The 255639-nt window shown below is 45.2% G+C and overlaps 3 protein-coding genes and 2 pseudogenes across 9 annotated transcripts; all 5 read right to left on the bottom strand.

The window, feature by feature from the left end:
• Positions 1-27658: 27658 nt before the first annotated feature.
• RBP2 (retinol binding protein 2) lies at positions 27659-51035 on the bottom strand. Its single transcript, XM_055321538.1, has 4 exons — positions 50892-51035; positions 37948-38126; positions 29493-29594; positions 27659-27904 (listed from the first exon to the last, which is right to left on the bottom strand). The coding sequence occupies exons 1-4, from the start codon at positions 50962-50964 to the stop codon at positions 27854-27856; spliced, it is 405 nt and encodes a 134-aa protein (XP_055177513.1). The 5' UTR covers positions 50965-51035; the 3' UTR covers positions 27659-27853.
• A 6630-nt stretch (positions 51036-57665) lies between these two features.
• Positions 57666-58374, bottom strand: LOC129506961 (protein farnesyltransferase/geranylgeranyltransferase type-1 subunit alpha-like; annotated as a pseudogene).
• A 26369-nt stretch (positions 58375-84743) lies between these two features.
• Positions 84744-108254, bottom strand: RBP1 (retinol binding protein 1). Its single transcript, XM_055321253.1, has 4 exons — positions 108111-108254; positions 106685-106863; positions 86983-87084; positions 84744-84991 (listed from the first exon to the last, which is right to left on the bottom strand). Exons 1-4 carry the CDS (start codon positions 108181-108183, stop codon positions 84938-84940), a joined length of 408 nt encoding a protein of 135 aa, XP_055177228.1. The 5' UTR covers positions 108184-108254; the 3' UTR covers positions 84744-84937.
• A 9945-nt stretch (positions 108255-118199) lies between these two features.
• NMNAT3 (nicotinamide nucleotide adenylyltransferase 3) lies at positions 118200-236308 on the bottom strand. Of its 7 annotated transcripts, none has more exons than XM_055321251.1 (5): positions 236156-236308; positions 186199-186348; positions 135189-135372; positions 121369-121418; positions 118200-118446 (listed from the first exon to the last, which is right to left on the bottom strand). In XM_055321251.1, exons 2-4 carry the CDS (start codon positions 186305-186307, stop codon positions 121373-121375), a joined length of 339 nt encoding a protein of 112 aa, XP_055177226.1. In that variant the 5' UTR covers positions 186308-186348; positions 236156-236308; the 3' UTR covers positions 118200-118446; positions 121369-121372. The 7 variants fall into 7 exon arrangements, with proteins under 7 accessions (XP_055177226.1, XP_055177221.1, XP_055177224.1 ...); XM_055321246.1 differs by lacking the exons at positions 118200-118446; positions 121369-121418 and adding exons at positions 123215-124406; positions 130260-130342; XM_055321247.1 differs by lacking the exons at positions 118200-118446; positions 121369-121418 and adding exons at positions 126503-128514; positions 130260-130342.
• LOC129507273 (isopentenyl-diphosphate Delta-isomerase 1-like) lies at positions 178890-179620 on the bottom strand (annotated as a pseudogene).
• Positions 236309-255639: the final 19331 nt, after the last annotated feature.

A 255639-nucleotide genomic window follows, 5' to 3' on the forward strand; every position in this document is an offset into this window, starting at 1 on the left:
GTCTTCTAAGGTTGCTCTGTCAGCTTAAATATTTTTTTTTGTTTGTTTGTTTTTGCTGTTGCTTGACTTTTTAAGCCTTTGTACATTACCTTATCCAATAAAACTATTTCATTCCTGAGCATAGGCTTCATATTTCGTTTACGTGTATGTTCCTGCAACAGTACAGCATGGTAGCTTGCATCAAGTGGATACATCATAAGCATTGGTGGATTTGATGCTGCTAGCATAAGCTCCCTGCAGTGTACTATGTGACACAAAAGAGTGTTGTATGAAGGCTAATAATATGGATTCAAGAGTCAGTAGCCGCTTTGGCAAGTTGCCAAACTTGGGCAAGTTTGCTTTAGGGTTTTGTTTTGTTTGGCTTTTTAAGTTTTCATTTAAATTTCAGTTAGTTAACATACCCAATTAGTGTCATATTAGTTTCAAGTGTACAATATAGTGATTCAGCACTTCCATACAACACCCGGTGCTCATCTCAAGTGCTCTCCTTAATCCCCATCACCTATTTCACCCATCCCCCCCGACTCCCCCTCTGGTTTGTTCCCTAAGGTGCTTCAGTTTTGAGCCTCAGTCTCCTTATCTGCAATATGGGATGATGATAATTCTCCTAAAACCGACAAGAGGATTAAATCGATCGATGTCCCTCTGGCACATAACATACTTATATATACCCCTGGTCACAGCCATAAACCTTCAGTTAATGGCAGCTATTACTACTATGAACGCCATGTCATGGGTTAGAAATCATTGAAGGTCTATTAACTCCATGGAGCTCTATGGCCTTAAGCGAATCCTTCCACAGTCATTTCAACACCTCATAGAAGGGTTAGAGGGTCCAGGCAGGGGCATTTGGGTATATCCCCATGTCATCCACTTATTCTTACTCTACTATGATCCTCATAAAAATAGTTGTGTGCATTTTATACATAAAATCGTATATATGTGTGTATATGTATATATGTTCTGCACACACAACACACATCTGCAGGGCACCCCTTCCTCCAAATCCAAAAGAAACATGTATCTTGCCCTTCATGGGGTGGCCGTAGTCTCTCCTTGCATAAATACTTTCGGCCACTAGGTGGTGTCTCAATTCTTCTCAGCGCAGCATTTTTGCTGGTTCCCACCAGGGAGTCAGCTCTAAAAGTCTAAGCGAATCTTTCTTTCTCAACCTACTGCAGAGTGTGCAAATCATTTCCTCAGCTGATTCGGATGTATTATGATGTGCTGGGAAACCTGAGCATTCTCTCACCCTGTGGAGATTAATTACCTTGAAATATTCATTGGATTAAATGTATTTAAACATGCACTGTTTAAAGCTCAGTAATGCAAAATGCCATACTCAAGATATATATTATGGGCATTAAATAATTAAATTTAGTGTGAGAGAAAGCGAGACAGGGAGGGAGAGAGAGACGAAGGTGAGAAAGTGGGAGAGGGGGGAGCCTTATTTAGTGCTTGGCCAGGGGTGAGACTGACAGGAGCCAAGTCCAAAGCTTTCCACAAATTGGCTCAACCCTGGCTTTGCTATTGCCAGAGTTATGTGACCTTGGGCAAAATACTTAACCTCTCCAAGTCTCAGCTTCCTCATCTTTAAAAGGGAATGATAGTACCTTAGAAGCATAAATTTCATGTGACTGAGATGTGGAAATCACTGAGCGTCGTGCCTGACACATAGTAGGCACTCATAGAAAACGAGAGTCAAGGTTTGTTTAGACCCAGAGATGGCCTTGGTCCTGGCTCTGTGGTGCTCTCCCTTGGCTCCAGGAGAAGCACAAGAGTGTGGGTGTTAAGTACACAGACTCAGGAGCCAAGGTACCCTGGTGCATGGCTCAAGCTCTAGTGCATACCAGCTGTGCAAACTTGGGAAAGCATCTTACACGCTCAGTGTCTCCTTGGGGTGCCTTGCTGGCTCAATCAGTTAAGTTCCCAGCTCTTGATTTCAGCTCAGATCACGATCTCAGGGTCTTCTCAAGCCCAGTGTCCGGCTCTGTGCTCAGTGCCTGGAATCTGCTTGAGATTCTCTCTCCCTCTCCCTCTGCCCCTCCTGCTCATTCTCTCTCTCTGTTTCTCTAAATAAATCTTAAAAAAAAAAAACCCTCAGTGCCTCAGTTTCTTTATCTGTAAAAGAAGATAGTAATAGCACCTTACCTGATAGGGCTGCTGTGAGGGACAAATGAGTCACCACCTTGAGAGTGATGAATACCACAGAGTGATGTGAACTTCTCAGCATATATATCGGGGGGTACATGATGTCAATATGTCTTATTATTGGTGATATGCACCACATGGTCAGAGTTCTCCAAGTGTTAGTTACTATGATCATTGCAGGTTCAATTCAGATCCCACCTGTGTTTAGTTCTTAGCCAGTATTCACAGCCAATGCGGGGGCTATATCGCCTCCGGGGACCCTATCCTGCTTATCTCGGTGCTATGCTCAGACCCTGGACCTTCTGGAAGCCCTTGTGCAGGCCTGATCTTCTCCATGTGGCACCTGCTCCATGCTCTAAGCACAGCCTCCTCTTTGTTATGTACTCAGATTCACCCCCTCCTTAGTCCTCTGGCCGCTATAGGAAATGGAGCAACCCAACTAATTCATAGTGTGATGCTAATGGCTGAATATAAGCTCCAAGGGGACAGCAGTGTTATCTGTTTTATCCCTAGTACTTAGGAGGTGCCTGAACATAGGAAGTGCTCTCTAAACATCTGTTGCATGACTATCTGGACCTGTGGGAACATAAAACCTTCATTGAAAGTAACGCATGCTGAATGGTGGGATTTCCAACATCTTGACAACTGAAGAGGAAAATGTTGAAGGCAGGATCCCTAAGACCACAGTGGCTAGGGGACCCTTTACTTCATTTACATATACAGCTATTTTTGTTTTTGATTTTTACTATTTAATTAATTAACAAATAAATAAATTAATTTATTTATTTATTTATTCATGAAAGACATACAGAGAGAGGCAGAAACATAAGCACAGGCTCCTCAGGGAGCCTGCCTGATGCAGGACTCCATCCCAGGACCCCGGGATCATGACTTGAGCTGAAGACAGATGCTCAACCACTGAGCCACCCAGGTGCCCCTACTTTTTATTTTGAAATGAATTCTGACTTACAGAAAAGTTGCAAAAAAAAAAAAAAAGGGTACCTATTTCTCAGCTTATCCTGAATGTTAATGTTAACATCTTACATAGTGCAGTGATAAAAACCATGAAATTAATGTTGGCACTGTTAGTGTAACTATCTGTGCTGTGAATTATCATGAACGCAACTATAGGCCTAATTTGAGTTTCACCTGTTCTTCCACTTATGTGGCTCTCATATTGCATTTACTTGCTATGCCTCCCCAGTCTCCTCCAATCTGTGACAGTTCCTCAGTCTTTCCTTGTCTTTGGTGACCTTGCCATTTTGAAAAAATACCGGTCAGTTATATTGTAGAATATCTGTCAGTTGGGGTTTGTTGGATGTTTTTCACTATTAGATTGAGGTTATGGATTTTTGGCAGGAATACCACAGAGTGATGTGACCTTCTCAGCATATATATCGGGGGGTACATGATGTCAATATGTCTTATTATTGGTGATAATTAACCTTGATCGCTTGGTTAAGGTGGTATCTGCTGAGTTTCTCCACTGTAAAATTGTTATTTCTCCCTTTAAAATTAGTAAATGTCTTGAGGGAGACTATGCAAATACTCTTTCTCCTCAAACTTTCCCACACTAATTTGAGCATCATTGGTAGATTGGCCCATAATGATTACTATAGTGTTTGCCGAATGGTGATTTTTTTTTTAAATCTTCCTCTTTCTTTTGCATTTATTTATTGGAATTCTTCTGCAAGGAAGGGCTGTCCCTTCTTCCCCATTTATTTATTTATGCAATTAAAATGTTTATTGGTATGGAATCATGGATATTTACTTTATTTTATGGATAATGATCCAATGTTTGTTTGTTTATTTATCAATTTGTTCCAGTGTTGGCCATGGGGGTTGCCTTCATTTTGGCTGTGTGTCTTGTCACATGCCCCATCCTTGTTCGAACCCTCCCATGAGGCCATATCTGGTAACTGTAGAGACCACCTGGGCATAGACTATCCACATCGTACCCTGGGGATGAGGTCCAAGGAGGCAAACCACTGTTAGGGCTGGCTGGACTTAGAAGCCAGGTCTCTTGAATGCCTATCCTGCTCTCTGCCAAGGCACCAAGCTGTCTCTCCACACTTCTCGGTTTTTGTTTACCATGAAATTCCCATAACCCCACCCTTCCTTCCCCCTCTGATTCCTGGGGCTCATCCAGTCACTGGAAGTGGGGCGGGAGGCCAGGCTTCTGACTCGTGTCTTGGAGGGGTGGCCTTCTGTGTCACCTCTCTGCCACCAACACCCTTGCAGGCAGTCAGGATTAGTTTGGGAAGGTAAATCTTTAGGTTATTATTACTGCTGTAGTTTTACTACTGTTAAAAGTAAAGCATCTCACTTTTCAGCTAGTGTGGTCATCCAGAGCTTTTTACCAAAGTGTAGGCATAACTTATTTCTCCTTCCCACAGTAATGAATGCAAACAAGGCTTGTTAAAAGGCGCCAGGACAGTTAAGTAGAGAATGGTTTCCTCTACAGAGAGAGGAATAAGTAAAAGGATATCATTAGGAAACTTCAAGACATATCCAGAATGTGGATGCTCTATCAGAAAATTGGCTTGGATTCTTTTTTTTTTTTTAAGATTTTTATTTATTTATTCATGAGAGACACACACAGAGAGGCAGAGACACAGGCAGAGGGAAAAGCAGGCTCCATGCGGGGAGCCTGATGCAGGACTCTATCCGAGGACCCCAGGATTACGACCTGAGCCAAAGGCAAACAGTCAACCACTGAGCCACCCAGGTGTCCCTGGCCTGGATTTCTTACAAAGGCAGTGTCATAACACAGAAGTGGTGGGAGTTTTGTAGTTTAAAAGAAGCTAAAGATACATAAGAGACAATACAATGTGTCAATCTCCGATGGGGGTCTTGATCGTTAAAAGTTTGTGAAAGTCATTTGGAGTCACTTGAAATTTGAATTTGGACTGGATATTAGACACCAGGAAATTATTAGTTTTCTTAGGTGTAATAATGGTAGTATCATTCTGTAGGCACTGAAGTATTAGGGGTGAAATGTCTTGATACCTGTACCTTTTTTTCAAATAATCCTGAAGAAACATTCACAGAGTAAAGCAAATGTGGCAAAATGTTAACAGTTGTCAAATGTCGGTGTATAATACAGCAGTATACTCTTTCAGTATTCTGTATGCTTGAATTTTTTCAAAATAGAGCCTGAAGATAAACTACTCCTATAATCTTGTTTTATATCCTCCATTTATTAAGAAAACATCTCTTCCCTTCTATTCCCATTAAAATGACAAAAGTAAGTTCCAGCCTGCTGAAATGATCGCATAACCAGGGATTCAGGAACTCACATTAACAGGATCCAGTATCAAGCCCGGATCTGTGGAGAGATGGTTGCAATGGGGAGTAGAGTTCTGGTCTCTGCATATCTAGTCTTAAACCCCAGCTACTCTGCTGTTTGGTCAGTGACCTAGGCTAAGGAACATAACACTTCTGAGCCTCAGTTTCCACAACTGTAAAATGAGGATAGTAATGTATTATTTGTTTCGAGAACCAAGGGTTCCATTTGCACATGTCATATCAGATGGGTATGGGTATCACCCCCAACAGTGGAGAGTGTAAGACCCACCACAAACAGCAGCTGTTGTGTTAGGACCATCTTGTGAGGCTCTGCAGGCTGTCCAGTCCTCCAGGGGTATGCAGGGAATGTGAAGATGATAGCTCAGGCCCTGAGAATCAGATGTTCAGTGATAAAAGCAGGACTGGGGATGAGATAGCAAAGGGGTCTGTCTTTAGGGACCTCAAGATCATTTGAGCAAATGGGATTACGTATGCAATCACTGTGCCTTCAAAACAGTGTACCTTTGGGTTAGGGGGATTAGCTTATTAAATGCTGACAATATTTTAAAATTCTGGTTTGACATAGCTGCTGCTGCTGCTTTTTCTTTTTTTTTTTAAATACAGAAGCCTCGATAATAGGAGGGCTGACAATTGGGTATCTTTATGCAAAAACATGATCCTTGACTGTTACGTGATGCTACATGAAAGAAATTGGAATTGAATAGATCATAGACTTAAATGTAAGAGCCAACTAAAAATCTTCTGGAAGAAAATATAGAATAAAACCTTAGTAATCTTTGGTTAGGCAAAGATTTCTTAAATAGGACACAAAAAGCATGAGTCATAAAAGAAAAAGTATTAAATTGGACTTCATCAAAAGACAGTGTCTTCAAAAGCCACCATTAAAAAAGTAAAACAGCAAGCCCCTGATTGGTAGAAAATGCTTGTAAAACATATGTCTAACAAAGGACTTATATTTAGAATACATGGCAGATTTCTTACAACTCAATAATGAGAAGATAAACAACCCAATTTAAAAAATGGACAAAAGAGGGGCACCTAGGTGGTCTAGTCACTTGAGCATCCAACTCCTGGTTTTGGCTCAGGTCATGATCTCAGAGTCATGGGATCGAGCCCTGTGTCGGACTCTGTGCTAAGGGGCGGATTCTGCATGAGATTCTCTCCCTCTTCCCCTCCCCCTGCTCGTTCTCTCTCTCTCTCTCTCTCTCTCAAATAAAGGAATCTTTTAAAAAATGGGCAAAAGACTTGAACACTTTACTAAAGAAGCTAAGCAGATGGCAAATAAGCACATGAAAAGATGCTCAACATCATCAGTCAAAAACACAATGAGCTGCTACCACATGCCCACTAGATGACCAAAATTAAAGAGACAGTACCAAGAGCTGGTGGGTAAGGATATGGAGCAACTAAAACCTTCATACACTGCTGATGCAAAACAGTAAGGTTACTTTGGAAAACAGCAATTTTTTATAAACTGAAACATACACTTAACAGAACTCTTGGAAATTTTTTTTAAAGATTTTATTTATTTATTCATGATAGTCATACACACACACAGAGAGAGAGAGAGGCAGAGACTCAGGCAGAGGGAGAAGCAGGCCCCACACAGGGAGCCCCATGTGGGACTCGATCCTGGGTCTCCAGGATCGGGCCCTGGGCCAAAGGCAGGCGCCAAACTGCTGTGCCACCCAGGGATCCTTAAAAGATTTTATTTATTTACTCATGAGAGACGCAGAGAGAGAGAGACAGGCAGAGGGAGAAGCAGGCTCCACACAGGGAGCCCAACATGGGACTCGAACCCGGGTCTCCAGGATGACACCCTGGGCTGAAGATGGCACTAAACCGCTGAGCCACCTGGCCTGCCCGATCTCCTGGAAATTCTACCCCTAAGTATTTACCCAAGAGAAATGAAAGCATATGTTTCCATAGAGGCTTGTATGTGAATGTTCATTGAGCTTCACTCATAATAGCCCCAAGCTAGCAGCAAACCAAATGCCTATTAGCTGGTGAGTGGATGGAACACCATGGCATGTCCACATAATGCACTGCTATGCTGCAATTAAAAAAGGAATAAATGTGGAAAACATGGGTGAATCCCAAAAACACGTGAAGTGAAAGAAGGTAGACACATAATTACGTAACTGCACTTATATGTCATTTTGGCACATAAGAGGTGTTCTGGGAAAGATAATCTAGTGGTGATGTGGAGGTGACTTGACTTGCAGAGATCCCCAGGGTGATATACATGTTAGAAGGTGGGTGCTGGGCAGCCCCAGTGGTGCAGCGGTTTAGCGTTGCCTGCAGCCTAGGGCGTGATCCTGGAGACCTTGGATCCAGTCCCACATCAGGCTCTCTGAATGGTGATTGCTTCTCCCTCTGCCTGTGTCTCTGCCTCTCTGTGTGTGTGTGTGTGTGTGTGTGTCTCTATGAATAATAATAAAAAAAAAATCTTAAAAAAAAAAGAAGGTGGGTGCTGTAACCTTGACCTGACCTTGTGGGACCCTGGGCCAGGGGGATTAGAGACAAAGAATGAATATCAAGTATGAACAGAGGCTTGGCTTCTCATCTTAGGTCTGCTAGGGATGAGCTGTGTGCCATTGGACAAGTCATTTAACCTCTCTGGGCCTTGTTTTTTTTTTTTTTTTTTGTATAATCTGTAAAACAGGGATTAAAAATCTACTCCCAAGGAAAGTTGGAAGTGAGAGTTATAGGTAAAGTGTCTCATACTCAGAATAGAAGCATAGCTCTTTGAAGATTAATTTCCTTCCCTCTTGGTTTCTTTCCCTTTGCCTCTCATTGATATATGTCTTGCCCCTTCTCTCTGCTGCTTTTATATAAGAAATGTAAGCACAAATGTGTCTAAGGTGGGTCAAAGTGTGTCTTTTGGCCAGCTTCACCCCAGCACCAGCCCTCAGTTCAGCACACCTTGGCCACTGATATCCTACGTGACCTGGGCAAGTTACCTTCCTTCTCTGGACGTCTTCTTCAGAATGAAGGGCTTAGGCCAGGTGATTGCTCTGGGCTCCAGTTTCAGCATCTTCACTCTAAGGGTTCTAGACCAGGAATGAAGAAACGGCAGAGCTCAAGAAGCAGTTGCTTACGAAAGTCTCAGGGAACAGCGAGATTCTTTTGGTGCTGGGCCTGGGCCTGTGATTCAGCTGTGAGTGGAAAGGGGGCCTTTGGGAAGAGTCAGTCTAGAGTCTAGAGAAGGATGGTAAGTTCAGAGTGGTTCCTATTTCCCCTCCTGCTCAGCTCTCTATCCAGCAAAGTGTTGTGAGGTGGGTGGAGGCACTGTTCTTTCTTGGAGGAAGATCATTTCTCAGGACAGGGTCACTGAGTGTTCTAAACCAGAGGTGCTGGCCTGTTTTCTTCCTTGGCACAGCAGACTCGGTAGATTCCAGCACTGAGTCTGATCACTGCAGTGAAAAATGAGGCACCAGCCCTTACTCCTGTGGAAGTGAGGGGTGAGGCAAGCTCAGGGGGTGTCACTGGTTGCACAGGTTCAATACAGCTTCTGCCCCCCATAGCTCAGCAGCACCCACTGCATGAAGAGTAAATGGTAGACACCACCATTGAGCATGTGACCTTGGCCTCTGAGAAGCCATCCTTCAAGTAAGGTGCTGAGTGGCCTCAGAGAAAAGAGCCAAATGAGAGCCATTGAGTTCCCTGGGCTGAAGGTGATTGATCCCACCAGACAAGTCCCTTGTCTTCAAGCCCTGCTACATAGTAGCTTCCAGATTGGCCTGCTGCATCAGCCCTGAGCTGTAGGTAAGCCAGTATTTTGTCTCTGATGGTCACATACTTTGTTAAAAAACCATGTAGTGGGGATGCCTGGCTGGCTCAGCAGTTAAACGTCTGCCTTTGGCTCAGGTCATGATCCTGGGGTCCTGGGATCCAGTCTTGCATTGGGCTCCCTGTGGGGAGCCTGCTTCTTCCTCTGCCTCCCTCTCTGTGTCTCTCATGAATAAATAAATAAAATCTAAAAAAACTCCAAGAAACGAAAAGCAAAGAGCCCCCAAGCCATGTAGTCACCTAGGCCTGGGTTCAAACCCCAGTTCTTCTCCTTCAGACAAGTGACTTAGCTTCTGTGTTTCTTACTTTCTCATCTGAATAATGAGATTAATAAACCTACCTGGTGGAGTCATGGGGGAAGGGGATAAGCAGGAATGCAAAACATCCAGTGCAGTGCTCTGTACATGGTGGATGCTCCATAAATAATGATTATTCTTACAGTTGTTTTTGGGACCTCATGCACAGGAAAAGATCACATATCCCAGAGTGTTTTGGATACAACATGGTTTATTTTACTAGGCCAGTAGCTCTCAGAGTGTGGCACCCTGACCAGCAGTATCTGAGAACTAGTTAGAAATGCAAATTTCCAGACTTCACCTCAGATCTTCTGAATCAGAAACTCTAGAGAAAGGCCCAGTGAGCTGTTTTAATAAGCCCTCTAGGTGATTCTGATGCCTGCTCAAGTTTGAGAACAGTTGTACTTTTTTTGTTTTTTTGTTTTTTTGCAAATTTGAGCATAGATAATTTAAAATAGTGTCATACAATATATTAAGTGGTCTTACTTTATGCATCAAGTTTGAAGTAATACAAATCCCCCCGAATAAATATATCATCACAATTTGCATCATTTCAAAGCTGGCAAGTGAATGAATTTTGAACAGCATTTATACTATATATACTTGGTAGTGCCATCTTAGTTGGTATCATTTAGGATGCTGTCAGCAGTAGAAAAACCTGACTAAAATGGATTTTAGAAATAGGAAAATGTATTCGTTCACATGACAAGAATTCCGCAGGTGGGTGCATCTGGGAACAGTTCATCAGGGTCACGTGGCTGCTCTTCGATTCTGTTTGCATGCCCCTATGTGTTGGTTTGCCTCCAGGATAGGGGTATTATGAATGCAGCAGTCCTAGATGTCACACTCAAGACTTGTCAACACTGCAAGGAAGGGGCCTATTCTTGGGATCTTTATTTAGGAACCCAGAAGCCTTTCCTACAAGATTCTGGAAGGTTTCCCCTCATCTCGTGGGCTATTCCTAAACTATACAGCCACTTCTAAACCCATACCCACAAGGTGGGAAGAACATAATTGGTTTATAGCAACGTTTGAGTGTTGTTATTGGTTGAATTGTGTCCCCACTCCCCGCCCATCAAATTTCCTTGTTCAAGCCCTAACTTCCATTACTTCAGAATGTGACTTTACTTGGAAATAGGGTCACCAGAGACATAATTAGTTAAGATGAGGTCTTTCTGGAGTAGGGAGGGCCCCTAGTCCTATACGAATGGTGTCCTTATAAAAAGGGATACATGGCGAATGCCATGTGAGGCTGAAGGCAGAGACTGGGGTGATGCAGCAGAAGCCAAGGGATGCCAAAAAATCACCAGCAAACTACCAGAATCTAAGAGACAGGCAGGGAACAGATTCTTCCTACAGCCCTTAGAAGGACTGACCGTGCAAACACCTTGATGTGAGACTCCTACACTCTAGAACTGTGAGACAATACATTTCTTTTGTTTAGGCCTCCTACTTTGTGGTGCTTTGTCATGGCAGCCCTAGCAAACCAAAAAAGTGGTGGACCAGGTGTTGGGGAGTCAATTGCCATGACCACTACTACGCCTGCGGGTAAGGAATGTTGTACTAATATCTCTACCTCAGATACACCTAAAATGTGAGACAAGGAGTTCCATGAGCTAGAAAGTGCCCAGGCTTTGGGATCCAAAGATTGGGCTTTTACTGTTTCCCCAGCTAGCTATGTGACCTTGGGCAAGGTCAGACTCTCTGACTCTCTGAATCACTAAACTGTAAAGTCCACCACTGAATTATATCATGGGATATCCATTGTTGGCATGGAAATATTCAGACATTCCCATTTCCCAGCCCACCAAAGAGAATACCCTCCCCTCCTCTTAATTCTCGACTTGGTTCCAGTCTGTCCCTACCTCAATCCTTCTTCACCCCACCTCTACTCCAGGAGAGTTTGAAACTGTTTCTGTAGAACTAATTGGGTAGAGAAGGACAAAAGAAGACAATAGGGGGGGAGAGAAGAAAGAGAGGGAGAACTTAGCTTCGGGGGGAGGAGGTCAGTGCAGAATAAAGCGTTCAGAGAAAGAAGAGAAGAGAGAGAGAAAAAAAGGTTGAGAAGGCTGAAGGTAGAGAGACATAATTTTGAGGACCTTTTGGCTGGTGAGGGGCTTCAGAGCAAGTAGAGTGTAAGAGAATTAGGCAAGAGAGAAAAGAAACTTCCAAGGAGATTTACTAGTGGTATAGATTAGATCTATCTTTATGTTTTTCAAAAGCTTCATGTAAGAATGCAATTCCTGAGCTCTAGAAAGAGAATAAAGTGGGATCACTAACTCACCATCCTGGAATATTTAATGAAAGAATCACAAAACTAAAGCAAGCTTCCTCCTGCCAAAACAAAAACAAAAACAAAAGCAGACAAGGGAACAAACACTCCTAGTGGCAGCCAGTCAAGGAAAGGGATGCAACTTTGTGCCACACAGTTCAAAACACAGTGGTCAGGAAATGAGACTGAGAAGTCTGGCTAGATGTGTCATGACTTGTAAACTTTCCCCATAAGCCACTCAGATGGAAGTGAGTGAAAAAAATTCCGAGAACTCACATAACTATGCCCCAGACTAGAGCAAGAGGAACTAAGGGAGGACTGCCAGCTTAAATACAAGATACTTAGTCACATTTGAATTTCAGATAAATGATAAATAGTTCTTTAGTGTACACCCCATGCAATATGGAGGACATACCTATACTAAAACTGATTTGCTGTTTATCTGAAATTCAAATTTGACTGGGAGTCCTGGTATTGTATTGTTATTATTATTTTGATTAAATCTGGCGATGCTAGACTGAGGTAATGAACAGATATTCTGTAGAAGACTAAAAACAAACAAACACGAAGACAAAACTAGAAAAACAAACAAAAAAAACCCCTCAAGCAGGAGTCCCTAACAACTCTAGAGTCTCATTGACAGTTGGACTCACCATTTCATGGGCTCCTTTCTGAATAGGGATACCGCTGTAACAACTCAGGGAGCTGCCTCTGGCTTTAATAAAATCCCCGCAGAGAGAGAGCCAAAGTCCACATGGGCTCTGGGTTCCACATGACTTCTACATGAATTCTCCTCCCTACTGCACCATCAGGATATAAAAAAGTGGTGAGACTTGCATCACCCTGCCTCTGGAACTTAGAGAAGAAAAATGGCTTTGGGTATGGAAGGAGAGAGTTCATGAAGAAAGCCTTTTCAGAGTTACCTCCATTATAATGAGCAAAATAAAAAAAGAATGCATCACAAGTATGAAAGCAAGCAATATGTAGAAGGCAAAGGATAGATGAAGAATCTTAGCTAGAAGAAAACCCAAGAAATGAAAGAAAATTCCCTCTGGCCATTTTGAGGCAGCTGTTTCTGTCCAGCTGGCTGTTCACCAGATTTTTATAGGAATGGAAGAAAAAGAAAAGAAAGAAAAGGCTTAGATTTCTGATTAACTCCCTACTTTGGGGAATTCATGCTCAAGGCAAAAATCAAAGAACTGCCCCAAACAAACAAAACAACATATATAATAGGGATATTTGTTCTACTACTGTTTATAAGAGTAAACAAAAATGATTCATATAGTCATAAATTGGTTAAGTAAATGGTAGAAATTGATACCATAGAATTTGCATGGAGTGTTGAGAATTGAGACTGAGATCCATGTTTCCTATTTCTGAATAAAAATAATTAGGTTATGGAGCAACACATAAAGGAAAATCTCTTTGATGCTCTGCAAACCTGTGATCATGGGCTTCTGTTCATAAAAGTGCCCATAAGGGTGTTTTCCCAAGATGTTATCAATGGCTTTCATGTCTCACGGTGGGATTTCTAATTTTTCCCTGTTCTCTGCACTTTTCTTTATTGAGTTTACCTTTTCCTTTCACATAATACATGTATTGATTTTATTTTATTATTATTTTTTTAAACTTATACCCTCTTTTGCTTTTCTTGAGCTCAGGGGCCTTTCAAGTTACCTGAAGTACTCTGGGAGGAGATAGACCAGATAGAATGTGGCCAGGTCACATTTGCTTTGTAACAAGTAGCTGGCCTGGCCTCTGGATGGTTCTGCAGCCTGAAGGCCCTTGGGGTGTCTTAGCAATAGCTGCGTGACCTGGAGTTCCCCATGACCAGCTGAGTAGATACCTGCTGGAGCACCAGACTTGTGGCAGAAAAATTGCTTTGGAAAGCAGAATGGAGCCCTGAAAGAGTGAGAACCCCCAACTTATTGGCCAGGCAATCTTATTTCTCCCCTCCATCCTCAGTTTCCTTGTATAAAATGGGGTTAATGGAACCTATCTTATACGGTCATCATAGGCATCAGATAAAAGAATATATGTGAAAGATACTCCATACATTTCCATTTCCCTTTTGAAAGTTTTTTCATGGTGCTGTTAAAATTAGATGTTCCATTTTATTGATGATTGGATCTTGGATGGAGGGCCAATTTATTTGGAAATGTTTATGTAAGGATAAACACCCTCCCTGCCCTCTAGTCTATACCTGCAATCGAGCCTTCAATATACTTTTCAGATTTCACTACTGGTGGGAGTCTTACAACTCAATTATTTGTTTCCAGAACTTGACTTCCCTGTGCGTTCTCTTCTTTGATATGTGGGAAACAAGAGAATTTTACTGTAATTTCTATGAATAGAACATGATTAAACAGTTGTCAGGAAATCAGAACAAAAGGGAAGGCTTTGCGCTCAAAAGGCTTGCAATCAGTACCGAAAGGTCAGAATGGCGTCTGAGATGGACATAAGGTTTCCATCACCCCCTGCAGGGTGAGGGGCCCTGGGTCTCCAGCTTTTCATCTCTGGCTTTCAGCTCAATTAAACAGCAGAGTCAGCCTGTTGCCCTGGGCTGACACACCAGTGGAGTACATTTGGTTACTTCTAGTTTATTCAGAACAGTAATTTGGATTTTAAAAATAATTAAGATGAGTTAACCAGGCTTACATGTTGTCTTTAGAGGGACAGACTGTCCTATGGTGCAGCGAAAACATTCTCTCTGAAGTCAGCTTAACACAGGAAGCCAGCAAAATGGGATTGCTCACTAGATCCTGGTTTTGGAAAAAATGTTTAAAACAGAAAATATTTTATTACAACTAGCATGTCAAAGCAGTGAAATCAAAGAGCTGAGTTCCAGTTCCTACATCAAGCATGTGGCCATGGAATTCAGGATTAATCAGAGCAAATAACACATCTGCATGCATTCCAGGCAATTTCTGCCTCAGACGACAATGTCTGTATTTTATACTGAGGTTAAAGTTTAGGAAAGATGGATATACAAGTGAACCTAGGTGTGTGCTTAAGCCAGGGGCTTCAGAATTGAAAAATGCATGAGGATCCATGTCGTAACTTTCCCAAGTCAGAAACCCCTCATCATGTAAATCTTACCTGCAGAGCGGGCATGCACTTGCTTGGGACTACTTGACCCTCACAAATACCTTCCGTGTGGGAGGGAGAGGACTGAGGGAGCGTCCAGGGGCTATGTCTTGGGTTGAACACAGTTAGGAAGTGATGACGCTAATTAATCCACAACCACTAAACATTCAAGCATTGAGACCAAGTTATTCAAAATTTTCGTCATTGGTAGCCATGGGATTAGTAAATTGCCCCATATTGTGCGTGAGAGAGAGAGGCGAGTGTGTGTGTGTGTGTGTGTGTGTGTGTGTGTGTGCACGCGTGTGCATGCATGCTCACACATTAAGTAGAATAAGAGAACAGAAATAAAAGATTCCAAACAATTAACTGCCCAATTAGCTGTCCTCACAATTATGGGAATGTGACATTTAGTGAAAAACGCAATGATCATTTTAAATTAAATTGCCCATTTTGAAAGGGTCCTCCTGGCTCAGTCGCCATGCCAACTGGTTCTCACAGTGGTGCCATTGCTTTGGAGAGGCAGGCATAATAGTCTCCCTCACACCCAGCCCAGTCTGCTTTCTTAATTAACAACATTGAAACCAGGGAGGGGAAAGGCTGTGGTTGGGAACTGGCGGCTTGGCGAGACTCCCTTTCCAATGATTTCTCAGGCTTGAGGGTGGCCTGCCTGAACTTTGCATCTGAGGAAATATTGTTGTGGGGGGTGGTGATGCAGGGCAGGACTGGGAAGACTGGCTGATTAGAGACATTGTGCAATCAGTTAAAGGTCTCTTTCCAAAGCAGTGTGGGCCAAAATGAAAGACAAGTGAATGTGAGCAAAATCTCAGAATCTAGAGATTCAACATGACTGATCAAGGTCCAGCTGGATTCTTTTCCAACATTTCCTACTGGCTTCCAGAAATGCAAGAAGGGGACAGAACCAGAATGCTCTTCTTCCTCCCATTTGTTTTCATGGCATCTGGTCTCATGGACTGATCTCCATGCCCTCCCAGGGACTGTCTCTAGGTCACATAAGGACCTCAGTTTTCTTTGACATCATGACCTCTACGGTCCTCCCCTCCTCCCCCCCCACCCCGCCCACTGCCCACCCAGAAAAAGAGCACAGACTTGAATACTAGGGGACCTACGGTTCCCACATGTATCCTTTTCATCGCCGTGAGTTCAGAAAGAAGGGCCCAAGGGGAATCAGAATTTGAAGGCCACTGAGACCTCCTCGTGGATAGGCCTCTTTTGCCTTGGGTGGCAGCTCAGATCCCAGAGTACAGGGATAGCTTTGCACTCAGTGAGCACTGAACAAATGCAAGCTTGTTTGACATGGGGTTCCTGAGAAAGCCCCATTAGTCAGCACTTCTGCTCTCCCGCACAGTGTAGTGTTCATAATGGTCATACTATAGGACATGGACCAGCACTTACTTCCAAGAAAGGTGGACTTTTGGACCTGGGTTTACTGTGGGTTCTGCTGCTTCTCAGCTAGGGGATCTTAGGTTACTTAGTGTCAGGGAGCCTTGTCTGTAAAATGGGGAGAAAAACAGTACCTATCCTATTGAGTTACTATGAAGACTAAATAAGCCAATGCATGAGAGGGGCCTAGCATTGCTAAATACTCCAAAATGGTAACCTTTGTTACTATATACTTATTATTTCTTTCAAAATGGTGGCTCACTGTCAAAGCTGGGACCTCAGAGAGGATGCATCAACCCCTCAGTCTTGTGCAGACTCTAAAATCTGGAGCCAAGTCTCCGACTGACTGGGCCCACTCTCCACCAGCCTCCAGTAGAGTCTTTCTAAAAATGGAGCTCTATGGCATATCTCTTGTACTACTTGAAGCCCTTCAGTGTTTGCTGCTGACCACAGAAGGTAGGCAGGGCTTCCTGCATGACAGAGGGTCCCTTTGAATCACTGGGGCCTGGGCAGAGGTCTGAGCGGAGGCAAAGTGAGCAGGCCAACTGAGGACTCTGTCCCTCAGGGAAGGCTCTGAGGGCTTGCATGGGCTAGGGCCCAGGGTTCAGTCTATGTGTAGGGAAGACTCAGGAACAGAATGGAAACAGATTTGAGGCAGCATTTCAGGACCAAAACCAAGGTTCTTCTATGCCCTAGAGATGGCCCCTGGGTGGGCATGCGAGTCAGCCCGTGAAACCAGATATCATGAAAATGAAGAGGAGGAATAAGAGTACTCTGGCTCTGTCCTCTTTTTGAATTTCTGGATGCCAGTAGGAAATGTTGGAAAGAATCCAACATAATGACAGCCGGGCTGGAGAGTGTCCGTTGATCCTGGGGTGGTGAGGGGACATTGTTTGTATGTATGTCTTGCTTCCTAGTGTATCAGGACAAATGTGGCAGCTTCCATGATGGATTCAGTGGCTGGTAAGAGAGCCAAGTGAGCTGGTAACTCACCATGGGCAGTTAAGACACTTTAAGCTGCAAGCAACAGGTGTGTTTCTTATCCTTCTAGAAGTCCAAAGGTAAGGCAGGCTCCGGTGAGAGACTACTGGTGGTGCAATGATGTTATCAAGAATGCAGGCTGTCTTTATGTCTCAGCTTTGCCATCCTTGCATGGACGTCCTCCTAAGATGGTTTCCTTCAGAGTCTCAAGATGGTTGCCAGGGGAACCGACAAGTACCTGCCTCCTCATGAGGGTGGGGACCAGTGCTCAGTCTCCCCTGACTATGAAATGTAAACCTTTCCATTTAGCCTGACTGGGCAATGTAGGGTGCCCCAAACCAATAATAGTTTCTCTCCAGAGATGGGTAGATCCCAGAACAAATCTGAGACTCATTTGGAAAGGGGGCAGGGGGGACCTATGGGTTGGGTATAGGCGAGCAACTTCTTAACATCTTCTGACAAATAAATACCTCACACTGGCATTTGGGAAGCATTCTCGGGTTTTCAGGACTTGTGATGTCCTCTAGGTTTATAAACATCCGTGGAAAACTTGAGAGGTGAGCAAGGATTTGTCTACCTACTTGCCAGAAAAGGGCTCCGAGGGGTTAATAAACTAATACAAGGTCACACAGGTGGTGGAACAGCAGCAGGACTTTCTTTACCTTCCCTGCCCACTCAGCACTTGTTTATGGTCTGGAATCCTATGGCCCGAGAGCAAGTTTGTTGTGCGTACTATTGGTATGTAACAACTCTCTCAGAGAGAGTTCCACAACCTGTGCATCCTAGGACTTTGGTGCTTGACTCCTCCCCACCCCCAGCCCTTAGCTGCCAACCGACTGCTCTCCGGCTCCCAGCTTTTCCCTGCCACCATCCCTGCTTCCTACCCACAAGTCGTGCTTTTTCATGTTTTGCCTTCCCACCTCTAGTGCCCTTTGTACCAAGACTACTTACTATCAGCTAATGACAATATCCTTCCAGTGTGGGTGTGACAGGCAGGGGACAAGGAGAAGGGAGAGAGAAAGGACATTCCTGGGCAGAGAGGCTGGGGCAGCTCCCCTCCTTGGCAAAGGCCATCTGAGCAGATCTGGGCAGACGGGCCCAGCGGCTGCCTGCTAGAATGTTGACTCCTAAGGCAAGTGTTCGTCCATTGGAAGATGTGGTTCCTTCTAAGTTTCCCTGCTGATGTTTGGTACAAAATAAGAGATTGGAAACAGGACTTCAGACAATCTGGCTTTCAAAGGAGCCAAGGAAGCAGAGTCCACTTGTTGGCAGGTGGGGCTTAATCTTCTCCTGAAGGGGTTGTAGGAAGAAGTGGACTTTTTCTCATTCTTACTCTATTTTAATGAGAGAACTAGAGCCAAGGAATATCCATCCTACCCTCCTGCCTTTGACAAGGAGGCTTCCCTTCCTAGGTGCCAGCAAGAGGCCATGGGCTCCTCTAGCCATTGAAATACCCACCCTCCAGGCCAACATGTCACAAGTGGCATCAGCATCTGCCGCTCTTTGCCAGGGCTCCCTCTAATCTTTTTCATAGGGAGTCTCCCAAACTTGGAGAAGCCCCATCAGGGATATCTGGGGACCCTGGGGTTTTTCCTGCCTTTTAGAATTTCTGTGTCTGCAATAAATGTGGGAGCCAGAGGAGTGGAGAAAGCTCTGGAACATAATAGGGGTACTGTGGCTGAGTAACAGCTCGGATAACTACTAAGGCCCCTCATGTGTCCAGTTATATATGAGTTTTATTGAGTTATAATCAGGTTCCCGCTATGGAGTCTTGACTTAAAAAAAGAAAAAAGAAAAAGGGTTTATGGAGGTGTAACTGGCACAAACAATAAACTTGGGACATCCACTTCTGGTCAAGATGGAGTAATAAGGAATAGACTTGATTCTTGTAGGTCCTCTATATCCTCACATTGTAGAGAAAAGATAGCTGCTTCCCATCTGATGCCTCTGCAGTCCCCTGATCCTCACCCCGAGTAGAAAAAGAAACACTATTTTTTCCCTAATTATCCTGATATTTCCAACAAGGCCATTGTTCCTTAGGTCTAAAAGAACTTAAAGTAGCTCTAATCTGGCTGGGCTCATGTCACATGGCACTGGCTTCCAGGGTTCCCATTACTAAAGAGCATTAACATTCCCCAAAGGTCATAAGAAGAAGACTCCAGGCTTGTAGTGGAGAGAGAAGGAACTTTGAGAGGATGATCACTTAAAAATATTCACTAAATCTTTGGAATTTTGACTTTTTCTGTAAAGCTGTAGGCTTTGTCCAACTCTTCCATGCTTCCTGAGAGAACTAGTGTGATGGGGAGGGATGTGGAATGAGTCAATATGGCAACACCTCATAGCTGATCTATGAAGGAAACCTCACAGGCAAATGAAAATCTTCTGAAGTCTGGAAGGCAGGGGGGCAGGGTAAAGCAAATCAATCCTATACTTGGGTCACAAGAAGAAAAGAGTCTTCTAATTTATTCTAGATCATCAACTATGTCATCAATTGCTCTGTATCCACTGAAAATGTTAATGACACAAGAAAAGTTCCCACTAGATGAGTTTCCTACCTTCTGCACCACTGACATTTGGGGCTGGGTAACCCTTTGTTGTGGGGCTGTCCTGTGTGTTGTAGGTCATTTAGCAGCAGCTCTGGTTTCCAACCATCACTAGTACCCCACCCCTAGTTACCAAACCAAAAATGTCTCTAGACATTGCCAAATGTCCCTAGGGGGCAAAATGATCCCATTTTGGTTTGAAAAAAAAAAGTAATCATAGACTGTCGTTTTGGCCACTCTTTACTGTGGACTGCTACATGCCAGGCACTGTGTTAAGGGCTTTGGTGAGACAGGATCCTGTTTATCTGTGGCTCCTGGGTTACAGGGCCTTTTATTTTCTTCTTTTATCATGAGAAACACATGAAGCAGCAAGGTCTGGGTTTTCTAGTTAATTCATGGGTTCTCACTCTGCCTCCGACCCTATAGAGAGAAGTTGCAGTGTCGGGCTGGGGAAAAAGAGTAGAGTCCTGGACGTATCACTTCTGCTTTTAGATATCCCTGTCACTCTTTTGGAACCTCATTTACAAAATGAGGGTAATAATACAGGCCTTACAAGGCTGTGAGGCTCAGAAACAAATTTGTGAGGAGGTGGAGCATGCCTGCTTTGCTTGCCACTCTCTCTTCAATGCCAGGCCACTGGACCTGGTGCATAGATAGTAGATGATCAATGAATGCTCCTTGAATGCATAGGTCAATGAAGAAATATGCCTGGCATCTATCACAGGCACTGGTACTGATGTGTGTCCCATAAATACTTCCTGTCTGACTGTGTGTCAGAGGCACCAGCAGGCATCAGATGCTATGAGCAGGACAAACCCCAGAACCGCCTCTGCCCTGTGGAGTTGGTGACCTAGGAGGATGGGAACAACAAAGAACAAGAATTACAATTATTAAATAATTGAAGGCACAAAACTATTGTGAAGTGGAGGTTCCAGACACACTCGCACCCAAGCACACCCAACTATGGGCAGGTGAGAGCAAGTGCCCGGTGCTCCAGCCTGTGGGCTTGTGGTTAGCCCAGGATCGAGAAGTTTTAGAGAGGTTTTCACTGCTTTTGAAGCTTAAAACAATAAACCTTAATAAAAGAAAACATTTCCATTGACCTTTTAAACACTTAATAGGAGTTAAAAGTAATTAAAACTAATCAAATAGTCTGTTTCGTTCCAATTCAATTAGCACTTTCTTTTATTAACTTCATTGTCCGTTAAGATTGGGATTCAGGTTTGTCTGCATCTGGAAGAGGCCGCATTTGCCCAAGGGCTGGAGGAGCGGAGGAAGGCACCCACTTGAAGTGGGAACGCCTGGAAGAGACAGGGCTCTGCGAGGCGCCCCGAGCGCTGGCCCTGCCATGGCCTAGCTGTCCCCCCAGACCCGTTTGGCCTCCCTATTCTACCAAGACTCGGTTTCCTCATGTGTGAAGATGAGGTGGTACTACCGTGTAAGGTTGGGTTAGAGATGAAGGCAACTAAGGCACTTGTGGAAAGGTACACCTGGTACATTGTGGGGTACAAGGGGGGCTGGCTCACGGTGACCCCCTCCCTTCCCTTCCCTTCAGAGCCAGCCTTTCCAAATTTAGATTCCGCCTTTAACACTGAGGTCAGGAGACCTTGCCTTTGGGCCCTCCTCTGGGCTTCCTCAGTCTCTGCACTCTCACTCTCATGCATCCTTGCAATCATGTGAGTGTGACCAGGAGCTCCGGGAGCACAGGGGCTGAGTGCCCCTCAGGGCCTGGTTGCTAAGGGACACCCTCCCCACCCTTCTCTGTTCTGCTGCACTGCACAGAACATTTCCCAGCCTCCCTGGCAGCAGGACTCGGGCTAGTTTCTACCCGTGGGAACACTGACGGAGGTCAGAAAGTGGGAAGAAAGGAGGAGCCAGGGTGCTTCTCTGTCTCATCCTCCCTCTTCTATTTTGGGGCTGTTTGGGGCCTGCATCTCCTCTGATAGCATCTCCTGCCATGGTCCCGCCCTACCTGGCCATCCGGGCTCCTGGCTTCTGATAACACCACTGTCCTTCCCGAATCCCTGGTGGTACAGGCGGCTTCCTGCTGTTGCTGAGCTCCAAGTTGCTCCCCCATCTCCAACTAGGCTTCTGGGCTCTCCCAGCTTCTGCATAAGCAGTTCCCTGGACTGAATTCCCTCCATATGAAATGTCTAGCATGGTTGTTTCCAGACAGGAGCAGACTGATGCATTCCCTGTCCCCAGCCTTGACAGGAGCTCTGATTGGCCGAGTGCATTTTCTGTTGTCACATCCCAAAGAAGGTGGGGTTTTTGTTCACCTTCCCAGGTCTTGCTAGTGCTTCCCCCTCACCCTCCAAACCCTTAGTGATCCAGAAGCACGAGGAGCCAGCTAAAGTGAGGGCCAACCCCAGAAAATCTATACCTAGATCTTTAAAGTTCTTGCAAATTGTGTCCAGTTCATTTCTATTTCATCTTCTCAAGCCCCAGCTTCCAGTTGGGTCCATTTACATAACAAGTGTCATCCCAGTGAGCCAAAATAAAATACCCCGACTTCTGCATTTCTAATCAATCACAAATCGTGAGTGAAAAGAACTGGTTCAAGAGGGAGATTTGGCGCTGGGAGGTCTGCTCTGTCCATCAGTTCTGTCCTGCTCTGTACAAAGATGGGACTAACCACCCCGCCCCACACCCAGCCAGGGAGGATGGGAACAAGTCACCTCCAGTGACATCCACTCTGCAGTGGGAGAAACTTAGGGTGAATGCTGAATTGAGAAAAAAAAATGAAGCCTGATTTCAGATGACTGGGAAGAAATGGCATTAGAGGTTTCCCGAATATACTGGGTGTCTGGGGGCTGCTGGGTAGGTTTGGACATCCAGGAATGGGGAGGGCCACTGGTTCCTACCAGGAACCACCTCCTGGCTGGAAGGTCTCAGACTCTGGAGACAGACCTACCCGGGTTCAAAGTCTTCCTGGGCTCGTACCAGCCCTAGGGGGTTGGCTGAGTGCTTGATCATGTCTAAACCTCAGTTTCCTCATGTGTAAAAAGGGTTTCTCCATCATAGACTGGAAAGAGCTCCAGGACGGAGGAGGTACTTGACAAAAGGCCTATTATCCTCTCTTTGATTCAAGACCCAGGCCTGGCCTCATGTGTGGCTGGAAATACGCTTGCTCTGTGTTGACTTGCCTAGCTGTACTTATATAGACCTTCCTGTGCTTTGGGGAGTGTGTGGGGTGGAGGATAAACTAGAGAGAACCCCTTCCCCTCCCCTCCCCTCCCTCCTGGGGGCACCAGCACTCCCTGCCTCAAAAGCTTCTGTGGCAGCCTGGTGCTCCTTAAGTCCCAGCCCCAGCCCAGGCCTTCATCCCTCCCCAGTACCTGGGGGCTAGTAGGTTCACGAAGCGGATAACATCGAGCCATTGCAGGGTGGCAGTGGGCAACTGGAGAGAGGGCCTGCTGGCCTTGGCTGTCATTGCATTGCCACCTCACATGCAATAGGCCTAAGCCAAATCCACAATCTTCCATCCAGCCCTGCTGAGGATCATCCTTCCCCCATTTCCCCAAACTTCCATCTTTGTTGCCTCACCTCCTCTGTGAGTGTCATGTGACCATTGCCTAGTGCAAGGCCTCCTAAATTTAAGTGCCTCTCACATTCTTCCCTTCCATCCCATGGCCACTCGCTGGCCCTGACACGTATCCCTCACTGCTTCTCCCCAGAATTCCTTATTACAATAGCCTCTGAACAGGTGAACCTGCGTCCTCCTCCCCACCTCCATCTGTCCTGCCAACAATAGCTGTATTGTTGAATTTTTCCTGGCCCATGTCTCAGGCCACATCACTCTGTGCTCAGAAGCCTGCACTGGCTCCCATGATCCTCTTGCTGGGGCCCTTCCCGGCATTCACAACAGACTCTAGTCTGAGCTAGCAACCTTCCCTCCCTGGCCTCCTCCCTTCCACTGTCAGCAGGCACTTTCTCCAACCTTCTGTACCATTTTCTGCCTAGCGCCTTTGCTCATGGCAGTCACTTCTCTGTTATGCTCCCCTCCCCGCTTCACTCCGTACCATCTTTTAGCCCAAATGCCTCTGCTGCCACGAAGCTGCTCCAGAGAACATGACACCTCTCTTACAGGGCTCAGCACGCATGGGCCAACACAGCCTCACAGAGAGATGTGTAGGCGGTTCGCCTGCACTTTGACCACCTGTGGAGATGGATTGGGCTTTGCATGAGAGTGTGCAGGTGTGGCTACGTGGGTGAACACGCATTTAAAATGGATCCTGCTTCAAATGAAAGAAGCAGGGCTTGTTATTGTGCCTGCCAAACACCTGCAGGTGACTCACCCGGGGACCTTGTAACGATACAGATTCCTTGGCCCTGCCCATGGCCTCAGAGCCAGAATCTTGAAGGAGGAGGGGCCGGGAATCTGTATTTTTTAATCAGTCCTCCTGTGATCTTCAAATCTGAGGGCTGTGTGAGGGATGTCAGGGTTCAAGCTCTTATTTTTTTTTTTAATTTTTTTTTTTTAATTTTTATTTGTTTATGATAGGCACACAGTGAGAGAGAGAGAGGCAGAGGCACAGGCAGAGGGAGAAGCAGGCTCCATGCACCGGGAGCCCGACGTGGGATTCGATCCCGGGTCTCCAGGATCGCGCCCTGGGCCAAAGGCAGGCGCCAAACCACTGCGCCACCCAGGGATCCCAGGGTTCAAGCTCTTAGAAAGCAAGAGTTTTAATGAAGGGATCATTACCTCGTCATACACGCAGGTATAAATACGTGGAATTAGGGAGGAGAACGAGTACTGCCTATGGTGTTAGGCCCTGTGCTAAGATCCTGCTCCATCTAGCTACTCTTGTGACGTGGGTTCACAGCCCTCATTCCTCACTCTGCAGAAGAAGAAATAGAGGCTGTGCAGTCGCACAGCTGGGGTGTGGTGGAGCAGGATTTGAACCAAGGACTGAGGCCAAAGCCCCCGCTGGAGTGACTGCACGATGCTTCCCTTTATGAACTGGGATTTCTCGTGGGGCAAGCTTTCCTTAAGTTTCAAGATCAGCCCCCACCCCGCTTCACAGCTTAGCCAGCCCTCTCCCATGACACCTCTAGAAGCTGCCTTCTGAGGTTCTGAGAGTCTTTCCCAGCAATTCCACCCCTCCTCTGTGTAAGATCAGTTTTCTTCCATTCTGCTCCCAAACAGCCTTGTCCATGCTGGGGGGTAGCATTCCTGTCATGGCTCAGCCCTGAAATAGGCTGAGGGAACAGAAATATGAAGCAGGAGACTTGCCCCATCGCACCCACACTGAGTGCAGGCCCGGGAGACAGGCCCTGGCCCAGAATATCTGCTGGGTTTGGAAATGAGCACTTCAAATTCGACAGCCTCTGAGTACAGGTGCATCTTTGTTGAAAAAGAAGGATCAGTAGAATGAATATAGTCACTATCAGTCTTGTGCGCCACATGTAAACTAATCCATTCAGTTACTCTTCATTTGTGGAAAAAATATACTGAGAAATCCCGCTTGGAAATGGGAGTTTTAAATTATATTGTTTGTTATCTGTAATTGAAAAAGTGCTCTGCACACGTATGGCAACAAGTCAGCGTTCCCAAAACACTGTGCCGGAGTGAAATGTGGGTAAAAGGGTCCCAGGGTTTAAGGTCCAGCTTCTTTGCTGCAGGACTTTTCAGAGCTTTAAAAAAACAACTTTATATTTTTTATTTATTTATGATAGGCACACAGTGAGAGAGAGGCAGAGACATAGGCAGAGGGAGAAGCAGGCTCCATGCACCAGGAGCCTGACATGGGATTCGATCCCAGGTCTCCAGGATCGCGCCCTGGGCCAAAGGCAGGCGCTAAACCGCTGCGCCACCCAGGGATCCCTTTTCAGAGCTTTAAAAACAGGAATTCTTGTTATGCGTTTCTTTTTTTTATTATTTTTATTTATTTATGATAGTCACACAGAGAGAGAGAGAGGCAGAGACACAGGCAGAGGGAGAAGCAGGCTCCATGCACCGGGAGCCCGACGTGGGATTCGATCCCGGGTCTCCAGGATCGCGCCCTGGGCCAAAGGCAGGCGCCAAACCGCTGCGCCACCCAGGGATCCCTGCATTTCTTTTTTTATTTTATTTTTTATTGTTGTTGTTGTTATGCATTTCTAAGAAGGCGATATAGTTCTCAGCATTTCCAAAGTTCATTTGACCAGGAACCTTTTCACAGAATCATGGGTGGAGGTGGTGGTGGTTGGCTAACATCCCCTAGAATACACTTTGCAAAACCAAGGCTCAGAAGTTACCTATTATTAGAACCCCTGCCATGGACAGCACGCTTTATAGCTAGTCCCCAATGGGCTTTCAGATGGATCTCATTCACAAAGGTTTTCTTGAAGGACAAAGGAGAGGGTGATTTGAGGCTGTGGTGGGCTAGGGCAAGACCAGGACGGGGCATCACAAGAGGAACTGAGGCTCCTGAAGAAGCTCCAGGGGAGCTGAGGACAAAGAGCTCACTTCACTTGCCCCTGCACTTGTCCCTGGTCTGCCCCAGGAGATGGGCCTGCAGCTCCTCAGGAGGCTCTCCTCCTCTCCAGAGTCCACGGGCAGACCCCCTCCCCCTGCCAGTGTGGGACTCCATCCCAGCACTTCCCTGGCTTTCTTGCTGCAGGAAGGTGGTATGGCTGTTGGGGAGAGCAGCTTGCCAGGAGGCCCATGGCATGGCTGTCTGGTCACAAGGGCTTAGGCCAAGGCTGGCCCTGGTCCACTTGGACAGATTACAACTTTATTCTCCATCCTTGATTCCATTTAGGATGCTCAGGATCAATGAATGATCTGTTCATTCAAGTCCCCCCGAGTGTGCTGACACTACGTGCTACCTCCCTGGGGATAAATCTGCTTTTCAGAGGTAATGCTTGCCTAATGGTGGGCTTCTGGGCCCTGCTACAGGGAGGAAAGGAAATGGCTTTGACCTGCAGGGCACCCCATGGGTGATCCACCATAAATCTGTCCCTGTTGACCACTCTGCTCTTCCAGATGCACTATTACATTTGTGTATCCAGCAGGAAAATATAATTCTGCTCAGAATAATAAACGTAATGTCCTGGAATCACCAGGAAGCCTCAGGGGGTACTGACCCATCACTACCTGGCTTCCGCTCATCTGAACCCCTGGGATGTGGAGGGCGTAACTCTACCTAATGACCAGAGCTAGCAGGGACCTTGCTCCTGCCATGGGGCCAGGCCCAACTCCAAGCACTCTGTATGTGCTGACTTGCTTATTCCTCATGACCATCCAGTGGAGGAGATGGTATTTTTGTTTTTTCCATTTTATAAATGAGAAAAACAAGGAGAGAGAGGCCAAGTGATGTGTCCATGGCTACCCACTAAGAAGTGGAGCAACAAGACTGGAACTCAGGCTTCCTTGGCAGAGCTTGGAAGTCCTCTGCAGGGGTGCCACTCTGCCCAGGGCTGAAGGGCAAAGGGCTATCCTGGACTGAGAGCAGCTGGTACTGCAGACCCGCAGAGACCTTTACAAGTAGCTCTTCCCATGCTGCTGAAGGCACAAACTGGAAGCCATGGGCATCTTAAAATAGAATCTTGGAAAAATGAATGTGTTATCCAAAGGGATGAATATCAAAGGGCAATGTTTAAGAATGAGGAGGGGATGCTGTCTTAGCCAGAGAATGTTTCTAGGTAAAGTAATCCCTCAAACAAACTAATTAACAAAAAACAAGCAAAACTAAACCAAAAACTAAACAACAACCACCGCAACAAAACTTCACAGAGAACCACTGCACAGGCAATCCCCACATTTGCCTGTGGATAAAACTGACAGTTCTAGAAATAAAGGGAGATAGATATAAAGAGTTTCAAAGTATGGGAGTGATTTTTGTTTATTCATTTAATGTCAGGTTTCAAAGAAGGAAGAGTATGTCTGGCAACTGTTACACATTTGTTCTGTTTAAAACCCATCCAGATGCCTTAACGGGCTCTGGAGGAGGGTCCCCACAGCCGCTTCCCAAAGCCCGCAGACAACCCTTGGTGGGGAGTGTGAAGCACATGCTCGGCAGGCCGCCTTGTGGCCATTACTTCTTTTTGAACACTTGATGGCACACCTGGTCACCGCAGGTCAGCTCCTGCAAGGTCAGAAAGTAGGTGAGCGACTAGCAAGCCAAGTCTTCCTCTGTCCCCCACCCCCGCTCCCCGCCCCTCTTGGTGTCTGTGAGTTGAGTTGAAGGAGGGAAGCTGGAATCCAGAGGACACTTAGTCATTCTGGGCAAAGTGCATCTCATAGACCCAATCAGCTGGCATGCCCTGCAGGTAGCAGTAATTTGATTTTGACACTTGAATTGAGCTTGAACAACTATAAAAATGAAAAATGCAAAGAAATTACCCTCTTGGGTGGGATTTTTCCTACTCCCGCGATTAAAGCAACATCTCCTAATTTATAAAAGGCAGTGAAGCCATGGAGAAGGCAAGGATCTAGTGGGGAGTAGCATTTGGAAAGCAAGGGCCTGGGAATATGCTGGCTGGTGGGCTCTCACTTCATGCTGTGGACTTGCTGGTCTCTGGTGATTAGAATGTTGGTTGCTGGCATCCTGGGTAATGACAGGGTGACAGGGCATGGGTTGCAGAAGGGCACCCCCCAGGCCTGCCTATGCAGACAAGATGCTGCTTTTCATCCAGACAGAGGGAGGCCCCAGGCCTTATCCACACCTCATGACTCCTTGAGGGAGGAGGGAGAAATATGAGTGTGTGGATGGCCACAAAATCTTTGCGGTTGACAATGAATCCATTGTCTTAGCCACAGGGACCACTGAGGATTGTACTACAATTAAAAAAATCCATCATCCAAACCAGTGCAGGTAGGGAAAATCGTCAATGGAAAACATGGTGAGTGCTTCCCATTTATCACCAGTTGACACTGCCTCCAAAATAAAGATCTCAGGTGAGGCAAGCCTGGCTCTGAAGGGCACCGTGGTGACCTGAATACTGACACTGCAGCCAAGTAAGCCAAGTAGCTGCCCGACTCCATAGGTGAACGAATGATTGAATGAATGAAGAGCTATTTAATAAATGAGCGCCTGAATGCATGTAGGAGAGAGATTTCTATTTGAATGCTGGACACATAAATTGCCTTGAAGATTGAAGACTGAAAAATTCAGCTATCTAGACACATATAATTTATTTCAGGAGACCAGCCATCATTCCTACTGTTCTGTTCTAATACTGAGTTAACCGAAAATATTTCAGGATTAAGTGGACATACCTGGTGACGACAGGCCAACACCTGTGGTCTGTAAGGTGGTTCCTAAACCCACCTGTCCCTATCCACCCCACTCCCAGCCCTCTTCCTCCAGGCTCACATAATGGTGAGGAGGCCGAGACCCACCCTCCTCTGGGGCATCTTCATTCTGTGCCTCGCATTTCTCTTCGGCTGGTCTTTCACAGGTTCCCTGTATTTCTCCTTGGATCTCGGCTTCCTAACTCAGCATTTTGAACTTTCATTTTAATTGCAGCCGTTCACAGAAACAGCCATATAGATTCTTTCCTGGAGTCCCCTGAGCCAGATGGGAATGGCTTTCTGACTATATGACCACACGCATTTGGCTGGAGCTCAGGGGAGGAGTGCAAGGCCATTTTTCTTGTCAAAGCACCTGGCTGGGTGAACCTGCAGCTTGTGTAAGCACCGTGGAAGGCAGCTGGGCAGACCCTGGGACTTACCAGGTGTAGCTTGTCCCCCTCAACCCACTGCCTCCATCCGCGGTTCTCCTTCTCCCCCTTCTGCACGCACACAAGGACATCACCTTCCCAGGTGATCAGCGTCTGCAATGACAGGTTCCCAAGCAAATCAGATGTATGGTCTTGATTGGGACTGAATAAACCTAAGGCTGCAGCTGTGGTTCCCGTGGCCATCGCCAGGCCCCCACAGGGCAGAGACCTCAGCCTCTGCCCAGCCAAGGTCTGCTAGACTCACTTTCTGCATCTATCCTCCACTCCTGCCAAGTCAGCTTATAGTGGCTGGTTCTGTTCTCTTTTAAAGCATTCTAGGGGTGCCCAGGTAGCTCAGTTGGTTACGTGTCTGACTCTTGATTTTGGCTCAGGTTACGATCACGGGGTCCTGAGCTCAAGTCCCGCTTCCAGCTCCATGCTCAGCAGGGAGTCTGCTTGAGAGTCTCTCTCTTCCTCTCCCTCTGCCCCTGCTCTCTCTCAAATAAGTAAATAAATCTTAAAAAAAAAATTCTACTCTATCATTTTACCATATGGTGAAGATAGCATTCCAAATCAGTGGGGGAAAAAGACGACACATTTGACTATAAATGATAGAAAATTTCTGGACGGGCAAAATAGCATAACATCAACAGATGAAGAACAAACTGGAGAAGATAATTGTAACACATATCAAAGACCTGACTTCCTTATATATAAAGGGTTCCCATAAATCAATAAGAGAGAGACCATTAACCTAATAGGAAATTTTAAAAAAAGGATCCAGCTAACAGCTTACAAGGGGAAAAAAAAAAAGCCCAAAAAACTAAAACCCAGCAGATGGCTTTTAAACATAAGAAAAGATATTCAACCTTAGTCCTAAAAGGAGAAATGCAAATTAAGGCTGTTTTTCCGATACAATTCATCATATGGTCAAAGATCAAAGAGTCTGATAACACACTGAGTTGGAGGAAGTGTGGAGAAGCTGGCACCTCCATAAATGGCTGGTAGGTATATAAATCGGATGAATCCTTTTGTAGGGCAATTTTATATTACCTCTTGACACATAATGCTGTGTATACTCTTTGACCTAGAAATTCCGCTCTTGGGGACTTTCCCTCCAGGAACCCCATTGTAGGACTGCCTATTGTGGGGCAATAACACAGGCAGAGAAGCTACCTAACTAGCAGGGGACCTCAACAGATGGCTCTAGTGCCGTCCTCATCATCCAGAACCACGAGGGTGGCCCTCCTCCGGGTCCTGGGGTTCCTCCAGGCAGCAATGCAGACTGGTTAGTAGCATGGGGGTGGCAGCGGAGATGCAGAGCTCATGCTGGCCAGCCAGGCTGAGCTGACCAGCAGGTTTAAAGGAGCCATAAACCTGCTGAACCCCAAGATGCTCAAAATTCTGTGCGCATACTTACAAATTATATAACCCCCAACTCCTTTGCCTTCTGTTTCTCCTTTTATTTCTTCTAGTACCTGCCTCAGGACCATTTGTACTATCTCGAGGTGGTTCTCCAGGGCCACCTGCCTCTGAGCCCAGATTATGACTGCGTATTCACCTCCTGAAGGATGATGTCACCCCCATCCAGGCTGTGGTTTTGTGTCAGTACTGTTCTTTCCCAGGGATGACCCTGATGCCAGCTGGCTTTCTTCCAAGTATGTGCAAAGCATATTGCTCCTCTATGAACAATATTATGCTAAGGAACAGACGTTCGCTTTTCTCTCTTTTAAACCTAGCTGGTGACAAACTGACCTGTGTTTCTTTATTCACTGTCCTTGCATATTCAGGTCTATTTTGGGGGACAAATTTGTTTTCTACGGATTGTTAAGTCTACCTAGTTCTAAAATAGGACTCGGCCTTGACCATATTATGTATTTTTTAAAAAAGATTTTATTTATTTATTCATGAGAGGCACAGAGACAGAGAAAGAGAGAGAGGGGCAGAAGACACAGGCAGAGGGAGAAGCAGGCTCCATGCAGGGAGCACGACATGGGACTCGATCCCAGGTCTCCAGGATCACCCTGGGCTGAAGACAGCGCTAAACCGCTGAGCCACCAGACTGCCCCATATTATGTATTTTATGTACAATTCTATTCCTCCGCATTTTACTCCTCAACACATCGCAGTGTTGTTTGTTATGGCAAAGGACTGGAAGCCTCACAGATTCCGTCAGTGGGTGGCTGGTCAAATATGTATGTGTAGTTCATCCATGCTGTGCAGCCCTTGAAAGAAGGAGGCAATTCTATATTTATGGAGGAGGGCAGTCTCCATAGTGTATACTTAATTTAAAAAAGCAAGGAGCAGGTCCATGCGCATAAAACCAGGGAAGACCCTGTATGCATGCATATGTTTGCACATGTTCTCTGCAAGGAAGCAAAAGATCCCTTAATAGTGACTGTCCCTAGGGAAGGATTGGAGAGGTTGGGGGCCAGGATAGGAAGGAAATTTCACTTTTACTATTTAAATTTTTGTTGTTGTTGTTGTTGTTTTTTATGATAGTCACAGAGAGAGAGAGAGAGAGGCAGAGACACAGGCAGAGGGAGAAGCAGGCTCCATGCACCGGGAGCCCGATATGGGATTCGATCCCGGGTCTCCAGGATCGTGCCCTGGGCCAAAGGCAGGGGCCAAACCGCTGCGCCACCCAGGGATCCCACTATTTAAATTTTTTAAAACCATCTGCATGTATTAATATTCCCTAAATTAATTTAACAATAAAACTCTGCATGTTTTTTAAAGAAAATATGTCTTCTTCTTCGGGGCCACCCTAAGCCTCACCTCTTTGAATGTCTTAGAGAAGCTTACATCACTTGCTCTTCTGGGAGGGAGATGTTGTCTGGAATATTCCAGAATTCCCTCTCAAAAAGATGAGAAAGGAATATTCATGTGTTGTTGCCCATCATTAGATTTGGGACTCAGTTCTCTCCCAAAAGGATGGGAAAGGACTCTTGTCTTCTATTTGGGCAAAGACTATGTCTTCTAAAAAACCTCCCCCAACCCACATTGCCTTCCCCATCAAGGACACCTAAAACATGTTGATTGAACTAGTGTCTTTCTCCCCCAATAGATAGTAAGCTCCATGAAAGAAGAGGCCACATCAGCTGTTCATTTCTGCAAACTCAGATTCAGCATAGTCACTAGTGCAGAAAAGGTGCTTGGTGAGCAGTGTTGAATGAAGATCTGTGATTGAGTTATTTTGTTGAAATGGAATCTTGAGGTAAGTCCATGTGGGAGAATAAATGAGCGTATGTATTCTTCACTGATGATGATTCTTGACAACGACTCGGCCAGTCTGCTTCCTTGCCTTGGTTTCTATGGTCCCCCTGGTGTGTGCATACGACCATCACTATGGACACTGGATGGTAACTGTCCATCTACTTGTCTGCTTCCTCATGAGGCTGTGAGATCTTTCAGGGCAGAAAGGGCTCTGATTCATTACATAGCCCCTGACTCAGGTCTCATGCATAGTAGGGGCTTGGCAAATTTGTAGAAGGAAGAAAAAAGAAAAATGTTGGTGCACGAGGGCCTGTCTTCATGTTTTCTTTTAATAAATCTTAGTAGGCAGCAAGATTAAAAGTTATTCTGACCCTAAGTAAATTGGTTACCAATGAATTATGGTAATACTTACAATATCATAGCCTTACTCCTACATAAAACAGACAGTAAGAAGAGAGAGCAGTTAAAGAACTAAAATCCCACAATTCAGAGGAGGTTTTTGAAAGAGGCTCAATTGCCTTAAAAGATTTTGAGGTTGAGGAGATGGATATAAATGAGGAAAACCATTGCTACTGAGCCAGAGGATGAAGAAGACGTGCTTGCGTTGAATTAAAGAAGAAAACTGAGCCCACGCTGCAATCTCCCTCTGTGTCCAAATTAACGTTGTTAAAAACAGCCCTGTATGGGAAATTAGATAAGGTACTGTCTTGTCTTACTGTTAAATTCATAGAGGCGGATAACTGTACTGTGTATTTATAAGATAATATCCTGATTCATAGGAAACACTGAGTTACTTAGAGGTAACACATCAGATTGTTCAGAAAAGAATATGTATATAATGGCAAGAAAGCAAGTACAAAAGATAAAGCCAATGGGGCAAAATATTGACAATAGGTAGCTCTCGGCAAAGAATACACAGATGTTCTTTGCTACTTTCATGCAACTTTCCTGTAGATTTGAATCAGTTTTCAAAGATTTTTGTTGTTTTTGTTTTTTTAAGGAAAATAACAGCTTTTTAAATTAAGCCTGACGAAAGGCACTATGAACGTCTTTAAGCCCTCCCAGCGCATCTGCCTTTGTGTAAGAGCTATTTTGGCAGCACCCAAGCTCCCCTCCTGCAATTCCCCCAAGTAGGGACCTCCGAGAGAAGCCTGCTTTCCCTGGGCCTCACAGACATCATTTGTTCCAACTGCCATCATCTGTGCTTTCCCCTGTCCTGATTATCCACACCAAATCCTTATTGTCCTTTTTTAAGATTTTATTTATTTATTTGAGAGAGAGTGAGAGTGAGCGTGTGAGAAAGAACATCAGCAGGGGCAGAAGGAGAGAGAGAAGCAGACTCCCCACTGAGCAGGAGCCCGATGTGGGGCTTGATTCCAGGACCCTGGGATCATGACCTGAGCCGAAGGCAGATGCTTAACCGACTGAGCCACCCAGGCACCCCTACTTATTGTTTTTGAGACATAATTCACATACAATAAAATTTGCCTTTTTTTAAAAAAAAAGATTTTATTTATTCCTGAGAGAGAGAGAGAGAGAGAGAGAGAGGCAGAGACACAGGCAGAGGGAGAAGCAGGCTCCATGCAGGGAGCCTGACGTGGGAGTCGATCCTGGGCCTCCAAGATCATGCCCTGGGCCAAAGGCAGCTGCTAAACTGCTGAGCCACCCAGGGATCCCAAAACTTACCTTTTTAAAGTACAATTCATTTTTTAGTATATTTGCAAGGTTATAAAACTATCACCACTGTCCAAATCCAGAACATTTTTATTGCCCCCCAAAGAAACCCCTCCCCAATCAGCCATCACTCCTCATTCCCTCTGCCCCTGGCAACCACTTTCTGTGTCTAGGGATTTGCCTAACATGGACACTTCATATAAGTCACACAATACGTAGGCTTTGTGTCTGACTTCCCTCACCTAGCAGGATGTTTCCCGAGTTCATGCGGGTGGCAGTATAAATGGGTGATCCATTCCTTATTACGCCTGCATGCTATTCCATTACAGGAGGATCAGTTACTTCTTTTAAATTTTATTCTGAGTAGCCTGTGTATTTTTGAAAGGGGCTTTAAATCCTCTTAGAAACAAATTAAGGCAGTAAGTGAAGAATATATATGATCTACAGGAAGGAAAAAAGGTGGGGGTTCCTGGGTCCCACAAAGAGTTGACCTCACAGTTAAAGTGATGCCACCATTCCTGCTCTGGGATGGCATAGATCTGGGCATTTTAGGGCTCTATTCCACCTCTGCTAGAACCCCACCCCACACACATCTCTCCCCCAAACTTCCAAATGGGGAGGTTCTCGTGAGGGTGATGTAGGAATTCAGAAGTAGATCCCTGAAGAATAAGAGCATGAGTACTACTGCAACACCTGCACATAGGCACGTGCAGATGCATGCACACATGTGCAGGCTCACACACACATGCACACACACACAGATGCATGCACATGTGCACAGGACATATTTGCACACAAGCAGACACACACATGCACATGTGTGCACATGCACACAGACACACAGTGTTGTGTGCACTCAGGCATGCCACCACATGCGGCAACGGAAAATAATCAGAGATTGATTCACTTGCTCCCTGTGATCCCTTTCCAGCTGAAGGGTTTTGGTCAAATTATAGGAAGTATGTAGTCCTGAGGGTATCTGCTCTGGATTGTGATTCTCATGGGAACAGCCTTTTGCTGGAGACTGGGCAAATTCTGTTCTGGTGACTTCTCAGCCCCAACCCATCCCGTGTGTGCATGTGCGTGTGCGTGTGCCCTAACTTTTTGTTGTGGACAAAGCAGAGATAAGAAATGGGAAGGGGGATTCTCTCTCTCTCTTTGAAGGACAAGAGCTGATCCTGGGGACATGATGGGGCTCCCGGGGTGGGGGGGTGGGGAAGGCAGGGAGAATGGAAGGCGAAGAGGCACAACAGTGGGTATTGAGAGCCAAAATCCTCTAACGGTCAGGAAGGGTTGAAAGGACGTGACTTATCTTAGGAAAAGTGAGTTCTCTACTATCAAAGGTGATGAAAGAACAAGTCAGAGACAACAGGCCTGCTTTCCAGAATGGAAAGGCAAGGGGAAATGAATCATTGTGAACAGATTAGGCTGGAACAGCAGAGTGATGCAAAAATTCAGAGACAAATTTCCCATCAGTTCTGGTGTCTGAGGAATTGGCCTTCTAGCCACACAGTTCAGAGAAGTCTTGTCGATCCATCAACCCCTCAGGGAGGGATTCTACAGAAGCTGTTCCAAGCCCGGAAGCTTAGGCTCTTATGCCAAGACTGCTCTGATGGAAGCAGTTCCAAAGTGCTTTTCATTTCCCACTTTTCTTTAGCAAGGAGCACTAAATATAATTCAACCTTGACTTGATGGCTGAGATTATCAATGCTGCAGGACAACTTGATGGAGAAATAAAATGTGTCCTGCTCTCTTGGCTTTAGAGTCATCGCCAAAGAATGATGACAGCTTTTTCTCCCCACCCCAGGAGAGCAGCCAAAGCTCACAACCCTTGCTTTGGGGGGAGAGTTGAGATCCCTGACTTTTAAAGAGCTCCTGGGAGCAGAGAAGAGTGGGACTGGAGAGAGAAAGGGGAAGGGCAGGATGAAAGGTCCTGCTTCCATGTGGTACTCTGAAGGGCTGGCCCACTCTTGCGGTGGGGGCACAGATAGCTGGGGATAGGATCCTCAGCACTGCCCTCCCTTACTTTGGGAACCAGAGCAGAGGTCCTGGTGGCTCCACTGGCATGGAGGGAGTGGGTGCTATAAATATGCAAGCTGCCCACCCTTGTATAAACTGCAGGAGCCTGGACAGTGAGTGGCCAGTGGCAACCATGCTAAATGACAAACCAGAAATCCTTCCCGGTTTCCTGGACTGTGTAAACCATGATGCTAAGATTGGAATGAGGTGGGGGGGTGGGGAGGAGTGCTACATGGGTGGCTCAGTTGCTTAAAGCATCTGCCTTAGGTTCAGGTCATGATCTCAGGGTCCTGGGATCAAGCCCTGCATCAGGCTTCCTGCTCAGTGGGGAATCCACTTCTCCCACTCCCTCTGCTCCTCCCCCAACTCACGCTCCCTCTTGCTCGCACTTTCTTTCGTCATGCACCCTCTCAAATAAATAAATAAAATAAAATAAAATAAAATAAATAAATAAAATCTTCTTAAAAAGATTGGAATGGGGGAATCCTTAAGTATGACTGAGATTGCATTTCTCCCCATTCCTGTTTGTGGGGACTGCACAGGTGTAATTGGATTTGGAGAACCAAAGACAGGTGCCCTGAGTATGAGTGTGAGCACTGCAATGGTTGGAACACTGCAGGAACCATGTGGCTATGATACCACAGGGTGATGCAAAAGGAGAGGGGGACCTGCTGTGACCCTGCCTCCCCCTGCTCCCTGCCCCCAGCCCCACTTCTCTCTGCTGCTGTCATTCTCTGCTTTATTTACAGACAGCTCCTCTGGGCGAGGGCCCGCTTTCTCTGCAGAGTCCAGTTCTCAGGCTTTGAGATAACTCCCCCCTTGTACACTCAAAGTTGTCTGCTCACTTTCAGGGCCCTACCTGTATCTGAGCAGTTCAAGTGGCTGGAGGTCTGGCCTTCCGATGCGCAAGGATTTCCTCGATTATGTTCTGTGAGTTAAGGTGATGCTGGGACAGAAGTCATCCGGACAGTGCCAGAGGTTTCTCTAAGTGACTAGCACTGGGAAAACCTTGACTTCTTTAGTCTACTGACTTTTTTTTTTTTATTAACACTGCATTTTCCTTAAGAAAATCAAATTAGCTGAGATCATCCAAGATTGAGGTATTTCATATAAAAATGTGTGAATTCTCAACATCTCTTGAAAAGAAAAAGGAAGTCTGGCAACAGGAGGCCCCAGTGCTCCATGGCAATGCTTGGCTGCTGCTGAGTAGGGCTGCCCCGATGAAGCTGTGCTACCCAGCTCTCGAAATCACTGTCACTCCCTATGGTATCCCCCTTGCCCGCCAGGCCCATGTTGGCATAGGAGTTGGCCTCCTGCCCAGGTCCTGGAGAGGTCGGCAGCGTCCCCTCTCTCCTTTGCTTATAATCTTACTGTAGAAGCCAGTTTGCCTTTCCTGCTGAGCTTCCAATAATTGCTTATTGCCAGTATCATTAAGTCCACTCTGGTTCCCTCTCCTGATCCTTCCCTAGTTGTTTCTGTCGTATTTTCATCGTGAAGCCAGATAGCTGGCTCCTGCACTCAGACTATTTGAGCAGAAACTGCCAGGCCGGGTCCTCACCTTCACAGTCCGATTGTCCAGGCCCTTTGTGAACTCCTCAAACTCCACTCCTACAGTGAAATCCAGCTCATAGTTGCGGAACGTGCTGTTGGTTTTCGTCTTGAAGTTATCGCCGTCTTGATCAATGATTTTCGTCTGAGTCAGACGCACTGCGATCTTGCGGGTGGCAAAATCAATATCTGTTGGCAAAGGCAGTTGTGGAGGTTATGATGTGCTCAGCCAGACTCATTCATTTCTTTAACAAGGCCAAACATTCAGGACCAGAGACACAGACCGTGGGCAGCTCACATTTCTTTGCTCAAATGGGAAACAAGAGTTGTCTCACACTTGGCCAGTTTGTGCATCTCAGTCAATCGTCTGGAAACCTAGGGTGTTGGAGCTTTCTCAGGAGCTCTGATGGTTGTGGGGGGGGGGGGTAGCAGGCAGGGCTCACCCCTAAGCTGCAATTCCCAGTGCGTCAGTGTGTTCATACACACACACACACACACACACACACACACACACACACATGCAAGTACATGCATACACACACATCCCTCCTGCATAGAGGCTCCATTCTATCTGACATACTGGATTTCCTTCTAAGAGTTGCTGAATAAAAGACTTCATGTTTTAAAAGACCACTTTTAAAGAAAAGAAAAAAAGAAAAGAAAAAAAGACCACTTAAAAATAACCAGGCTAGATCATGGGTAAAAGCAGACCTTTTGTTAAATGTCCATGGCAAGTAAGGATACATATAAACTCCTGTTTTTAAAGCAGATTGGGGTGTACTTAGATAGGCTCAGTCATGGCCCCCAGGACAATTTTAAGCATATGCCAGACAGTAAATACTTGTGCAAAGATTTCTTTTGTAGCTTTTGAGGAAGAGATGAATAATTGTTTATATTTTTATTACTGTGAAAAGTTAAAACAAACCAGAGAGTAAAGTACAAGGAACACCACACATCCATTACCCAGATTCAGCCATTATCAAGATTTTGCCACATTTACTCCATTTACATCTTTTCTTTGCCTTGATTTTTTTCCATCAAATTCTGTAGCAGTTCTCTTTTTAGAAAAGTTTTTATTTATTTATTTGAGAGAGAGAAAAAGAAAGGAGTGTGCTCTTCAGTGGGGTGTTTCATTTACTAAGCTTTGATTTTGACAGTATGAAGCTAAGTGTAGAGCCAAACTTCTTGTTAACCTCTGGTTGAGTGTAAAATGTCACTGTCCTGTAGAATAGATTTAGAAACAGAGGGTAATTCTGGAACTCGTTATAAACATTATAAAGCTCTTAGTATCTTAGTATCTATATTGGGTCTCCTTTATGTCTGTGAATTCTCCAGATATTTTTGGATGCTAATCTAAATCTTTAACATTTTTTTTTCCAGAAATTCCACCTGGAAGTTTTCAAAAACACTGACATTGGTCTTTTTGAGAACTTACAGGTAATAATGGCCTCAAGAGTAAGAATAATTCAGAGTCATTGAGTGCTCTGTCTCTGAGAATCCCAGCCCCATCTCTGTGGTAGGTCAGAAATTAAACTTCACATTGTGGGCTGTCTGGTGGGGGATAAATACTATTGTGCCCATGAGGAAGACCAGCAGTTACCAACAGTTTAGGAAGCTCCTGGCAATATGGAGAATTAACACCTCCACTGGCCCTACCCCCACCCTTTCTGCTACCCTTTCATGGCATCCAAGTATCACTTCCTTTGTCCTCGCTTCCCATTACTTTCTGACTCATTTCCTTCTGGATCTTTAGTGACTATCACTCTTCTCCTAAAGGGCCAAGAAGAAACTAAAGCTGACTGGTTAGACTTCACTGTGGGTCAGCAGTTTGGCCACAGGTGGGAACCCACAACAGTATAACACCTGCATGGGGAAGGGCCCCAGCTGGGCCTTTGGACCTGAAATTGTATAGTCAGCCTTTATCATAAAGGAAATAATTTCAAGTAACATTAGGCAGCCTAGAAGGTAAAAGGATTATATGCCTGTATCCTAAGTTGAAAGGAAAAACAGGTTGCAGTTGGCATGAGCTAGCACATGAATGCCAGTGCCTTGCTCTAATATCATTCATGACTATTGGTTGAGAACCTGTCATTTCTAAGAATTCACCAGTGAGTCCCAAAGCTCACTGCCCATCAGGATCACGTGGGGAGATGTGAAAACTAGAGATTTCTGGGTCTTATCCTAGACCCAGAATCTCTGGGTGGTTTTAGGTCTAGATTTCCTCATCAGGGGGTGTTTAAAGAGACTTCTATGGTTTAAGAAATTTGAAAGCCATGATTTAAGACCTACTCCTCAAGCCATAGATGATGACATGGAGGCCCAAAGAGGTTAAGTAACTTGTCTAAGCATGAAGATGCAATCACGAGGTTTGATAACTGGATGGATATGTGTGAAGGGACCAGGTTGGGAGGAGAAGACAGTGGTTTTGAGCTTGGGAGTTAAGATGAGATACAGGAAAGTTGGAGAGAGAATTAATCTTATGAAGAAGAGAGGAACTGAATTTTAGGTTAGATGATCTGGGGGCTACTCTATGTGGACCCTTGGTAATATTTGAGGTGAAAATTAAGACAAGCCTTGGAACCAACCAGGAATGGTGCCCCTGGAAACTCCTTTGGGAAACCTCACCCAACAAACCCATGAGATAAATATTATATTATCTCCATTTTATCAATGAGGAAACTGGCTCAGAGAAGCTGTGTTGCATTCCTTAGGCTATACAGTGAGGGAGTGATAAAGGTGGCATATGAACTCTGAATGGCCTGTCTCCGGGGCTAGCACAGCACTCCACAAGCTCTGGGCTGACCCGGAGACAGGCCATTCTGAGTTCATATTCCACCTTTATCACTCCCTCACTGTATAACCTAAGGAAAGCAACACAGCTTCTTCTTGTCAAAAGGTCAGACCACTCGAGTTTGTGCACTTTCTGTGGCCGCCCAAATACTTCTGAGTGAGTCATCTTTACAATTTCCCTGGGCCCACAGGGACTGCTAGATCCAGCTGGATGACACCTCCCCGTTTGGGGCAGTTTATGTTTCCTGGAGCTCTACTGTACCGTCTTCACCACACAGCAATTGTTTTCTGGTACTATAGGGTCCAGGCTGAGCTGGACCAATCACTCTCTAACCCCTGGCCTTTTTATGGTACCTCATTTAACTTCTGCTGCATGGCTTATGGAATCGGACCCAGGGACAACCAAGCCACATAGCCTGGAATGAGGCCACAGGATGTGGAATTAAAGGCTCTCCCTGCTGCCCTTTGTGCTGTGAACACTTCTAGGGCAGCATTCTCAGAGCCTGGCGTACCTTGCTGTGTTTGCCACGGTGCTGAGCTTCATGGGGCATTGGGTGGTCTCAAAATGTAGCTCATGATAAACTACGTTTGGAAAATGAGGAAGTAACACCAAGAGAAGCTGGTTTCTACACTGAAAAACTTCACACAGCCTTCAATCTAGGAAAGATGCTTTGCAACTACAGCAGCGGGGATAGAGGATCTGGACTTTCCCAGTCTTGTGTGGCCGTAGACTCACCCTACGGTGGGACATCCCACCCAGCTGCTCTGTTCCACAGAACAAGATACAGAAAGGGTGGACGAAACCCTTCAGCTTTATCTCAGTCACCCGGGCCCTGCAATCACAGAACTATCACCTGTTTCATTTTCTCCCTTTAAGGCAACTGCTGGCCTATTTGAATGGGAAAAGACTAAACCAGACCAGGTAGTCAAGCATTTCTGTTTTAGATATTAATCCTTCCTTAAAATTGCTATAAGCCACTGAAGAGTCTTCCATAGCTAGTTGGTATAAACACATGCCTGTGGCAGGCAGAGGGCTAACATGTCACATTCCAGCTCCTGTTTCTCTTCTCCTACCCCAGAAATACAGTCTGGTGAGTCTGGGGACACCTGTGTGTCCAGTTTCAGTCCCATTGTTGGGCCCTCGAGTCCACATCTACAAGTAGCAGAGGGCAGTGGCCATAAGTGGAGCTATTACTAACTGCATCAGGTTGCTTTGAGGATTAAATTTGATGGTGTTTGTGAAGAGTCCTGTCCAGTGGCTGACAGCCTGAGGTAATGACCCCACAAATGGTAGCTGCTGCCATCATCGTAATCATCATTATGAAGCTCCTTGATCTCACGGGCTGGTGTGCTCTGAGTCCTTCGCATTTTCCCAGATAAGCCCTGTGTGTTTCCCCCCTAAATCCTGGCTACCCTCCTCTCAGCTCTCCAAGTCTCACAAAACCCAGCCCCAGCCTTGCCTTTTCCAGCAGATTCTGCTCTTTCCTGCCTCCTTCCTCACCTGTGCCTTCAGACCACCCAGTTTTACCACCTAGGAGACAGTACCCGATACTTTCCTCGGACTTTTTCATGGGGGGGGGGTGATTGTTCTTTCCTCCAAAATCTTACCTCTATGAGGATAAGGACAATGCTGTCATCTTGTTCTGTGTCCCCAGGGTTGGGCACAGAGCAAGTGCTCAAGGAACACTTCCAAATTGGTTAATGGGCATCATAGGTCAGGGCAGTGGTTCTCACAGTGAGGTCCCTGGGCCAGAGGCATCACAGCACCTGGGAACCTCTTAGAAATGTCAGTTCTAGAACTTACTTGCCATCTGGGGGGTGGGCCCTGCTTGTTTTTACAAGCCTTGCAAGTGATTCCGTGCATGCTAAAGTTTTAGAACCACCAGTATAGAAGAGTGAGGGTCAGATCCAGGTTTAAATCCTGTCCCAGGGATCCCTGGGTGGCGCAGCGGTTTAGCGCCTGCCTTTGGCCCAGGGCACGATCCTGGAGACCCGGGATCGAATCCCACGTCGGGCTCCCGGTGCATGGAGCCTGCTTCTCCCTCTGCCTGTGTCTCTGCCTCTCTCTCTCATTCTGTGTGACTATCATAAATAAATAAATAAATAAATAAATTAAAAAAAAAAAAACCTGTCCCAGAGTTCCCAGGTAGGTGACTTCAGTGAAGTCACTTTCTCTTTCTGAGCCTAAACTTTCTCACAGTAATATGGGGAAAGAATACTCATCTCCTAGTGTTATTTATGTAAGGATTTAGTTAAAACGATGGTAAAATGCTTTACAAAATACCAATGAGCTTGCGGGTATTCTGTGCACATTGGCCTCCACCCCTTGACCTTTTCAGTTTAGGTGAAACAGTGGTCAGATTGGCATTAAGTCCAGAATGAAGTATGTTGTCCATATTTATGCATCTCCAAGGGCTCTGGACTCTGAAGGAACAGTCAGAATGGTGGTTGATCTATTCCCTCACTAGCGTAGCCCTGGCCTGTCACATGAGCATTTTACCCAGCCTGACCAAACATTTCTCTGCGAGGACCAGCTTCCTCGCTGCAAAGTTTGGCCATCGGGTAGACACAACTTTAGCTCCTGCTCCGGAGGTCCATGCTGCTTTCAACCATGGTGCTGGAGCCATAGGTAGGAGGCGAGAAAGAAAACCAAATATTAACCAGGTGAGACAAGGGAGAGGGCTCCAGGCAAAACAAATAAGAGAGAACTGGGAATTACAGAAAAAATTAGAATGGCAGCGTTCCTCAAAGAGGGTGTGCAAACCAAGGCCCAGAGCATTAAAGTGGTGGGTTCAGAGTTACCCAACTGGGACAGAGCTGCTGACAGCCTACCCAGAAATAAATTCTGTTTATCATTCACAACTAAGGCTCCCCTAACGAAAATAATTGCTCGTCCCTGGTTGCCTAGAAAGGTAGATCACAGCTAAAAATGCCAATTGCTGATAGAACTGGTTTGTCCTGGCAACACCACCCCCAGTCAATCTTTCTGACCAGTGCCGGGGGACTCTTATTAGGGGCTCTATGCAAATGGAATCAAGGCTTGCTGCTTCTCTGGATTGAAAAATGGCTCGGCCTCTTGGCTACCCTTTAGCATTTGCACAGGCTAGTTAATCATGTCACCTCTGCTCCACCCCAGGGAAGGGAGCCAAGTGTTCTGTATGGTGGATTCGTGATATTTCTAATCAAAAGGAAAGGTTTAACTGCAACCGTCGAATATACACATGCACAGATTACAAAAACACTTCCTCTTTGTACTTTGCAGAGAAAATTATTTTCCCGATACGGTATTTTAACACCAGGGTTATCGAGTGTGTTTTATCTGCTTTTCTGGATTAAAGGTATCTTCGAGCCTGATTTATAGCCAGGTGAAATGAATTTCTATCTCAGAGGAAAAAGGTCCAAAGGCAAGCTATTCTGAATAATATATGTGGCTTGTAGCTACTGCAGAAGAAAACAACAACACTGAAGTGACTTTATTAAAGCATACTTTCCATAACTGCATTTTGAACAATGTAAGTCATAAAGTTGAAATATGAGTATACGACTCACCATTAAAATGCTTTGTAATAGGCTTGTGAAAAAAGCTAAAGTTGCAGGCTAAAAGGGCAGGGGCACTCTTTGCACATTAGAGAGAGAGGTGCCCACATATTCATCATGGAAAATCTGAAAGCCATTTCAAGTGCAGCTTCGACGGGCTTCAAACCTGGACTCCTTAATTCGCAAATCATCAGCACTCGGAGGCAACTGTGAGGCGCAGAGTGCAAGAGCAATCTTCTGCGCATCTTTTCCTCCAGATAACACATTCAGAGAGAAATTGGACTGGCCCCCTGCTTGCCTCCTCCTGTCTCTCGTTGGCATCTTCAAATATGTTTAAAGCCTGTCCTAGCCAGTGGAGGCAGGCTAGAGACCCTGGGGGGCCTCCCTACTCCGTCTGCAGGATCTTCTCTCCCCACTCACCCTCTAGTGCTCACCACCGGGATGGGGGCAGGGTAGAGGCGTGACCAGTACAAGCTAGGAGAGAAGGGGCTCTCTCTCTCCTAGGGGAATAGGCTAGGAAGCGTCTGAACTTATTTTCATTGGAGGTTTTCTACTCCCCACCCCCAGTACCTTCCCTGTTTAAAAGTCCAACCAGATACCATGTGGTTCAAGTAAAGACTTTGGCAACACCTATAACTTCTTTGACTTGTAAGCACCAGCAGAAATCCAAATTTTGTGAAACTAAATTTTTGGGTCATCAGACAATTTTTCTTGTTCTCTCTCCCTCTCTCTCACTTGGTAATTTATTTCTACCCAGGGACTCTGAGTGACTCTTGGCAATGTTTCTGAGGGTCCTGACTGTCCACCACCCCAATTTGCTCAGAATGAAGCTTTTCCTCCTCTACCCCCATGCTTCATACCTGCACGTAGGGCTATGGAGAGAGCTTGGGTGACAGAAGCAGGCAGAATGGGCTCCTGCCTACACAACATCATTTCCCAACCATGGGTGACCCCGGGGAGGTCCTTTTATTTCTCGGGGCTTCAATTCCTCATCCTGTGAAATGGAAAGCATTCCTTCCATCTCAATCCCTGATCACACCCTGGGCTCTAGACCTTGTGTCAACATGCCAATTTCAAACTCCATCTGGATGTATAAGCATCTGAAGTGAAAATATGCAAAACAGAAGTCTTAGTGCATTTTGCCCTGCCTAGCACCCCTCTCCAAACTCACTCCTCCTTGTGTCTTCTCTATTTCAGCCTATGGGATCACCATCGTCCCAGTTGTTCAGCCCTAAGCCTGGGGCCATCTTTGTTTCCTCCATATCCTCTGGTTTATATTCCTTTGCAAGGCCTGTTGGTTTTATCTCCAAAATATATGTTGAACCAGGCCCCTGGTTCTCTTCTCCAGGCTCCTGGGTACTACTAGCCTAAGCCACCATCACTTCTTGCTGAACAACACAGTGGCCTCCTAGATTGGGCCTCCCTGCTTCTAGTCTTGCCTTCCAATGGTTCATTCTCTACACTGTAGCCATACTGATCTTTAAAGAATATAAATAAGATAGTCTTCCATTGTAAGGGCTGATCTTCCCCTTCTTGGCCACTTCCCAACACACCAGTCTTTGTGTTTCTTGAACACACTCAGAACTTTTGCACTTGCTGTCTCTTGTACCTGCAACACCACATCTTGACATTGGCTTACCTGTCACCTCCTCAGACAGCTTTCCCTGACCACCCATCATTGTTCACTCAAGAAGTCCTTGTAATTTTCTCTAAAGTTCTTACCTTAAAACTATTTACTTTCCCTTGCTGACGCTAGCATGTACACTCCAGGAGAGCAAGAAACTTGTCAAGTCATTTACCACCATGTTGCCAGTACCTAGAACATTTCTTGGCATGTAATCCATGCTCAGCACACTTGTTGAAACTAAATAAATTAAATGAAATAATGTATATCAAGTTCTGGCAAGATGCTTATCATGGCTTGATACTGCTTATCATAGCATGTGCTCGCCCCTGGAGCTGGACTGTGGCTCCTAAATAGGACAGGATTTGGAACATTGTGGGTGTTCAGGAAACCTTTCCTGGTAGAGACCACTCAGGTGGGAGCTACCTGACTTCAGCCTCTAAGCCTACCTCCTTTCTGGTAGTGGAATTTTCCACTAGGACATTTTGCAGTGGCCTCTGCTCTTTTAAATCTGTGCATGTTAATTCAAATGAAAAGATGGTCTTTGTAGAAGATGGCCCCCACCTTCCTTTCCAAATAAAGAGAAGAATTGGATTTTCCTTAATATTTACAATTTGTGTACTAAAGATTTTCTAGAAGTCTAGAACATTGAACATCAACAGAGCAGTTTTAGAACACACACCTTCCATTATATGTCCACATCTTCACTGATTAAAGTTACATGGTGGGGTTTTACTTTCTAGGCTCCCTCCCAGCCCTGTCCCCACCCAGTCAGCAAATCTAGTGTATTTCCCACTCTAGACATCCCCCTGTACACCTTCTTGGCACTCTTATTACCATCTTTCCAGGGCTATCACCAACCTTTTCACTTCTTTGACAGTCCTTGCAGAACCATTCACCTTTGGCTGTCAAAGTGAGCATGGTGGCTTCTCTTTCCTGTGCAGACAATTCCTGTCCTTGTGTGGGAAGAGGTCCACACGTGGTGGCACACCACCTTCAAGATCTGACCTGACACCATTCTGACCCTCTCTCATCCCCTCTTTGCACTTCACCCTCTGGCAATACACCTTGTTCTGTTCCCCCGTTCCACACTACATTCTTACTGACTTAGGCTATGTACACGTCTACCAAGCATGTGTGGAAAAATTCCCTCCATCCTCCAAAACCCGTGCCCAGCACTTAGGAAGCCTTCAATGACCTGTGTACAGTAGCTCCCTCCACTACCCAACATATACATCTTGTTCCTGTTGTTCTATTGCTATGGGCCCAAGGGATGGAATCACCCACTGTTCCCTGGGTGACAGATCGCATTCTCTTAAATGGCTACAACAATATTTCTTGTTGTACATGCTGTTCATGGCATGTGACTTTGATATTCCTCTCACTGAGAAATGGGGCCTATGTGTCCTTCCCTTGAATGTGGGTGGGCTCTTGACTATTTAAACCCAATGGAATACAATGTAAGTGATGCTGTATGATTTTTGAGCCTGGGTTATAAAAGGCCACTCAGCCTCTGCCTCCTCTCTATTTGGACATAGCAAGCATCCTATGAGGAAACTCAGGTCACATGGGGACACTACATGTACTGGTTATATTGATATTGACAGCCCAGCTAGGATCTCAGCTACCAGCGACTACCAACTGCTAGACAGAGAAGCAGGGAAGCCTTTGGGATGGCTCCAGCCATAGTTATTATCCACCTGCAATTGAATGAGAGCCCCCTAGCAAGAACCTCATAGGTAAACCTGGCCAGCCCACAGAACTATGAGAAACAATAATAAAATTACCCCAGGTTTTAAGCCACTGTGTTTTAGAGGTCATTTGTAGCAGAAAACAGGAATACCATTTGTGCATGGTTGTAATTTAACTGTTTGCCCAGGTTTGAGCTCCCTGAAAGCAGAGACTGGGTTTGGTTTTTGCCTCAGATGGCACAGTCCCTGGCTTCTACAGAAAATGCCTCAACTGTGGTAGAAAAGTTGAGTGATTCCCTGTGTCTGTACACTACTGGCCTCACTCCTCGGTAGGTAACGAACCTTCCACCAGCATTCTGTTACAATGCTGTAACTTCGTTTTTAGATCTGCCCTCCTCAGGCTCTCCTTTAAATTGAAGACCACTGCCCCCACTCCCTGATCCAGCCTGCAGGAAGACCTCAGAATACCCAAACTCCTTGGGGTGAAAGAGTTTACCGGCTGCTTTCCTTGCTGTCAAGAAAGTCTAGAGCCTCAAGAAATATCATGTGTCTAAGAAGGCAGGAAAGGAGGTACCATTGACCTTTGGCACTCTTTAAACATTTAATAACTTTGATAATTTGTGGCAAACCCAAAGGTTGCTGTGACATGTCATGCTACTGAGGCTGGCAGCTGAGTCATGTGGGGGCACTGGTGTGCAGAGTGAATCACTGGCTAGTGACAAAGCCAGTTTGCTCCCCAGACCCACATTTCAACAGGAGTCTCTCCTTCCCTACTGAATCAGCCACTAGGCCCCCAGAGAAAGCCACTTTTCTGGTGCAAGGGATTAAAGTATAAGAAAGTGACCGTTCTTTAGCAGGAAATGGAGTTATACTTAGTAATATTTCCGTATCTGGGGATTTCCAGAGATCTCCACATATGTTCTTCCCAAATGCCAAGGGCCAAACGCTCAAAAGGGCAAAGAAGGCAAACTTTACTACTTGTCAATGTTGGGAAAGCAACCCCTGTCTTGTACGGTGGGTCTTGGGGAAATTGTACAGATTTGCTGGATTGCTTTTAGCAGATTAAATTGTGGGGGAAGCCACCTCAGCGGCTTCTAGGAGATGGTCATAGGAGGGCTTGCTTCTCACCTGAAGACTGGAGAGAGGGGCACTAGGGGCCAGTCTGCACAACTGAAAACTGAACTGAGACTCAGTTTTGTACATAAAGCCACACAGGATTTTGTATTATTTAGGAATATGCAACAAAGAACACAAAATAGCTTTCTGAGCATTTTCCCTAAGTCGGGCTTGTCAGTACAGCTGAGAGCTTGAAACTGCCAAACAGCCCTTGGCTTGCTTCTCTTTACTGTGCAGACAATTCCTGTCCTTGTAGGATCCTTGTAGGATAAGTCCACACATGGTGGCACACCACCTTCAAGATCTGACCTGACACCATTCTGACCCTCTCTCATCCCCTCCTTGCACTTCACCCTCTGGCAATACACCTTCTTCTGTTCCCCTGTTCCACACTACATTCTTACTGGCTTGGGCTTTGCACACGCCTACCAAGCATGTGTGGAAAAATTCCCTCCATCCTCCAAAACCTCACCCAACACTTAGGAAGCCTTCAATGACCTGTGTACAGTAGCTCCCTCCATCACCCCACACATGTATCTTATTCCTATTGTTCTATTGCTAGGGGTCCAAGGGATGGAATCACCCACTGTTCCCTGGGTGACAGATCACATTCTCTTAAATGGCTACAATAATATTTCTTGTTGTACATGCTGTTCATTGCATGTGACTTTGATATTCCTCTCACTGAGAAATGGGGCCTATGTGTCCTTCCCTTGAATGTGGGTGGGCTCATGACTATTTCAACCCAATGGAATACAATGTAAGTGATGCTGTATGATTTTTGAGCCTGGGTTATAAAAGGCCACTCAGCCTCTGCCTCCTCTCTCTTTGGACATAGCAAGTATCCTATGAGGAAACCCAAGCCAGAAAATTCCTATTTGGCAGATGAAGAAACTGATTCCAGAAGGTTAAACAATTGGTCAAGTTTAGAAAGCAAGGCTTAACTGGGCCAACCCCTCTGTTTTGGTTTCCTCACTTGCATGATCTTGGTCAGAATTACACTTCTGAGCTAAGCTCCAGACCATCCGCCCATGTGTAGAATCAATCTTCCATTCTACTTCCTACTCAGTGCACTAAACACAGAGCAGCAGGGCGGGGGCTCTGGTAGGAAGATTTGTGCCTCCCCTGTCCTTCTCCAAGGATTTGAGGTAAAATTCTGACATCCAGGAGGAAAAACAAAGCAATTTTATGTTGGAAACATGTTTAGAGTACATGAAGAAAGTTTCAACCTCTATAAATTGTGCAATATATCCCAGCTCTTGTTTATTGAACACGGTAGAAATGTTCATCAAGTTAGAAATTATTGCACAGAAAATCCCACAATTCCCATTCTTGAGACTTCCCGTTGTCATATCCAAATTATTGGGCCTCTGATCCCACAGGGAGCCCCAGCAGTGGGGAGATTCCAACCAGGAGCTCCTTACATGAAGAGCTCTAAAGCTGGAAAGGTGATGAGGAGGCTGTTACCAGATGAAATGAGCACAGGCAGCCAAAGCTCCCTGCCCAGTGCCTGGCCCACAGCAGCTGCCCCACACAGTCAGCAACTCCTTCAGATTTTATGTGATTTCTGTCAGCCCATGGGAGATCCCACAGGAGAGTCAACTCAAGACACACTGATCAAGCTCTTGGCTTAGAGTCCAGTTCAAAAGTCAGGTAAAGCAGTGAGTTGTTTGATCCATGTGACAAAAACCACTCCTAGCCTTCTGTGGGTCTGATATTCTCTAGCTGAGAAATTTATAAGCCACTCCTTGTCTGCTTCCCCATCACAAGTCTGACACAAGAGCGATGCAGAGGCCATTCATGGATAATATTATGTCCCAATTGGTGATCTGGGAGATGGTGATCAAAGGGGGGAAGAGAGCTACTGCATTATTCTGTCAAGTTTGTTTTTACTCCGTGTGTGTGTGTGTGTGTGTGTGCATGTGTGTGTACCCTCCATTCATGTATCTTTTCTGTGTTCCAGGTATTATGCTAAGGATATTTCAGACATAATCCCATTTACTATTATTCCCAATTTACAGATGAGGAATCCAAGCTTCAGAGAATTTGTATGACTTACCTATTATTACCTAGCTAGCAAATAAAGAGTGAGGCTTACACACAGGTCTGTTGGACTCCATGGTGGTACTGGTCTGGAGGGCTGGACAATAGTTCCCAAAATGCCCCTCCTCCCCCCAGCCCTGGTCTCCCCTTTACCTAGAGCCTTCATGTAACCTTCAAAGTTGTCATTACTCTCCATCTCCCACGTTCCATTCTGGTCCTTTGTCATGGTGAAAGCTTCTGGTTCAGTGTAGATGAGTATTGAATGTCAAAGAGCAGGCTACAGGGAGAACATGTTGAAATGAGCTACTTTTATAGGGTAGTGGACCAGGTTTATGGCTCTGAGATAACAGGTTCAAAGGTTATAAGCACAATCCAAACAAACTTTCCTTTCTTTTGCAAAGTTCAGCAGGGCTATGAGCAACTCACACTCAAAGTCCAACGTGGCCAGCCTGGGTGTCCCAGTGACTTCATCCACATGCAGGGCCCCAGAATAGCTCATATTTGGCAGCCTGGGCTCCCACAGACCTCTAAGCCCCACACTGAACATTCTGTTCTGCACTTGAGGAAAACAAATACCCAGTGCCCATTCCATACTGGGTGGTCCCAAATCTACTAAATGCAAGCCAGACCTGGATGCAGGCCAGATAGGAGAAATAAGGGCAGTGGGACTCTGCTTAAAGGACCCAGGAGCAAGCTAAGGATCACCTTGACCAAAGAGGGGGCATAGTTGGCATTTGGTTAAGGACTCTTGGTTCAGGCTGTTCCCCAAATTGGCTATCCCAGTTGTCAGAAACTGGGTTGGTTTACTGCTCTGATACATAGTTCTGAGAGATGAGGCCTGAGCAGGGGCCACTACACTCTGAAGGATAGAAGTGTGGGCTGAGATAGATAAACCATGAATCCCCAAAAGTGAGGCCAATTTAGATTATGGCACTTTGGAGTTCTAATATCTGTATTCATATGCTGTGAAATCTAAGCAAATGGTTTTGTCTGTGTGTGGTTTGGGGGATGTAAAGCAGCACATCTATTTTTTAGTAAATATGCTGGAGTCAGGAAGACACACAGTGAAAAATGGTCCAGCTGCTAGCAAAAAAACAATATGGGATAAAGGGGAGAGTAAAGGGCAGCCCAGGTGGCTCAGTGGTTTAGCGCCGCCTTCAGCCCAGGGCCTGATCCTGGAGACCCGGGATCGAGTCTCATGTGGGGCTCCCTGCGTGGAGCCTGCTTCTCCCTCTTCCTGGGTCTCTGCCTCTCTCTCTGTGTGTCTCTCATGAATAAATAAACAAAATCTTTAAAAAAAATGGGGAGAGTAAAGGACAACTTCCCACAAACAGAAAATGAGTGAAGGCAGAAGAAATAGACAGATGAGAAAGCATCAGTCTTCATTATTTGATGTCCAGCCAAAAAGTGGCTGTAAGCTGAACACTAGCCTCCTGGTTTGGAAAGGCAGGTATTCCTCTCCAGGTTCAGATTCAAGAACTTCCACACAGCCCCTCCTACTCCAAACTGAATCTCCTATAGGCCTCCCTTGCAAAAAATAATAAAAAGCTGACCTGGAGGGGGAGACGGTTGGGGGCAAAAATGGGGTTACTAATTGCAATAAGCTAGAGATTTGAATTTTAATGGGTGGATAGGGACATTCACCTTGTGGCAGGCAGGAAGTTGAAACTAAGATGTTTGTATAAAACCAAAACACTGGACAAACTACTTTGTCAGTCAAAATGTGAAATATCCAAATCCGCCCAGAGACAATAAGAAAGTTTGTCTATTTGGCCTGGGATCTATGTGAGTTATAAAGAAATTCTACCTTGCTCTGCCTCTGATTTGCTGTTTGAGCTTATGCTTCCTGCTAGCCAATATATCAGATAAATGGAGTCCTAAACTTGAAAAAGTTATAGGCTTCCAGAAAGAAGTAAATGTGAAAACTGAAGGAACATATTTTCAAACCAGGCTAACCAGAATTTCCTGTGATAAAGTCAGCCAAATGTGAGCTCATCCAAAATTGTAAAATACACATGAAAATCCACCAAAAAGCAAGCATCAGCAGAAACATACAGTCAGAATGGACGTCTAAGAGCCTCAGATGATAAAAATGGTCAGTAACAAACTATAAAATAAGTATGTTTAGAATGAGCAAAACAGTCTAAAAGCACTTAAAAATACATAAAATGGTAAAATGACATTTAAAAAATAGATTGAAAAATAACCAGAGAGTATTCATAGAAATTTAAAAATATAGTCATTGAAATTTAAAAGGTAATGGGTAGGTTAAATAGCTGATTAAACACAGCTGGAGAGAGACTTAGTAACTAGATGATAGAGCTGAGGGAATTATCCTGAATGTATTCAACACAGAATACACTGGTGGAAATTTAGATTGTCAAAATAAACATAAAATTGTAAAATATTCCAGAGAAAACAAAAACAACCATAGGTTACCTATAAATAAACAACATAATAATCAGATTGATATCAGACTTTTCAACAATTCTGATGGAAGACAATAATAGAACAATATCTTGCAATGATGAGGGGAAATGATTTTGACTAAGCATTCTAGAGGCAGTGAACTTCATTAAAATATGAAGCTTTTAAAAACTAAAATACTTTTAGATATAATAGCCCCAAACTGGAAACAACCCAAACATTCATTAAAAACAATAATGGATAAACAAATTGTGGTACATTCACACAATAGAATACTATTCAACAGTAAAAAAGAACAAACTCTTGATAATGATATGAATAAATCTCATAGATATTGTGCTGAGGGAAAGAAACTTGACACAAAAGATCATATACTGCATGGTTCCATTCATAGGAAACTTCAGAAAAAAATCTAATCTACAGTGATATAAAGTTGATCAATAATTTGGTGAGTACAGGAAGAAAAGTTGGGCTAGGAAAGGGCATAAGGAAAATTTCTTGGGGAGGTAGAGTGGAAATGTTCTATAGTTCAGATGGTGGCTGTATGACAATTGTTAAAACCAAAACTCTACAATTGATATCTGTTCCTTTTTATTGTTTGTAAATTAAATTACAATAAAAATTAATAAAATCATTTTTATTCATGCATTCATTCATGATGGCTTTTGCCAAAAAAAAAAAAAAACTTAGTAGCAGCCCAAACCAAAATCTCATATTATACCTGCATGGGAAATTAGCTAATTGACATGAAGTAAATGTGTGTAATTATTGCTTGACTAGGTATTTGTAAGAAATATAAGTTTAAATATTATCTGAAAAACAAAACACTCTAGAGCAGTGGTTCTTAAACTCCAGCAAGTACCAGAGTTAATTGTAAGGCTAATTAAAGCACAGATTGTTGAGGTGAGGCAGGAAGATGGCAGTGGAGCATACTGAGTTCAGTTAGCCCCATGGGCACACAGAGATAACAGCTACATCTATATATTTAACTCTGAAAATGATTTGAATTCTGGCAGAACAGACCTTCCACAGTTAATCTTAGAAAACCATGTTGTAAAGGGTAGGAAAGGTAGAGAAACAGTTGGGAACCAAACTCTCCTAGTGAGACTAACCTCAAGTGGGAAGAACATCGCAAGCACAGAGAAATGAGAGTGTCAGACCCAGTACCAGGCACCCTGGCATAGGGACCTGCATTGGGAAAATGAGTCCCATAACATCTGGCTTTGAAAACCAGCAGGGGTTAATTTCAGGAATTTTATTTTATTTTATTTTAAATATTTTACTTATTCATGAGATACACAGAGAGAGGGAGAGAGAGGCAGAGACACAGGCAGAGGGAGAAGCAGGCTCCATGCACCGGGAGCCCGACGTGGGATTCGATCCCGGGTCTCCAGGATTGCGCCCTGGGCCAAAGGCAGGCGCCAAACCGCTGCGCCACCCAGGGATCCCCAATTTCAGGAATTTTAAAAATTAGTGAGCTTAACTCTGGGAGAATTGGAGGGTGATAGGAAACTGAGCTCCATTAAAAAGCCAGCATAATAAATAACTCAGCCCAGGACACAGCATAGAAAAAGCAGTTAGAAAAGTGCCTGGGGTATACATGCAGATTTATTGACTAATCTTAGCACATGTGCTGGAGAGGCAGGACCTTCAGGATATATCTCCAAGAAGAGTTTCTGTTCCATTCTTTCAGCCTAGATAGCCTGATGTTTGTGGAAGCTAGCACTAATACTTTCTATCTACCTTGCTAGCAATATGAGCCCTGGCCCTGTGCTCCCCTGCAGAACCTACCCTATTCAAACTGCCAACCTCAGCAGGCATCCCTCCAAAGCAGTTCCTGCCCTGTGATACTCTATAGGCAGCTCTGGCCAGGAAGAGTGCCACTCCAAAGTGACTCCTGCCCAGAGGAGGGAGGAAGATAATCCTACACATCACCATTGCAGTTGTAGCAGATGGGGCTATTACTTGACTGCCCAGAGAGCAAGCCCTGCCCTTTGGTATCCCTGCATCTGTGGCAGAGAGGCTAAGGGCAAACAGTTAATCTGACTGCCAGCCCAACTCATCAAGAAGACCTCAGTGACCTCAGACAGATCTCTCAACAGCATAGGGACCAAACCCTGCCCAGTGTGTCCATAGCAGACAGAGCAGGTCATTGCAGCCAGTTGGGCTGAAAGCAATTACAGCTCAGTCATAGCAAGAGGGTGCATGCAGCCCACATAGGGGATACCCCTGGAGTATCTGGTTCTGGTAATCAGAGGGGATTGAATTACAGGGCACCACAAGACCCCTTCTTTACCAGGCAAATACTTTCAAGACCAGGAGATGTAGCTGACCTACCTAAGACATAGAAATAAACACAGAGAGACAAAATGAATTGACAGAGGAATAGGTCCCAAATGAAAGAACAAGACAAAAATCATAGTCAAAGATCTAAATGAAACAACATAAGCAATATGCCTGATTTTAAGAATTTATAGTAATAGTTATAAAGATACTCACTGAACTTGACAGAAAAGTAGATGAATTCAGTGAGAACTTCAACAAAGAGGAAAATATAAAAATAACAAAACAGAGCTGAAGAACTCAATAACCAAACCAAACAAAACAAAACAAAAAAACCCACAGAAGGAATCAACAGCAGATTAGAGGATACAGAAGAATGGATCAGTGATCTGGAAGACAGGGTAATAAAAAGCAACTAAGGTGAAAAGGAAAAATAATAATAATAAAAAATGAGAGTAGATAAATGTAATAACATTCACATTATAGAAATCCCAGAAGGAAGAGAGAAAGAGAAGGGGGCTTAAACTTATTTAAGGAAATAATCACTGAAAACTTCCCTAATCTGGGAAGGAAACAGGTGTCCAGGTCTAGGAAGCACAGGGCACCCCTAGCAAGATGAACCCAAGGAGGTCCACACCAGACACATAATAATTAAAATGGCAAAAAGTAATGATAAATAAAGAATTTTAAAAGCAAAAAGAGAAAAGAAAAGAGTTACATACAAAGAAAACCATGAGGCTGTCAGCTAATTTTTCAGCAGAAACTATGCAGGCCAGAAGAGAGTGGCATAATATATTCAAAATGCTGACAAGAAAAAACTTATAATCAAGAATACTCTATCCAGTAAGGTTATCATTCGGAATAGGAGAAGAGATAGAGTGTCCCAGACAAACAAAAATTATAGAAGTTCATGACCACTATACCATCTTCACAAAAAAATGTTTAGGGGAATTCTTTAAATGGAAAAAAAAAAACCCATAACTGGAAGTTAGAAAATTATGAAAGGAAAAAATTACACTGGTAAAAGCAAATGTATTGTTAAAAGTAGTAGATTAATCACTTGTAAAGCCATATGAAGGTTAAAATGTAAAAGTAGTAAAAAGCAACTATATAAAAATTAATCAAGGGATACAAAAAATAAAAAAGACATAAAATATGACATTATATACATAAACCATGAAGGAGGAAGTAAAAATTTAGTGCTTTTAGAATGTGTTCAAACTTCTACAGCTGACTTAATGTAGACTGTTATACACAAAATATGTATATATGAACTCCATGATAATCACAAATCAGAAACCTTTATAGATAGAAAAAAATAAAAAGAATTCAAGCATAACACTAAAGAAAGCAATCAGACAACAAAAGGAAGAGAGTGAGAAAAGAAAAAAATGGAAGAACTACAAAAATAACCAGAAAACAATGAACAAAATGGCAATAAGTACTTACCTATCAGGAATTACCTTGAATGTAAATGAACCAAATGCTCCAATCAAAAAACATAGGATGACTGAATGGATAAAGAAGCAAGACCCACCTATATGCTGCCTACAAGAGACTTACTTCAGACCTAAAGTCATATACAGATTCAAAGTGAAGGGATGAAGAAACATATACCATGCACATGGAAGTGAAAAAGAAAATAATAGCTATATCAGATCAAGTAGACTTTTTTTCCAGAAAAGGGGTGACTATTAATGTTTATGGATACTAACATAGAAATTCATGCCATTTCGGAAAATTCTAGCACTTATAACAGCTTTTTGTATGCTAAAGCAGTAGTTTTCAACCAGGGATGGTTTTGCCCCTGGGGACATTTAGGAATGTCCGGGGACATTTTTGCTTATTATAACTGGGGGGGGGGGCAGGTGGTTAGTACTGATATAGGGCATAAAGGCCAGGAATGTTGCTAAACATCCTACCACAAAGACTTATCCTGCTCCAAACCCTGTGATGATAATATGGCTTCTGGGGATTATGATCTAAAGGGCACCAGAATTTAAAAAGATAGTTTTAAAATAAAGCTTCCTGGACCCTATGAAATCTGATTCCTTCTCAATCTGTAGTAGCAACAATATTTCAAGAAACTTAAGATACTAAAAAGTAGAGGTATACTATACTGTCTGTAACTTTGTCATTATAGACTTCATCTAAGTATTCTATCCTATTAGTTCCACGAGGGCAGAATCAAGGGCAGTTTTGATTTTTGTTATGTCCTCAATGCTTCAGACATAACAGAAACACAAATGTTCTTTTAATGAGCAAACAAGTGAAGGAGATTACTAACTGGACTTCTCTCTCCAGTATAGTATGATTACTGTAGCCAGTGGTGTTAGAAATTATGAAGTAGCTTCGGTTCCAGACAGAATTTTTTCCCACATCCTCTTTGAGAAGTTGGTCTACATACTACAGCTCATTATCCCAAAGTTTAAATTCCTGGATAACCCATTGATAATTCTTTGTGTCCTGATTGAGAATATCAGCAATAAACTCAAGTTCCTGAGATGGATCTTTCAGTCATTCTACTAATACTCACCCATGATGCTAAACTCGATAGTTTTTGGGCTGTTCCTCAATTATTGCAGTGCTGTAGTTCATTTCCTCATGTAGATCCTTTTGAAGTGATTTTAAGAGAACTCTCCAAAAATGCCACCATGTAAAATTGGCTGTATTTAACTCAATAGCATCTCTGGTTAGTTTAAAAGCTCATTTACTTCTTTTATCACACCCACAAGTAATCATAAACATCTCTAAATTTTTCACAATAAATTATCTAAACCACTGAATTGGGCCCATCATTCTGTGACACTGGATCTACATCAGCTCATTCTGCTCTGTCCCTGTACAGGACATAGATGGGTGAGTCTGGGCTCAGGAACCCATCGTCCACATGGGATGCCATTGTTTTTGTGGGTTCAGCCGCCATACTTCCTACTAGGCAAATGGTATCAGCTGGATGCTCACTCAGGTTCTCTCCAGGGCCCACTCCTTCCCCTTCTTTTGGTTAATGCGCCTGCAACTTAAATGTCTTTACTAACTTTGTTTATTATGGGAACTAGATACTATCAAATTTGTTTTCACCAGAGTCCCCAAGAGGAAGGAGACCTGGAGTTCCTTCAGCCACCACACATAGCTGGGTCTTGCTCTAGATTTTTTTTTTTTTTTTTTGTAAATTGTTCCCCTTTCCCACTTTTGTGACCAGGCCTCCTGAGAGCAGGAAGTCTCAAATCCTGATTCTTTCCAGGGCCACAGGGATCAGATTGCTTTGGCTCAGGTAGAGGCCCATTTTCAATCCCCTTCTCCTTCCCACCCTGCCCTATACTTTTACCAGCAGTTGGGAGTATATAGGGAGCTGGCAAGGGTGAGTCATTCTAGACTACCTCTTCCCAAGGGAGATGTCCTTGACCCTCTTCCAAGGTTTCTTGGGATGCCCTTGGAAATCCCACCAGATGGAAACTGCTTCTCACTGAACATTTCTTTCACCAGACCAGACCTAAGGAATTTCTGAGATTTCTCAGATTAGGGAAAATCTATTTATTTATTGTCCTTCTTCCTGTGATTAGGGGCTTATTTACTGTCTTTCTCTTTGTTTTGTTTACTGCTATATCTTCAGTATCTAACACACTATAGATGAAGAATAAGCAAATATTTGTGAAGACTGCTGTTCTTGAATGTAAATGGGGAGGGTATTTCTGCAGCAGAAGCCCCAATTTTCTGCATACTCTGTGAAGGGAAGACAAGCATTTTGACTACTAGTGATGCTGTGAGCTACCAGCAATCTTTCTTTTTAAGACCTCAAATGAAATGAAAACATTGGTAATCTAATCAATAAGATATTGGTCCATATTCTTTCCCACCATTTATCAAATGCCATTTGATGTGTTAAAATTAATGAAGATGTACCCATTCAAAATCTCTTATTATACAATGTTTTGTTTCCAATAAGTGGTTTAACCCATGATTAGAATAGCAATCCTGGTCTTTTGTTGATGCTAAGCACTATTCCTGGCTTGTTTCACTTAACTCCCTCAGCAACTCTTCAAGAGAGGAAGTGTCACTATGAGGATGATGAGATGAGAGCCCAGGGTGGCCAAAGATGTTGGACCACAGAAAGCATCAGCCTTTTTTGGTGCCCTTAGTGCCCTGCATTCTATGAGTGCTGCCCTCTGAATTTGGGAGAACCAGGCCTCAGGAACAAGTATTAGCAAATCAAATCATCATTTGAACCAGTTGCAACATCTTACTGGTTCCCTCATCAATTAACAAGTTAATTTAAAATCTTTGCTAAGTGTTCATTTTACATTTGTATGAGTTATAGTGTCATGTTTTTAAAAAATATCTTTTAACAATTTTGAAGTTTCTGCTGAGATGCACTGTAGATTCACCTGACAGAAGCAGGTAGACTGTGTGTCCAGAGAAGTATATTTCACGAGCAGCTTAAAGTAAGACATGTTTTTTTGTTTTGTTTTGTTTTGTTTTTGGCTCCTAGGTGAATCCCAAGTGTCAATAGAACTTTAACTTTGCCAAGTCTTCATTCTCTGGGTTTTTTCCCTGTTAATTTTGCATTTTGGTTTCGTTCACCTACAGTCCATCAGTTATAACTTCATTAGTGACAGCAATAACTGGGATTTTGGCTTGGTGGTCTGGCCATTTGGTGGTTTCTGTAGAAGACAGATATATATTCTTAACTGGGTGAGAGATAACAGAGAATCCAGTTTATTAGTCCTTTTTATTTGTTTTTGTTGTTGTTATTTGCTTATTTGTCCATTTTGAACATAAATTAATTTGAAAAATCATGCTCACTAGGAAGGAGAACACTATTCTTTGATACACAGAATGGTGGTTTTCAAAAAAATGTCCATGTCTGTGTCATGTGACTTGTGACTAAAATTGTAGAATTGAAGCTATAAGCTCTCTGTAATTTGGAAAGGACTTTACCTCTAAATGTGTGTGTGTGTGTGTGTGTGTGTGTGTGTGTGTATTTTCCTATTTCTGGAGGGTATCAATAAATTAGATCCCAAAGTCTTTTAAGTTAAAGGAGTTTTGTTCTGATTGGTTTATAGAATAAAGAAGTGCCTATATAAAATCCCCCCAAATAAGATAATTAAACTTTGAATACTTTAAATGTGCTATAAAAATATGCTAAAATCATTCTTTATGAAGCCAAGTCAGAAACCTTTTAAGAATCCAAATTCACATAATTAAAGTAAATGTTTGGCAAACAAGACCAGTTTACTAATGTGAGTTTAATAAAAACAGCTTTGTCTTCTCTGATTTACCACTGTTCAGGAGAATATAAACAGTGTTCTCTATATAGGTATGTTTTTCTTAGATATTTACAGGTTTGCTGATGAAATAAGTTAACATTACTCCTACATAATGTTTAAGATTATGAAAAATATAAATTTATGTTTGACTAAATTGAATCATTATTCTGACAAATTTTTAATTTCAACAGCTTTTTAAAAAACCATGAGCCGATATTAAATTAAATTAGTTATTATATAACCAATGGATATCTAGGTACTTTCTAAGAGGGATAGAGGACTCACACATTGATTACTAAGCATAATTTTGCTTTTTTAATATGCTAAAACATAAGCTATAGCAATGAGTCATGTTAATGAATGTGCTCATTTTTGCCACACAGGAAAGCATGTGACTGTAAAAAATTGTATTATGAACTCTGCTAATCTGCTAAAATGCTTCAGTATGACAGAAAGTTCTCAATTATCTGCTGTCTAGTTTTCCCTGAGAAATAGAAGTTAATTACTTCAGTGAAAAGTTATAATTAATATAAGTGGTTGCAACTATGCTAGGAGCAATGACAGAAAAATACAACCTGGAATATGCTGTTGCTCTTCCACAGGCAGTGGTTCTTGGGATTTATATGGTTACAACGATTTATATCTACCTCTATTAAAAATCAAAACTGAGAAATATTTAAAATACTCATTTATGCATTAATTTGGAGATAGCCAATGCAGGGCATGCTATCAAAAATAGCATCTTAATATTATTATAGAATTCGTTTTGAATTTATGAACCCCTTGACATCTGTATTGGAATAAAAGTGTAACCAGAATATGAAAAAGTATAGTGAAGGACAAATCTTGGAAATTATATTTTTCTTATCTTGGCTCATAATCCTTAGTCTTATAAACTATGAAATGTGTTAGAATTTTTGCCAAGTTCGCACTCTTGATGGGCTTGCATCCTTGATTTTCTGATTAATGTCTTCACCTACAATGCAAATAGCTATTCTTTTTAAAGTGACCCACATTTCTTTTTGGTCTAGAACTGAGGGTTTCCTTGGATATGGAACTTTCAGTATTATAATCAGAACATCCAGGGGAAGCCTAGAGGGTTAGCTACCTTATTTACTTTCTGTGTAATCTACCTAGAAAGCAAAGATTCTGTGACTTGCCTGAATATTTTTATATTCTCCATGTTGACTTTATGCTCTATATTCCAAAAAGGAAGGAGAAGAAGGAAAAGAGGAAGAGGAGAAGAAAAAAAGTTTCCTTGCTTATGAAAGTGCTAAGTTTCTTTACAATCTTATTTCCTCCATGTTTTTATTTTTAAATGTTTTATTGTCACCTTGATTCAATAAGCAACCAAGTATTTTTTTCTCAGGCACCAATGATCCTGTCTTAATCAAGTGTCTAAATCTCCTCTGACAACTCTTGATTTTTGTCTTCCAGAAATCAGGTCTGAAATTTAGAAGAAAATAAATAAAACTTGCAGGGAATCTTTTACACCTAAAGTAGTCTTTGAGATTTCCCAGAGGGTTCCTGGAAAATCACAAAGCTTTGTTCTTTTACCTTATAAAAAGGGATGCTAGAAATAATCAGGTTTGGTGAGCTGCATGGGAAGAGTTGTTAAATCATAAGAAATGCTCAGCTTTCCCTAGGTTAAATTTATATAGGTAAAATGTTATTAATATAAATATTTCAGAAATTTTATGTTTTACGGGAAGTCCCCGGAGATTTTTCAATGCCTTGCTTTCTGTACGTGTTTACATTCAGGGAAAACACTGACTGAAAGTCTTATAAAAATAGTTCTGTTGAACTTTCCCTTATTTACTTGAGTCTTAGTAGTGTTTTGTCTGATGACATTGAGCAACAATACATTTCAATTACTGTTTAAAATGTTCATTGCCACAGTCTTTTAAAAAAATTGAATCAAGTTAATTTTTAGGTCAGTGGGTCTCAATGAGAGACATTTGTTTAAAGTTTCTTTTGGGAACACCAATAAAAATTAATTTATAAAAAAAAAGGTGTTATTCTGTATGTTGGTAAATTGAACACCAATAAAAATTAATTTATAAAAAAAAATAAAGTTTCTTTTGGGAGAATAGGTTTATTGTATTTCTTTTGTATACCACTAACCAAATAACAAAATATCCTTGTCAGTTTGAATTACTCCTGAATTATTATTATTGTGAACTCTCATCAGTCCATCTGAAAATTTTCAGTAATAAAATAACCATAGCTCTGTCATTTAAAAATAGATTTCATATGCATCAAAAGTGGTTCTAAGAGGGAAGTTTATAGCAATATAGGCCTATCTCAAGAAGCGAGAAAACCTAACCTTATTCCTAAAAGGAGCTAGAAAAAGAAACAAAGAAACAAAACCAAAACCTAGCAAAAAGCATAAAATAATAACGATTAGAGCAAAAATAAATGATGTAGAAACTAAAAAAACAAAATAACAGTTCCATTAAACCAGGAGCTAGTTCTTTAAAGATCAACAAAATGAATAAGCCTCTAGCAAAACTCATTAAAAAGAGAAAGAGAGAGAGAGAGAGAGAGAGAGATTCCAAATAATCAAAATTACTAATGAAGGAGGAGAAATAACAACCAACACCCCAGAAATACAAACAACTATATCAGAATATTATGAAAAACTATATACCAACAAATTGGAGATCTTAGAAGAAATGGATAAATTCCTAGAAACATATAACCTATGAAAACTAAAGCAAAAAGAAATGGAAAATTTGAACAGACCAATTACCATCAATAAAATTGAATCAGTAATATAAAAAAAGCTTCCAAAAACAAAATTCTGGGACCAAGTGGTGTCACAGGTGAATTTTACCAAACATTTAAAGAAGAGTTAATACTCATTTTTCTCAAACTACTCCAAAAGATACAAAAGGAAGGAAAACTTGCAAATTTATTCTATGAAGCTAGTATCACCCTGACAACAAAACCAGATAAAGATACTACCAAAAAAAAAAAACAAAAGACAATTACTAGCCAATATCTCTCATGAATTTGGATGTGAAATTCTCAACAAACCAAATCAAACAAAAATATTTAAAAAATCAAACAACAGTCAAGTGGGATTTATTCCTATGATGCAAGGGTAGTTCAATATTTGCCGAACAATCAACATGATACTTCACATTAATAAGAGAAAGGATAAGAACCATATGATCATCTCAATAGGTGCAGAACAAGCATTTGACAAAGTACAACATCCATTCACGGGAATGGATGGATGCAGAGGGAACCCTCTGCAAAGCGGCTCTAGAGGGAACAAATCTTAATATAATAAAGACCATATATGAAAAACCCACAGACAACATCATACTCAATGGTGAAAAACCAAGAGCTTTTCCCCTAAGGTCAGGAACAAGACAAGGACATCTACTCTTACCACTTTTATTCGACAGAATATTGGAAGTCCTAGCCATAGCAATCCAACAACATAAAGAAAAAAAAGGCATAGAAATTGGCAAGGAAAAAGTAAAACTCTCATTACATACAGATGATATGACATTATACATAGAAAGCCCTAAAGATTCTACCAAAAATTACTATAACTGATAAATGAATTCAGTTAGTTTGCAGGATATAAAATCAATGTACAGAAATCTGTTGCATTTCTATGTACTAATAATGAAGCAGCAGAAAGAGGAATGAGGAAAACAACCTCATTTACAAATGCACCAAAACAACAAAATATCTAGGAATAAATGTAACCAAAGAAGTGAAAGACATATACTCTGAGAAATATAAAACACTGATGAAAGAAATTCAAGATGACACACACACAAAAAAAAACGGAGAGATACTCCTTGCTCATGGGTTGGAAGAACAAGTATTGTTAAAATATCCATGCCACCCAAAGCAATATACAGATCTAATTCAACCCCTACCAAAATACCAACAGCTTTTATTATTATTATTTTTTGCAGAACCAAAACAAATAATCCTAAAATTTGTATGGAACCACAAGAGACCCTGAAAAGCCAAAGTAATCTTTAAAAAGAAAAGCAATGTTGGAGGTATCACAATTCCAGGCTTCGAGTAGTGTTACAAAGTAGTAGTAGTTAAAACTATATGGTACTGGGATTAAAATAGACACATAGATCAATAGAATAGAACAGAAAACCTAGAAATAAAACCACAATTACATGGTCTATTAATCTTCAAGAAAGCAGGAAAGAATATCTCATGGGAAAAAGACAGTCTCTTCAACAAATGGTGCTGGGAAAACTGGACAGATACAAAAGAACTGAAACTGGACCACTTTCTTACATCATACATAAAAATAAACTCAAAATTGATGAAAGACCTAAATGTGAGACAGGAAACCATAAAAATCCTAGAAGAGAGCATAGGCAATAGTTTCTCTGACATTGGCCACAGCAACACTCTAGATATGTCTCCTGAGGCAAGGGAAACAAAAGCAAAAATAAATTACTAGGATTTCATCAAAATAGAAAGCTTCTGCACAGTAGAAACAACGTAATCAAAAGGCAACCTATGGGCTGGAAGAAGATACTGCAAATGATATATCCAATAAAGAGTTAATATCCAAAATGTATGAAGAACTTACACAACTCAACCCACCAAAAAAATCAAATAATCTAATTTAAAAATGGGCAGAAGACATGAACTGACATTTCTCCAAAGAAGACATCCAGATGGCCGACAGACACATGAAAAGATATTCATCATCACTTACTATCAGGGAAATGCAAGTCAAAACTACAATGAGATACACCTCACACTTGTCAGAATGGCTAAAATCAACAATACAAGGAACAGCAGGTGTTGGCGAGGGTGTGGAGAAGGGGGAACCCTCTTGCACTGTTGATGTGAGTGCAAGCTGGTGCAGCCACTCTGGAAAACAGAAGGGAGGTACCTCAAAAAGTTAAAAATAGAACTGAACCTTATGATCCAGTAACTGCTCTACTGAGTATTTAATCCCCCCCAAAGCCCACAAAACCCACTAATTCAAAGGGATACATATACCTCTCTACATTGATAACAGCATTATCTACAATAGCCAAACTATGGGAGCAGCTCAGTGTTCTTCCATAGATGAATGGGTAAAGACGAGGTGGTGTATATACAACGGAATATTATTCAGTCATAAAAAAAGAATGAAATCTTGTTACTATGGAGAGAGCTAAGGTGTATAACGGTTAGCGAAATCAGTCTGTCAGAGAAAGACAAATATCATATGATCTCACTCATATGTGGGATTTAGGAGATAAAACAAATGAGCAAAGGAAAACAAAACAAAAAAGACAGGGAGAGACAGAACAAGAAACAGACTCTTAACTATAGAGAACAATCTGATGGTTACCAGAGGGAAGCTGGATGATGGATGGGAGAAATAACTGATGGGGATTTTTTGTTAAAGATTGTTTTATTTATTTATTTATTTATTTATTTATTTATTTATTTATTTATTTATTTATTTATTCATGAGAGACAAACAGAGAGAGAGAGAGAGAAAGAGAGAGACAGAGGCAGAGACACAGGCAGAGGGAGAAGCAGGCTCCATGCAGGGAGCCTGATGTGGGATTTGATCCCGGGCCTCCAGGATCACGCCCTGAGCTGAAGGTGGCACTAAACCGCTGAGCCACCCGGGCTGCCCTATAGCTGATGGGGATTAAACAGTGCATTTGTTATGATGAAAAAAATAAAATAAATGAAGAACAACAACAACAACGAATAAGAACAAAAAAAAGTTTTTGTTTTATTCTGATGTTTGTCAAAGTTTCTCCTATAAGCTACAGGTTAGAATTTGTGTTGTTAATGAAGAAAGTCTCAGAGCCTTATAGAAAAAGTACTCCCAAATATTGACCTTTCAAAGAATTAACTCTTGAGTAGAGGCATCTGAGTTGGAATCACATAGGCAGCTTTCAGACTATATCAGTAGACTAAGTCAGGATTTCCAGACCCCTTTTTAGTTGAGAAACAGGTGGATTCATGAGACTATGAATTTAAGATATGGAATGGAGGAAGACTTAATTATATAGAACTGAATGAACTGGTGAGAAAATTTTTATTGTGGTTGTTTGGAAGATGGTTGATGTTGTTTTAATGCACTATTTTCCATATATATAAGGAAGCCCTTTCTGTTCCTTCTTAGGCTCTAAGTCACCCAAGGCAATTTGGGTAGACTTTGCTTTTATAAACTGAAATGAAACATTTAAAAGTGATATCCAATTCCACAAATTCCATGAATTCGGAAATTCTGAGTCTCTTTTTATGGCAATGTAGTTATTTGCATAGGTTTAATAATAATCTTGAATAATATTTAATCATCATCATCATCAATAGATTGTTTCTGACTAGGCTATTTTCTAACTCTATGAGATAGAAGTTAACTTGTAAAACTGATAATAACACAAATGTCTCCAGTCTAGAGCTATGCAAATGACGTCTGATCATGGCAATGCAAGTAGATTTTGCTAGGTGGGGGATATAAATCTCTAAGTCAAATCTTTCTAATCTAAATCTAAGAGTTGTAACATCTCAATGGTTCTTTCATTAATTAATAAATTAAATAAAATCTTTGCCAAGCATTTATTTTATGTTTGTATGAAGGTCATGATTTTATTGTCTTTTAAAAAATTGTCCTTTAACATTTTTATTGTCACTGTAGTGAAATTTTGGGAAAGAGTAGTGATGAATTTATGTATTTAATCACATTTTTAAATGAAAGTTCTGTGCAGCAATTCAACTTTATAGGTACTTAAAGTTATCAAACTTTCCCTTCACGTCTAAGGTTTATGTCATAGAAAGGTCTTTGCTATCCTAAGGTTAATTTAAAAAATAAAAAGAAAACCTCATGTATTTACTTCTAGAACCTTTACACTTTCACTTTTAAGCCTGTAAACTTTTTGATTTAGCTTATTTTCCGAAATTTGTCATTGATTGTTTCAGCACTATTTCACTTAAAAAAAAAAAGATTGATTTATTTATTCATGAGAGATACAGAGAGAGAGGCAGAGACAAAGAGGGGGAAGCAGGCTCCTCGCAGGGAGCCCAATACGGAACTTGATCCTGGATCCTGGGATCATGCCCTGAGCTGAAGGCAGACGCTCAACCACTGAGCCACCCAGGCATCCCATCCAGCACCATTTCAATTCACTTCCCCACTAAGTTAAAAATTTAAAATTCCATTTTGTTATGAGAATGGGAAAATGTTCACATCCAATTTACATATTAACTTAGGAAGAATGGACATTTTTATAATGTTGAGTTTTCCTATATAAGAACAGAGTAGGGGTTTCCATTAACCCAAATCTTATTTTATATTAAGATTGCATTTAAAGTTTTTGTCTATATATCTTTCATATTTTTTGTTACTTCTAAATATTTTGTCGGTCATTATTATAAATGGAATATCTTCTCCTTTTATATTTTCTAGTTGCTTTTTGTTTGCATATATAAAAGCAACTGACCTGGGCATTAATTTTGTGCTCAATTACTCTTTTTCATTCTTTTATTATCTGTAATAGTTTTTTACTTGATTTGCTTGTAATCTTGTATTTTCACGTATATAATCACATCATCTACAAAAAATGATAATTTTCCTTCCTTGTTTCTAATTTTTACCCTTTTATTCCTTTTGGAATGTTGGCAATGGCTAATCCTTACAGAAGAATAGTAGTGGGTATCCATGTCCTATTCTCGACTTTAGTAGAAATGCCTTTTAAAAAAACATTTATTTATTTAAGAGAGACAGAGCCAGAGAAACGAAAGAAAGAGTGCCTGAGTGCGCACGCTCATGTGAATGGAATAGGGGCAGAAGGAGAGAATTTTCAAGCAAAGTCTCCACTGAGAATGAGCCCCATAACCCAGGAGACCATGACCTGAGCCAAACTCAGGTACCAGGAATTGGATGCTTAACTGACTGAGCCACCCAGGCACCCCAATACTGCTTTAAAAATATTATTTATTTATTTATTTATTTATTTATTTATTTATTTATTTATTTATTTATTTATTTATGAGAGAGAGAAAATGAGCAGGGTGGGGGAGCAGAGGGAGAAGGACAAAGACAGGGAAAGAATCTCATGCAGACTCCATGATGAGCATGGAGCCCCACTTGGGGCCAATCCCATAACCCTGAGATCAAGACCTGAGCTAAAACCAAGAGTCCGATGCTTAACTGACTAAGCCACCCAGGCGCCCCTAGTAGAAATGCTCTTAATGTTTTATCAGTACCGGATTGGTTTTTTTTTTTTTTTTTTTAATTTTTTATTTATTTATGATAGTCACACAGAATGAGAGAGAGAAGGGCAGAGACACAGGCAGAGGGAGAAGCAGGCTCCATGCACCGGGAGCCCGACGTGGGATTCGATCCCGGGTCTCCAGGATCGCGCCCTGAGCCAAAGGCAGGCGCTAAACCGCTGCGCCACCCAGGGATCCCACCGGATTGGTTTTTAGTCCAATATACCTTATTAAGAAATCAACCACCCAAGTCTATTTTGCTATGCTTTTATTTTTAAGTTAGTATCAGAAATGGTAGGAAACAATGAGATATATAGCATAATATCATTTGCAAAAGTTAAGAATATAGTGCCGAGAAGAATGTGTATCTTGCAAAAATACGTTAACATTAAACTCCTTAAGATGGTTGTTTATGAGGCTCCTGGCTGGTTCAGTGGTGGAACATACAATTCTTGATCTTGGGGTTGTGAGTTTGAGTCCACACTTGGTGTAGAGATTACTTAAAAATATTTTTTTTAATGGTGGCTTATGGGGAAAAGAGAATGAGAATACAAAGATAGAAAAAAAATATACCCATACCAAAAACCTAACTCCAAGAAACCTTAAAAGAAAAAAAGTACAAGGGCATTATTTGTATCAGTATTTCTATTTAGTATTTAATAAAATTTGTCTGTGAAATCATCTGGGCCTCATGTCTTTGTGAGGAAGGGTGATTCTTTGACAATTTCCTTAATTTCAACCAAGGTCATTGGTCTCTCTAGATCTCTATTCTGTGATCAGTTTTCACCTTTTATATTTTACCTGAAAATCTTCCATTTCTTGGAGAAATCATCATACTTTTATTTCCTCTATATCAGTAGCCATTTCCTCATTGTAATTTTAGTTTTGTATACTTAAAAATTCTTACTTTTTCTTATATATATTAGTTAGCTAGTGGTCCTGTATTTTATTTTTAAAGATCCAACCCTTCATTTTTAAAGATTTGTTCTATTTCTCTATTTTCTTTTTTCTTCTCTTTTTAGAGAGAGAGAGCGTGCGTGCATGCATGCATGTTGGGGGAGGCTGGGGTGAGGAGGGAGAGAAGGAAAGGAAGAGAGAGAATCTTAAGCAGACTCCATTCTCAGCACAGAGTCCAACTTGGGGCTCAATGTCACAACCTAAGATCGTGATGTGAATTTGATACCAAGAGTTGGACACTTAACTGACTGAGCCACCCAGGTGCCCCTATTTGTCTATTTTCAATGGCACTAATTTCTTGTTTTGCTTTATCAGGTCCTGTTTCCTATTATCTTTATGCTTATTTTGCTATTCCTTTTCTAATAAATTATTAATTTGATTATTTTTACTTTGTTGAATAATATTAATATACATATTAATTGTATTTTATATATTAATCTATTAATTATTTAAGGATATGACTATTTTCTCTGAGCCCTGTTTTAATCATAACCCTGAAGATTTTATATGTAGTATTATTTAAAAATATTTCTAATTGTAATATCATGATAGACTGACAACAAGTTGCAAAAATAGTACAGAGAGCACCTGAGTACCTATCTCCCGGCTTCCGCCACTGGTGACATCTCCTATAACTATAGAGCATTACCAAAACCGGGAAATTGGTTGTCACAATACATACAATTGACTACAAATCTTACTTGGATTTCACCATGTTTTGCATGCTCTCACTTTTTGTCTTTGTGTGCAGTTCTATGGTATTTAATCACAAGTATGGATTCATATAGCCACCGCCACAATCAAGATATGGAACTGTTCTGTCTCCACAAAAACACTCTCAGACTGTCCCTTTGTAGTCATATCTTTCTGTCCCTTCCTAACTCCTGGTAACCACTGATGTGTCCTCCATCTCCATAATTTTGTCATTTAGATAATGCCATATAAATGGAACCCTATAATATATGCAACTTTTGAGGTTGGCTTTATTCCCCTTTGTGTAATGCCCTAAGATCCATTCAATTATTTTAAGTATCAATAGATTGTTCCTTTTGTTGCTGACTAGCATTCCACTGTATGAATGTTTGTTTAACCCTTCAACTGTTGAAGGTCATTGGAATTTTTTTAATAGTTTTTTGGCTATTGGAAATGAAGCAGCTATGAGCATTCATGCACAGGTTTTTACATGAATATAAGGTTCTATTTCTCTGGAAAAAATACCCAGGAGTATGATTACTGGCTGTATGATAAATGTATGTTCAATTTTTTAAGAAACTGTCAGACTCTTTTCCAGAGTAGCTCTACCATTTTGGCTCATACATTTCCACCAAAAATGTATGAGTGGTCTAGTATCTCTCTGGATGGTTACCAACACTTGGTGTTATTGGATTTTTAATTTTAGTCTTTCTAACAAGTTTATTAGCATGTTTTCTGAGCATTGTGATTTAATTTCCATTTTCCCAGTGGCTAATGATCCTGAATATATTTTAATGTGTTTATTTGCCACTCTTATGTCTTCACTGGTGACATACTTGACATATTCAATCTTTCCTTCATTTTCTAACTGGACTGTTGCTTTCTTACTGTTGAGTGTAGAGAATTCTTTACATATTTTGTATACAGATCCTTTGCTGGACATATAAATCATGTATGTTTTCTCCCATGTAGCCTTTTTATTATCATTATCTAACCATTTTGCTACTCCAGTTTCAATTTACTGTTTGATCTAAAAATATTTTTAAGAGAGTTAACATACCATAAAAAGAGTGGAATTTAATAATGACACAATGTCTGTCAGGAGAGGGGCCATCCAAGGCTGATAAGTAAGGTGACTTGCTTCGGTAGGGCCTTTAGCTGAGTCTTCAAAAATAGGTAGGGCTTGGGGGAAAATAATCTGTATTGATTGCAGCAACCTTGAGGATTAACAATTATGAGCTATAAAATAGAGTCCCAAAGTGCATTAGCAGAAGTTTTCTGAAGACATATCCAGGCATTATCCTGATATCCTAGATTAGGTGTTGCAATGGCCACCTCATCTGAGGAGCAACATTCTCTCAGAGGTGGCCTCTTTGATGGGCCAAAGGTCTCTACATATTGCTGCGTGGCAGGAAGATTTCTTAACACTGTCCGGAGGGCTCCTTAGAAGGGCCATAAATGAAATCGTGGTCAAAGTTGGGCTGATAACCACAATGTGTGAAGTTCAGAGCAGTAATTAACTTACTTGCACAGCCCAGTAACTCAGAGAACACAGGACAAAGTAAGGAGGAAAAGGAGAATGACATGTGACCAGGTCCTATCTGGCTGGAGAAAGTCTGATGGAGGCCATGAGGTCATCAATAAGAATGAGTCCTGGAATGTGCAACCTGATTTGACCCCTCACTTCCAACATCACAGCAGCACCAAACCAATCAAAATTGAGCAGAACTAGTTAGGAAAGAGTCAGTCAAAGAAGGCTTTTTGGAGGAGGGACTTAGAGACGTTCATAAGAATTTGCTAGAAAGGGAAGCACTAGGCATTTTTTCTGTGAGAATGGGAAAACAATAGTGTAGTGCCAGAACTGTCACTGTTCACTTCAGGAGACCAACCAGGCCCAAACAGAAAGGTTGTGTCTGGGACTCAGGGAACAGACTTCGGGAGGGGGCCTTGGACACCAAAATGAGAAGGGCAGATGCCATAGGATAGGAATTAATTGCCCCCCACCCTGTGGGCTCAGGCAGTGCCCCACACTCTCCTGTACCACTTGTCACGGTGTCTGAGATGTCCAGGAGAGTCCAGGGCATACTTCTTCAGGGTAAGGCATTGTTCCCTTCAGATTCTTCTTCTCCTTTTTTTTTTTTTAAGATTTTATTTATTTATTCATGAGAAACACACACACACACACAGAGAGAGAGAGAGAGAGAGAGAGAGAGAGAGAGAGAGAGGGGGCAGAGAGGCAGAGACACAGGCAGAGGGAGAAGCAGGCTCCATGCAGGGAGCCCAATGTGGGACTTGATTCCAGGTCTCCAGGATCAGGCCCTGGGCTGAAGGCAGCACTAAACCTTGAGCCACCTGGGCTGCCCAGATTCTTCTTTTAGAAGTAAACAGTCTAAAGATATTTCTTCCCTCTGGTATTCCTCGCACACCAAAGACCAACCTCAAGTGCTTCAGCTAGCACTGCATCTCTTTGCCTGCTAGAAAACGTCCCCCTCTAACCTCTCCAAACATGCAGCTGGCTCGCTCAGCCCCCCCTCTACAGGGAGTCTCTCTAGAGTGCTGCACCACGCACTGTTCTCAATATGCCAGCGCGCTCCCGTAGCACGGCGTCTGAGGCACTCATGTGGCCCCGGGCCTGGTGTAACATTTCCTGCGTGAATGGCCCAGGCATGGCCCTGGCCCTGCTCAGAAGATCAGTACACATTTATGCAGCAACAAAAGACAATAAGGGGCCATCTTAACCCAGTCAGGCCATTTTGAAATGATTATCTGACACTGTCTCACCCATTAATATTTAATATCATTGGTAGCTTACCTTTGTTTTATTTTGACTTAAAAACGCAAATTTATTCTCCCACTTTAGGCAGCCAAAGGTCCAAATTCCAGGTGTTTGTTCCTTCTGGGGGTTTGCACAGGAATTCACTCAGTGCCTGTCTCTTAGCTTCTAGTGGTTACTGGTGATCCCTGGCATTTTTTGGCTTGGAGGCATTTCAGTCCAATGTTTTGCTTCCATATTCTAACCACCTTCTTTTGTGTGTGCCCTTTTCTGTCTCCTCTGAGGCCAGTCTTGCTGGATTTTCCTCTTATCTTGATTCTACCTTAGTCACATCTCCATGGGACTTAAGTAATTATATTAGTAACAGAAGCACCATCTTCTTATATCTTCTAATTCCTGAACTATCTAGGATAAAACAAAACAAAATGAAACAAAACAAAAACAACCTGAGGTTCATTAGCTATTCCCTCCCCATCTTCTAGCTCCTTGGCATCCAGACTCTGAAATGTTACTGTATGGAAGGAAGGGTCGCAGTCTTGGGGCATCTCAAAAATCCAGGTGCCAATCTCAGCGCTTTCTCTTGGTCTTGAAAGGCCTTTAGAGAAGAAAGGAAGGCCTTGCCATGGGCTGATATGTCATACTCATGGAGCACAGTAATCCTTCATGGGTCTCATTGAGACACTGTCACACAAAGGCCACCCTGATTATGTGTCTGAAAGTTCCTGTATTGGTTCTTTATTGCTGTGTAACATATTATTCCATAATTTAGTGGCTTTAAATAACATAAACATCTATTATCTCAGTTTCTATGGGTCAGGAGTTGGAGAGTGGCTTAGCTTGACTGGAGGACCTGCTTTTAAAGGTGCCTTGCAGGCTGGTGGTGAGATGCCTCAGCTGATTTCCATGTGGGCCTCTCCACGGGACTATTCAAATGTCTTTGTGACATGGTGGCTGGATTTTCTCAGATCAAGTAATCCAAGACAGAGACCAAGGAGGCAGTTGTTTGTAGCCTCAGAACTCACATACCATCACTTCTACCACCAGTCTACATTCAAGAGAAGGGAAATGAAGCTTTGGGAAGGAAGCATGTCAAAGAATTTGCCAAAGTATTTAAAAACCACCACAGCTCTCTTTTCCACTAGGTCTCCATCCTTTTTCTCCTCTGTCGTCATCTACTTGGTCTTACTACTCTGTTCCCTCATCCCCTCATCCTTACACTTGGAGTCCAAGATCTCTGCCACAGCGGTGTGTGTGTGTGTGTGTGTGTGTGTGTGTGTGATACTACTTAGGGAAAACAAAGGACTAAATTGAAACAGCACATCAAAAAAATTACAATTCAATTTCTGAAAACCAGAAAAATCTACCTTATGCACACCCTCCCCTAATTATACTCTAACCAAAGCACCCCAAGTTTTGTGTATTCCTTCTGCACAAGTTACTTGGCTTCCAATTTTTTGATGTTAGGTTTTATCTTAATGACTTTAGGCTTCTCGAACACCTAGGCAACACTCAAAACCAGTATTGCTTCCTTAGGTCAAGTTGAAAAGTGGACATAAACTGACATTCAAATGCAAACTACAGGAACTAAATTGGTTGATAACTAAAAAGCCCAATGTTAGGACTGACATCAGGTAGGGCTGGATCTTAACATTCAAGTGATGGAGCATCTCTTTATCTCTTGCCTCTGCTCTTTTCCATTTAAGTTTCATTTCAGGAAGACTCCCTCCACATGATGGCTCTCAGTGGCTCCAGGCTCACATTCTATCCCTTTAGTATCCCCAAAGGACAGAGAACATCTCTTTCTCAGTAGCTTAAATGAAAAACCCAAGATTATGTACTTGTGCCAGGTCTAGTGACCCTGGGTTTGATTGGCCAGGCCTGTGTTGTATGCCAATCCTGGAACTGGCTGGGGCTAAGGGAGGTAAGAACTGTCTGAAGCACATGGACTCAGTGTTATTATCAGAAGAAAAGGGACCAGACTTGGAACAAGCAACTCAGCAGTGGTCTGAAGGAGATAAAATATATAAACTACCTGGCATGTGATGGGATTTTTTTTTTCCGATTCTTCTATTTTTCCCTCTCTCTGTATTTAATCATTTGGTAAGTCCCATAGATTCTCCTTTAGCATTGCTGGTTGCAACTCCTCCTTCTCCTCCAAACCACTGCCTTGCTATGGCCTCTCACTGCCACTCTCCTGGGCTAGGCTGGAGCACCATCCTGCTGGCCCCTCTTCAACTCTTCCCGAGTACCAGAACCTGAATCTGGCTCTGGAAGATCCATCATCTCCACACACTTTCCAATATCCCCTTGGCTACAGAAGAGCATACGGACAGTTTGTGGCATGGAAAGCTGGCTGCAGGTGGGTGGCAGAGCTAGCTAGCTGGGGTGGAGCGGAGATGCGTGGTAGTCATGGCACTGGGTACCATTGTTCCCAAGGCAGCCCTGGAGACCACAGCATCCATGAAGCTGAGGGACACCAGATGGCCAGAGTGCACTAAAGATTCTTAGCTTCCACATTCAAGCAGCTCTATCCTCCATCTCCCCCAGAGGAGAAATGATGGCTCTTCATTCTTTGATCTAAAATAGAAAGTGTCTGGCTAACCTTGCCAGGGGGATCTGCTAGATACCATCTTTTTTTTTTAAGATTTTATTTATTTATTCATGAGAGACACAGAGAGGGAGGCAGAGACATAGGTAGAGGGAGAAGCAGGTTCTTCACAGGGAGCCCGACGCGGGACTCAATCCCCCAACCCAGGATCACACCCTGAGCCGAAGGCAGATGCTCAACCCCTGAGCCACCCTAGAGTCCCAGTATCAGCTTTTCAAGGGTATTCATAGTTAAGCCCTATGGAGTTTGATTTTGTGCAACATTATTTGTTTAAACTTTTATATTTTTAAATTAGTTTTAAAACATCATGGAATATTCCAAACATCTACAGAAGCAGATAGGATAGTTGAATAAGGGGATCCCTGGGTGGCTCAGTGGTTTAGCGCCTGCCTTTGGCCCAGGGTGTGATCCTGGAGTCCTGGGATCGAGGCCCACATCAGGCTCCCTGCATGGAGTCTGCTTCTCCCTCTGTTTGTGTCTCTGCCTCTCTGTGTGTGTGTGATTCATAATAAATCAATAATAATAAATAATAATAATAAATAATAAATACTTAAAAGGATAGTTGAATAAACTCCATATGCCCTCACCCAGCTTCAACACTTATCAGATCATAGCTAGTCTTATTTCGTCTCCATTCCTACTACACTTCCCCTCTTCAATTATCTTCAAATGAAACCTAGATATCATGCCTTTTTATCCATAAATATTTCAGTATGCTTCTTAAAAGATAAGAACTCTAAGAATATTTGACCATAATGCCATTATCACACCTAAAAGTTTAATAGTATTTCTGGCAATATCATCAAATGTTGTCAGGGTACAAATTTCCCTAATTATCTCATATACTTTTTTGTTTGTTTTAGTTTTTTGTTTTTACAATTTATTTATTTGAATTAGGATTCAAATGAAGGCTATGGAGTATAATTAGTTGATGTGTCTCCTGAGTCTCTTTTATTATTTATATACTGATTTGTTTTTAATTTTTAAAAAAGATTTATTTGAGAAAGAGAGGGAGAGACCACAAACAGGGGGAGGGGCAGAGGGAGAGGGACAAGCAGACTCCCTGCTGAGCAGGGAGCCCAGTGCAGGGCTCGATCTCAAGATCTGGAGACTATGAGCTAAGCTGAAGTCAGACACTTAACCGACTGAACCACCCAGATACCCTTTATTTTTTATTTTATTTATCTGAGAGAGAGAGAGAGAGAGAGAGAGAAATGAGTGAAAGGAGGGGCAGAGGGAGAGAATCCTCAAACAGACTTTCTGCTGAGTGCAGAGTTCCACACAGGGCTCTATCTCATGACCCAAGAGATTACGACCAAGAGCCAGACACTTAACCCACTGAGGCATCCAGGCACCCCCTCCTGAGTCTCTTTTAGACTATAAATTCTCTTTCTGTATCTTTTTCTTCCTTGCAATTTCTTTGTTGAAGAAACCAGGTTGTTTGTCCCATTGTGTGTGTGTGTGTGTGTGCTTAATATTTCATTCATTTATTTGATAGTGAGTGAGCACGCATAGAGGGAGAGGAAGAAGCAGACTCCCACTGAGTAGGAAGCCCAACATATGGCTGAATCCCAGAACCCTGAGATCACAACCTGAGCCGAAGTCAGATGCTTAACTGACTGAGCCACTCAGACACCCTGTCCTGTTATTTCTTACAGTCTAGGTTTTGCTGATTGAATCCCTCAAATGTCCTTTAAATACGTCCCTCTGTCCCCTGCATTTCCTGTAAATATGTAGTTAGATCCAGAGACTTGACCAGATTCTATGTTGATCTTTTTATTTGTTGTTGTTAAAGATTTTATTTGTTCATGAGAGACACACACAGAGAGAGAGGCAGAGACACAGGCAGAGAGAGAAGCAGGCTCCATGCACGGAGCCCAATATGGGACTCAATCCCAGGTCTCCAGGATCACGTCCTGGGCTGAAGGTGGCGCTAAACCACTGAGCCACCTGGACTGCCCTATGTTAATCTTTTTTATGAGACCACTTGATAGGTGCTTTGTGGAAGAATCACAGAGATCTTATTGCCTCTTATTTTGTGTCCACTGCCAGTTTACATAGTGACTGGACACTGGGAACCAGAGTCTGTCACTGGTGTCATCCCAAGCCAATTCCTCTATTGCCACTGTTTCAAAAATTGAATTCATATTATCCATCTTCCCCACCTACTTCCTTTTCCGGATCTCCTTACTTGGTGTGTGTAATTGAGGGGATCTTGGTCTCGCACCTAGAGCCCGCATGCAAGGTAGGCTGGCAAAGCTATTTCTTCTTTCTGTGAATACCTTAGAGAGATGGAATTTTTAATGAAGGAATTCCCTAAATATGAGAGACTTGTTCACAAGATGACAGACAGCCACAAATGTGACAAATGTGCATAGGGTATGTGTCCAAGACTGCTCAGACTGAGAGTTAAGTGTTAGGAGCTCAAACAGAACCTTGACTGGGGCATGTGGAAGGGACCCATTGGGCCCAGACGTCACATCCATGAAGGGATTTTCAACTTTTGACGTTATTACCATATGAAGTTATATGTGAAGGTCACAGAGAGACAGTAATGGGACAGAATGGAATTCATTCTCTACTTTTAAGCCTGTGCACCATGATTGGACCAGACTCTCTCAGGTATGCATTCAGAATGAGCACCGCAAGATTATACTGTATTTTTATGTACTAACCTACTTATGACCTGCAGTCATTTAAAATAAACCACAACTTTCATTGATTTCAATCTGGTATTCTTTTTTGGAGGCATCTTAAGAAGAAATGGCCAGGATCACCTTTAGGTGGCTCAGCATTCAAAATGGGAGGGGGGGGTTGTGGGCTGTGAAGGGAGGAGAGAAGGGCCCCAAACTTTGTGTCTGAAGGATTGGTAGGGTTTTGATTATTGCTGAGTGCATGGGGGATGTCATCATGGGGAAGTGTCCTTCCCAGAGTGAACCAACCCCTTTTCTCAAAGGGATATTCATTCCTTTCCCTGTCCCCACTCCCCTTGAGACAAAAGCCCTTCCTGTGACATGGGTGATTTAGCAGGTCCCCACCACCTATACTGACTCAATCCCGTGGGTCCCCAGCTCAGGGTGGGTTGCAGGGCTGGGGCTGCATCGGTGAAGGCCCTGGGAACTGAGATTAGGAAAGACTCAGCTCCGCAGGTGGGGGTGGGCTGGGGGACTGGTCCTGTCAATGTTGGCATGGATGAGGGACATTTAGGGGAATGTAGCGGAGTTTAAATGCCCAGGCAGTGTTGAGCTGTTTAATTTGCACCTGGAAAGAACAATGGTGCTGTCCTAATCAATTGAGAGAGAGGTTATAAATGAGGGCTTCCAGAGAGGTCCTTGGGGCTCACCTTGTCAGGATTTTCTCCTGGGAGGGTTTTGGAGGCTGCCCAGAGAGTGACATTTCAGGGACCTTGGGGGATTTAGGGTCTGAGGTCCATCCTCCTGCCAGTCCTGGGATGGTAGGTCACATGTCTGTACATCACAAGCTCTGGGATCCCTGTTGGTACGGTGTGTGTGTGTGTGTGTGTGTGTGTGTGTGTGTGTGTGAGAGAGAGAGAGAGAGAGAGAGAGAGAGAGAGAGAAGAACATCAGAGGGGCCCTGCTATAGCTCCTTGCTCTGCCCTAGCTGAGCCACCTTTCTTGAGTTGTGTTCACTGCTTCCCTGCACCCCCTGAACTTCAGTTCCTTCTGTTCCTGTCACCCACACTGGTCAGCAACCAAGTCACGTGGACTCCACCCTTGAGGTGCTTCTCAGAACTCTTGTTTTGTTTTTTAACCCCACATATAAATTGGCTTGTTGTATGCCAGAGACTGTTCAAATCTCTGTAAATAAAATATATACGGTAGTCCCCTTTATCCGTGGGGGATACGTTCCAAGATCCCCAGGGGATGCCTGAAATTGTGGATAGTACCAAACCCTTTATATGCTGTATATTTTCTCCTATACAGACATGCCTACAATAAAGTTTAATTTATAAATTGGGCAGGGGAAGACATTAATAACCAATAATAACTAATAATAAAATAATGACTAATAACTAATAATAACTAATAATAAAATAGAAGAATTATGACAATACTATAATAAAAGTAATGTGAATGTGGTCTCTCAAAACATTATATAATACGTACTCACCCTCGTGATGACGTGAAACGATAAAAAGCCTACGTGAGGGTGAGGAGATGTCCTGAGGTGATTGGCACAGGCACTGGAATGGAGCCTTAAGCTACTATTGACCTGCTGATTCCTCAGGAGGAAGAACCTTGTGCTTCTAGAAGATTCCAGAAGAAGGCTGGTAACTGAAAGCCGGGGGTAAGGGGGCTACTGTGTCTGTTCTAAATTGCTTGCAGGGATTAGATTCATTTAATCCTCCCAAAGAATTTATGACGACCTGTTAGCCCCGATTTACAGATGAGTAAACTGAGGCACAGAGAGGTTGTGCAACTTGCCTTAACCGCACAGAGCTGGGGAGTAGCACAGATGGAACTTGAACCCAGGCCACGTGGCTCCAGAGTTGGGAGCTCAGCCACCTCACCCCACTGCCCCCCTCCTCCGGGAGGGCCTGCCTGTCGCCCCGGGCTCAGCCTCAGCACTTCTGCCCGAGGGGCCACGCGGGGCCAGGCTAGCTTTTTGAAAACCTGAAGCTGGGCAGCCCGGGTGGCTCAGCGGTTTAGCGTCTGCCTTCGGCCCAGGGTGTGATCCTGGGGTCCTGGGATTGAGTCCCACGTCGGGCTCCCTGCATGGGGCCTGCTTCTCCCTCTGCCTGTGTCTGTCTCTCTGTGTCTTTCACGAATAAATAAAATAAAATCTTTAAAAATATATTAAAAAAAGAAAACCTGAAGTTATGGCATGCCAACATGTTAAGAAGGTGGGATTAGTGCAGCGTGTATTTTGCAAAAGTGTAACCCTCCAGTTCGAAAAAATGTAAAAAAAAAAAAACAAAGAAAGAAAACAGCTTTTCAAGTTGGCCCAGGGAAGAATAGCAAGACGTATTGGAGCGATTTGCAAGCTCAGTGGCACCGGGCGGGTTGGTAAAGAGCGACACTCCGTGCTTTGTCAGTCCCGTGGGCCTGTCGGGGCTGCTGTCACGCCGGGGAAATTGGGTGGGTCCAGTGCCAGCGCCCCTGGCAGGGGCATCATTCCCCTCCCTGTAGTAAGGGCGAGCGAGGGGCAGGTGAGTGGCCGGGCTCCAGGTAGCCTTCCACAAAGGGAGCGAACGTCCGTAGCTTTGGACAGGAGGGGAGAGGTGCTAAAAGCCCACGCAGGAGGCTGAATAATCCTGCAAAATCCCACATACCGAACATGAAATGGGCAAAAGACATGAAGAGAAATTTCACAGAGGAAGACATAGACGTGGCCAACACGCACATGAGAAAATGCTCTGCATCACTTGCCATCAGGGAAATACAAATCAAAACCACAGTGAGATACCACCTCACACCAGTGAGAATGGGGAGAATTAACAAGGCAGGAAACCACACATGTTGGAGAGGATGCGGAGAAAAGGGAACCCTCCTGCACTGCTGGTGGGAATGTGAACTGGTGCAGCCACTCTGGAAAACTGTGTGGAGGTTCCTCAAAGAGTTAAAAATAGACCTGCCCTACGACCCAGCAATTGCACTGCTGGGGATTTACCCCAAAGATACAGATGCAATGAAACGCCGGGACACCTGCACCCCGATGTTTCTAGCAGCAATGTCCACAATAGCCAAACTGTGGAAGGAGCCTCGGTGTCCATCGAAAGATGAATGGATAAAGAAGATGTGGTCTATGTATACAATGGAATATTCCTCAGCCATTAGAAACGACAAATACCCACCATTTGCTTCAACGTGGATGGAACTGGAGGGTATTATGCTGAGTGAAGTAAGTCAGTCGGAGAAGGACGAACATTATATGGTCTCATTCATTTGGGGAATATAAAAAATAGTGAAAGGGAATAAAGGGGAAAGGAGAAAAAATGAGTGGGAAATATCAGAGAGGGAGGCAGAACAGGAGAGACTCCTAACTCTGGGAAACCAACTGGGGGTGGGGGAGGGGGGTGGGTGGGGGTGACTGGGTGACGGGTACTGAGGGGGGCACTTGATGGGATGAGCACTGGGTGTTATTCTGTATGTTGGCAAATTGAACATCAATAAAAAATAAATGTATTAAAAAAAAAGTCCCACATACCCGCCGCCGCCGATTTAGGAGCAAGGCCTGTGCAAACTACTGGAGACGGTGCGGGGGCCGCCGAAATCTGCACAGACGCCAAAGGCCTGCTTCTGAGGTTCCGGGCCTACACACGGTGAGAACAACCCTCCCACTTCACATGAACTTCTCTGGGAAGATTAATCTCCCACCAAGTGAATTTTAAGTTAAAGGTCGCTGCCCTGTGCTCAGCTCCGACGGGCAGTTTTCCTTCTTTTCTCCTCTTACCAAGGGCTCCCAGGTTAGTTCTGCTGAAAGGCTGGTGCCACCACGCCCTGCTCAAGGACCTCAAGTGGCTCCCACCTCCCACTCGCTGGTGGCTAAAATAGGGCCTCCTGGTGGTCAAGTTCCTCAGTCAGAATGGGGCTGTGTCTCCCTCTGGGACCAGAGATTCCCAAGGGTGGGCCGTGGCGCCTAGGTCACATGCACACTCATGCTACCAGGGCCACGCTGTGTGTCCCCACCAGAACCTAACTGTTGGGTGAGGCCTTTGCGTATTGGGGGGGAGATCTGACGGAGGTCTTGATCCCTGAGGTGGGATGGGAGGGGAACTCTGGGATACCCAGCAGCTATGACGCTAACTCGGTGTTTGGCACAGAATAAACCTTCATTAGACATTTGTGTAATGACTGAATGGCCTTTATAAGGTTCTTTGCTCTATTTCCAGGGCCAGAGACCAGCGTATAGGTGAAGACGTCCCTAAAATCTTAGGCAATCCCGAGTTTTTCATTTCCCTGGCCTAGGGCAGGAAAGTGACCTGGATAATAAAGAAACATTAAATTTTTCTTACATGTGTCTAAGGCAGGGTTCCTCAACTTTGTTACCATATCGTGCTCGACAATTCTCTGTGCGGGAGCTGTCCTGTGCATTGTAGGATGTTTAGCAGTAGCCCTGGCCTGTAGATGCCAGTAGCCCCCACCCCCAACCAAGTTGTTAAGTCAAATGTCTCCAGACATTGCCAAATGCCCCGGGGCAGGGGCTGGATTACCCTCAGGTGAGAAACAATGGTCTGGGGTGGTGACTCTCAACTCGAGTTGGCATATTAGAATCACATGGGGAGCTTTAAAAACTACCGGTGCCAGGGTCCCACCTGTTGACACTCTGATGTAACCGGTTCTGAGGCGTGTACCAGGCGTAGGGAATTCCGTTAAGCTCCGCAGGTGGTTCTAGTGCTCAGCCAGGTCTGAGAGCCACTGGTCTAGAGCCTGGCAGTCTACAAGTTTGTTTGTTTGTTTTTTAAAAGATTTTATTTATTTATTCATGAGAGACCCAGGGGGAGAGAGAGAGAGAGAGTCAGAGATGCAGGCAGAGGGAGAAACAGGCTCCATGCAGGGAGCCCGATGTAGGACTCGATCCCAGGTCTCCAAGATCAGGCCCTGGGCCAAAGGCAGGTGCTAAACCGCTGAGCCGCCCAGGCATCCCAGTCTATAAGTTTTATGTGTCACCAAGCTTCACAACCCACCTAGGTGGGAGGTGAGGTAGATGGTTAGTATGATTTTCTGATTTGTGAAGTGAGATCCAGAGATGTGAGCTGCTGGCCTGTGAGTAGTGGGGTTGGAGTTTGAACTCAGCAACTCTGACTCCCACCTGGGTACGCTTTCCAAGGGGCAGAGCACAGACTAAGCAGAAATTACTTTGAAGGGGTCCTGGATGTAAGTCTTCTGTTTCCCAGTGGTCTTCCCTATCCTCGTCTTTCATCTCCTCACTCACCCTTCAGTTTTCCTGAATTTTTCTTTTTTTTTTTTCTTTTTTTTTTTTAGGATTTTATTTACTCATGAGAGACACAGAGAGAGGCAGAGACATAGGCAGAGGGAGAAGCAGATTCCTTGCAGGGAGCCTGATGCAGGACTCGATCCCAGGACCCTGGGATCATAACCTGAGCCAAAGGCAGACACTCGACCACTGAGCCACCCAGCTGCCCCTCCCTGTGTTCCTTTATGCAAAAGCACACTAGCAGTCATTTACACTTTAGTCTGAACAGGAGGCTGCTTTCCTTCCTCTAGAAGGATTTGCAAGTCATGCCTCTTCTATAATAGTGAAAAGGAATGCTTTACATCAGCCCATAGATGAGGTGGGAACGGTTTTGGGGTGGTGAAGTATGTGCTCATGACACCTCTGAAATCAAATCCAACTGGTAATTGCCCTTGATTAAGGTTCACTTCATTCTAGCTTTGGCTTATAATTCTATCCAGTTCCATCTCATTTACAAATAATTTTTAGAGCATCTCCTATGTGTACAATGCGGAGTTGGGGATCTCTGTTGGCCAGATCTCCTTGACTAGGCTTTAAGTTCTCAGGGTGGAGGGCATCTTCTGCTGCTTCTGTGGCACTCACCACATTTTGATCCCAAATGGACATGTAACACGGTAGGTGCTTATTACATGTATGGTGAATGTGAAGTCACACATCCTGAGCCCAAGCCTGTGCCCCTGAGGAAAGACTTTATGGGCTCAATGTCAGGACTAAATCTGCAGGTGTGTGGATGAATTTCTCCCCTGCCCAAGGGGTGGCATCAGGAGAAGCTGGCTTCGGAAGCCCCAGACAAAAAGTGAGCACAGGCGGGTACTGAAGCTTCTTCAAAACAGACGTCTTGAGGAGAAATCACTTTTATTGGGATGGCTTTGTTTTAAGGAAAAGAAAAGAGACAAAGCCAAGGGAGAGCCTCTGCTAACAGATGCTGGGGGGGATGGCTGGACATTTTGGCCCCATGCTGCACAAAGAAGGGGATCCTGGCCTATGCGTCCATGCTGCTCATTCCTCGAGATCCAGGGGTGCTCAGGCTTCACTGTACCTTCTTGAATACTTGCTTGCAGACCACACCTTGCACTCTCATCTCCTGAAACAAAAGCAGATGCTTGTCACTGGCCAGAGCAAGGTCACACTTGGTGTGCGCACAGGGCCAGGAGCTTTGAAAATACTCAGTGGCTGTTATTTTTCCTCAAGAGTTGGGTTGAACTAGCCCGATTCCTTGGAAAGTCAGTTGAACTGGATCAGTGGAGATGGGGCTCTGCTATGCCCTGTAGGCAGAGTTGGCTGGGAAATAAATGCTGCTCCCCGCCTCCTACTATGCTCAAGGGGCCCAAAAGGCTTTATGAACCCCAGGCCTGAGGCCAGGACAGAGTCTGTGCCCAGGCTTGGAAGAAATCAGGCCCAGACACACGGCTTGACTCCCAGACGACTCAGTAGGCTGTCACAGGCCAAAGCGGCAAGTTAGCACAGAGATTCCAAGCTTCAGCTGCATATTGGAGTACCTGGGGAGTTTGGAAAATGCCTGGGTCCCAGGCTAGACCAGTTATATCAGTGTCTCAGTGGGTGGAGCCCTGGAATTGCTATTATTGAAAGCTCCCAGGTAGTAGTAAAATGCAGCCCAGAAAGCCCAGGCCCTGCCTACAGGACAGCCCCTACCGAGTTGCTGGGAGGAATCACGGCACAGGGTCACCACATCTTGGAAGTGTTGTCTGTTTGTTTTTAAAATATTTTACTTACTTATTCATGAGAGACAGAGAGAGGGAGGTAGAGACAATAGGCAGAGGGAGAAGCAGGCTCCCTCTAAGGAGCCCGATATAGGACTCGATCCCAGGACCCCGGGATCATGCCCTGAGCTGAAGGCAGGCGCTCACCTGCTGAGCCACTCAGGAGTCCCTTGTTTTATTTTCTGAAGGAGGCGGGAAATCTGAATATTTATATGACATCCTAATTTTTAAATCGTTGCCTGAAGAAGTTTGGAGCTCACTGATGGCCAAATAAAAGAGGCCCCAGGTCCCCAGCTTGCAACCTCTGGCACAGAGCCACAGAGCCTCGGAGCTGAAAGAGCGGTGGAGATCACAGCATCTACCCTCATTGCTAGGCAGGTGAGGAAGAGAGGCCCCGGGAGAAGACTGGTTCCAGGTCAGGCACAGCCCAGGCCCTCCGCATCAGCCGAAGCTATCTCTGAAAATCATGCCCTCATGCCTCTTCTCAGCACGCACACATCCCAGAGCTCCCATGGACTCTGATCTTTGCAGAAGCGCCATGTGGTAGGGTGGCATTTTGTAGATGAGGCTGAGGAAAGGAAGGCGCTTACTCAAAGGTACCCAGTGAGTCAGGAGTTGAACCCAGGTCACCTGGACCAGGTTTTTTTTTTTTTTTTCTCAGAAGGAAGGTAATCGGGAGTTCCAAGGGGGCAGGAGTGATGGGAGGTCTCCTTTCAGAGGACATGTGTTATTTTAGCCTCCAGGGGCTAAGCCCCTTACTCTAGATTTCTGTGTGCTTTTCCCAGGCAATGGATGGAGCAGAAGTGGCTTTGACCTGAGTTCCCAGGCTGGAGGCCCACACCTGACCTGAGAAGGGCTTCTCCTCACCTGACCTAGGGAGGTCTTAGAAAAGCTTAAAGGACTCTCCTTGATTCTAGCCTGCCACAGCTTGGCATGGTGACACAGACATCATTTGGGAGCAAGTTTCAGTTCTTCCAGTTTCTAGCTGTGTATCTGGGATGTGACCCTCCAGGTCCCCATCTCCAAAATAGGAACCCCAATAGTACCTGGCCCACTGGGTTGCTGAGGGGACAGAAAGAGGCATGGAATGCAAAAGAACTTAGCTCCACATCTGCTGCTTAGCAGATGTTCCTCCTCACTTCCTGACTGGACAACTGAGTTGGCCTAGATCTCGCAAACACATTGTTCAGTTTTTAAAGTCATTCAAGCATCTTCTCCAGGCCCCTGGAAGAGAAGCTTCCGAGCAGGCCCGGCCATAGGGCATTCTTCTACGGTCCATCAGACCTCAATAGCCACCAGAGCCTCCAGGCTCAGCTCTGCCCCCCACCCTCCACCCCCGACCCCAGCAACCTACCAGGTGCAGCTCGTCACCCTCAATCCACTGGGTCCAGCCACGTCCCTCCTTTTCACCCTTCTGCACACACTCGAGCTTGTCCCCGTCCCAGCTCACGGTGGTCTGCCAAGCAAAAGAACATGGTGGTCAACCTTGAGCAAGCAGCCCCTGGGGGCTGGGCGAGGGGCAGCCCCAAGCTTGATCACCCAGGGGGCGCTCAAGTCAATTTTGTTACAGAAAATCTGCAGCCTAACTCTGTCCACCATGTGCTGTTATTACGGTATGTGGATCAGCTGGTCTTATCGTCCCTGAGCACTCCGGGCCCTGCCCAGGTGCTGGGGATGTTGAAGGGAAGACAGCAGGAGGAGGGAAGCCACAGGGCTCAGCCTATGCCCATGGGAGACTCCACAGTCTTGTTGGAGTGGCAAGGGCTCACTCGGAAAGACAGGGCTTGAGTATTGGAACTTAGAGGCAAGACAGTCCAGGAGCTCATGGTCTGGCTGGGACCTATGTGCGGTGCAGAGAGCATGTCCCATCTTTGCAGCTATCCACTTCTCCAAGAACAGCCCTTCCACGTGTGGCAGTTGCACATTATGAGCCCTGCCTCCCCACTGCAGCAGTTAGAACTTCCTTTGCCCCTGTTCACCGTGTGGCTCTAGGCAAGTCCAGCCCTTCTCTGGGCCCCAGTGTTCCCATCTGTCCTAGGAGGGGGCCAGAGGCCATGAACTCAGAGGCCTTGCCTTTATGGAGGGAAGGTTGTAGGATCCTTGTGTTCCAGGGCATGTTCCAGACAGTCAGCAACAGCCTAATCAGGATTTAAGAGAGGAGGAGAAATCTGGGAAATGGGTATGGAGTGAGTGGGCCAGTCCCTATAGGAGGATTGCCTGCCTCCTTCTCCCAAGCCCTCCTCTTCCTCCTGGGCTTGCGGATGACTGCTGCCCTCTGCTGTTGGATGAAGCCTGCACTGGAGCGCGGCGCAGAGGCACCAGGTGGGGGCCAGCCGGGTGCAGGCATCAACGTGACCTCTGGTCCTGGAGCCTGTTGCCTGAGGGAGGTGGAGCACAGGGGGACTGGAGGCAGGGACGTTCCTTTCTGGGGTCTAGAGATCACTCAGGGCTCACGTCCAGCAGGAAGCCAGAGAGAAGGTCCCACCTCCAAATCAGAACATAATGAAGTTGATGATGAACATAATGAAGATGATGAAGGTGTGTCGCAGGTAAAGACCACTAATGACTCAAGCCACAAGGTGCCCATCCTGTGGGTGCCTTGTCCATGCCAGGCCTGTGAAGGGAAGTGGGGACTGAGAAATCAGATACTCCTCGGCTTCAAGGAGCTTGTCAGAACACCGGGCTTCCTCATCAACGGAACTCCTCTTTGTGTGTATCCAGAAGTCCACCCCGCACACCAAGGGCCCCAGACTCAGCCAGAGGCCCAGAGAGGATTGCTGGCTCCCAGTTACAACGTACCCGCTTCTGTCTCTGCCAGACAGAGTCGAGTCAATGAGCACAGTCGTGCCCTCAGTGCTGGAGAGAATACAAGAAACGCTCCAAGAGGAGCACGGTAATAAAAAGAAAACCTGTAATTTTGCTTCCTCAGAGATAATTACTCTAACATTTTGATGTATTTATGTCCTGTCTTTTGTTCCTTTACTATGTATATATATATGTTTCTAAAAAATTGGGATTACATCATTTATTTTTTTTGTATCCTAGTTCATTTAATAGAAGCAATTTTCCACTTCAATAAATATTCTACATAAGCCTTATTTTAATGGTTACATAATATCAGGAAAGGGCTACATAATTTGTGGGGCCCAGCACAAAATGAAAACGAGGGGCTCCTCTAAAAAACTGATTAGGAATTTTAAGATGGTGACAGCAGAGCATTAAACTATGTGAGGGGCCCTTCGTGCGTTGTGGCCTGTGTGACGGCACGGATTACAGGACCATGAAGCTAAGCCAGTCGGTATTTCATTGCATATACATACTATTATTTAGCTTATTCTGTATTCTTGGGCATCTAGGTTATTTATTGTTCTGTGCTATTATAAATAAGACTGCCTGTTGTATACAGCTTTGAACACATCATGTTCTTTTGGGGGGGCAGTGGAGGAGCAGAGGGTGAAGGGGGGGAGAGAGAGAGAGAGAGGGAGAGTCCTAAGCAGGCTCCATGTGCAATGTGGAGCCCCACACGGTGCTCGATCTCATGACCCTGAGATCATGACCTGAGCTGAAATCAAGAGTTGGATGCTTTTTTTTTTAATTTTTTATTTATTTACGATAGTCAGAGAGAGAGAGAGAGAGAGAGAGAGAGAGGCAGAGACACAGGCAGAGGGAGAAGCAGGCTCCATGCACCGGGAGCCCGACGTGGGACTTGATCCTGGGTCTCCAGGATCGTGCCCTGAGCCAAAGGCAGGCGCCAAACCGCTGTGCCACCCAGGGATCCCAAGAGTTGGATGCTTAACCAACTAAGCCACCAGGCACCCTGAACACATCATGTTCTTAGAATGAACTTACAGAAGAAGAGTTGTTGCATTAAAGAATACACCTGTTTTTAAGGCTTTTGATAAGTAGTGCCAACTTGATCCCCAGAAAGCTCACACCTGTTTACCCTTCAACACCACTGCCAGGGAATGAAGCATGAAAGAGACGTTCATTAATGGCAAAGCAGGCTTTGCTCCTCAACTAATACATTACCCTTTCCAGATCATTTGACATCTTTTAACGGGGACCATTTGGATATAAACAATAAATACCTCACCAAAAGACTGATGGACAGCAGAATTTCAGGCATCCTGAGAGATGGAGGGATACAGGCAACAGCTGGAGGAATTTTTGGGTGTAGAGAACCCTTTTCTTAGAGTCCTACAATCAGGCCCCTTTAAGAGAAGGATCCCTACTGTGGCAGCTTCCAAAAGAGGCACTTTCTTGACCTCAGGTTTCTGCTGACTCTGACCCTGGGTGAGTTGGACAGAACAGAGACTATTCCCATCTGCACTGGATTCACAGGGGAGGCTGAGCTCAGAGATGAGAAGTGACTTTCTCAGGGTCACCCAGCAAACAAGGAAAGAATTTGGGTTGGAACATGAGCCTTGCATGACTCCGTGCCCCCGTGTTTCCCAGCCTCGGGTAGGGCACCCAGAGATATCTGCTGGCATCTGCTGGCCTGCAGATACATGTGGGCATTATGCCAAGATCCCGGGCAGCCCCCAGGAGAACACCTTTCAGCTCTGTCCAACCATTGTTGGCTGTGGGTGCTGGGAGCCAGAGATGGGTCCTAAAGAGATGGTCACTGAGAAGGGCAGACAGAGAAGTCCCAAGTGGTCACAGCCCAGTGTGGCTGGCACCGGGATTAGGGGAAGCCTAAACATAAACTAGTTTTTTTTTTTCTTTTCTTTTCTTTTTTTTAAGTAGGAAGGCATTCCAAACACAGTGAGGAGGGACAAGCAGGCCAGTGCTATGAAAGCTGCCCTGGACTTGACGAGACGAAGGAACAAAGCCAGGGGGATAGCTGGGGCTACAATGTGAGGCTAAACACTGGGACTGTGGCCTGGAGCTCGTCTTCAATGCCAGCCAGTGCCGCCTGCAGCCTCACACAGCCTCACGGCACTGATCTGCTGGGTGGAACCATCAGAGAGAGCACTCACCCTACGGACTCACCCTATGGAAACTGCCAGGCTGTCCTCCGGGTTAAAGAGGGCTGAAAGCTCAGCCATCGTTTACACTGGGCTCCTGGTACCTGCCCCCTCTCACTGGACACCCTCCACCTGTATCAGGTTGACCCAGTACTGCCAGCAAAGAGCATGTTCCTTGGAGCCCACAGACCTGGGACCTCTGTCCCTAGCCATGAGGGATGACTCCGGGCAATGGGAGTAGTATCTCTAAGCTTCAGGGCCCTCATCTACAGAAGAGGGATTAATGTTAGGCATCTTGGCCAACTGTTCCACGGGTGGCTGCCAGTGGATCACATAGTCCCACCCTTGTCAGGCTCCTACCCCGGTGACCCTGGCCTTGGCTGGGTGCCTTGCTTGGGCCAACAGGAGATGTTGCAAGCAGCACCTTTATGAGTGCTCATAGCCTGGGGGCTTGGTTTCTCAGAACCCTCCCTCTGGGAGCCCAGTTGCTGGCCTATTCTACTGGAGAGAAAGGCCACGGGGAGAAGCCCTGGAGGGCCAGAGCAAGGTTACCGCAGGAAAACTGAGGCACCCCAGCTAAGCCTCCTGCTAAATGCAGTCACATGGAGCTGAAGAACTGCCCAATCAGCCCACAGAATCATGGGAATACATGGTTGCCTTTTGAAGTCATCAGGTTTGGGGTGGTCGGCTACGTGGCCTTAGACAACCCAAAGACCTACTTTACTAAGTTGTGCTGAGGATGGGAGAAAAAATACATACAATGCAGAGGGCTGGCATATGAGGCTCTCAGTCATAGTAATCAAGACATCCAGAGTTTAGACAGGGAGGGGATTTGCTTATCCAAGCTGCACATGGTGGACATGGGTACAAACCACGGGGACGGGCAGGGCTGCCTCCGCCTCCCACCAGGAGCTCTGGGACTCCACCCCAGAAACGAAGCCCAGACAATTTCAAGGACCAGGGGGTGTCTGGCCACCTTCTGTTCCTTTCCTGAGTAAGCCTCCCCAAAGAGACCACATGCAGGTCTGCAGAAAGGGCTGGAACCCAGGGCAGCAGGCGGTAGAGTGAAGCCCGTCTAACTTTTCTGTTACAAATAACCACTAACACTTTGGCCTTGTCAGCAGCTTTCCCAGAAAGACCAACAGATGAATGGAGACCGCTTTGCATCACTCTGACAAGGGACTGTCACTTCAAAGCCATTATCCAGCTCCCCTGACCACTTAGAAACCCACAGGCACTGCTGCATGGGGGCCAGTGACCCAGAAACCCGGTTCCTGCAGGCAGTCTATGGAAGCATGTCCCGGGGGGCCCGAGGCCCCCTTGCCCTATGCAGATGACCCGTCCTGGGGGTGACAGGCCACTCCTGCTGAATGGACTCACCTCTTGGCAGTGACCGGGCATGATCTACAAATAGTGGGATTCAATCTGCCTCCCAGGGATCTGTGATCCCAGGATTTGTTAAAACTCCCACATGCTCCAAATGCCCATTCCAATGAGCAGGGGGAGGATGGGTCACCGACCCCACTACACTTGCGCACAAGGTCCAGGAAGCCCGGAGATGGCTGGGACTGAATCTTACTGTCTCTGTGCTTCCAGAGCCAGGCCAGAAGGGAGGTCTTGTGCATGGAGGTTGTGTCGGCAGAAGCCAGAGCCAGGACTGACCCAGGTCTGACTCCAAAGCCTGTGCTCTTTATTTTTTTAAACAATTTTGTTTATTCATGAGAGACACAGAGACAGAGAGAGAGGCAGAGTCACAGGTAGAGGGAGAAGCAGGCTCCATGCAGGGAGCCTGACGTGGGACCAGATCCCAGGACTCCAGGATCACGCCCTGGGCTGAAGGCGGCGCTAAACTGCTGAGCCACCTGGGGATCCCTGCCTGTGCTCTTTAAATTCTGGTGGGGGTGAGGGGCTGGAAAACCAGACAGTGACCAGACACTTCCTGTACATGATGTGAATTGCTAGAAGATGCATATTGGCCATTCCTCCTGGAGTTTAATTTTACAGTGTACACCCTTCAAGGGTTCCTGGGACAGTAAGAAGGTTCTCGGCCTCTGGTGCCTGGGTTAAATAAGTGAGCAGATGAGAAGGTCAGAGAAGGTAACAGAGAACCTGCCAAGTGCCAGGTACTTCTGTTTCACTTGACCTTCAAGCTTTAGAGCCAATAAAAATTAGATTTAGTATTAGACTTAGTTAGGTAACCAGCCTACGTCTCCTAGGGGTTTTGGGCTGAGCATTGCTTGGATCCAGTTCCTTCTGGCGGAGAAGTCCACTCACTGCCCATGAGACGAGGCTGGGTGAGTGACGTGCTCACTCCTCTCCTTCTGACCCACTCCTAGGAGGCTGGCAATTATCTAAAATGAGCACATTTGGGGGTGGGGGGGAGCCAATTCTCTCTAAAAGCAGATTACAACTAAAAAAATAAGGCCTTAAAATGTGAGCGAGTAATTAGAGACATAAAAGCTGTTAAAAGCAACTACTACAAACCAGTAAAGCCACACAACAAGGCCTTTGTGGGCATGAAAGAATGCGACGCTAATGCCACGACGGAGCTAACAGCAAATGGTAACAATTCTTAGGACAAACAAAACGCTAAAATGTTAAGACTAATCTTGACACGTCATTTTTAAAATTCCTTTAACATTCCAGGAAGTGCCCAGGATCAATTTTAAAACAAGAAGCCCTCAGAGAGCTCAAGGCCCTGTGAGGCCAAGGTTTTGGATAGGGAAGAGGTCACAGGGCTCACGTGGAACTGTGCTAGGTCAATCCAGGGACCCAGTACTGAGTGTCCTAATCTTGGGCCCTAAGGCTGGGCTGGATCCCAGATGTGCCATGGAGCAGCTCAGCCCAGAGGGAAGGTAGATAGGTAAACTGGCATCGACTCCCCTGCGTTCTTTGTTGGGGTGTGAGGCGGGTGCCCACCCTAGCCTGGAGGGGCAGGGAAAGCTTCCTGGTTGTCACCATCACCATCATCACCCTACCAACATGTGCTAAATACTCACCACATGCTGGGCAGGGTATTAAACACAACATGGGTCGTATCCTCCTGGAGCAGTTACACGTTTCCCATTTTACAGGTATGGAGACTGGGGCTTTCAGGTCACCCAGCCATATAGTAAGAGGATGAGATGTGAGTCCAGAGTCCATGTTCTTGGCTACTGTGCTCTGCAGCTATCTGATCTAAGCTGACCCTTGAGTGAGCAGGATTCTCCATCATGGTTCTGCACAAGGCAACATGTGGTGATCGTGGGTTCGACACCTGCACATTAGCCTCGGGTGCTGGGAACAGAGGCAGGTGAGGTGAGGACGCTACTCTCAAAAGCACACAGGCTATTAGAGAAGAAAACAAGCCAGAATTCCAGCAGAATGGCAAGTGCTGGGTGGAGGCAGGTGACGTAGTTGTGGAAGGGGAAGGCCTCTCATCAGTCTCTACAATAGGGACAGAGGTCCGTCAGGGAAGGCTTCCTGGAGGAGGTAGGTAATGCTGGAAATAATGCTGGAATTGACACCAGAAAACACCTTGAGAATGAGGTTAAGAAGCAGAAATTGGAGAAGAAGAATGAGGGAATCTCAGGCAGAGGGAACAGCCTGGACAAATGCAGGCAGGCCAGGGGCTGTGTGAGTGAGTGAGGCTTCTAAATGAGCTTTGCCCAGCAGGATCTCTCAGCATGACCCTCCCCGTGGAGCCTGACCCTGCACCTCTAACCCCAGAATTTACCAGGGAGATGACTCAGCCTCTCTTTTCCTGTACTTTACATCTTTGTGGCTCCAACCAGCCAGACCTGGTGCAAAGGACAATCCAGATGCTTGCTTATCTGGCAGGCAGGCTGGCCTGCTACTTGAGCCAGGCCAAGGAACCAGCTTATTATCAAGTCCCCCCTGGGAAAGGTGGAGTAGGGGGCTGGGGGGAAGAGGGTGATGAGGAGTAAGGGGGGAGCCATCCTGCTGGAGAGTGCTCAGAGGGGCTATGCAGGGCAGAGTCCACCAAGGCCTCATCTCATCCACCAGTGCCTCTGGTTCCTACATTTTATCTTTCTTTTTTCTTCCTCTTCTACTTTTTATCTTTCAAGGCAAACAGAAACAAACAGCTCCCACAGGATAAGAGGCGCTAGCTCAGTAACTGAGGAGGAGTCGCCAGCAGGTCAGGATCTCCTGACTGAGAGCTCTTTGGGGTCTGGGAACCTTTTGTTCACTACAGGATACCAGCCGTCACCTTGGAATCGAGGACATGCATTTACCAGTTGTAGAACAAATGAACAAATGGCAGAAAACATTCTAGGGGTACTTTTAGAATTTTTTGGGCGATGAACACATTTTTTTTTTTTAGACAAAATATCCCAGGCAACGTAGCTATTTATTCTTCCACAAATTAGCCTTATAGAAATGGGTTAGCCACTGTGTGACACTGGCGAGGGCTTCTGGGTCCCGGAGCACTTAGTCATCACGCCCAGGGCCACACAAGCCAGGAAGAGTATGAGTCATGGTTTCAACCCACTTCTACCCAACTCTGAACCCACAGGCTGCCCACTGTTCCCACATGAGCATCTTGCTGCCACGGATGTCTTTGCTGCCAAACAGCGCCTGGCAGGCTGTGGGCCTAGGTCTGGCCCAGCTAGCGGACAGCATGCCTGCCTGAGCTGGGCTTTGGGGGGTGGGGGGGACGGTGGCGATGACAGCCTTGGAGAGATGCAGGCCTGAGCCCCAATCCGTCCCTATTTCTTTCCAGCAGGGAGATCCTGCAATGCACCCCACCCCCTGAGCCTACATTTCTTCACCTGCAAAATGGGGCTGATAAGTCTTGCTATAGAGCAAGAGCCATCAGGATGAAATGAAATGAGGGGTGGCAAGGACCCATTTGAGCGCCGGACACATGAAACACTCCGTGAGCATAGTTCTCTCTGCTGCTGGCCTTGCCCAGCCTGTTCTCTTTGGCTGCAGAGAGGCACATGCCCTTGCAGGTGCACCTCCACCGACGTGACTCCACTAGGTCTTGTCTGGATACCCAGGTGTCCTTCACACATGCCACCGCCTCCAGAACTCATCTTCTGGAGTGCATAGTTCACAAGATGAGAGAATTAATAGTAACAGCCCCTACCGGTGGAGTAGACGACTGCAGGCTTTCCTGCCTCTAATCCTCCCCACGAAGTAGTGAGTGTTCCTGATTTCATCATTATCCCCATTTCACAGACAAGTAGAGGTGCAGAGACTTGAAATAACTTGTGTAAGGCCATCCTGTCTGGAAGTGGCATAGATGGGACTCCAGAGATGATGGTCCGGCTCCAGAGCCGAACCGGTTATGACTCAGCCCCGCTGCCAGCCCTGCCTCAGAGGGAGCTGGGCCTCGGACAGACTCTACTGTGGAGGACAACGAGATGCAGAGCCGACCTGGCCCCTCTGCACCTGACAGTTCCGTCCCATGACAGGCACTGCTTCACCAGGGACGCTGCATTTGAGATTTCAAAAGCCTCACAGAGAAATTAGCCCAGGGCTGTGACCCTTAACATAACAAGGATGCCACCTCTCCCGGGTAACAATCTGAAGTCTGACTGCCAGGAACTAAATTCTGGTTCCACCAGCTAACCTGGTCTCAGACAAGCGAGGGCTTGTTCCACTTTTCATTTTCTTTATGTATCATATAGGAAGCATTCTGACATCTTCATTCTAGAATCGTGAAGATTAAAAGAATTCATGCATGGAAAGTGCCTAGAGCTTGTAGCACATGGGAAGTACCCCACAAACACTAGCTATGATTAAAGGGTGAATGGATCTGCAGGGAGATCATTCACCATTTATATTGCTTGAGGTTCTATTTCTACTGAACACTCATTCGACAAATGCACTGGAGCCCTCTGTGCCTGGCACCAGATGGACATGCAAAGTGTGGGCCCCATGGTCCCACATCTCAAATGCATGAACAAGCGTCGCAGGCGCCCTGGGAGCAATGGCTGCAGAGAAGGGCAGTGGGATGAGGTGGGTTGGGGAATCAGGACAAGATTGGTGAGACAGTCAATCCTGGACTGGTCTTCACTAATTCTCCTGGGGCAGAAAGCAGGGGACTTGTCCCAGGGACGTGAGCAGAGAGATGCAAAGGGGGACAGCAAGCGAAGGCACCTATAAGCGGTGGGATGGGGCGAAGGTAAGGAGTGAGGCAGGGAAGGGAACTGGAGAGGCAGCAGCAGCCAAGTCCTGAAAACCTGAGCCCCTCTGGCCCTTGCCTGTCGGCGCTGGGGAGCCCCCGGGGGAGGGGGTTAGGCTAAGGAGGCTAAGGAGTGACCTGATCAGATTCCCTTTTTTTTTTTTTAAAGATTTTATTTATTTATTTGACACAGAAAGAGAGAGCACAAGCAGGGAGAGCAGCAGAGGGAGAGGGAGAAGCAGGCTCCCCGCTGAGCAGGGAGCCCAATGTGGGGCTCGATCCCAGGACCCTGAGATCCTGACCTGAGCCCAAGGCAGATGCTCGACCGAGTGAGCCACCCAGGTGCGCCCCCAGAGTCCCTTTTTAGGATGTGAAGGATGGGCAGGAATGTTGAGGATGGTGGAAGGGAGATCAATGTGAAGAAATAATTCATGGAGAGTGCTCAGCCTGGTGCATAGGAGGAAACATAAGAGGCGTTAATTATTATTGTTGTTATTATTGTTACAGTCATGAGATGTTCAGAGCTGTGGGGAGGGAGGAAGGGGAAAGAGAGGCTAAGAAGCAGAATTTGTGGAACTTGCTGACTGGCTGCCCATAAACACTTTTCACTTATCTTCACAGTGATTATTTATGTGGGCTATGCAGTGGTCTGTGGAATTAAAAAGCCACAATCACTCTAACCACCTGTGGTCAAGCAGCGCTTAGCAACACCTGCAGGAGGCAGCCAGCTCTGTGAACCACACAGAGTCAGGGGTCAGAGAGATGTGAAGCTGAATCCCAGGGCCATGGTTAACCAGCAGTGTGACCCTGGGCAGGACCCGAGGGTCCCTGTCTATCAAATAAGAGTGGCACCTCCTCCCCAGGATCATCGGCGGATTAAATAATATCTGTACAGTGCCAGGGCACAGCCTGCCGCACAGAAGCCCCCAGACGGTGGCTGGGCTTATAATAATGTGGGCTGGTGACGATTATTACCACGCAGCTACAAACAAATACTTTCGTACAGATAGATGCAGCTTTTTTTATCTTTTGAATGATTTTCCTGGAATATAATCACTTAAGTGGGAACTCTGAGTCAAAGAGGAAGACGATTTTTCTGACTCACTGCGTACCATCAGACAGGATTTCTCCTCCCTCATTTTCTGAGTGCAGAGCCAGTTATGCTGTTAAGGCTGGTAAAGGTGGGTTTTGCAGCCTGGAGTCTCCTCCAGCCCCTGCCCTCACACCTTTCATGTCCATCCTGTGTATATAGCTCTGCCCCAGAGTCTCCTCTGCTGTCCTTGGACCCTCAGGTCAGGAAAGAAAGAAGGCGGGAAGGGGACAAGGAAGGACAGACTCATGAGTATCCCTGTGTTAAAGACAATTGGCACTCTCAGGTATCTGCTTATTAAACACCTAGAAAAGTCTTGGCATATTTAACCAGAATAAATGTGCTCTAATATTGGAATTTCAGGCAGGATGACAGAGACCCGCAGTTCCTGTCTGGATGACAAGGGGTGGTGTGTATGTGTAGGTGTGTGCACGTGCACACGTGCTTTAGCAATTCGTACAACAGAGATAGCCATAAAAATGCTTCCTTGGCGGGGGCACTTGGGTGGCTCAGTGGTTGAGCATCTGCATTGGGCTCCAGTTGTGATCCTGGGGTCCTGGGACCAAGTCCCACATCGGGCTCCCCGCAGGGAGCCTGCTTCTCCCTCTGCCTTGTCTCTGTCTCTCATGAATAAATCAATAAAATCTTTTAAAGAAAATCCTTCCCAGGGAGTAAGCTATTGTGAGTCAGGCATAGTGCCTATTGTCAGAGTTTTCAATCAATTCCAAGTCAAATATGAATAAATCCTCAAGCCCACGTGAAAGGTTAGCGATGGGACCTGAGTTGCTGGGGCTGGTTACCAGAGAAGCCTTCCATGGGGCAAAGGGACCCCAAAGTCAGTCATCGCTTTCAGCCTCCAGATGCCTGGAGGGGAAGGCAAAGGGGGTTTCCTGCCCCCTCACCTCTTCTGTTCCGGGCCCTGTGACTGCTTCAACCAACAGAATACAGCAAAATATTGCTCTATGACTTCAGAAGCTAGGCAAATCACAACGTCCCCTCCCTTTGCCTTGTCCTCCTGGCTGTCGTTTGTGGGACCTGGCTACCATGATCTGAGGAAGCTCAAGCAGCCAGGAGACAGTGTGTGTGGGGGGGAAGGGCCATGGGGAAAGCGAATCCTCCAGCTGCCGGCTGGCAGGACACGCAGCAAGGCCCAGCCACCCCCTTTGGGCTCTGCCCAAATTGCAGATTCATGAACAAAAGGAACCACCGCTGTGGCTCGGAGTTTGGAAGCATTGCATTTTGGAGTGGTTTGTTAGACAGCAATAGAAAAATGAAATAAACTCACCACCACACTGAATTTTCACAATCCCATCAGTACCACTACCCCTGGCTCCTTTTACAGACGAGGGTGCCAGAAAGTGCCTTCACTCAGGGAACACAGCTGGAAGGTAGACTCAAGATTCAAATCCAGGTTCATCTCCAAGCCAAAGCTCTCAAGTGCTCCGTTGTAGCCCGCACTTGCCCACACACTATTGGTACCTGCTGCACACACTAGCGGAGGGCCATCCTGGGCCGCTGGAAGTTTGGCATCCCCAAGGAGACGCCATCCGCTGAGACTGGGCCGCATCTCTGCACTCTCATTCAGCCCCCAGAACCAGGCACCCAGAACCCCGGTACAGGCTTAGTGCACAGAATCATGACCAGCACATCACAGCATCCTCAGCACGGGCCGGCCCACTTCCTCATTTTTCTTTCTTAGTAGTTATCAGAAGCACCGTCTTGGAGCCAGCAGCAGCAGCAGCAGCAGCAGCAGCAGCTGGGAACTCAGTAGAAAGACCCATTCTTGGGTCCACTCCAGACCTTCTGAATCGGAAACTTCAGTGGGGATGGGCAGCTCAAGTTTGAGAACTACTGCTCTATCTACTGATGTGGTTCTCAACCCAGGATCTGGGAACTCTGAAGGTCTGAGGATGTTTTTAGATGCAAGTGACAGAAAACCAGTTCAAATAGCTTAAGGCGAAAGGAAGGGAAGGCCCTGGCTGGCTCAAGTACATGGAGATTCTTGGAGATGTGCTAGTGTCAGGGGCTCCAGCAAACCCCCCAGCCCTGCGGTTTCTCTTTCTCTCTCACTTCTGCTCCTCTGCTGGCCTCATCTTATCTTTCCCTTCCTTCTGTTGATTTCTCCAGGCAGCCATGGGAGGTGATGTGGAAGTTTACATCCTGCCAGCTTATGAACTTTAGAGGGACTAGAACACAGCTCTCTGCCAGGGAAGGGTGACATTAGGTCACATGTACAATCATGTGACAGGTCATGGGACACTGTTATCACCCTGGCTTAAGGTGCTCATCCCACAAGAGACAGTGTACCATGATTTGCAGCTCCCCCAGACCCCACAAGGAGAGTAGGGCCATAACTCGCAGCAGAACAGGTGGTGCTTCTTTGGGTGACTAGGGAGCAATGTCGGTCAGAAAAATACAAACGGTGGTTAACTCCCCGAACTGCCACCCGGCCATCATAAGTGATTACTTTGGCCCCAGCCTAAGGCTTCTGGCCCCTTGTTGCGCACAGTGTTGTGGTTTCCCAAGGCAACGTCCCCTGGACTATCTCTATGGTCCTCAGAATTTGCCTTGTGAGACAGGGAGCACAGCAATCATAATGCCCATTTCGCAGATGTGAAGACAGAGGCAGTGGATCCAAACATTTAAGGTCACTGTCAGTTGGATAATGGAGGATTCAAACCCAGACTCTCATACCAGCACTCCTCTCCATACCCCCAGGCCCTGCCAGTACTCTGGGCTCACCTCCAGGCTGCGCCAGGCTCAAAATAAGGAACCCGGGTGCTGGCCCTCTCCGCGGGAGACCTTGAAATAGAGAGCTTTAACAACAGACCAGTTAGAATCCTTCCTCTGCCACCACAGGCTGGGTGACCTGGAGCTACAAAGATTCTTCACCTCTCTGAGCCTCAGAGTCCCACCTGCCAAATGGGCACACTGACGCCTACAGAACAGCATTTGTTGGTGGAGACCCAAAGAGGAAAAGTGCTAAAATCATTTGGCGCAGGCATGGCCCTTGGTAAGGATTTAGTGCATGTTATTTTCCTTTGTTCCTGCCTAAACACAAAACCTAACATGACAATGTGATTCTTGAAAGCTACTTTGTGCACTTTATTTGGGTTGCTTTAATTCTCCTTTTTGTAATCCTCAAAAGCACGCTGCTGACGCCGATTCCGAAGGTCGGCGAACTTGAGCTAACGCATGAAAGAGACTCCGTGTTTCCACTGTGGAAAGGACCCAGCCAAGGGCTGGGGGCCTGGTTCCGAGGCCCTCAGGAGGCTCCCGAATCTGAGGGCATTCATAGCTCTGTGGCCCAGGGAGTTAATTTTCTGCCATCGGCATTGCGTTGTTTAAAATACGAACCAGAAAAATTAGTGAGTCAAGGACAGAATCAGAAAGCTGGCAAGAGTTTAAACCAAAGTGTTAACAGCAGTTTGGTGGATTTCATGCATTACCATATATAATTAGATGGATGGATGGATGGATGGACGGACGGATGGGTGGGTGGGCGGAAGGAAGGAAGTCAGAGTGGAAGGGAAGGAAACACATGGTTAAAAGAGAAAGAATTCAGAAAATCTATAAACACTGACATGGAAAGATGCCTAAGAAGTAGCATTGAGTGAGAAAACAACGCACCAAGGAGTGGATTTCTTTCTCTCCTTTTTTTTTTTTTTTTAAACTGATCAGTAGATAGACAGCTTCTATATTCAAAGAAGATTTCCGACAGATCCACAGAACCAGTAGCAGTGATAACCTCTGGGGAGTGGGAATGAGGCCAAGTGGGGGAAGGGGCCCTTTCCTTTGCAGTCCACTCTCTCCTGTGCTATTTGAATTCTTTTTTTCCTTTTACAATAAAAACAAAGAAAGCCACGGAGGGGCGGAGGGGAGGGCTGTGAGCGGAAGGGAGGCTCTGTGGAAGGGGTCACCCTGAGTTCACAGCTGGAGGAGAAGGAGAAGCCAGCAGCCCAGGGGTGGGAAGGAGGCACCAGGCTCCCCAATGAACAAAGGCGCCCCCTCCAGGGAAAACCTGACCCAGTGTCCACGGGGTGGGATGACAAATGGCCCTTCTGCCACCATCACGTGGAGCCAGGCTCATGGCTGTGCTTCCTGACCCAGGGGGCTGTCTTCTGCAAAAGCTGCTCCTGCTGGGGAGAGCAGGGAACAAAGAGCTCGATCTTTCCTCCTTCCAAGGGGTTCCCTGGCCCAGGCGTGGGGGCTCTGGGAAGTCGAGGGGCATCTTCCTCATTCACGCTCCCCCACCCTGCCAAAGCTCCCCGTGCAGGACCTAATGCACCACACAGGTCTCAAAGCGGCCCGAGATTTCCTTTCCAAGGATAAAGGCGCGCAGGAGGCAGCAGGGCAAAGCTGCGCCCTGTGCGCACTTCCACCGAGATGACAGCCCAGGCTGCTTGTGGGGCACGTCGGACCTTCCTAGGACCTTCCTAGCACGGGAAGCCTGAGCTGAGCAGTCCTGACGCAGGCTTGGAGGCTCCAGGCTTGGAGGGCTCCGAGGGCTCTGGCCCTGGGCCTGGGGAGGGAGCGGAGAGCCACTCCCGGCCAGCGCCACGGGGCCCTCTGCAGCGCTGCTCCCACATCTCACTGTCTGCAGAGCCACGGGGATACTGGGGACACCGAGGCGGCTCTGGCCTCCAGGGCAGTGGAACTCCAGCTTCAGCTGCACCAGAGCCAGGTGACCACTGGCCCCCACTCCTGGAGTTGCAGGTTCAGGAGGCCAGGGCTGCGGCTGCAGAATTTGTCTCTACCTCGTTCTGCTGCCGCCACCACCGCACGTCTGCACCTGGGGGAGCCACGGCCCCAGGGAACCCCTAGTGCAAACAAAGACATCTGGCTGCTTGATCCCCGACTGCTGCTCCGGGGGAACCTGGTGGGGTGAGGCCTGTGGTGAGCTGGAGAGCGTCCCATTTAAAGGGAGCACTGCGACAGCGTCCCGGCCTCCACACAGCCCAGAGAGAAAGGGGCACCCAGTGTTTGACTTTGTGGGTTAAGAACAGCCAGAGATACGGATCTTTCTACGAAATCTCACAGTGTATGGCAATCATTGGCAACTGGCTCTGCAGTTTTTCAAACATTCTGCGGGTCAAACAAAATACATCTGCAGGCCAGATTTCACCCCCTGGCTGCTGTTCTAGAGTGCAGATAATGTTCCCATAGAAAGAGGCAGGATCAGAGGACTCCACGCGAGCAAGCCCCTGGGTCCTTTGGGGAAGGATGGTCAGTGTGATCGTGCATCTCCTAGCGAGAGGTCCCTGCAGCCTCTCAGAGCCACATTGAGGCTCCCTACTGGGTCCTCATCACTCCCATCTGCCCCAGCCACATCCTGCACTCCAGTCTTTGTGGACTGCACCTCTCTCACCTCCAAAACTCTCTCCCAATCAAGCCTTTTCTGATCCCCTGGCCCTTTGTGCATGTGGTTCCCTCCACCTAGAATATTCTTATCCTTTCTCCATATATGCCCTGATTCTTACCTGTCTTTTAAGACCCCCCTCATCCAGGTAACTTCACTGACCACTGCGTCCCCACACCTCCACACTGTGCTCCTAACCCACTATGCTTCCATCACTGAAGAAAACGGCCTGAGGACGCATCAGTCTCCTCCACTGACCCGGGTGCTAGGGAGGCCTTGCTCCCTCTGTGTCCCCAGGCTGAACCCAGAGCCTGGGGGGAGGGTGCGTTGGGGGCAAGGAAGGTCTGAAATAGCATTTATCAACTGCTTTTCTCTTGGCCTTGGCCTTCCTCTTGTCCCCTTTCTGTTTGCCATGCTATTTCCTGTCTATCCTCCAAGCCACGACTCAGGCTACTTCCTGTAGGAACCTTCCCTGACCTCCCAGACCCAGGAGGAGGTCGTCCTCTGTCCATCCTGCCCCCACCCACACGCCATCACACCAGGACTGGCCTCCCCACCGCACTGAGCTCCATGAGGTCAGGAATCTTGTGCGATTCATCTCAGTAACACTAACACGGGGGCTGCAAAGACAGAGTAAGCTTGTGGGACCATGAGACGCTTGTGAGACCAAGAAAGGAATTAACAAAACAGATGAATGACTGATCCCAGGTAAGAAATGAGACTGTGGTAATGTGCTGGGGAGGAAGCGTCAGAATGAAGCCGACCTGGTGCTGAGAACAGATTGTCCTCCTGGCCACTGCTCCCGGCTGGTGGGTGCAGAGTGTGTAGAGCGGAAGAGGCAGTGGTGGAAGTTATCTGTGGCAACCCCCCCCCCCCCCCCCCGCCCGGCCCAGGCCCCCTGGGGGCCCTGGAGACCTCAGCCAACACAGCCCCTTGCAGGCCCCTCCTCTGCACTTGCAAGCCTCGGCTGGACAGGTGCTGTAGTTCTATTATGCTCCACCCTCCCTTGGCCATGCTCTTCATTGTAGGCCTCCATCCAGTTGGCACCCCTGAGAAGGGCTTCTCTGCAATGTGAAGGGCCACAGAGAGGCCAGGGCAGAGGGCCTGTCCACCCCCCTCCCCCCCTACAGCAACAGCAAGGTAAGCCAGTGCCATATACTTGAGAGACGGCCACCCCAAGTCCTGTAGCAGCAAAGGTGACCATGAGTCCTAGCCCAATCCCTTCTAGTTTGCTCAGCTGCTGGGCTCCCCGATCTGGTCACCTGGGTTGTCCTGATGTCCTAATGCCAGGCTGAGAAAAGAAGGTGGCCATGTGCTCCTTCCTTTGGGTCTGAAACCCTGCCTTCTACCCCTTCCCTTTTGTGTAGAAGTCACCTCCTCCAGAAGTCCTTCTCTGGGTACCTTCTTTTGTCACCACTGATCACACTCTGTTCTGTGTGTCTGTCTCCACCACAAAGGTTATGAGTTCCTGGCCATCAGGGATTGTGACATCCTGCCCCACGTCCCTGTGCCTGGCACCGCGATTAGCGTGTGAGGAAAGCAGTAGGTACGGTGCAGTGGTTCGCGCAGGGACTCTGGAGCTGCCAAAGGGCAAATCCTCCCTCTGCTGCTCACTTAACTTCCCCAGCGCCTCACAACAAGAAATCCTGCCTTGGTTTTCTAATCTGTAAAATGGGGTTGAAAAAACAGTATTGTGAAGAGTGAGGGAATTAAAATTAATTGGTAATGGTACTTGGTGCGTAGTGAGCACCTGATGAGCACTAGTGAGTATAACGAGGTGGTCGGTAAATGTTTCACACGTTACTGGATGAGGGAAGGGAAAGCAAGACGGGAGATAATTAGCCAAGTAAGTATAAGCTAGCACATTCCAGAGGTTGCAGTGACCCAAAACAAACAGGGATGCCTGCCCTGCTCTGTGGGTACCCTAAGAGTGAGCCGGGGAGAGGAGTGTTCTTAGAGTGCAGTGCGGTGCAGCAGGCCCGGGGGCAGATCTTGGGCAGTGATCTGAAAGGCAGCCCCCCTCCCCCAAAGCAGCCCTGTCTGCTGGTCTCCTTTCCCACTGTGAGCCCGGCTGAGGATCAAGAGGCCTTGGGCCTTTTAAAGGCACAGCCTGACATGTTCCTACAACAATATTGGCCTCTCCAAAGACACTGCCTTCTGCCGTCATTGCAAACAACAGACTCAGACACTAACTCCTACCTGCCGTCAGATGAATCGACAAGGGGGGTGGGGAGGGATGAGTAGTAGTCCAGGCCTGGGGCTTCTTATCCTCACACACTGACACCCCTATAGCCACTGTCCCAGCAAACCTCCACCATCTGGTTTCTGCCAAGGCAACCAGCAAGAGAGGGGCCTAGCAGAGAGCAGGAGGGTGGGCCTCAAAGTCCAAAGGCCTAGGGTTCAAATCCCATCTCTTGCAAGTCTCCTTCCCTCTTGGGGCCTTTGTCATTGTATACGATGGGGTCACGAATCTCTCCCTCACTGGGCTATGGCACAGTGTAGGGCACAAAGCAGACCTTTGGTAAATTGTCCCAGGGGGAGGGGAGAAAGAGGGGGAGCACCTCCTCAATACGCAAGGCAGCTCCCTGGGGGTGAGCATACACTAGCTGTGGACCCAACACTGTGAAAGGGATTCCAGGAGCAACCTGACCTTCCAACGACCCGAGAATGTTGATGGAGACTTGGGCTGACCTTCCAGTTTGCTGTGTTAACGCTAATTGGGGTCTCGGGGTCTAATTGGGGTCTCAGGGTCGTCAGCTTCCCACCCTTGGGGCTAGGCTGTACTTGCTTCCCCGCCTGCACGAAGGCTTCCTCTAGCCTGGGCTCAGTGGCACTGACCCACCGAGTAGGGGTAGGCTGCAAAGTTCAAAGGCAGCTCAGCGGGCAGTGGAGGCCAGGACGGGGAAGGGGGCGGCCAGGAGCCAGATCTCAGTTTGGCGATGAGGTGGGACAGGTCAGTGGCTTCCGGGAGATCATGATGTCCCCTGCTTCCTAGGGTGGCTTCATGCTAGGTCACCGAGAACGATTTACACTTGAAAAGGGTTCCCTGTGTTTCTTTCCTTCCTCCACCAGGCCAAGGTACAGCCAGAGGAGGCAACAGACTGAGAGTCAACAGATCTGCGGGGGAGTTCCAGGCCAGCCCCTCCCCGCTGTGCTGTTCTGGGCTGGTTACTCATTGAAACCGTTTCCTCATCTGTAAAATGGGCATTCTCCTACCTCCCTCGGGGGTGGTTGTGAGATTAGGTGAAGTCAAATGTATAAAGCACCTGACTCAGTCCCTGGACACCGCAGGGCCTCTGCAAACTGCAGCTTTCATAACCATTATATCCTGTTTGGACAGAGGAGTATGCTTGATGAGTCCCTGCTGTCACCTTTGTGGGTTGGCAGTGCAAAGATCCCTGGTCCCTAAGAATTTAAGGGCCCTCGCTCCCCTCCCAGATGAAGTAGCCCAGCCTTTTTGGTCAGGCGCCCTGGGCAGGAGGTGCCCTGGTGTATGCAAATCCTCACCATGCACTTGCGGTCATCTATGCCCGTCAGGTCCTCCTCAAACTCCTTCCCAACCTGGAAGTCCATGATATAGTTCCTGAAAGTGCTCAGCGTGCGGATGATCATATGGTCGCCGTCCTGTACGATCTCTTTGTCCGGCTTCAGCAAGTTGGCAATTTTGCGCAAGGCCACATTGACATCTGCAGGGGGTGCCGGGGAAGAGAGGGGCAGAGAGTTGGCAGGAAAATCCAGAGAAGGGTCCCTAAGGCAGTGGGGACCCAGGAGCCAGCTCCTGGGGGGGGTGGGGAGGACTTTTGGGGTTCCCTGCTCTGCTCGCTTAGCGCTGTCTTAGCCAGCAGCCAGGTCTGTGCCTTTCTCTTCTCTTTTCAAAGAGAAAAAGTCTTTTTTTCTTTTTCTTCTTTCTTTCTTCTTTCTTTCTTTCTTTCTTTCTTTCTTCTTTCTTCTTTCTTTCTTTCTTTCTTTTTTTCCTTCCTTCCTTTCTTCTTTCTTTTTCTTTCTTTCTTTTTCTTCCTTCCTTCCTTCTTCTTTCCTTTCTTTCTTTCTTTCTTCTTCTTTCTCCTTCCTTCCTTTCCTCCTCCTTTCTCTCTCTTCTTTCTTTTCCTTCCTTTTCTTTCTTTCTTTCTTTCTTTCTTTCTTTTTCCTTCCTTTCTTTTCTTTCTTTCTTTCTTTCTTTCTTTCTTTCTTTCTCTTCTCTCTTTCCTCCTTCCTTCCTTTCCTCCTCTTTCTTTTTCTTTCTCTTTCCTCTTCTTTCTTCCTTTCTTTTCTTTCTTTCTTTCTCTTCTTTCTTCTCCTTCCTTCCTTCCTTTCCTCCTTTCTTTCTTCTTTCTTCTTTCTTTTCTTTCTTTCTTTTTCTTCCTTCCTTCCTTCCTTTCTTCTTTCTTTTTCTTTCTCCTTCCTTCCTTTCCTCCTCCTTTCTCTCTCTTCTTTCTTTTTCCTTCCTTTTCTTTCTTTTCTTTCTTTCTTTCTTTTTCCTTCCTTTCTTTCTTTCTTTCTCTTTCTCTCTCTCTTTCTTTCTCCTTCCTTCCTTTCCTCCTCTTTCTTTCTCTTTCTTTCTCTTTCTTTCTTTCTTTCTTTCTTCTTCTTTCTTTCTTTCTTTCTTTCTTTCTTTCTCTTTCCTCTTTCTTTTCTTTCTTTCTTTTCCTTCCTTCTCTCTTTCCCCTCTCCCTCCTTCTTCTTTCTTTCTCTTCTCCTTGCAACAAAGTTTTCTGCCCTTTGAAGCAAAAAGCAAACTGAACCCAGCTCTGCTTAATGAAGTTCCCCACGTCCCGAGCCACCTACGGGCTGCGGGCGCCGCCGCGCTCCCCGTCCCCGGGGCACCCAGCCGGCCACCCTGGGAGCCGAGGCGGCCGCGGCGGGGGCGGGGGCGGGGGCCGGGGCCGGGGCCGGGGCCTCGGGAGGGCTCGGGGGAGCGGGCACAGCTGCTTACCGAGCGCGCGCAGGTACTCCTCGAAGTTCTCGTTGGCCAGCATCTTCCAGTACCCGGTGAAGTCGACCGGCATTTCGGGGGGCTCGGGGGGCTCGGGGGGCGGGCGGGAGCGGCTGCGGGCTCCGCGGGCGAGCGGCTGGCGGCGCGGTCGGGGCGGGGGGCGGCCCGGAGTGGTGCGCCCTGGGGCGGGGGCTCGGCGGGGCGGCGGCGGCTGGGTCCGGGCGCACAAAGCCCGCGGGAGGCGCCCTCGCAGCCGTCGCTCCGCCCCTTCGCGGGGCGGGGTGGGCCCCGGGATGGGGGGGCAGGTGCGTCCCGGGCCCTAGTTTCCGACCTCCAGGTCGCTTCCCGACGGGGGGGGGGGTTGGAGGAGGAAGAGGGGGGAGGAGAGGAGGGGGGAGGGGAGGAGGGGAGGGGAGGGGGAGGGGAGGAGGAGAGGAGGAGGGGAGGAGGAGAGGGGGAGGGGAGGGGAGGAGGGGGGAGGGGAGGAGGGCCCCGACTCCCGGGCTCCTGCGAGATTCCTTCCAGCGCGCTTGGGGTGCAAGAAGCCGCCTCCTGCCGTCGGCCCAGGTGGTTAGGAAAGAGGCCACCTGCAGGCCTTAGTCTGCAGCGGTCGGGGTCAGGAGGGCTGGGTGCTTGCGCGCAGGGCCAGGCAAGCGGGGACTTTCCACCCCCCCCCCCGCAAATAAAAGCAAGGTTGATGTCGTCTGAACAAAGTGTAAAAAAACAAAAACAAACAAAAAACCCCCAAAAGAACCCAAAGCCCTCTGGGTGGTTCTGATGCCCAGCGAGGTTTGGGATCTCCTGCTTCCGGCCAGTGCAGGCCCTAACCAACACCCCTAGGCTTCCCTTTCTTCCCTTTCATCTAAATGGCACCGCAGTGCCCACCGCGCTCTGCTCTGCGCGCTGCGTTTTTCACATGATGCATTCCGGGGACCTTTCTGTTTCTGCACAGAGAAAATGTCATTGTTTCGCAGGGCCTTCCACTGTTTAACCTCGCTTGTCCGCCACTGATGGACATTTGTGTTGTTGGTTCCCGTCCTTTGCCGGTTAGAAACGGTTCCACGATGAAGATCTTTGATCACATTTCATTTCCCACCTGGTGGGCTTGTCAGAGTGCTTCAAAACCTCTCTGCCTTTGTCAGGAAGGAGATGACAGAATCATCTGGGTTGACTTTTTGACCCTCCATTAAAGACAAAATATCTCTTATAAATTGCCTTCTGCACGAATCAAAGCGTAGGTGATGGCAGGTGCATTCTCTTCCTCCCCTAGCACTGCCGTGGCTCCCCCCCTCCGCCCCCCAGCCTGGGGCTCCTGTTAGTCCTCACACTGCATCTGGTGGAGTTAGGGAAGGATGCGCCTTCCTCAGGGTAGGGGCAGCTCCATCCCAGCGAGAGCCTTGGATTTGAAGCCCCTCTGACCCAGCTTGCTCTACACCGGCTTTCTCAACCAGGCACTGTTGCCATTTCGGGCCACATAATTCTCTGTTGGGGGTGGTCTTGGTGGAGGGCTGTCCTACGCATTGAAGGGTGTTTAGCAGCATTCCTGGCTTCTACCCACTAGATCCATGTTGGCACCTCCCACAAGGATGTCTCCAGACATTGCCAAATGCCTGGGAAGGAGATGCCGAATCACCCCTGGTTGAGAACCATTGCTCCAGACAGCTGTCCCCCTATCCGGCTGCTTTCCTCTCTCTTCCCACCTGGCTCTGGGATGCTCAGGCCATCTCTTGTTCTCACGGACCCTGGCTCTGTGTGCGCATCTCAGTGGGACAGCCAGGGCAACCTATCGCAGTCCTGCCCAAACTGAAGGTGCCAGAGGAAACTCCTGTGGCTCAGTCAGGTGGATCATGAGTGGGGCCTGGCATGGATTGGGTTCTCTGTGGCGTCCACTTAGGGCTCCCCATGGCCTTGGGCTTCCTTGTCAGCTTGACTCACCAGAACAGAGAACTAGCCAGAGACTTAAACAGTGAACTGGCCATTTCTTGGTCACCCCCAAAAAGAGTCTAAACTCTTTTTCCTGCTCCCCTGAGTCATGCAGCTCAGCTAGCCGGATTTCTCACGCTCTTTCTTCTTTCTCTCTGTGCTGAGTCTCCTGCGACGGCTTATGCCAACTGCCCAGCATACTGTCTGGCACACAGCAGGGGCCCAGTCAGTTCTGGCTCTCTGCCATGGCCTCAGTGGTCCCTTCATGCTCTGGGCAGAGAGGCATGCCCTCCTCACCTGTCCAGCCCTCCCCCATCCATCCCAAAGGACCAACATCTGGCTTCTCCTCTCTCCTCTGGTCACATTTACTGCTCATCTGACCTCATTCTTCTGAGCTGGCTGGCTGGACACATGGCACTTAATTCAGCCTGGTTGTGCTACATATGTCCCCCTGTGGGTCAGTATGCTCCTGTCCTTCTGGGTCTCCTCCCTGGAGGGCTCTCCAAAGTGTGGCCCCTGCTGGCGGTGCTGTTCCAGCAGCTGGGCGCTGGTTATGAGGGCAGGCTTTAGAGGCAGAGTGCTTGGTTTGAAGCTGAATGAATGTGTCACTGTCTAGCTGAGTGATCTTGGATAAGTGGCTTATCCCTTCTGTGCCTCAGCTCCCCCATCTGTAAAATGCGGACACCCTGATTACGTATCTCTTAGGGAGGTAAGAAGCAAAGGAGACAATGCATAAAGAGGAGCATGACACAGAGTATGCTCCAGGCACATTGCTGTTTGATCCAGGGGAGCCTTATGAGTAAGGGGAAAGGCAAGGGAGAGAGGGTGCTGGCCTTTGCCCCTTTCTGGGGCCTTAAGGTCAATCCAAGGAATCGAGGTGAAAGTGCTCTGTGTCCCGGAATCATTGGGTATCATCATGGTTATCCTTCTCAGCCCTCTCCATCCTGCTTGATGTAATCCATTATTCAGTTAGTGGAGTTTCTTTTTGTCTGGGGTGCGATCACTTGGGATGTGTAAGGCAAAGAGAGTAAGGGAGAAGGGTGTATAAAGAAGAGAGGAGGGTCTCGGTGGAGTTGGCAATCAGCGAGGGCTTCCTGGAGGAAGTGAGGCTCCAGCTGGATCTTAACAACTGCCGGGATCTGAGAATTGAGGAGGAGTAGAAAGGAAGGCCAGGGGGGGGGGGCACAACGGAGTGCCGAGGAAGGCTCTGTGAATGACCAAAAGGGAGAGAGGTGTACGCACTCCACAACATCCTCACTGGGCTTGCTCCATTCCTCAGCCTTAGAGAAGAGCCTCGGAGACCCAGGAGCAATCGCAAAGAGCCACCCAGAGCACGGAGAGGAGGAAGCAGGCCAGTGGGGAGCCAGCCTGGGGCTTTGTGTCTGTCGTGCCACTGGTCAGCCCAGGGAGCACTCCTGGGGTGCAGGGAAGGAGGACAGGAGAGAGCCAAGGGCCCCCAGGGTGAGTCCTGGGGGAGAGGAGAGCTCAGAGGAGCTAGGCAGGAGATGTGTGTTCCCCTGTTGAGTGGATCAGTCTGCTCCAGGGGATAAATTACAGCGAGGGAGGAGCCGTCTCCGCGAGAGGATTCATCGATTGCCCACGAGCCTTATGATCACCTTGCGTGGTGGGCAGTATTGTCTCCGCGTCACCGAGAGGTCAAGCAGCTTGCCGGGTGTCCCCAGGTGCTCGGGGCGAAGGGGGTGGAACAGAAGGCCCTGGAGCAGACCCTGAGTCTCCGTCCGCCCCCGATGGTGCTCCCTGCAAGGTGCTGGGGCGCAGTGGGCCTCCAGCCCCATCCCACCCAGTGCAGGTCTCCCCCACCCAGAGACTCGAGTCTCCTGGCGGGGGACAGGCGGCCACATACTCCTCCCTCGTGCTTATAAAGAAAACCTTCCTCATCTGACATCACACCCCCTGCTTCTCTTCTAAAGGGCTCGTTTTATTTTGGTGACTTGTAAAAAAAATCTTCCCTTTTCCTGTGTTCAAATATGTCTCTGGAGTTATTTTACGGAGAACGACCCTGCTCCAGTCCCTGAGCTGTCACGGTGCCATCTGCGAGGTTAATGTCTGAAGGGATGAGAGTGGCCCAGCCAGGCTGCCTTCCCGTGTCAGCTGTGTTCAGGAGTGAGAGGGGTTGTCAAGAGGCCATGGGGCTGAGGGGCACCGGGTCTCCTGGGGATGGTCTTCTTTGATGCGTTCATGAATATGCAGAAGTGCAAGTGACACACCGTGTCTGCAGGCCACAGAATCCTACACCCACTTTGTGGGGTTAGCCTGGGGATTTATTTCTGTCCAGAAATGGCTCTGCTCAGTGCCACCTTTCATTGACACATGACAATTGTTCCTACAGCTTGTGACACATGCTGCATGGGAAGCCTTCCCTTCCCTTCCCTTCCCTTCCCTTCCCTTCCCTTCCCTTCCCTTCCCTTCCCTTCCCTTCCCTTCCCTTCCCTTCCCTTCCCTTCCTTCTCTTTTTGCTTTCCTAGCTGTTTTATTATGGACAATTTTAAACGCACATAAAGAGAATTGTATATGGAACTCCTGTGGATTCACCACCATAATTCAACAATTATTAACCCACGGCTGATCTTATTTCATCTATATTCCCACCTGCCCCCCCCCATTTCTAAATTATTTTGAAGCAAAGACCACATATGTCCATATCATTTCATCTGGAAACATTTCAGGAAGTATCTCTAAGGGACAGACTCATTAAAAACAATAACACAGGGGCACCTGGGTGGCTCAGGGATTGAGCTTCTGCCTTTGGCTCAGGGCATGGTCCTGGGGTCCTGGGATCGAGTCCCACATCAGGCTCCCTGCAGAGAGCCTGCTTCTCCCTCTGCCTATGTCTCTGCCTCTCTCTCTGTCTCATGAATGAATAAATAAAATCTTAAAAAAATAACACAACACTATTACCACAACTAAAAACCAATAATACAATTCCTTAATGTTATCAAATATCCAGAAAGTGTTCACTTATCTCATTTTTTTTAGTTTGTTTGAATAAGGATCCAAATGAGTTTCATATGTTGCCATTGGTTGATACATAGCTTTTATCTTATGATCTACCTTTTCATTTAAAAATATAAATATCAGGGTGCCTGGGTGGCTAAGTTAGTTGAGCATCCAACTAGATCTCAGCACAGATCTTGATCTCAGGGTCATGAGTTCAAGCCCCACATTGGGGCTACACGATGGGTGTGGAGCCTACTTTAAAAAAAAATTAAAATGTAAATATAAATATATATTATTCAGTCATACTTTGCCTTTCTTAGAAACATAGTAGCACACTATAGGCTATTTTTAAGATTATATTATTATTTATTATTATTTTTTTTATTTGACGGAGACAGAGACAGAAAAAGAGAACAGGGGAGGAGCAGAGGGAGAGGAACAAGCAGACCCCCACTGAGCACAGAGCCTTAATCCCAGGACCCTGAGATCATGACCTGAGTTGAAAACAAGAGTAGGACACTTAACTGATTGAGCCACTTGTTTTTTTTTTTTTTTTAAGATTTTATGTATTTATTAGATAGAGAGAAAGCACAAGAAGGGGGAGCAACAAGCAGAGGGAGAGGGAGAAGCAGAGGACCCACCACTGAGCAGGAAGCCCAATGCAGGACTCCATCCCCGGATCCCTGGGATCATGACCTGAGCCAAAGGCAGATGCTTAACCAACTGAACCATCCAGGCACCCCTAAACTTAAAATCACTTAAATCATAAACTTAAAATCACTAGCAGTAGTTCAGGAACTCCCTCCTTCCGTCCCATGGCATCGCGCTCCGCTTGGTTGTGCCATAGCTTACTGAAGCCATCCCCTCCTGCTCAGGGTTGTTTCCAGTCTTTTGCTGTAACAAATAGCGCTGCAAGGAACAGGTTAAGCCTTTTCATATTTTCATGAGTGTCTCTCTGGGCTAGATTCCTAGAGGTGGGATTGCTCTGTCAAAAGATGAATACTTGAAGTACTCTCGCTCGGTGTTACCAGATTTCCTCCCTAAGATCGCACCGTTTCACCAGCAGGGACCCCTGATAGTGTCTGTTTCCTCACTAGCAGGCTGTGCTTTCAAAAGCTTGGATTTTTGCTGGTTGAAAAAGGGTATCTCAGAGCAGTCTTGAGGAACTCGAGAAGTTGAGACTTAAACAGGACATCGATTTTGTGTTTTTACTTTGGATGATAACTCTATGTTTCTGGCCAGTATTAAATTTGAAAAAAATATGAACTATATATACTTACAACTTTTCCCATTTCCCTGCCTTTTAAGGAAGTTGGTTTTCAGTGCTTTACCCTAGGCCTTCTTATGGAGCTAATTAGAGGTGCTGGGTGAAGGCGAGGGCTGGAGGTGGCCCCCACAGGCTGACTTAGTAGACTGAGAAGGAGCAGGCTGCTGGCCTTGGAAGAAGACGGGAGATGGAAGAGGGTGGGGGGCAGGCGGGGTGGTGAGGAGAGGGAGTCCTTGCAGAGTTGAGGGCTTTCAGAAGTCATCGTTAAGACCATATACGCACTTAGTGCTGATTATAGAACCCTGGGCAAGATATGACTCCACTGGGTCTTGGTTTTCAGAAGAAAATGAACTTTAGAGAGGTTTTGTGATTTGCTTGTGGTCCCATGGGTGGAGTGGCAGGGCAGGGAGCTGAATTCGTGTCTGACTCTGTCTGACCTGAAGCCCAAGGTTAAGACCAGCTACTGTCCCCCAAATGAGGCAAAGATCTATGGGAGCTTTGGGGTGCTGGATCTGATAGATAAGCCCGCAGAAGAAAATCCCAGAGAGAAAATACGTCTCCTAAGTCATCATCAATATGGAAGCAGAACTTGAATCCCCATGTGAGATGAAAGCACAGGGCATATATTCTAAGCAGAAAAATCTATAAACAGTTAAAGATTAATGCACCCTAGTGAGGCTCTGGCCAGATTTAAAAAGAACAAATCTTGCTGGACCAATGTTTTTGTGTTCTTGGGGCAGAATTATACAATGAAGGATGGAAGGGAGGCAGCTGGTCAAACACACACTGATTTCCAGGAAGCCTGTGACCCAGCCCTCGGAGGACCGCCCAGAGAGTGAATCCGGAGCAGGGCTGCGCTGACCTGTGGCAAGGGGGAGGTGGCCTCAGAGGGAAGGATGGCAGGGGTGGGGTGGGCCAAGCTCTCCCATCAGTTCAGGGCTGGCCTCAAGGCCTCAGTCTAGGACCTGACTCCTTAGAAGCACTGGAGGGTGAATACGCTTTTTAGGCAGCTGGTGGCAGGTTTCTGTTTCTAAAAAGGGAAGAAACAGGCCGGGAGCTCATTGGCTTAGGGACAAAAACCCCATTCCAAATTGCATTTTAATAATCTTTGTGAAGATCCTCCTCTCCGTGGGCTTCCTTTGTGGTGGCCCTGGGTTTTAGAGTCGGATTGCTTTTGAATTCCAGGTCCACCACTTCCTGGCTGTGTGATCTTGGGCAAGCCACCTGGTGTCTCTGAGCCAGCGCCTTATAGTGCAGTTTTGAGGATTCAGGAACACACAGCCTCAATAAATTCTAGTTTCTTCTCTCGTCATTTGAGGCCTTTGTCACCATCTGGCCTCAATGTCTTTTCCCAGTGCCATCTGTACCCTGTCCCCTGCAGTCCAGTCATCCCACGTCGTCCTCCTTCCCTGGCACTAGTGGCTTCATCTCCCAAAGTCTCCCAGCCCACACTTATTCCCCAAGATCCCCTGGCCCAAGTATCCTCCCTCTTCCCTTCTCTTGGAGTCTAAGAACCATGGGTTCCCCCCGTCGTGTTGTTTCATCCACATTGCCTCGGGAGGACAGAGCTCTTTCTTGTGTGCACACAGTTGGCATGCCTGCTTCGGCTCCCCCAGCGAGCCAGTCCGTGCTCTACGGTCAGAGACGGTGTCTTAAATTCCTTCCCTATTCCTCACCTGGTCATGGGCTGCACGTCCAGGAGCGCGAGCCCAGTGGGTCCTCACCAGAAGAACTGGGGCAAGTGTCAGAGCTGCGTGTTTAGCAAACACTTACTGAGCACCCGGCAGGTGCCCGGGACTGGGCTGGATGCTGAGGACACTGCCCTGAGCGAGGCACCGCCCGGAGGAGGGCAGGTGTAGGGGAGATGAGGGCACAGCGAGCAGAGGCTTGTACAGAGTGTGTCCCGGACACACTGGCAGTTGAGCACAGGGACCGAGTTTAGAAGGGGGGGGGGGTAGAGATTTGCCCGACCCAGCTGGTAGAGGACACTCCCAAGAGGGAGTGACACTTGCAAAAGCAGGGAGGCGTAGGACAGGCTGGCATCTTCAGGGAAAGTGGGATGATCCAGTGTGGCAGGCGACAGCATGGCTGAGGGGGAGCCGTGGGGGTGGAGGAATGGCCTGGTCTGACACAGAGCAAGAAAATGTGGAGAAACAAGTAGGGCCAGGCTATGGGGAACCTTAGCTGCTATGTAGACTCTACCCTGTAGGAAATGGGGAGCCACTGATGAGTCGGTACAGGAACACCACCACAGAGGAGTAGAGGGGACATGGGCGGTCATGGTAATAGGCCCGGGAAGGAGCCTTTGTGTGAGCCCACCTGCCTACCCCCAGCCTGGAGGTGCAGAGTGTGTGAGGCGGGTGCAGCGGACAGAGTGACTTGTTCTACCTGCCAGGACATTGCAAGAGCTGGATGGTGGCAAGCACAGTTGTCCTGGTGCCGTGCTACTGTGCTCCTGGGCACAAGGTATAAGACTAGGACGTGAAAACCATCAGCCCACCCATCCATAAATCCACCATCGGTCCAAAGAACCTGCTTTTCACCGCCCATCGAACATACCAGGAACGATGTTTGCTTGCACATTGCTGTGTCTCTCTATGGTGAGCAAGTTCCTAAAATTCATTATCACACATTATCTATAGAAATAAAGAGATGGATATTGCTTCGGTTTGTATAAAAAGTAGTGAAGGTGACTCCCTGCAAAGGAATAAGGAAATGAGAATTTCAGCAGCTCTAGGAGTCTCCTTAAAAAAAAAAAATCAATTTACTTAAAAAAAAAAATCTAGTGTCTACTGCCTGGTAACATCGATTAGAATACAAAGTACACGTAGCATGTGACCCAGCAATACCACTCCTGGGAACCTATCCCGCAAAAGCACTGGTTTGTAAGGGCTTATGGATAAGGGTATTTCTTGCAAGACTGTTTGTAATAGAAAAAACTGGGGGAAAAACTTTAGATAAGAACTTCGTAGGGATGCCTGGGTGGCTCAGTGGTTGAGTGTCTGCCTTTAGCTCAGGTCATGATCCTGGAGTCCTGGGATGGAGTCCTGCATCAGGCTCCCCGTGGGGAGCCTACCTATGTCTCTGTCTGTGTGTCTCTCATGAATAATTCAAATAAATAAAATCTTAAAAAAAAAGAACTTCCTAAAGTGCAACTTTGAGTATCATGTTCCACATATTATTAAGTATATACACCTGTAAACATGCTTCAAAAACACTGATTGATACAAAATTCAACAGGTGTGTTTACCGGGCTTCTCAGAGCTATTAAGATGCTTATTAGGGTATTCTTTTCTGAAATATTTCCTGAGCCAGGAGTTGTGCTCCGGACAAAGAATAATGATTAAGACAAATTCTTGCTTTCAGGGAACTTCAAGTCACCACCAAGCTCGTCATTTCTAGAGTGATGAAATTCTCTTACAAGAGGAGGGCAGGGAGTTGGGGGTACAGGTACAGTGGACAAGTCTAATTTATTGGAAAAGGCGAGGTGAGGCAGGGAACTGAAGAAGAAATGGGAATGAGCCCAAAGGAGGGATGCAGAGAGAGAGCACGCATGGGTTGGGGCGCATAGGGAAAATGCTGACAGAAGGAGAGGCGTGGGCATGGGACACTGAGCAAAGCAGGGCTGGAGCCACAGGAGTGAGCTGTGGGGCGTGGGAGCTTGGGGGGGTCAGCCACCCCAGGGGGAGTCAGGTCTCCACTCCAAGGGCAAGCAAAGGAAGCTCAGATGTTTTAAAAAACGCCTTTATTGAATATAATTTAAATACCTCAGAATTTACTCATTTGACATGCATGGTTTGATGAGCTTTAGTAAATGTACCGAGTTGTGCAATCAGCACCGCAATCCAGTTTTAGAACATTCCTGTCACCACCACCCCCTCCCCACAACCAGTTCCCTGTGCCCACCTGCAGTCACGCACTCCCACCTTCAGGCAACCGCTGGTCTGCTCCGTGCCTCTATCTATAGTTTTGCCTTTTCTAGAAATTTCATGTAAATGGAATCATACAGTATGTTGTTTTATTGTCTGGCGTCTTTCGCTGAGCGTGTTTCTGAGAGTCCTCTGTTTTGTTGCGGTATCTATCACTGGTTCCTTCTCTGAGTTGCTGAATAATTTTCCACTGCATGGATACAGTACATTTGTTTATCCGTTTACCAGTTGAAAACACCTGAATTCTCCCAGTTTGGGGCTGTAATAAATAATGTCGCTATAAATATTCACACACAAGTGAGTGGACAGACACACGTTTGCATCTCTTTTTGGACAGATTCTTAAGAATGGGATTTTCCTGACTGATTATAAGCATTCATGGAGGTGCAAAGTGATATCTCATTGTGGGTCTCTCAAGGCGATTGGTGCCAAGCATCTTCCTGTGCTCATTCGTCATTCGTGTATCTTCTCTGGCCAAGTGTCTTATTTTTGGGATTCCACATTTGGTGACTCTCTAGAGGGACTCACAGGGCTCAGGGGCAGTTATCCTCATGGCAGTGGGTCATTACAGTGAAAGAACAAACGGCAGGATGAACCCAGGGAAAAGACACTTTGGGGAGAGTCTGGGGGAGTCCAGGTGAAGGCTTCCAGTGTTTTCCTCCTGCGATGGGGGCCACACACAACACACTTTTCCCACCTGTGAAATACAGCAACAGTGTGCAGTGTTTCTGTCCAGGGAAGTCTGTTTGAGACTCTGAAACCAAGGGTTTTATTGTGGGCTAGTGTTGTAAGCCCTTTGCCTGCAAGACCAGCTATGGTTTCTGAAATTCTGCTCCTAGGGGAGCAGGTGTTCGCTCTAAGTCACACTGTTTGAACCAGCCTAGGCAGGTTGGGACAGCAGGACTCAGTCCTGTCAGGTAGACAAAACAGCCTTATCGGTTAGAATCATAGGCAGCGTTCCAAAAGCCAAATTCTCAGGTACCAGCCAAGGGCCACTCTCATGAGCAGGTCTTTCTAAATAGCGGCATCAGCCCTCCTACACAGGGCTAGTTAACTCTTTGGATCATTTTTCAATCAGACTTTTTGTCTTTTTGTTTTTGAATTATTGGAGATGTTTACATACCCTGGACACAAGTCGTTTATTAGATATACATTTTGTAAATGTGTTCTCCAAGTCTGTGACTTGTCTTCCATTTGCTTAATGGTGTCCGAGGAAGAAGTTTGGGCAGGGAAGTATTATGATCAGATTTATGTGTGATCACAAACCGTGCTGGTTTGCATGTGGAGAATGGATCACAGGGGCCAAGGGGAGGGGTTGGGGAGGCCCATTATGGTAGTCTGGCTAAGAGATGATGGTGGTCTGGGCTGCGGGGTGCCAGGAAGGATGGAGAGAGAGAGGCTGCATGTGAGGAATGCATGGAAAACAAGACTGGCAGGGCCTGGAAACACCCATTGTGGATTTCACCAGAAGGAAAGCTGAGCTCTGCAAACTGGTCCACAGGACACCATATTCTTTTTGTTTTTTAATAGTGAAACTCCCATTAATTTCAGTGTTCTGATAATTTGAGAAAGGTGGGATCAGATGAACACTAGGGTTCCTTCCGGTTTTCACAGGCTCTGGTGCCATGAACGAGACTTTCTGGGGTTATTTTAACAATTCTAAAATCCTCTGAGGAGTGCTCCTACGTGTATTATTATAGATTGTTTATTGGTCATACCTGTGTGTCTGTAATGCTGAGCTTTGATCCAAGAAAATAACTTTGTGAGTGAAACCGAATATAGTTTGTGCATAGAGACCCTTGCCAAAAGTGAAGGCAGGAACACTGTTAGCAAAGGGAGTGTAAGGACGGGGATGAGGAAATTCACGATTGTGTATTAACCCAATTACCAAACGTGCCTTGCCAGTCTGGCGCACTATTGGTTTAAAATGGGATTTTGCATCATACTGTCCCAAGTGACACAGACACTATCACAAATGAAAAATCCTTTCCTCGGTCTGGGATGCAGAGCTCCTCTCATTTGGACGGCATCTGGTATCATGGGAGAACCTTTATTTAAGGCTAGAAATTCTATTTACCCAGGAGGCCAAAACACTGTTTTTCTGTTCTTGCAAAATAAACAAAACACCTTGGCACACTGGATGCAAAGAAGGCCTGAGGGAATGGAAAGGAATGTGAGATCAGGTATGCAGGGCAATGTCAATGCAATAAATCAGGAGCACAGCGGTGATACATGTTTTCCCTTCTGATACTAAAAAAAGAAGGCTACATGAATCAATGAGACAAAGTAAGAGTCCAGAAATTGAGAAAGATATATGTGTGTGTATGTCTCTCTCTGTGTGTGTGTATCTACCTACTTATTATACAGTAGGTTTTTGTTATGTGTTTTTTTTTTTTTATTTTAGAAGAAGGCAATGGTGGGAGCCACATGGTACAGCCATGAAGCAGAGAGATGAGGGCATCTCTTCCAGGCCTAGTTGGGCCTGGTGCCCTACACCTATGGCAGGGCAGGACAGGGAGATGCTGGCGAGGCAGGATGCCTGCTGCGAGATGCACATGCAGTGGGAGACCCCTTCCTTGAGGAGTTGATGATGAATCTAGCTCATCATGCTGCTCATTTTGCCCTCCTCTGCCTCAGGGCCTTTGCATCACTCTGCCTGAAAGGCCAGCTGCCTCCAGCCATCCCTAAGTCTCGTGAATTCATTTTTCAGGTCTCAAATCCATCCTCTCCTCCCTGCTCTCTCTGTATTCTATCATCAGGGTGAGTCCCTGATGTTTTATGGAGTTTACGTTGTACGATTTTGAAGGCCACTTGTCAGAAAAAAATAAATAAAAATCATGAATGTGAAATTAGGTATCCACATGATTAGGGCTCCTCCAGGGTGTTGGAAAGGGTCTGGGCAGGTGAACCTGGGCCTCTGGCTGCAGGGCACAGAGCCCTCATCCCAGTCTGTAATCAGATGTTTAGTCCTGTGAATATTTGATTCTTCACCTTCCTACTGGACTGTAAGCTTCGCGAGGGGAGAGACTGTCTACTTTATGCATCATTATACTCCTAGTATTGAGATACTAGGTACATGAGATACGCATGATAAATGACTCGAATACAGGAACGCTGAATTTGAATCGCAAAAATTATAATCACAAGACTTCTAGCTTCCATTCATCGGGTCTCCACTTACCAGGCTATGATGTCAGTACTGAGGGTGCAGGGTGTGCTGGAAGTCTCAGCCTGTAAAAACATGGGAGAGAAAGCCACTCTGGGCATGTGGGAGTAAAGGAGACTAAAGCGGGGAGGGCCTCTGAGTCAAGGGAGTGGCTTCTAATTCCCACTGTAAATACCACTGTGTCCCCCAGAACAAATAGGACTTCGTGAATGGTGGGGACACCTCTCAAACTAGTCCCTTATGAGAGGATGGTATTTTCTAAATCTGCCTGCTGATTTTCCCTGTTGAGAAAGGCACGAACCCCTCCTTGCATATATTTCCCCACCCCTCTCCATATCCTTAAACCAGAGGGTCTCAACCAGGGTGATTATTTTGTGCCCCAGGCGGCATTTAGCAAGGTCTAGGGGGCATTTTTGTTGTTACACTTAGAGGTGGTGGTGGGTACTCCCAGCATGGAATGGAGAGAGGCCGGGATGCTGCTCAGCATCCTAACTGCACAGGGAAGCCCCTCAAAGGAAAAGGATGATCTGCCTGGAATGTCAATACCGCTTAAGTTGAGAGACTCTGTTTCAAACCCACAGGATCCCTCACTACCCCTTTTTCTGGACACTCTGGATGTTTGCTTTCTATACTCCATACAGAACAGTAGGGAAAATGCTGTTCAGAGGGTAAGGAGGAGTAAATGCGATGCAATCATACATTTCCATCGTGTATTCAGTCTCCTAGAAATAAAACTCAAATTTGTTGTAACAGGCACTGTTGTAGGCCAGTACATGGACTGGCTTGGGAATTTTATTAAAATGCAGATTCTGAGTCAGTAGGTCTGGGGTAGAGCCTGAGAGTCTGCATTTCTGTCCAGTTCCCACGGGATGCAAACACCGCATCCTGTGACCGTGTTTGGGACAGCAAAGTTCTTGGCACTTAGGATATGTCAGCAAACAAAACAAAGACCCTCTGACCTTGGAGAATTGCCAGTATGGCCAGAAGTGAATTGGACCCGGAAAAAGCGCGGACAGGCTGAAGGAGGGCACTAAGAGCCTCAGGGAATCAGAGCTAGAATAGAATTTAGAGTATCTAGTCGAGCTGCCCCATTTCAGAGTTTGGGAAACTGAGGCGCATGGTAGGGAAGGGAGCTTGGTGAAAGTCACACAGCTTGCTGCAGACAAGGCTGTTTGGTTCCTATTCCCCTGCATTATCAAGGTTCTTAGAGACCCCTTGGGGTACAGAACTCAGGGCGAGGAATGGCCAGCAGCCCTAGAGGTTGCAGCAGTGGGGATCTAGGGACTCTCCCCCCTAATCGGAGGGCTCCACTGATTTAGACCCAGGAAATCCTGATGGTCTGTTTTATTCCTCTCTAGCACGACATGCACACAAACACTGGAGTATGTTTGGGGAGGTATTAGAGTCCTCCTGACTGGCCCTTTGTTTTTCTGCATGACTACAGAGCTATAGCAAGGATGAATCAAGGTAAAAGTCTGGAGAAGTAAATTCTGAGTTCATGCAGTTATTTGGTCAGCAAGTGTAAGGAGTAAACTCCAACAGAATTAGGCCAATTAAAACGTCTTCTTAAGCAGGCCTGGAATAACAAATCCTGAACACCTGTGGGCTCCTCTGCTCATCCTTTAGGGCCCACCTGAACAGAGCCATCGACCCACAGCTTCAGATTAGAGCACTCTTTGCAAGGTGCTGAGAAGCACCTGCTTCCTCCACTGCTGGTACCCGGAAATAGAAACTTTTAAATTCATGTCAGTTCCATTGGAACAGTAGCAAATTTCATGGGGTACCTAAAAAGAAGAGCAACAGCTGGTACATCGGGCATTAATAATATAACAAAGGAAGAAAAAAAGAAACTTTTCATTAGTATTTTTTGATGTCAATTTATTATTTATCCCTTTGCCAATATTCAAACAGGCAGGCGGTCATAAAACATTCAAAAAAGATCCTCTAAAATAGTCAAGGCATCTGTTTTACCTCAGTTCCTTTTTTAGAAACCTGGAAATCAGGAGCCCTGGTATTTATATATTTAAAAAAAGTCGTGTTAAGAATATCTGCTGTATCAAAAATATTGTTTGAGGGCCGCTCCTTAGAAGGATTTCAGTTTAAATTTTATCTACAGCCTGGGCAGACGGTGGTTCTTGAGGGAAGATTCAATGTAAATTGGCAAAGAGCTGCTTCCAAATTTTTGACTCCTCAATTAGTATTATTTTGCTGGAACAAGGCGTTGACAAAGCCCACCGTTTGGTAATTAGCATCCTGTCAAGGCTCTCCAATCAAGACCAGCATGCTGCATCTGGTCCTAGTTAAAAAGCGCGTGTGGGCAGTTCTGATCTGACCCTCAGGGGGCCCTGCCTCGCGCAGAACTGCCTTCAGTGCGCGTGCCCAAGTCCCCATTTATCGAATAAGGAGGCCTCTGCAGCGAGAGGTTCTGAGAGCTGTGGTCTAGTTCTGGTGACCTGTCGTGCCATGTTAGCCTCTTTGGTAAATGTCCATTCTTGAGATGTAGGCACTTGCTTCTCCCAAAAGAAGGTATCTCTTCCTGGGACAGAAGACACCTCTGAAATAAACGGATTGCCTAGATAAAAGGAAGGAAAAGTGGGAAAGAAAGGAAGGAAAGAGCCGAGACCCTAACTGCCCTTAGGAGGAGCTCCGTGGAGGAGGGGCTGGCTCTCCCCAGCTTGGCTTTCCTTCATTCCTCTGGGTGCTACTGCCTTTTCAGGAGCTGTCCCTGGTGTAGAGGTTGTGGTCCTTGATGTAGGCGATGACAGCATCTGGGAGCAGGTACTTCACGCTGTGCCCTTGGCTCAAGGCCTGCCGGACGTACGTGGAGCTGAGCTCATTCTGCACGGGCTCCCTGGCCAGGTGAATGTTGTGCCGGTACCTGTGCAGGATAGGTGAGCCCGAGATGTATTCCTTTGGGTTGTGACCTGTCCGGCTCACACACACTATGCCAAACTTCTCCACTATTTCCTGGACGTGTGCGTCTTTCCAGAGGTTGGGGGTCTGGAAGGTCTTCAGGACATCTGCCCCGCAGAGGAGCTTCAGCTCAGGCCCAGCTGGAAAAACAAGGGTGGATCCCGACAAGGTTAGAGAAGGGTCACGGCCAGTAAAGACAGCATCCTATTCCGTTTTGAAATTGCACAAGCTGCTTTTCTTGGAATGTACTGGGAGCTCCATGTCTGTGTGTTCATGACAGAGGAAAAAGCGTGCAAGTCAATCTGAAGGTGCTTCAGGGACATATACTGTTGTAAGTAATGATTTAATCAATAAATCTTTTGATATTGGCAAATATCAGGAAATAGACAACAGCTTTCCTTTTACTCCCCTCTAGTGTTATATCAAGTGTGTCTACGGTGGCTGGACCCCAGGGCACGGCGGTCCAAAGACGGCTGTGAACCTTCGGATAGAAGGTAAGGTTGTGGAATCCCAGGTACTAACGAGCTGTGGGCCTCAGGCAAGTCACCACCTTCGTCAAAATCTATTTCAGCCCTAACACCTGGTACTTTTTATAAGTAAAAACTCATCATAAAGGTTCTTCGGATAATCAACAGCTACTGACCTTTTCATCTGTTTTCAATATAGCAAAGCTCTAGAACAACTGATCAATGTGGCTAATCCTTTGGCATTTGTTCTAACAGAATGATGGTTGCGGTGATAAAAGGATGCCTAACGTTTGCTGGGTGCTCGCTGTGAGCACCATGGCTAAGCACTTTATGGGTTTAATCTCATTTGATCCTCGGAACGATTTCATGAGGGAGGCGTTACTCGGTTGTGACGCGTCTGCGGAGAGGGAAACGGGCCTGGAGAGGCTAGTGACCTGCTTGAGGTCACCCGTCTAGGCGGAGGCAGGATTCAAACCCGCCAGCCAGCCTCGGGGTGGGGTATTTGTAACTGCTGAGCTCTGCTGCCTCCTGCTGGTGGGAACTGTATGTGCATCAGAACCCAGAGGCCCTTCCAGGATTTTCCTGGCACTGTTCAAGTTCATGGCCCTCTGAATGGGCTAATGTGGACAGGGGAAAACCAAAGGATCTCTGGTCCTTCTGGAAGGTGATTCCTGCTTCAGTAAGTGGCAAAGGCTGTGTTCCTAGAGTGCTGGCAGCTCTAAGCCACCGTGAAACCTCAGTGGGGAGGGTCTCTGGGATACCTCCTGTTGGAGAGAGAGCGGATGTAAATGATCAGTTGAGGCTCTTCTACTGTGCAACCTTGGAAGGAATCTGGATACGGGTCAGAGAGAGGAGTATGCATGGGAGCATCAGACTGGTTGTGGAATAGAAAGTGAGAAACTGGAGGGGCCACGGAGAGGTCTGAATTCCTGCCGCGGTTGGCCACAGGCTGCTGTGGGGCTGGAGCCAAGATCCATCCTTCTCTGGGCCTCAGTGTCCCCATCCATGAAACACTGGCCTTGTTTCCTAATTTTGAAGGAGCAGATATAACTACAGAGCAGACTTTTCAAACACTCTAGCCGCAGAATATGAGTGTAATGAAAGGATACTGAAGCATTTCACTGACGCGTGCATTCATGAAGAAGAACTAGGGCTTTAAAACCAGGCACCTTAGATTCAAATCCTGGCTCTGCCATTCAACACCTGTGTGACTTCAACTTTAAAACAAGGATACTAACAGTACTTATCTCATAGGATTATTTTTAGAATTGAATGAGCTTATAAAGTACTTAGAGTGCTTGGGACAGAGTAAGTGTGATAGGTGTTAACTTCCATCTATCCACCTACCTGCTTATCCACTAACCCATTCATCGACACATCCACTGAACACTTAGGGAATATTTTTAAAGTCAATAAAACTGAGTTTAAAAATTGTTCAAGAACTCATACTTCTCACTACGTTTGGCTGGTCCCATTGCTCACAACACCTGCCTTTGGATTATTTTGCATCTGTGAGTCTCTACTCCAATTTCTTACTTATTCAACCATTGTAATATAGCAGGTGAGCATCTTTTGACCTTTTAAACAAGTGGGTGATTTTTTTCATGTGCTCTTCTATGGGGGAGGTTAAATGATGGGCATTTAATTGTAGGGCCTTTTGAGGCCTGGAGCACACCTTCCCCCCCCCCCCCCATTCCCACAGGTCAAGGAACAGAAGACAACCCCTTATCTCAGTGGATTTTTGTGGGGGCAATTTCCACACACTGGCTTTGATATTACACACAGTTTGATTTATTAACAGTGACAGGAATACAATTCACCCTGAGCGCTTGCCTTCAGGGGACAAGTGCCCACACCTTCCCATTCCCCAAATCAAAGGCCTGTCTGTGGGGTAATCATTTCTTCTGGCAACATGTGCCTTAGACTCGAAGTCTGGGGAGGCCTCAGAGACCCTTACATATCTCTTTCCAATCCATTCACATCACTGCTACAGACTCTTCAGATTGAGTGACTGACTGTCCAGGTCCAAAGTCCATAAGTCTGAGGTGTTGAATAAAGGCTGCCAATTTGATTCGTCCTAACCACGATGTAGTGACAAATCAGATGTCTGTGGGCATTCTGGGGCAGTGTGCTTTCTTGGAACAGCCATGGGCTTTGAAAAGCAGACAAAGCAGAGATTTACGTGCAAAGTGAGAGAAGTGCCTCCAGTACCCCTTTCTTAGGATGTCCAGGTGCCCTGACTCTTTATATCGAGAACACCAGCCCTGAGGTCAGTCAGCCCTGGGTTGGGGTTTCAGATCTGCTGGAAGCCTGGGAGAGTTCTAGCAGATGGGCGGGTTTCCTGTGCTGTCAGATAGGGATGGCCTCCCGTGGAGGTTGTGGGAACTGAGTGACCGAGGGAAAGGGAATGCAGTGTGAATCTGGGGCCCAGTGCAGGGTATGGCCATGGCCGTGCAGACACACTTGGGAGTTGTGGGATTTCTGGGTAAGCAGGACAGCAGAGCTGAAGCTAGGTATCAAAGGGCGGTGCCCAAGTTAAGCAGACAAGGCCACCTAGGAACAACTGACACGAGATGGAATCGGGGTGGGGGGGGTGCTTGCTCTGGTTGTGTGGAAAGGGAATCCTCTGAAGGTTGCCGAGCTGTGCTCAGCCTCATCAGCCAAGGCCAGGGACCACCTGCACAAAAGACAGACACCGTCCGGCCGTTAGAGGACCGACTGAGGCCTCAGCCATCCAAGGTGTCACACCCGAGCAGCCCAGGACTTGGCAGTCTGCGGCACGGGGTCAGCCTAAGGAGACCCACAAATCATGGGACTGCTGGGCAAAGCTGGGCTCTGGCTGCCGGAAAGTGCTGAGCTCAGCCCGTAATCTGTAGTCCCACAGAAGAGCACACAATAAAACCCACAGCACACAAAATGGTCCTTCACAAATATGTCGCTAGTAACACACAAGCCACCTCATCAGAAGCCAGATTTATGCTGAGGGAATCCACCTTCCTTTGGTTAATTGTTCTAGTCCCCACCCCACCCCCATTACAAATGTGAATTCTGTGTCGCTTATAAAATATATGGATAATATGTACTTAAGGTAGAAAACAATTCTGCTTCTCATGAAAACTATCAATACTTTTGTGTATTTTGTTTTTTCCATTGATTTAGACATGCAGATAGATGTGCAAGTATATTTGCATGTTTTTATATATATATCCTGATTTTTTCCCCACTTCATAAGCCTTTCTTATCCTGATTTTTTTCATATCCTGATTTTTTCCCACTTACCTCATAAGTCTTTCTCCAGAAACCTTTTTGTCAATTGTTCATCCTGTGTATACAGCATAATTTAAACATTCCCTTATAGTCAAACATGGAGGTTGCTTTTATTTTCTGCCATTATAAAAACTGCTCTGATGAACATCTTTCTACGTAAATCTTTGTCCCAATTTCTAATTACTTCCTACAGTCCGATTCCTAGAAGGGGAATCTATCAAGCAAAGGACGTGAACATTTTTAAAGCCGCTGATATATTTTGGTAAACTGAAAAGCCCACTTTTCATTCAACATAAACATTCTTTAACAGTTACTTTAGGGGAGAAGACAAGCAGGACTTACGGTCTGAATAGCAATAAAGGGGAGAAAGAACAAATTCCATAGGGCCAAGCAGAGTAGCGCCTAGAAAAGTAAATTTGAAAAGAATGTGGGTGCGCTTTGGTGTCAGGAGGGGGAGAGCCCATCTTCAAGGAAAGCAGCCTGGTTTCGCAGGGACGATGGGTCCAACCTGGGCCTAACAGGAGAGAGAGAGGTTTTTCAAGAGGGGAGTCAAAGGGAAGGGGTGGGAGGAGCAGTCCTGAAAGAGCGGAGACAGGATTCTGGAAGTATGTGCAGAGAGGTGGAGCAGGAGAGGCTGGAAGCTTCTGCGTGGCATCCTGCCCATGTCACTAGAGGGTCCCTGCCTGTCACTGGAAGCTCTAGCATTCCACCGCAGCAAGGAATGTCAGGCACCCATGCTGTTTCCTGCCTTTGTGCCTTGCTCAGCTGCCCTTCTGCCCGGAAAGGCCCCCAACCCCAGATAACCTACTGATCCCATGAGTCTTGGTACTAGTGTCTCCTCCTCCGGGCAGCTTCTCCAGTCCATGCCTGGACTCGCCACCATTCACAGCCTGTCTCTAGCCTAAGGTCGGGGGTGAGGCGGGCTTTGTTTCCACCTGAGTCCAGAGCCTGGCCTGGGGAGGTGCTGAGCCAGTGTCTCTTAACTCTGGTAGGAGTAGTTGCTGAGCCAGAGAGGCTTCTGAAAGAAGGCGGAGGCTGACAATTAACACTGCCTGTGCTCCCACCTGGGGCTGGGGGTGGGGGTGGGAGCGGGGGTGGAGAGAGGCAGACAGACCAGAGGAATACAATGAACGCTGTAAAGCTGAGGACACAGGAGAAGCTGTTAACTCCTCCTTTCTTAGACTCCTACTCTAGTAGGAGGTCTGGGGTGTGGCCTGAGAATTATTAGACCCCTCACAGGTGATTCTGCTGTGAGTGATCCTTTGACCAGCATTTGGGGACTGGGGCATGCAACCTTTAGAGGTTGGTGGCATTTTCTATTTGTTTTAGAAGAGCATTTCCCAGTCTGTGTTCCGGGGGTGGGGGGAAGGTGCAGGGTGGCACCAGTATGTGTTGAAAAGGGTCCCATGACCAAAAAGTGATAATGGTGACGAGCTAGTTCTCTTCCTTGTAGTCGCAATGCACGTGATCATAGTAAAGGCTCTGAAAAGTCCTGCAGGAAAGAAGCCATTTTAGGTTGGTTTAACTGTGACATTCCTGAGCCCTTCTGATCTGGAACTAGTGTCCTACCACCCATGGTTGGGAGACTGGACAGTAGGAAACCCCACAGATGGGTCTGCTGGGCACTCAGCCCAGCGGGGCCAGGGATTCCCTACTCCACATCCGGCCCTTCCATCATCAGGTGCTTCTCTTTGTTTGCATGAGGGGCCTATGCATTTGACCCCAAGGACCAGGGCTGCCATTAGGGAGGATGCTTTGAAGTCAAAACTGACAAGGTTCTATCAAATGCCAGGAGTTGACAACTGGGTAGAGACCCAGGGTTACAAACTGATAGGACGATCCATATCTGAAATTCCCCTAAAAATAGGTTTCCTCTTCTGAGTAAGCCTTTGAGGAAGATGGCCACAAGTATCATTCTCGCAGTTTAAGGGTTCTGTACTCAGAAAGGCTGAGGCTTTTAAAAGGACTCAGCACCACTCACCAGTTTATCCCCGTGTAGCCCTGACTGTAATCCTTGTCACAAGCACAAGTCACAAGGGTGGGTAAACTCCTTTGGGGCAGAAAATCCTAAATCAGCATAATGATTTACAAGGGATGGTGGCCAAGGGTTTAATTTGACCTTTCAATCTGGGAAGGGTCACCACATCCAGGCGAGCCTCAGAAACCTTAGCCGTGCTTGGGAGTTGGTCCCGGGGAAGGAGGGTGGGGGGTAGATGCCTGACATCTCTCCCTCTCAGGGACAAGAGGGTCTGCACCCACCTGTCCGGGCTGTCGAGCCAACCCTGCCATGGTCCGGGCCTTCCGTTTGGGGCAGAGATCTGAGCAGTTCACTGTGATGATGCCTGCATTGCAAACACACAGGCTCAGGGCATGTCCATCCCCCAAAGCCACCCAGGGGTCTCAGTGTTTAAGTCTCAGCCTGCTTTTGCCCCTTTTGGGTAGGTAGCTGGTTCCACACATGTTCATGGAAGGCCTACTAGGTGCCATGCCTGTGCCAGGCGCTTGGGTGGGAAGCAGATGTGATTGGGTCCTGACCATCCACTGCCTTCTGTGAGCTTCAGTGAAAGGGGGGAAGTGAGCATATTTCTACATTTTAAACACTGTTTTTCAATACCTCACTTAAAAGTTGGTTGGGGACTGAGGACACAGGCTATTAGAATCAGACTGGAGTTCAAAATAGACACTGTCATTTGTAAAGCCAGGATATAACAACGCCTGCCTTTTAGGCTTTTGTGGAGGTAAATGAGCTACTGTGCAGTGTGCACTGGCACAGTGTTGGCCCACAGCTCACTCTTGTCATAAACTACCATTCAGAACTGCACAAGGTGAGGACTAAGATCTGGCTTAGAGTCACACGGCCTGGGCTGCATCCCAGCACCCCATGGGCCAGCTGGGTGACCCTGACCAACAGGTCTCCCTGTGCATGGTAACAAGGAATAGTGATCTCTCGTGGGTGGTCATGAGGACTGAAGGAGTTACGCAGAGCGCACTGAGCAGTGTGCAGGATGGTCTCATTTTGTGTTCGCATTTCAGATCTGATTGGACTTACACCCGCTCAGAATGCCTGGCGCCTTTAGCAACCAGCTTTAGCAACCAGCGTGCAAATCAAGACATAGCTGATCAAACACGTTGTATCAATGCAAGATTATATATATTTATGAGAGCTGTGTTTGGGAGGAGAAAGTGCCTGGTGGGAAAACAGGTGCTTTGAAGCCAGACTGGGGGGGGGGGGGGTTGAGTTCAGATTTTCTTGCTCGTATGACCTTGGATGAGTCCCTGACACTCTCAGAGCCTCAGTGACCTCATCTGTTTGTTGGTCATCATGGGAGTTAATGCTGACCGTCTCTCTGCCGAGCATCACCAGGCCGTGAGAGAGAAAGCGCTTCTAGCCTGCCAGACGCTGGCCTAGCAGCTCGGTGCTGATTATCACTAGGGGAAGGCACAGCGTAAAGGTGGAGCTTTAGAATTAGACTGCTTGCTTGGAATTCTGCTTCCAACTAGTAGCTGTGGAATCTTGGTGGGTTCCCTAAGCAGTCTGCCTCCAGTCTGTAGAATGGGGAGGGGGGGCGATGACTGCACCCACCCCTGTGAGCCGCACTGAGGATTCAGGGAGAGGCTTAGCACTGGCCCATCCACAGAAAGTGCCCAATCAACACTGGCTGTTCGCCTGTGAACGCTGAGCCCATTTCATTCATTCTTATGTTCTTAATCCTCAGGAACTGCTTACCTAAAGTCAGGAATGTTGGAAGGAGTGGACAAATACATTTAATTCTGGTCCAAGGTTCTTCCTGATGATCTCGGAGACTCAGTTGAGTCTTCTTAGGGCCTAGCTGGACTCTGTGTCTCTGTTATTGTCTGCTTTGGTTTTGGTAAGCTTCAAGTCTGAGGATTCACTCCTGAGTTGGTCTGGAATCGCCCCTCAGACTGAAGTAGGCATGAGTCTGACCTCTACTTTCTAACGGTAGGATATTACTGTGGATGTTACTGATCCTTTAAGAGCCTTCACTTCCCCATCTGTAAAGTGGGACTAAATTCACCTACTTTTCAGAGTTGTTGAGGTGACTAGATATTACCTACCTGAAAAAGCTTGCCATACAATAGTGATCAGTAAAGGTGGTGGTGACTGTCCTCTTATTTTACTTACCTTGAAGCTCCTAGTTCAAGTTGACCCTACCTTGAATATGATCTCTGAACTCTGATGTATGAATAATTATTTTCCTCACAGACCTCTACTCTGCCTGTGTGGGCAGTGGCCATGGCTTCCTCTTGTTGCCTGCCTGAGTGGTGCTCTGGGGTGCCGGGCCCTGGGCCTGAGGGCTGACCCTGGGACCTCATTCTCTGTGTCCTCTGCAGCCCCACAGGTCTCCATGGATGTCTGATTAGAGAGTCATTGTGGCAGGAACAAAGTCAGTCCCATTGTGTCCCCACCCATAGATCACTGGTTTGAAGATGACCATAAGCATAGCTTCAGAGTCAGATTGGGCTCCACCACTAGCTTATTTGTTTTGTAACTGTGATTAACTTAGCCTCTCTGAACCTGTTTCTTCATCTATAAAACGAGGATAGCACAAGATCATGCTTGCAAAGGGGCACCAGAGATGACAGTAGTGATGGTGATGATGATGGACCACATCAAATGGCATTGTGACTAAGGATCTCCCCCTACAACATGGGGAGAAGGTGAGCAAAAGAAGTTATCAAATGTCCTAAAAGCTTGAAAGCTGGCTTAGATAAAAAAAAATTAGAGTAAAAATAAGAAGCCCAATAAGGAGAAAAAAGAATCCTCAATGAACCCTGTGAACTTCCATCATAGTGACGTCACTATGTAAATTCACAGTTGACTCTATCAGGAAGATACTAAATGGAGCAAAAGGTGATTTCTACTATGCTTCTAAAATCACCTAACTTTATAATGACCAGATTTTCAATCTTAAAAAAACCGTTTTTAGTAATTGTAGGAAAACATGAGCAATCAAATTTCCTAATGATGCACACTCTAAATATTGGGGAAAAATGTAATCAGCTATCTGATAAAAACTGTGTTGTCTATATCAGTGAATTTTCAACCCTGGCTGTACAAAATATATAATTTGGAGACCTTCTAAAAAATACTCCTGTCTAGACCCCACCAAAAAATCAATCTCTGAGGGCCTGGGTTGCGGGGGAGGGGTTGGGGCAGGGGGATGAGCATTTTAAAAAAGCTTCCCAGGTGATTCCTACAGCTAAGGTCCACTGGTTTGGATGGATCTTGGTAGTGATCATAAACCTGATTAACCTACTTCGTGACTGAGGCTGTGGCCTCAATCCTGGCCACACATTAGAATCCCCAGGGGGGCCTTAAAAATTCCAATGCCCCACCCCAGACTGATGACATCCTGGTCTCTGGGACAACTCTTGGGGTTTGGTACTTTTGAAAGTTCCCTAGGTGATTCAGTGTGCAGCCAGGGCTGAAAAGCACTGGACTAAAGAACAGAGTAAAAAAAAAAGAAAATGTTCCATAAAATCTTAGCTCATACCTGCATTTTGCAGCAGAAGGAGCGACAATATTATGTAGTCCTGTGGTCAGTTGCTATTTATCCAGGAATGGCTTATCTGTGTTGAGGATAAATTACGGGCCAGTGTTAGGGATGCAGGGAAGGTAGCTAACATTATTAAGCACCTACCATAAACTAGGTATTTTGCCCACATCATCCCATTTAATTCAGAGAAGTAGGCAGTGTCATCCCCGTCTTATTAGGTGAGGAACTGAGGCTCAGAGAGGCTAACTCACTTGTATCAAGTCACTGAGCTAGTAAACTAGTCTCCAAAATCTGGGCCCTCAGCCATACTGCCCTTCACAGGGTGGAGGAGGGAAGCGTCTCTGTGACTACATGTTAAAGCTAAATGATTTGCTGGATTATCTACTCTTTTTTTTTTTTTTTGTATTCCCCTCTGCTATCCTCCAGAGAGGAGAGCTGGCTATACTGCTTGTTCTTTTTTTTTTTTTTTTTAATTTTTTTAATTAAAAAAAAATTTATACTGCTTGTTCTGAAGGGATGATCTAGGTATAAATTCATGCTTTATGTTAAAAAACATATATCCTAACAATTATTTCATATTTGCTCTTCGTTTAATTTGGCAGTAGGTTCTGAAGCAGCACTGAATTGCTGAATGGTTCTAGCTGGTGCTTTCCCAAGAAAAAGGCAAAGTATCAGAACCAGGATATGTAACTAAATGTTTACCTTGACTAGAAGTTTTCAACCAAGTGACTCTGAAGCAGAGTAAAAAATGAAGACCTAAATAGATTTATGGTGAACAGGCCTGCCAATTATTTGACCCTGTCCCTTGTGCTTCCTATTTCCTGACAATCTTAGTGCTTCCAAATAGATAAAAGACACACCCTCCATTTGCAATCCCTTCCAGCAGAGATGGCTGTCACTAGTGACAGGCAAGCCCACCTCCCTGTCCCCCTTGATAGCCAGGCTGGGTGGGGCTTCCTGCTTCTCCAGCAAACTCCCAGGACCAGCTCTCAGACACACGTCAGACACACATCAGTGACCCGCTGTCCCAACATCCAGTGCTCCCAGGGCTTTGAAACAGCAATTTACCTATGCTGGATGCTAAAAACAGTTCCAAAAGAAAAAAAAAATCCTGAGCAACTTTCTAGATTTATAGCCTTTTTTCCTATTTCACATAAAAGTTTAGATTTACAGAACCCAGGATTTGTACAATTTGAAACCTGCATCTACATAATAAGCCATCTTTTCTAACTAGTCAATGATGTGTCCCACTTAACAGTCTTCCGGGACATCTGGGTCAGGAAAGTTCTTTACATAAAACAAAACAAAAAAAACCCTCCTTAGGTTTTATTGTCCCCATTTTGCAAGTGAGAAATACGTCTCAGAGATCATAAGTGTCTAGCCTCACAGCTACTAGGTGGCATCACTGGAGCCCTCTGAAACAAGATTGGGTGTTTCCAGAAAGTGCGTCCTGAAGGGCAGTCAGTGGGTTGTGATTTTTATACTCAGGACCTCTTTGAGAGTGTGTCTGTTGGTCGCTCTCCCTCTGAGAAGAAGCACTTCTGGGATTTTGGCTGAGAAAGCCTGGCTGAAGCCCTACTTAATACCTGGTCTCTACTTCTACCCGCTGGGCTCTGCGGCAGATGTGTCCCATAGCCGCTGGTCGTCACACAAGCATGTCCACTATTACCTCAGCACCTTCACTGTCTCCATCCACTGCACCTGCTCACTCTCCCAGGGGTCCACCCGGACCCAGTCGGACGTCTGCAGGGCTAGCCGGGCCATGGCCACCCGGTGGTGGGCAGCCACGAGGTCTTTCTTCCTGTAGTTGTCGTTGACAGGGGAGATGATACCGCCGATCACCTGGTACAGTCCTAGGCAAAGGAGAGCAGTGGTGTGGTATGTGCTGACACTGACTGCCTGGTGGCCTGAATCCAGGCAGGCGCAGAACTCTGTGCCTCATCCTGAGTGGGAGCAGACCGGGCATTCTCTCCTGGTAGGCCAGCTCCCTCAGGGGCTGCATGCTTCTCCAGCTTTCTAGGGCACAGAGTCCTACTTTGGGGAGCAAGGCTGTGAGGATGTGGCCAGACAAGACTCCTAGATAGCTGTGTGGACAGTTAGGGTAAGAATATGCTAGAGGAACATCATGACGTCCTCCTGCATAGGACTTAACAGAGGCACTACCTCCTCTAATCAGGTCTGGGATGATAGATGCAGTTTCTTAGCCCCAACAGGGGGTCTTGTGAATCAAAGATGAAGAGATGGGGTGAGCATGGACCAGGTAGGACCAGGTAGGTGGGAGGTGGGAAGGAGATGGGAAGTGGTGGCTCTAGGAGGCATGGGAAGGCCTACTTTGGGAAAGACGTGTGTTGTGTAGGTAAGTGATGCTGTATGGCTCAGGGACTGGAGAATGGAAAGCTTTAAGTTTGGAGCTAGGGTGACATTGTGGAAGCCACGGAGAACCAGGAAAGAGTAGAACAGGACTCCAAGAGCCTTGGGTGGGGGCTCCAGCTTCATCATTCTCTAGTCCACCCGAGGCAATTACCAGCCTATCTGGAAAAATAAATACTTAATCATTTGCACTTCAGTTTTCCTGAATATGAAATGGGATCATACATGCTGGGCGGGACCTTGTGCTAAGGAGACCTATTAGGGAATCCTTATATAGTAAGATGATATTTTAAGTATATGATATATTTTTTAAAATTATAAAATATGCACATAAAAGAACACAAAACACATATGGCCTGACAGTTATAAAGTATATCCTGCTTTCATCATCACCTAGATTAAGATATAAGCACTTCTGCCACACCAGATGTTCCCTACCACAGGTCCCACTCTGGCGGAAGTTAATCACTCTTCTTACTTTTATAAAATTAATTCTTTCCTTTATAGCTTTACCATGTATTTATGTAGCCTTAAAAAAACACAGATTCATTTACCTTCTGAAACTTTTATAAATGGAATCATACTGAATATTTTTGTTTAGCCTTTTTCACTTTATGTAAAGTGAACATAGGCAGAGGGAGAAGCAGGCTCCATGCACCGGGAGCCCGACGTGGGATTCGATCCCGGGTCTCCAGGATCGCGCCCTGGGCCAAAGGCAGGCGCCAAACCGCTGCGCCACCCAGGGATCCCTGTGCTTTGCTTTATATAGCTTTATTACACATCTTGATATCTGGTTAAGCAAATCCTCCCACCTGGTTCTTCTTCAAGACTGTCTTGGCAATTCTTGACTTTTTGTATTTTCCGTATAAATTTTACAACAAGCTTGTCAGATTCCCCAAATGAAACACTACCCCTTGCCCCTGCCCTACCCCGAGAAATTTCAGTAGGAATCGAACTGAATTTATAATTCAATTTAGGGAGGACTCATGTCTTTACAATTTTTAGCCTTCTAATCCACAAGCACGGTATATCTTTCCACTTGTTTAGATTTCCTTAAATATACTTAGATAAAGCTTTACAGTTTTTCTTGTAGAGGACTTAAACATCTTTTGTAAGATTTATTCCTAGACACTTGATTTTTTGGATGCCACTATAAATGGCATTTAAAAAATCTTTTTTATGGGGCACCTGGGTGATTCAGTGTTTGAGGGTCTGCCTTTGGCTCAGGTTGTGATCCGGGGGTCCTGGGATAGAGTCCCACATCGGGCTCCCCATGGGGAGCCTGCTTCTCCCTCTGCCTATGTCTCTGCCTCTCTGTGTCTCTCATGAATGAATAAATAACAGCCTAAAAAGTTTTTTTATTCTATTTGTTGCCAATATATAGAAATGATTTAAGCATCTTGGATGCATACATATATCCAGTAACCTAGCTAAGCCCTCTTATTCTAATTGTTTATCTGTATAGTCTTTTGAATCTTCTGTTCAAAATGTACTATCTGAAAATACTGACAAAATTTGCCACATTTCCAATCCCTGGCTTTTGTTTTTCTTTCTTTTTTAAAAATATTTTATTTATTTATTCATGAGAGACAGAGAGGCAGAGACATAGGCAGAGGGAGAAGCAGGCTCCATGCAGGGAGCCCAATGTGGGACTCGATACAGGGACTCTGGGATTACGACCTGAGCCGAAGGCAAACGCTCAACCACTGAGCCACCCAGGCATCCCTAGCTTTTGTTTTTCTCACTACACCACTGAAGACCTCTCGCATGATGCCGGATAGAGGTGGTGTTAGCAGTTCTTTGCCTTATTGCCACTATCAGAGGAAAAGCTTTTGAGTTTCAGAATTGCATACGATATCTGCTGCAAGTTTTCTGTAGATATCCTTTTTCAGTTGTAGGAAAGACCATGCCATGTGTTCATTAAAACTTTTTCTCCCTCTTCCTGGGCACATAGGAAGCTAATATATCTGTTCTTGAAATTAGGTTGGGTTTATGTGATCTCACTGAGCTGTAAGTCAATGGGATGTAGGTGGAAGTGATGTATACCCCATCTAAACTTGGCCATAAAAACTCTGCTGACCCTCCAACTCTTTTATAATGAATCTGAAAGCTATAATTAAGGAAGCAAAGCCATGGGTGGGGCTTACTAGGATTCCTGAGACACAGCTGGGCAGGGAATTGCCCTGTAGCTCTTCAGGATATACATGGGATTTATCTGATGAGAGAGAAAAGTTGATTAATGTGCTAAGCTCTTGAAATTGGGGGATTTGTTATGGTAGACTAACCTGGTCTATCCTGACAAATATGTGACTTTAAGAGACATTCCCAGCTATTTCCAGTTTAGGAGCTTTTGCCATAAATGAATTTTATCAAATGTTTTCTCTGCAACTCTTGAAACGATGGTGTGATTTTTGTGTTATTTTTGACTACTTGCCAGTCAATGCCCCTGATTAATCATTTGTAGGGGGTAGGGGGGCTCCCCCAGGTGTAAAACAGATATGCCCTCCTCCAGAGAGGCTTCATGTTTGTGTTTCCCAGGTCCCTGGAGTTATTAAAAGTCACGGATGACCTTAAATGAGATTGTCGACTTAAGCTTCTTTTTGACTAATTCAGGCAAGGGGCTGCAAATCTGAGCAAAGCCTGATATGCGGCCATTTATTCCTATTGATAATTTATCCTTGCCTTTTTCTTCTTAAGCTTGACTTAGCACTAAGGCTTCTCTGCAGTCCACTAGGATTAGGGGAAGAAGGGGGTAAGATCTATACCCTGAGAGGGTAGCTCCTTGGGAGGACCAGCTTAAGATAGGGGAAGTTACCCACCAGGCCCCTCAGCCTGGGAATGCCTTTGTTTTTCTGTATATTTTTTTTATTGGAGTTTGAATTGCCAACATACAGTATAACACCCAGTGCACATCCCATCAAGTGCCCCCTCAGTACCTGTCACTCAGTCCCCCGGCCCCCGCCCACCTCCCCTTCTACTACCCCTTTGTTTGTTTCCCAGAGTTAGGAGTCTCTCCTGTTTTGTCACCCTCTCTGATTTTTCTCACTCATTTTCTTTCCTTTCCCTTATGATCCCTTTCACTATTTTTTATATTCCCCGTATGAGTGAAACCATGTGATGACTGTCCTCCGATTGCTGGAGAGGATGAGATAAAGGGGAGCCCTCTTGTACTGTTGGTGGGAATGTGAACTGGTGCAGCCACTCTGGAAAACTGTGGAGGTTCCTCAAAGAGTTAAAAATAGACCTGCCCTACGACCCAGCAATTGCACTGCTGGGGATTTACCCCAAAGATATAGATGCAGTGAAAGATCATGACACCTGCTCCCCAATGTTTATAGGCTCTAGCCATTGAATTCTTTCTTTCTTGGCTTGTATGGCCACTGATTCAAAGCTTAAGTGAGCAGTACTGGCAGGTGCCCACAGGGCATCAGGGGCTCTGACAGTCTAATAGCCTGCTTACTTCCCTCCCTGGTTGGTTGTAGGGGTTTGTCTCTCAGCTGGTCTGAGACATCCCCACCTTTTGGCTTTAACAGTGAGGTTTAAAAATGTTCTACTCGCCATTTATTTTTGTTTTAGTGGGAGAGTTGATCCAAAGAAGGCAGCCTGACACCCCCCCCCCCCACCACCACCACTCCCACACTCGTGGGGAAGCTGAGAGTTCTCTGATGCTTTTTTTCCCAGCCCTGGTGAACCTGGTTGCCCTGGGCCCCTCCTTCCTGGAGGCTGAGCCATCCACTGTACCAGGGGGATGAGAATAAGGAAAGATGTTCATCTTTTGACTTCCAGAACTGGCTCCTAAAACTCATTTCAGAGGAACACTGTTGAAGGTTAAACCTTTCATTTGTAAGAATCAGGGTTTGTTGAGAAAGATTTAAGTTTTAAAAGTTAGCCCTGAAAAATATCAAGAATCAGAGTCTGGGGAGTCAGAGCACACAGTTCTACTAAATCCACAGAGTGGTAAGGACAGAATATGAAAATGAATGGAAAAGCCCCTTCTGGACCAAAGAGGGGGTTGGGGGGAGGAATGAGCAGTAGGCATAGGGAAGAACCTGGTAGAAAAGGTTCGTGGTGGCCAAGAGTTTAGACCCAAGTCGAGACCTGCTCCCTACACCCTCTTACCCTTCAGAGACCAAACCTTGTGTGTGTTGGGTGGGGGACGGCATAGTTAAGAGGCTTAGTGAGTTCTGGAAACTGCAGAGCAGGTGGGCTGGTATTTTGCTTCCCACTTGTAATTCGAGGGGGGAGTCCATCATGCTCCGTGTCAGTACAGCAGTACAGCATCAACTCAGTAGAAATGGCAGCGTGAAATGTACGGGCAGAGAGGGCTTCAGGAAACATCCCCTCCCCTGCCTTCAGCGGGGAGTGGCAGACATGCAAAAAAATGGCCAAAGCTCTTTGAGAGGAGGAGCACGAGAGGCTGAGGGTGGACAGTCAGCTGGGCTACTTTGGGGGGGGGGGAACGAGGTGGCTGGCAGGGGATACAGGGTGTACAGTGCAAAGCCAAGGACAGTGTTGGTGTTAGAACCAGGGAGAGCCCAGGCATGGGCCCAGACAGGCATGGTGATGCCATAGTCAGGAGAGGCTGGGGAGACTTCTCTAGTGGAGGCAGAGAGGATAGAGGCCAGTGCCCAAGATCCAGGGCACGTCTCTCAGCTGGAGGGCATTCAGGGCCAGATGCCCCTTTTCAGATGCCAGGATGACAGGCCACCTATGATGCTTAATTCACTTTTGGGGACATAGGCAGTAAAAGATTAATTTGATTAAAAATTGACCTGTAACAAGGAGTTTAAGATCAAGAGACAATTATCTTGAAGTGGCAACCTTTTTGTTTGTTTTTTTTTACCATTCATGGAAATGGTGGCTTAAGAGCAAGGTTAGTGTTCTAGAAAGCAAAGTAAGTTCTATTTTTGTATATCTGAGTCCTAGATCATGCATGGAATATGATCCCCCCCGCCCACTTTAGAAAAAGTAGAGGCTAACTTCTTTAAAGTGCCCACTTTCTTGGGCAATTTACGTATGTTTAACTTTCACATTAATCTCTGGCTGGCACCAGGCGGCCCTCCAGGCAGCTCTGTCAGGCATCTTGGATACTCAGGTGTTGCCTTAGATGGTTTAGCTCCTCTTCACAGGGCAGGTGGTATAAGGAGAAATCAGTGCTTTGTTGTAGCACCCAGGAGAGGAGAGTCAATAAAAATAACCATCTGGGCTAAAACTCCTTGCCCTCCAAATGGTCATGAGCTCAAGCCTCTTCACTTTCCCACAGTCCCTGTGTCTCCTCTCACAGGACCCCTTCTCCCTACGTAGACGCAGGTACTTCTCTGGTGGCCCCACTGCTGCCCAGACACACCTCCACTATAGCATTTGTAAAGATCCATTTGTCTTTCCCATGAGACAGATAGCTCTCCAAGGATGTGAACCTGAGTTTTAATGCTGGGTAGCCTGACCAGCACATCTCTTAGGATGAAGCTATCCTGTCCTTACTTTGGGGTTACCATAGCGATATATGGCTGTGAGTTGAACATGGTGGATAGAATTCCTTATTTATCTCCACCTCTGTTCTAATAAAATGGCAACGAAGGAATAAAATACATATGAAATCACAAGGGCAAAAAGAGTGGGAAAAGAGACAACGATGGATGGGAAAGGTCAACACAATTTTGGAAGCTAGAGAGACAATGCACAATGGTGACCGTGCAAGCGGAGTGCAGGCAGCAAAGGAGGGGAGAGGCAAGGTGCCTTGCATGGCAGCAGCGCTGAGTACCTCTGGAACTGGAGAAGGGGGTGCCAGAGGGCCTGAACACAGGAGGACCGGTTCAGAGTTTGCCTAAAGCGCCCTTAGATCCTACCTATTCCCCCATCCTGGCAGAGGCTGGATGTCTGCTTTCTGCTGAGGTTGGACTGGAGAGACTCTTGCCTCCTGGAGACCAGCACAGGTGAGAAGAGGGAAAAGTACCATCCTTTAGATAGAAGGATAAATTTTGACTTCCAGAGTAGACAGAGAAGACACCTACAGATCCTCACATTTAGGGGTCTTGGAACCAGGGCCTGAGCATATGGCCATGAAGCCCGCCAGCTTCACCCACCTACTCAAAGCTTCCAGCCAGCATTTAGGGCCTGATCTGTGAATATGAGCAGATAGCCTAAGAAGAGACAAATTTTAGAAAGGTGCTAACCATGAAAGAGAGCCCCAAACCACCACCAGCATATACCGCACAAAGGCAGTCGATGCAGAGAGCAAAAGGAAATTTCAAAAATCTCCAAATTCTATTGTCAGGAGATAGATAAGCCCATCCGTGAAACATGAATGGGATGCTTTAAAAGGGGCAATCAGAAAACAGGAAGAAACTTTTAGAAATTGAAAAATAACCATCCACTCATTCAACAGTATTTACCAACTGCCCGTTCCATGCCAGGTACTAAGTATGCGAGGTGCTGGGGACATACAACGATGACGAAGCAGACCGAGTTCCGTCCTCGTGGACATAACATTCTGGTGGACGACAGCAGCAATAAAGTAAGTTTGTGGAAGAATCAGAAGGTCAATTTGAGGAAATTATGTGCCAATAAGACAAAACTGGAGGACTGACCCAGGAGGTCCAACAGCTAAGTAATACAGAAATTCTTGGAAGAGAAAAGGAGGAGGAAAACATCACAGAAATAATGTTTTCCCAGACTAGAAGGGCTTAAGTTTTCAGAACTGAATATCCTCTGACAGCTCAGCACTTTGAAGGAAAGAGAGTGCACACCCTGACAAACCATCAGAAAACTTCAGACCATCAGGTTTAAAGAAAAGATTCCAAAGGTTTCCAGAGGGGGGGAAAAAAAAAACAAAAAAACAACAACCACCAGAGGTCCAACACAGGACTGGGATGCGGAATAGAACTGGATTTCTCAACAGCAATTCTGGGATCCGGAAGACAGTGGAGCAAAGCCTTCACATTGTCAAAGAAAAATTATTTCCAACCTAGAATTCCGTATTCAGCCAAACAACCGAACAATTAGAACAGGGATCAGCAAACTTTATCTATTAAAAGAGAGACAGCAAATAGTTTAGGCTTTGTGAGTCGCCTACAGTCTTTGTCAAGTATCAACCCCCTCCCTGTCCCCCCTCCCTTTTTAATATTTTATTTATTCATGAGAGACAGAGAGGGGCAGAGACATAGGCAGAGGGAGAAGCAGGCTCCATGCAGGAAGCCCGTGCGAGACTCGATCCTGGGACTCCAGAATCATGCCCTAGGCTGAAGGCAGGCGCTAAACTGCTGAGCCACCCAGGATCTCCCCACCCACCCCCACCCAACACCCTTTTTTTAAACAATTCTTTTAAAATGTAAAAAAACCAAAACCAAAAACCCACTGTTAGCTCACAGAAAGAAGGAAAACAAACTGTGGACAAGAGTTGGCCCATGGGCTGTAGTTTACTCATCTCTGAACTGGAGGGTGGAATAAAGTTGTGTTCATATATGCAAGGTCTCAGAAAATGTATCTCCCATCTATCCTTTCTCAGAAAGATGCTGGAGGATGCATTCCACCAGAATAGGAGTAAACCAAAAAGAAGGCACAGGATCTGAGAAATCCAAGATCCTTCCACACCAGGGGAGGCGAAGGGAATCCCCAGGGAAACAGGGCAGGGAAATCCCAGAGGGCAGCCCTGTAGGAGCACAGCGAGCTCACCGTCCAGACAGGGGCCAGAGGACCCCAGGAAGGGTATGAGCAGAAACAAAATGCGACAGATTACGTGACGAGTCTATACGCTAAGATGAGTGTTGAAGATCTTTTGGAAAATTTGGAACTGAACTAGTGATAGGTATAAGGAACATAAGGAAACAAATGAGGCAATTATTAACCAAAGTTTATTCGAGATGCGCTGCAATCATAGTGTATACTACGTGGCTTAATTAATGACATTTACACAGACGTAATGTCAACAATATTACTTTAGCCTAGAGTTGTGAGCCAGTCAATTTGGGAGCACGTGGTGAAGATGAAGTGTGAGTGTGAGGGTAGAGGTGTGAGAGAGCTAAATCTTCATCTTTCACAATTGGAAGGCAACAGATAATATCTAAATCTGAAAAATTGAGGAACACAGTGTAAGCTTATTATAAAACTAGGGAGACACATACTAGAGAAAACTGCTGAAAAAAGTCAAATATGACTGCTTTGGGAACTAAGAATCGGGTAGGGAGGGATGGCACAAAGTTACCATAAGCCTTACAGCAGCTTAACTTCTGTCATATACATGTTTTATAAACACAGAAAATAAGTTTAAAACGAATGCGCTTTCTAGAAATATTTCAGTATACTAAAAAGTTTACAGAACAAAACACATCCAAGAAATTACTATTGTTTATACTTTGGTTAACTGTCTTTTTCTTTTATGTTTTTCCTCATATAATGTAAATTCCACTTTGGTATCTTCTTTATTTAGATTATATCATAAGCATTCTTGTTGGCCATTAGCACTCTTGAAAATATCACTCTTAATGGCTATATAATAATGGAGATACATAATGTACTTGAATTGATATATTGTGAGCATCTTTGTACATCTTAGTTGCAATTTTTAGATGCATTAAGATAAATAGAAAAATGAGTGGCTTGAACTTTTTTTTTTTTTGCTACATCTTGTTAAACTGCTTTTTGGAAATTCTAACAAGGGGAGAGCACCACCAGCATGGTAGGAGAACCCATTTTACTGCATACTGGCTAGTGCTGGGATTACTCATTTAGAAACATCTTTGCCAATCTGCAGGAACTTTTTGTGGTTTAAAATTTGCATTTAAGGGATGCCTGGATGGCTCCGTGGTGGAGCATCTCTGCCTTAGGCTCAGGGTGTGATCCCTGCCGCCTGGGATCCCATGTTGGGCTCCCTACAGGGAGCCTGTTTCTCCCTCTGCCTATGTCTCTGCCTCTCTGTCTCTCATAAATAAAGAATAAAATCTTTAAAAATAAAATTTGCATTTAAGATTATTTCTGTGATTTTTATTACTTATTAGACATTTGTATTTCTCTGGTTGTGAACCACTTGTTCAAACTCATTGTCATTTTATTATGTGTATGAACTCTTTTAACAAGTTTAAGAAATGTTTTCCTGTTGGGTCTGCTGGCACCGCAGAGGGGATTCTCTTCCACATTCTAGACCTCTCCCCCAACTCTAGTCTGGCTGCTGGGAATTCGTTCTGGGTCTTCACCCAACTATCACTCCCCACATCTTCGTGATATAAAGCCTCAATTGGTCCTCTCAGGGATGCTTCTCTCATTTCTCTGACTGGTGTTGTGCCTCTGCCCTACTTGCTTGTATCAATTCTTTATCTCCTCTTGTAATTTTCATATCCTTATCTTTTTCTTGAGTTCTAGAAAAATTCCTTGGACTGAGTGTGTGTGTGTGTGTGTGTGGTTTTCCTTAAGATTTTATTTATTTTGAGAGTGAAAGAGAAACAGGCTCCCTGCTGAGTAGGGAGCCCAATACAGAGCTTGATTCCAGGATGCTTGGATCATGACCGGAGTTGAAGGCAGACACTTCACAGACTGAGCCATGTAGGTACCCAACCTTGAGCTGGTGTTCTAATTCTCTATTTAGTTGCCAGAAATCACCTCCCTGCTGCCTTAGCTCCACTAAGCATTAATTTGGCAATAATGTTTTTCATCCCAAATGTCCTTCACTGTCCTCAGACTGCTGCTTTTCCCCCATAGGCTGCTCTTCTACTATGATCACATTTTTCTCTGGAGTCTCATTGAGAACCAGAAATTTATTAATTTTATCTAAGTCCCTTGGCCAGAATCTGAATGCTAGGACCATCTTTGGAAGGGCAGTTCCTTTTCATATGACCTGTTACTTTTCTCTGACTAGTTCACTGCCTCCAGAAAGGTATATCTGTCCCTTATGGGCTGCTGGGCAGCCCTGTTGGAGTCTGGGTAGGTTCCTGATTAATTATTATATTCACAGCAAAAGGATAAGGGCAACATTGAGGTTTACTGTGATTTTTCTTTGCATCTCAGAAATACGCTTGCTTGTGTAGTAGAAGCCTTGGCTATAGATCAAAGGAAATATCCATCGATGGGAAATCTCCACCACCCCCCCACCAAGGTTTATTTTTAGTATCTTAATAGTAAATATATAACGTAGGAAATCAAAGGGACTTTTTCCTTAAATACTTGAGGGACTGTTCTATTTCCTTTTTGAAATACCGTGTCTCCCCCACCACTGATTTCCTCTTACTATATATTATCTTTTTACATACTTTGTGTTCCACTGTGCTGTACAAAGTCAGTATCACCCTCCTGTAATCACTTTTTTAAAAATTATATTTTAATGTCTCATAAAGCTTTCTGAGCACTTGGTTAGCCTTCTAGGTGAACCTTGGGATACTTTTCTCAAGTTAAATAAAGAAAAATAGCCATGGGTATTTTTGCCGGAAAGCACATCAATAACTGACCATTCCCCTGAGAAGCTGCTCGTATTTGCATTTAGTTAAATCTCTCAGCAGAGGGGCAGAGCCGCTCCCTCAGTGCCCTTCACGTTTCTAGTTCATGTTAGTCCTGGGGACAGGTGTCCTTGACGGTTTCTCTGGGGGATAATTTTTTCCTTATGTTTTATATAATATATAGGTCATATGTATTTTTATATGTTATATATGTATTATATGTATGTCATGACATTGTATTGCAACTGTTATGTAGCAAACTCTTTTGGTTTATTTTTAATCTGGACTACCTTACTAAATGTATTTGTTCTGCTTGGCTTTCAAAGGCTTCCCCTGGATTTTCTAGGGATCTAGTAATACCACTTGCAAATAATGAAAACTGAGTCTCCTATCTGTGAGTCTATTTATTTTTTTGACTGATGCCATTAGAAAGTAATGGTGGTGACCAGGCATTCTTTTCTATTTCCTTGCTTCTGTGGGAATGCTTCTGAAGTGTTATGCCATTATATGTCATGCTAGATAAGTATCCTTATAGTTCTAATTTACTAAGAGCTTAAAAAAAAATCCCTAAGTAGTTGTTGGATTTTATTGAATGACTTTTAAGTGTGTATTGAGATGATGATTTAGGTTCCATAAAAATATATTGTCTTAGTAATGTGATATATTAATAGATATCTTTATGGTATATTGTCCTTGAATACCTGGGATAAATGCTACCTGGTCGTGTTGAATTATTCTTTTATTAGCAATTTGATAACCTACTACTTTATATGGGTATTTTGCATCCCAGATTATACTGTTAAACACCAGCTGTAATGCCACAATATCCTTATCCAATTTTCTTTGTTCTAGAAAATGGCTACGGTAGATTGAATTATGGGTCCTAATTCCTCACCCTGTCATTAGAGTATTACACACACCTCTGCCACAGCCTCACAAAGGATGTACTTCCCCACCCCTTGACTTTGGGCTTGGCCGTGAGACTCCCTTTGGCTAATAGCAAAATAGCAAACTAGCATATGTGAGATGAACAAAAACTCAAAACTTGCTTGCTGGGTGGGACTTGTAATCCCGTGCCTGTGCCATCTCCAGGAGAAGGTTATGTGAGGTAGTCACTACCCTCTTCTATTTTCCTAGACCCAGAGTTACTTAAACTAACCAGTGAGAATTTGATAACGTATACAGTTTATGGCACTTAGCTGGTGCTCAGCAATTGTCACCTCCTCCACCCCCTTGCCTGGTGCATCAGCAGAGGAGGGAATTGCAGTGGGTCATGTTCTCCTTCTATGGCCACTACATTACCTCCTGGCATGCATGCTCTTCCAGGGCCCAACCACTTCTCCATTGAAAGTCTGTGCCCTTCCCCCTTGGACCTGGGTGAGCACTGGTGAATGTTGAACCCAGAAGCAGAAGTGATACTATGTCATTGCTGAGGCAAGGTCATAAAGATGCCATGCACACTTGACGGGATGAGCACTGGGTGTTATGCTATATGTTGGCAAATCGAACTGCAATAAAAAAAAGATGTCATGAAAAAAAAATGTCATGCACGTTCACCTTAAGATCTGGGGACACTTGGTTTGGGGACCCAGCTGCCAGGCTGTGAAAGCCCAAGCTAGCCCATGCAGAGACCTCCACAATGAAGCTGTGAAGCCACCTGTACATACCATGGTCAACATCCCTGCCAATACCTGGCATCAATGGCCAGATGTGTGGGTAAACAAGTCTCCGGATGATTCCTGGCCCCAGCTGTCTAGTCACTCCTGGTCTTTGAGGTCTTCTCAGCTGAGTCCCCAAATACTGTGGGGGCAGAGACGGGTCATTCGCACTGTGCTTGTGTCCAAATTCCTGACCTACTGAATCTGTGAGTGTAATACAATGGTCAATTGACGTCACTTGAGTTTGGGGTGGCTTGTTATGTAGTGATAATAACTGGGAACAGGAATGGAGATTCAGAAAAATTGTATCATTTTCCTGTGGTTATACTACCAGCAAGTGGCAGGACTGGGATCCGAATCAGGTCTGCCTATACTTTTTCTGTTGCACTGAACCGGTGACTGACACTGAGGTTCAGAGATCCCTAAGCCAGCCAGAACTAAGGAGGGCACCACTTGGTAGCTTCACCTCTGTGTGTATGTGGCCCCAAACTAGATCACTCTGGGGGTATGACAGATTTCCACCCCCTCTAGAGCTGACCATGTCCCCCAGCAAGACTGGGCTTCCATAAAATGTTACTGCTTCTTAAAATGCTAGCAGCTTCACAAACCGCAAAGCAAGACTTAATAGCATTCCAAAGTGTAAAGAAAGACCTCATTATTAGCACAAAGAACGTTTTGGCACATTTATCAGCATTTTATTAAGAATTACCATATGTACTTAAAACTATACTAGTCCAAACAACTGAGAGAAGCATTAGATGATGGTTTGGCTGGCTCCTACTGCACCCCTACCCCCTGGCACGCTCCACCCCCGCTCAGAGAAACCCAGCGTCCCTGTGTGCGCAGGCACGGTCCAACCCTTACCCACTTCGTGGACCCTTCTGGCCCTTTTCTTCTTTCTTTGGTTGTGCTGGCTGTAAAGCACCTTGGGAAACAGGGCCTTTGGAAGGCAAAGGACTCTTAAGACATATCAGGAGCAAGTGTTGCAAGTGCTGCAAGGACCCAGGTAAACAAGGAAAAGGAAGCCAGTGTGATGATAAGCAGGTTGAGGGGAAAAAAAAAAAAAAAAAAAAAAAAAAACAAGATCTCAACCAAATGGCTCTGCAAGCTTTTACGAAGAGCTTCTTGTGATTAAACTTGGCCTCCAAAGTAAGTCTGGGAAACATGATTTGGAAAACATGAGGCTGTTGAGGCTTTAAGGCCATTTTGGCACACTCCTGTTTATTCTCTTCATCACGTTCTGCTTTGTGGTTGTCCGCTCCTTTAGCCAGATGGCTCCTAGTGCTCATGGTCCAGATGAACTTCAGATGGCCTGTTTCTTGCTCTGCTCTGCGTGCTGCTGGCCAGAAGCACCCCTCACTTTCAGAGGCCACTAAATGTCTGGATCAAGGAAGCCTGGGGCGGCGGGGGTAGGGTGGGTACAGATCCAGGAATTTGGGGCATCCCAAGCAGAGCTGCGGTCCTCTGGCAGTGCAGTGGGTGCCACGGAAGTGTGACCACCCTCCCTCCCCCTTCAGTGCCTGTGGACTAAGCGGCTCTGTCTGTCCTCCTGTCTCTCACAGCTTTCTTTCAATCAGCATGCTCTTCCTGCACACTACAAAGCCCCCTCTGGTTTCCAGAATCCTTCAATGCCTGAGCTTGTCAGTGTGGGGTTTCTCTTTCTTTCGGTTCCAAAGGTCGTGCTTTCTTTGTGTGCGACTTCTTAAAAACTTGGCGAGGTAAACAACAAAGCAGCAATATTTCATAGGGTTTAAACTTCCTTTCTGGTCCTGGAGAGCAAGGCCATTTTATTTCCTCTCTCCTGCTCCATTCATTCTCTACACCTGGTTTTCCTGAGTCTCAGGCGCTTGGTCCATTTTCTGGGAGTGCTGACAAAGCCTCTGATGGGGTGGCTGGCTCTTTGGGGTCCCAGGTGCTTTCAGGGTATCACAACCTCTTTCTTATGCGTGCTTCTGTTTTCCAACATTTAACTCCTGGCTGCGTCTCTCTGCCTGGTGAACAGAATGAGACTCCTTTCAGACTAGGTAGGTTTTAAAAAAGATCTTGCCAGAACTCCCAAATGCTAGTGTCTCGAGGCTCCTCAGAAACTCATTACTTTCTCTTTGGGGGCCTTAGATCTAGCAGTAACTGTATATAGGAAAGGAGGCGGTGGGGGGGGGCAGGTTGTAATCAGGCACTTCTGGCTTGATGTGTAGTCTGCTGAAGGAGTCATGGGAAAGCAGCCCACAACACTGCGGTGGGCAGCCTCTATACATGGCATCTCTGGATGTGCAAAGCAGCCTCATTTCCCACTGATGAGTTACTGCTCCTGGGCAATATGCCACAACTGTGCTCTTAAGACAGGTTTTGTAGTGGCAGGAGCTTCAGGGCGGGTAGGCAGAGGCATACCTCAAGACTCAGCGCTCAAGACTCCTCCGTTCTGCTACTTAAGAGCTGTGTTAGCTGGGGCAAATTACTTAACCTCTCTGTTTTCAGTCTCTTTACCTGAGTCCAATGAGCTAACGTAGGAGACAAAGACCAGTTCAGAGCAAACGCTTGTTGTTTGGAGGGCACATCAGAAATATCCATTGAACCTGAATTTCCCCTACCTATCCCTTGTTTTTACCACAAACACCATGTCTTTTAAAATAAGAGAGGGCCCCACGCATTTATTTAGCTGGCAGCTTGGCATGCACTTTAGGCTAGGTAGTGTATCAGCATGATAAACTCTGAAATGAATACTGTGCGAGCCCTGTCCTCATGGGGGAGGGGGGGTTCAGTCCTGGGGGAGACAGTCACCACAGGTGGTCAGTGGAGGGGAGAGGTGCACAAAGAGCCCAGAAGAGGCTCTGAACAGGTGGAGATTTTTTTTTTGGAAGAAGAGACCCCTAAACTGAGTTACGTATGATGCAGAAGGTATATATGGTAACCTAAGAAAGGTAAAGCCTTAGGGGATCCCTGGGTGGCTCAGCGGTTTAGCGCCTGCTTTCGGCCAGGGTGTGATCCTGGAGTCCCGGGATCGAGTCCCACGTTGGGCTCCCTCCATGGAGCCTGCTTCTCCCTCTGCCTGTGTCTCTGTGCGTCTCTCTCTCTCTCTCTCTCTCTCTCTCTCTCTCTCATAAATAAAATCTTAAAAAAAAAAAAGGCAAAGCCTTATTAATCAAATCCATTCTTTCTGCTCTAACTATATTGAATAGAGACTTTTAAAAAACGTCTTCAGAACAACCGAAGCTTGATGACTCCTTGATTCTGCACTAATATCCTTGCCCATTTCTTGATACGTTTTCAATTTACCTTCATGGTAATTTACACTCAAGGAAACTGTCCAAGATCTGCTAAGGGATTCAATAAAATAGGTCACGGAGTTAAATGCTGTGGTGAAACACAGGGTTTAATTTTATGGATAAAATATAAATTGCTTGGCTGCCTTTTTGCATTATTCGTGTTAAGACTAAGGATCACTCAGTGAATGGGAATGGATCACTGTAAGAGTGAGGAAGCCATTTTCCTAATTCTAGAAGCATACCTGGTGGGGTTGTGGACTCTGCTCTTGAGGTTAACAGTCGCTGCATTAGGGAAGAGACCTTGAGTAGCCTGTTAGCCCACCTCTACCAGCTGCTACAGGAACAAGGAGCCTGAAGCTGGAATTGTTCCTAAGACTGACAGTGGGGGAAGAGGAGGAAGACAGCATGTTAACACCAGCCTTTTTCCCGATTATTTCTTGAAGTGAGTCTGCACTGATTGATGTCATTGTTAAAAATGCATATTCTGGATTGCGCCTGGACCTGCTCTCTGGCGGGAAGGTTGGGAGCTTAGATTCTTCCCAAGCATCCCGGGCGGTTGTGAGATGCCCATGGAGATCTGTGGGGCAGCACTGACTGTAGAGGAAACACTCCCTTTCAGTTACACAGGATCTTTTATTAGCCCACCATTGGGGTCGGAAGTGAAGAAGGACCACTTTGCTGTAAGGGCCAAATGACCTATGTTATGAGTATGGAATAAAAGGATAAAGTCAATTGCATCTAAATGAAAAATATTTAGTGACAAAAAGGATTGGGTTTCCTAGGTTGTAAATGTTTTATAGAACTTAATACAGTTTCATTTTTGAGGTTGGTTTCTAATAATACCCTTAATTTACCTGGTTAATGTACTCATCGGTCAATTCTGATTATGTAAATTGTAGATGATCATCTTCCATTTGCCATGTAAGGCATAATTTAGAGTTGCAGAACCAACCAAAAGCTAACCATTCTTACCAAGCACTAAAAAATTAGTCCCTCTGGGGGAACATTTTTCCTAAAAGTTTTATTTTTCTTTCCATTCCAAACATTGTTTCGATTAGTGGTTCTCTAGCCGTTCTGTGTAATGATTTATAGGCATCTACCAGCAACCCTCAACCCCCAAAAGGGTTCAGTCATCAAATAAGCTTTGAAAATACCAAAGTAGACTAAGTGAAACAGGCCTGATTGCAGACTGTAGATCCCCTGAGAGCCTCTAACATGGGGATGTGCATAGTTAACTCTCCAAGAAGGGTACAGAAATCTCAGGGTTTACCAAGCTCATTTAGGTTTCATGCAACAATTTGCTGGATGAGTGTGGAGAGGACCACACCTTGTGAGATACTCCGTTAACTCCACTGGCAAGTTATATCACGGGGATTAGGCTATTTAGATGAACTGTTCATAAGTCCCAGGCCTAGGAAGTGTTCTACAACTCCCCTCACTTTGTGGGGGAGCTTCCTCAAATACAGACCTTGCCACCTTGACATTAGGTCTAAGCACTGACGTAAATTATGGAATCACAACCTTGATCATCACTACCACTGCTATCATCATTAGATCATGATTAGCATTTTTGACTAACACCACAATCCCTACCACTACCACCACTTTGGTAGTGTCACCACCATCATACTAGGACCATGATCACTGCCCTCACCAACACCATGATCTGTCCCATCACCACCACCACCACACTGTGAGCAATTAACACCACTGCCATTATCGTGCCATGATCTACAACCACCACCACCACTAGTGCAACCAGTCAACACCACTGCAGCCACTCGAACTGCTTCAGAGCAGCCACTACCACCGCACTCGAGATAAACAACAGTGTTATTATTTCAGGTTGCACTCAAAGGTTGGAATGCTTGATATAATTGCACATATTCATCTTGAGTTACTGTGGCATCTCAGTAATCAAGTGGAACCAGACATGGTGTCACAGCAGGATCTAGAGGGTAAACAGGATCTTCAATCCAAGATAGGGGTACCTCAATTACCTCTGTGACAGGAGTAAAACATGTCACATACACCAGCCACATCAGCTTATCTGATGGGAAGATTCAGCCCCAACCTGATTTCAGAAATGTGGAAGCTGGACTTTTAGCTAGTTTAGGAACAGTGCTAGCCTGTTCCTCTGTGGCGACCACAGAGGGACTTTAAAACCAGCACAAAATGAGCCTTGTTACTGCTTGAGGACCCAGTCTGGTGGGTGGCGGTGGGCAGGAGGGGTCACAGCAGAAAAAAACTTAACTATATGTTACAGTTTATGTAATTAAGTTACTTTAAAGTGGTATTTTGGGGATCCCTGGGTGGCTCAGCGGTTTGGCGCCTGCCTTTGGCCCAGGGTGCGATTCTGGAGTCCTGGGATCGAGTCCTATGTCGGGCTCTCTGCATGGAGCCTGCTTTTCCCTCCTCCTGTGTCTCTACCTCTCTCTATCATAAATCTTACATAAAATACCACTTTATTTTTTTATGTACTGTTGTATAGATGATACACATATGAATGTGTAATGATGATGATGATGGTGGACGGCATGTATCGAGTGCTAACAAAGTGTTGGGAACTGTGCTAAAGGCTTTACATGTATTATCTCTTTAATTCTCAGGACTCCTGTATGAAAGAAGTGTGACTGTTAGTCGTATTTTCCTGATGAACAAACTGTGAAATAGAGGAGTTCAGGAACTAGCCCAAGGTCATAAAGTGAATTAACTGTAGCACTGTGGTATGAACCTAGGTAGTCTGGTCCAGGTCCCATGATCTTAATCAAAATCATACACTGCTTGCACTGTTTACACCCTGCTTGCACATCGTCTGCACACATATGCAGTATAATAACTTCAGCTGTTTATACGTCAGCCTGCATGGAGTGATTTAAGGGATGTTCAAGGACGTTGCTGATTATATGTGATTTGTCTCATGTGCTAATTTTTTTTTAAAGATTTTATTTATGAGAGACCCAGAGAGTAAGGCAGAGACATAGGCAGAAGGCTTCATGCAGGGAACCCAATGTGGGATTTGATCCCAGGACTCTGGGATCACACCCTGGGCCAAAGGCAGACACTCAACCACTGAGCCACCCAGGCATCCCTCATGTGCTAATTTTTTTTTTTTAAGATTTTATTTATTCATGAGAGAGACAGGGAGGCAGAGACATAGGCAGAGGGAGAAGCAGGATCCATGCAGGGAGCCCGACGTGGGACTCGATCCCAGTACTCCAGGATCACGCCCTGGGCCGAAGGCAGGTGCCCAACCACTAAGCCACCCAGGTGTCCCAATATGCAAGTAGATCCTTCAGTTTTTTTTTTTTAAGATTTTATTTATTTATTCATGAGAGACACAGAGGAGGGAGAGAGGGAGTGGGGAGGGGGTGGGGCAGAGACACAGGCAGAGGGAGAAGCAGGCTCCATGCAGGGAGCCCGACGTGGGACTTGATCCCAGGTCTCCAGGATCACGCCCTGGGCTGAAGGCAGGCGCTAAACCGCTGAGCCACCCAGGGATTCCCCCATGTGCTAATTTTTAAGAAGAGATTTAAGTCAATTGAATTACACACAGTAGAAAGAGACACAAAAGATCAAGTGCAAAGCAATTTGGTGTAAAATATGGTGATGAGGACTACTCTCTAGGCAAAGTTCACATAATAAGTATGCAACGAGCAGCCCATGTGCAGGGCATTAGGCAAGGCAATGCCCTGGCCTCCTGCCCCTTAGTCCATAGCTTCTCATGTTTGTTGAAGTCCCAAGTGGATCTCAGGAGAAGATATCCTAGGTTCAAATAGCTTAAGTTTCAAAGCACTTCACAGAGAGCAAGAGCACTAGGGAAGATTGAGCATGATTCTGAGGGTGGTGCAAAGGATGCCTGCCAGGGCATCTGTCTTTCCTCCTCACCCTAGCTCATTCCCTAGACATACCCATTTTAGAAATGATTGCTTTGCAAACGTACCTATTGTTAACTTTTCAAAATATATAAATATATGCACGCTTCTCTGGATAATTCTACACAATACAGACACGCACAGTTTTTTTGTTTTACAAAAAGAGATGGATTCCCTCAGCATTAAACTGTACCCCACTCCCAGTGTCCACAGTGGGGCCAGAACCATAGTCGGTGATGCTCTGACTCCTATATTGGTTGGGAAAGGTTGCTAGGCTGGATGTGAAAGTGCTCCCAGCTCTAAAATCCCATCATTGTCACCATCATCATACTCGTCATCTGCTGCTTAGTAAGTGCCAAGGATGTGCCAGGCTCTGTGTAGAGTGTTTATAGGGTTGAGATCCTCATAACAGTCTCAAAAGGCAGAACATGAGAGACTCCTAACTCTGGGAAATGAACTAGGGGTGGTGGAAGGGGAGGTGGGCGGGGAGTGGGGGTGACTGGGTGACGGGCACTTGATGGGATGAGCACTGGGTGTTATTCTATATGTTGGTAAATTGAACACAATAAAAAATAAATTTATATATATATATATATAAAAAGGCAGCTACCATCATTCTCCTGAGGTTGTTTTGCTGGCCTGGCCAACAACATCACATGGGATGGAAATGGCAGTGCTGGGATGGAAGCATTGTTTATTTGTCTGGCTTTGAAGTTTTGCTTATTTATGTGCTCTGTGCTTGTTAACTACACCAAGTACCTCTTAGATTAAGATTCTTGGTGTCAAAAATGGGGGTGGGTAGAAATAATGCTACTCAGGGGCATGTTTTGAGGCTTAAATAACAGAATGCATGTAAAAACGTTTTGTAAAATGTAAGGAGCCATTCACATGTAATAATATTACTGTTATTTAGGTTTTGTGTGATAAAATTAAACATAACAAATCCGTTTTGCTATTTAGATAATGATCTCAATATAACTTCCTTTGTAGTTTGACCTATTTTCACTTTTTATTTTGAAATAATTTTAGACTCAACAGAGTTACAAAAGTAACTTATGTACTTAGCAAGGACAGTACAAGGAGTTTTGATATACTTCACTCAGCTTCTAATGTGAACATCTCATATGACCATAGCACATGTAAGGAAGTTAACATTAATTCTCCTCACGAATCTACAGACCATGGTCATATTGCCCCTGGATCACCTTTTCCTGGTCTAGAGTCCAGTCCAGGATCCCACACTGTATGTAACTGTCCTGTATCTTTATACTCCTTGACCTGGGAACAGTTCCTCCGTCTTTCATGACCTGGACACTTGAGAAAAGTACTGGCCAGTTTTTTTGTGAAACATCCCTTGGTTTATCTGAGACTTTCTCTCCATGAGATGGAATTTATGCTTGTCAGCAAGAATACCTCAGAGACGATGTTGTCCTACTTCCCAATGCAGGTCTGGGGTCCCAGCCACCGCTTTGTCTTGATTCTGGTGACATTAACTTTGATACTCGGTTGACACCTCAACCGAGGTGTCTGTCAGTGTTCTCTACTGTTAAGGTACTATCTTCCCGTGCATCTGTAAATAATAAGCCTCTTATGGGAAAATACTTCGAGAGTATGCCAATATCCTGTTTCTCATCATCCTTTTGCCCACCATCCTTTAGCATACATTGATGATGCTGGTGTGCAACAACTGTTACTGTGATGTTTGCCAAGTGGTGATTTTTTATTTCCAACATTCCTTCCCCAGCATTAATTAGAATTCTACTCTAAGGAAGAACTGTCCTTTCTCCTGTGTTCATTCATTTATTCATTCAATCATTTATTGAATGGACTCATGGATATTTATTTTATTCTATGGGGTGTAATCCATTATCATCTATATTGTTTCTCAAATTATCCCAGATTTGCCCAATGGAGAGCTTCTTTAAATTGGCTCTGGTGTCTTTTTGACATGATCCCATCATTTATTAAACAATTCCTTGCTCTCTGGCACTGTAGGATATTCAGGCTCATCTTCTTTGTTCTCTGCCCCAGCTTGGGAATCCAACATTTCTCCAAAAAACCTTGGCGCTTCTGCTTCTTCTTTTTTTTTTTTTTTAATTGAAGAATGGCATTTAGAAACCAAGAGGGCTAGTTGTGCTCAACACTACTGGGGTTTTGTGGTTTCTAGGCATCTCTTAGAAGACAGAACTAGGAAATTATATGTTAGACATTATAATCATAGATCACATAATTATGTAATGCACACGTACACACACCCCTCTGTGTTTCCTTCCATAACAATCTCTCCATGTATACCTTAAGAACCCTGAGTTCATACTGACAGTTCCAATCCAACACCAGGTTCATTCCAGACTCCCTTCCTTTCCTTACTGTAACTTCTTTCTTCAACAGTGAGAAACCTGGCTCTACCATCCTCAGGAATTTACACATTTGCTTGCTCCCAGGGTTTACGTGAAGCAGCTTCAAAATTGCTCGCCTTTAGCCCTGTGGAAAATAAGTGTTCTAACTAGAGAACAGTACTAATGTGTACTTCCTAGCTTCTACCTTCTTCCCATCCTCCCAGTCTTTCCACTCTTTTCCTATCCACCTGCTGGAAGGAACCAATCTCATTAGTTTACAAAATCTATTCTTAAATGATTTTGTCTTCCTACCATTTATTTTCCCTATAATTATCAGTAACTCATAAATCTCCCCAAGGCCTAACTCTTTGCTCGACAACCTTGTCTTCAAAAATGTTTATACAGACGTATTTTTTTCAATTTGTTTTAATTAATGCCCTTTGTACTGTTGGGAGTTTCCCTTAACTGTTTTATCTGATGTTGGCCTGGGTTTTCTGTATGTTCTTTGCATGAGTTCTCTTTATGATCTGCTTAGCAAAGAAGGCAAATGATCCTGTCTCTGAATAATCTTTGCTTCCTGTTTGGAAGACAAAGATGGTGGCAGGTCCTGGCATATTAGCCCGGGAGCTGTCTCCTGAGGGTGTTGAAGGTTAGGCCTGTCTGGTTGGCATAGCAGCAGCAGCAGGCAGAGACAATAGGGTTTGCTATAGAGATGGGGGTGTCCCCGTGGTGAGATGGTAAGAGTGCTGCCTTTGCATTCTAAGTCCTTTACTTGCTGGGAGGTCTTATATGCAAAATGTGTTACTTCACCAGGCCTCAGGCTTCTGTATCCTTTAAATGGGAATATTAAGACTTAGTCACAGCAATGTTTTGAGGATGATGTGCTCTATTTGAATCCCCAAACCACTGTCCACTGAAGGACAGCATCCTTCCTCACCTCCCCACCCCATCCTTTTATTAATGTGTATGTTATTTCAATTCTTTTTGTACATTTTTAATTAAAATTTTTATTTTGAGATAATAGATTAGATTTTTTTTCAAAGATTCACTTATTTATTAGAGAGAGAGAAAGAGTGCAAAGCAAGCAGGAAGTGTAGGGAGAGGGAGAGAGACCCTCAAGTAAATTCTGTGCTCAGCTTGGAGCCTGATGTGGGGCTCGATCTCATAACCCTGAGATCATGACCTGAGCAGAAACCAAGAGTTGGACGCTTAACTGACTGCACCACCCAGGTGCCCCAAGGTAACTGTAGATTTATATGTAGTTTAAGGAATAGTACAGAGTGATCCCATCTGCCCTTCATCCAGTTTCCTGCAGTGGTAACATCTTGCACTCCTATAGTACAGTATCAACCAGGACATCGCAATTGAGAGAATGCAACCATCTTACTCACATTTCACCAACTTTACAGGCATTCATTTGAACATGTGTATTTAGCTCCATGAAATTCCATCACACCTGCAGCTGCATTTCACCACCACCACCACAGTTGAGCTACATGATAGTTTCTCGGTTGTCCCTTTATAACCACATCCTTTTCTGCCTTCTCAAGCCCCATCCCTACCCCCTGGCAACCACTAATATATCCTCATTTGTATAATTTAGTCATTTCAAGAATGTTGTGTAAATGGAGTCCTATAATCTGTAAACTTTTAGGGGACTAGCTTTTCATTTCAGCATTACTCCCTGGAAATTCATCAAAGTTGTTGTGTGTATATGGTTTCTTTTTATTACTGAGTAATATTCTCTGGTACAGATGTGTCACAGTTTAACTGTTCACCCCTTGAAGGACATCTGGATTTTTTTTCCCAGTGCTTTGCTATTATAAATGAAGCTGTAGTGAACACTTGTGTACAGGTTTTTGTGTGGAAAATAAGTCTTCCTTTTTCTGGGATAAAGTGCAATTGTTGGGTATATGGTAGTTGCATGTTTAGTTTTCTATAAATCACCTGTTTTCTAGAGTGGCTATGCCATTTTGCATTCCCACCAGCAATCATGAGTGGTCCAATTTCTCTGCATCCTTTCTAGCATTCAGTGCCATTATTTTTCTTTTAGCCATTGTAATGGGTATGCAGTAATACCTTATTTTGTGGCATTAAAGTTGCAATCTCTAAAGGTTTTAAAGAAGACCTTTTCATGTGCTTATCCACCATCTGAATATCCTCTTCAGTGAAATATCTCTTTGATGTCTTGTGCCCATTTCCTGACTGGACTGTTTGCATTTTTATTGTTACATTCTGAGAGTTCTTTATATAGTTTAGATAGTAGTTCTCTGTTGGATGTGTGCTTTGCAACTTCAACTCTTTGAGTAGTAGGATGGAGTCACACTTAAATAAGCCAAAAATTAAACAAAAGCCACTGATTTGTTTTCATTTTGTATCTGGTTGGGGGAAGAGGATGGAAAGATGCGAAGAGGCATCTTGTAGTTTATGAAGACATGAGTAATGGTTCCCATTGTTCATAGCATTCTGTACATGCGCAGTAGTAAGACAGAATGGAAACCAGAAAAATGTCTGAGGGCCTTGATACAAAGCACATTTACTGCTGAAGGGCTGTTCACCCCTAACCTGGCCCAGCTGAATCTGTGGGAGAGCGCCTACTTATGGAAACTGGCCCCTCGGAGGCCCTTCTCGGATCTGTCTCCTGTAAGCCACATCTCCAGGCAGACATGTAAAAGGAAAGAAAATGCTGATTTGTTACTAAATCAGAAAAGTACCTCCTTTTGAAAGACTCTGGAATGTAACACTTGTGTGGCCTGAAGCCCTTGAAGCCTCACATGAGAAAGAAAAAATTATCTTGGCTCAAAACAATTGCCAAAGTAATTCCACATTCTTAAATCTATCTCCTCCAGAAAAATCTTTTAAATTAGAAATGTGAAAATAAACAGTTTTTCAGGCCAGGCTGGAGAATTGCCCATGAATATATATTAAAATCACTCTATTTGATTAATAAACGTCTGTGTGAGCCCAAGATTAAAGCAACATGCTGAGCTTATATAATATTTACTCCTGCTCTCATGGTATCTCCTAAAGCCCAGAAGACCTAAAACTGGAGCTGTCACTGCCTTAAATAGAATTATTAAAGCTTAATTTCCCCCCTTATCTCAGATTGTACTGTACCACCTTATCATGATGCATTTAATTCTCTCTATATTCACTGTGTAATAGAGAATCAAAATTAAAGTCACAGGGGTAGCAAAAGTGATGTGCACCGCACTGGACACCGATCAGATATTTTTATTTAACACAGAAAGCTGCTGGTGTAAGTGATATTGCAATAAATATGCTTCAATTTAAAATGCAAGTCGCTGAGAGGAAAACCTGGGAGCCATAAAATACTCTTCCCCTCCTCAAGGTTGTCCAAAGGGGAAAAAAAAGGACAAGGCTTTCAACTGGGTTGTTATCTTTACGATGCAATTTAATCTGGGATGCCACAAACATGTGGGGCAGGATCGTTAGGAAATAACATCATAAAGTATCAAGAAAGGGCTAAAGAAAACAGGGGAAACTGTTTTGTGGTTTTCTCACCCCATGCATAGATATGAGAATATTATGTGAACCTGTCGGGCCGTGGCCACAGGAACTGCTGTAAGCCAGCCCTAGGTTGAGGCCTGCTCACGATGCAAGGAGGGAGACCAAATATGCCCTGGAATGTGTCATGCAAGCCAGATGCTGGATGGACATCTCGCATTGAAGCCTTATAAGAATAACCTTGCAAAGTTAGGAGATGTTATTCTCCTGTTGCAGTTGAGGACACACAGGTTGGAGGGGCGAAATAAGCTGCTCAAGGTCATGCACCTAGTGAGTGGGTTTGCTACTAAGGCTGACTCCAGAGCCGGTGCTCTCTCTGTGATCTTATGGTCACAGGGAAGGTAGCAATGAATGCCCCATCTATGGCTCACTGCTCTGCAGTGCTTTCTCTTGTGGGTTGTGGCATGCCAGAGAAAGGAAAAATAGAGATGAGAATCCCAGCACCCAGAACCAGACCAAGGCCAAGTGTGCTGGGTAGTAGGCTGGTAGCCAGGCACAGGCACGGCTTCCTGGATCCTGCCTAGGCTTGGGCAGAGACACGTTTCTGCTACACGTGCCTAGAAAAGTAGTGTTCTTCCTTCTGGAGGCATCTGTTTAGTCAGTTATAGGAGAAGCACAAAGGGTAAACAGAGCCTAAAACTGTTTGAGTGCTCAGAAAAAGAGATGTCTGCTCAGACTCAGCAAGAGTTCACTGAGAAGAAGTCATTTCCCTACTGGATAGTTTCCAGATGAGCAGGAAAGAAACAGTCGATGAGGGAGGAACCTTATCCAGTCACCTGACAAGGCCTCACAACGAGGTGAGAAGTGCACCCTGGGCCAGCTTGCTGCCAGGAGGCGTACAGGGGCTGTACACCTGTGCCCAAGGCCCAGTCCTGCGGGCGAAGGAGGCCTGAACTCCGTCAGCAGTGCTGGCACCGGATGGTGGTCTGAGCCACCTGAGGCTCTCTGGGAAGCCCCGTGCCAAGGCTCCCTCCGTGGCTGAGACTTCACCTACTAGACATCTGGCCACTGGTTAAGACTCCGAATGAGTCCCTCCACTTTAAAGTCCACACTCCTTCCCTGGCATTTCAGATCCCCGAGGTCAAGCCCCAGCCACTTCCCCACTTCCAGTGAGGCCACGCAGACTTTCTGCTCTCACCAAACCTGAGTTTGAGGCCTGCCATTCCTGAGGCCTCACAGAAGCCTGCCGTCGCATCTCCGCAGCACGAGGAGAGAGCACTAGCCTCGGGGTCTGAGGCCCGGGTTCAGGCTCCGGCTCCCCAGGTAGTAGCTGTGGCACTGACAACCTCTCCAGGCCTCGGTCTCCCTGTCTCTACAGGGAGGGATAACACCACCTGCGTTCCAGTTCTTATGCTTGCACACCTCCTTTCATCACGACACACAACACTGTTATTCTTGTGCTCCAGATCATTCCTTCTCAACTCAACTTCCCCGATCGTCCCATCGGATTCACAAGGTCTCAGGAGTGGGACTCAGAGTACCTTCATCTTTGTAAAATCCTTCTGTACTCGGAGGTTTGTATATTATACGGCTCTTCTTTACCTCGCTGCCTTGACTCAGCTGCCAACCCCCCCCCCCCCCGCCCAGACTCTTCCACTCTGCTCTCCGTAATGGCACATTCGCCAGCATCTCCTCCTTCACCAAGGGTTTGTGCCCCACTCTGCCCCGCCTCCCGCACCTGCTTAGCTTCTGTCTACCAATCCGTGAAACCAGTCGTGTTGGCACACTGTGATCCTCTCCACCTACAATCTGGCCATTACTGGGGTGCAATTTCCAAGTCCACACAGGCAGCCCAACACATTGGTTCTCAGTCCCCTCATTAGCAAAATGCTCTCCTCTGTGCCCTGAAGCCACTCATGGATTCCTTTATGCACTGGACCCTGTTCCCCCTGCTACAGGCACTAATCCATTCCTTCAGCTGTTGGCAGCCAACCATTCTATCCTGCCTGATAAAACTGTGCATCCACCTTGCTAGGGTCTCTAGTCACTCTTGATCCTGCCCTGCCCACCCCCTCTCCCTCTGTTCTTCACTTTTGATCACCTGGGAGATTCCAGGTCAGTCCTTTCAAGGATGCACATGGCAATACCCAAAGCCCCATGCCCCTGCATACTTCCATTACATTCAGCTAGCAAATTCCTTCCCTTGCCGAACACGGCTACCTTCTTTCTCTGTGGCTGCCGCAGAGCGAACAGAACTGCTGGGAAAAACCATCCCTGGGGCCTCTTGCAGTGCTGACTCCACATGCACTAGCCACATGCCCTGCATGAAGGTGAAGTTCTGGCCCAAGTGGTCTCCTAGTGCACACCCACCAGCTTCCCTCCTCAAGCCTCTGAACTCCTGGCAATTGTCACTTCCAGCTGAGGACCATGCCACCTGTCTTAGAAGGCAAGAGAAGGCACACGGAGGAGTATCCCCACCCTCCACCTTTATCCTGCCCGTTTGATGCCCAGTTACAAGAGCAGCAGCCTAGAGCCAATCCATCCACTTGGGCTCGGACTTTTAGTCCTTCCTTACCCCACAGAAACACCATCACAGAGACTAAAAATCAGTCAACTGCAGCCTGAATCTGCTCATGGCGGGCATGTCTTGCTTGGTTCATAGAATCTAAACATTTTTTATATTTAGTGAGCCAATATTTAATATATTAGAGCTTTGTTTAAAAAAATAATTTTGATGTAACTTCAGGCTTAAGGAAAAATAGCAAGAATATTACAAAGAATTTTCATATATACTTCACCCAGATTCCCCAATGGCAATATTTATCACAAGCACTTTATCCTCTCTCTGGCCGCATACACACTTTTTTTTTTTCTGAACCAGATGAATAAATTACAGACATGATGTCCCTGTGTTCCCAAATACTTTTTTTTAGCATGTTCCCTATATATATAATTTATTTATAATATTATAAATCTTTATAAATATTTTATTTATTCATGAGAGACACAGGGAGACAGAGAGGCAGAGACATAGGCAGAGGGAGAAGCAGGCTCCATGCAGGGAGCTCAACCCCACGTAAGACTCGATCCCCGGTCTTCAGGATCAGGCCCTGGGCTGAAGGCGGTGCTAAACTGCTGAGCCACCCAGGCTGCCCACCATGTTTCCTTTAAACAAAAACATTATTTTGCATAACTACTACAAAATAATCAAACTAACAGGTTAACACTGATACAATACTGTTCACTAACTTACAGATCCAATTCGCTTTCCACCAAATTTCCATTGAGGTCTCTTATAGTAATAATCCATGATCAGTAGACTGCATTCAGGGGTCATTTCTCCTTAGCTCTTTCTTCATCCAGAATAGTTCTATAGTCTGCTCTTCATGACACTGACATTTTATACAGGCCAACTGTTTCGTAGACTGTCTCTTGCCTTAGCTTTATCTGATGTTTCCTCAGGAAAAGATTCAGCATGTGTGTTCCTGGTGGGCAGGACACAGTGGCGATGGTATGACCTTCTCCATACATTAGGTCAGGCAACACCTGTGTCTTTACCTCCCATCCTGTGGATGTCAGCTTTGATCATTTGGTTAAGGTGGTGTCTGCTGGGTTTCTCTGCTGCAAAGTTGGTATCTTCTCCTTTATGATTAATAAGTCTATTATCGGGAGTTATTTTCTGAGCGTATAAATATCTTATTTCAACCCACTAGTGTTAGAACCCATTAAGGATTCTTCAGTCAGTTATTATGTGGTTGCCAAATGGTGATTTTCTAGCTCTATCATTCCTTCTACATTTATTAGTTGGCTTTCAACTGTAAGGAAGAGCTATCTTGTTTCTCTTTATCTGTTCGTTTAACTTAGTTGATTTATATCAGTTTAGATTAATAGACTGTTACTTTATTTAATGAGTTATAATCCTTATTTATTTTTGTGCTAAATTGTCCTAGATTTTATCAGTGGTAACTCCTTCAAACCAGCTCCTCTGTTCTTCTGCTATGTCCCCATATGTGAACACTTTCTTATTTTTTGGCTCTGCAAGATAATCCAAGTTCATCTTATACTTACTTTCCTTGCCCTGGCCCCAGAATCAACCATTTTTCCCCAAAGAGCCCTTTTTGATACAGAATGGCATTTAGAAACCAATATTAGAATGCTAGATTACTATTGCTACTGGGGTATAATTGTTTCTAGACCCTTTCAGCAGACAGGGATAAGATAAAATGTATGTGTGTCTGCATACATACTGACAGACACGTCTGTCCAACTCTCTTATCTTTTCTATGAACTACTCACACTCATACCTTCAATTTCAATCTCACATCACTAGGGTATTTCTATGTTCCCTCTGTCTATATTTGTAACTCCTTTGTCTTACAACAGTGAGAAGCCTGGTTTTGATTTTCCCCAAGGTATTTATCACTTAGTGCTAATATACAAAGAAAGTAGTTTCAGAATTGCTAGTCCAAGACTCTGGGAAAAAGAAACCTATTTACTAGAGTTGAATATTCGTTTACATGTGAACACTTAGTTTCCCATATTTTGCAATCACAAGCAATGCAGCAACCAATAATCTTTCACACATGAACATACATACTTGCAGTTTCCCTTATGAATTCAGAAGGTATGGCTACTCCTCCCTTTGGACATAGCACACATGCTCCCCCTGGGCCGCTAGTCTGCTTGTTCTCTCTGATTTTAACTATAAATAATCCCTTCTTGTTCTTGTACACTTAAACCCCACTTTACCTGGAGCTGGCCATTCCTGCAAGGACTTTGTCTACCAGCATCTCCAGTTTTTTTTTTTTTCTTATTCTCTCCAGTCTGGTTGTCAATGCTACTGTTTCGTAGAGCATTCTCACAGAGAACTGATCCACACTACTAAACCTCAAAGATGTGCTTTTTCACTCTTCATCTAACACGACGACCTCTTAGCAGCATTAAGTGCCAAGACCTCTTGTCTTCACTGCCCTCTGTGATAGAAAACGCTGTGGTTCCTTCCCACTTCTCAGCCTTCTCGGGGTATCTTGCAAGCTCATCCTCATCCATGGGGTGTAAAAAGTTGCTTCCCTTGGGGCTTCCCTCCCTCTGTAATTTTCTCCCTCTCTTTGGTCTCAGTTACCCCTCTGGTCATCTTGTTTTATCTACAAGTGGCTTGCGAATGCCCATCTCCAGGCCTGGCTCTGACTCTAATCACCTTCCCACAGATGTTCATTCACCCAACGTGTCTGAAGCTGAACTTCTCCCTTGTCCAAGTCTGGTCCCCATCCAGGACTCTCTCTCAGTGAGTGGCACACTCTCCCTATCAGATCCAATCCATTGTCAGGTCAGCTTGACCTTCTAGTCACCTTCCACATCTGTCACCTTCTCTTTATGGCCTTCGTGTCACCCTCTTATCAAAAGTATTGTTTCAGCTGCCGCTTAACTGGCTTCCCTCCATCTACTCCTTGGTGCGCGTTTTGGAGAGAAGGTAAGGGAAGGAGGGAAATGCGGATCTTCTCACAGCGCTTAGGATGAAAAACCGATTCCTTAACAATGACCTGCAAGGCCATCCTGGCCTGCCCCTTCTCCTCTCCCCTTGTGTCATCTCCCACAACATTCCCCTTTGCTCCCTGCTTTGCAATCATCACAACCTGTTCTGTCCTTGGTAACCGTGTTCTCTTCTACCTCAGGGTCTTTGCACATGCATTTTTTCTAGGCCAAGAATGCCCTGTATCCTCTGATCCCTGGACAACCTCACTTTTAACCTAAAAAGTGCCTCATTATTCTCTCTAGCTTGGCCCTTACATTCCTAGAAGCACTTTTCCTGGATTCTAATGATGTTGAATTGCTCATGGTTCACGCTGAAAGCATCAGAGCTTCCCCTCAGTTATCTGTGTAATTTTATATCTGTGGGATTTGATTAATGTCTGCCTCCCTGTTATGGACTGAATGTTTGTGACTCCCCTCCCCAGTTCATGTGTTGAGACCAGAACTCCTGATATGATGGTATTAGGAGGCAGAGGTGACCAGGGTTAGATATGGTCATGGGGGTGGGAGCTCTCACGAATGGGATTAGTGCTCTTCTAGGAGTCAGAGGAGAGCTTGCTTCCTCTCTCTGCTGCCTACCCTATGTAGGTACAATGAGAAGTCAGCAGTCTGCAACCTGGAAGAGGCTCTCACCAGAACCTGACCCTGATGGCATCCCGATCTCAGACTTTCAGCTTTTAAAACTATAGATATAAATGTATTTGGTTTGCTTGCAAACCACCCCATCTATGACGTTTTTGCTTATAGCAGTCTGAATGACTAAGGCACTCCCCGCCGGAGCACAGGGACTGCTTCTGCTCCCATGCTGTCTCTGCATCTAGCACAGTTCCCAGCATGGACTGGGGCTTGATGAGAAATGTGTGGAATGAAGGAGGCAGCATGGTGTGGTAGTTACAGGCACAGACTGTGGGGCAGACTGGCTCTATTGCTTACTGGCTGCGTGACCTTGGGCAAGTGACACAATCTCTCTGAGCCTCGACTTCCTCATCTGTAAAACAGGGAGAGTAACAGTACCTACCTTGCAAGGTTGTAATGAAGGTTAAATGAGCTCATGTGATGCACCTACTACCTGCCAAATAGTAAAGAAGATACACGTTTATTAAATGCATAAGGCAAACAGGTGAATGTTTGCTAAATGAATAAGTATTAAACTGAAAGAGACTGATTTGAAAAGAGATATACAAGTGACTGCTGTTGAAATACAGGCCAATGGCCAAATCGTATTGCCTAGAAATAGACGTTCGAAGTAACAGAAAACAGGCTTTAAATTTAATTCATCCTCCATTAGTAAATTTGTGACTACGTGTTGGGAAAACAACAACTAACAATTGGGAATACATCCAACATCTCAAAATAAATGCAGGCTCGAATTCTTAATATATTCAATGAATGCTGTAGGTATGGCTTATGCTGTTGACTAGTCATATGTTGTGCTGAATCGCTTCTGTCAAAAATCAGCAAACTGGGAATAAAAATCCCAAATGAACTTTTTAAAACCACCCACACCCACCACACAAATTCATCCATCAAGCCTTTGAGAACCTTCTCTGTGAGAGCCCCTCGCGGCATGCAATAGTACAGAGCAGAAAGAGTCTGTAACAGGGACCGCACTATAATGTCTGCATACCCACCGGCCTCATGCATTCCTGCTAGCCTGTCTTATTCCAGAACATTCTCTCAAGTGAAGGAGTGGGGGGGGGGGAAGCCGGTTCAATATTTTCTCCTCTGAGCTCGTATGACTGTCTATGTACTCACACTGAAAATCTACAGAGCTAAGTTTCATCTCATGTACAAGTTTTTCATTGGAAAGCAGTGTGTTATCACAGGACTAAGGACAGTTAAAAGTGTTGATATATTGGCCTCTGTCGGTTTGAGAGGTTTTGTGGTTTTGGGAGAAAGGGGAAGGAGGAAGCAAAGGAAGGACAGTTGCGGTTTGAGATGGGATGTTTGTGAAAGGGGAAAGAGCTCCAAGCAGAAAGCCCTTAGAGCTGCTGCGGTGAAGTAGGGAGACCCTGTTCATTCCTCTGTAAAAGTACTCAACAAATGCTTCAGCTGGTTTAATTCAATTTATATGCACGCAGTATCAAATTACAATTGTGAGTTGTCTTGGTGAAAATACACCAACAAAAGGGAGATTTGGTTTTCTTTGTGAAAAAAGGCATCAGCTGGGGGGCTGGATTTTCATCCAGCTTTGTGAGCTGATTCTGATGAGCAGAAAAGGCACTGCTTAAATATCTTGTCCCTGGAGAGATGACGGGGGGGGGGGGGGGCAGGTTATGGCTTGCTGCATAGATGTGCTGGCTTTTGGGGGCTGCTGCCAGTGACTGGAGCTGTGGGGAGGAGGAGATGATGCCTAACCAAACAAAGAAAGGATATTCACACCACATACCCCTAACGGTGGCAAGAAAATTCCTTTCCCCATGACCTGGCTCCTCCCTACATTATCAGCCTCATCTCCCTGCCATGTGCTAGGATGCGATTCTCTTCCACCTCTATGTTTCTTTCTCTACCCATAATGCCTCCTAAACTGTACCTGGCTGTCTTTCACATTCTTCACGCCTTGGATGTCACCTCCCCCAGGAAGCTCTCCCTACCTGCCAGGTGGGAAACACCCCTCCTTTGTACCCAGCACCAAAGTCGTCTGCTACTATGTGTCTCTTACTGTCCAAGGGAGGCAGACAGTCAAATCCAACAGAAGTGAAACTCCCCAGGTGACCTATGCTACTCATGCATTCCTGTTGGGCAGGGGATGCAATTTAATCAACTCTATTTCCAGCAACAGTGCCTGGCCTGGAGAAGATGCAGTAAGTATCTGTGGGATGTTGAAAGGTGTCAACCCAATGTATTAAAATTCAAACACACAAGCAGGGGAATCCATTGCATAGAAGAATAACTGAGAATAAAGGCAAGAAAGTGCTTGAGGTCATTCATGACCAAGGGCTTTCCACTTACTAACACCCCAAATTGATAGAAATCATATATAATATAAATATATAATGTCTCCACGATTGATTATCCATGCATTCTGTGGTTACCATGACTTCTGGAGATCAGGAACACTCTGACACCTTGCTGGGCCATGCCAGAGCCTTCCCCTGCAGCAAAAAGAGCATCTGCAATTATATCAAGGGATTCTTATGTCCCCCAAACAGGACAGATGTAGTTAGCTGTCTGTGAAGTGGCATATCCTCCAATGCAGGGTACATACTCTATCCTGATAGACCTCACAGCAAAGACAACACCATGAAGCCAGGGGCAGTTCTGATGAGTCAAGGTTGGCAGGAAAAGCCACTTAGTGGCTAAGAGCCAAGCAGATGTTTATATCAAGTAGAGGGTATAGATTCCTAAAAAGAACATTATTCCACACAGTGTTTTAAGATTTATAGGGAAATAAATTTCTTCTTTCTCCCAAATAGAAATGTTCTTTTTCTCCCCCACACACTTGCTATAGGATAAATTTTGTGAAGTGGAATTGCAGACCAAGAGTATATACTTTCTAAGAGATAAGGACACTTTTTATTTTAACACAATGGCAATTATTGACCTTAAAAATTAATAATTCTTTAATACATTTATTCAGTTGGTTGGTCTTCAGATTGTTCCCAACTCTTGCATGAATATCATTTTGTAGTTGATTTGAATCAGGATTCAAATAAAGTCCATACATGGTATTGTTTTATGTGTAAAACATAAATCTCTTAAATGATACAGTTTCCAATTCTTTCTTTCTCGCTGTTTATTTGTTAAAGAAATTGGGTATGTCCTATAGAATGTATCACATTTTTTATATAACCGAAGCAACCTTGTGGAATCTTTTGTGTGTTTGTTTTTTCAAGGTGTAATTGGCATACAATAAACCAAACATATTAAAAGGGTATAATTAATACGTTTTGACATGTATATACCCAGGAAACCAACACCACAATCAAGATAACAAACATGGCATCAGCCCTCCACTGTTTTCTTGTTCCATTTTGTAATCCATCTCTCCCACCCCATGTTAGTCCTCCAGCCTCAGATATTAATCTGTTTGCTGTCACCGTAGATTAGCTTGTGACTTCTAGAATTTTATATATACACGATACATAAAGTATGTACTCTCTTTTGGTCTGGCTTCTTTCACTCAGCATAATTACTTTGAGATTCATCTGTGGTTTTGGTTCGTTCTTTTTTGTTGCTGAGTACTATTCCACTGTGTGGATAAACCACCATCTGTTTATTCACATGTTGATGGAATCTTGGATTGTCTGCAGTTTGGGGCTATCATAATTAAAGCTGCTTTGAACATTTGTGCATGAGCATATGCTTTAATTTCTCTTGGGTAAATACCTAGGAATGGAACAGCTGAATCATATGGTAGGTAAATATTTAACTTGTAAGAAATTGTCAAGCTGTTTTCCATAGCCGTTGCATATTCAGGTTCCTACCAGTAGTGTCTGAGACGTCCAATTGCTCCACATCTTTGGCCATAGTTCTAGGTTGGTCTTTTCAAGTTTAGACATTCTAACATGGGTGCCATGGTAGCTCACTGTGGTCTTATTCTACACTTTCTTTATTCAGCTGAGCATCTCTCCATGTGCTTATTTGCCATCCCTGTATCTTCTTTGGTGAAGAGTCTGTTCAGATATTTTGCCCAATTCTTATTGTGTTTTCTTTTAATTACTGAATTAAGAGGTCCTTATATATTGTGGACACAAGTCTTTTATCAGATACAGGCTTTGAAAAATCTTTTCTCCCAATCTTTGGCTTGTTTTTTCATTCTCATAGTGTTTTTTGAAGAACAGAAGCTTTTAATGAAGTCTGATTTGTCCATTTTTCCCCTATTTTGGATTATGCTTTTTGTGGTGTTTTATCTGAGAATTCTTAACATAAGACCATAAGATTTTCTCCTATGTTTTCTTCTAGAAATTTTATAGTTTTAGGCTTTACATTAAAGTTTATGGTACAATTTGAGTTAGTTTTTGCATACAGTGTGTGCTATGATTTGAAGTGCTTCCCCCTCTTATTTTTGCATATTATCGATATCCAGTTTCAGCACCATTTTTTGAAAAGACTACTCTTTCTCTTCTGCATTGCCTTTGCATTTTATTTCTTTTTCCTGCCTTATTGTTTGGGCTAAAACCTCCAGTACGGTGTTGAATAGAAGTGGCAAGAATAGAGATCCTTATTCTTATTCCTGTTCTTAAGGGTAAAACATTTAGCCTTCACCACTAAGATGTTAACTGTGGGTTTTTCACAGATACTTTTTTTAATTGGGTTGAGGAAATTCTTTTCTATTCCTAATATGCTGCTTTGTATTTTCTTTCTTTCTTTTTTTTTTATAAATACCAGGGGTGAATGTTGGCTTTTGACAATTGTCTTTACAGAGATAATCATATATATATATGATTATATATATAATCATATATATATATTTAAATCTTTAATTCTATGTATATATAGTTATATATAGTTATATCTTCAGTTAAAGCAATGAATTACATGAACTGATTTTTAGGTGTTAAACTAAGTACACATCTTTGGGACAACCAAGAGATGGGGTTGGTACTGATATATTATCCTGTATATGTATTGTTAGATTTTTTTGGGAAATATTTTGTTTACGATTTTGATCTCTGTTCATGAGGGATGTTAGCACATAGATTTCTTTTCTTGTAATGTCTTTGCTTGGTTTTGATATCAGGATTGTGCTAGCCTCACAGATGGAATTGTAAAATAGTCTCTCCTCTGATTTTCTAGAAGAGATTGTATACAACTCTTATTATTTCATCCTTAAATGTTTGGTAGAATTCATCAGTGAATTTATTAATTTATGTAGATATGGTGGGGAACAGTTTTTAAAAATTGTGGTAAAATATACATAACAAAATTTGCCATCATAACCATTTTTAACAGTTTGGTGATATTAAATAGATTCATAATGTTGTACAACCAGCACCACTATCCATCTCCATAGCTCTTTTCATTTTGTAAACCTGAAACTCTATATCCATTAAATAATACTTCCTCATTTCCTCCTCCTCCATTCCCTTGCAACTGCCATTCTACTTTTAATCTCTATGAATTAGACTATTAAGTAGCCCTATAAATGTAATAATACAGACTTTTCTTTTTTCTGATTGGCTTATCTCACTTAGTATGTAATGTCCTCAGGATTCATCCAAGTTACAGCAGATTATAGAATTTCCTTTCATTTTAGGGCCAAATAATAGTCTATTGTATGTATATACCACATTTTGCTTATCTATTCATCTATCAATGGACACACTTGGATTGCTTCCACAGTTAGCTATTGTGAATAATGCTGCTATGAACAAGGGTGTACAGATGTCTCCTTGAGACTCTGCTTTCAATTATTTTGGGCATATAACCAGAAGTGGAATTGCTGGATCATATGGAAATTCTATTTTAACTTTTTCAGGAACTACCATACTGTTTTCCACAGTGGCAATACCATTTTACATTTCCAACAATGCACAAGGGTTCCAATCTCTTCACATCCTCACCAACAGCTGTTTTCTGGTGGTTTTTTGTTTTTTGTTTTTATGGTACCATCTTAATGGATGTGAGGTAGAATCTTATTATAGTTTCGATTTGTATTTCCCTAATGATTAGTGATGTTGAGCATCTTTTCATGTGCTTCTTTGCCATTTGTTCATCTTTTTTGGAGAAATGTCTATTCAAGTCTTTGTCCATTTTTAATTCATTTATTCATTTATTTTCTATTGTTAAGTTTTAAGAGTTCTTGATTTTTCTGGATGTTAATTTCTTATTAGGTACATAATTTGCAAATATTTTCCCTTATTCTATGGATTACCTTTTTGCTGTCTTTTGATGCACAAAATTTTAAAATTTTGTGCATCAAAACAAAGTCCAACTGGTCTATTTTTTCCTCGGTTACTTGTGCCTTTGTTGTCATATCCAAGAAAACACTAACAAATCCAATCCTGTGAAGCTTTAATCCTATGTTTTCTTCTAGGAGTTTTATTTTTTTTCTTATATTTAGGTCTTTAATCCATTTTGAGTTAATTTTTGTATTTGGTGTTAGGCAAGAGTCCAACTTCATTCTTTTGCATGTGGATGTCTAGTTTTCCTAATACTGTTGTTGAAATGACTGTCCTTTCACTATGGCACGATCTTGGTACTATCATTAAAAATCATTGATCATATATGCAAGGGTTCATTTTCTGGGCTCTTTATTTTACTCTGTTGGTTTTTATATGTCTGTATTTATGCCAGGACCAGCCTGTTTTGTAGTTAAATTTGAAATCAGTAAGTATAAGCCCTCCAGTTTTGTTCTTAAAGATTGTTTTGGTTATTTGGGGTTTCTTGAGATTTTGTAAGACTTTATTTCTGCAAAACATCCCAGTAGGATTGTGGTAGGGCCTACATTGAATCTGTAGACCTCTTTGTAGCATTGACTTTTTAAGAGTAAGTTAAAAATCTTAACCTAAGTTATTTTTAACAATAACTTTTTTGAATCCATGACCATGGGATATGTTTCCATTTATTTATAATTTCTTTCATTAATTGGTTTGTAGTTTTCTTTGTCCAAGTTTTCACTTTCTTAAGATAATTCCAAAGCATCTTAATCTTTTTGATGCTATTAAATGGAACTGTTTTTGTAATTTAATTTTCAGATTGTTCATTGTTACTGTATAGATGTAACTGAGTTCTGTGTTGACTTTGTATCCTGCTATATTGCTGAATTCATTAATAGTGTGTGTGTGATTTTTAGGGTTTTTTTTTTACATATAAGAGCATATTATTTGCAAAGAGAGATCATTTTACCTTTTCCTTTTCAATTTGGATGTGTTTTCTTTTTCTTGCCTAATTGGTCTGGCTATAACTTCTAGTACCTTGCGGGCAGCCCGGGTCGCTTAGAGGTTTAGCGCTGCCTTCAACCCAAGGTGTGATCCTGGAGACCTGGGATTGAGTCCCACATCGGGCTCCCTGCATGGAGCCTGCTTCTCTCTCTGCCTCTCTCTCTCTCTTTCTGTGTGTGTGTCTCTCAAGAGTAAATAAATAAGGTCTTAAAAAAAAAAAAACTTCTAGTACCTTGCTGTAGGAGACATATGTAGAAAAAATGTTGTTGTTATGGCCAATGCCAGAGAAATTACTGCCTTTGCTCTCTTCTAGGATTTTATGGTTTCAGTTTTCCCATTTAGGTCTTTAATCCATTTTGAATTTATTTTTGTGTATGGTTTAAGAGAGTGGTCTGGTTTCATTCTTTTGCATGTAGCTGTCCAGTTGTCTCAACATTATTTGTTGAAAAGACTTTTTCCTATTGCATATTTTTGTCTCCTCTGTCAAAGATTAATTGACCATATCACTGTGGATTTATTTCTTGGTGCTCTGTACTGACATGTGTCTGTTTTTGTGCCAGTTCCATACTATTTTGATTACTACAGCTTTGGTAATAGATCTTAAAATCTGGGATTTGGATACCTTCAGTTTTGTTCTTCTTTTTCAAAATTGCCTTGGCTGTTCTGGGTCTTCTGTAGTTTCACACAGATTTTAGGATTGTTTGTTCTAGTTCTGTGTAAAATGTTGTTGGTATTTTCATAGGGATTGCATTAAATTTGTAGATTGCTTTGGGTAATATGAACATTATAACAATATTTGTTTTCCCAACCCTGAACACGGAATATCTTTCCATTTGTTTGTGTCATCTTTAATTTCTTTTGTCAATGTTTTAGAGTTTTCAGAGTACAGGTCTTTCACCTCCTTGGTTAAGTTTATTCCTAGGTATTTTATTATTTTGGGAGCAACTATAAATAGGATTGTTTTTTATTTCTTTTTTTTTAGGATTGTTTCTTAATATCTCTTTCTATTGCTTCATTATTGGTGTATAGAAATGCAACAGATTTCTGTATATTGATCTTGTAACCTCCAAACTTACTGAATTCCTTTATCAGTTCTAGTAGCTTTTTTGAGGAGCCTTTAAGATTTTCTATATATAATCATGTCATCTGCCATGGTGAAAGTTTGGATGTCTTTTATTTCTTTTTGTTGTCTGATTGCTGTGGCTAGATCTTATAGCACTATGCTGAATAAAAGTGGTGACAGTGGACATTCCTGTCTGGTTCTTGATCTTAGGGGAAAAGCTCTCAGTTTTTTCACCATTGAGTATGATGTTAACTATAGGTTTTTCACGTATAGCCTTTATTATGTTGAAGTATGTTCCCTCTAAACCTTCTTTGTTGAGGATTTTTATTTCAAATGGATATTCTGCAGCCAGTGAAATGATCTGGTTTTTATTCTTTCTCTTATTGATGTGATGTATCACACTGATTTGTGAATATTCAAACAGTCTTGCATCTCAGGAATAAATTCCGTTTAATCACAGCAAATGATTTTTAAAAAATGTATTGTTGAATTTGGTTTGCCAATATCTTGTGGAGGATTTTTGCCTCTAGCTCATCAGAGATACTGACCTATAATTTTCTTTTTTGGTAGTATCTTTATCTGGTTTTGGGATCAGGGTAACGCTGGCCTCAAAGAATGAATTTGGAAGCTTTTCTTCCTTTTCCATTTTTTTTAGAATACTTTGAGAAGAATAGTTATCAACTCTTCTTCAAATGTTTGGTGGAATTCACCTGTGAAGCCATCTGTCCTGGACTTTGTTGGAGATTTTTGATTACTGATTAAATTTCATTGCTAGTAATTGGTCTGTGCAAATTTTCTATTTCTTGTTCAGTTTTTGGGAAGTTATGTTTCTAGGAATTTATCTATTTCTTCTAGGTTGTCTAATTTGTTGGCATATAATATTTCATAATCTCTATGTGGTGTTATTTTTCCTCTTTCATTTCTGATTTTGCTTGAGTTTTTTTTTTTTTTGAGTCTGGCTAGAGGTTTATCAGTCTTGTTTTGTTGAAAGAACCATCTCATGGTTTCCTTGATTTGTTCTGTATTTTTTTTTCCCTATTTTACTTATTTCTATTCTAACCTATATTGTTTCCTTCCTTCTACTGATTTTTGGGCTTTTGTTTGTTTTTCTAGCTGTTTTAGGTGTAAGGTTAGGTTATTTGATATTTTGCTTGCTTCTTGTTTGGTATCTTTCTTGCTTCTTGAGGTAGGCCTGTATTGCTATAATCTTAGAACAGCTTTTGCTGCATCTCAAGATTTTGGACCATTGTGTTTTTATTTTCATTTGTCTTCATGTATGTTTTGATTTCCTCTTTCATTTCTTGGTTGACCCATACATATTTTAGCAGCAGGTTATTCAACCTCCATATATTTGTGTTTTTTCCAGATTTTTCCTTGTGGTTGATTTATAGTTTCATAGTGTTGTGGTCAGAAAAGCTGCATGTATGTTTTCAATCTTTTTGAATTTGTTGAGGCTTGTTTTGTGGCCTACTATGTGATCTACTCTGCAGAACGTTCCATGTGCACTTAAAAAGAATCTGTATTCTACTGCTTTAGGATGGAATATTCTAAATCTTTTAGATCTATCTAGTCCAATGTATCATTCACAGCCACTATTTCATTGCTGATTTTCTGTCCTCTTTATTATTATATAATGCACTTTTAAAAAAAATTTTTTTTATTTATGAGAGACACAAAAAGAGAGGCAGAGACATAGAGGGAGAAGCAGGCTCCCAGTGGGGAGCTTGATATAGGACTCTATCCCAGGACTCTGGGATCACACCCTGAGCCAAAGGTAGATACTCAAACCACTGGGCCACCCAGGCATCCCTATAATGTCCTCTTTCTCTCTTGTAACTGTTTTTGTTTTAAAGTCTATTTTGTTTGATATTAATATAACCACCCCTGCTATCTTTTGGTTATTATTTGCATGGAGTATCTTTTTCCGACCTGTCATTTTCAATCTGTTTTTGTCTTTGGATCTAAAGTGTCTCTTGTACATAGCATATAATTGGATCATGTATTTTTTTCCATCAGCCGATCTCTGTTATTAGAGAATTTAATCCATTTATAGTTAAGGTAATTCTTGATAAGGAGGAATTTCTCCTCTTTATCTACTACTCTCCCAAGTAGTGCTCTTTGTTTTTTTATATGCCTTATAGTTCCTCCCCACCTTATTTCTTTCATTATTGTCTTCTTTTGTGTTTAGTTGGTTTTTTTGTAGTGGAATGTTTAAATTCCTTCTCATTTACTTTTGTGTGTATTCTATATTTTCTTTATGGTTACCATGGGGATTACATTTAACACCCAAAAGTTAAAACACTTTGAGTTTACACTAGTGTAACTTCAATGGCATACAAAATCTCTGCTCCTTTAAACCTCTGTCCCCACCCCCTTTTGGTTGCTGATGTCACAAGATAACATATTCATACACTGTGTGCTCAAAAATATAAACTTATAATTCTTTTAAAAGATTTTATATATATATTTGAGAGAGAAGTGAGCACGAGCAGGGGGAGGGGCAGAAGAGGAAGCAGACTCCCTGCTCAGCAGGGAGCCTGATTCAGGGCCTGATCCCAGGACTTGAGCTAAAGGCAGAGACGCTTAAACCGACTGAGCCACTCAGGCACTCCTCTTATAATTCTTTCATAATGCATTAGTCTCTTAAATTATGTTAAAAAAAATTTGGAATTACAAACCAAAGTTACAACAACACTAGCTTTTAGATGAATAGATTTTTTTTCCTTTGAACTTACAAATTTAATCTCTTAAAATGTGTAGGAACCAAAAAGTGCAATTACAGACCACGGTTACAATAATACTAGATTTTATCATTTCTAATGCATTTACCTTTACTGAGATCTTCATTTCTCCATACAGATTCAAGTTACTGTCTAGTTTCCTTTCATTTCACCTTCCAGAACTCCCTGAGCATTTTGTGCAAGGTAGGTCTAGTGGTAACAAACTTCTTCACAGTTTTTGTTTATCTGGCTATGTCTTAATTTCTCCCTCACTTTTTTCCTGGATTATGATAAAAAATTTAATGATTTAGAAAGCAATTGGCAAAGAGCAAACTGTGGGGCAGCCCAGGTGGCTCAGCAGTTTAGCGCCACTTTTAGCCCAGGGCGTGATCCTGGAGACCCGGGATCAAGTCCCACGGCGGGCTCCCTGCATGGAGTCTGCTTCTCCCTCTGCCTATGTCTCTGCCTCTCTGTGTGTCTCTCATGAATAGATAAATAAATTTTTTTTTTAAAAAGCAAACTGCTCTACAAGTGTGCTGACAATGTTTATCACAACGTATCAAAAATGAAGAGCTTCACTTATTCAAGTTTGTTAGGACCATGTGCTTAGACAGTTAAGTTAATCTCTCTTTTTTTTGACAATAGCCTCTCATAAATGTCTTTTACAAATAGCAATGCATTCATATGGGGTGTGTGATATAAAATTAAGAAGTTGGTTGTATTTTCCACACAAATACTTGTTGAAAAGTATCAATGTTTCAAGTGAGAGTTCTTAGGGAACTAAATTTTTAAAAAATCATGTTAAGTTTACTAAGTAGAGAAATTTTTCAGTATTTTACTAACCATTCATCTCATTCTGTATTTTTTCATTGTTAACAAACTGATTCAAATGATTTAAGTTATCCCATCATTTAAAGAGGAAAGTCTCCACGATAATTTGAAACCATGGAGTTATCTTAATTTCACCACTGGCTGCCTTTATCAGAAGTTCTTTTAACTCTTCCTTTGACACACAGAAATAGCTCTTAACCTCATTGGGCTCTGGATTCAAAATGATGTTCTTCCTCACAAACAAAATGAATCAATTTCTTGTCCCCCCCCCGTCTGCCCCCCCCCCATACCATCTGATTGAGCCTTGTAGTGAATTTGTGTTAGGTAATTAATTTCTTCCGGAGGAACCTCTTTCATGGGGATTCCTAATTCAGCCTTTAAATGTTTCTCTGCTGCTCTTCTTACTCCAACTGCATCATTTTCTTCTAGCTCTCCTGTATTACTTAATGGATGACTACAACAAGTATTGGTAAAACAACCTAGAAAGATAATTTTAGCATCTGAGCATCTGGTCTGTGTTGTAGCATGAGCTCATTTTCAGCATTGAATGAGATCCTAAAAGCTCAATGCAATAATCCTTTCATTCAGGTGACAATTCTTTTTGATCTCAGCCCCAAATGTATTGTCATTTTCATCAGTAAGGATAACACACATCTCAGCCAGAAGTTGAACCTGCTGCTTATAGAGGTTGCCAGTGTCTATCTCAGGCATTGTTATGACCCATCTGATCTGTCCCACAATACTTGGCCCTCTCCCTCACTTTTGACAGACAGTTTTGCCAGATATGGAATTCTTGGTTGATAGTTTTGTTTTGTTTTCTTTTAGCACTCTGAATATATCAGTCCACTGCCTTCGGCCTCCACAGTTTCTGATGAGAAATCTGATGAAAATCTTTTTGAGGATCCCCTTTATGTGATGATTTGCTCATTGCTCTCAAGATGCTCGTGTTTATCCTTTAGAAGTCTGATTATAATGTCTCAGTGGGCATCTCTTTGATTTCTTCTTACTTGGCATTCATTGAGCTTTTTGGATGTTTACATTCACATCTTTCAGCAAATTTGAAAAGTTTTCAGCCATTATTTATTCAAATATTCTCTCTACTCCTATATTCCTCTTCATCTGGACTCCCACAATGTCTATGTTGGTGTATTTGATGGGGTACCACTGGTTTCTTATGCTCTGTTCAGTCTTCTTTAATCTTGTTTCTTTCCTTTCGTCAGACTTGATAATTTCCATTATTCTGCCTTTAAATTTGCTAATTCTTTGTTTTGCCTGCTCAAATCTGTCTTTGAATCTTTCTAGTGAATTTGTAATTTCAGTTATTGTAATTTTCAGCTCCAGTTTCTCTTTTTAGTCCCTTTTAGGTTTTCTCTTTGTTGATATTTCCATTTTGTTCACACAGGGTTTCTTGACTTTCTCTGTATCTCCTTTGAATATCTTTAAGACAGTTGCTTTAAAGTCTTTGTCTAGTGAATCGGCCCACAGGTCTCTTTCACAGACAGTGTCTGTTGATTGGTCTTTTTCCTTTGAGTGGACCTACTTTCCTGTTTCTTTGTATGTCTTTTAACTTTTTTTGTAGAAAACTGAACATTTGAATCTAATGATTTAGTAGCTCTGAAAATCAGATTGTTATTGTTTATTATTTTTTAAATTGTTTTAAGTTGTGCCTGTGCTGAGGATCAGCCTGAGGTATACACTTAAGGTCTCTCAGTCTTTCCCTGGACATGTGTGGCCAATTTCTAATTATTTTCCCTGTCCATGCATTTTTTAAAATAATGTTTGGCTCCTAAAAGGGAAAAAGGAAAATGTGGGGAGAGGGAGAAGGCATTGGCCCTTTCAATCCCCTAGAAATCTCTTCAGCCAGAGGGGGAGAGGCTTGCAACAATTCCTGGGGGCTGGGGGAAATGCAACAAGAGATCAGAGCACAGATGCCTGATATTTGGGGGACAGGGTCCTTTTTGCCCCCCTTGGCTCCCATAGGCTGTGTGCAGGCTGCATCAGGAACATGTGCATAGCTGCTTGCTATGTGTGTGTGGTGGGGAGGATGGGGAGCTGTTACTGTCCTGAGCACTGAAAATTGATTGAAGTTAGCTGTAATTTACCTGTCCAAATCCTCCCCTAGAAGTTTGCAAGGCTTTAACAGACTCCAGAGTTCTAAAATAGTTACATCAGACAGATTTTGCCAGTGCAATTGCTGTTTAGGTGGGGATATGGATTGCTGGTGTTTCCTAGTCCACAATTTTCCCGGAATCCTCTGTGGGATAGTTTTTAAACTACAAATGAAATTTCTTTAATTGATATAGAGCTATTTAGGTTATTTTTACTACTTCTTCTTCTTCTTTTTTTTTTTTAAATCTACTGTTGGGATGCCTGTGTGGCTCAACAGTTGAGTTTCTGCCTTTGGCTCAGGACATGATCCCAGAGTCCCAGTATCGAGCCCCACATTAGGCTTCCTGTATGGAGCCTGCTCCTCTCTCTGCCTGTGTCTCTGCCTCTCTCTCTCTCTGTGTCTTTCATAAATAAATAAAATCTTTAAAAAAATTAATTCTTGTATGAGCTTTGACAGTATGTATTTCAAGGGATATGTCTATTCTAATTAAGTTGTCAAATTTATAGGCATAAAGTTATTTATAATTTTCCCGTCTCTTTTTCATATCAGTAGACTCTATAGTTGTGTCACCTCTCTCATTCCTGATTATGGTAGTTTGTGTCTTTCTTTTTTTCTTCCTTGATAGTCTGTCTAGAGGGGTCTCAATTTTATTGATATTCTCAAAGAGTATTGGTTTATTAATTTTCTCTAATGTTCGTTTTCTATGTCACTGATGTCTGCTCTAATCTTGTTTCCTTTCTTATGCTTGTTTTGTAGCTGCTCCTCTATTCCTAAATTCTTAAAGTAGGAGGTGAAGTCATTGATCCCCCCCCATATGGTGTTTAGTGCTATAAAATTCCCCTAAGTACTGCTTTAGTGACATCCCAAAATTTTTGATATATTGTTTTCATCTCCAGTTCAAAATATTTTCTAGTTTCCATTTGCATTTCTTTTTGTGACTCATGGGTTTTTAGAAGTGTATTAGTTCATTTTCATATTTGGGGATCTTCCAGAGGTCTATGAGTGATTTATCATTTAATTCTATTGTGTTTCCAGAATGCACTTTGTAGCATTTCAATCCTTTTACCTTTATTGAGATTTCTTTTATGGCCCAGAAAATGGTCTATCTTGGTAAATATTCTCTATGTTCTTGAAAGAAACATGTGTTCTGATGATGCCTGGTTGAGTGTTTTTTAAATGTCAACTAGGTCGAATTGGTTAATAGTGTTCAGATTTTTTACATCCTTCATTATTTTCTGTGTACTTATTCTATCAATTAGTGAGAACTGAAGTATCTGACTGTAATTGCAGATTTATCTATTTTTCTTATTGATCTATTAATAATCATAAACCTTAAAATATTTATTTCCTCTTAAAATACTGGCCTTTTTTTAAACTATGAAGTGACTTTCTTTATCCCAGGTAATATTCTTTCCTCTGAAATCTTTCTGATACTACTATAGCCATTTCAGCTTTCTTTTAATGAGTGTTAGCATGGAGTAGTTTTCCATTCTTTTATTTTGAACCTATTTGTGTCTTTATATTTACTGTTTTTCTTGTAGGCATCATATAATTGTACTTGGGTGTTGCTTATTTCATCCAATCGGACAGTGTCTGCCCTATAGTAGGAAGAGTTAGGCTACAATTGACCATTAGGGATGCCAACCCCTCATGCAGTTGAAAAGCCACAAATAACACTTGACTCCCTCACACTTAACTACTAATAGCCTACTGCTGACCAGAAGCCTTAATAACATAAGTAATCATTAACGCATATGTTGTAGGAATTATATACCATATTCTTACAACAAAGCAAGCTAGAGAAAAAAATGTTAAGAAAATCATAAGAGAAAATACATTCCCAGAATTGTACTGTATTCATTGAAAAAAATCTGTACAAGTGAACCTGCATAGTTCAAATCTGTGTTGTTCAAGGATCAACTGTACTTATATATTATGTGATTATTGATATGGTTAGATTTAAGTCTGTCATTTTGTTATTTGCTTTCTATTTGCCCCACCTATTCTTCAGTCCCCTTTCCTCTTTCAAATTAATTTAGTATACTATTTTATCTCCTTTGTATGCTTATTAGCTTTATCTTTTTTTCTTAGTGGTTGTATTAGGGTTTATAATATATATATATAATATATATATAAAGAGAGAAAAAGGTGTGTGTGTGTATATATATATATAATTATACATGTTATAAATCACTTTATATTTATGTATCTTTAACTTGTCACAATCTACTTTTAGGTGATAGTATACCATTTCACATATAAGACTCTGGAATAGTCTTCCATTTTTCCCTGGAAGAATGGAATCATATCATATTTTGTCTTATATATATTTTATGTCTTATATCTTTGTCATATATTTTACTTTGACGTTTTATAAATCCCACAATATACTCCTATTATTTTTAATTATCTTTTAAAGAAGTTTAAATAATTAGAGAAAAACATACGTAATTGCCCATGTGGTTATCAGTACCCTGGATTACTTTGTGTAGATCCATATTTCCATTTGGTATCATTTCCTTCTTCCTAAAGGATTTTAGCATTTCAGTAGTGAAAATCTGATGGTGAAATCTTTCAGTTTGTTAAAGCTAAAAACTTTTTTTCCTTTGCTTCTGAAAGATGTATATTCGCTGGATACAGAATCCTAGGTTGACAGTTTTTTTTTCTTTCAGTACTTTAAAGATGTTCCACTAAATTCCCTTTTGCTGAATTCAGTAATGGGAAATGTACTGTCCTCTAAGATTTTTTATTATTGGTTTTGAGAAATTTTGTTATCATATACCACGGTATTGTTTTCTTGTTTCTTATGTTTAGAATTTGTTGAGCTGCTTGATAAAATGTTTTCATCAAATCTGGAAATTTTTCAGTTTCTGTTTTTCCTCTGTTTTTCCTTCTACAATTGCAATTCCAATTATGTCAAGATTCTTTAAAGTTACATGACATCATATATATATAATTAGAATTCCATTTTTTCCCCTCAGTGTTTCATTTTAGGTCATTTCTACTGTTCTAATTTTAAGTCTACTAACCTTTTCTTCTGCAATCTCTAATCTGTTAATCCTTTCCAGTATATTTTTTATCCCATGTATTGTAGTTTTCATCTCTTAATATTTGTTTTGAACCCTTTTTATATTTTCCAGGTCTCTACTTTTTGAGCATATGGCACATAATTATAGTAACTGTTTTAATGCCATCTACTAATTCTAACATCTGTGTGAGTTCTGTTTCAGTTTCAATTGATTGATTTTTCTCCTCATTATGGGTATGAGTACAGACTTTAAATTTTTTGTCACAGAACACCAAATTGCCCTCCAAAAATGTTTTATCATTTATCCTATCACTACCAATGGATGAGTGTCTGTTTCCCTTCCTATCCTGCCAGTACCAAATTTTGTCAGTGTTTAATCTTTGCCAATTACACAGACTAAAACTATTTGCTACTACAACAGATATTTACTGAGCACTGACTATAAGCCTACTGATAGATGGCAGCAATTCTGTGGTGACCAAGCAACCACTGTAGCTGTCCTCATGGTGCTTTATAACTTTGTGGTGTTTACCATGTTTTTATTTGTTTTTTCATTGATTATCAGTGACACTGAGCATCTTTTCCCAAGTTTGTTGGTCACTTCTATTTCTTTTTTGGTATAGTGCTACTAATGTTCATTGGTCACTTCTATTTCTTTTTTGGTATAGTGGTACTAACGTTCACTGGATTGTTTGGATGTTTTTATTCTTTTGTAAGAGCTACATATTTACTAAGGATAAATAACCCACATTCACTTTTTTTTTTTTTTTTTTTTGAGAGACAGCGTGTGTACAAGTTGGGGAAGCAGAAGTAGAGAGAGAGAGAGAATCTCAACCAGACTCCCTGCTGAATGCAAAGTCCGATGTGGAGCTCGATCAACCCATGAGGACATGACCTGAGCTAAATCAAGAGTCAGATGCTTAACCAACTTCAATCTTTTGAATAAAAAAACTTCTGGAACTGGAGGGTATTATGCTGAGTGAAATGAGTTAATCGGAGATGGACAAACATTATATGTTCTCATTCATTTGGGGAATATAAATAATAGTGAAAGGGAATATAAGGGAAGGGAGAAGAAATGGGTAGGAAATATCAGAAAGGGAGACAGAACATGAAGACTCCTAACTCTGGGAAATGAACTAGGGGTGGTGGAAGGGGAGGAGGGTGGGGGGTGGGGGTGAATGGGTGACGGGCACTGAGGGGGGCACTTGACGGGATGAGCACTGGGTGTTATTCTGTATGTTGGCAAATTGAACACCAATAAATACATTTATTATTTAAAAAAAACTTCTGTGGTACAAAGACATTTCCTTTAAAATTAACATTGTACATAATTTCTTTGAAGAAATGATCTGCATGTTGCTCAAATACTTCTTTTTCTACATTAAAAATAAATAGGAATGGATTCTAGTTTAAAAACAATGCCCTTAAAGGCAAATATTTTTGAATATAAAATACATATATGAACACATAAAGTATACATATATAGTTTCATATATATCTGACATGACCATATAAAGGACTTACATCCTTTAGAAATAATTATGCAGATTCCAAATGCCATTTTACTCTCTAATGAAATGGAAAGTCAAAGACATGAAACATTTCTAGATTAAATATTCCCAGCTGATTAAATATTTCTGGCCAAGCCATCTCATCTGGATTGGAAATGCCCTATATGCAAGATTGTTAATTTGTAATTGTCTAAGATCTATTCAAAGGAGAAAATGTCAAAATTCCCATTACACTGTTTGCTTACCCACTGAAGAGCAGCAAGGGCTCTCATAAACATGAACAAGAGGAGCAAGGCACATGCTACCTATTCATTTGGCTGTGCAGGTAACTGCTTCCTGGGAGCATTAGGATGAATGCCTAGAGATGCAGTTTTTGTAAAGTGCCCAGTGTCTTTTTAGCCTTCACAGGCAACATGAGGTGGCAGGGGATGGTGGACCCCAGGAAATGTTCGGCTTTCTGGCCAGGAATATGACTTGTACACAGGTCACAGGGCTAAGGGGTGTTGTTAGCTCTCTGAATATGATGGAGGAATGTATGCCACCAGTTATTCTGTGAATTCATAAACTAAGCAGTTTTAATCATAGTGATGATGACAACAGCCAGCAGAACCCCAAGGGGCCCAATCCATCAGTTTGTCCATTGGCCCTGGCACCCCCAACTGACCTGTTTGGTGTAGGTGGTCTCTGGCCACCTCAAACAAGCGCAGGTGCATGTTGGTGATGGGATTGAAGGAGCCACAGGCCAGGAGAACCACTGGGATTCGGCTCTTCATCTTGTCGGGCACATCCACGCCCACGGTAGTGGCCACCCTGCCTTCATGGGGACAGAAACTCAGGTCAGAGTTGGCACCAGACCACCATCCAGATCAGTGTCCCTAAAGCATACAGAGGCTATTCTCATTTCTCACTTATAAGGTGACTGAAGGGGCAGTAATAACATTTATGGAGGATTTACCTGTGTTCAACACTATGTCACAGTATCTCCCTTGTTTCACTGAATCCTTTCAACAACCCTGAGTGATCACCTATCCAGCCCAGGGGCCTGTAGAAGCGGCAGGACTGGAACCAGACACCTGATTGCAGAGACTGTAACTTCTATACCCTCCCTTGGCTCTGATGGGTCACCTCAGAATCAAGGAAGTATGGAAGACTCCCATACATCATCTCTGATAGTCCAAGTGAAACTTACTAGGTCCCAGAGTAGACTGGCACTTTTATTTTTATTTATTCTTAAAGATTTTACCTATTGTCCTTTACCTAGGGCAGAAGCATTTTGAAGGTCTGGTCCACCCTCTTGTCTCCACACAGGGGATTTCAGGGCCAGGGTGAGATTAAAGGGAAGCAGAAAACAGCACACTCCAAGGCACACTGGCAGACATGGCTCTCATGCCTCTGAGATGCTGCCTCCTGGAGTGAGAAGCTCCACTGGAGAGTTAGGCCCTTTTCTGACTCCTAGTTTTACCTCTTACTAGCTGTGTGCTGTAGGGCAAATCAGTCCCTCTGTGAGCTGCAGTCCCCTCACATGCAAGGTGAAGATAATATTTCCCCTTACAGGGTAGTTGTGAGGATAAATGAGCTATGTATGGGAAGTCTGGTGTAGAAGAAGCGTTTAGTAGATTACTGTGGCTGTGGTGATGATCATGCCCATAATGGGTGCTGCAGCTGCTGACCATGACAAGGGAGGAGGGGGAGAGAGGAGGTGGCCCCTGGTGATCCTCATCACCTGGTACTCACCTGCAGTCCCCTCCCCTTGAGTGTGGTCTGGGCCTAGTAACTAAATAGAATACAGGAAAAGAGCGGACTTTTACTTTGGAGAGATTACAGAAAGTTCTCTGGCTTCCCTCCTTCTTTCCTGCTTGCTCACCCTGATGAAGCCAGCTATCTTGTGAGTTGCCTCACAGGGAGACCCACGGGGCAAGGAACTAAAGGAGACCTCTGGTGCCAAGAGCCTGTGAGGAATTAAATCCTGCTAACAAGCACATTAGTGAATGCGCAAGTGAGTCATTCCCCAATCAAATGTTCAGATGAGGCTGCAGGCCTGTGAGCATCTTCATCGCAGCCTTTTGAGAGACTCTGAGCCTGGCCCACAGAAACTATGAGATAATAAATGTGTAATATTTTAAACTGCTAAATTTTGGGTTAATTTGTTAAGTGGCAAGGGGGTAACTAATATGGTGGCCAACAGGGAAAACGCATTCACTTTCTTCCTTTCATTCTAGCTATGGTGTCTTTGGCTGTAATTCTGCAGTTGCAGGGGTAAATGTGGAGAGTTCTCGTTCACTGGAACCTGAACTCTTTTTATCTAAGGAAACTGTTTTAATCTGGCCTTTGTTGTCTGTCTGCTTCTCCAAATCCAATGCAGCTGCCTACTTTTAGACTCTTTGTCATGCAAGAAACAAATATCCTTTATTTGTTTAAGCCACTGAAGTTAGGCTTCTGGGACTTTTAGCCAAATGCTACAGAGGCTGGGACTTACATCCAACCACTGCCTGCCTCAAACTTTATACTCTAGCAACAGTGAAGTACTTGTCAGTGGTTTCTTTGTAAGCTCCTCATGGCTTCTTGCTTCAAGCCTTTGTACATGTTATTTCACTTTCCTCCAACTAGAATATCCCCAGCACACCCCAATCTGTTAAGATTCAACTCGGGTAACCACATTATTTGTGACTTCAATCACTATTTTTTGACTGCCTGCTAGGTGCCTGTATCAGTTAGGGATGCATTTGGCTACAAGTCCCAGAAGCCTAAAACTTTAGTGGCTTGAACAAACTGAAGTTATTTGTTTCTCGCATGACAAGAAGTCTAAGTAGGCAGCTGCTATTAGGTCACTGGCTCAACAGGGACCTGCAATTCTCTCAGCTTTTCCCTCATGGTCACAAGATTGCTGCTGTAGCTGCAGCCATCATGAAAATGTACAAGGCAAGAAGGAGCAAAGAGCTCCACTAGACTGGTTGTCCCTCTTAATCCAAAACAGAAGGGCTTTTTCAGAACCACCCTGTAGATTTTGCTTCTTATTCACCACAACTAGATCACACATGGCCCCTCTTGCTGCCAGAGAGGCAGGAAAAGCAAGTATGTAGCTTTACAGGCTCTCCCGTGGGAAGCAGCAAGGAAAAGGGAATTGGAAATAGGATTAGCTCATGTACAGGGTCCGCCACAGAGTTGGGGATACATGGAGACATGGAGCTGACTGTGTACAAGGCTGCCGAGGTGGCTTTTCTGACAGCTAGCTCAGGTCAGCTGATCTATGCCCTACCCTCAGTAAATCATATAGCACATTCTATTGAAAAAATTGCTCTTGTTTCTTTCCTACCCACCAGACAACAAGCTCATTGAGAACAGGAGTGGTGTTTCCTTCATCTCTAGATCCCAGCTTCAAGCATAGTGCCTGGCCCAGAGTAGGGTTCAGTGAAGACTAAAAAGGGTACTGGCTAGCTGCAGAGGGGACCTGGGTCCTGGTAGGGGAAAGGCCTAATGCCCCCTCCTAATATAGAGAAGTTGTTCTGGATGTATTCTGAGGTAGAGCATATAGATAAAAAAAACCTCTCAACCTAGGGGGGCTATGGTTTCTTCAAACTTCCTTTAAGGCAGCAGGAACACCCCCTACTGCGAGAGAAGAAAGCGGTCTGCAAGCTACTGCTGCTAGCTTCTTCCCAGGGAGGTTGGATGGTTTAATGAGATATTATTTGCAGAGTATGCTTAGCTATTCACAAGAGCAGCCTTGTGATGAGTGTATCTGAAGAGGCTGGCTGTTGTTCACAACTATTACGAGGCCTTTCAAACTTCTATTTCATTTTGACAAAATATAATTTTGTAGAGCCATTAAAACATGTAACTGCAGCATCTTAGGTAACCTGGGGTTTTGATTCATTTTTCAAAAGTTCCCAGAAACTGTAAATTAGATCATTTGTTTGAATGGTGGCATCAACAGCAATGAATTGTGATGTTGGGAAGAAGTGACATTTAATAGGTGTCTGTCTTTTCTTTCCTTGCCAGCAGCCCACCAAGCCACACTGCTCCAGAGTGGCTTAGCCTGACAACCGCAGCCGTGGTGGGAGGAGGCAGTGAGAGCTTGTTTCCAGGCTCAGGAATGATATCGGGGTTCCTGCCTCACTTGTATACTCTTGCCTCAACTAAACACCCTCTCAAACCCAAACCCAGAGAGATACAGTGTCAGCCTTAGAATGGACTAACTCCAGGCGCCACCAGGAGAATAAACCAGGCTCTGATTTGAGTGCCGGTCTCTCTCACCAGACACGAGGACAGATGCACACGAGTGACTCATCTGCCCTGCCATCTAGCACTATCTAGTGAGACAAAGCAAGTGTGGGAGACTTTTGTTATCAGGAAAGGCTTCTCATCAATAAGCATTTAACTGGCAGCGCGGGGCAGGGGGTAGTGGCCCACAGAGTGAGCAATAATTGCTGCTGAAGGACTTAACGAGTTGAGGAGGCGGCATACGTGGCCATCTCAGAATTTATCATTAAACCAGAGACAAGGCCCAATGCACTGGGCCTTCCACAGATCGAAACTGACCTTTCTGGCTTCCAAGAGGCACTTGAGACCCCTTGCCAACATCCCACTTCCACTGCACACCGAAGTCAAACAAGACATTCCTGCCCTGGGGTGCCTTCGTCAGTCAGGATCCCATCGGCAGGGATACACCGACTTCCTGCCCGCTGGCACCAAGGGCATCCATCCCTCTGCTCTGGAGAGCTGGAAGCCACCAGCTGCTGCTTTGACAGGGAGAGGCTTTGCTGGTGTGATTAAATTCGGGATCTTGAAAGAGGGAGGTTTGCCTGGGTTATCCAGGTGGACCCAGTTTTATCATGAGGGTAAATAAGGAGGGGGGGGTCAGATATAGAAAGATGGAAGGGCCAAAGTGACAATCAGAAAGGAAGGTTCTATGCTGCTGACTTTGAAAGAGGAAGGGGCTGCGCACCAAGCAGTGCAAGTGGCCTCCAGAAGCTGGAATTGGCAAGGGAACAGATTCTCCCCCAGAGCTTCAGAGGGAATGCAGCCCCTTCTGACACCTTGCTTTCAGACTTCTGCTTCTAGAACTGTAAGAAAATAAAACCATGTTGCTTTAAACTAGCAATTAATGGCAATTTGTTGTAGCAGCCATAGGAAACGAATACACTCACCTATGTGGGGGCAGGCTCTCTCCAGTGACCTCAAGCCGGGGGCAAGGAAAGTGAAGAACTGAGCCAGCGATGAGGGTACTGAAGGGGGCATCGGGCAGAGGGACCAGCATGGCAAAGGCCCAGAAACCACCACTAGGGTGGGTGATGAACTAAAAAAGCACAGCCACGCGGTGTGGGTGACTCAGGATCCAGGCTGCAGAGGGTGTAAGGATCCTGCAGGCCCCTAGGGGGTCTCCTGAGACTTGATTTTATTCCTCGGGGAATGAGAAACCTCTGAGGATTGTAAACGAGGGTGTGTCTTACTCCTATTTCTGTTTCAGAAACAGCTCTCAGGTGCTCCCCAGAGAGCGCGTCCGGGAAGCCCCGGGGTGGCTACTTCCAGGACCCCTGTGCCTGGGGAAGGGCAGGCATTTCCGCAGCGCTCCCCCCCCCCCCCGCCCCCAGGACGGCCTTTCCTGCTGCCTACATTTCACTCCAATCACCCAGCAACGTGATGCCAGCCGATGCCCCGCATGCACCAAATTCTAACTAAGTGTGCACCCTTCGGCCCATTTGTCACAGGCCATCGCTGAGACACAGAAAGGAAAGGCGAGCCAGGAAGGTTAAGTGCCGTCGCTGCAGATGCAATGTGCTAATGCTCCTGGCTTGGGAGGCGGTCAATTTACCTTTCCCTGCGGTGAGCGCCTCTAACAGGACCCGGCCCGGGAAAGTGGCTGCAAACATCCCTGTTTATTATAGACATAAAGCAGATGGCTTCAGGCAGAATGGAAATGGATTCTACAAACATCTTTCATTACACAGACCTCCTGACCGGACTCCTCATCTTAAAGAAAACAAGAGATGCGGTTTGTATTTCTGGGGTTGACGAGCACATTTTTCAGGACCTAGGGAAATCATTTCCATCTGCGCGGGCATGTCAACTTCTCCAGGGCAATCAACCTTCACGCGAACTCTGGGCACTTTTTCTTTTCGACTTTGTTGGATTCACCCGCCGTTGCTATGGGCACACGGTGCTGCGAGGAACAAAAGCAAAGCGAGCCTTCTCTGTCCCTGCGAGGATCCTCCGCCAGCCACCTCTCCGCGGAAACAAACATGCCAATTAAGCACTCGTCCTAATTATGAGACTCCCAGGAAAGCAAGCAGCCTGGCTCTTCGGTTTTGAGAACTTTCAAAAGATCTGAAGGAGCACGAGGAATGGAATGAGGTCTCTTGCAACCCCACACTCAGGAGTTGGGGTGAATTCCGACTGCTGCACGAAGGTGGAAGGGAGCCACAGCTACTGGGCTTACCGAGTGAAAGGCTAGGCGTGGTGCTAAACTTTACACACCTCGGTGCTGGTTCTTTAAACAGGCTTAGAAGGAAAGGGTCCGGGCCTGCGCTCTGGTCAAGAGCCTAATCAACGTCTCTGAGCCTCAGCGAGCCACGCGCAAGACAGAGGTAAATCACCCACCTCCTAGGTCAGTCGTGGGGGTTACCGCAGTTGCCCCACTGAGCACAGTACTTGGCCCATAGGGGGTTCTCCAGAAATTTTAGCTCCTCTTTCCTTTCATTATGTTTAAAGCAGAACTCACCATCCCCACCTCCACCTCCACCTGCTTGTTCACTGTTTCTGCAGTCACCCGTGATCACACCTGGCAGCCTTGGGAACCACGTCAGCACCCACCTGCCTATAAGGCATCTCTTCCAGACCAGCCTGGCCTGGGAGCTGTTCCCACAGCAGAATGCTCCCGAGGAGGCCACCCACACACACTTCTGCTTCGTCTTCCACCTAGCTCCAACTCTAACAACTCAGCTCTGAGCATCACTTGTCCCTGGAGTTAAGACTCGATCGTGAGAAATGGGTAGTTTAGTGTCATGCCGGTAGAAATAACATCCGATGATGAGTAAATATGCTCCAGGTCACATTGAAGGAACAGAAAAGGTAGGACAGGGAACAGAAGATGAGAAGAAGTGCCTGGCGTCTCCTGTGAGGAGTGCAAAGTAGCAGATAAATAAAATCACAACCCACCAGTTTCTTCGAGGCACAGGGCTAAATCAAACCTGGCCCCTATGCTCAAGAAGGTTATAGTCTGGCAGGAGGAACAAACCACGAGGACCCCAGGTGGGACAGAGTCTGCTGGGAACCTCCCAATATCCATTTCTGCCTTTTTCTCTTTAGTAACAGTCTCTGTCTTTAGCTGGCAGGTTACCGCATTCCCCAGTCTCTGCAGTAGGGTAAGGCCATCCATGTGCCTAAGGTCTGGCCAAAGATCTGGGAACAGAAATGCCGTGTGATACTTCCAGAACCCTCTTGAAATGGGAAAGGCTTGTGTTTCTCTTCTGCAGTCCTGCTGTCTAGAATGTAAAGGCTGGAGCATGGTAGCTATACTGGACCAACTCCGAGTTTGGCAGAGAATAAGCCAAGAGGAAGCCGGGACCTCAACGACCAGGAAGCTACCATACCAGCCCCAAGCCGCCTACCCTCAGGGTTCTCTATCCTGGGGGAGAAATAATCTTCTAAGTCACCATCATTTTCTATTTTTCAGTTATATGCAGCTAAACCTAATTCTAACTGATAGACTGATACCTAATGAATGTTTATTGAACTACTGTATAAAGAAATGAAAAAGTGTGTCAACTTTTAGAAGTTTCTACTGCCCCAGTTAAACCTGTTTTATACGCAGAAACTCAAATGGGTATTGGTTGAAAATACACCTTAGGAAAAAAAAATCTACCATAACTTAATTTTTTATATGAATTTTTCATGGGAGGAAAAATCCTTACTCAGGACTCTAGAAGGGTAAAATGTGCAGCAGTGAATCTGAGCTTTTCTGTAGATCACAAAAACCAGGCTCCTCTGTCCTATCTCCTTCCCCCCCCAAAAAAACAGATTCATTATGGTGTGCTGTTGCACTCTGCTTTGAGTGGGCATTTGCCATATGGCTTGGCAGTTTAATGGTTTTCTGATACTTGACAAAAATGAAGCACAATCATTTTGCAAGGAGTTTGTGTTCCTAGATGGGCCTTTTCCAAATAACAGCTGTGCCTCAAAATTGAGTTACTCAAATTGCAATTTGTGGACACAATACTCAAACATTTACAAGTGAGCAAAACCTCAAATCACTTGGGCTATTTCCAGGCTTCAGAGTTTATGAAGTTTTTAGCAATGTTATGAGTGTGCAGCTGTCAACAAACTCAAGCCAAAGTCTCTCAACCACCAGACTCCGCAGGCAGTAGAGATGTCCTACTTAGCAGGACATGTGCTGCCGACCACAAACCCTCGGGAGAGAAAGAACACGAGGGAAGGAAGCTGCATCCTAAAGCCCGCAGAGCAAATCCCTATACCTTTCTCTCTACTCCCTGCCATGCTGTACAGATGACACCAAATCTACAGCTCTAGCCCTGACATTGCTTATGGGCCCCGACAGGTCCAGGGATGTCCACCTGGCATTGGCTTGAAAACAAGGCACACAAATTTGGATTGAAAGCCGTTCAACAAGACTTCCTGAGTGCCCTTGAGTTTATCAGTCTGGAGAGTCCAGATGAGGTACACTGACAATCCCCAAATCACAGGGGCTTAAAACAATAAAGGTTTGTTTCCTACTCCTATTTACGTGAACATCCCATGCTGGTTGGGGGTCTGTTCTCTTTCTCCCTCAGTCTAGGACTCAAGCTGATGGAGTAGCCACTACCTGGAATATGGTCAGTTTGTAGCAGAGGGAAATAAAAGGGACCCAGAATGTTCTTCACCAGCAACTATATTGTATAGCTGGCTCGAACATGGCACATGTCTCTTCTAACAACCTCACCCAACTTCAGTGAGTTAGAAAATATAGTCCAACTCTAGCTCTCCACCTTCAGGACACAGAAATATCTGGAGAATAGCCTTGTGCCTACTCCAGTGAATTAATCAACCACTCTGAGCTTCAGTGACCCATCTGGAAAATGGAGATAATTACACACACCTCCTCAGATTGTTACAAAGGTTAATCAGAGTTGACCCACGCAGAGCACTTAGAACAGTGGCTGGCAGAGGAGAAAGTTCTCTGGAAATACCTGCTCCTTTCCTTGCCCTCAAAACAGAAATCTCAATCTCCCACACCTGCTTCCAGCTGCCCCAATCCTTTGTCTGAAGAAGATTCCACTATTTTTCTAGTCACTTTCAATCAAAACATGCCAATTAGCTATGACGTCTCTTCTTCATGTCCCCCGCAATACAGTGAACCTCCAAGTATGACCAATATTCCCCACATGAAGTCTTCACTTTCCATCACTGAGACTCACCCTACTACCAGATTTTATTATCATGTTGTATAAGTTAGGATTTTTAAAAACTGCAAACAAGAGAAATGAACTCTGGTCATCCTAGTCCCCTTCCCCACCAAAGGCAAAGCAGTAAAGGAGCATGGAATCATCAGAAGGCCACCAGGCCATCACATAGAGTAAAGGAAGAGCTGAACATGAGATCTCAAGGTGGACAAGGGACAGGGTAGTGCCACAGCTCAGTCTGGACACAGTCCTATGGTACAGACATGGTCAGTGGGGCTCATCACACCAGTGTACAATGTTGTTCCAGGAGAGGGGCCGCTGATGTGGGCTGGACAGGCCCTAACCCACATCCCCCCGCCCCACTGATAGCTTCCACACCTGGTGAGAGAAACTCTGGAATCATCTTCCCCCACCACTTTCGCCCCAATCTAACCCTTTCTCAATATGCTAAACAGATTAGTCCTAAAGTTTGGGTTAAGTCACTGTGATAAACTACTGAGTGTCTACCATGCACCAAACACTATATAGAACCTGGGCCTTGGGGCACCTGGGTGGCTCAGTCGGTTAAGCATCTGCCTTTGGCTCAGGTCATGACCCCAGGGTCCTGAGTTTGAGCCCCATGTTGGGTTCCCCACTCTGCAGGGAGCCTGCTTCTCCCTTTCCCTCCTTCTCACTGCTTCTCCTTCTCCCTCTCCCACAGGCTCTCTCTGCTTGTATGCTCATTCTCTGTCAAATAAATAAAATCTAAAAAACAAAAAAACAAACCAGGACCTTGATTCCAAGCCAGTGATAAAATCTCCAGTAATTTGTTCTCCACTGGCATTTATTTGCTCAACCACATCCTTCATCTGGCATTAGAACATTGGAGATTTTAGCCCCCTTGGCCTCTCCTAATTGCCTCCTGACCACCCTTTCTATTCCCTACACATGCTTCTTGTCCTCCCCAAGCTGAGACCACCTGCTGTTCTCTGATGGGTCTTCTGAGCTTCCTCTAGTAGCCCACCTAGAAGTCACTGTTCCATCCTCTGACCTTTTTTTTTTTTTAAAGATTTTATTTATTTATGCATGAAAGACACAGAGAGAGGCAGAGACATAGGCAGAGGGAGAAGCAGGCTCCCTATAGGGAGCCCAATGTGGGACTCAATCCCAGGATCTCGGGATCATGCCCTGAGCTGAAGGTGGACGCTGAACCTCTGAACCACCCACGTGTCCCCATCCTCTGACCTCTTATAGGTGACACTCTGTCTATATTATTGAGTCCCTACTCTTTTCTTGCCTAACAGATTATAAATCCCTGAGGGCAGGGATCCCACGGGGTGTAACACAGAGTGGAATGGAAATACGGAATATTCACCTTAGTCTCTGGGGAACAAGGTAAAAATGAAAAGTAGATCAAAAAGAGAGCCAGAGAGCACTGGTCACCCCTGGCATGGTCTAGGCCTAAGCACCTCCAATCTTGCTTCCAATACCTAACACTTCCTGGCTTTTCCTATTTGTTTTACCTGATGCAGATTTGTCTCCTTATCTGGAGCATCAGCTCTCTTCTGGACTTGAATCGTGCTCTCACCCCATAAATTGTGTCTGCTGCCTTGGCTGGGCTCCAGGCAGGATCCTGATTTGCACCTTAGAGACAGCATTTGATTCCTCTGTCCATTCCCTGCCTCTGCCCCTGCCAAAGCCAGGGTTCATGTCCAGGGCCCTGCTCCAGTCAGCAGTGGGCAATGAGCCACAGTTAGTGTTGGAAAAGCAGTCCCACAACCTCTACAGACCTCGGAGATTCCCTGTATGGCAGAAAAATGCAGAGCTGTCCATAATGATGGCAGGGGATGGCACCATGGCCCTTCTTGTGCTCAAAGAACAAAACTGGCAGCCATCTGGGCTCTTCTCTCTCCCTTGCCTTGACAGCCTGTCAGTTCCACCTTTGCAATATCTTTATTATCCATCCCTCTCTCAAACTCCACAATCCCTGCCTTGGATTGGGACTCATTATTTCTCAGTTGGACCTGACTGAACTCCTAACCTGCCCCCAGTGTCACTTCCTCTGCCCATCTCTGCTCAGTTGCCCAATGGATCTTTTAACTGCATATATGGTTCCTGCTTCCCCTGGCACCCAGCTGCATTGTGGGAAACTCAGTGTAGCATGCATGCGCCTTATAGTCTGCCTATGACCTGTTTCATCAGCCTCATCACTTACCTTCCAACTCCCTCCCTGGGTCTGCTCCATCTAACTGCTTTCCATTCCATCCTAAGTACCCTTGAATGGAATTTTAGGGCCAGCCTTAAATTCAAATACAAAAAAAAAAAAAAAAAACCTCTCACAAACAAGGCAACTTTGTTTAGCTTGCTTGCTCCTTCACTAAAAAAGAAAATAAGCTGCCACTGCCATCAAGTTCCTCAAGGCAACAGGAGGTGACAAGAAGATCCCAAAATGCGTGGAAAGGTAGGAAGCTGTCCGCGCTCTCCGCGAAGGCAGAACAGACCAGTGGAGGCCCAGTGAGCCACAGCAGGGGACAAACAGGCAGGAGGCTTGCTGCTCAAGAACACGTGTTCACTTGGGAATTTCACTGGGCACAACACAACCATGTCCAGAGCGATCCTTTCCCATTTCATGTAATAGAATTTCCTCCAGAAACGATAAGCCAAGCAGCTCATCTTCCCTTCTTTATTGAGCTATAAGCAGACTGCCAGAGTCATGAGCAGATAACTGCAAATCTGGGCAGTGATCTATGAAATCAGAATAGACCTGGGTTTAGGGATGTGATTAATTAAAATTTTTAACCAGGTTCATCCCACATATATTTAATGTTACGCATAAGTGCTTTTGTGTTGGTCGGAAATTAGGCCCAAAGAGTGGGCAGTGCACCGAAATACCGCAGTCCCCGGGACTCTTAAACAGACAAACCTTATTTTGTTTCTTCTTTCAGTTACTGCTTCAGAATCCACTAGCAGGACTATCAGATCATTCCCTGCCCATGTCCCCACTAAAGCCCATGCATTTCTCCTGCACACGAGAATATGTGCAAACAGTGAAGGGTGTGGGGCACTTCATCTAGCCTTGAACTGAGGTTGCCTGTGCTTGCAGTTGGGGGACCTCTGCAATGGAAAAGGCTTGGCACTTATAAGCTCTGCAACCTTGAACAAGCCCCCTTCAGTTTTCTATAGAATGAGGCTAACCCAAGCTCATCCGCAGAGGCCGTGAAGATGAACTAAAGAGACACATTAGGATTACATCTCCTACGCTGCTTTCACAGGAGGGTGAAACTTTTCCATCGCAGAGTTAGGGAACAGGATTCGTATGTGCCAACCCTGCGTAAAGACACCAATGTCCATGGCAAATTCTTGAGTTCCTGCAGGAAAGGGACAAGTGAAGCTGCTATTTGAGTGCATCCACCCCTGCACAGTACAAAAATCACGGATTTCTGGCCAAGTCAGGCCTGGGTTGGGGCAGTTGAAGCAGCCTACCAGGTCTTACAAACACTCCAGCTGACCTGCATCAGGCCCCCTCCCACAAAGTCAGGACTTGTTGATTTACTTTACTATGTATGAATTTAAAAACCAGCAAAGGCATTAATATGCTTCTAAGATTTCTGAAGAAGTAATGTATTTATCTGGTACACACTTTGGCTGATGTCTCTTATAGGCTCCTGTGATCCATGAGTGTGCATGTCACAGCATGAGGCTGGAGCAGAGAGCCTGCCCAGAGGTCCAAACAAAGAGGGTCCCGGCCCCAGGGGAATGGGCGGATTCCCAGGGCCTCAAGGTCAATGGGCAGAGCTAGAATCTAATCAGGCCAGAAGATGTGAAGAGTACTAGATGCCCAGAGGTGGGGGTGAAGCCAGATGCAGACATCTGGAGCTATCAACTCTAAAATTAAGACAGTGAAGCTTCATCCCACAGGCTTTTAGCTCATGTGAATTCTCTTACACGTGCTGGCCTCACTAAATCAGTAAAATAATAATTTAAGTGTAAAATAAAATATAGCCAAAATGAAATGATTTAAGCTCACTGTCTTCCATGAGCAGATGTTCCAGAGGGAGTGTGATGTGGCAAAGAATCTGCTGGTCCTTCCTGCAGCGCGGCAACTCCCCTTTCTCCTTGCTAAGAAACCTGATTTTGGGGACACCTGGGTGGCTCAGTCCATTAAGCCTTGGACTCTTGATTTTTGGCTCAGGTCACGATCTCAAGGTGTTGAAATCAAGCCCCACGTGGGGCTCCATGCTCAGCAGGGAGTCTGCTTCTCTCCCTTTCTGCCTCTTCCCCCACTCACACACACACATTCTCTCTAAAATAAGTAAATCTTGACCAAAATATAAAACCAAAAAAAAAAAAAAAAAACAACAACCACCAAACCTGATTTCATTCAGCTTCAGAGACAAGGGGCACAGATCCAGATAGAAACCATAGCATCACAGCCACCGAGGCAGGCCACTTCCTTTGCCCCTGATTGGCCAGCACGATTATGTGACCCAGTCCTGACCAATAAGATCCAACAGGCAGTGCCTGGAGGCCCATGGGAAAGATTTTGAAAACACCATAACAGCAGTCCTTTTTCTGCCCTTTCCTGGCCTGGACGCTGTGGTGTCGAGATGTGACACCTGGGCCTGCCACAGCCCTCCTGTGACCACGAAGGGAAGGCCTAGAGAACTGCCGCAGGGAAGGACAACCCAGAGACTTGGTCTCATTAAGTCGCTGCAATAACCTAGTACAGGCTCTCTCTAGACTTTATTATGTGAACTGCTAAAATACCTTTACTGCCATAGCTACTGCTGGCCATTTGTTCAACTGCTTGTGTCCTCAAGCATCTAAACAGAACATCTCAGGAGGCTTTAGTTCTTGCTTCCCCTCACAGCGTGAGCACTTTCATGTGATTACAGTGTATGAAGGCAGGTACTTCTACGTCCCATGGCCTCTAAGGTCAAGGCGGCTGTTTCACCTGGGTTGCCACTGATGAGAGACTGCATCTGTGTTGGAAGATATCCGCTCTGTGGGACCTTGGGAGGGATGGCATGTTGAACTCCAATGTGGAGCTATACTGGGAATCTTCCAGGGACCGTTTTCAACAAACACAATTTTTGGTTGACACTGTGACCTCAGAACCTCGCCTCAGGGGAAGCTGCCTCCTGAGCCTCTTAACACACCCCTCTCAATTGCATTCACTGTTCCCATGGCACCAAATGCAGGGACCTTTCTGAGGGTTGCTCTGTATCTCGTGGGACTTTTAACACCCTCAATGGCTCCTCAGGGGGACTGCCTTTGGTGTAGCCTCCTCGCTCCTCTCCACAGGTGGAGACAGCTGTGCCTTCCTAGTTTCAGTGCTGGCTGCTTGCCTACAGTGCCTAAGGTGTCTGTGGTCCAACACAGCCTGCTGACTTGAGGAAGCCTGAACACACCCACATGCCATCTCTGTTTTGTTCCTACTGGTCTCTCTGCCTAGAATGCCCTGTCTACCCATTTCTACCTATTAGACTTTGCTCCTCCAGCACTTAGCACACATTAGGCCAACCGCATAAGGTCTCCTCAACTTGATAATGACAAAAAATAACCCCAAAAATGGGCAAAGGACTTGAATAGACATTTCTCCCCAGAAGACACACAAATGACCAATAAGCACATGAAAAGATCAACATCACTAATCACTAGGGAAATGCAAATCAAAACTACTATGAGATACCACCTCACATACATTATGATGACTATTATAAAAAAATAGAAAATAAGTGTTGTCAGAAATTGGAACCTTTGTGCACTGCTTGTGAACAGTGGAATACAAACTGGTGAAGCCCCTGTGGAAAACAGCATGGAGGTTCCTTCAAAGATTAAAAACGGAACTACTCTATGGTCCAGCAATCCCACTTCTGAGCATATACCCAAAAGAACTGAAAGCAGCCACAACAGACACTTGTACATTCATGTTCATAGTAGCCAAAAAGTGTAAGCAACCCAACTGTCCACAGATGGATAAACAAAATGCTTATATATATCATACATATTTTTCACACACACACACACACCACACACACACACACACAATTCACATACAATGGCATATTATTCAGTCTTTAAAAGGAAAAAATCTGGGACACCTGAGTGACTCGGTGGTTGAGCATCTGCCTTCAGCTCAGGTCATGATCCTGGGGTCCTGGGATTGAGTCCCAAATCAGGCTCCCCAGAGGGAGCCTGCTTCTCCCTCCGCCTATGTCTCTGCCTCTCTCTGTGTATCTCTCATGAATAAATAAAATCTTTTAAAAAATAAAAAATAAAAGGAAAAAATCTGACATAAGTTACAACATGAGGACATTATGCTCCATTAACTCAGTTGCAAAAAAAGATAACTACTGTATAATTCCATATATATTTGACTACCACCTGGAGTCGTCAAATTCATAGAGATGGTATAATGGTGGTTGCCAGGGGACGGAGGGAGGAGGGAATGGGGAGTTGTGTAGTGGGCATAGTTTCAGTTTTGCAACATGAGTTTTAGAAATGGTTGCACGACAGTATGAATGTACTTAACACTACTGAAGTATACACTTAAAAGTTGTTAAGATGGTAAATTCTTTGTTATATTACTTTACCAGCTGTACGTTTAAAATAAAGGTCTCCTTTGTTAAGCCTTCTCTGATAGCAGGCTCTGATTGCACTACCTTGTTTATCCATCTGCCTTGATGCCCTCTTTTCTGTTCTTTCAGGATTGTTTTGAGACCTACCCAGTTGCTAAACCAAAGGAACCACAGACAGAAGAGCCAGAGCCTTGACTGAATTGCTCCTAAAGCCTATATTTCCTAAGGCATTTCAATTACATGAACCAATAAATCCCCTTTCTAACATTAAGCTAGTTTGAGTTGGTGTCCTGTGACTTGCAACCAAAATCAGCCTAATTGAGATTATACTTGATTTGAAATATCAGAACACTAAAAATTAAAAAAAGACCCTCAAGATTTCTAGGAAATAAACAAAAGAAAGTTCACAGACAAAAGCTGAAATTAAGACTGGCATTTAACCCCTCATTTGCAACAGTAGATGCAAAAGACAACTTGCGATGCCTGCATACTTCTGAGAAAAGAGGACTTTGAATCTACCTAGAATTCTCTATCTAGCTAGATAATTAAGTATGGGGATAGAAGAAACATATTTTTATATATGAATGGACTCAAAGTTTAGCTCTCAGGTACTTTTACTTGGGTAGTTCTTTGATGGTATGTTCCAGCAAAACAAGGAAGGAAAACAAAGTGGAACACAAGCATCCAAACTAGGAGGATGGTGAAGCTAGGATGAGAGTTGTATAGGCTAAAGAGCACTGGGCAGGACAACAAAGTATGGGGCTCTAAGAAAAAAAGAGAGGAGAGGCCAAAGAGGCTGAATTAGCTGAATTTTTAAAAAGCCATGTGCACTTATTATTTTGATTATAAAAGTTACCAGGGTCTATTCTTTTGGGAAGTAGAGCATCCCTATATTTCCTTTACCCCTGGCAGCCTGGGTCAGTGGTGGCATTTTGGTATGTTTTGAAACTCCCCTCACTGACTTAGAAAGTGACAAAAATCAACCTTTTTTTTTTCACTTCTTTCAATTGATGTGTTATTTTTTAAACTCTAGCCATTTACATTCAAGATTCTTTCTGAAAAAAAAAAAAGAAAAAAAAAGATTCTTTCTGAGAAGATGGACTGGCTTGGCAGACACATCACCTCTTCTGTTTCTGGTGGGGAAGGTCCACCTATGCCCCACCCTCTGTCTGAACATCTCCCCATGCTCATTCTTCCGGGCCACTCCTGTCTGCTCCGGACCTCTGTGCAGGGATGTGTGTGCTCTACCTGCCTGCCTGCACTCTCAAATTGCTGTCCTAATGTCTCTATAATACATTAACAGGCGGTGGCCAAAGGGAGTTCTGCTGAAATAGGCAGTAGTTTGGGCCTTTTTGGACAAAATCCTAGAATGCACACGATAATGCTGAGCAATGCAGTTTAATTTATGAGCATGCAGGTCTGCTGTGAAATTGGGAAATGGAAGTATGAGACATTAGCATTCACATGGCAAGGGCAGGGCCAAGTCCAAAACGGTAATACACCTTTCACAGGGAGGACTGGAGAGTTTGAAAGAGCAGCCACACTGTCAGTTAAATGGGGTGACTGGGTGGCAGACATTGAGGGGGGCACTTGGCAGGATGAGCACTGGTTGTTATGCTATACGTTGGCAAATTGAACAATAAAAAATAAATAAAATAAATGTGTGCTAATGAACCTCATCCTTGTATTTTAATGCCACCAACCACCTGAGAGGAATGTGCTCCTGCAGGCTGTATGCCCTTAATATTGTTCAACACCCTCCATTGTTTTTAACAGTAGAACACTCATATGTACCTTGTCTGGGCAGATTTAATTTAATTTAATTTAATTTAAAGATTTTATTTATTTGAGAGAGACTGTGTGTGTGTGTGTGTGTGTGAGGAGAGAGAGAGAGAGAGAGAGAGAGAGAGAGAGATCACAAGTGGCGGGGGGAGAGGTAGAGGGAGAAGCAGACTCCCCACTGAGCAGGAAACCTGATGCAAGACTCAATCCCAGGACCCTGGGATCATGACCTGAGCCGAAGGCAAATGCTTAATTGTTTGAGCCACCCAGGCACCCTATTTTATTTTTTTAAGATTTTATTTATTTGAGAGAGTGAGCGAGCAAGCGGGAGCACAAGCAGGGGGAGCAGCACAGGGAGAGGGAGAAGCTCAGCAGGGAGTCCGACGTGAGGCTCGATCCCAGGACCCTGAGACTATGACCTAAGCCGAAGGCAGATGCTTAACCCACTGAGACACCCAGATGCCCCTGAGCAGATATAAAAGATGAATTTCATGGTCTGGATACGGTTCGATCTACAGGGGGGAAGGGAGAACAGACGGCTTCTCAACTTCCTTCTAGCTAGGGCATGCAAACTATTATACAGAGAAATATTTCCAAATTAAAACAGAAAGACAGGCACATTTGTAATTTAACTCATAGCAGTTGTACATGCGGTTCGTGTCATGTATTCTCCAGTTAAAGGAGCTCATCAGTCAAGAGATTTTGTCTGACCTTGACCTTCTAGCCTTTTTCAGTGCACAGAATAAAATATTGATTTCTGCCTTCCTTATGAATGAAAAGACATGATTCTAAAGAATCTAAAGGAAATACCAAGTGCACTCCAGCAGTTAAGTATGTTGGAAAACAGGTTGGAAATCCCACTGCAATTGGCTGAATAATGTCACCCAAAGATATCTCCTCCTAATCCCTGGATCCTGCGGATATTGCCTCATTTGGGAAAGGGTCTTTGCAGATGTTTGACTAAGGCTTGTGAGATGGAGAGATTATCCTGGATTGTCTAGAGGGCCCTGAATGCAAGCACATGGATCCTTCCGAGGGAGGAAAAGGGAGATTATGAACACACACAGAGAAGGCCACGTGAAGATGGAACAGAGAGGGATTTGGAGATGCTGCCCTTGAAAATTGGAGTGATGCACAGGCCCAGGAGTATGAGCAGCCATCAGAAGCTGGAAGAGGCAAAGAACAGATCGCTCTGAATAGGTCCCCTGTGAAGGGAATGCAGTCCTGCTGGCACCTTGATTTGGGCCTTTAAACTGATTTCTGATTTTGGTCTCCAGAACTTTGAAAGAATACATTGCTGCTGTTTTAAGCCACCACATTGGTGATAATTTGTTACAGTACCCCTAGAAAATTAAACGCACTCACAGAGGGGCTAGATGGGAGAGTTTCAGTCTTTACAAAAACCATCCCAAACACTCGATGGTTCTTTCAATGGCATTTGGCAGAATTGAACTTCCTATCTCCAGCAAGCAGGGCAAGAGACTGCTGGAACTCAGAACTCAGGTCCCCCCTGAAGCATGCATTAGGAAAAGTGGTAGTCTTGCTTCTGCGTCCTTGGGGACAGTTCTAGGCAACGTCCCTCCCCGAAGCAGGGTGCTAAGGACATGAAGAAAACATGTCTAGTTCTTAAAGCAAAAATGTGAATGGGGAAGTGTGAAGGGGGTACCAAGGATTTAAGAGATTTCCTATAAATTAGCCTCAGAGCTCAGAGAGGGCTGTGCTGGTGTGTATATGTCAGGGGAGCACATCTTTAAACAAATGCATTGTAATTATTAATAAACATGGCCAGATGCCTGCAAGCATATGTTACAAGGCTGTTCTCTGAGGGTTTATCTGTAATAGTGAAAAATTAGAGACCCAAATGTCTACCAACAGGAGAATGGTTAAGTCTCCAATGATACTAGGCAGCAATTAAAGAATAACATAATTCTACACATACTGACATTAGAGGTTATGAATGAGTAAATGTTACGTAAGAAAAAAGGGCAAGTTGCAGACAGTATTATGGTGTTCTCATTTTGGTTAAACAAAGCTATCTATGTTGCTGTAATACACAGAAATCTATAATACAATGTATAATACATAATTTACAATTATATGCAAATATATAATTATATGTAATTATATATTTTATATTTTTATAATCTATTTATATATGATAAAAGCCCCTCTGTACATGTGTACATCTCCTGGATGGTTATACTGCAAATAGAAGGTTATCACCTCTGAGAAAGGAGAGGGTTGTTGCAGGGACAGCAGGAGGAATGGCCAGACTAGGACTTCTTTAATGAATGAGCTTTCTCTCTAAGCGTGTACTCCCTTTGTAGGTTTTTTTTTTTTAAGATTTTATTTATTTATTTATGAGAGACACAGAGAGAGAAGCAGAGACACAGGTAGAGGGAGAAGCAGGCTCCTGGCAGGGAGCCTGATGTGGGACTGGATCCCTGGACACCGGGATCACACCCTGAGCCTAAGGCAGATGCTCAACCACTGAGCCACCCAGGCGTCCCTCCCTTTGTAGTTTTAAGAAAGAAAAAGTGGACTCCGAGAACCTTGCCAGTGTCCGGTAAACAGCGAAGGCTCTGAGGAACCACATGCCCTAGGAGCGGTGTGCTGCAGGCGGTCTTCAGACATTGGCTGGAGCTTCTGGAGGCTGCCTGGAAGCCAGCTAATGTTGCAGGGCCAGAGGCAAAAACCTTTTATACCAGGCGCCCTAGTGGGGCTTCCATGTTTTTTATTTAAAGAAAACAAGAAAGGCACAGTAAGTAGACCAAAGTCCCCAGCAAGGGTGTCTTTTGTCTCTTCCACAGGAGTAGGGCCAGGCCACTGTTCACCAACTCAGTGGTTTACACCAAAGCCAAGGGAAATCTGTCTTTTGAACACTTTCTCTGTGAAATTCTGCATGAGGCTGTTTCTAAAGGTTTTCATGTCTCCTGGAATGGTAGTTTTCTCACCAGGCGAGCACACAATCCCTGTGCTTGCTACTGAGCACAGCTCTCCTCGTGCTGGTGAGCCGCCCAGCAAGATGGGAGGCCCTAGGCCTTGAAAAAGGACCCTTTGAGCCTCCCCCATCAGAGTACACCCCAGAGTACACCCAGCCACGTTCCATCACATATGAAGGCAGGGATCAAGAGAGTCTCCCAGGTACCTGTTTACTGGAAATCTTGTTTTGGATTCATGTACCATCAGGCTGATAGACTGTGCACCAAAATGGCATTACTACAGTTAGGGGAAATATACACGGGCCTCACATTATTCGAATCAGGGGTACTGAAGAGATGAATGGGAGTGGTCTCAGAACCCCAAAGCAAAGATGAAGTTTCCGGATAAGAAATGACAAGCACAATTCTCTTTCAGATAAAAGCAGGGGCGTGGGTCACTTCTATCTCAAACACATGCTATGGGACCTTGAAGGAAACAGGTCTCTGCAAAGACTTGTTAAGGGATGGCTCTTAAGTGAAATTACTGCTTTTGGCGGAATGAAAGGAATTAAGCCTCTTTCTCCCCCACGTAACATGAAGTGCTTATTTTTCAAGGTATGCTTCTCCAAGATTTGCTGCAAATCTTTAAAAGTCATGACATTTTATGATTCCTTATTACAAATTTCAAGAAAGACTTTCATCTCCTATATTTTAAAGAGACTGTCACAAAAACGAAGATTGGAAGCTGGATTTTTCCTTAAGCAGAGGGAATGCCATATCTAGACAGCCTATGCTTAATCAAAATATTGCGTCCTGTTGGTTTTGTGTTTCTGTGTGCAGAGTGTTAACATCTGGTCAAACCCCACCCCCCATTTTATAATTGAGGAAACAGAGGACCAGAGAGGTGAAGTCACTTATTCAAAGTCACACAGGAAGATAACAGAGCTAGAATTGGGAGCTTGGGCTGAGACTTCTATCACACTGTGACACTGCCTTATAAACCAAGCTCTTTGGTTATGGAGATTTTTAAGTTTTGTCCAAGGAATGCATTGTGACACATAAGCTGCATCACTAGGCCTAATGAGACTGGCACCATGGGACAAGTGCAGAGGATGCGGGAGATAATAAATTCAGAGAAATAAGGTTGGAAGGAACCTGGAGCCACTCTCTTACTCCATTTCCCTTCCTTGAGGCAGAAGTCACTGACATTATTCCAGGAGGGAAGTATCTTATTTCTAAAAGCCTTCAGGGAAGATTTCATAATTTCGACTTACAAAAAGGAATATCTGATTTCCTCTCAATAGCAGGATCCAAGAAGTAACCATATAAAACCACTGCATAGGCTCTTACACAAAAAACATAAAATGCTCCTCACCCCAATGCCTCATAAGTGATTATTTAAAATCACCCTCCAGAGGCACCTGGATGGCATAGCTGGTTAAGCATCTAACTCTTGGTTTCAGCTCAGGTCAAGATCTCAGGGTCATGAGACTGAGCCCCAAGTCAGGCTCCGCAGGTAGCGCAGAGTCTGCTTAAGACTCTCTCCCTCTCCTGCTCCTCCTCCCTGCTCTCTCTAAAATAAATAAAATCCTTTAAAAAAAATAAAAAAATAAAAATAAAATCACCTTCCAATTTAGTCCTACTTGAACATTTCTATTGTGACAGGAAAACATTTTGGAAAATAGGAAGAGCATAGGGATATCATGAAACCCTACCTATGATTTTTGTAGGAATTTGTAAGAACATTGGAGACTCACTCAGGCCTGGTTGCGAGAAGAACTTTGACAGAAATGATAATATATAGAGGCCAGCAGAGCAGAGAACATTTTTAACATGAAAGTGTCTGAGTTAGAAACCATGTAACGGCTCCTACTGTATGACTGGCACCTCTAAGCTTTGTAAAAAGTCCCATTTTTTTTTGCAAAGCAGTTTTTACAGCAAGCCTTAGATCAAGAAAGTACATTTCTAAGTAATGTGAAGGGGAAAAAATAAAAACAAAATAGATTAAAAACTCTATCAATAATTCCACACATATTCCTGCCAAATGATCCAAAAGCCAGAGGTTATTCTGAGAGGAGGAAGTCTGCCTAACATCCATGATATTAAGAGAGGGAAAGCTAATAACGTGTGGCACTTCATCTGAAGACAAACCTGCTGACCCATTGCCAGTGGCTTTGGACTGCTTTTTGATGAGTGATGATGGGATTCTGGGCTCCTGAGAATCAAGGGGTGTACTTCCAAGGCAGCTGCTGGAGATAAGGTGGCCCAAGTCTGTGGCTCAGAGCAGGCTGTCTGTGTGGGGACCTGGCAGGTCTGCGGACAGTGACCACCAGCCTCAGGGTCTCAGTCTCTGGGCAATGGTGCAAAATGCCCTTCCTTAACCCCTCTCCTGGTCTCCATGACACCATCCTCCTAATGGCCTATTAAATCTTCTCATAGGCATGCCTCAGTGCTCCTGTTCCAGGCATTTCTCATCCGCTGTCAAAGCAATTGTTTCTCTGAATACCCCCAGCCCCAACCCTCCCCTGGTATTCAGGAATTACCCACCCAGTGACTGATGGGCTAGAGGCCACATCTTCTATTCTTCACAGAACAGAGGAACAGAGCCCTCTGCAGCCCGATCTGGACCTGGATATGGAGGCCAATCCTGAATCTGTGTCCAACCCTCACCTTCCACCCAGCTCCAGGTCAGAGGGAGAAAGGTCAAGGGCCTCAGCTAGAGCCTCGAAAGCCCAGGCTGGAAGCAATGCTGGGAGGAACCATACCTGGAGAAGATGGGCACCATGGGCTCTGCCCCCACCAGCTAGTGCCCAGCCCCGGTGTGGGGCCATGGGAGATTCAGTAGCATCTCAGCCCAGAGGCAGGCCATGGCTACTGGAAGAGCACCTGAGCCAATAGCCGTAATCCAGTGAAGTATGGGTACTCGCAGAATGCAAGGGAACTAAAAAAAAAGAACTCAAAAAAAAAAAAAAAAAAAAAAGAATGCAAGGGAACCCAGGAGTGAGTTCAATGGCTCTGAGTACAGGAGCCAAGGAAAGCACTTGAGCAGGACAATATCATTACTAAACATTTATGGCGGCATGGATGCTCTTGCTTTATATTCTTTTTTTTAAAAAAAGATTTTATTTATTCATGAGAGACACAGAGAGAGAGAGGCAGAGACACAGGCGTTGGGAGAAGCAGGCTCCGTGCAGGGAGCCTGATGTGGGACTGGATCCTGGAACTCCAAGATCATGCCCTGAGCCAAAGGCAGATGCTCAACTGCTGAGCCACCCAGGCGTCCTGACATATTATTTCATTTTGATGCTGTTATTCCCATTTTGCAGATTAGGAGGAGGCTGGGGCTAGAAAAATGAACTAATTTTAATTTGTTCAAGGTTACATAGCAAGGAGGAGTGAGCTAGAATTTGACCCCACACCACAGGTTCTCAACCTGTCTTGCCTGGGAGTGCACCAGGTGACAACAGCACTTCTCACTTCTGCAAGGGACTGGGAGCACATACTTAGGGGAGTGGCACAGCTCGCATTCCCAGGTCCCCAACAGCACAAGGTTTAAGTGGGACTGCAAACTTCTCAAAACCAAATTAAATTCCCTTTAATACTGAAAGCAAGAGCGAACAGATGCCCAGCAGTCCCTTTTCCTAGGAGAGGGGATCGAGATCCAATAAATTGCCAACCCTTCCCATCCTTGAGAGAGGGTGAGAACCACTGTGGAACCAAATGCAGCTCTGCCTCTCCAGCTGCAAACAGCTTTGGCTCCAGCTCTAGAAGTCCACAAGCAAATGCCATGAAAGAAAAACCTGAGCTTGATGTGCTTAACCAGTGAGAGATGCACATTCACTCAAGAGAGGAGTAAAAAGAATTCAAAGTAGAAAATGACTTTCATGATAAGCAGTTTTCCCCTATTTTATTGAAACAATGGAAATATTAAAGGAATGGACACTTATGGGGGAAGAAATGCCACATGTGCCACGTAGGGAATCACTATTTCATAAATGTCACCATATTAGTGTTTTTCTAGCATTTCCTATGTCTATTCCATTTTATAAAAATACTTACGCTTGGATTAAAAGGTTCCTAAGAGGTGATCCTGTAAATGAGACTTAGGGACGGCTGAAAAAAAATGTTGCCAAAAACCTTACACCTTCCAATGAGTCATGGAATAATGCAAAAGGTAAGTGATATGGTTAAAAACCTCATTTAAAAAAAAAGAAGCTTGTTTAATTCAAAAATAATAGAAAGCCATAAAATGCTCAGAAAATATAAAATGCTCATTGGAGTTGAGGCCATTATTTTCTGAGCAATCAAACGGATCATTTATTTATCAGCAGGTTCTCGGATCCCGCTTTCCTCAACCAGAATCCTGCATGCAATAAAGGCAGGGCGCACTTGTGACCCCAAAACCCTTTCTCCTTCTGTATCCGCACCTCTTTTCAGCCTGACCTCTCCCTCTACTCCCTTCCTCGCCTCTACTTCCTAAGGTGAGTTTCTGGCCTCTGTCTGGGGCCTGGCACCCCGGTACCCTGTTCACCACCTCCTGAAACTCAGCCTGCCATGATGCACCGTTTCTCCACAAAAGTGGCTCCTCACCCCATGTTTTCAACCCAGTCAGTGTCACCATGGGGTGGAAGCACTTCCTGAATAGGATCTTCCTCCTCTATGCCTGAGACCAACATCCTTTTTCTAAGTACACAGGAGGGGCTTAATAAATGTTTGCTGAATAAATCCAGGCATCTGGCCAGGAGCCACTTGCTTCCTTCCCTTCCCTGGACCTCTTCTCTCTACCTGGAATGCTCCCATCCATATCGTCTCCTCCAATTCTCCATAAATGAACAGCACCACTGTCCAGTTGGTTGTGTGGTAGTGAGTCTGGCCCCGTTTAGGAGAGGACGCCCTAAAACTCATGTTGCACTGAATCCTATACACTCCGCTTCCTCGCTCTTTCTCTGACCTCCCTTCTCATCCTCTCTGTAATGCAGGACCCTGGCCTTCCTCCCACCTATGGGGCCACCTCCTCACAGAGGTGTCCTGCTCCCCACTCCCTGGTGTAGCCTGGTCTGGCTGCACGCTGCAACTCGTCCCTCCCTGGCTCCCCTCTGTCCTCTGGCTTTCTGTCAAGGCAGAAAGGTGGTCCCATAAGCTTTTGCTCCTAGGAGTGAATCTTAGGCCCGAGCCCAGCAGTCACCTGGAACCCAGGTGCTGCAGAAGCTCTCTTACCCAACCCTGGCTGGCTGGTAGAGCGGAAACCAATGGTCAAAGCAGGAAGTCAATCAAAAAAGGTCTAGGCAAACTTTTGCTTTAAATTAAACCTATACAGGTAAGTGATTTGATGCAGGACCTACGCTTTGTTTTTGGAGCAGGGACCAGCACTTCACAAACCCTATCGGGTGGTGACAATTCCCCATTCCAGGTCTTTTAGGTGGAGAGGGCACCTAAAGGTGTACAGGAAGACCACGAGGATGGAATCGGTCTTGACTTTCAGACTCCCCTGCCTCTGCCACCACCAATCTTGAGTCCAGTTCTTTCCTCAACACCCCACAGGATGCAGGGGTGGGGGGTGGGGCACTGTTACCTTTTCAAGTCTCTTCAAAGCACCCATTCCTCAAGAAACCCCACTCTTCCTTTATACTCACAATCCATTGGTGTTTGTAATATTTAATGTTTAATAAAGTTAGGTGTACTTACTAAGTACAATGGGCTCAGACACATTCGAGAAGCAACACGGCTGACCGGTGGGCAGAGCATGGACTCCCGGGCCTGCGGGGCTGGGCCATGCGGACAGCTGAGCACATGTGGGCAGCGTACACACCTGCCACCCCCACCAGATTACAGACTCCAGGCCCAGAGAGCCCGGCCCAGCTCCCTGTGTTTATGACCTCAGTCTAGGACAGGACCGGAGCATAATCTGGCCTTGGGAAACACTGGCTGAATGGAGAAATGAGGCCCCTCACACATCAGCCCTTCCCCAGCTCCAGAGACTCTTCTAGCAAATCCCAGCTGCCAGATACTTCCCCTCCCTACTCGGACTCACTCAACGCCCATCACATAGTCAGCCGTGTGGCCTAACTCAGACCCAGATGCAGGGGACCAGGGGCACTCTCCAGTCTAGCCTCACGGTTCTCAGGTCAGGGAGATGGAGACAAGCTAAGAGATCTGGCCAGGGGCATGTGTGACCAGCACTTCTCCCCCCACCTCCCAGTTTGGGCTCCTTTCCTCTCTTGTTCCTGGGTCCCAGGGGCTGGCAAAGCACATGGCACATGCAGAGTCCCATGATGGCATAGCCCAGCCAAGGATGGCTCTGGAACATTCCCCACTCTGCCTCAGTGGCTTATAGGTGAGACCCTTAGGGTGGCAATCACACCTGCCCCTTCTTCCTCCTGGCTTGGGGCATGCGAGATACCTGATTAGCTTCAGCAAGTTAACGTGCAGATAAGAATTAAGTCAACTTCAAACCACGGGCCTAATTTAAATGTAAACCTTGCACTCCTACTGACCCAGGAGTCTGGAACTGACTCAGAATAAGTGCGGTGATGAGAAAGCCCCCCGCTGGCCGACGTGCCCACTCACTAGGCAGAGAGCCGGACTCCGGCTCAGAGCCACGGCATAAACGGACATAAAAGTGCTTCCTGGGCTCACAGACATTTCATTAAAAAGACTGACCTCTTTTTCATGCTGAAAGCATTTGTGTGGCCTTCAATCCTTGCAATTCCGTCACAGAAATAAGACGCAAAGCAGTGAACGCACTGCTGTCCTGATTGTGGTACCGAGGCACGCAGAATGTAAGACAGAAGAGAAACCATGAGGTCTCTCAGGCCAGTTTTGCTTTTGACTTGAAAACCGGGCAGGCCCACCTCCTGATCTGCCCCTTCGTTTATCACCAAAATGAACATGGACAGAGAGGATCCAAACATTCCTGCTGGCTGTGCAATGCACTGTGGGATTTATTTTACCCATGACTATGTGATAACTGTGTATTTTTTTTTAAAGATTTTATTTATTCATGAGAAACACAGAGAGAGAGAGAGGCAGAGACACAGGCAGAGGGAGAAGCAGGCTCCATGCAGGGAGCCCAATGTGGGACTCGATCCCAGATTCCAGGATCATGACCTGAGCCGAAGGCATATGCTCAAACCGCTGAGCCACCCAGGCGTCCCATAACTGCTTTTTTAAGACAAATTTGAAAACTGTTCTGGGGCACTTGGGTGGCTCCGTCTGTTAAGGGTCTGCCTTTGGCTCAGGTCATGATCCAAAGGTCCTGGGATCGAGACTTCTCCATCTCCCTCTGCCTGCTGTTCCCTCTGCTTTTGCTCACGCTTTATCAAATAAATAAATAGAATCTTAAAAAAAAAAAAACTGTTCCAAACTCCACTGCCATTAATAATCCCTTCCTTCTGTAAACATCAGTCGGCACCTGCTATATGCCTGAGAGTATGCCAGGAACCAAGGAGACAGCAGGATAAGCTACCCACTGCCTATAGGATTCACCTATTTTTGGTAAGGAGGCGGATGGGTTGACCAACGTTCACAACCCAATGTGGTAAGAACTGGCACAGATAAAAAGAGAGGAAGCCTGTGTGCACAGAGGAGTATCTCCTGCCCAGGCAGGCTGGTGGAAGGATGCAAAAGGAGTATGAAAGTGTTCCAGGAAGAGGCAATAGGTGTTTTGGGTTTTGAAAGATGAACAGGAGGTTAGGCAGGTAAATCAGCTGGGAAGAGATAACAGCATCTGCAAAGCCTCAGCCTGTGGGAGGCCATGGCGGGGGTGGGGTGTGTGGGGTGTGGGGTGTGGATGGGCTGCAAGAAGGTCAAAAGAGTAGCCAAGATGGACGGAGGGAGGGTATGACAAGGTTCACCACTGCCAGGTTGCCAAGGGCCTTGTATTCTATATTGACAAGATCAAACCTGATCCTGATGGTGGCGGCTGGGGAGCCCCAACATGATTTTACACAGGGGAGTGATCAATCCACAAACGATCACCTAAGGGTCCCCTGAACAGCTGAGCAGCATCCAGAGACGTCTTCCTTTATTTGCTGCTCTTGAGGCAACAGAACTTAAAAGCCTCATTAGCAGGCAGGTCTCCCAACAAACAACTAAGCCTCTTTGCCTTCCATAATGCCCTCTTTGAGGCCACAGCTACTTTCAACTGCATTCTAATTTCAAGAAGTGATAAACATATGCTCATGTTTCCATTTACAAGTTTTTGATTATCAGCCTGGCATTGTAGCTGCAAATTACCCATTTTCTATTATAATTATTTTTACTTCTCTGGATGAAGAAGGAAAAGAAGCACTTTTAAATTACTGAAGTGCCTGAGCCACAGAGGGAGGGAAGAATTAAGCACTGCTGCAGCTTTTGCCAATGGCAATATAATAGCAAGAGTTTGAAAAATGGAACGCGAGCTGGTGGGCTGTGTCAGACCAGACCTTCTGGAGAGGTACATTTGCTCACCATGAGCAGTTTACCTAAAACCGGGCCCAGACTGCAGCAAACTAGGGGAGAGCTCAGCCGGGGCAGACCTGCTGCCCCAAGGGCTCTCCGCAATGATTTCTTGAAGACTGCATGCTTTAGGTGACAGGCACAGCCCCTGTACTCTCGGGCACAAACACTTGCTTTTTCTGCTTCTAGGAGGAATTTTTAAAAGATGGGATTGTCACTAGTCAGATGCATTCAAGTAACTATGGCCATACTATGACTGGAATTCACAAGGATGCAGCCACAGTCACTGGCATCGCTGACCCTGAGAGGGCTCCCAAACCAGATGCAGCACAGAGCTTTGTCTGGCTGTCTTTGTGTTCCGGCCTGGGCTGGTTGGGACGGGGATGAGGAAGCATCTTGGCAATGGGTGGGAGGCAATGAATTCAGGTCACTAACTGAGGTGAAGAGGATGCTAGCACGCAGAGTTGCATGCCTACTGGCAGCTTAATGTCCCATTTAATTGGCATGTAACATTAATTGACAGAGTAGCATGTAAATGAGAACGCGACCAGTGGCTTTGTAGCTTGGAAGGTGCTGTTGGTGACTTTGTTTTAAAAGCATAGCTTGGATGAGCTAAAAAGTTTTAATATTGCAATGACTTGCTCATCAAGAAACCGTGCCAATCCCTGGGTGGCTCAGTGGTTGAGCACCTGCCTTTAGCTCAGGTTGTGATCCCGGGGTCCTGGGATCAAGTCCTGCATCAGGCTCCCCACGGGGAGTCTGCTTCTCCCTCTGCCTGTGTCTCTCTCATGAAAAATGAATAAAATCTTAAAAAAAAAAAAAAAAAAAGAAAAACCATGCCAATCATCCAAATTCCTAACATCTTCCATGAGCAACTGTGCTCAGTCCTGGGGATGAGGGTATGGACAATGCCTGCTCTCAAGGCACTCACTCTAGTGGGGGGTCAGGCATGGGAAAAAACCAACAAGTAGATACTTAAATGTTCAGAATGCGATTTGTGGTCAAAGCAAAAACTCTTATCATTGTAGCTGTGGAAGTTCTAAATATTGCGCTCTCTTCACATTTTAAAACCTCATAGATGACAATAATAAATAACTATCACAGTAAATCAATAACAGTAACAATGAAAATAGCTAAAAGTTGCTGTCTGAGGCATTTTTTATGCACTAGGCACTTTTTAGGTCTACTAACTCCTATTTTCGCAGCACATCTACTGTGCCTGCTACTACACTGCCTTTTGTGTATCTTTAATCTTCGCCAACATTGTACAGAGAAGTATTACCATTTTGTTTCTGATGAGGACACTGAAACCTGGGGCTCTGAGGCTCAGGGCTTGGCCAAAGATGTGAGGCTGGAAGAAGCAGAGCAACACAAAGTCCAGGCATCTCACTCCCCACTGCCTTTGAAGGCTCAGAAACCAAGAGGGGCTCAGACTGCCCTTCCATGCAAGCCCCAGGCTCTTTGGTATTCAAGATGGGCTCATTCACTTTTGCAGGAAACAATAGATGTAATCAGCATATTAACCATCCTTTAGACATCAATCATAAATTCTTCCCTCAAGAGTAAGTAAATTGCTCTCCTCCTTTCTGTGTCTCTCAAGATCCTAGCATGAGTAAGGAAAGGTAAGAGCAGATTAGCTTGCAGGTGCTCTTCCCTCCACAGCAAAGGCAAGGGGGCTTCCACTCAAGCAGGGGTGCATCATAAGGGTGTGTGTGTGTGTGCCATGAGGAGTGGGCTGTCACTGCTGGGGGTGGGGTGGGTAGCAGGGGTGTTATACAGGAGCATATGCTACAGAGGATCTGTGGGCGCTTCTGTGGTGGGGAGTCTGCTGTGGAGGTGGGTCTCTGGTGTGTCTCAGGGGGAGGTGTGCTGTGGACGTGGGGAGGGTCAAGCGCAGGTGATAGAGATGTACTGCATGGTGTGTGGTGGAAATCATGTTGGTGGGGGGGATGTTTCAGGGGGGTCATGCTGTGGGGGTATAATATCATGAGATGGGCCATGAGGGTATACTGTGAGGTGTGACCTGGGGGTGGTGTTGGGATTGTGCTGTGGGATTACAGCGTGGGGGTGAGGGGCTGTGGAGCGGTGTCACAGGTGAGCTGTGCTGTATCATGGGGGTGTGCTGAGGGTATGGAGGACCCAGCAGGTCCCTGGTCAGTGCTGGGGGCCCCCTAGAGAACCCACTACCAGGCCTGAGAAGGCTGCCCTTGCCTCTGCCCCTGCCTGATTCCCATGATGGTAAGCTCATGCCCTAGCATCCCAATTTTCCCCCAGCCACATCTGGGCTCAGGATATCCAGTGAGATACTGGGGCATTAACAGGAGCCCAGGAAGCCCCTTCTCTTCCTCACTCACTCCTACCAACCTTTGGTGGCAGGGTCCAGCTGGTGTTTGCAGGTCACATCTCCACAGCCTCTGCACGGCCCCTCCCCCCAGGGCTCACAGTCAAGGCAATGCTCCTGAGGACCCTCCAGGCCACAGCACGGGTGAAGGAAGGAAAGGCCCTCTGCTTTCACCTCTTATCTGGGCCCAGCACAGGGGAGCTACACTGCTTTCCTAATCCAGCAGCCTCTCTTAAGGATCCCAGTCCTTCCCTCCTGGTTCCCCCTCTGGTCCTCCAGCCTGTCTTCCACAGGATCCTCCTTGGCAAGACCCACCAGAGTGGCAATTGTTAGAAAGCTCAGGCATGTGGGTGGAACGCTTGTTTATTGTTCTGAAGGTATATGCCCATTTCCCCCCAGTCTTTAATGTGAAAGCTTTTCAAGCATGCTGTAAAGTTGAGAGAATTTTAAAATGAACACCTGGATATCCCCCACCTAGAGTCTACCATTAATGTCTTATGATGCTTGCTTTGCCACATGTCTACCCCTCTATCCATTCGTCAATCCACCTTAAGTTTTTGATGCCTTTCAAAGTAAGATGCAGACAGCAGTGCACGGCTCCCTAAATGCTCTGGCATGCATATGATTAACTGGAGTTCATTAATTTGCTCAGTGTTCTTTTTTTCTTTTTGAACATACAATCAAATAAATGCACACACCCTGAAGGTCACCATTCAACAAATTTTGACACGTGCATGCACTCACATAACTTCAAGCCTTAGGAAGATACAGAACATCCTATCACCTTGGAAAGCCCTCCTCTCCTGCCCCTTCGCACTCAATCTCCCTGTCCCCCTTCCCCTAAGCAACCCCAATTCTGAATTTTTCCACCATAGATGAGTTTTGCTCATCTATGTGTTAGAACTCTAAATATAAATGGGATCATACAGTGTCTAGTCTCGGCTGGTTTTGGCTCAGCATAATGTCTGAGATTCACCCAAGTGGCTGTGTGCAATAGTAGTTTGTTTCTTTTCTTTGCTGAGCACTATTCCATTCCTGGGCTACACCATGGTTTATGGATTCTTCTAGGTAAAGATGATCTCCTAGTTGAAATGACTCTGTTGTGAAGTCAGTCACATTTGTATTCTTGTGGCCAGAAGATCAGGTATATTCAGAGGTAGCACAATCCTACCTGACCTAAGAGAGGGTGAAGGACAGAAATAATACATCCCATCACCCTTGTGAAAAATGTAAAAAGTACAGTTCCAGAACAGAGACTCCCAAAGTGTGATGAGATGTAAGAGGAGCACAGGCAAGAACTTGTTATGTGTTTACAGGCATGTCCCTTACCCAGCCTGTGAAACTAGTTTTCCCATAGGAAGGCGACATATAGTTTGCTTTTAAATGAATGAATTTACATGACAAAACTTCATTTAAATCAGTATTAAATATACAAGGAGTTAAGATACGGACAAAATCATGACCCTTGTATACAGATTCCTGAGGTGTAGGAAACAGTCCCGAGAGCAGGATACAGTCAATCCTGGATGCACATCAAAATCACCTGGGACTTTTAAAAACACTCATGCATAGGTCCCACCTCCAGAGCCTCTCATATAATTGGCCGAGGTGTACGCAAGCATCGGTAGGTTTAAGAAGCTCCGCAGTCAATGCTCACACGCAGCTGGGATGCAAAGAATGGTCTGGAAAGCTGCCGTTTTCCAAGTGTGGTCCCTGGGCTAGCAGTATCAGGATCACTCGGGTACCTATTGGACATGCAAATTCTTAGACCCCACTCCCGACCTCCTGAATCATTAACTGGAGCTGGGGTCCAGCAACCTGGTTCTTCGCAAGTCCTCCAGGTCGGTGTGATACAGCTCAAGTTTGAGAACTACAGCTCAATGGGCAGGTGGGACAAACCCTAAAAGCAGCCCTCACCTAGCTCCCGAGACCGACGTCTATGCTATCATGGTACCAGTGCAGCCACGGTTAGCCAGCTCTGCTAGACTTAGCTCCCAGGAAGCCCTTCTCTTCCCTGAGACAGATAGGGTGGGGTGGGCGGAGGCCAGGTGGCAAGCAGCTGTTGACCAATTACCAAGGGGATGACATCCTGGTGCCCACCATGTCTTAACCTCAATTAATCCACAAGCCAGTTAATCAGCCCCCAGAAAATCCAGTGTTGACTATAATTTTATTTTCACCATGATTTTTGATTATCACTGACCTCCTTCCACTCCATTACCCTTGTTAATTGAGAATTGACTATGCAGTTAAAATGAATGTTTCCTCCACTAACAGAGCTGTACCAGATTCACCTTAAAGTCCCTTGCAGCTCAAAAAATGTGATGAGTCCACGGATATATTGATCTGATACAATTCATTTCACCAAGAATTTATGAAATTACCACTCAGAGGTCACCTATTATGTGTTCATATGTCCAAAGGCTTACAGGAAAGAAATCGAGAAGAATAACACTGTATTTAGAGAGCGAGAGCAGTGCTTGGCCAAGACTGCTCAGTAGGTTAGTAGCAAGACTGCTAACCAGTAGGTTAGCAGTGAGGGCTGTATTAAAAGATGCCCAACACAGTTCCACAGATTTGGCAAAGTCCTTGGAAACATAAACATTGAGAAGATAAGGTGAGAACAGACACTCCGGGGGCTGCTCCTCTTCACCGGCTGGCTGTTTTGATAAGGAAAAAATAAAAAGAAAGAGGAGGCTAACAGGAGATCAGGAACCTGATTATCTATTCCAACGCTAAGTCTGAAAAATGAACTTTCATGTAGAACCCAAAAGATTACAGAATTTGCCAAAGAAAATGTGCTAGGGAATGCGCAGCGACAATGGAATTCCTAGTAAGTAGCATGTTACCATGAGAACATGCTTGACAAAACACCACAGTCCTTTTCTGTAGGATAACACAGCGAAAGGATAACGCCACTGTGAAGGAAAAATCACCCTGCCTGTGGAAGGACAGTCACACACTGCGGGGAGTCCTTCAGTGATCACGCATTAAAGAGGCCTCGGCCAGCTGTCTCTTAGTTACTTGACTCAGCACTGACTATAAACAGCTCGACCAAAGCAACTGCACAACTGGGAGGGTCAGAACCAGGTCCTATAATAGGACTTCCTCTCCAAGCTGGCTCCTCCTCCAAGGACTGTCCCCACCAGGCCCTGTCACGCCTCTCTACCTCTGCCCCCAAGCTTGTCCCTACCACTGTGGGTCATTTATCTGTGGGTCTCCAGAGTGCAGAGCTATGTCTAATTTAGCTTGGGACTGAGTACATCCTAAGGGCTCTGTGAATGATTTTTATGGAAAACAAAACAAAACGAAACAAAAAAAAAAAAACTTTTTTTTTTTTTTTAATATAAATTTACCACATACAGAGAAGTAGAGGGAACGGCATAATGAACTGCGACACAGAGGTCTCCAAATGGTCATTAACACATTTCCATGTTTACTTCATCTTTTTTCCCCCTGGAAGCATATTAAAGCACATTATAAAAACCATGACATTTCACCTCTAAATGCTTCAAAAATAAAGGACGCCTTCTAAAAATAGGAGAGTTTCTTATTTATCCGTAATATGATCACGCCTGATAAAATTAACAGTAATTAAAAATCTGCTCAATATCATCTAACAGCAGTCTGAAGGTCAGTATATGCCTTCTGAAGAAAGTAAAGGTGGATGCGGTTGCGGTAACCCTGAGGGACCCGCCACAGGGCCCAGGAAGCAAACATGTGCCACCTCTGTCCACCCGGGCGCTCCACCATTCCCAGGGGTGCAGGAGGGTGTGGAAGGCATTCCCTCGAGTGGAGCCTCCTTCCAGAGACCCTAGGGACCTTGTTCCCACAGGCCACCACATCCAAACACAGCACTCCTATGCTCTGTCCAGTCAGCCCGTTGGAGGGTCATCTCTCTTCTACTCAGTGACCAGCTGTGCACAGGAAGCTGGGGCTGGAGTCAAATGAACCTAGCTTGTAGTCCCAGCTCTGTCACTGACAGGCTATCTGACCTTGAGCAAGTGGCCTAACCTCTGTTTGCTCCTCTGTAATACGGGAAATAAGGAAATAAGGCCACTTCAGAGGGCTGCCGTGAACACTGAAGGAGACCGTGGCCCAGGCCCTGTCAGGCAGCACCCAGCATACTGCCAAGGCTATAACGAGCTCACCCAAGTTCAGATGCTGACACTGTGGCAGTAATTATCTTTAAGGCCGGGGATCCCTGGGTGGCTCAGGGGTTTAGTACCTGCCTTTGGCCCAGGGTGTGATCCTGGAGTCCCGGGATCAAGTCCCACATCGGGCTCCCTGCATGGAGCCTGCTTCTCCCTCTGTCTATGTCTCTGCCTCTCTCTCTCTCTGTGTTTCTCATGAATAAATAAATAAAATCTTTAAAAAAAAAAAAAAATTAAAAAAAATATCTTTAAGCCCATAGGGCAACCAAAGGCATTAGAGTGAGCCAGTGTTGGGCCAAGAGAGAGGCCTCATCCTACCACATCTCTGAGGCAGGTCTCTACCGAATGGAAGAGGTCGTAGGGTCAGGGTCAGCCCTTTCCTAGCTCCTGCTCCCTCAGTGTAGGATGGCACTGCCAGATGGAGTGCTGAAGAACTGGAGGAAGGCCTGTGGACTACAAGAGTAGAAAGGTTCTCTGTCAGGGGGCCTTTGGTCACCTACCTGGGCCAGCTGGTGTCTCCTACTGACCTCCTAATAGCCCTGAACCTCACCTCAGAGGCACCAACCTTGGCTCTTCAGAGTTACCAGCCATTGGCTACTCTGCCTTTACTCTGTATTAATGATCACCACTGCCCAGCACCAGCACCACCACCAGCACCAGCACCACCACTGTCCACTACCAACACGACTGTTTAGCAAGCATCCACTATGTTCTGGGAGCTCTGCTGGGTCATTTTCAAACCTTATCTCCCTGCCTCCATGCTGCCATTTTTTGAGGCAGGCGTGACTCTCTGCCTTTATAGATGTAGTAGTTTTCTGTTGCTGCTGTAACAAATTACCCCCAAACATAGTGGCTTAACACAACACACATTTTATTATTTTACAGTGCTAGAGGTCAAAAGCCCAAAGAGTCTCACTAATTAAGATGAGGGTGTCAGCAGGGGTGCACTCCTTTCTGGAGCTCCGGGGGAGAATCTGCTGCTTGCCTTTTCCAGCTGTCAGGGGCTGTCACATTCCTTAGCTCATGCCCTCTTCCCTCTGGCAAGCCAGTCATGGCTGACCCAGTCCTTCTCACACTGCACAAATCTGACTGACTCTCCTGTCTTCTGCTTTCACTTACAAGAATGTTTGTGACCACATCGACCCATCTGGACAACCCAAGATAAGTGTAAGATCAGCTGATTAGCAACCTTAATTTCATCTGCAACCCAAATTCCCCATGCCATGTAACCTACTTGACATACTCACAGGTTCCAGAAATTTCTGGAAGGCCATTATTGTGTCTATCCTCACAGGTGAGGAGACTGAAGCTCAGAGAGATAATGCGGCTTACTCAACGTCACACAGCTAGTAAGGAATATCAGACTCAGGAGTGAGATTATGTGGACTCCAATCTAGCTCCGCTCTCACTACTTTGCTGTGTGATCTTGGGCAAGTCACTTAACTCCTCTGGCCTGTTTCCTCATCTATAAAATGAAAAGTCTATCTAAATGCTAAAATTTCAGGATGCCTGGGTGGCTCAGTGGTTGAGTGTCTGCCTTTGGCTCAGGGCGTGATCCCAGAGTCCCGGGATCGAGTCCCACATCAGGCTACTTACATGGAGCCTGCTTCTCTCTCTGCCTATGTCTGCCTCTCTCTCTCTCTCTATATATATATATATATAGATAGATAGATAGATAGATATCTCATGAATAAATAAAACCTTTAAAAAAATAAAAAATAAAAATAAATAAATGCTAAGATTTCTTCCAGCAGAAGATCTGGGCCTTCCCTTCACAATACATATGGTTCATAAAGTTAAGGACCCCATGACACCCTCACCTGGTCTGTCCGCACTGACGAAGACTCAAGTACTGACCATGAGAGGAAGAGATGTTGACTTGGTCATGGATGGACATCCTTCTGTCTTCTGGCTGGAATTTTCTAAGGTTTTTGTCCTGGGAACCATGGAGACATGGACTTAAGGGCACCCACTGACTTATACCAAACCCCCCTTCCTAGCAACCAGGCAAGCCTTTAGTCAACTACTGTGTTTTCCTACCAATTCCCAGCTTAGAGGGGAATAAAGATTAAGGTTTCTTTGTACAATGGAAAGAAAAACAGTAGGGAAATCAAATAGCAAACATACAGGGACATACAGGATTATTTGTTGAGAGTTTCCAAACCAAGGCAGAAAAAAACACTCTTGGGCAGCCTGGGTGGCTCAGTGGCTTAGTGCCACCTTTAGTCCAGGGCAAGATCCTGGAGACCCACGATCAAGTTCCACATCAGGCTCCCTGCGTGGAGCCTGCTTCTCCCTCTGCCTATGTCTCTGCCTCTCTCTCTCTCTCTCTCTCTCTCTCTCTCTCTGTGTGTGTGTGTGTGTGTCTTTCTGTGTCTCTCATGAGTAAAATAAAAAAAAAGAAAAAAGAAAAAAGCTCTTTTTTGTTTTTTTAGAGATTTTTTTATTTATTTGAGAGAAAGTACGAGCACGTGTGCAAGAGAAGGGGAGAGAGGCAGAGAAAGAGAGAGAGAGAGAATCTCATGCAGACTCTCTGCTGAGCTTGGAGCCCAATGCAGGGCTGAATCTCAGGACCCTGAGATCATGACTTGAGCCAAAATCAAGAGTCAGACATTCAACCTACTAAGCCACCCAGGCACCCTGCTCCTCTTATTTTTGTTTTCCTAAAGATTTATTTATTTGAGAGAGAGTGAGAGTAAGAGGGAGCACGAGCAGGGGAGAGGAGGAGGGAGAGGGAGAAGCAGGCTCCCCGCTGAGTGAGTGAGACGCCCAAGGAGGACCTTGATTCTAGGCCCCTGCATCATGACCTGAGCTAAAGGCAGACCCCTCACCGACTGAGCCACCCAGGCACCCCCAGAGAGCTTTCTTTAAAGCAATAAGCACAACTGTCAATCTTTCTTGTGGAGGGTCAAGTTTGACCTTCTTAACAAAAACAATGTATATTCCTCAGGGACTACATTTCCCATTGGAAACAGAAAAAGTGTGTGATTTCAGAATATTTCCTCAACAAGGGAAGAATTCTATTTTGCTGGTTTTTTATAGAATAACAACTCATTGATGATATCGTAGTACTATATGATGACTACCATCCACACTTTCCCCCAATGACCCCCAATGTGGTGCTACTTTTGGATAAAACAAGCTGCCAGAGAGTGGTTCTGGGCTGACCAGGGGGACTGCACAAAAACTGGGCTTGGGCCTGAACTCACGAGACCTAGCAGAACAGGGTAGGACCTGATTCCAGTTTTGGCGACACGCTCAAGTGGTGACACGCTCAAGTGGCGACACGCTCAATAACTAGAATTAGGAGATGTAGTCACAAACGAAATTAGAGGACGGGGAATACAGGGCAGCCAGAAACCTCTCCCTCCTTCCCCCTCCTCGGTACAGGCCTCCTCTGTATGCTGTGGACACAGAGCTCCTTGAGCTACAATGCCACAGTGTGCAACCTCTGGGTGGCCGTGGGTCCAATGAGAGGAGGCAGGGGAAATGCCAGGATGGGATGGGAGGTGAGGTATACGGGAAGAGGATGCTCATAATTAACTACAGCTCTCAAGGAAGGCTTCCAGTATATTATCGCCCATGAAAGATGGCACATAAATGCTATTCACTGCAGTAGTGTCTGCAACAGTCTGGTGCCACCCGTAGAGAACTAATTAAGTAAACTAAGGTAAAGGCACACAATAGAATACTCTGCATCTGAGTGAAAGTGTGAGAGGGAGGGAGGGAGGGAGGAGGAAGGAGAGAGAACAAGAGAACCCTTTATGTACTGATAAGGAAATTTCTCCCAGATATATTGTTAATCAAAAAAAAAAAAAAAGAAAAGAAAAGAAAGAAAGAAAAGCACAGAACAGAAATATAAAAATACCTATAAACTGAAAAAAATGTAAAGAAACATAACAGTGGTTGTCTATGAGGAGGCAGGCGTAGGGGATGAGAAAGAACATTTTCACAGTATACATTTATACTTATTTCTTCTTAAATTTCCAATCAGGTAAATATGTCACCGACTCAAGAAAAATAAAAAGAGAAATTTAAAACAAAACAGAAAGCTTTGGCCTTCCAGGCAGTTCTCAGAGGAACAGTCAGACATATGTGGGGACTATGACAGGATGTATTTTCCAGCACAGCCACAATGTGACCTGCCTTCCATTAAGAGGTTGGTCTATGTTCCATCCCCCTGAAGCTGGGCAGGATGGTAAATAGGGCAAAAGTGACACCAGGAGACTTCTCAGGTTGGTCCCCTAGGATATCTATTCTTAGAATCCAGCTGCCATGCTGTGAGGAACGCAGGCTGCATGATGACGCATGCCAGCCAACAGCCTGGCCCAGGTCCCGGCCACCAGGCCTTGAGATAGCTCCGCCCCCCACCCCGCTACCATCTAACTGCCACTGAATGAGAGATCCAGAGTGAGACCAGCCCAGCTGAATCCAGTCAACCCCTGGAACTGTGAGAGATGCTAATTAAATTCCTGTTTTCTTTTATGCCCCTAACCCTTGAGGAATAGCTCTTGGTTTGTGCCTTTGTCTTACACTTCATTTTCTAAGATGGAAGTCTTCGGACAAACTTACAACAGTTTACCTGTGACCCCAAGGAGGTAGCAGAAACAACGTGAGAGGGGCAAGTATTTGATTGGCCTGTGAAAACAGGAATCACCTAGAAAAAGTGAAAGATGCTAACTCTGGATGCCTATGGGAACCACAAGAGGCACCATTCAGCAGGCTGCCAGATACAAAGGTCTGGGCAGAGAGGGGGCATATGGAGATGGGGCTGCAGGAGGCACCTATGTAAAGGTGATGGATGAAATCATCCAGGTGGAGTGTATGGACATGTCAAGAGAAGGCCAAAGAGAGAACCCTGGGGCTCAAAAATGCCAGCAGAGAAAAGGCAGCAGGGAGAGAAATCGGAGAAGAAACAATCATGCAGGAAGGAGGAAAATCCAAGAGAGAAGAGTTCAAGAGCTGAGCATGGTCAGAGTTATCAAATGTTGTACAGAAGATACATACAGGGAAAGCCCAGAAGACGTGGCAACGTGGAGGTCACTGGTAACCTACCACAGAGCAACCCTCCTGAAGTGGGAGGGGAAAAACATTCAACCTGCAATGCATTCCCATTAATACAAATCGCTTCAACCAAACTTTATGCAACCAATCAGCAAATAATTTGGGGTTTCCTGTTTTATCTTCTGAACACCGGAGGAAAAAATAAGAAGAAAGGAAAAACATCAAATGCTCAGGTTAGAAGAAAAGAGGGAGACAAACGTTGGCAAACTGAATAACCACCATCTGCGTGGCAGAGACACAAGTAAAAAGGCACAGGGTGATCAACTGCCTCTTGCATTCATCTTTGTTTTGTTTTTGAGAGAGACTATGAAAGATTCCTTTGTTGGCCGTTCACAGCAATGGCAAGGATGAGCAAAAAAGTGAGCAAGAGCATGGAGACTGCACAGGCTTCACCCAGTGACCCAGTACTGACGAAGTGCCCTGGCTGCAAGGAGCGCCCTGCAGAGGAGGACGCAGGAGGATGCACTGAGTCATGTCTGCCATCCACACAGGACGCAGGAACAGGGCATGAGCACCAGGTGCTCACCAGCTCATCCTTTGCAGAATGCATGTTGAACCATAGCTGAACAGAAAATGGCCACATTTCTCTAAAACACTGGGATCCTGACTCTTTTCTCTACACATTCTAAAAAGCCTATAACTCAGAGCAAAGGGTTTAGCCACTAAACTCTACTGAGGCTGCGACATGAACAATCTTAAATCTCTTGGAATAAGGCCTTCATTTGTAGTGACAAATATGCCAAGAGAGTTAGTAATAATAAGTACATGAAAAATGTTTCTAGAATCTGCATTATGCCCCAAAATTTCTGCCACTATTCCTCCTCCATGCATAGAAACAAACAAACCAAGCATATAAAATGGATGGAGACCCACAAAACTTAGAGTGAATTAAGTTGAAATGTCAGCATAACCATTTTGTAGGCCTCAGTTGTGAGTAGATATCTTGATGAAGAGCTTACTAAATCTTTAATTGGAGGTGGAGTATTTCTACATAAATGCAATGACCACAAAACATCTGTCATAGTGCCTAAAGCCATAACTACAGAAATTCTCTCCCACCCTATGGTATTAGTGTCAGTATGGTGAATCCAGTATTAATATTAAAACACGGCACTGGAGATAGAATCATAGGTTGACAAGTGAGTTTAAATGTGGTCTCCCAATGAGTTTTCTTTTAAGATCATCTTCACGTAGTACTTGAGAAATAAGAGAAAAAAAAAGTCAAGGTACAACAGAGGTGGAAATATTACCATGATAAAGATCAATCTTATTACACACTCAGGCCCTCTTCTAAACTGTGGAGTCTCAAAAAAATAAAAATAAAAAAAAATAAACTGTGGAGTCTCAAACTGTACAGCTGTGAACACTAGCATTCCACTAGTGTTAAATATTAATAGGCTATCCCAGTTCACAGGGATAAATATGGCAATGGTTTTCTTATTTAAAGATTTCTTCCCACAATTTTTCATAAACATCTGGGGTTGGTTACTATTTAACGCAGTCTTCAATTTAGTAAAAAGGGGTCTCTGATTTGGCACAGAATTACGAATCTGGTTATTTTCAGTTTAGAACATTGATAATGTTCGTGGTGCTTAGGGAAGAATGTCACAGCAGACCCTGTCAGTGCTGTGCCCTGAGCATTCAGGCCTGTCTTTTGTTTTGTTGTTGTTGTTTTAAGATTTTACTTGTTTGAGAGAGAGTGTTGCATGGGAGCATGAACAGGGGGGAGGGGCAGAGGGACAAGCAGACTCCCTGCTGAGTGGGGAGCCTGATGTCAGAACACTGAGATCATGAGCTGAGCTGAAGTCAGATGCTTAACTGACTGAGCCACCCAGAAGCCCCTCAGACCTCACTGTTTTAAGGCAAGCCAGCTTGACTTCCACGTGCTAGCATCTGCATCCCTTTGCTCTGATGCTTCACCTGGCAAATGGAAACTTCCAGAAGCCCCAGAGAATTAACTCCACGTAAGGAGCAATACTCACCCAATGATGGACAGCAGTGGTGCTTATATATTCAGCCCCCACACCCCAGGACAGGCTAACTCTGGGACGGGTGTTCTACAATGGCTGCCAGAGATTCCTAGCAGATTCAAACTCCAATGGTCCACACCGGTGACCTGCTCAGCAATGTGCTCGCCTGGCTCATTTCCCTATTTTCTGCTAGTGCTTCATGGGATTTCCTCCCAAATCAATCACCAGACTCAAAGTCTTGTCTCAAATAACGACGCATGTTATGATGTGCCAATCTATAGCCGATTGAATGAGTTTGAGAACTGCTGCTTTAGGACCTACCATTGGCCCTTGCCAGTGCCAGGCAGAGAGGATACATGGGTTTAGGGCCAACTAAGGGGGAGTTGGTATTAAGAAAACAAAACCTAGTCCCAGAGGTACTGGAGTACCAGTGCCTGAGCAGGAGAGGAAGCCAGAATGACGCAGGGCTGCCCCAGATAACTGCTGACCTAAGAACTACATGTGTGTTGAGGGCAGAGGTTGCTGAAACTTTGCCAACAAAGCCCTCGAAGACTATAAACCCAAATCTCCTATCCCCATTCCACCAGTGAGGATCAAGAATGAGGGAAGCTAGCAGAAGGACATGAAGCTACACGCCAGGGAGGAGCAGCAGCCTTCTTCACCATAAAAACCCCTGAGAATCTGAATCTACAAGCCAGAGTGAGCAAATCTGCAGGCCACTTAGCTAGTGGATCCAGAGTAGTACTTTGCCCAGAGACATGGAGGCAGGGAGCCAACACTGACTTTAGAAATTATTGATTGAAAGATTTAATCAAGAGAAGGCCATAAATGCAGTGCCCTTAAAACTGCAAATATAAAGGTCATTATTTAACTTGGCTTGTTTTAGGATTTTTTTTTTTTTTTTAGAGATTTTACTTATTTATTCATGAGAGACACAGAATGAGAGAGAGAGAGGCAGAGACACAGGCAGAGGGAGAAGCAGGCTCCACGCAGGGAGCCCGACGCAGGACTTGATCCCGGGTCTCCAGGATCACACCCTGGGCTGAAGGTGGCACTAAACCACTGAGCCACCCGGACTGCCCTTAGGATTTTTTTTTTTTTTTTTAGGGAGAGTCAAAATACAATATAGAAAGTTTGAAATGTGAAAAAAAGTTATCCCTAGTTCCTTGGTTCTAGAGCAATTCTTGGTTGCTCTAAGGTATGCTTGCAGACTGTTTTCCTGAATGTGTACTGATCTTTATAGTTTTAAGTACTACATAATATTCCATCAATCTGTAGTTTGACTATAGTCTCCCATGCTCTGTATTCAGGTCACTTCTAAGTTTTTACCATTATAAATAATGATGCATCTTTACACAGTGGCTTTTTTCACTTCTCAAATTATTTTCTTAAGACAGAATCCCAGAAGCCCACGGTTTGGTAGCATTTCAGGGACCCCTGAAACAGGCAGCCTTCCTCCTTGTATCATCTGCAGTGCTCCGATTGCTCATAAAATAAAAAGTGGGTAAAACACTGGCATCCTTCTTTTCTCTCTCTCTCTCTCACACACACACACACACAGGAAGACAAGGTTGACCGACAGCATTGTAAAAATTACATAGGAGGAGACCAGATGGGAGAAATGAAAAGCAAAGCAGTCTTTCATACTAAGCATAGGGTCCGTGCAATAAACACTCATTTCTGATCTTTCAAATGAACATTTGAAAGTGGAGAGTAATTTCAAGTTAGACTCCTACACACTAATTCACGTAACATGCATTTTGCCCTAATAATCACCTGCTCACAGAGAGACTCCTAGCCTTTTAAAGCCTGCTCTTTACCTGGCCTGGCGCGATTCCCTTCCTGACACTGTCACTCACTCTCTCCCAGGGGCAGCTCACCAGGCCCAAGTGTGGGTGAGTTCCATCACTTGTTTTCATCATTCTTTTCCCTCCTCACTTACAACGCTTTTCAGTGAGCAGACGAGCTGATAGCCGAGCTGCTGATGGCTGCGGTTAGGATGCAATTAGGCTGAATTGTGTTGGTCAGCCTTGGTGAGGCTTGCTCCGCACTCCCTTCTCTGTCAAACACTGTGACCAGGTGGGAAGGACCAGCATCAAGGCACTAAACCCTTAGCGTCTGCCTTCGATAATTGTTAGCTGTGCTTCTGCAAGTCAGTTCCAACGCTCCTCCCTGGGCTGTGTCCTGCCTTGACAGTTCACTTCCATAGAAGGAAGCAAGGGAGGGGGACGGATGGAAGGTGGAAAGGCAGGAAGACTGGCTCTAATTTAAAACCATCTTAGGAGCTCTAAAAAGTTATGGGTTGACTGATAGACACATTTACTTCCCAGAACCTTTTTTCGTAAACACCTACCACTTAACGCACACTTCCAAAGGGGAATAAATACCGTCGCTGTGTGTCAGCCTCATGGGAGGGAGATTTCCAGAGCTGCTTCTTTCCTCCACGGCTCAGGGCCACGCGATTACAGCCCCGTTAAAGCTGCACCCTGAGAACACGGCAGTCACACCCACCAAGACTGGCCTTCTCAATTTGCGCACAGCAATGCTACTTTGCTCCCTTTGCTTCGGGGAAGATGGTAGCTCATCTCTTGTAATAAGGTCCACATCTGAGACTGGTGGGGATCGAAGATGTATTTTGTCGTCAGCTCTGGCCAGACAAAATAACTCTCTAATAATATTCAGTCATGAAGACAGAATGGTTCCTGGGGCTGTTTGGATCATGTCTTATTAATAACACGAAAACCTGCCTTTTGGTGTTATTTTCTCCTTGTTCTCATTGGAACTGAATGGGCGTGAAGGCAGGCATGGTGTCTCTCTGGAGGACTGCTGGTTCTTCATGAAAGATGGTGCTGGGGCACCCAGCTCTGCAGGGGTAGTCCGCCCTCCTGGACAACAGCGGTCAGCTTTACACTGTCCTCTCGGTGGCAGGTCACTAGCTCCAACGTGATGGAATCTATGCTGGAACCTCACTGAGCCTGTGCGCCCAGGGATATCAGAGAAAGTGAAAACAGGCTTTCAGACAGATCCTGTCACTCAGAAGGCAGAGGGCTCCGGGACACACCCCAGATTTACCCTCAGGCGAGCCCAATGCCTGTTTGCCACCACTACCCAGTAGATGTGTGAGGCTGAGGACTGCAGCATCCAATGAGATAACATCCAAGGAGAGGCTCTGTTAACTCCAAAGGGTTAAGTAAATTGAACATTAGCATTCTTCTGCCATTTTGAGGCTGAAGCTAAAGCATGATTACTTTTTAAAGTACACACCAGAATTTAGAGAAAAATGCCATCTACCAGTCTTCAAAGGCATATAAATGAATGAGTATAAGCCTCCAACCAACGTTTATGGACATGCTTTATGCTGATAGTGACCAGATTTCTGTACCTGTCCCACCTCTTCACATTCTTCTAGCACGCCAGGCTTCTCCTTCCTGACAGTTAATCCAGGTTATAACACGACGTCATGTGTTTATGTGCTTAATTCTACCTTTCTTAATAACCTGTCTCGTGATGTCTATGGGCCCCTGGAGGGTTGAGACTGTGTCACTTTGACTCAGCACTGTAATCCCCAGGACCCTGCCTAAAGGAAGGGAGGGAGAGAGGGAGGGAGGACAAGGAGCCAGGCGCAGTGCTGGGTACCAGGAACATTTGGTCCAACAGCTATGGAAGTGCTCACAGCCCAGCAAAAGGCAAGTCCAGGTCAGCTGGAGAAGGGCATGCACAGCAGGGGTGCCCACTGCGACTGTGGGAAGGAAGGACCAATTCAGAAAAGCTTCCCTGCAATAGGCTGTGTCTCTACAGCTGTTCCAAGGACTCCGGCTTTAGGGGCAGTTCTGGTCAGGGAGGCATGGCGATGCAGATCAGACCTACACTGGAGAGGAGGCCAGACCCAGAGATGCCACTCCTAGGGACAAAGAACAGATAGTTCTCACTTCCAGAAGTCGCGGCCACCCTCATCCAAGGCACTTTCATCCAAAAACCCATCACGGAGAACCTTAGATTTCCCCAGATTCATACTAACAACCGAACGAATGCCTTTCTATTCCTATTTCCTGGACTGAGGCTATGGGTCTGTGGGCATGTGAGAAAGACAACGATGAGGGAGCCATAAGTCCACTGTGCTTGGTTAAACACCACCATGCAGAAGTGCGCGGCTAAAACAGTGGGGTAGGAGCTGCCATCCCGAGGCCTGCCCTGCAAAATGGGATCCGTCTGTCTTCACCAGGGAACTATGATAAACGAGCAAAGACAGACACTGGTCAGGACAATCCACTTTATTTAAGAGCTTCGACAGCTGAAAGTGGTTTTACATAGAGGCATGGAAGATTTATCTAGATGATAAAATACCTGAACTTGAAAGGCACATAAATTATCAATTTGCAGGGTTTTTTTCCTTTTAAGATTTCACCTAGTCAAATGCTTTAAGTAATGAATGAAATGCACATAAAGTTGATTTCATTTCACAAGAGTTGTCTGGTTAGTGTCTGCAGAGAGTCTTTGCTTCTAGATGGGGTTGAGCTCCAAATCAAAGCCACCCATCTGTGTCTGTGGCCTTCTGTTTCCATATCTCAGTGGAGATCATTTGTAGGACTGATAAATATGATAATAATAACAGCAAATGTAACGGCCTGAGCACTCTCCATAGGGCAGCGGTCTGCACACTAGGACAGCACTTCATATTACAAGCATTACATAATACTCCTAACAGCCCCGGGAGTTCATACAATTGAGAGAGGACTTCAACTACTTCCCTTTGGGCCTCAAGCTCCCTAATTAGTTCTTTCCAGCTCATCTCTTTTTTTTTTTTTTAATTTTTATTTATGATAGTCACACAGATATAGAGAGAGAGGCAGAGACACAGGCAGAGGGAGAAGCAGGCTCCATGCACCGGGAGCGCGACGTGGGATTCAACGTGGGATTCGATCCTGGGTCTCCAGGATTGCGCCCTGGGCCAAAGGCAGGCGCCAAACCGCTGTGCCACCCAGGGATCCCTCCAGGTCATCTCTTAACTAGGCAAGAGACCCTGCAGGAAAGCATCCCTGATGGGAACTGAAACTACCCCCTCAAGCCATCCGGACTGCCCTGAGCCAGGAAGACTCCATGACGCACCCCAAGACACTGATCGACCTGACCTTTGCTGCCCACCTGCCTGTACCCACTGACCTTTGTCCCACATTTTCCTTATATAAACCTGGGAGTGTTTTTGACACTTTGGCAACAATCTTTAAGATGTTAGTCTGCTGTCTCCTGGGTGTTGGCCTCACTGAAGTAAATTCCTTGTTTCATTACCAATGGTCCCTCTGCCTTGGGACTTTGTCCGTAGTGAGTAGCTGGAAGCTGGATCCCCCCCCTCCCTTCCCAAGCCAGGTACTCGTGCATCTTTGCACCCCAGCTACACAATGATTCCCATTTTCCAGATGATGCAAAAGCTGAGCTTTAGAGTTTCTACGATGCACGTGAGGTCACACAAGCAATTTTATCAGACTCTAAAGCTGCAGTGTTCACCACAACACGGCAACATACATGAAAATACTTGGCCATGAGCAAGTACTTGAAAACACTAGCTCTTTTGCCTATCTTCACACTCCTTTCTTTTAATCGGCACACTTTTAACACCCAGAAGCTTGCCTCTGGGGTTTAGGTTCATCCATTCACCACTCATTCTGGGCCCAGTACTCGTCTGCAAGCAGGATTTACAGGATGGCATTCTCCAGCTCTAAGACCAGTCTCAGGCCATTACCACACCCCTACGAAGGTCGAGGGCAGTATGACACGGGGGCAGACCCTCACAGGGGACCCACACTGAGCTGTGGGGTAGAGATACAAACTGAATAAGACAGTTTTAGATCTTTTTCACCCTGGTCCCCACCCCCTCCCATATACATCCCTTAGCTTTTGCCCTGTTTCTCTGGCCAGAGACCTCAAACTCCGGGCCTTCTGACAGTGTGGCTCCCCATAGGCCTTTTATCATGCAGAACATTCCTTTCTCCTCTGGGCCAAAGCTTTCCGGTAAAAGCAAGGCCACAGATAACCCACCCTCCTCAGCTAATCGCCCTGCACAGACCCTCAGAGCCACCTCCTCACCCCCACCCCCCCCACAGTCCTCCTGCCCTGTTTCACCAGTTTTGGCCCAAAATAAGGAATAAGAACAATAGTATCTCAGTACCAACTTCCTAAGTGTTAGGCACTGCTTGATGTATTTTAGGTACACTAACTCATTAAATCCCATAATCATCCTCTGACCTAGGGTCTATTATTATTCCTATTTTAGTTCATTTAGGGGAAGAGGGAGGGAGTTAATATTTCTTCAGGGCCAACTGTACACCAAGCACTGTTAAGCTTGCACAATCCGAGGACAGGTGACCTGCCCAGGGTTTGTCACAGAGATTTGAAGTAAGAAATAAGAATCTGGACCCAGGTCTGCAACTGCCTGGCCTATGGTTCCCCTTCCCTTCTCCATGGCTGGCACTGCCATGGTCTGCAAGGGGAAACAGAGTGGCTGCACAAAGACACCCTTCTGTTAACACCTGTCCTCTGTTTTTATTACCACTACCCCAAAACTGTGCCAGACTCCTCTGTCAACTGTGTTCCGCCACTGTCTGGGCCTCCCAGCCAGTTTTCATGGAGCAAATCCTAAAGTCTACAGCAACTGTGTAAACAGAGCCTAAGAAATCTGGGATCCTTCAAGCCAATAAAATACACGAAGAAGTGGACACGAAGAAGGGACACTTCCCTGAAGTGTCCAACCCCTCCTAAATCCCTGGAGTTTCAAGATCTAAGGGGTTACTGCCTCTGGGGAGTTGTTTGGCCAGCTGTAGGGGGTGATACCACCAATGAAAATGAGCAAGCAACTGATGGTCGGAACATGAGCCTTATGTTCTGGGGGCTCGTGGAACTGGCAATAAGAGATGAGGCTCTCTGGGAAATGGGTACCTGGCCGGAAGCAGAGGGGCACTCCCAGCAAGGCCAGTGGGTCGGAAGCCCTCCACCAGGCTCCCAGAGTACTGAGCCCACAAGCTGAAACTCAGTTTACTTCCCCTGGCCCATGAGCTCCAGGAGGGCAGGCCCATGGCAGATTTCTCTCTGAACTCTCAGAGCCAGGGGAAAGTGAGTCCTAGTTAAATACTTCCAGAATAAAGAGCCAAAGCGGGCATCATTTCAGGGAACAGAACAGGCTGTTTTGAGGGATTCTACTCAGACAAGAGAAGGAGACTCCAGGAGAGGGGAAGGGAGTCTGCTCAGAGGCAGGCACACACCTGAGTCCACGTCAACATCCTTCTCCATCCAGAAACGTTTTCACCTGTACTTCCCTTACTCACCCAGGGCACACCCCCCTAAATCCTGTAAATTCAACACCTCAATCTTCTACGAAAAGGCACCTCAATCTTCCTCCCCCTTTTGCAGGGCAGGAAGTTCAGGAACTGGCTTCCTCCTGGCTCTCTGCAGGCAGGCCCCACAGACCCTCCTTTCCTCAAACAAGCCACACTGTCTCCTAACAAAATGTGTTTACTCTGTGGTTCTCCACCCTGGACCTGCTGGACTCCCGCTGAAGTCTGCGCTCCGGCATCCTTCAGAGGTAGAGACCGCGGTTAGAGGCTGTCGGCGCCCTGCACTTTCTATCTACCCAGCTCTTAGCACAGTTCTAACCGCTTACACTGTGTGTGTGTGTAGACTATCTACCGGCTGTACGTCTTTCCACTAGACTGGTGGGCTGCCCCGCCGAGGGCACCACGTCCGGACGCCCAGCACTTGGCCCCGTGGCGGGCACTCGGGGGCACACGAGGAGTACCTGCTGGCCACGTCCTTGCAAGTGCAGGCTGCCAGAGCGGGGAAGGTGGGATCCGAACTCGTGTCTGCCTGCCTGGGGTCAGAGCCAAAGGAGCAGTGGGCGCCAGGCTGACCTGCCCCGGAGCGCTGCCGGGCTCCGCACCCCGCCGCCACCTGGCGCCCCCGCGCCCAGGTGTGGGCCGGCGCCCGCGGGGGCCAAGGCGGGCTGGGGCTTACCTGCGCGTGGCGGGGCTCCGCAGAGGCTCTCTGCGAGCCTCGGGGGACTGCCAGGGACTGGGGTACCTGCCGCGCCGAACCCCGGCTTCCGGAGGGAAGCGTGAGACTGCGCCTGCTCCCGACGCAGCTCGGAGGCCCCGCCGCCCGGGGACCGGCCTGCCCCGCCCCCGCGCGCGAGGAAAGGGGGGCGGGCCTAAGGCGAACCTGACCCCGCGCTCCCGGGGCGCCCCGCCGTGGGCGGAGCCAGAGGGAATCAGCCCTGCGCCCCGCCCCCTTGGGGGCGGTCCCTAAGGAGACTGGGCCCGACGCCCCGCCCCTCCCGGAGCGGTCCCTAAGGAAACCAGCCTGAGCCCCGCCCCTGGGGGCGGTCCCTAAGGAGACTGGGCCCTACGCCCCGCCCCTCCCGGAGCGGCCCCTAAGGAAACCAGCCTTAGCCCCGCCCCCTTGGGGGCGGTCCCTAAGGAGACTGGGCCCGACGCCCCGCCCCTCTCGGGGGCGGTCCCTAAGGAAACCCTGCGCCCCGCCCCCTTGGGGCGGTCTCTAAGGAGACTGGGCCCTACGCCCCGCCTCTTCGCTCCCAGCCCCGCCCGCCCTCCCCTTCCCGGCTCTCCCCCGGGGACCCTTTTGTGTTGTGGGGCCTCTTCGCTTTTTAATTTTCCTGCTTTGTATTCCGTTTTATTTCTTCTTTCTACGTCCCTGTTCTTAAAAGATCGAATTAAAAGATAGAGCAAAGCAATGCATGAACACTCTTTACAAAATAAAGTTATCTAAATGTTCTTATAATGAAGGCAACAGGCCCTTCTCCCTTGCTCCCCACACACAGTCTTTTATATCAGTTCCTCCGTTTAGCTCTTCTGGTGGTCACCCCCTTGTCGCTAAAAAAAAAATAAGCTTACATAGCGATTTCTTGATTTATCTATTGACTTTCTGCCATGTTAGATGAGGATTTACTTTCTTACTGTGCCCCTGCTTCCCTTCTCCTGACAAATTTACACCTCTATTCTTAAGTCTTGGCCTGGTGAGCTCTGAGACCTCGAGGCAGGAGGAGAGGAGGTTTTCTGGACCTACAGCCAATACAGTTGTGGGGGCAGGGAGAAGGGAAAGCTACTTTAGAAAGGCCTGCAGAATTAAGGCTTGCAAATGAACATTTATTTGGAAGGAGCAAAATCCTGAGACCTTGGAAACTCAGGGCTCTATCCCCTGAGACCTTCTTCGATAATTTACTTCCTGAATTTGCTTCCCCAGTGTGGTGGGTCTTCTGCCCATGCAGAATCTTCCATAAAAAGCCCAACCCTCTCAGGGGTTATGAGGTGAAGGTCAAGATTCATCAGTTTCTGGCAATAGGATTTCTTAATGGAGTGAACTAGAGAGTGCAAAAAAGACAGACGTCAAGGATGATATCAAGGTTTTGTGATTGCTGCACAGCTTTTCCTAGCGTCAGTGACAAGTTCTTAACCTTAGTAGGAAGAGTGTTTTATAAGCTGGCTCTGTGCCCCTCCCTGCCCCAGATCCTGGCAGTGCTCACATGAGGTTGGCTGGACCTGTTCACTGTCCTCACTCTAGGAGGGCTCATACTTATCCCTCTTGTAGCAGTGCACACAGTTAGCCCCTGAGTAAATGCCCAGGTAAAGGGGCTTGGTTCCCCCTCCTCACTTAAATGGAAGAAACAGTGTCCCCACCCTCCCTGACACCACTTCTCACTTCAGAGTTCAGCCGTTCCCCTTCCTCTGCTCTTTCTTCTCTTCTGCTCACTCCCCTCTTTCCCTTATCTGGTTCCTGATGGTAGAGGACTTGGGAGTAACTCCAAATGAGGGCGTGAAACGTGGCTCTACACCGTGACCTTGGGCAAAGTCACTTTTCCAATTCAAGCCTGTTTTGTTCTCTGACATTGGAGGTAAGAATCTCCACCGCATTCAGTTTTAGGGGAGGATTAAGTGGCATAATACCCATGTGTACAGGATTTTGTTCATTTTTTAAAACTTTGTTTTTCTAACTCACAAATTTTAAATATTAAATTAAACTTATCGCATATGAAAGTTAATTGCTCTTCTCTTTTTATTGCTTCTGGATTTTGTGTCATACTTAGAAATGCCGTTCCCACTCTAAGACTTTTTTTTCTTAAACTATCATTTGTTTATTTGACAGAAAGAGGGAGGAACAGCACAAGCAGGGAGAGTGGCAGGCAGAAGAAAAGGGAGAAGCAGACTCCCCCACTGACCAGAGAGCCCAATGTGGGGCTCCATCTTGGGACCCTGGGATCATGACCTGAGCTGAAGGCAGATGCTTAACTGACCGAGCCACCCAGACACCCCTCTATTCTAAGATTTTTTTTTTCAAAAATTCAAGTAAAATTACCATTGGATGTCCTCTTCTTCATAACTCAGTTTGTCTTCCAGCAGAGTGGGAGGCTCATGAGAAAGGCTAGGGACTTCTAAGAATCTGTGGGGAGCATGTCGGTACCATAGGTTGGACTTAAATGAAGTGCTAAATCGGGGCACCTGGCTGGCTCAGTCAATGGGGTATGTGACTCCTGATCTTGGGGACTTAAATTTGAGCCCTATGTTGGGTGTAGAGATTACTTTAAAAAAAAAAAACCCAAAGGGTAAGTCATGCTGAGTCTTGACCCTGGACAGAAAGAGCAAGAGGGACTCTGGACAAGGCAAGGGACTCCTCTTTCCCTGGGGTAGGTAAGAAGTCTGTCTTGTAGACAGGAAATAGTGGCTCCTAGTGGTGGGAGGTAAGAACCTCACACAATAACCTCCCTCACCATAACCTAAGTGGAGAAGGAGCAGTAGATGAGAAATCCATTCTGGAGAAACAACTAATATTTTAGAAGGGGGAATACATATCTGGATGAGAGTCGTGTCCTTTGGTTGGGGACATGAAGGGCTACTGCATTATGGGTTTAATGGAGATAAAACTTTTGGGAAGTTTCATTTCTCCCAAATCCTATCACCATGATGGTTCAGGACGGAGGAGGATTTCACATAGAGGGTATCTCAGTTTGGGTTCTTTGGAAGCAGATCCTGAGACAAGGATTCAAGTATGAGTAGTTTATTTGGAAGATAGGGGAACACCAGTGAAAGAATGGAGAAGGATGAAGAATGGAGGGAAGAAAAGGCAATCCAGTAAAGGATGCATTGTTAAGCCAGCTACTAGATGGGAGCTTAATTCTGTAGGAAGACTCTAGACATTGTAAAGAGCATGCCACAGAATTATTCTATCCAAGAAAAGACTCTAGATGGGAGGTCTAACGGGAAAAAACTTTACGGACAGATCAGCTCATTTTTGAACATTTTTCAAATTATTTCCAGGCATAAAAATATGGTCAGCCAGTGAGATCAAGCTGCAACACTACATTTTCTTCCTATCACCTAACAATGGTGTTCGGGCAAAGTTTCAGTTGGAGGGATCCCTGGGTGGCGCAGCGGTTTGGCGCCTGCCTTTGGCCCAGGGCGCGATCCTGGAGACCCGGGATCGAATCCCACGTCGGGCTCCCGGTGCATGGAGCCTGCTTCTCCCTCTGCCTGTGTCTCTGCCTCTCTCTCTTTCTCTCTCTGTGACTATCATAAATAAATAAAAATTAAAAAAAAAAGTTTCAGTTGGAGAATTTTGGGCAGTGATCAATGTGCAGATGGCTGAGAGTCAGTGTCTCAGGCCTAGAAATGTGTCCTGAGGATATTCTGGAAAACCCGCTCTCAGACAGATCGTGATAGGACTTCAGCTGGGTCACCCTCTGCATTTGGATGAGCCAATAATCTTGACTTCTGAACTCTCTCACAAGAAATGGCATACTTTAGCTGAGTAAAACTAACACGTAAAAAAAAAGAGGCTGGTGGACTTTTAAAATGTCCAATGAGGGCAAACTTTTCAATCACTGTAAGTACTTCAGAAGATGGATGTTTTCTCACAAGCAGAGAACAGATAATGCCAATGCCAAGTCTGTCTTATATGGCCTTTCAGACAGGCTTCCGTGAGAAAGCTGTCATTTTGTCAACCCTGGCTTCATTAGCCATACTTGCTATTGGACTAAAATGATCCTTTTAAAACATGAAACAGTTCCCCTGGCTCAAAAGCCCTCAGTGGCTTTTGCCAAAATTAGGGTCAAATCCCAAGTGCTCCTCATTGGCCTCCAAGGCCCTCGTGAGATCTGCCTTGACAAGATCTTCTTGACATTGTCTCCTGACACTGACCCCTGGGTGTTCCTCGCCTCTAGTCTCCTTGGCTTTGCTGTTGTCCCTTGAACACATTGGGTCTGCAGTAACCCCAGAGTTACTGTACTCCTGTTCTCACTGATTAAAATACTACCTCCCTAAATTCTTAAGGGAATTTGCTGAATTCATCAGCTCTCTAATAGACCACTATCTCACTATCTAACAAACAAAAAACACTCCCATACTGTCCCATTCATAGCACTTATTATCTGTCACCGAAATAAGTTTTTGTTTATTATGTGTGTAATAAGTATAAGGTCCAAAAAGGGCTGACTCTTTATATATTTTGTTCCCTGATATATCCCCACACTTAGAGCAAACAGTGCCTGATGCCTAGTAGGTACTTAATAAATATTTGTTAAATGAATCAATCAATTGAATTGAGTGAACAAAAAATATTTAAAAAATCAATTTAATATATAGTTAAAAAATACTCCAGAATGTGGACTTTCAACTAACCCAGATTGGATTCCTCTCAGAGAATTGTTGGAGCAGAGTGAGAAAAAAATAAAATGAAGTGGTTGAGACGCATTATATAATCAGATTCATAATTACAGATGAGTTTTGGACTGAGTACCTTTGCTACTTTGTCTTTGACCCCATGTCTGTGTTAAATATTTAAGAAAAGGTTAGTTTAAAGGCTACATACTCGTTTAAAAGTAGTAAGAAGAAAAAAGAAGAAAGGTTCCCCTAGTCATTTTAATAATTCAGAATGGGGTTCTGTGGCTTCTGTTGGCATTTGAGGGCCCAAGATGGTAACTGCTTACCTGAAAATAGAGATCTTGATCAAATATTTAAGATTTCACTTATTTTTATTTTCTGCGTATTTTTTTATTCCTGTGTCCCAATTCTTTTTACCCATTCTGCAGCTGCACAATTCACACACTAAAGCTAATAGAAATGTTTCATGGATTATTAAATGCGGCTAAGCAATGAGCTTTTGCTAGAACATAAGGCCAAACTGGGGCCACTTTGCCGTTCTAACAAACTAATTTTTCCTTGAAGGTGCAGACTATGAATTTACAGAGGCCTCCCCCCTGTATTCCAAAGTTTCTTAAGGCAGATGATTGTCTGCTACGAAGACATTTTGAAGTGGGAAACAAAGACTCCCTAAAAACAGGTTTTACAAGTGGTGCGGTTAGGCAGTCTTAGAATCGAGAACAATTGAAGTCATAGAATTAATAAGTGGACCATTGAAATTATGGCAAGATGACACTAAATGGTACCTGTTTTAGCTAATGAAAACATTGCGCCCTGGTGTCACCAGCAGTGGAGTGGGCTTTGGTTAATGTCTACCTAGGCTTAATTGCCTAAAAATGTTCCAGTACCAGCACCCCAGTGCTACAAATTATCTCTCCTAATGGAGCTTTTACATTTTACCACTGTAGCTAAAATTCTAATTCAGGCTTTGATGTCTGTCTGGGCCCACTTGGTACAAAGAAGTCCTCTGAAAGAGGTACATTGTTCCCGATGAAAAGCACTTTAGGAATAAGCCATCATTTTTCGATGAGGAGAGAGTATCCAAAGAGGCGAGGTGATTTTTCTCAAGATCACACACAGCTAGTCAGAGATGGGGTTGGAGTATCAGTTAGGACTTTTTGTTGTTATAAGCAACAGAAACAGTCTCTGCTGAGTAGAAGAGCTTATTGGGAGGATTGGCCCCTCAGAACGTACAGGAAAGTTGGGGACCCAGGCTCGAGAAAGCGGTGTGAGGAAAGCAGTTCTGAGAAGCTTGAAAGTGAAAACCCTAGGAATTATCTCTTTGCAGAAACTGCTGGTCTAGTCAAGAATGCCACTGCAGGCATAGGGGACTAAATCCTGGCCACTTCAAGCATGGGGCAGAGTCCTGGGAGAGACCATCTGATTGGCCAAGGTGAGAACATACTCCTCTGACTGTCCTGGGGGAGGTGTCTGCAAACCCCTTTGACTTTGGATATTGAGAGGAGGTGCCTGACTTTACGCTCTCACCAAGACTCTCATAGTGAGAAAGGCAGATCCCCAAAAAGAACCCTGAAGTTGCTGTTAGAGGAATTCAGGGATGCCGGGAGCCAGGATGCAATGCAACCCTGATTTAGTTTAGAGTGGTAGACTCCTGTGTGGCTAGAGGTGGCCATGAAAAGCAAACAGAAGTCAGCTTGGGATTACAGGAAGGTTTTGCTTTGCAAACACAGGAGCTCCTCATCCCTTCTCTCTTTCCTTCTTCTCTCTTGGAATGTAGATATAAGCCTGGAGGCCAAGCAGCCATTCTGAGTCTATGAGGTGACAAGCATGAATTCCAAAGTCGCTTGCTAAGGATGGTTAGGTGGACACATAGAAGGAATCTGATAGGTTAGGTGGACACATAGAAGGAATCTGATATGCTAAGTATACCAACTCTGAACTGCCTACCTGTAGACTTCTTATTTGTAAGAAAATTAAAAACTGGGGCATCTGGGTGGCTCAGTTAAGCAGCTGCCTTTGGCTCAGATTGTGATCCAAGGGTCTCGGGATAGAGCCCCTTGTTGCATTGGGCTCCCTGCTCAGTGAGGAGTCTGCTCCCTGCCCTTTTCTGCCTCTCCATCTACTTGTGCATTCTCTCTCTGTCTCTCTCAAATGAATAAATAAAATCTTTATAAAGAAAGAAAATTAAAAACCAGACCACTATACTTTGGTATCAGTAATGTGCAGACTTGTATAGTCTGATAATACAAATTGGTCCTAGAACTGTGGTCTCTTGTTTCCCTATGCAGCACCATTCCTATTTTGCTTATAAGGACAGGATTCCTGCCTTCAAGGAGCTTAGGACTGAAGTGAGGCTAAAATAATATTCTCAAGCAACTAAAGAGCGAGAACCTGTGATGCATAATACATTCTGAAGAGTAAGAAACAGTTAACAATGGTAATGACAGTTTTAAGGCCAGCCCTTCTGCCCAGGCCCTTGCTGCATCCTCCACGCTCCATCCCTGAGCTCTGACTGGTTTGCCATTCTCTTCTGCATCTTTACCTTTGCCTCTCCTCTGCTCTTTCTCTTAGCATATAAGGAGACTCAAGTCTTTCCCAGCATCAATGACCTCTCTAACAGCCAATCTCTTGCCTTCTCTACTTATCCAAACTTTTCAGAGGAGGGATCTGTCCACACCTTCTCTCCTCACATTTAATCCTCAGCCCAGAGCATCTAGTTACTGTCCCTACCTCCACACTGAAACGGCTCTACAGATAAACTCCTATGGGTAAATCTTTGTCCTTATTCGACTGGCCCTGTGTGCTTCCCTTGATAACACTGGCCACTGCCTTTGCAGACCTCCTCCTCCCTGGGCTCTGAGGCCTTCCATTCTCCTGATTTTCTTCTTACCTCTTGGAGTGTGCACACTGTCTTGCAGGACCTACTAATCAAGGCGTCAGAGCACACCCTAGCTAACGGGAGGACCCTGTACCTACCTCTCTTTAGAAATTGAATCATGAGCAGAGAAACTCACACTAAAAATGGTGGCATTCTTCCATTTCCATGGCGGTGCCCTCATGGAATTGTTGAAGAGCTCCTGGCACCCTGGGTCTCAGAGCTGCCTGGTTTCTGTCCATTCTTGGCCTGGTTCTTCAGCTCCTCCGTGGCCTACTCACAAACCTTTTCTTTTGTGTTAGCCAGAGTGAGTTTCTGTTGCTGGTGCCCAAAGAGGCCTGAGTGATACCTTGGCCTATGCTCAGATCTTTAAATTCACTTATGCAGAGCAGATCATGGGCCTGGTTTCTACCTGTGTCCTCAGGGAGCTCACTCTTCTAGGCTCAAATCCAATATCCTTCCTCCTCCATGCAGCATTTTCCTGATCCACATCCTTCTAGTCAAGCCATGTTGTTCTTTCTACTTTACTGAGCAAGGCCTTGACCTCCAAAGGCCCCTTGGGGCCTGGAACACTCAATGGCCCATCATAGTCTAACTCCAATACTCAAAGTCACAGTAGCTTGTCCAGGGCCAGTCTGCCCAGCTGGGCTATGTCCTGGCCTTCCTCACTAACCTAGTGTCTCCTAAATGGTCCTGACTCCTCTCCGGTGAGAGCTTTACAGATGATAGGACTCCTTATGATGTAGCCAGCTCTTAACCTGGGTTTCTCATTTGAGAAGGAACTGGCAAGAAACACTCAGGCTGCAGAGCTCCTAGCTTGAAAAGAGCTTGTTCATTTTCTCCTCCCTTTCACATTCTTCCCACCCTTCCATGTCTGTTTGGTTTTCCATGAAGCAGACACTGAGATGGAGTTAAAAGTGCAAAAAGTTTACAGGGGAGGGACACTGATGAAAGAGAAGGGTCAGAAGCAGGACTGGACCAGGCAGCCCGGAGAACATGATAAAGACCTGACAGTCTTTGCAGGCTCAAGCAGCTCTGGGGCTCAGATTGCCCACTGGAGGAGTTCTGTGTTGGGTAGAAATGGCCAGGCATTGGGTGGGGTCTGCCCTGAGAAAAGCTCTACCTTGGCTTGAAAAGTGGAGCAGATCCTGAAGAAGCAAAAAGCCAAAGGCTTCCAGGAAGCCATGCCTCTGCCGCTAGGGAAGCAAGTCTGGGCCTGCCACACCTTGTACCCCAACCAGTATTTGTCTACGGGAGCTCATGGAGTGGCCTAGGTCCCCACACAACTCATGGCTCTATGCCAAAGTTTTTGGCAAAGTGGGGCAGAGTAAGGTAGGACTCTATCTGTAGCAAGTGAGAGGTTTTGTCCATATCCCAGACCCTGAAATAACAGCTAGAACTGAAACCTTACCATTGAGTTCTCATTCCCTAGTATCAAAAGCTCAGCTGTGATCCTTGGCTCTGTGTCTTTCCCTCCCCTGCTGGGCCCTGCCCTGTCCACTTGCCCGTACCTCCTCTTATGCTATGCAGGCTGTTAATATCTGAACAGTGCTGTGCTCGGAGGTCTCGCTGGCTGAACGAGTGAAGGAATGAATGAAATACAGAATGAGTGAAGAACAGAATGATGGCTCAGATGAAAGGATGCAAGAATGATGAAAAGGCCCGAGAAAAGAGCAAATTGAGTAAAGCTACTTCAGCATCAGAACTACCAATTGAGTCACTTAGGGATGAGATGATCACGTCCAGCCCCCAGGGATTCTTTGAAAAAAATCACTTGACTATTTCATCCAGTGGCAGAGGCAGTGTCTCTGCTCTCTCTTGCCTATTCCCCAGCGATGACTGCTATTCTTTTTACTCTGAGTCTTCGGCTTTTTCGGTTAAGTCACCATTCTTCCCTTGAAGGCAGCTTTGCTAAATGCACAAAGAGCGCAAATTATGAGAGCGGTGTGGCTCCCTGGATCTCAGACCAAAGGTGGTAATTGACTGCACTACCCCTGAGCCCTCCTTCCATCAGTCTTTATTGCTTCACACTTTGCCCAGATGGCACCTGAGCCTCCAGCCTTCAGTTGGTCAGAGCTCAGTGGCCCTCAAGGCGAGGAGAGCAGACTGACCGCTCCCTTCCACATGGTCCTGTAATGACTTAAAGCCACGCACTAATTGGCCTGCCTCTCCTTGGGCAGTTCCAGAGACTATAATTGGGACTGATTCTGACACTCTGCTCCATTAGGAAGGCGTGCTGCAGGAATACACCCTGGAGGAGGAGATCATTTTCCCATGATCATTCTCAGAAAGGGCAAGTGGAACTTCACACTAATGCTTTGCTCAAGACTCCTCCTATTTTTTCTAAGAGGAAGAAGTATGAAACACATTAGCAACTGCCTGTGCATTTGCAGTTCTCATATGCTGACTGAGTCAATCAGCTTAGGCTACCTTATGCCGTGGTAACAAACAACCCTACGTCTCACTGGCTTACAAAAATGAAGGCCTACATCTTGCTCGAGCTACCTGTCCGTTATGGGTCAATTAGAGCTGTGCTCCACTCCATGTTTATACATGGACCTTCCTGGGGGCACTGCCTCATGGCAGAGGGGAGAGAGCCATGGAGAACCATTAGCTGGCTCTTTCTACAGAAGTGACATGGCCTTTTCAATCCATCTTTCAGTAACCCAAGCAAGTCATGTGCCATTTCCAAGTTCAACAGGCTCTGGATGTATAGTTTTCCCAGAAGTTACAGGCCTCATGTAAGAAAGTAGACTCCTCCCCCAGGCAAGGCTAATATTGTGAACCACAATGTACAGAACCACTAGCATTCACAGTGCGGAGTCTAGTGAGGCGGCTCAGATGATCTAGTACGCTGTCAGGTGTGCCTAAGGCCCTGTACCTGTAGGCGAAGTAGGTGATGGGCCTCTACAAGCAGCATGATTTAGTGACCGAGGGCCTAAAGTCTAGTTTGATTTCTACCTGCTTTTGTGACCTTGAGCAAATTGCCTAACCTTTCTGAACCTCTAAATGGGCTATTAATATCTACCTATTATGGCTGTTGTGAAGATTGAATAAGGTATTTGGCAGATGCATAATACATCGGAGATTTTATTGTGATAAAGTAGTCCATGCTTGCCTCTGACAATTTGGAAAACTCAGAAAAATAGGAAGAAACGAATAACACGAAAGCATTTCTTGCCACCCCAAAGCAGCCAGTGTTAGAATTTTGGCATATTTCCTTCAAAAGATGAAAACATGCTATTTTTAAAGCTGCAGCTGTTTCTGCATTTGGGCACAAGGACAAGGAAGATATTTGTTTGGGAAGACACCTAAATGGGCTTACTAAGATCCCCTCCCTTGCTTTCCCTGGCTAGTCTGGAAGGGAAGCGTTGAAAGAAGTTTTCTGAATTTTCTGCATACTAAGCAAACAGAAGTTTTTTGGGCCTGGGTTGAAAGCAGAGAGGAAGGGGGTTCCATTTTCGAGGCTCTGGAAATTGGAAAAAGGAAGGGTGGGAAGACGGTGAGCAGCCTAAGGTTGTTGGGGACAGATCCACAGAGGGAGAAAGCCAGGAAGGGACTGGAACACACGCAGGCAGAGCATGAAGCCCGGGGACAGCAGAGTCACCCTGCCTCTTAATGTGACCAGGAGCCAGGCTGATTTTGCTTGTTGGGGCCAGCATGTCTCAGTGAACTTCGGAGCCGAAGCCCAATTTCTAGCTTTCAGCATTCAGCCACCCTCTGCAGCAGCCCACCCTTACTGTCCTCAAACCTTTAGGACAACGGTCCCTTTCCAGAAATAGCTTGATGTTGCCGGGGAGTGCAGGAGAGCGGTCCTTGTCTTGAGAGGGATAAAGTGACATAGAGAGAGGAGCAGGGTACAGTGGGACTGAGCTGAAATCAAGGGGATTGACAACTGAGCCAAGAGGATGTTTTGGAATGAGAAGTCAGGGGCAACCCCTAGGAAAATGAAATCCCCTTTTCTCAGAGGGTCCTTGAAATCTCAGGGAGGAGGATTTGGATTAAAAGTGTTTCGATAAGAGTGAGGTTCGAGTTATACACAGATATTTTAGAAATCTGTTAATTGATATACGTATTAAACACCAAATATAGTCAAATATCATGATGGCTTTATATTGACAAATGCACATTTAACCTGGTTGAAATACTCTCCGCATATCGTATATCCTGCTTTTTCTCATACGCACCATATTTCAAACATTCTCCACACCATGAAAAACTCTCCATAAACATCAGCTCCCGGCATTTACTTTTCTACAGCCCTTGTGTGGCTCTCCCACTGCTGACCCCTCCCTGGACCTCCCAGCTCCTCCCACCCACCGGCTTTGTTTTCCGAGCTGGAGGAGGGGCCTCTGACAAGGTCCTTGCTGGGCTCAATTATGGAAAACATGGCCTGAGTCATGAGATGAGTGATTGCCGTGTCCCTCCTGCCTGTTACAGGAGCCATCACGGAGATGCTTCCAGAGTGCAGGCCCAATTTTGTTATTTGCCATTGTGGTTAATGAAAAGATGAAATTGGAGCCTATGAGCACAACATGTAGGCAGCACCATAATTAGCCCTTTGGAAGGTGAAAGATCCACTTTAAAATAAAAGAAAATAGCTTTACTCCCACAATGAAATGGCTGCAATTTTCCAGCTAATGCAGAACCTGCAGTATTTCTGTGATTATATTCCCCAGGTCTTCTATTCACTGAAATCTCTCCCTTTCTTTTTCTCTCTTTTTCCTCTCGTTTTCTTTTTTTACTTCTAAGTAAATTCTATTCGGTACAAAGAAGGCTAAATAATATTATTTGCAAACAGGAGGAAAAAGCTCTTACCCACATGATGAATGCATTTTATTCTGAAAGGGAAGAAATAAAAGGCCACGTAATTAAGTCCTTGTCCTAGCAGAGCTGTGCTTTCCTAAAACTCTGCCAAACTGACACCGGTGACTTGTGGCCTTGTTTCTTCCCGAAAGGACAGGCACCCAGAGGAGGAAAGGTATTTTCCCAGGAGGTGACTGACCGTCACAGCAAACCACAGGCAGGAAGAGGCCACGAGGCAGGGGCTGGGGCCAGACAGCCCTGGGCTCTGCCTCAGACCACACCTCCACACCATCCCTTAGCCTCTCTGTGCCTCAGTTTCCTCACCTGTGAAATGCCTGATGCTCCCCACCTTGCAGCCCGTCGCCAGCATAGGAAAGTACCCAGTGCAGTGCCCGAGTCATGGTCAGGGCTCAGCTGCACTCATTACTCTTTTTGCCCCGTGGCCATTGATTGAATGAACATTTAACACAGACCCAGGGAGCCTGAGCCCAGGATGACTCAGTGGCTTCAGAAGACTTACGGCCCCAGGAGTCCAGGAGATGGCCAGAGTGTAAAGCTTTTGATTTTCTCAAAGCAGCACATTGAGGAGCTTTGCGGCAAACAATCTTGCAAGACAGGTGCTGTTTCTCTGTTTTACACTCGAGGAGACAGAGACTCAGCAACTTGCCCAAGGCCATGCATCTTGTACGCGGCAGAGCCGAGACTTACAGCCCATTCTGGCCGCCGCTCATTTCTCTGCGCCTTTGCTCAGATCCTGCCCTGGGTCCACTGTGTACCAATATTTCGTCTGTTGCTTGTTTAAGTGGTCAAGTGCATGGCCTTTGTTATCAGACAGGCCTGAATTCCAGCTCCAGACCTCCCATCTTCGAGCTATATGGCTTTGGGCAAGGGGCCTAACATACCTGGGCTCCACCTAAGAAATGAGCACCTGGGGGATCCCAGGGTGGCTCAGTGGTTTAGCGCCTGCCTTCGGCCCAGGGCGTGATCCTGGAGACCCAAGATCAAGTCCCACATCAGGCTCCCACATGGAGCCTGCTTCTCCCTCTGCCTGTGTCTCTGCTTCTCTCTCTCCTTCTGTGTCTCTCATGAATAAATAAATAAATAAATCTTTAAAAAAAAAAAAGAAATGAGCATCTGAATAGAACCTATCGCATAGACGCTGTGGACGTAAACGAGAGAAGGCTTGTAAAGCAAGTATGTGCTTTGCCTGGCATCTTGTAGGCATCTAGTGAAATAATAGCTTTAATGATATCGCCTCCTATGTTGTCGTGAAGTTTCCTCGAGATCACAGACAAGAAAGACTTTCTGAGTTGGGAAGCCAAGATCCACATGGGCCCAAATGCCATTCGGCCAACCATGCCCTCCTGGTCATCATGGCCCTTATGACTAGGTCTGAGAAAGCCATCCCCACACCCCTTAATGCTCTGGGCTCTGAACTATCCCCACATCGGAGGGGACAGTTACCATATGAAAATGTTTGCATGAGGCTCAACAGCCAAGGCAGAGGCTTAGGCAGCAATCCCCCTTCCTGATTAGTTTTGCTGCAGAGCCTAGTCAAACAGAATCCCATTCCTCCCTCACCACCGGGCCGCAGCACACAGACCTGTCAGGGCAGGGGGAGGGAGACAGCTGATCTGTGATTAAAAATTCACTGTGGATCATCGGCCAACAAATCGTGCCCTTCGGGAAGACTAAAAATTGACTGCAGTGTCAATTTACTGCCCCAGCCTGGGAATCTGTGCCCTGGTTTGGGTATAGAGAAATCGGCATTATCACCAGCTCTGGAGTCAGGTGGTAGTGGAGGTCAGACCAGGTAGGGCTGGAAAGGCGGTATGCAGACCTGTGGGGGCCAGGGTTCCCTCCTTCCCACAAATAATTTTTTAAGCCTTTATTTAAATTCCATTAGTTAAAATACAGTGTGATATTAGTTTCAGGTGTACAATACAGCAACCCAACACCTCCATATAATCCCCGGTGTTCATGACAACAAGCACACTCCTTATCTCTATCACCTATTTCACCCATCCCCCCACCCACCTCTCCGCTGGTAACCTTCAGTTCCACAAATAATTCTTGGGTCCCAGTTGAACCAGGTTGTGTGGTCTAGGCTCTGAACTAGGAAATGGATCTGACCCAATCTGGCCCCAAAGGGTACAGAGAAGTTAAAGACAATAATAATCATGGGTCAGCCATGATAAAAGTAAGCCCAGGTGCCATGGGAGCCCTGAGGGGAGCTCAGCCTTGGTGGTGGTGGTGGCAGTGGAGGAGGTGTCCAGGAAAACCTTCCAGAACAAATGATGTCTGAGCTGAGCTTTGAGGAGTGTTGGACAGACAGAGGTGGAATTTAAAAGGGCATAGGCAATGGCCCACTGACACTAGGGGTATACAAATAACTTGGCGTGAGTGGAAGGAGAAGTGGCATGTAGACAGGGCAAGAATGGAAAAGGTGAAGCCAGAGAGGCTGGCTAGGGCTAGCCATGGAGCATCCTATAAAACCAGCCCGTAGTGAGAGGACTGAGTGAGGCCTGTGGCACGTCTGATGGCCTTAAATCCTGATTCTGCTGTTTAGCAGCTGTGTAGCTGTGGGCCACTTTCTCATGCTCAAGGCTGTTTCTCATCTACATAAGTGGGAATTCTAACATCTGTCTCATAGGGGTAAATCTCCAAACCTGTATCTGGCCCATTTAGACACTCAGCAAATGGTATCTTTTCCTTTTCCCCAAGTGTGAGGACTGGGGAGAATGTGGGACAGGAAAAGAGGCTGGCCAGTGCCTGGTCAGTGACCCTTCCCTCTCTGGTAGAATCATCTGTGGCCAAGCCCCTCAAAAGTCACAATGTAGCTGGAACCATAGAACCCGTAGTCCCCCAGTAGCCTCCAGGTTCTAGCCTCTCATTTGGGGTGCAAGGCTGCAGGGGCTCCTCTGTGTTTGTTCAGCCTGGAGGCAGTAACAACAGTCAGCAGCCAGTCTGACGTGTGTGCCACTTGGTTGAGGCCCTTTGCTTTAGGAAGAACGGATGTTTACAGGCTGGATGAATGTTCATGGCTTTTATTTATAGCCTCTTTCCAGAACGAAAGATCTCTGAAGGGGCAAGCAGGGTGCCCCGAAGCACCCAGCAGGCCCAGGCGTGGACCACAGCAGGTTTTGGTTGTCCCCCACCAGCAATGCCTGCCCCACTGAGTACCGTAGGAAGCCCCAGATCATGGGTCCAGTGGGTCATCCTGGGAAGGAGGTCTTCCCATTGCCCTCTAGTGCGCTGCTCCCATCTGCTCCCAGAGAAGATGGGAGGCTTGGCCAAGCATGCAGGGGTTTGCTCCATCTTCTCACAAGGGCTCCTCTCCTCACTCTGGGTAGCATGGTGCCACTGTCATAGCACTGAGGCCTGGGGCAGACAGGTGGCGGGAGAGGGGCTTCCTAGAGCCACCACGTCCTCCTCACTTTTCATGGCACGGTTTCCAGCTGCACCTGCACTGGGACTCTGTGTACTCTAGAAGCAATACCTCCAAACGGAAGCTTTACCAGCACATGCTCCCTGCCCCAGACCTGGGCCCTCCATGCCCCTCCACAGCCACCTCCGGGGTGACTGCTCACCTGGATGAGTGCAGCCCTGTGCAAGGTGCTGGGATGCCTCGCTGTGGTGCTCACTGTCTCACACAGCCACCAAGAGGTGCAGCTGGTATTCCCTCTCCTCCAAGCCTGCTCTGTACCGTTGGGCAGTACTCACCTTTCCACTCAGTTTGTATTGTGGGAGGCAAAGACCATGCTCTGGATTTATATTTTATTATTCCCTTAAGGTTGATCACAATGCTGTGCATATACCAGGACCTCAATGAAGGAATTCATGGGAAAAAAAGGTCAAAAGTCTTTAGTCATGAAGGATACAACCGAACGTTGCATTCCGACTCCCTGGTGAAATGCACAGACTGTGGCACCAGATGCCTGTATTCTGAGCCCAGTTCCACCACTGGCTGTGTGACCTCCAGCAAGTTGTTAACCTCTCTGCACCTCAGTTTCCACACCTCTAATTTTGAGATAGTTACATGGTTGTTGGATTGAGTAAGTTAATAGGTACAAACACAACAGAGACTGCATTTTGGTAGGCGCTACATAAGTTTCAGTTGCTATTATAGCTGAAAATATGGGGTGTTCGTTCTCCAGCTTGACTATTCTGGAAAAGAATAACAAAGGAAAACATGAGCTGGATCCTGTTCATTCAAAAGGCTTTGAGGTCTGGGAAGTGGTTTTGAGAGTATTTTAACAACTTCGCTGCTTAGTGAAAAAAAGAATTTTGATCGGCAGGCCAAACTTTTGCAATCCTTGCCAATGTGCAGCTTTGATTGTGACTGTGGCTAAAATCATAAGCTCTGGCAGCCCCAAGAAGCACCCGTGATCCCCAGCTCTGGACCCTGGACCCATGCTAATTTGCCTGCCCGCATTCAAGTCAGCAAAATGGAACAAGTCAAAGCAATAAGGATGGTAGAGAAAGTTAGAAGCATTTTTCCTCCCCTGCGTCTAACAGAAGAGTAGAGTCCCTTAATAGAATAAGTAAATTTAGTCATCCATTACTTTAGGACAACCACTAAAATGAAAAAATTGACCCTACATCCCCAAGCAAGGGAGACTCCACTGACAAATTCAAGTTACAACAGGAAGGCATTGATGCTGTGGCTGGAAATTTTAAATAAATGGACATGTTTATGAAATAATAGGCTAGCTATCAACTCATACCCCAGGTTCTACAAAGGATTGAAGAGATATTTCCCATGTGTCTGTGTTTTCCCCATTCTAGAATACTATTTCATGGCTGGGGAGAGGGAATTAGGCCTTTTCCTGCTGGAGGGCACTTCCACTCCAGCCAGTCGTCTGCTTCTGGTGCAAAAAGAGCCAAAATAATTACAATTGGTTAAGAATGGTTTTGGAACGTTCTTCCCTACCCCCTTTTATTAAATTCATGGCATTCATGCCAGGCCAAACCTGCTCAGCACATAAGCCCAAGCATAGAGATGGTCCTTCCCAGGAGAGCACCCTGCAGGACTGTGTACCCAGTTCATCACAAAATTATGCACCATTTGTGCTGTTTGCCGCGCTGCTCAAATTCATAAATCCAAACCAATAAAGGCAAGGCGGAAATTCTTTAGGAGGGAGTAGGGATTTTCCTTCCAGTACAGAGAAGTCAAGACATATGCATTTGCTAATACCTGCTCCCCTAGCCAACACATCTCAGCCCAATTTCCAACTGGGTAGCTCTGCAGCCTTAATGAGCTGTAAGGGCGTTCATTTTTGTTAATTTTGCAGCCGACAATTTCTTCACTGGCTTAAGCGGCCTGCAGACTGTGATTTGTTAGTTCTCATTAGAAGGGAAAAGGTGTAGTCCCGCACTCCACGGCTTTCATAAATCACATTTTCAGGTGGCTTTAGCATGCTAGAACATTTCTGAGAACAGGGCCTGACATGAATAATCCCAAGGATGTGGCTCTGTGTTGGGCAGCAGCACTCGAAGCCCTATCTACGATCCCATCTGTGATTCTCTGAACATTCGTGCTAAGCCACAGACAAAGGTGAATTAGTTCCAGACAAAAATGCATCGATGCTCTATTGAATAGTCAATTATTAAACACATAATGGAATCTGTGGTTAGCAAGGCGTGCTGAAGATGTGCCATGTTTGCACAATTTCTAGCAGAAAAGGAAGGGTGGTTTGTAGCTTTTGAAAAATGAAACAATTCAGTGGTATTTAAGGCCAACTTGGAAACACATCACTTTCCTTAGAGGTGAGAGTGAGCTTTCTGTTCATTACTCACACTTTATTCCACTTCTCCTCTTAATTAGACTTCATAGAAATCAACTCTTAAAATGTAATAGTCAACAATCTTGGAGGGTACGAATAAGGGTGGATTGTCCAAAGTGGAATATGATCCAATAATCTTTATGTTCTGGGTTTATTTGGGGCCTTTATTTAGCTTATGTGTAAATATGGATGTGTGTGTTCTGAAATTCATAGGGCTTCAAGCAAAACAGTGCATCGTATATAGCTCATCTTCCTGCAGCTTGCCTCTCCTTGGTCTCAAACCCTTAAAGGGATGCGAAACATTCTCTCCAATCTAGGCTGGTTTCCACACTGCCTCAGGCCATCCTGGAATGAGAGAGGCCATTCAGGAGTTGGGATTCAGAAGGCTGTCCTTGGAGCCTGAGCTGGATGATTAAGGACAAGGTCCGGTATAGGTGCTTCCTTTAACGCTGTCAGGAGTCAGTGGAACCAGTTGCTCTAGGTTCTGTTATAACCTATGTGTCTTTGAACAAAATACCTCCCGTCTTTGGTTTTACCCATCTGTAAAATGGGTGGATGATTTAAAAAAAATTTGGTTGTTCATATACACATTTAAAATCGGATGCCGGGATCCCTGAGTGGCGCAGCAGTTTGGCGCCTGCCTTTGGCCCAGGGCGCGATTCTGGAGACCCGGGATCGAATCCCATATCGGGCTCCTGGTGCATGGAGCCTGCTTCTCCCTCTGCCTCTCTCTCTCTCTCTCTCTCTCTCTGTGACTATCATAAATAAATAAATTGAAAAAAAAAATTTAAAATCGGATGCCAAGGTTTGGATGTGTGTACGGTTTATGGAATAGTCTTACTTGGGGTAGAAACATGAGATTATTTCAGTTTTCTCTAATTACTGCCCTCAATTGTGATATGCAGATTCTTTTCTGTCCTTGGCAACATCTTGGGCAAATTCTACCATTTTTCTGTCATGTTGAGTTAATAGAAATTGAGTCCATTTTAAAGTTTCAATCTGAAACTCCATTTAGAAGATCTCCTCTCCTCCCTCATACAGACTTTACACACATGCTGCGGTATGAATGCTTTTGCCCTCCCAGAAGTCATGTGTTGAAATCCTAACCCCCAAAGGTGATGGTATTAGTAGGTGGGGCCCTTGGGAGGTGCTCGAGCCGTGAGGGTGGAGCCTATGAATGGAATTAGTCCCTTATAATAAGATGCCCCAAGGAGCTCCCTCACCCCTTCCATTCCATGAATATGCAACGGGCTGTCTGCAACCCAGAAGAGGGTCCTCACCCAACCATGCTGGCACCATGATCTCAGATCACCAGCCTCCAGAACTAAGAGAAATAAATGTCGGTTGTGTCTAAGCTTCGGT

The sequence above is a fragment of the Nyctereutes procyonoides genome, unplaced genomic scaffold, assembly GCF_905146905.1.
Source record: "Nyctereutes procyonoides isolate TBG_1078 unplaced genomic scaffold, NYPRO_anot_genome, whole genome shotgun sequence".
In the NCBI taxonomy this organism is placed as follows: Eukaryota; Metazoa; Chordata; class Mammalia; order Carnivora; family Canidae; genus Nyctereutes; species Nyctereutes procyonoides.

Coding starts and splice junctions, on each gene's coding strand:
- RBP2 (XM_055321538.1), bottom strand. CDS start 50,964: ATGACAAAGGACCAGAATGGAACGTGGGAGATGGAGAGTAATGACAAC. Junction 38,127..50,891: donor AGGTTACATGAAGGCTCTAG/GTAAAGGGGAGA, acceptor CTTTGCCAACAG/ATATTGATTTTGCCACCCGC. Junction 29,595..37,947: donor TGGACAATCGGACTGTGAAG/GTGAGGACCCGG, acceptor CTGTCATTGCAG/ACGCTGATCACCTGGGAAGG.
- RBP1 (XM_055321253.1), bottom strand. CDS start 108,183: ATGCCGGTCGACTTCACCGGGTACTGGAAGATGCTGGCCAACGAGAAC. Junction 106,864..108,110: donor GGAGTACCTGCGCGCGCTCG/GTAAGCAGCTGT, acceptor CACCCCCTGCAG/ATGTCAATGTGGCCTTGCGC. Junction 84,992..86,982: donor AGGGTGACGAGCTGCACCTG/GTAGGTTGCTGG, acceptor CTTTTGTTTCAG/GAGATGAGAGTGCAAGGTGT.
- NMNAT3 (XM_055321246.1), bottom strand. CDS start 186,307: ATGAAGAGCCGAATCCCAGTGGTTCTCCTGGCCTGTGGCTCCTTCAAT. Junction 135,373..186,198: donor AGACCACCTACACCAAACAG/GTCAGTTGGGGG, acceptor TCCTTTGCCTAG/GACTGTACCAGGTGATCGGC. Junction 124,407..130,259: donor TGGCTCGACAGCCCGGACAG/GTGGGTGCAGAC, acceptor TTGTTTTTCCAG/CTGGGCCTGAGCTGAAGCTC.